Raw genomic sequence first — 264246 nt, 5'->3', positions numbered from 1 at the left:
GGCTGGATCAGCCCTGGCTGCCAAGGAAGCAGCTTGGGTTAAGCTGTTAATCAAACAGTACTTGGTTATTTAATTTGATTGGGCTAACTCTGCCTACCTCTTAGAGGACTTAAGAAAATTCCTAACTTGAGCAAATCCCACCACAATTACAACTCTAGAAGCCGTGGGACCAAGGGCTTTCAAGGTTGTCCCAAAGCTGTCAAACATCTCAAAACCATCTCACATCAGCCACGACATGAGGTGCATTAGGCATTGTAAAGACTCCCAAGGAGAATCCACCCAGAGGGAGGGGAACCAACCAGACCTCGGGAGGCAAAGTCAGAAGACTGGGCTTGAGTAATTTCAAGACTAAGCAATCAAGGAGGTCTGAGAAAGTTGGCAGGGTTTGAGGTGGGTCGTTGCTCTGTGGGTCAGCCAGCTTAGATATACAGCCCATCTCCAGGACATGACGGCAACTTCCTGTCTCTGGGACCTGCTCTTGCGGAGATCCAAAGTGCTCTGTGAGTCTCAGATGATAAGGTTACAGCAACCAGCCTCAGAAAACAGTGTTTGGTCTTTTCTGGGTTGTTGCTTCACTGGGAGCCTGAATATCGCAGAAGACTTTGTATTCTGAAGTAACCCTTAGATGAATGGAAATAATTAGTCCAGAGTATTTGACAGTATCTGCAATTTTTCAGCAGTGCACTATGAGTTTTGATGGAGTGGCACTGCACAAAATTGGACTAATACAGCGGGGGACAAAGTATTTTTGAAAAATTAGGAAAGATGGCCTATTGTTGCATTTGACATTCGGGCAAAAATGCCTAAATTGTCATTGCAGTTCTGGAGGTGAAAAAGAAATCAAAACCCAAGGTGTTTAGCTGCTATGCACTATTTCACCTCTTCCAGATTTCTTTCTCTTTATTAGGAGTATATAAATCAGCAAATTCAATTCCCAGCCTATTTGTGGTGACTTTCAGAACCGTAACATTTATTTCAACTTTGTGATTTTCATGCAGCCTCCCACTATTGCTGTATTTTACAGTTTTGCTTGTGCCACTGGATTCTAATTACTATAAGCTGGTCTCCTATTTGCAAAGCCAAAGACCTTCTCTTTCACCACCTGCTGTGTCTAGACCATTTTGACTTGCTCGCCAGCACTTTAACTTCTGCTTAGGAATCAATAGCATTCAGAGAAACTTGAGGGACACCATGCAGTTTGTCTTACTTTTGGGAGGGGGTTGCATTTTCTTTACTCTGGTTTTCAGCCATAGCAGGGTCCCAGTAGCTGCTGGTGAAGGGAAGTTGGGCAGATCAGTAATAAGAGATGAGCAAAGGCTAGAGGAGGAGGAGAGCTGAAAGAGAGAGAAAAATGCTCGCAGGCTCTGTGGGCTTGGGACATGAGCTATTCCCAGCTGTCAGCACTGGAACACGGCTTTCTGTACCATTTGATGGCCTGACTCCCTCCTCCCCAACCAGACACAGAGGCAGCCTTTCCTATGAATAGCTAGCCTGCTTTCCAGATCCCGTTAGGGTTATTCCTGCCCTGGGCGTGCCTCTTGTCTGCAGGCACATTTCCTAAATTATGCTTCATCCAATACAAATTTAGAAGTCCATGCTGTGGTGCAAAGTCGCTGTGTATAATCCTGTCAGGTGGAAGATGAGATTAGCTGGATCTTGTAAGATCAGGGAGGGAGAGAGCTGTCTCTGAAGGATCCTAAGTACTCAGGAGATGAGGCAATGCCAAGGTACCTGCACACATTGGAAGCATTTGTATGCTCCAAAGCTGGGGTCTCAAGTGACCTACTTAGTAGCATTTATTGTGCAACTTCAGAAGTTCGTGATCCCCAGAGAGGGGTAATTTTTGCTAGCAGTTTCTGCAAGAAGGAAGCTTCAAGATTCTGGTTAATTGGGTAAAAATCTTTGAATAACTTCTGCTTACACGGGATTAAATTAAAACTTCCAAATAAAAAGGCCAGGTTACATTTGAAAAACATTTTCAAGAAATGCAAAAGCTGATGATTGGAGAGGCTTCAGCTGGCCTTCCCCAGCATCCTAAGCTTTTGCCTTTACCACTGACATTGCCTTGGGCACTTGCTCAGGATACTGTTTAAAAGTCAAGCGTCTTGTTCCTGCTGATTGTCAGATTCTCTTATAGTGAATGCACAAAGGTCCAGAAAGCAACAGATCCCATCTTTCATTGACACCAGTCTTCAGATGAGACAAAATGCTTCATGGAGGGATGGTCCAGCGGAGAGCTTGGATACTCAGAGAGGCTCAGCTGAAGGCTATAAACCCCGAAAGGAGCTTAGGATCATATTTATCATCAAGAACTACGTGCACTTGTCAGTCTGGCTTTTTCTCTCCCAGCCTTTATCAGCATACAAGTGGCTTTCAGGCAAAGCTCAGCCTCTTGCACAAAGATAAGCCCTCTGAGTCCCCAAGCCTGGATACATACAAGTTCCCAAGACAACTGCTCCACCAAATAAGGTTTGCAAACTTTGTAGGGCACCAAAGTTAAAATATATATTGCTTTGCCATAAATTATGCATCTTATGCACCACCTAGGGCAGGTTCAAGTTCAGCCATTTGAATACCTGTATGGTACAAAAAAGGCAAGCTCTGAATGCAGCTGGGCTGATTCAGCCTGCCTGAGAGGAGCTGAGCATCCCTCTGTATTCGTAGTCACACCAGTGTATCCACTGAAACAGCCCAAATTCCTTTTCATACTCTTGTCACTCCAGCCCAGCCTTTGCTGTCTCTCTCCTGCCAGGAGCACATGGGAATTCGGAGGATTTGAGGCTTTAGTCCAAGCTATGTTTTCATGCTCCTTTCTTCCTTCCTGTTTACAACATTTTTTTCCACACATGGTATCTGCACAGCCAGGTACTCCTGGGTTCAAGCAAAGAGCAGAAGGGATGGAAAACCACCATGTTTCTCTGCAACAGCTGAAGCATAACAAATAAAAGTTTCTGGGAGTTCAAGCGAGACATTTCCACAGTGCATGTTTGCTAGAGGAAGGGAGGCTCTCTCTCTCTCTCTGTCTCTCCCTCCCTCAAAAAAAAAAAAAAAAAAAAAAGCAAGGAAGGGTACACAGTTGTTGCACCACTTTACGCAGTCTTGGGGCAGACAAACAACCTCATTTCTATTGCTATGATTTTTGCCAAACATTGCTGATGGGAATGAATTCTGTACTGAGACTGCAGGAAGGCAAGGTCCTCGAACAGCTCACGGAAAAGAACATTATATATGTTGAAAAAGCAGGAGGTACCATTCTCTTCCTGCAGGGACTCAACCCCTCTTGGGTCCCAGTCTCTGGAGAAAAGATTCTTTTAACTTGGTCCCCAGCCTCACCTTAGCACTGATACAACATTTTCAACGAGCACATTGTATGCCAGGCCAAGGACTCCTCTCTTTGTCGACCCTGTCTGCCTGTTGGTTTTCCCATTTGGTTTCTCTACTGTCATTTGTCTCCTTGTGCTGCCTTTTGAGCTCTTCCTTTGCTGAAAGCCCATTCCTCTTTTTCTCTCTAAGCAGCAGTTTTCCTTACAGCATTTGTTGTGGCTAATTTGCCTTCATTCATTCCTCCATAATTTCCCTTTCTTTGCAAGGGTTTTAAAGGTCTCTCTTGCTGGACATTTTTGATACTAAGAGCCGCAGTTTTGTAATACCCAGTCTTTCTCTACAGCACGTGGTCCGAGGCCAGGCTTTGTATCTGGCCCTACACCATCTTTGCTGTGCATGTTGGCTGGGAAGGGCAGGTGCCATGGTCTTCAGTGGACAGAGTACACATTCCTCAGGGTGTTTGACCACGGGTGCACACAAGATCCAAAGGGAGCCACGCCAAGATAAATACCCCACCTCAGCCCTCCAGCCAGTATATTGAAGCAATTCCTCATTTTTGGACAGGAGAAGCAGTGGGGCCTCTGCCCTGAAGCATAGCTCCCCAAAGCACAGTCAAGAGCCTTAGCCAAGAATCAGACTTCCTTTGGTACTGGGGCACATTGAATGCTCTTTGCTTAATTGCCTGGGGCAGACACAGGAGTTTGAGACCAATGGAAAAAAAAATGGGGAATCCCATCGCCCAACACGACTTCTCAAGCCTGTCCTTTGATGAAGCTGTGCTTGCTATGACACTAGAGAAGCCAAGGACCTCCCAAGCAACACATCAGGCTTCAGCACACACTTACAGATGATGGTGAGAGTTACCAAGTTGACTGCAGTTACCAAATTGATGGTGAGGGAATCCATGCTTCCTACAGCTTTCTGCCACGTTAGCCGTAGTTGGCCAAGGGGCTGCCAGTGCTGGCTGGCCAGCAAGGGCAGACATTGATCAGCAACCGCTGGCCAGCTGGCCTCTGCAGCCAAGCCCTGTTCTGTTTTTGGTGAGCAAGGATGCTCACTGGGTCTCTCCCCATCAGTTGTTGAGTCTCATGACACCTAAAAGGGGTGGGAAGGGACTGCTGATTTGGGAGAGAGCAATGAGATATGGGATGGGGTGCCCCATGGCAGCAGCCCCTGCACAGCTCCCTATTACATCAACCACTCCACTGGCCCTCGCCCTTGAGCCTTGGCCCTGCAGCCTGATGTGGTGTGGACACATTGCACAACACTCTTGGCCCCTCTCCCCTGTCCTGCCGGGGCTGTCCACTGGCTGGCTGCTAGAAAGCTGAGCTGTTGCAGCAGCCTGCAGATTCCCAATATGGAGAAGATCCTCCATCCACCCATGTCTCCAGCAGGGCACTGAGGAGGTGGCAGGACCAGGAAGGGTCCCTGAGGACCTACTCAAGCCTGCTGGTAGAGTGGCTCTTGAGGGAGCATGGCAGGGGAAGGAGAGCCCCTCTGGAGGGTTGGAGAAGCTCAGCCTCCCTTCAGGCAGCAAACTAGCAGGGCTACGTCCAAGAGGTGCAGAAACCACCATGTCCTGTACCAGGATGTGCTGGGGTAAATACCCTTTGAATGAGGAAGAAAAGCCAAATGAGACATGATGGGCAGAGTGGGGACTAGTTCTACAGCACTCCCCTAGAGACAAGACATGTGCAGCCTCTTCCTCATTCCAGGGAACAAGCTCTTCTCATCCCTCTGCGAAGCAGGAGGGGTGTGGGGAAAGCTGAGAGGAAATCACCAAGATCACTGCACAGGGCCCTAGCACTGGGCTAAATATAGCCACTATCTCAGCTTCCCAAAGATAAGAGCCTGTGTCCACAGTCTGCCACAATGCCCTGCCCAGACTTCTACCTACCTTTGCTTCAGGAGCAAACACCGAGCCACAGTTGTGCAACACCCTGCCTCGCTCACGGCAAACAGGGGCAGAAACGCACCCTGAGCCACCTCGTGTGCGTTCTGTCCCTGGCATTGTGGGCTGGCTGGAGGAGCAGCATCTCCCTTGGCACTCCATGGTGCCGAGCTGCCAGCAACGTGCAGGAGAAACTTGTGGTGGACCAGAGTGACGAGTGTGAGTCAGGTCGGGGCTTCCACCAGTTTTGGGGCTCATCCCATTAAGTCCACCACTTCCACCCAAACCTCTCTGCACCAGTGACGCTGAGGCTGTCAAGGTGCAGTGGCTTTTCCTGGAGAAAGGGAGGCAGCACTGGAGGGGTCCATGGGCCATGACCACCTTATCCCATGTCTGTCTCCTGGGGAAATCGGAACATGGGTCCCTTCATTTCTGCTGTAAGCCCTGTCATTATGTAACACATGCTAAAGTCCCACCATACCCTCAGCACATAAAATATTACTGTAAATCTGCAACACTCCTGCAATGGGTACATCTTTTAGCTCTCTCTCTCCAAATTAATACTACCATTGCTTTTATCAAAAAAGAGTTTGTAAAACAAAAAAGCTTTTTTCCCCCAAAAAAACCCTTTTGCTTTGCAGAGTAATAAGTTTATTAAATGGCAACTTCCAGCAGGAAGTCTCCAGCTTTAACAATAGCTGTCTGTTTCCACAAGTTAATGGAAAACAAATGTTGACACTTCAATCCTGCTTTTCTGTTTTGTAAGGAAGGTGAGAGAGAGCAGCATTGTCTGCATCTGTGCAGTTAAAGGCCACATGTGGCACAAAAATTATCCCCGCTGCTACCATGGAGAGAAAGTAAATGCACCATCCCTGCCTTCCAGCAGGCTTTACAGCCTCTGCTGCTTTCCCATGGAGGTGGCATTTGTCCAGAGCCACTCCCCTGACAGCGAGGCCAGCTCCATGCACACTTTCCAAATTTCTGAGGACGCTGGGCTCTGTCCTGACATGGACTCAGGAGCAGCAAAAATGGGAACTGGAGGCGGGAGGACATTTGGGAATACTCCTTGGCCCAGCTAGACCTACAAAGCAGTGGGGTATATGACAGAGAATCAGCTCACCTTGCAGATGTCTTCAGGATGTTGGAAACACCTTTCCAGCTCTGCACATGTGCTGGACAGGGAGTCTCATGGAGCTGATCTCTTTGCCAGCCAGGCCCTGTTGGTGTTTTTTTCCTCATGGACAGAAGCCCCCTCTACAAAAAAAAGGTGCTTTTTTTCCACTGCACATCGCAAATGTTGTCTGGAAAGCAGTTTTTTACTATCCTCTGGAGATTTCTACCCAGAGCCAGCACCGCCCTGGCGCTGTGGCCCGCAAGATACGAGTGTGAGAGTTGCCCTCCTCCCCACCTGGCCCGGAGCAGCCAAACATCCTGGGCAGCTCAGAGAGCAAGACTGGTGTCCCAAAAAGTCTTTCCTGTCTCAAGAGCACATTCCCATGGGTTTAGCCGCCTACTTGTGGCATCTGGAAAGCCTACTCTGCCCTTCTCAGTTTTGGCCCCTCAATTCAGGAAGGACACTGGAATGTGTCCAGAGAAGGGCAACAAGGCAAGTGATGGGTCTGGGACACGAGTTCTTTGAGGAGTGGCTGAGGGAGCTGGGAGTGTTGAGTCCAGAGAAAAGAAGGCTCAGGGGAGATATTAATCACTGTCTATAAGTGCTTGAAAAGAGTCTCTTCTCCCAGGTAACCAGTGACAGGACAAGAGAACACAGTCTTAAGCTGCAGCAGGAGAGGTTTAGAGTGGACATTAGAAGGAACTTCATCACAGAAAGGGCGGTTAGACATTGGAATGGGCTGCGCAGCAGGAGTTGGTGGAGTCACCCTTAGGTGTTTAAGGAAAGACTGGACTTGGCATTTAGTGCTATGGTTTAGTTGACATTGTGGTGTTCGGTCACAGGTTGGACTCAATGATCTCAAGAGGTCTTTTCCAGCCAAACTGATTCTGTGAGTCTTTACACACAGGGACAGGAGTCGAGAGGTAGTAAGGGACTAGGAGCGGCCGACGCCTGACACGGAGCTTGTCACTTCTACCACAACGAACTTGCTCTGCCGCGGGGGAAGTGGAGGGGCTGCTCAGCGAGTTTCCCCCACACGGGAGCCCCGGCGCTGCTCAGGGAGCTCCCTCGGTGCCCGGCCCTGCCCGGCCCCTCAGGCCCCGTTGGCCGCCGCGGCCCCGCCCACCGCGCGGGCCGCGCCCCCTCTCGTGCCGGGCGCCCGCGATCGGAGCGCTCTGACTGGCTGGCGCCCAGCGGGGCGGGGCCGGGCGCCCTTAAGAGGCCGGCGCGGGCCCCGCGCGGCGTGAGGCGGTGTTGTCGGGTCGGTCCCATGCACTGCACCAGGTACGGGCGCGCCGCCCCCGCCCGCCGCGACCCCCGGCTCCTCCCCTCTGCCTCCCCCGCCTGCCTCCTGCTCGCGTTCGCTGGCTCCTCGGGCGCGCTGGAGCGGTTCTGGCGCTCCCGTCCGCGGCGCTGTTCCTGGGGAAAATCGGGATCCTGCGGCTTGGCTCCTGCAGCCCCCGGCCGAGCCGGGAGCGGTAGATCCTGCGGCTTGGCTCCTGCAGCCCCCGGCCCAGCCGGGAGCGGTAGATCCTGCGGCTTGGCTCCTGCAGCCCCCGGCCCAGCCGGGAGCGGTAGCCCCGGGGCGGCGGGGCTGCCCCTCCGCGGGGTTCTGCTCTGCTGCCTCTCCCGGCTCCGGGCGGCGCGGCTTGGCTCGGGTGGCGGAGGGGGCGGGCTGTAGCGAGTGAACGCCGCCCGGACAGACGCCTGTGGGAAGCGGGCCGTGCCCTGGATCGTGGTGGGAGGAGGAGGGGAGCGGGGTGCGGAGCGCCCGAGCGCTGCTCCAGCCGTGTCGCGGCTGCGAACTTCGGCTCGGCAAGTGCGGCACGGCCAGCCCCGTGCGAGGGGTCACCTGTCCGCAGGTAGCGTGGGAAGCAGAGCGGAGGCAACCGAAAGGGTTCGCCAATGGAGGTGTAAGTAATTCCTTGGCTCTGGTTTAATTCTCCTTCGTAGAATGACAGGAGGGAGGAATGAGTGGCGACAGACATCCTTTTCTGGAGAGAGTAAAGCTACAAGAAGAAGTCCGGAGGCAGAGTCAAGTTTGTTCTTCTTTTGAGGGGTGAGGGAAAGGTATTGGCCCCTGTACCTGCATATGGCTCCCTGCTTTGCACTTTTTGCCTTCTGGAGCTTTATTTCCTGAATGAGCTCTCAAAACTGTATTCATGCTCTCACCTTCAAAGCATCTGAAGTTTAAGACAACCCTCCTCAGTCCCAAAAGGGGAAATCTGTCTCTGGCTGAGAGCTGGGCACCAGCAGACTCTCCAGTGCAGAAAAAGTTGTCTGGGATATCAAATGTACTGGCAGTTCATAAAAGCACAGGGCTCACGTTCATGGTTGGTTATGAAAAGCTCTTGCTATAGTTTTTAGCTTGGGAAAAAAGCTCCAAGTTATGCAGCTGGGCTGGGTATTTAATGCCTCTTCATTCTAAAACTGTGAATTACCAAGGCTTACTATGAAACCTGACTGCTCAGAAGTTACAGGAATTCAGCTGAATAAATTTCCCAGGGAAAAGATGCAATGCAGATGACTGACCCAAGAAAGAGAAGAAGCGTTGGAAACTGCATTAATTTAAAGGAGGAAATGACCTATATAAAGTGTATATGAACAAAATCCTGGCAAAACCAGGTAGAGATGAGCAGAATAGTGTTAGCAGACAGGCGGATCTGAGGTGTCTGTCTTGTGCAGCCTCCCTTGAGCTGAAAGGAGGCACTGCAGAAGGAGTTGGCTGGTGGGTGTGTTGGGATGCAAGCTTTGGCACATAGTAATAATGAATAAACAGGTACCCTTGCTGAGTGGATGCTGTGAAAGCCTGCACAGAGCTGCTGTGTTGGTGTTACAGGGTGGGGAGTTAAAGCACTGAAGTGGAGAGTGTCGCCCTTGCTTTTTCTTGGCACGGGAGCAGCAATCAAGTAGTAGAGCTGGCAGCCACAACTCTGCTGCATCACAAGGCCAGTGGTCACTGCTACTCTTGCTGCCTCATCCCTCTCTGTGTGGTGGGAGTAGCTTTGGAGCCTGGCCTGCAGCCAAGTAGGACTTTTATTAAGGGAATACTCTGTTTAAAGTCAGCTGCAATACAGTTGACTGTAGGGGGATGTGTGTGATAAATCCATCCAACAGTTCATCCAGAGCCAAGCCGAAGAGAGTCTGCCAAAAGCATCCATCTGAACATCAGTGTAAGGGCAGGAGCGATAGGTGCAGTGTTCTGGGAGCTGCCTGGCTGCAGAGGCAACTCCAGGGCTACATCTGGCAAAGTGCCCTACAGTGGATGCATGGAGAGAGAGCAATAAATAGAGCTGCATCCCTGGAGGAATGGGATAGGTGCTAGAGGGGCCCATGGTCTGTGCCTTCTGGCAGAAGGACTTGCTTCCAAAGCCTCAGTGAACCTCAGGTAGGTGAGTTGTGTTTGGCAAAACCCTGTGGCTGTATGGATGTTTTCCAGGGGCTTAGCACAAACCCTGTGGAGGCTTGAGGCGCAGACTCTGTGCTGGAGGTGAAACTGGCTGATGTGCCTTCTGAGCTGACATTTGTTTTCAAGTGGAGTAGAGGGAAGAAAGCTCCAGAGCAGTGTTGGCAAAGCCTGTGCCCTGCTGTTGTGTCAGACTGTTGCTATCTTTACAATACTACTTGGAGGCACTTTAGTTGGAGCAGTTCTGAGGGACAGTGATTAGCAAAGTGTGTAGCCCAACTAAGCGAGTGCTTTTTGCCTGACATCTGGGGTTTTATGAGAGGTGAAGTTGTGTATGGCAGATTGTGACAAACTGAGTTCCTACTCCTAAAAAAGCTTGTGAAGCCCGAGGGAGAATCTCTCCTGGACGGAGGGAAGCACAGCAGGAATGCTGCTTTACGTAGCATTGAAATTTGATAATCTGGGGGTTTTGTGAGCATTGGCAGGACAGAGCCATGGGCTTTGCCTTGGGTTGCAAATACTCTGGAGCCTGCTATTGCTAGCCTAGTAGAACGGTGCCTGCATGTGTGCCTTCAAACGGGGACTCTGTCCCTATAGCAGTCGGAAGAGCTGTTCAAGGGCACAAACAGGCTCTGGTCCTCCCAATTCTGCTGTAGTGTGTTTATCACTGTCTGTAAATCACACCATGCAAGTACCTGCCTTTAATTAAGAAGCAAACTTATTTGGGATGGCTGGGGGGAAGTGATATATCAAGTGTCTGACAAAATTCATATTCAAGTGCTTTTCTGGCATCAACTGATCCTTCTTCTCATCTTCCAGAGTATTAGACTATTTCCCTCACAAGCAAGCGATGGCTGTGGATGTCGCGATGCAGCTGTACCTGTGCTCTTCACCCTTGCGAAGAGAGAAGTGTGCCTGCAAGACTGCTCCAAAGCCAAGCAAGCCGCTGCGGCCCTGCATCCAGCTAAGCAGCAAGACTGCACTGAATGGACCAGAAGAGTCAGCAAACTCCTTCACACACAACAAAGCGAAGAAGAGGGTGTCGTTTGCAGATAGCAGAGGCTTCGCTCTGACAATGGTGAAGGTGTTCTCAGAGTTTGAAGATCCACTAGATATTTCTTTCAACATCACAGAGCTGATAGACAACATCGTGGGTCTGACAACAGTGGAGAAGGACAGCTTTGTCCTGGATTTTGTTCAGCCCTCAGTAGACTACCTGGACTTCAGAAACCGCCTCCAGACAGACTGTGTCTGTCTGGAAAACTGTATGCTAAAGGAGAAATCTATTGTGGGAACAGTGAAGGTGAAGAACCTCGCTTTTGAAAAGACTGTGAAGATCCGGATGACGTTTGACACATGGAAAAGCTTTGTAGATCACCCGTGCCAGTATGTCAAGGATACGTATGGAGGGTCAGATCAGGACACGTTTTCCTTTGACATCAGCCTGCCTGATGGAATTCAGTCACACGAAAGAGTTGAGTTTGCCGTCTCCTTTGAGTGCGTTGGGAAGGTGTACTGGGACAACAACAGGGGCACAAATTACAGGATCATTCGGTCAGAACTGAAGTCTGCCCAGGAAGCTGTCCGTCCCCCACAGGCTCCTGACTTCGGCAGTGCATTTGACCGGTTTGGGAGCCCTCGGTGCTCCTATGGCCTCTTTCCTGAGTGGCCCAGTTATTCAGGCTACGAGAAGCTGGGGCCCTACTATTAACCCAAGGACAAAGGTCAGGCTGACTGTTGCTGGTGTGTCTGCAGGCCTTGGGGCTGGTCTGAACACAGGTGTATGAATTGGTGGAAGAAGTATGGCTCTGTGTAGCTTAGTGTAAGCCTCCCAGCAAAACCAGATGTGCAGTGCTCTGCTGGCAGGGGGCTTATAGTCAGAGAAGCAAATCTGGCTCTGCAGATGATCAGAGGACCAGGGACTGCTCCTGTCTCGTCAGCACTTCTTCTTCCTCTTCAGTAAAGATGCCAGTGTCCAGGGAAACACTACAGTGCTTATATTGCCTGTTCAAGCTGTGTAGTGGTGGCTGCTTGGTATTGCCTGCCTAGTATTAAGAGGCTCTTTCAAAATATGTCCTAGTATTATGCTGTTAGTGGGCCCTGCTACAGCTGCAGGGTTCTCCTTGCAAAGCCAGCCTGTGCCTGTCAGGAAATAGTGTGGTTGGATTGCCGGGGATGGAGTCCTCTCTTTGCACCTATCCTTGTAGTGAGGCCCTTCCTACTGGAGGCAGAAAGCATGTTTTGGAAGTGAAAATGCAATGTGATGACAGGAAGTGTGGCCCTACAGCCGGCCGTATTAGGAGATGTGCCTGTGGAAGAGGATCTGGTATGCTTAGTCACTGGTTGTTGTATCAGATGATCTTGAAAATCTCTCATACCATTGGTGTTACCAAAAATAGAGATTAGCTGTAGCTGTGTGGTGCTTGTAACACAGCTGTGGGTTGACATCCTTGACTGCCTTCTTCAAAACCTTCCTGTTTCTTTAATCACAAGTGATCAATGATGCTTTTTCCCCTTGATGGACATCTGAAGTTGGCTGTGCTGGACCCTGAAAATGCATTTAATCCTCCTGTGGACTGTAAACCAGAGTTTTGTCCAGCTGGGGCTCAGGGTCCTGTGCAGGAGACTCTGTTAAGGTGTCACAGGAGCTAAACACAAACAGACCCCCTGACTGTCTATGCTGTGTCCTGTACAGTAAGGTGACTGTTGTGTACCTACTGTGATGGAAGTGCCTTGACTGAGAAAGGGGTGGTACATGCAATCCCAGCAATGCTTTCGTATGAACAGGCTTTGGAACTGATGTTGCTTTTAAGATCTGAAAATGGTTTGTTACTCTGTGCCACGGACTGCTTGGCAGATAAAGGCATAGCACTGCTTGCACGTGAGGGTGCTGTGGCTGTCCTGGATGAACGTGCTGGGCTTCCCTCGCTGCTGGAGCAGTATCTGCCAGTTTGACCTGCAAATGCCCGGACTTTGCATCTCTGACCATAAAAAGTGGCTCACCCCACCTATGCAAAGAACTAGCCATGAGGAGAGTGAGATGTGGGGTTATCCTGACAGCACCCCTGCATGTGAGACAAATCACAGATGTGAGCCATCCCTGTGATTAAAGAGGTGGCTTGTCTTCTGGCTGTGCACTGAGGCAGTGAGCTTGGCAGTGCCAAACAGCCTCACAGAGCTTCTTGGGTGCTAACCGAGAAGAATAACTTAATCCCTCAGCTCAGAGAGAGAGAGTGTGGAACAGTTTGTAGAAGTCAAGGGAATACTTTTTTTTCTAGTGCATAAGCTTTATATAATTTTGTGTGCCTCTAGTAGCCTGTGGATGTGCTGGAGAGGAGCAACAGGCTAGGCTACTTTGTTAACATAGCTTTTAATTCTGGAGACTACTGTATAAATACTTAGAGGCTGTTTTACTCTAACCTAGAAGGGATACTGGGATCACTGTTGGATATCAAAAAGGACAGGAGCTTGCAGGAAGAATAGCTGGCCTTCAAGAGCTGCTTTTTCAAAATACAGAATCAGTATGTGTCTTTACTGTGCATGATCACTTAGTCGAGGTGGTGGATCTACTTGCTAGCCCAGAACTCATCAGGTTTGGTTCCTCTGTTCAAACAGCTTCCCAAGTCAGCCCTTAGAGCCTGCATCTGGTCTCTGGAAGGGACTGTTGCCTAGCTTGGCTTGGTTTTAAACTTCAGGCAAGTTTGAGTGACACTGATACTTTTTATTTATTTAGTGTGTAGTGTTGATGTTGTAAGACACTGACTGTAGAGAAGTCGTGTTCTCCTGGCACCTTCTTGTGCCTGTGGAGAGCTGTTGGTGAGCCAAAACAAGGCATGTGGGTCTGGGGTGCTGTGGATGGTGGTATCTCCATACAGGCTTGTTTTCAGGCTGTACATTGCGTGTGCTTAGGGAGGACATGGAAGATAAGCTAGAGGAGCAGTGCTGTAAGTAAAAGCTAGGTTGGGAACTGACTATTTGATCAATAGCAGTTTAAAAATGCTACTTGTGGCCTTTCCCCTTTTCCCTTTTTCCATTGCCAATGTGAACATAGAAGTGAGGGGCTTGCTCTCCTTGCTCTATGCCTGGAAGTGCCTTGTAGGATGTTTTGCATGTTTGTTTTTAAAAGATATTTTTGTACACAACATTCAAGTGGAAAACGCACTTTATAATTGCCATGTAATGACTCTTTTAAAAAATATGGCTCTGTTTTTATCTGATTGTTAAAATAAAGGTGGAACAAAATCTTGGCCGTGTATCTTGCTTAAGCACCCATGGGGCTGGGGAGGCGATTTGGACACGGGTCCAGCTTCCTGCAAGAGACCATAGGCAGCGAGGAGCACGCACCCACTCTGAATTCTGCTGCTCGAAACAGGAAAGAGCTGCCTATTCCTGCTGCCTTCCTGCCAACACTAATGCTTCCATTGCCTCTGCAGCCTGGGATGGGAGGAGCCCCGACCCTTTTCTCTGTGCTCCTAGGTTTCCCCACTAATCACTGTGTTCCCGAAGTGCTCTTCGCTCTTCCCCTGCTTGCAGCCTTTTCGGGTTTCTCTGCTTTGGAGTCAGTCTTCGTTCTCCCTCTTCTCCCCTTCCCCCACCCCGGCTGGATCTGGGATCAATGCTTTACTCTCTGTCTGGGTACCGGGGTGTGATGGATGCTGGGAGAGGTGTTGCGGAGGGAGGGGCAGGCTCTTTTCTAATACCAGGATCAAGTGTAAGTTAGACCCTTCCTTACGCCCAAGTATTATCCCCGTTGCCACTACAATACCAAGCGCTAGCCGGAGGCGTGCCCCTTTGCAGAAAGGGAACAGCTGCTGTAAATGCCAGCCAGGGCCAGTTTCGTCATTTCGACCTGACTTTCACCACAAAGATTGAGCCTCGGTGATGCTCTGAAGGTGTTGTAGTTCAAACCATCAACTACCGAGTCGGGTGGGATTTGCTGCCTACAGATAAGGTAAGATGGAAAGCTGTGGGGGAAGGGGAGGAAGATGTGTTTGTCTTGGTGTGTGCTGGTTTGAGCAGACCTCTGGGCAGTGCTTCCCATCTTACTGCAAAGCCTTGCAGGGTGAGCCTGGCCTTGGCTCTGTACAGGGATAAAACCGAGCACCTTCTGATTGTGGCTCCCTCCAAGTCTCCTGCCATCATAAAACAACTTTTTTAACTGCTGTGGTTCTTTTAGTCAAACATACAGCACAGGTTTCTGTTAAAAGGCAATTGGATTTTTTTTCTGGCTACATGAAAAAAAACCACCAAAAAACTTAAAAAGTAGCTGTGCCCCTGCCTCAGGTGGTTGGGGTGGCTTAGCCGGGGCTGTTTTCACATCTGAATGCTGGCCCAAGCTCGTGATTGAGAAAACTGCAGCCAGACACTTCCTTTAACAGCTTTGTGGCTGAAAACCCCATGTGAGGACAGTTTCAGTTTAGGACGTAAGGGAAGTCCAAGCCATCTAGGGCAGCTGAGGAGATGGTGCAACATTAGAAGGGCCAAGAAACTGCGACTTTTCACCTAATGCCCAGGTGTTATATGCTAGATGATATAGATATTGCAATTGCTGCATTCATAAAACCCTTGGTGGCAGATTTGATTGTGTACTTGCTGGTTCATATACAAAGATTTCTTAGAATGCTCATGCCATTGCACCCCCTCCTCCAGCCACTTTTCTCTGAAGTTCCCAAGCCTCTGTATCCTGAGGGATCTCGGTGCCACCTCTGGGTAGAGATAGATAGCTAAGCTGTGGTATCATCGTGATGTTGGATGTGTTCGGAGGTTCGGGTTTCCAAAGTTTGTGTTCCAGAGACAGTTTGATTAAGTATTCCCCTGTTCCTCATTCACCTCCCTTTGGCAGTCTCCCATTAGTGTGGGGATGCTGTCCTCCAGGGGAGCAGCTCTGCTGAACCACTGCGGTCACAGCAGCCTCTAGAGCACACCAGATTGCAGGTCCTGGGTACAGTGACAGAGGCAGGATGTAGGCTCCCCACACCTGCATCCTGGCAGAGTGGGGTCCAAAATGTTGTATGAGCAACCCACGTTCTTGCTTCAGATGTTTGCTGGGGGACCCATGTGGGAGATGCTCTGGGGAGAAGCTGCCCAGAATGAGATCATGTGCAGAGGGACATGTCTCTTCCAAATCATGGGAGTGTAAATGTGTCCAGATAGTACTTTGCTGCTGGACCAAACTTTTCCTTGGTTTTTAAATGTAGCTCTTAGAGGCACTTTCAGTGGAGCGTGGCCTGTGGAAGATGTGTCTGCCTTGCAACGGGAGGGCAGCATAAGAGGGGACAGAACTAGAGTGTGTCATTTCCCAACAGCAGTCAACTGTTGGTCTTCAGTTTCCTTTCCACAAAGCAGCAGCAAATGAGCCTCTCTCAGAGGCTGGGTGTTTGGGGGAAAGTCTCGTGACCATAAAGCAGGGGATGGATGTGACTTACGTTTCAGTATGTCCCATGGAGTTCCCTGTTGCTCTGTAGTCTCTCCCTTGTTCGGGCACTGCCCTTTTCTTCCTTACACACCATGATGCTGTTTCCAGTGTAATCATCTGACTCAAGCATCAGTTTGATTTCACAATGTCTCCCACGAACTTGTGTGTGGTCACAGGGGGCGGAAGGGCATTTGTGTGTAGAGGGAGGAGGCTGTGCTGAGGACACAGCTCTCAGCAGCGCCAAGAGCATCCTGTACCCCTGGGAACTGCACAGAGCTTTGCCAAAAAGCCAGCAGCATGGGGCTAGGTTGTGATGCTTCCAAACTCCCCATGTGTTTCCACAGACTTGGTCCTACTGGTCTGTTCAGCTGGCTCTAAACTATTGCAATAAACCATATTTATGTCCTTGGGATTTTTTTTTTTTTTTTAATTTTATTTTTATGGAACTAAGCTTCTAACCAGCTTCTCTGGCCCAGCAAGGTTCTGCTGCTCTGCAGCCAGAGAAGCTCCCTAGCCTGTCTTTATCCCTCCCCCTTGGAGTGGTACCCTGCCAAACAGTTAGCTGTCTTTAAAGACCAGTTATTGACATTTACACAAGGCTTAAAGAAAGAAAATGGGTGTCTTTGTGGAAAAATAATTGCTGCTGGCCTGTTCCTTTGGCACAGATAAGTCAGACCAGTCACCAATTTAAGTACTTTGGCTCCTGAAATGGGATATGGGCAAGTCCTTCCAGCTGGTGCATTAGTCACAGATCTCCACTCTAGTGCTGCTATGCAGTCTCAGGAAGAAGGAAGGCCCAAACTCCATAACTCAGGAGAAATATGTTTAAAAGGTGTAACAAGAGGATGAAACATGCATAGATACTTTTATAGCTTCCACTGTTTCTGATGTGGGAGTCTAGTTGAGGCCATGGTGATGTCTTCTACCTAATGAACCCTTGACAAGCTCAAGTGGGAGCAGGCCTCTAAGATGTGTGCTCCAACCAAAACCACTCTCACAGCTAACTGCGGTCACTCAAGGCCTCATCCAATGATGGAGATACCACCACATCTCTCTACTCTGTCCCAGGGCTGCACTGCCCTCCTAGGGGAAAAGACATGGTCCTCAGGAATCAAAGGACTCTGCACAATGTTGTAGTCTTGACAAAACACCTGGTTTCTTCCAGCTCCTGGCCAGATTCAGGACATCCGTATGTGGGGGTACAACGTAAGCAGCCACAGGACAAGCGTATTTCAGGGCTGGCAAGTCTAATATGTGTAGTTTGGTGCAAGGGAGCAGCTGCTATATGCATACAGCAAGGTACTTGTCATCCTCCAAGGCCTCCTGCAGTAAAAGGTACAGCCATGTTCCCAATACAGTTGCTGGAAAACCCTGCTGTCGAGAGTCAAAAGCCTAAATAGACCTGTCGGGTTCTCTTTTGCAGGAGTTTAAATTCCCCAGCATTCAGGTGGTTTTAGAGTCTTGGCCCTTTGCAAAGCTCTGTGCTAAACGCAGGAAAAGACCGAGTCTTCAAGGTTACATGCTTCGTGTTTATTGTTTCTTATCTTACAATTTTCTCAGTGTCTAAAAGATGTTTGCTGCGGCTCGGACATCTGGTGACTCCTCCTGTCTCTGGGCTGTCCTTATCTTTTATACTAATTGCTACGTATTCTTTATTTACTATTTCTTACTAATGTCTATCACTGTTACTAAAAAGGTCATCTTTACTCTGACCCAATCCTCACTAACTACTTTGTGCCAACGTCACTGCAGAAATGGAGTGAGGGAACAAGAAGGAAGAAGAAGGAGACAACGCCCCAAATTCTCCATCTTGCCCCATTCACTTCAATGCCAAAAATCCCAAACCCACTGTTTTTTCACCCTGTGATATACTAAACTACTATTTTTCACACTCTTGTGGCCTGTAAACCCTCTTGCAGTGCAAGAAGCCTTTCCCATGGACTGAAATCAAAGCCAGTGTCTCTCTGAGCTCTGGGCTGGGGTCCCAGACCCCCCTGCCCAGGTCCCTGACCCTCCAGGGCAACCAAAGGAATGCTCTGGACTCCAACATCTCCAACATAGACCTACAGCCCACCTTCCAATCTGAGCAAAACAGAGCCCAGTTTCCCTCCCAACACTCAATATTTAGCAATTGGGACCTCATGATCTCCTGCACCTGCTTTCCATTGCTATGGCCCCTGCCAGAACAAATCTGGAGCATTATCAGCAGGAGTGTAATTCCTCGGTGTTCGTGTGGTGACACTCCAGTGCTATGGAGACAGTCACTTTCACAGGAAGAAATAGAAATGCCCTCTCCAGTCCACGGAGGGTTTTACAACCATTCCCCTTGCACATGGCGTTCCCTTGGACACCTGGCAGGTGTTGCTTCTCCTGCATTTCCCTACTTGCTGTGATTCATTGGCGTCTGAGGGGCCATCAGAAATGCAGTGTTCCTTTACCCATGAACTTGGCAGAACATGCCCCTGATGGTTGCAAGCCAGGGTTCAGGGTAGCTATAGGTCATGTGGCACCTTCCACCGCCCATGCAACAGCGCACTTGGTCACTGGGCTAGGAGACATCGGAACAGGTCTCCCTCTTGGGCTGAGGACTGTCACAGTCCAGCTTTATTTTCTCCGAGAAGCTGATCAAGTCACAAAAGGAGGCAAACTAAAACCAAATAAATCTACCAAACCCTCTGCTCCTCCACAGTGGCTTTGGCAGGAGAAGAATTTCACTTCAGAGACCAGAACAATTATCTCTTGAACGCTTTATAGCCATGCAAGCAATCATGGCAGACACACACTAACTTTTAAGTTGACAGTCAACAAGTTCTCCAAGACAACCAATGAATCTACACACAAAGCCTTCAGTGCTTCTAAGTACCCTGCAATAACAGCCCAGTGCTGATAAAGTGAGCCATAAAGCCAGCAGGGATGAACTCCTGGGGGTTAACAGCAGGATGACTGAGCATTTTAGTAATTTTTCCTTTTTTTACAGGACAGTAATGCAGCAGCAAAGCAAGTTACAACAAACACTCAGAAATAATGCCTGGTCTGGTGGACATCCCCCTGTAAATGATCCAGGCTGCAGGCCTCTCCTGGAGTGGAGAATATGGTCTAGCAATGTAGGGCCCGGGACAAGCCCCTCATGCTGGGTTACACAACCTGGCATCAGAAACACTCACTGCTCTTCCCTCTGTGTGCTGGAAGGGCTAAATCTATTGAAGCTGCAGCTGGAGACAGCTTGGGAAAATCCTGCATCATGTTCGAATGTCTGGGATGAAGGAGTGCCAGCATGCTTGCACATCATGCCAAGCTGAGCCAGCAGAGGCTCTCAGGTTTCTTCTGTCTTTATACAATTAAGGTCTTACTCAGCATTAAAGCACTGCTCAGATCCCCAGACTTTGCAGCTGCATGGTTACACTGGAGAAGGTGCAGCTCCTTTGAACGCCTCTGAGCCACCTCTAAGCTTGAGCCATGCTTTTCATGGGGCTGGGAATCGGCTGCAGGTCACTCCTGACCGATCCTCTTGATCTTCTGTGTCTCGGCGGTCCCTTTGCTGAGTGGAGTCATGCTGGCATTCTGGTGCAGCACATGCAGTTATTCATCTCTTCTTGCCATCTGCCAGCTCCCTACAGCAAAGCCCCCCAGTGATGACAAGCATCTTCCCCCATCTCGGTTAGAAAGAGCAAGGGAGAAGGACAATTAACAAATTGAGAGATCTGCCAGAGTCTGGAAAAAGTACCCATCTGGCAGAATCTCGCAGCTCCACCTTCAGGGAATCTGCATTTCTGACACTCAATCTGCCTGCTTGAGGGAATACCCTCCTAAAGCCAGCCACAGGCAGAGAGACTTGTGAGCTGGTTCTGTACAACTCGGTCTAAGTAAGGGTCCTCCCAGCCCTATCTCCAGCCAAACAAAAACAAAGGCTCTTTTCTTCTGAAATATACAGGAGGTCATGAGCTAACCTGCAGCTGTATTTTCAGCTCTGATGTTGCTTTTCAGCTCTGCTGCTTGTGTTTTTGTGTGTTTGTGCTTAGCTGCTTCCTCCTTTCCAAATTCCAGAGGTGGGTTACCTTTTTTCCCTTAACAAAGACTTAACAAAGAAGGAAGAAATTTGGATATGGTATTAGAAGAAAAGATCAGATGCAGTTTATAGCACCTTGCACCAAAGGAGCGCTGAGAACAGCTAGAATCATCAAACTCATCTGAGCTCGAATCAGTAGCCAGATTTTTCCATGGAGCAGGTAACCCAGTAAGAGGAATAGGTGAGCAGTCACCAAGGCAGGTTCCTAGCTGCAGTATAGACCCTAAGAACAGAAAATTTTGAATCCTGGAGACATCTCTGTAACTCAGACTTTCCCACTGATTGGAGAGAATTCTCTGTTTGGTATGGAGCAGCTCTGCAGCCCAGTAGACCAAACTGTAAATAGAGCCCCAGAGAACCAGACCGCTCCAAATTGGTCCAGTTTTTGAACTGTGGGGATGAATCATCCAAATAACTTTCTTCAGGCAGTACAGGGAAGAAATGTCACTAACCATGTGAAAATTGAGACCTTATGCTTCTCAAGGACGTTTTTTGAAAGGAGTTTCCTTGACAAAGCTAGAGTGACTTCAAGGCTGGTTCCCAGGTCAGACCCCAGCAGAGCAGTCCCTCCTCCTGTGGTGCCAGGGACTCTCTCTTTACTCTGGTCATTATTTTCACTGCAGCCAGTATCTATTTTTCTGCACTACCTAGTGAAAGGCTGCAAGTCCTTCAAGGCCCAGACAGAGCTTGTGTGAAAAAAAAAAAAAGGCCAGAAAAAACCAGATGCCTGTGAACTGCCTCTGACATCTCCCATCTGTGCACGAAGGCAACTCCTCCACAGCAGCAGGAGCAGCCTCTCCTTCCCTTGGCAGGTGTTTTCTGGACCAGAGCCATAGGTGCAGGATCTATTATCTATTTTCTGTTCAGCACGCAAAGGAGAGGTGGTTGCCTGGCACAGCATTGTACTTCAACAGGTGGTCTGATAACAGAGGTGCTGGCCTCTGTTCTCTGTGCTTCATTCCCTGAAGAAGGAGGGTGATCATGATTTTTTTCTTTCCATGAGGAAGCTGTTGGATATACCCTGGCACGGAAAGTTGTTTTGTTTTGTTTTGTTTTGTTTTCACTGTGCAATTAGGAATTTGGGATACTTTCACATTCTGAAAGGTGGCATTTTGCCCCGCTTGGGAGGCCTGTCCCTCACCATGCAGCTCTCAGTGTGCCATCAATGCAGCCACATGGGCGTGTGCCAGAGCCTCCCCAGTGCTTTGACCTGGTTACCCCATCATGAACAACCTTGGCTGCAGCACCCACATTTCCAAAGGGCATGCTCCAGTGGCTGGGAATCTGGGAGAAGTCAGTGAGCCCTAATAAGGCAAGGCAGCTAGTTATTACTAAGCTGCTATTTCTGCTGCAAGAAGCCCTGGAGCAGCAAAACCGCTCACTTCATGTATGTTCATTAGCAGCATGGATAAGAGCAGCATTGATTGCAGGCTATAATTAGATCTCTGGGACCTTTTTGGACCGGCTTTCTCTGGCATTGTGCTACTTTGAAAGGACTTCCAGTTTCTTTTCTGAATGGTTGGGATGGCATTTCCCTATTCAGCAGATTTGGGACCGTTTCTGTTTTCTCCATTGTGGCTCACAGAGCTCTCTCAACTTGGTGCCACAAGCCCCACGCTTGTGAATTAGCAAAAGCTCCGTTATTTGACCACTCCTGGTCCCTTGAGTTGTAGAGTTGGCCTGACTGCAGCTCTCTTCCTAAAACTGCATGGCCAACCTGCCAGGCAGCCCTCCCTGCCTCGCTTAGCTTGCCAGGTTGTAGTTTTGTGAGTACCTTCCTCTGGTGATGACTGATTCTCCTTGGAATCACTTTCTTAGCATGTTCTGTGCAGCCAGCCTAGAGCGTTCCCAGAAGAAATGGATGCACTAAGCCAGCACTAAGCACGTACTCGGGGCATGGTGGCCTACCATGGAAATTATTACTCCTCTCTTGGAATGCTGGAAAACAGCCTCAGCATCCACTCTGTGAAAAACAGGGGAGGAAGAGTCAAGGGAAAGATGCATAGCACAAAGGACTGAGTTGAGGTATCAACAGTCCACGTGGCAAACAGGACCCAAGGGTGTCTCTGCTTGTGGTTTCCCCTCCAAATGCTGGTGTGCTGGATACAACCATTAAGCACGGCCCTGCGGTGGGCATCTGTCTTTGACATGTTCACAGGCTGTGTCTGTAGCTTCCCATGCACTGCCCACTCAGCAGCTGGCAGGCAGGGGCAGAGCTGCTGGCAGCCCACCTGGGATCACAAACATGCACGCACCAGATCTCGGCTGACCTGTGTGCTGAAGGAGGGTATCTGGGGAAGGAAGATCGTACCTCTGGTTTTGAACCCAATACATCTGGTCCAGGTAACTCGGTTTGCAAACTGCAGTTGGAGAAGCAAATTAAACTCTGGGTGGATGCCCAGGGAGACAAGAAGCCATGAGCTGCTAACCTTTGGGATAACAAAAGGCACAAAGACGGGTCGTGCCAGCCGGGTGAATGGACACTTGAGACACAGCAGGAGCCAGGAATTGCTGACCTTTTTGATAACAAAGGAGATGAAGAGGGGTGATACCAGTAGAGAGAGGGGGCTAGGTGTGCAGGTAGCTTGTGAGGGTATAAGGTGTGCAGGGGTTCCACTCTTGAGTCCTCTTTGGAGGCACCAGCTCCAGGTGTTTCTGTGTTACTGTGCCATGAGTAAATGGCTTTATGGAGCAAGGCACCTGGGACTCTGCTATGGGAAACCTGGGGTCAAACTGGTAAGGAAATCAGGTCTGACTGTGAGTGAGTGAGGTGTGCAGGGAGTCAAGTGGGGCACCTGTTGGGTCACTGCCATGAAAGGGCTTCAGTCCCAGCAGCCTGGCCTTGGGAGTGACTCTTGAGAGTCTCCTGGAGGGTCAGACTGGGAACTTTCCTTAACACCCAAGGCCAAACCGACTGAGATTAAAGCATATTTTTGAGTGGCACTCTCTTTGAGGACAGAAATTCACTCAGGACAAAATGTTTTGGAGATGAGCCTCTTTAGTCTTCCTGCCTTCTCATTGGAGACTTGTTGACCTCATGTTGCTGTGTGACCTGAACCAGAAATGAGTGCCTGCCCCTTTGCAATACCTTCATGCAGCACAACTCTGACCCACCCAATGTAAGTTAACCGTGCTATTTTCTGCAATGTCAACATGAATTTTATCTATTGTTTATCCTTCAAAGCTATGCAAATAATTTGAAATAAGTTTATCTTTATGCCATAGCCTCCCCTTCCCTTCTCTCTCTATTCCCTGATCTTAAACTGCTGTTCTGCCAGTTTAAAGCTACAGCAGTTCGATGTTAAAGCTCTGCTCTAACAAACGACTTTGTGAAACTATTTGCTTACGTTTTAAATTTGTTCTCTGTGTGAGATCTAAGCCAGATCTGCTGAGGTTAGTGGCTCTCACAGGGGTTTATTGCCTGTTACTCCTCTGAACTCAGGAAGAACCAGTCCAGCAAAGGGAGAAGGTGTTTTATTCTGGTGTTTTTTTAATTACCTATATCAAGCGTTCACGTGCAAACCGTGCGTCTAGCCACAAGGTCAGCATTGGTAGAACATGATTCGGCTCGACCTGAGAAACTTTTTGATAAGCAAGGGGTGAAAAAGAAATTCTAAGCATGAGTTTCGGAGCCCAGCACAGGTTCTGACCCAGCTCATGCTGATTAGCAACCAAAAATGTAACCAGCAGAGACAGAGCCTCTCTCTGCCAAGACAACCATGGGTTTTCAGCAAATCGGTCTGGCAGGAGGAAGGGATGGCCTCAACCATTTTGTTCCAAGGCATTTGAGAAGGCAATGCTTGGTTTGCACTGGAGCCAAAGTCCATTAGTTTAGCAACAAAAAGCCGGCGGGCTTTCTGATGTAACCTGATGCCACTATTTAATGTCTGCTGTGTCAATTATTAACAGAGTTCCACCCAATGCCTTATCACTGGGACACTGGAAGAATTTACTTCCAAGGGCAGGTTCGATATCCCTTGCCCAACAGAAATTTTATAATTCTTGCCAATACCTTAGCCTTACTTACACTTTGAAATTGTCAAGCATGATGTGGCTTACTTCCCTTCCGTGAAGAGTAGAATGAGGGGAAGAAGGTAATTGTTTTGTGTCTGTTGGAAGAAAACAGGCTGGAGGGGAGGCAGAGGGGGCAGATCCACTTTCTGTTGGTGCAGTTTGCACTGAAAATGCACACACCTAAAAAGAAATTGAATGTTTAAAGAACACTCAGGCAAGGACATGTTTACAAGGCAAAGACAAATCCTTTTCTGGCCAGACAGTAACTCGGGTTGCCTGTGCCTTTCCCAGGCCACTCTCTCATACTATGTCCACCTTGTCCTGCTCTCCTGTGGCAGTCTCCCTGATAGAAATCCCCATTTCAAGTCTTCCATTCCACTCACGGGCTCCTCTCCCTGCCTTGGTCTCTCTCTGGAAACCCACTGCTGCTGGAGGAGCACATCATGCCCCTCTCATTTATCTTGGGGCAAGCCATGCCGTAGGTTGCTCCCGAGATGTCCACAGCTAAGTGGTACCCAAACGTCTGGGTGCTCCTGCTGTCATCCAGGCTGAGCTGCAAACCATGCCCTGACGTGAGAAACGTGACAGCCATGCTGCTCAAGGGCCTGGCTTCTCACCCAATAATTGGCTTGAAGAAGGAGGAAAAATAGTTTGCAAGAGTATCGTGGAGAGACATCAGGACGGGGTTATTAATAACAGGCAAGACATGACCTGCAGGCCACATGTCACAGGGCTGCGTGGTGAGGCCATCGTGTGGGATGTGCAACTCAAAGTGCCTTCATGAAGAGGCCACCCTAACCCTCACTCCTGTGCACCTGCACCTGCCCAACCTTTACACTGAATATCCTGCTGCTCTGTGATGCTGTTAGGCTGGCAGCCTGCCTGCCTGACCCCTGTATCTGCTAGCTGTCGGGGAAGTCCCTCTACCCTCAGGGCTGCAGATCCAGGTGCTTTTTCCCCAGAATATACTGCATTGATTTGTGGCACCTCAAGAATTTTCCTTTTCCTGTTTTCTGGCCAGCTTCCTAATTTTTCAAGGCAACTTAGGTTATTTTACACCATGTTCAAAATCCTAGAAAGTTACTTGACGTGAGTGTGCTCGCTCACTTGCCATCAAGATACACCATCTCAAACTCTCCTTCACACCACCCTCACTTTTGCACACAGACCACAGCTTTCTTTCTGTGGGACCTGCTATCTGGCACCTCACATGTCTCTGGTGATGTTATACCATTCCTCACAAATCATTCCCTCTTGGAGTTCAAGTGTCCCCCTTTACTGCCAGCACTATGCCGGCTCCCACATTACAGCAGTGAAAACAGATTTCTTAATTTCACCGTGTTACTAAAAAGTGAAATTATTTCACAGTGTTTGCAAACTACCCTTCTTCCCAGCTTTCCCTCTGATCAGAAAAGGAAGGAAGATGCTACTCTAGTTTCATTTACTTGAAGAAATGTTTGGCATGCAGCTAAAGAGCAGAATATGGCACAGTTAAACAAGAGCAGGGTGTATCTATGGCCAGGCTGCCTACGGGACCAAACAAATCTGCCTTGACAGACAGCCTCTTACTTTCCATGGGGTAGCTCCCAGGCAAGGCCCACCTGCCCATGTGGGAATCGTCTTCCAGGACAGCTTCCAGTACTGGGGACAGCCTCGGGGGTGACTCCATCCACATTTCCAGGCTGCTGAGACAAGGTGCCCTGTACAGGGGCCCAGCTAAACATCTACTCCTTCATGGAGAGGACAGGGAAAGGGACCAGTGATCTGGGAAGGACTGGCAGTCATGCTGAGGGACAGCAAAGAGAGCCTAGGAGAGGCCAGAGAAGGCTGATAAGGAAAGGATCCTCCTTGGTGGCTTTGCTCTCCCCTCACGCCACTTCCCGTAGACAGCTACCAGGACAGCAGTGGTGGGTTGGTGAGAGGGCGTTCTTGTGGCCTGGAGGAGGAAGGAGCGGCCTGGAGAAGGAGCCCCAAGGCCAAGAAGGCAGGTAGAGATGCCCCAGCACCACGGAATGGGAATTGGTGGGAGACTAAGGCTGAAGGAAACGGCAGTGAGAGACCTTTTCTGTTTCCACTGTGTGCCTTCACAAGTCTGAGGAAGGACAGCAGTGTTCCCCAGGCTCACCAAGGCTATCCCACTCCACCACAGGGCTCCACGTTAGAGGAGAGTGAGGAACTAGGGAAAAGTCACTCCTCTCCCCAAGACACAGCAGCAGCCACAGACAAGGATGCCTCAAGGTGAGACAGGCTGCGTATTTCTCACCTAACCAGCAAGCAGCACTGTCCATCAGATTCCCCCAAGGAAAGGAGGAGAAAAATGTGTGTCACACCCTGACCAGAAGCCAGAGCAGCTCTCAGTCACACCAGCTGTCACGGAACTGCAAAGTGACCCTGGGGCTCAGCTGAGCCAAACCCTGTTGCGCCAAAATTACTTTAGTAAAGCATGTGCAACTCTAAGTCAGAAGAGCCACGGGAAACACCAGTGAGAGATGTAAAGTGTCCCCAAAGTTGCTTGTAAGGTGGGTTAAGAAGTGTTTCCTTAGGTGGCCATGAATAGCCATCTAAACACAGGGTAGCAGAATCAGCTGTGGTTTTGCTGAAGCCAGCTTTTGCCTTCTTGGAGGCAAAAATTCTCCCCTTTAACTAATATGAAGCCACTTAGGCCCAGGGTTTTCATGAAGAAAATCTAGGCCAAGGAATGGGTTGGTTAAGAGGAAAAATAAGATATTTAAACAACCAAATATGAAGTGTTTGAAAACTGCATGATGAAACGATCCAACCCAAAGTATCCCCTGAGCCTTGATTCACATTCTCTTTGGCCATCCTGGTTTGGGGTGAGGAAAGAATAAAAACATTGCCATTTTCGTGGCACAGACAAACCCCTCCCTACAAGGGTGTTTGAATTCACCATGAGAGAGGCCTGAAGGCTTGCAGAGAGCAGTGTCTGCCTGTGGCACAGCTATGGCTTTCTTCCCACTGAAACAAACTCAGGCACTCAATTTATGCCTTTCCTTCACTCTTCAGGGAGTTTTTTAACCAAAAAGAAGGATTAGCATGGAAAAAATGTTTCTGTGGGTACTGCACTGGAGTCCACAACTTCCTTGACTCATAGTGTTGGCAGAGCAAACCCCGGACATCAAGGCCTTGGAGTCTTTAAAATCCCATTGGAACTCAGGCCCTGCTGTCTGGAAAGGCTCCCTGCCAGGCTCTGAGCCTGCTGCTTCTTACCCAGGGCAGGGTTATTACTGCCTGTTGGCTCCAAACCTTTTCCCTGGTGAGAGCACTCATCTTTTCCCCAGCTGCTGCAAGTTTCCTTTCCTTTCCTCAGTTAACCCTCACACCAGAGACAGCTGTGGACTCACAGGATAGCTGTCGTCTCCCTCGGTGTGAGCCCCCAAGGGCAATGGGGAGAAGACAGCCCTCCTTCTCACTGCCTCCACCGCACAGGGTAACATGAGCATGTGCCAGTATTCCTCTCTCTGAGATGAAATGGACACAGCCCACTGCAGACACAGAATGCCTGAGCCAGCCATCCCACCGTTCTCCTGCCTCCAGCAGTGTCCGATCAGTGATGGTTAAAGCACTGAAACCACTGTCTTGCATGGAAGTAACTAACACAGATTCACAGGCCTTCACCATGAGAACTGAGCCCAACAAGTCCGGCAGCGATCAGTGCCGACACCCACAGGTGGGAGAAGCCTGGAAAGGTAAGGGAGGTGAGGTTTCCCAAGAGGCAAGGAAGAAATGGAACCTTTCTTCAGTGAGTTTGTGAGGTTGAGATGGCAGCCTGCAAAGACAGGCAAGGACAGGCAGTGCTGGGCCTTGGTGGGGAGGATCTGTTCCGTGACCTTCCCAGGCACAGGGGTGAGGCTGACAGGTCAGTTATTCCCAGGCTCCTCCTTTCTACCTTCTCTAAAGATGGGTGCAGTGTTCCCCTTTTCCAGTCACCTGAGACTTCAGCTGCCTGCCGTGACTTGTGGGGTCAGTGCGGCTCACAGCAGCCTTTGCACAAATGGTTTATTGCAGACACAACGGACAAGAGATAGAGAAGAGGGAAGCCTGGACAACTGCCCAAGACCACTGAGGAGCGGACGGACTGGGAAAGATCAGCCCTACAGAGCTCTAGGGCCCAGCACTGCTTCTCTGGGTTTGCTCTTGCAGCAAGAGATGTGTGACAGTCTCCCAGGCCAACTCACGCTGAAGGACCTGAATGTGACCGCACAGGAATGCTGCGAAGCAAAGGCATCCATAAGACATGAAGCCTATGGTGAACACTTTGGTGATCATCACCACGTTTTAAGCCTGTTGGCAATGTTTTCAGATTTGGCATTGTCCCCGTGAAGTCATCTAATGAGCTTGTGCTGGAGTGAGAATCTCACCATCTTCCATACAGGGAATCAAACCTCGTGACACTCCCTTGCTCCCCTGCCCCTGTGTGTCCAAATCCTTTTTAAAACCAAGATGTTTCGGAGTTCAGACTCCCTTAGTGAAAGCCATATGAACTGTTGCTATCCAAAGCAGTTTGTTTGAATTGTGTACACTGAAAGACTGTAAAACTGGAACCAGAAAGCCAGTCACCTCAGGAATGGTAAAAATGGCTGCAAAACTACTCCCTCTTCATTTCTGTCGCTTTCTCAACTAGTGCCTACCAAAGGAGACAAATGCTTTTAAATTATTAATTCCTCAGGGTTGCTTAGTAGACTAATACCAAGCCAGCTGAAGTCCGACATATTTGCTCTTTTTAAAATATGTTTTTAAATAAGCCCAATACATTTCCTTCAAAAAAGATCTTTGCTGTGCAAAAGAGCAAAAGCCAGCAGTCTGTGTTTAATTGAGTCCCTCTATGTTTGGCTTACGTGCACTTTAGGAGACTGACAGAAGTATGCAAACATGGGAACAGGGCCAGCTTCTGCAAAGTTAATGAGGAAAAAACCCACAGTCACTGCTTCCGCAGAGCACTGCCTCCCATGAGCTGCTACTTACACAACCAACAAATAGAAGAGAAAAGCACGCAGCGAGGTCGCTGGTGCTGATCTCTCCTTCCCTTCTCCCTCCAGCAGCACAGGGACATCGGCCCTGGGTAGCTTTTTAGCCCGTGATGCTGTGAGATGGTTTGTTCAATTCCCCTCTACCTACGTGTAGTCTTCATGTCAGTCAGATCTGCCTTGGTCCAACGTTGCTCCTGCGAAGGTCAGAAGTCTGTGGGAAGGTGAGAACTGCTGCAGTAGGCTGTCAGTCTGCTGTAGCAGAAAATACCTACGAAACTTCTCCTCCAAGCGAAAACCAATGCTGAGCATGCCAGTATTGGGAATTCTCCTCCAGGGATATCACACTCCATGAGACTTGGTGCAGGACCACTGGTGGTGAGAGATTCCCCATTGATCTGGCTCCTGAGAGCAGAAAAGCCAGACTGGAAGTACAGAGATCAAAGATGTTTGTGTTGCTCCAAACACAAACACTTGGCAAATCTGATAGCCCATTACAGCAGTTTTCAGCCCTTTCCCAGGAAGAGGGTGGGGGAGGAAGTCTCAGTGCCAAATCTGAGGTGACATGACCAAGTGCCAGAGCCCCACAGTGACTAGAGGTGAGAACTGGCTATCAGCTCCACAGGCAAGCATAGCAGTGTGGGACACAGCTGGGCTGCTCTGGTCAGGCCCTTGTCCACCACAAGGCACCAGGCTTGCACAGGAGAACCCTGAGAAGGAGTCATTGTGCAGCTGACAGTGTGTCCAAGCTGTAAAACCAACAATTTGCCTCTCTCCACTTCCAGCTCTGAGCTCTTGAGCGAGGAGACCTTTTCCATGTTGCTCTGAGGGTGAGCTAAGGACAGACAACCTTGCAGTCAAACACTTGGCTATGAGCTGACCATGTAAAGCAGAATTCAGTACGAGCACAGCTTGTCAGCAACTGGAAGGACTTCTCGAGCAGAAAAAGGCTCTCAAAAGCGTTCAGAAATGTCCAGATCCCTACAGCCTTGTGTAGCAACACCAAGCAAAGAAATTCCAAAGCGAGGATTTACTACTGGACAAACACAGCCAAGGGACTGGCCCTGGATCTCTTAACAACTCTGAAACTCAAAGCTTCCTTCTCAGATGTTGCTTTCTGTTATGCACAACCCTTAAACAGAGTTTTCAGAAGTACAAGAAGAAACTATTGCAGCTGGCTTTTAAGCAATTGCCCGCCTGGTGAAAATGCCTACAGTGGGATCTGTTTTCTGGAGGTTACTGACTTTAGATATAGCAGTGCTTTTCATCTCCCACTGCTAGTTGTGCTTGCTTCTCTGTGAAAGACTGCCTGAACTTACTTGGCCAACATTTTGCTCCAGTTAGATCTGGAAAAAATGACAGCTGAATAAGCAATGACCTTTCTCAAGGTGAGACCCTCATTGCCCCAGTGCCATTTCCAGTTATGTGACATCTTGAGCAATACAAAATGCATGAATTTATCCTCAGCTGATTCTTATAAAGTAAACAAGCCAGAACATGATGCTGCTGCAAAATTGCTACATCACAGGGGACAGCAAATATCTGAAAACTGAAATAAAATGCAAGGTAAACATGATTTCAATACTTTCTGATATTTTCCTTGCTGGAGACCAAAAGACTTTCTGTATATTTATAAATCAAGAATTCTCTGTTATAGCAGTCCACAGACAAATCAAGAACCTGTGGTATCAAACATTAGCAAGTATAAAAAAGATCCTAGGGCTGGGGAAAAAAAAAAAGCACTAGCACCTTGGAAAAAAATGCTGATTTTTTTTTTTTTTTAGGAATTTCAGGAAAGGCTAAAACTTGAAATTGGCCTGAGCGTTTGGAGTAATGCTTATGGCTACACGCACCTTCCCGCTCTTTCTGGAGAACTGGCTTCTAGCATTTCCATGACTTGGGATCCATTGGTCCTCCTCGCCTCCAAGTCCTTGTTGATTGACCTTGGAAATGTACTTGGAGCCATCTTGGACACCTAAGAAAGGGCCAGATACAGGCACTGAACAGAACTACGAAGTTCTACGCCCTGCCTTGACTCTTTCCTCAGTCCTGCCTCTCTCTGAGCACATTCAGACCCTTCCTGCCTGACAAGACACCTCAGTGTCGAGCTCAGAAGTACATTGAGTAAAAGATGGGAGCAGCATTATTTCCCCACACCCTGCCTCTCCCCGTAGTCGTGGCTCAGAAGAAAGGCATGTCTCTCTACCACACATGCAGCACTTATAACAGAAACCACCCTGTCCAAGGACTCTTCCTGCCTTACCAGTAAGGACTGTGGTTTTCTGCCAGCTTGTATTTTTGGAGGCTGTTTACATATAATGACTGCTCAGATCACTCCAGTTTATTGACATATTTTTTCTGGAGGTCCTCAAACTGGACACTGTTCTTCTGAAACAAAGCTACAAACACCAAGCAGATAGAAACCAACCATCTCTTTTTGCTCCTGTCGAGCAGGTGGGAGCTCACTAGGAGAAATCACCCCTGAGGGCAGACAACATGTAGCCCTAGAACGTCAAGGATATTTTTTGTCCTGTCCAAAAACCAGAGTGAAGCTGGCTAAGCACCACCAGGAATCGTACTCAGAGGTGTGACAAGCTCTGCAGAAAACAGGGCAGCAGGTGGGAGAGAGGGTGTACTTGTGGACACAGAATCCATGGTAACATGGACTGTGGGAAAGGCTTAGTCACTGGCAAATATGCATCTGGGTTTAAGGTTTATGCTACAATTACATTTGCTTACTATTTATTCAGAAATCCTTTTCCATCTTGCGCAATATTGTTTTCTGAGTCCTTTAGCATGCACTGAAGACTCCTTTTTGTATTGAGCCTGCTAGTTTTGGGGTTAAGGTGAACTGGAATGAATCCTATAGTGTTATATACAGAGGGTGTCCTGTAATCAAAAGAAAAAGGCAAAGAGAAAGGAGGTGCCACCTGGAGAAACCTTGAGGTGATTCAGAGTCCAAGTAGGTGCCAGCTAAGATCTCAGGGGACCCTGAGCAAATACCACCACAGTGGCAGGATGGCATTGGGAAGAAAATTGCTGAACTCTAGGAAGGTGTTTCAGACACCTACCTGCAGCCAGCATCCATCCCCCACCTCCAGTCAGCATCCATCCCCCACCTCCAGTCTCCTCTAAAACATCAGCTGCTTTACTAGTTTGGTACTAGCAATGTGGTGAAAGAATTTGTGCCTGATTTGCCAGGTAAAAATGGAACCAGTTTGCAGTGATGCTGTCACACAAGGTCAAAGCCACCTGTGAAATAGTGCAGGCCCCAGGCCAAACATGGAGACAAGTCCATAATAGCATTAGCAGCCAAATTTGGAAAGCCTTTGACTACAGCACTATTATCTAAATTTAGGGTAGCAGGACTGGTTGAATTATTCATTGCAAGCAAACTCTCCGGCAAAGTTTAGCCCTGCTACCTGTTCACAGGTCTGTTTGCAGATGTCTGTTACGCAGAACAGTACGAACTGTTCATGCAAAACACTTTTCAGCCTGGGAGCTGTCTGCCAGTCTGCTACTTCTGTAACTCCCTGCCCCGTGGGTTGTGCCAAGGGTGGTATCCCTGCTCTCTCCAGTACCTGTAAATCCCACCTATGGGCAGAAGAGAAATACAACCCATAGGGAGGAGCAGGATTCTGCCTGTGAAGCACATGGCTAGGTTTCACCACCGTTTTTGCAGATGCTTATGCATATATTTGGTTGTATCCACTTTGCATTCTTTCTTCTTCTCCTCTGTGAGACCATCCTCTTTCTCTGGTGGGGATTTTTTGCCTGTCTGAGGGACCAGACTGATGACAGTGCATAGAGTCCATTGTTAGATGCACTTCTCTTACTGCTGCCCCTCTATTTGCAGCCAGCCCTCTGTTCCTTTCTGCTTCCAACAGTCTGACAGTCACTTCCAATTCTCCTGGCTAAATAATTAAAACAAAGCCCTCCCATGCTTGTGGAAGAGGCTAGTGCTGTGCTACCAGTGTCACATGCACATCCCTTCTAAGGCCTTGCACTACCTTTTCCAGAGGCAGGACTCTGTTACCAGGATCAGTCCCTAGTGCAGAAAAACTGCTTTTTGAGAACAATGATGGATGGAGCTGAAGGAAGCCTGGAAAGACTGGCTGCTCCAAGATTACAGAGGGAAAAATAAATTCCACTAATACTCTTTTTTTTTTTTTCCCTTCAATTTTTTGGGGGCATTCTTTTTGCAGGGGAGGGACAATTCTCTTGGCAATCCCTTCCACCTTTAATCAGCTGTGTCTCAGTGTCTTGCAAGACTGGGTTCACTGCCCAGCGCCCTGGTTTGCTTCACTTGTTTTCACACAGTTGCTCAGAAATTAGCTCTGTCCTGCCCATGCAGGATGTGCCTTTTCAAGTTCCACCAGGAAAGACAATCGTTTCAGTCTTTGTGGTTTGTGCAGACAACCACAGAGGTACTTTGGCAGGCAAAAGTTGCCCTGAGAGGGAGTGACACTTAACCCTGAAAGTACGAAGACCAGGCATCCCAAATGGGATTGAAAAAGAATCTTCAATCTAAGAACCCGAAAAGCTGAAATCTCTTCATCCCAGCTTAGACACTAGCATCAAGCCACTATCAAAAGATAAGCGGCACATTTTCCTCACTTCAGAAAGTGCTTCAGACTCTTCCCAACTTTGAATCAGTTCAAGACTTTCTAAAGGCCAAAGGCTGAGCACCCTGAACTGCAGCTGAGGACTTTGGCAAGTAATTGACTTCCAGATCAGCTCCTCCACCACCCTTGTGCAAAGTGCAAAGTATAGTAGAACACGATCCCAACCTTAGCAATTGAAGAGCAGTTGTCACTATTAATTTTCATTGAAGTGCAGAAACAAAACACCTAAATCTAGATCTAGCTGTCTTCCTCCTGTGCTTTTTGGGAAGGCTAGTGAGTGAGCTGACGAGAGACACATCCCCATTTCCCAAAGCCTTTGATGTCTGGGAGATCATGTCTGGGCCTCGCAATTGCATTCCCTCTCCTGGCTACCTGAAATCCCCGTCTCTCTAGCAAAAGTTCTGTGGAAGCTTGGGTGCTGCACAGCACCAGAAGCACAGTTTCCACCTCACAGCTGAGTCATATAAAGGGGCAGCAAAGCCCAGTGGGACAGTTCATCCTCTGGCAGTACCCGCCTCTTCCTGTTAAGCTGACTGGGCCATGGGATTGCTCCAGGGATGCCATTCCAGTGCCCACACACAGGTATGAGCAGCAGTGCTGCTGGAAATGTCTCAGGCCTCCAGGCTGGCCTCCGGCTGCTGCTTCAGAAGATAGGAGGTCCTGCAGGTCCCACGTGCTTTGTGCAGACAGAGCAGATACCAGAGGGCACCAGACACCTGTGTTTAGGCAGCTAAATCTTTCCCCTAGCAGGCCCTGCAGGTCTAGTTCTTAAAGAGCTTAAGATAGAGGGACTTACGTGTTGTTTGTGCCAAGCTGTTCTTAGATAGGAAGAAATAAAGTGGAATTGGAACAGGACTAGATTGAAAGTTATAACTCTATGGCAAATCCAGCAAGTGACAACAATTTCTAATCAACAGGCATCCTTCTGTCTTCTTGAGAAAACAGCTTTATAGCTGGTCTCCATTTACCATTAAACTCTGCTAAAAATGCATGTTCCATCATACTGCTGTACACTGTATCTGGAAAGACTCACAGACTCCTTGTCCATTTCAAAGCCTGTCATTTTAGGTTGTACCTTTCAGAGTGGATCAACAGAATTTTTTTGTAGTAGGACACTTCAGTCCCCTGCCATCTTTTGAGTTTTCTCCCATGTTGGTAGATTCTGGAAGGATGGCTCCAAGCACAGCCAGATTGCCCACTGTATTGTGTGGGATCTGTACAATCCAATAAGTCATCAGTGCCTTTGCAGCACCTTAAATGGTCCACAGACACGCTGCAAGCTGAGGATTTGTCTGCATATATGCTCCCAAGACCATTTTCATGCTCTCATGAAGCCAAAATAAATCAAACAACATGGATCAGTAGAGGATCCTGGTATAACTATAATCCTAGGATTATCTTGTTCAAGCTCTGTGAATCATTAGGGTATACTCACTGTCTTTTGTCTCTTTATCTCAACAATTAATTGTGCCAATCCCATTTCTTCATTATCCAACCAGCATATTTTTATGCCTTGAGATTTCAGATTTGTCTTGTCAGGGTTTAGGCTGTCCGTTGTTCATCCTGTGTAGGTATTCCTGGAAGTGTTCAAGGCCAGACTGGATGGGTCTTTGAGCACGCTGATCTAGTGGAAAGTGTCCCTGTCCATGGCAGAGGAGCTGAAACTAGATGATCTTTAAGGCCCCTTCCAGACAGTTCCAGGATTCCATGAGCAGTAGGTGTGCTAATTTTGATGACCTGCTACCACATGTGCCATCAGCACCTGCCATTTTCAGGCACCTCTAATTACTTTTTTCTGATGCTTCTAGAATTTTCTTCTCCATTCATGTCAATGTGTCTTCCACTAATCTTTACAACTCCTGGCAGCATAAGAGAGTTGAAGAACAATTGCTGATGTTTTTTGCAGAAGTCACAAACACAGTCCAGAGGGTTTTATGCTGTCAGCTGAAGTGACTGCATGCACTCAGAGCTCTTGGAAGTCTCAGTGCTAGAGCCAGGGCACACTGCAATGCCCCATTGCTCAGGAAGGCATTTGCAGAAGACAACATCCTGCCTGTCCAGAGAGGACATGCAGAGCCAGCTGCTTTGGAGACCAGGAGCTTGTGTGGAATTCCCTCAGGCAAGGGCCTGTCTTCAAGAGCTCAGCCAAAATTACAACAGCAGTGGCACAGCTTCTTCCTCTGGTGGCATCCTACACTAGAATGTTGTCTACTGAAAAGAAACAGTAGAGGGTTTAGGGAAGACAGCAGCTGGGGAGAGAAGGCAGCTGGTTTCCATTTCTAGCACTTTCCTTATTCATTGCATAAACTCGAACAGCAATTTAATTCTATGCCTGGATTTCCTCTTTAGAACAGGGCTAGTAACTTTCCTGTAAGCCACAATCAGTGTCAAAAAGTCACTACACGTGTCCATTTCCTCAAAGCAACCACAGGGCTCAGAGCATGCTTTGGGAGGTTATGTGTCTGACAGAGAGGGGCTGCTTAACTATGGTAAGATGCCATGGTCAGGACCACAGCATAGGGAAGCCGAGGAAGAAAGAGGTAAAACAGAAGGGAAGCTGTATCCCAAACATGCAGAGCACAGCTGGTGCAGGACAGAGTGGAAAGCTTGACTAGAAAAGCAAAAGGGGGACAGAAAGAAGACAGTTGTACTTCAAGGTATGTATGTTATAGATACAACCTGCCAAAAAAACCATAAGCGAACAGAGAAGTGGTTGTCTGCCTGGTTGAATGTTAGCTGGTGTGGGTAGAGGAATGGAGGTCAGCTAGAGGGCATGAAGACAGTTCAGTCCATTTTATGCATGCTCCAAAACTCCAAGATTGGGGGTGGGGGGAGCACTTTAAAGATTACAACTGCATATATGGCTCCAGAGCACAAGGAACTGGCTGAACTGCAGGATGTGCTCAAGGAGATTTTGCACAACTAAAAAAATACTCTGCAGATAGCAGGAGGGACAGATGGAAAGCTCCTCACAGCAATGGCCGTGTGGCTGCAGCCACCAGCTCAGTTTTTAAGATGTGAACACTTTTCGTATCCAGTATGAACATAGTGGGATAAGCTTCCTTTATACCCGGTGGCACACAGCCAAGATCCATGTTCTTCATCTCTTGGACACAAAAACCTGATGATTCCACCTCAGGGTATCTTGCTCGCTGCCACAGCTACCAAGAGAGTTTGTGGCCTCTCGACTCAAAAAAGCAGCTCTACAGTCTTGAGCATGACTATCTTGGTTCAAGACAGAAGTTCCATCCAGTATGACACATCTGCTACAATGTCTATGGAAATGTTTCGCGCACAGACTAACTGAGCCAAGCACAGAGGGGTTCATTCACTCTCTGCCAAACATGTCACTAAACAAAAACTCCTGTGTCTATGTCAGTCAGTAGCCACCAAGGTGGGGCAGGTCTCTTGGCTGAAGAACAGCATGGCAGCATTTCTTTTTTCTGCCTGAAAGGGAGCTAAATCATAGGCTTTTACAATGATTATGCTTTCATAGTGAAAGACCAATGTCTGGGGATCATTCGTTTTGGAAGCCTTGACCCAACACTTGCAGGCACATCACCATCTCCCAAACTGGAGTGGAAGAAAATGTCCTCCTGCTATGTTAAAGTCATATGTAGACCTCTTCATCTTCCCACTCCCTCAAATACAAAATTTTAAAGACTTTTATAAGTTTAAAAATGCTATTTTCCTCTTTCAAGGCCAGCACAAAGTTTTCCATGCTTAAAAACTAATGACAATCTATCAGAAAAATCAAAGGCATTTGAACAGGTTTATTTGCAGAATCTAGAAAAGCGTCACGCTATCTCCTCCACAAGATGCTACGTGGAATCCAATGCAGCTCTAGTGTGGAAACAAATTCCAATCAGGCATCACATATCTAATTTAATTGTCATTTAGTTTCAAAATGACCCTGTCCTTCCCATGACTTTTGATCTCTAATGGTGGCAGCACCTCCAGGGATGTGCATGTGATAGCCTGCGTGAATGAAAGCACCATTAAACCATGAGAATTTGCCACGAGCTGTTTGCTATGGCATGTGAAGGAAGCCAGTAGATCCTCCATTTACTTATACTGTTTTCCCTACTGTTGGTGTCTGCTAAATGGCTGCAGCAGCATTCAGGAGCCCCAACACTGCACTCCACAACACTGCACTCCACTCTGCAGCAGTCGCTGATCTGATAAGGTCTCTGTAAGACCCGTTCATAACAGCGAGGCCAGCAGTGCAGACAGGATTACAGCAGAGAGTACAGCTGCTTCCAGACACGGCTTGTTAGAAAATCAGTACAGGCAGGGTCAGAGAAAGACCATTTCATGCATGCAAAACAAGCAAGAACAGGGAGTGAACCAGCAAATTTCGGGGAAGCCAGCCCCCAAAAACAGCAACTGTGAAGTTTTTGAGAAGGGTCCAAAGAAGAAACATGTTCACATGACTCTGCAGTTTAACAAGGGGAAAACCAAAGCGTCAGCATAGCTGAAGAAAATGGCTCCCAGAGATCTGCAGCACAAGAACAGATAGGCTTTGCAGGCACCATCACAATTCCCCCCGATGCAGGAAGCCTGATTTCTGTTTCAGCTGTCCCCCTCCCAGGCTGCTCAGCTCAAATAAATGCTCCTTATCTTCAGGTCTGCTGAGTTTACTGAAGTCTGCTGAGAGTGGTGTGACCCAGATTGTGCTCAAATACAGCCAAGCTCAGCACAGTAGCAGTCAGTCACGCTCTCTGGACATGGTGCTTGGCATCCCAAAGAGCCTGTTGTCAAAGTTCAGCTGTATCAAACAGCCTGTATGGGAAGGTAATATCTGGCCTAGACTGCCTAGATCAACTAGTAAAATGTCACTTCTCCCTTCTTTTTAGTCCTCTGTCATCTTAGTCCCCATATGAACGAATGGAAATGAATCACAAACATGGGAGTGTTTTCAAGTGAGCAAAGGAGGGCACACCAAGTCTCACAGCTGGCTGCTACACCTGCCTCTAAATTACATATAATGCGCTTTCATGCTGCACAGAGCGTAAGTATTCAACTACTTATCAATTCAAGCTAGGAATTAATATGAAAGAAATTTTACTCAGCATGAGATTCTCTGAGAAGGTGTCTCATTCTTCACAGCCCAGGTCCTGCATGCCACTCCAAACCTGAACACAACCACAATGAAGCAATTCCTGCTTATTGGGACATCTCTGGCTCATAGAGATCCATCTGGCTACATGTGCTCTTTAAAATTTAACACTGCTGAAACAGGGTACATAAACAGGGCACATAAACAAAGAAGGTCAGAATCATCTGCAAGTAATTTACCAATGCAAGACCACTACTACCATTCACTGCAAGCAGCAAAACCTTATAATTAGCACTAATTTAGCCAGGAAAGTAGACAAAACCCCCGCCACAATATATCTGCAAGGAACATCACAAGATTTACAATTAAGATGTACAGTGATGACCACACCAAGGTAAGATCACAGGAGCAGGACGTGGTGTTACCCATGGGCACTTCTGAACTGAGTGACCACAGAGGAGACAGATGCCTGAGCCATAGAATCACATCCCTAATCAGAACACACCTGGAGTCACCTTTGCCATAAAGAGATGTTCAAGGCTCTTGTCATTCAATGGAAAAAGACTTTTTTCCATATGGGGCCACTTTAGTACAAAGCAGTCACAATCCTTTAGTTTAAAGAGCACATCCCTTAAGCTGCTTCAGGTTTTCCTCCCAACTAAGTCCCCCAAATTAAAAAGGGTAAAAGCCAGTCAGCACTGGAGGCTGTGAGTGTGAAAGGACTGAACTAGAAGGAACCCAAGAGAGAAGCAACTGCTCAACTGCCAAAGCCGTGTCAGCAGCCCATACTTGCAGATCAGCACCCCACTTCATGTTGGAGGAAGGTGTAGTAGAACAAAGCGTTAGCCTGCTCCCAAGCACGGCCCTTCAGCTGAGGCCGCAGCTCGGTACGAGGCACAGCAGAAGTGTGCGCTGACCACACCCGGCTACCTCAGCTACCTCCACCTGGGGAGTCCTCCTGGTGAGCTGGCACTGCCACCCCGGGGGGCTGCCAAACACAAAGGCCTTGAAAGGAGGCTGGAATGGTCTTGGTTGCAGCAGAATGATGTTCAATACATTTAAGCCATTTCAAAAGCCTGCAGTCAGTAACTGGGTCTCCTCTATCCTCCACACTAAGACTCCCAATTTCTTTATAAAGGGCCCATCTGTTATTAGAAAGAACATACACAGATCTTACGTGGCAGAAACTTCTCTCCAGAAGAGACAAACTTTCGTTAGTGGAAGAAAAAGGGAAAAGGAGGAATTAAAAAAAGCCATGGGAAGCGTAGGGTGAGAGAAATGAGTGAAAAAACACTGCTTTCTCAAGGTCACCGAAGAGCAGTCAAGGCCTGCAGTGAAATGCTGAGAGCTATCCAAGGGCATGAGAACATAAGGTGAAGTGGGGTTTTTACTTATTTCCACTGCTAACAGCATCCTCCTCATTGTAATGGTAATTTCCAACAAAATATGGAAACAACTACATTGTTAGACCAAATTATTAAATTACCTTATTATCGGACAAGCAGTTTCTGTGGACAGCTGACCTGCTGGCAGTGGCCCCTGTAGCCACACCTCACAAGGAGTTAGTGGGAGGCTATGAACTCATGTACCTCTCTTTCCCATTTGCTCAGGGATTTGCTCACTGAGACAGAGAGGCTATTGCTCTAACCTGTCTGAGTAACCTTTTTTCCTAACATAACCCCAAGATTCCGTCAATCCCTCTCACATTCATATAAATGTGTATTAAGAAATCTGCTTGAAAGCACTTGTGTTGAAATTAGTCTGTAATCCCTTTGTTTAAAGTTGCTACTGTTCCACAAATGCTGTCTGCAGTAATAGTAGAATTGCTCAAGTACAACTCCCAAAATGTGAAATAAAAAGCAACAACAGAACAAAGACTCTAATTTGATCAAGAAGGCAATCAATGTCTCCATGCTTTCATAAAAAAGAGACTGGATTGTTTTTTACATAGTTGTCATTTTTTCCAGCATGGGAAGACTCCTCTAATAAATTAAAATATTCATTACAGCAGGTGCACTCAGCAAGCTTCTTTGGATGAATAAATGAGATCAACCTGAAAAAACACTGACTGAACATGAGCATCACTAGTAAAATCACCAAACCATTTTTTTTTTTCAAGTACCTCCTTCCCCTGTGACATGAAGTATCCAGGGAAATTTATCTCATTACTGAATGTTGTGAGCTAGTCACATGCATGGGATTCCAGCCACCCAGCTATGGCAATGTTGCTGGTCCACTAGAGAAGACAAATCATGAGCTGAGCTGATGCAAAGGACCCTCAAAACTGCTGAAATCATCTCACGCTTCACAGACCAAATTCAGTACCTGACATGTTTAAAAATATGAAATTATTTTAATAAGTTTGCTTACATTTCAAACAAACCAGCAAACATTGTTAAAATTCATTTCATCTCAAAATTACAGAATCAAATATTCTGTGAAAATACAGCTTACAGTTTGACATTAATCCAACAGATAAATTAGTATCTGTAATGATTCTACTGATTTCTGCAGCTCACTAATAAAAAACCACCCAACCTACTTCAGCAGTAAACAGAAAACAATTATTATTTAACCCTTATCTTAAAATATCTTTTTGAAGTCACTTAGCAAAAATAAACAACTCTGTACTTAAAATAAATGATGTTCAATTACAACAGCTCTTATGCAACCTATAGTATAAGCTGTAACAAATAAGTTTCTCATTTGACTGTGAGTCTGGTTCCAGACCTGTAAATAAAGACTAGTGATAAAGTCTCTGGCTGCCACCGTGCCCAGGGGAGATCTGCTGAACTAGACTCAATTTCATCACAGAAACTTGCACAACAGTAACTCAGACACAAAAGAAGTAAATTACCATGGTACTTCAGAAAAAGAGGATATACTGCTACAGTGAATAGCACATAAGAATTTGTACAAAATATGAGCTGATAGATAAATGGTATTTTAGGAGGAAGCAAATCAGAGATTTGTATTTTACCTTGTGAAAATCCATCAAGTATGGCTACAAAATGAGAAACAACTGTTAAATTCAACAAAACACTACACTAGAACAACTATCTGCTCTCAGGGGGCAAAAAACCCAAAAAAACAAAACCAAAAATCATCATTCTGAAGCAGTTAGGACTGTCCAAATCTGTGACTCAAGAAAGAAATCATATGAAGCAACAGAGAACTAAGACTTCTCCCTCCTGCATGAATTTAAAATGGAAGTTTTCACAGTTCCATTGATGTGGTTTAACAGTCAGGAGAGCAAAGCAGGGCTAGGAGGAGTTTGATTAATCAAACAGTCAGTGTTCTTAACAAAGTTTATAAATTGGTGTCTTGTGTCCTAATTAATTGTGTCCTGAATGTAGGTGGCAAAAAAGGAAAATTGTAATACAGGGATAGCATTTTTTTTTTTAATTTAAAACTAAGAGCAACCAAAATACATTATTCCACTTTTCAGAACAAGCCCTTCTAATGCAAAGTTGATCACATTAATGGTGCATTTTTTAACAGCCCATGGAGACAAAGCAAATTAATACTTGGGCCTCCATTGAATATCCTCTTATCTGAGGCCTGGGGAGAAGGCGGAAGTTGCTAGTAATTAGCTGTGGCCTTTAGTAATAAAATTATATTAATCTTCCAATGTTAGATTTTGTAATAAAGGCATAGCTTCATGGAAGATACCAAAAATAGCTGAACACATCTTTAGGCATGAATGAGAAGCTTCCTGTTTTAAGTAATAATCACAGAGCATGAAATTTTGACAACCTGGCATGTTTTGAACTTACTTTTAGTTCACTCATTTTTAAGACCATGGCTGATGGTGTCTAAAACCGATGTTAAATGAAGGGCAGCTATGCAGGAATAGGAGAGGGGATCCTTACAGTGAAAATCTGTAAGAGGGTTCTCTTTTGAAACACAGGTTAGAAAAATACCATTATACTACATTAATGAAATTTTTATTCAACACCCAGCTCTTCCATTTGATGGAGAAGCAGACAACATCCCTTAAAGAACCCCAACCAAAAGAGTACTCCTCTACTGCTTTAGAACTGATGAATGCCCTCCCATTTTTCCTAGACTTTGTAAAAAACAAAAAAATTGGTAGGAACCCTTAGCAGAGTGCCTCATCAGGAAGGGCCAGCCCAACCACTGTTCTTTCAGTTCTTCCAGGAATGGCTTATTTGTGTGCAATGAATAAGCAGATGTTAGATATCACTGAGTACATCACAGTGAACAAATAGTGCCCACAGGCTGGGGTGGAACGGCAGCACACAGGCCCAATCCCTCTTAGCAGGTGTTCAAATTACACCTTCTTAAAAGCTTAACACTTTGTCTGGATTCCAGATATCAACCTCACTGCTAGCAAAGCTGGAAACAACAGAACTCATCTGTACAAGAAGAAATTGCTGTAATAGGCTTCAAAGAACAAACAGCTTCCACGCTCCTCTTTATTTCAACAGAGATGATTAGTTAAGGTGCTTTAGGGTTCTGCAGGGCAGACAGGCTGGCAGAGGTGGCCATTTAACAAGCTCTGGAGTCTTTGGCGGGTATCTGAGGGCGGCTCTCGCGGCAGAACCCTGAACTGCTAGTTTCTGTAGCGGGGCATCTGTGGAGCAGGGGCTCCCTCTAAGGGGACTGAGGAGGAGACTGTCATCAGCTGTCCACCGTGAATTCTCTCATTCACCCGCAGGTCACAGCCATCCTGCAGCATCCTTATAGCTATCCTTGCAATGTTTTTAGAGTCATCAAGTCCACTGTGAGGTCTCCCATCATAATTCATGCCCAGATTTTCAAGCATGATTGTCAGCTTGGTCTGGTTCCGAGGAACCTGATGGAGAAAGTGAGTAACATTCAGGGGTTAGGTTCAGTACCAAGTCTTTTAAATCCAACACAGGGCAGTAGAAATACATGCAGATTTTAAACCTACTTAAGTCACATTTTGCTTTCATGTTGCCTTCTGTCAGATCACTAACCATTAAACTTCAAAGCACCTTGGTGAGACAGACACTCATTTTTACAGAGGAGACATAGTCAACAGGAGTTTGTCTAGACCTGGGATCATGTCAAGGGCCTGTTACCAGCACCAGCTCAAGATACACTTGTGCTGGCAAGGGTGGAAGCCATGGCCTAGATAAGCTTAACCATCTTTTTAAAAAGCAAATTATCGTCCACGCTGGCATTACCGAGGGAATCTGAGTTTGGTTTTCCTTTTAAATTCTAAGTGATTAAAGAAGCACCAGGCTCCTGATTCTCACTGACATCAAGCTCCTGAATGCCTTCAATCGTCACAGGATCTGATCAGCAAATTTTTTGATCGGTATAATTTGCCCAGCCCAAATTAAAGCTCTTCCCATACTAAATGTCAATCTCTCCTTTATCTAGAGGTTACATTTAGTATGAAAAAGCCCTTCAAAATAAGACCATTAGCTAGGCTGAAATCACTTTCAAAAAAAGTATTTTAGTGTAGGCTGATTGGGAATTTGCTAGAATCTCCAATAACTCCAATTTTATGGTAGTCTGACAGAAAGCAGCAATAAGGCCCAGCACTGAAGTCGGTATTTCTTTTCTGTTGACAATTTGATTCGACTGTAGATACATCCTCACCTTTCTCCGTCCCCATTACAATGTCAACAGTGAAGATTATAGGAGGACAGTGGTACAAATTAGTTTTGCAGTGTATTGCATGAAAACAGAAAAAAATAATTGAAAGAATCAAGACAGTCTTTTCAGCTGAACTACTTCAAGATAAACTCTATCTAAGAGGACCGGTATAACAGTTTTAGACAATCCTTTTAAGAAGCACAACCCGACTCTTAAAAACAAGATTAAAATCAAATTGCAGTAGATTATATGATCTTCAATTAGTGACGTGAGATCTGCACATGAAACACATTTGAAAATCAGGTACCAGGCGACTTAAGTACTATAATTTTATACTACACAAGTAGAGATGACAAGCCCAACAGGACATTCTAGACTTTTAAACCAAATTTTCCCATAAGAGAAACAGCAATTTGTACAAACCTTGTAGAAGTTCCCGTATGATTTGCGAATATTGATCCACTTTTTGGCAAAAGAAGGGTATTTGATACGGCTAATACGGCACTGGATGTTCAAAAATTTACTCATATCCCAAGATCTTAGAAAATCAGGAGAGAAAAACATTAGTCACATATAATACTGTGTTCTACATATTGCACAGTTGTAGAACTAAAAGCTGTCTTGTCTCTGGTGATCAGTAGAAGGAAAACAGGAAAAAAGGAAGGAAAAGCTCATTTGCTACAGTCACGGTAAAGAATTTTTTGATATGAATTTGTTAATCATGGGGAAAAAAATAATGACAGGAGCAAGACTTTCACCAGGATGGTTTCAGGTAGGTCTACAATGATTAAGACAAAAAATAGCACACCAACTGCACTACCTACCACATCAACACTGAAAACTGCCAATAAATTAGATGCTTACACAGCCCTTGGGGAAGCAAGTGACACCTTGAATCTTCCTGATTATTTGGGTATGCATTTATTTCTCTACTCCAGGTAGACTATTGAAACTAGACTGCTCCTAGTTTTATGAGAAACCAGATCTCTATGAAAATATGAAGAAATTATAATCCTATTTATTTAGCAGCTTGCCTTCCTGAAGGGAACCACCCCAACAAGTTTGTAAGCTGCAAGCTAAAGTAAAGCTTTTTTACCCCCTTCTCTTCTAGCTGTCTATGCAATCTCACCTATACAAGAGAGATTTCGATGCACCTATTTTCCTTAAGGAATTTCACTGAGGGGATTCCTCTGGAGGGGAATTCCAGAGACATTTAGGCCCAGTAATATAACCAGTCTTGCAACAGCTTTGCTTCAGCATTTTCTTTTTTAAATTCACTGTTGCTTGCAAAGATAGCAGTGTAATTACAGGTCAAAAATTAAAAATTGCAGAGTGTTATTTTCAGGTATTATGTGCTAGATATAAAGGGAGAATGACAGCAACAGCGAAGTACAAAGCCTTCAGCGTCACTCTGTTGCACATAGATCACTAGGAAAGAAAGGGCGCCATCTGATGGATTTAAACTTCATTTCGAATAGTTCAGTTCAGCGTTACCAACGTCACCAAAAGCTCCAATTAAAATGAAAGCATCAAAATGGCACTGTCCTGATCCACCTTTAGCAATGCTCTCACAAATATTAAACATGGTTTTGCAGTTTTAGATTGTGCTGAAGGCTGCATAAGGACATACCCATCGGTCAACATGGAATAGCTGTACTTTGTTCCCAGTTCTCGTTGTCTCATCCACTCTACGACATTCTGCAGAACTTGAGGAAAAATATCAGCTTTATCAACAATGTCCTTAGAGAACAAAACAAAACAAAAATCAACAAAGTAAGAAACATTTTTTTCAGAAAAAAACCCCCCTCACCATTAAGTGTATAAACTATGTTGGCATATGGGCAATTTAAAAATCGGCATCATCAAAATCTTTACAAAATCAGATTACACATTAACAGATGACTGTACAGGTTTTTCTAAACTGAAAAAATAGCACCACAAAAGCACCGCTACAAGAGCCAACCTCCTAATAGCTTCTGTAAAGGTACCAAGGTTAGTCAGCAGTTGAACTTGGATTAAAACCTTTGAGGTTGTTTCCCAGGTTCCTTCTTAAGTCACTTAATCACAAGCCATTGCCATTCTAAGACTGTAAACTCTTCAGATAAAAATCTCAGGAGAGGAACTGATGCAATTCAAAAGGTGCTTTGCCCTACTTTTAAGATTAAATTTCTCCAAACAAATTAAAATGAGAATACTTTTCCCCACAAAATGACCAATGTAGTGAAATCAGATCTGTGTTAAGTGGGAGAGGGAAAAAGCAAGGATTAAGAGAATAGACCTTACAGAAAAATAACCATGAAAGACTGCCATTTAAGGCTACCAGTCTGAAAACATCAACACCACATCCCTTTTTTGTCCTATTTCTTCCTGAAGAAACAAAAGTGCAAATTACCTGCGTTATTCCTGTCAGACTGATGCAGAAGTCTGAAAGCTTGGGATTAATCTCTGGCTTCACATATTGCTGAAAGGTATCCTCCTGTAACAGGAGAATCAATCACTCAGCTGCAGCACACTATGCAGGCCACAAGGCAACTTCTCTGGCTCGCCTGCAGCCCAAAGACAACAGCAGCTACTTGTCCTGCTGCAGGCAAAAAGGAATGTGCACCTCCTGAGCCAGTATGAGCCTCCTGAGTGGCCATCATCAGATTCCTAACGGGACAGACAGCTTTCCAACCAGAACACGGCCTTCCTCTCAGCCAGTAGGCACCAAAGAGTGGGATTTAAGAGGGAAAGAGGACAGAAATAGAGGAAAAATGCAAAAATATTTTTTGCAGAAATGCAAAAAATAGAGGATTTGGGAAGAGAAGAGTGAGAGTACGGAAAAAAGAAGTGAGAGGCACAAGCAAAGCCTTTTGTTTTTCAGATGGTATCTCTAAAGGTTCACCTGCAATTCAAGGAAAGCAACCAGCCTCAGAAGCTTCAGGCAAGTCCTGCACCTCTGGATGCCAGCCAGGCAGAGACAAACAAAATCTCACTCTGGGAAGCTGAGCAATACCAGAGTAAAGACCGAAGGTGAGTTTCATGGAAAAAAGCAAGCCCGAAATCCCTGCTGTTATACAAAACCTTTTGGACAGACAAAATAAACCACTCAAAGATCAATAAAAACAACCGCGGTAATCTGCACAGTCTTTTTTCTGCAGTCATACATGCAGCTGTATTTTATTGCAGCATCACAATGCTTACTGGAAATCCTCTTCCCATTAAGAGTTCTTCATAAATGAACCATTAGTCAGAGGTGTGTGGACATCCTCTGTCTCACTGGGTCACTCAATTTCAGTTAAACAGCACATAGTTTATCCTAAAAGAAAGCTGTACTGGAACAGAGCACTTGAGGCTACCAAACGCCTGCTAAGTATGTTTAAAATCACGTTACACAGCTGTCAGTCTGTTGGGTACAATGTGGAAACAGCTGAGCCTGACAAGAAGTGGAGTTCACTCAACCTTCCTTTCTAGAGCTCTGCATTAGTGTCTTCTAGATTGCTTCACACAGGACCACAGAAATTGATCATTTTTGACTATGATGAATCCCTTGAGCCTAGAAATAGAATTGAGGGCCTTAAAGCAGGGAAAGAAAGGGCAGGTGGGAAGATACATGAACAACTGAGAAACTCGTATCAATAGAGGGAGTCAACATCAGGGAAATTATCTACTTGGATGATCATTTGGAAAATGCTTTCAGAAGAGAAAGGGGTTTTTTGTACCTAAGAGACACAGAGGATAAGCCCTTATGAAAAAAAAAAAAAGCTATTTTTAATGAAAATCAACATCTACTTAAAAACTAATCTAGACTTTCTGGTGCAAACGAGTCACTTCAGAGAACAGCATACCAACACAGCCATTAGATCACTTACTATTTCCAGGGTACGCGTGTTTACCAAGACAACAGGAAATTCAATTATTTCATGGACAAATTCAGGCGGGTTTCCTTCTTCACATGTTGCTTCAAAGTCAACAACACAGATGTAGTCATAGCAGCTGTCTCCACTAATGTGTTCCTTCTGCATCAGCTTCTGTTTCTTGTAATAGTTTTTTAATCTCTTTTTCAGCACGTCTTTCACTCCTCTAAAGAAAAAGGGAAAGCGACAAAGATCGCACTCTTGTTTAATTATTTCCTTGTTGTAAAACCGAAGCTATATTTAACATTTGGAAGTTCAACGCTTGTTAACCTCATTTTGAACACCAGCACTTGTGAAGCCTGAATTCCACTTCATCATAAAGGAGCATTATCCCCATTATCTACACTACATTATATCCCATTTTCTGGGATAATGCAGAGGCTGTGAGACCCCCCAACAGTGCAATAACAGGGACAGGCTGGGAAGCATGGCACAGAGACACTCTGCAGTCACCTCTACTTCAGCAAGACTCCAAATGTATCCAAAACCTTTCCAATGCTCAAGTCTTTGGAGATTACTCCTGGCTCACCTCTGGCCCTGGAAGAAGTACTGCTTCACCTGTATTCCTCCGTGCCCTCTATCTGAAGTGATTCATGCCTGAGGCCTTTCTGCATTAGTAGTATAGATAACGTAGAATCCATCTTAACATCCACATTTTACATCTTTCTCAATTTAAATTTAAAATTGAGCTTGAATAACTCAAGTAAAATAAAGTATTTTGAGATTTCAGTCGTCAAAAAACCTCCTGGTCAAGATCCTGCTTTTCAGGAGCTTTGTGGCTATAAAAAAATTCATATGGCAAGAGATTAAAGTTACTTATTGTGTCCTTTTAATATAAACCTTTTAATATATGAATGCAAATGCCAGAACTGCCATGTACCAAACCAGAGCTGAATAAATGAGGATAATTTACCCTTCCAAGGAAGTTATTTTCAAAGTTATCCATTGCAAATGAAATCACAGAAGCTGTAAGAGATGAGTGTAGCAAGTGATATTATCAGAGAAGCAGCCCACTGATCCACAGAGAAGAACTGAAATCAACTAATAAACAAGCATTTGAGAACATCAGCTGCTTCTGCAGAGGTAACTCTTCCTCACTCTGCTTTATCGATCAAGTTTAAGTCAAGGACCAGTTCATTAAAAGGTGAGACAGTATGGGAGCTGCTGGAGGGGGAAATTACCTCCTTCTTCACCAAACTTATAAAAAGTTGAAAATAGGAAACTATTTGACTATCACAATAACCTCAAAAGAAAGGATGGTGTGTGGTAATCTGCTCAATTCTCTACAATAGAACTGATGCACTATTTTTTTACAGAAAGGATGTATTCTGACTTGGCTTGAATATATTCACAAAAGAAGCCTAGCTTGGGTAAAAGAGAAATTTTAAGCTTTCAGCTGCAATTAAAAAATGCATATAGAAAACTAATAACTTAAGAGAAGGCCACAAACACATCATACACTATTTGAATTCTGCTTTCAATTTTTAAATCAGAGCAACTGCTAAACAGCTATAAAAATCTAATGTGTTTTACCAAAAAACTTCTCAAGTAATGCTATTTTTTTTTTCCTCATGAGGCGCTAAATTAATTTAACCAACCAACTCCCCACCACTACTTCCTCACTCCTGCTGCTTACAGAAACAACACACTTCTATTTTTCTCAACTGACCTTCTTCACAATATCTCAACTTTTCCTGGCCACAGAATTATTAAGAGCCTTGCAGGTCATTTCCATTACAACACGAACTACACTATACTCCCTCGCCTCTGCCTCAGTGAGCACAAATCCAACTTATAATACATTATTTTTTTCACATTTTTCTAGCACTTGTATTCAGAGTAGCAAACTCTCCATCTAAATGTACCTGTCCTCTGCATTGACTAAATCCTGAGCCCCATCACCAGAGTTTGTAGCAAGTATCAGATCTGTACTGACAGAGTCAATAAAAATATAGATGTTCAGAAGCAAGCTGCTATATGATGAAGGTCAGCAGCACTACCTGAGAACCACTGCAATTCTTCTTTCCCCCTTGACCAAAAAGTGATGAGAAGTACCTCAGAGTTATGTATTCTTTCATTTCTTTGGGTTGCCAGTTGAGGCAGAACACGTTAAGCAGTATGCATTAATCCTACAACAAAAGCTGCAACACTATTGCACATAAAACAATCGGTGTCTGGTGTCATGTCTGCTTTTCACTTTGTGCTGATGATTAAAATAATCATCCCTCATGACTCTACTGCTTTCAAGGATAAATTAACATGTTTACAAATAACCTGGTTTCAAGCTTGAACTCTGCGAGTTTACTTCTGAGCTCTTCTCTGGTCATTCTGTTGATATAACCATTGGTTATAGCAATTTCTTTGTAAATCGGATCACTGAAGTCACTTGAGCTGGCAGCTGAGGTTTTGCCATTAGTTTCTTGATCATTGATCCTACAGTGCTGCCTACCCTAGAAGAAAGAGAAACCAGGAAGTCATTTAAAAAGTCAAAACAAGACGTTTGAGCATTTCACAGTTCCTTCTGGCGCAGTAAAGCATCAGTGTTACACTTGTGATCAAACTGAGCGAACTAGCTTATAGACAGGTGACAGAATCAATAATGAAGCCTGCTCTGAAACACCGTTTTCCTAAACAGAAACAAACAGAATAAAGGGACACTAATGCAGTGTCTGGAGCCACGTCCAACAGCAGCTCTTGAGACAAAACTTGAATAGGCATCCTAATCTCAACAGAAAGAGTTCTTTGGTGCAAACGGGCAAAGCCCTCACGAGCAGCGAATTGACCAGAATCCGCACTGACTGGGACACGCGGGCCGCGGCCGCATACGTGCAAGATAAACAAAGCAATAAACCAAGAGGAAAAACTACGGGCACTTGGACTCCCGACCGCTGCTCGCGGCCTTCCTGGGGCGCGCACACGGCGCCGCCTCGGGCGGGCGAACCGCGGGCCGGGCAAGGCAGGGCCGGGCCGGGCCGGGCCGGGAGGGCCGAGGCGGGCGGGCGGGCAGCCGGGCCGCGCTGCGGGAGCGGGAGCGGGGCCGCAGCCTCGGGCCAGCGCCGCCGGCCAGCCCCGCGCACTCACCGGCGGGCAGGCTGCGGGGGCAGCCGCCGCCTCGTCCCGGGCGGCCTGCGGGCGGTTCTCTTTCTGCTCCTCCATGGCGGCGGCGGCGGGAACCGCGGCGGGGACGGCGGCCCGTCGGGGGCGGGAGAGCGCGGAGCCCGCCCTTGGGCGGAGCAGAGGCCCCGCCGCCGCCGCCGCGCTCCCGCGGCTCCGTGAGACCCGAGCGGCTGCGGCTGCCGGCGTTCCCCGCTGGCATCAGACCCTGCGGTGGGCATGTGCCATGCGTGCCCGTCCCGCCAGCCCTCGGCCCTGCCCCTCTGCAGCAGCATCGCCGCCTCCCGCGCTTGCCTCCGCCCTCCTGGGCTTCTGCCCAACAGTCTCCCGGGGTTCCGGGTCACGGCACCTCTCTGGAAGCTCTCTCCGTGTACGGGAAACACTCACTGGGCAGACACCTCATTTATGTCTCCGTCCTCCTTCTCGTGGCACTCCGTCCTCCTCATTTGCGCAAAGACCCCGAAACACGGATCTAGGACACCCGTGGTGTGTTGCGTGCCAGGTCACAGCCACCAGAAGGATGCAGTTGACCAGGTGAGCCCCAGCCCGTTCCTGCCAAGGAATTTGCCGTGCCTGGTGTTCCCCATATCCCTTAATCCACAGTGAACAAGCAAGGCGAGGTGGGTGGCACAAGATGTGTAAAGCTCTCTAGATCTTCCTGGCCAGGAGGTGAAGGGAAAGCAGTGAAGCCTCTCTGTACATCACAGGTCAGTTTATTCTCCACTGGTGCTCCCCCCAGTCCTGGAATGCAGTCCAGTATCCCTCAGGGATGGAGGCTGATGTGTACTGGCGCCGATCTAATGCAACCATGCCAATACCTCCACATCTGCCAGCCACTAAAAAGCCCAGAATCTTCTCTCTGCCCTGTGGTGGCTGGAGCCCCAGCACCCACCTTCAATCGCGCCTCCTGTCTCGCTCTGGCACACCAGCATCTCCTTGCAGATGCTGACATCCCCTCCCCTAGACCTGCTGTGCAACATTTGTCATCTTTGGTGGGTGTGCAACAGAGGTCCATCTCATCTTCTCCACACCGAGTGATGACAGAAATGAGATCACACACAAGTGCTGGGGGCTACACACACATCCTGGGTTTGGTGGGGATTAGCCTTCTTAGAGGCTGCTGCAGTGCTGTGGTTTTTGGATTTAGTATGAGAATATTGTGGATAATACACTGATGATTAAGTTGTTGCTTGCTCTAAGTCAAGGCCTTTCAGTTTCTCATGCTCTGCCAGTGAAAAGGTGCACAACCTGGGAGGAAGCAGAGTCAGGACAGCTGACCTGAACTGGCCATAGGCATATTCCATACCATGGAACATTGTGCCCAATATATAAGTGGAGGGGAGGAGGAAGAGTTGACTGGGAGCTGCTGATGCTCATCCCCCATCACTGGTGGAAGGGTTGGGCATCAGTCTGTGAGTGGTGAGCAATTGTATTGTGCATCACACATCTTTCTTGGGTTTTACTCCTCTCTCTTTCATTGCAATTAGTATCATTATTATATTTACTTTGCTTCCATTATTAAACTGCTTTTAACCCATGGGTTTAAATTTTTTTTTCCCCATTTTTCTTCCCACCAGGAGGTGGTAGTGAGTGAGCAGCTGTGATGATGCTTAGATGCCAGAGGGGGTTAAACTGCAGCAGTGGGGAAGGGATTTGCTCCCATTTTTTAATTCACCCTTCGGGTGCTGCTACAAACACGCCTTTTGGCAAGCAGACGACCACCTGCCTTACTATGCCTCCAAAACCTGCTCTGAACATGAGCAGGGAACCAAGCTCTTCACAAATGCAAACAGCATGGTACTAATTAGAACCACTGAGCTGGCCTCACAAACCCATAAAATAACTTAAATGGTAGTGGGAGAAAAAAAGCTCCTCCCCAGAAATCACCTGCCTTGCTAGAGTGGGCAGTGGTTCACAGATACTAAATAGGGGGATCCATGCTCAGATTCACTCAATGGCAAATTTCTTTGTGACTTTGCTACAGCACAGATCTACAACTAGGTGCAGACCCTTCCAGAGCTAGAGCCCAAGGAGGCACTGCAAGAAGAAAAACAAATCACACAGACAGGACTTTCCTGGAGATTGAGATCACTTTTATTTTCAGTCATTTTGGCAAGGATGTGTGGGCAAGTGTGGGTGTGGTGCATGTATGTCTGGGCATGCATGTGTGTGTGCGTAGAGTCCTGCCCAGTGATGGAGATTATATGAATACCTGCAATTACAGTCCATGAACTGAGCCATGAAGTGTGTGATAAGTGCTACACTGAGGCCCACTTGCTTGCCTCTTCTTGTGCTTACTGCAGTGCAGCATCTCCACATCCTGGCCCTGCTGTTCCAAGGATGCCAGCCCAAGATCCCATCCAAAGGACACGAGAGGAACTGAGCTCCAGGATCTGGCTCTGCAGGAGTGAGCCAGTGGGTTTTCATCTCACTTAGTGAGCTCCTAAATAACATTTGCAGCTCCCTTTGACACAGCCATATCTAATTCCTCACAGTGAGGAGCCTCAATTGCTTTGACAAACTTTAACTGCCTCAGAGGTACAACGGGGAAGAGAATAGGGACCCCACATAAGCTCCAGTGCTACAGCACAGCCAAGCACATCTTGAGCTCCTGGGAAAGCAGCACTCAAATACACTACTGAGTTTTTACAGCCACCAAGAGACAGTGGCATGGGGGATGCTGCAAGGGAGATGACCCTTGCTTTTGCAGCCCCCAGTCTATTCCATCTGATCTGAGAGACCATAAGGCAGGGTAAATCCCAAACTAGGCTCTATTTCAGTTTAACTTTTTAAAGCTGAATCCCCCAAGCTCAGAGCAGAGACAGTGTAGAAAGAACAGCACTGCCATGAAAGGAGACTAGTCAAAGGCATCCTGGCCTTGTGGCAGACTGGAAACAATCTTAATTCTCTGATCTTTTTGCTAATAGCACAGTTAAAACAGAAGTGTCCCATGCCCCAGGACCCTCTGCAGCTGCCAAAAGTGTCCAAGAACTCCTGTAAGCCCTAAAATGACCTAGATGTGCAGCATCACCCTTTGGGCTCACTCTCACTCAGCTCTACATATCTGAATGCTGCTTAGGGACATGCAATTCCTCACATTACACAGACCCAGAAGAAGGCAGAGCTGCTATCCTGGGAGTTTCACTTGGACGGATGCAGGTTTGAGTCCCAGGTTTTGCTTCAGAGCATAACACAAGGTACTCCAGGACATCCTCCAGCTGCTGAAAGTCCTGGAGTGCAAAGCAGCTTGCTAGCTCTGCTTCCAAACCTGTTTGAACCAGTTTCAACAGGAAATCAAAACCTGGTCAAGCAAGGGGTCTGCAAACCAATAAGGAAAACCAGTACAATCGTCTTGAGTGTAGTAGGCATCTAGGAGATTGCCAGGAGATTCTCCTCCTATTCCAAAAGGAGTTGAATTCATTGTCAGCTCCACAGGGAGACAGCTGATGCCCCAGTGTTTTCTGACCTCTTTATAATACATCTTCAGTAAAGGCTGCAGAGTGCTCCGCAGAGGCCTTAGTAATTTCTAACAGTTTCGTAACTCTCGGAGCAGGGACAAGAAGAGGAACACAATACATACTCTGAACTCAGGTATCTGCTGTTAGGGCACTGTATTTAAGCCCTCTTTCCTTGTGGCTTGATTCATGAAAAATGACAGATCCTTCAAAAATACAGGGCCCTCATCCCTGGGGCTCAGGGATATTAGGTGGGGTCTGAGGCAGAAGCTCAGCAAAAGGACACTATGAGAATCCCAGGGTGCATCCTTAAAAGACAGCGACAGCAAAATCAAAAGTACTATGAGCTGCTTGGTTTGGTCCTCCTGCATGGACTGCATGGATCTCCCACCTGGCAACTGCAAAGGGGAGATGTTTCTGAACTGCATAGAAAATTAAATGGCTTTTGCATATTAAAAAAATTCGGATGAAAACACAGTTACAGCAGTTACTAAACAGTGGGTGGATGAGCAATCACTGCTTCGTACTTAACAGACCCAACTAGATGGATCTCCATACTGCCACACTCCTGGCATCACGGCTTCAGTGCACTGCAGCAGCCTGAGTGCCTGCAAAGGCCAGGGAATGCTCCCACGGAGGCGGCACACCCCGGCAGGGGGCTGTGGTCCCAAGGAGCAGGCTGTAAGACGTCTGCTCTGTCCTCTCACTCCTTCAATGCTCACGCATCCCAGACCAGATGGGCACACTGGGAAACAGGCCTCCGGCTAGAAAAGGATTCCAGTTTGTGGTTTCTTTACAATGTGGTTTCCACGCAACTTCACAGCAACAATTCGCTAGTTTCTTCCTATGGAGAACGGAAAGAGAGGTGAGTAGCAGCAAAACAGGAGGAGAAGGCTGCCCAGCATGGGAGGTGACAGTAGGGAATGCTCTGACACAAGTTCTGCCTGTACCAGGCATGTTTTATGGGCAGAAAGACACAGGACAAGGGAGTTTCCTAGCATTATTCCCAAGCATCATTCAAAGATCTCACGTCCCTGTCATCTCCTCCAGCCACCACAGACAATTCCAAGTCTCCAGTTTATCCACAGCAACCCAGAAGCTCAATCAATTAATGATTCTCACTGATGTTCATTTCCAGAGGTAGCAGGTCAACACATGAAATCTGAGCCCAAGCTACCCTCCCAAGCTGGAATGATACCCTGAAGTGACAGGAAGCTGACTGAGCTGCCAGCTTTTATTTGGCAGCTTTTCCCCCTGAAGTAAGGTACATGGCTTGATTTCTTCTACCTGGCCTTGGGATCTCCTGCTAGAGTGGATTCTGCCCTGCTTTCTCAGCGTTAAGTTCTTGCCAATGGGAAGATTTACAGCATTGCACGAGGCTGGCATTTGAAGGATCAGAAACCATGGGAATATCATCTGTGCAACAGCGGCAGGTCCCAGCAGGACACATCACTGTCTTGCAGTGGTTGCAGGCCTGGCCAGCTCCCATCCTGGTGGGCACTGCCTGCTGACTTGTACCAACCATCCCAGGCCAGCCATCACAGCCCAAAGAGCTAAGGGCTGTACATTAAGACAAGTATTTTAAGTCCCTTATCTCTCAGACTTCCCCCAGCATCTGATGAAGGGATCCTGGCTCTGGAAATACCTGCCTCCTACTGATTTACACTAAATAAATATTTGCATGGAGCAGGACTCACACAGCACCGTTACCAGGGCTCAGCTGCAGGGCACAAACTTATAGCAACATATTAGAAGTCCTCAAAGCCACATAGCTGGGGGAGAAACCAGAACTTTGGTGCCAGTGCTCAGCCTGGCCTTTCCCCACATCTGGAGAGGGAAAATGGCTGCTCATGAAGCATGGCTGCCAAGGTCAGTCCAAGGAGATCAGGATCAGTTTGTACCACACACTGCTTCACCAGATCTCTGCACAAAGATGCCCGGGTGGCTTTCCTAGGAGCACGACCAAAATCTAGATTTTTAGTGTTCTAGTAGACATAATGCATGGAAAGCACCACAATTGCAGTAATCCAGACATGGCAGAGCAGCAGCTGTTCAGGGATAATGGTAGCACTAGAGACAAGAAATAGCATGTGCTAGAGGCACACTCACTGCCCTGCTTTTCTCCGTGCGTGATCACAGCACATCCTCACCACTTCATGGCACAACATATGTGAACGTACAGGGCAGGAAACATTTCCCAGCCTGCTTCTCTGCCAGCCTCTGCTCAAGATTGCTTCATGGGACACAGTCAGCTGTTTTGTGGTGGAGCAATTTTAAAGGCTTCACAGTACCAACCCACTCCCCATCAAAGCCTTGGCCAACTGCAACAAAACTCACTTGTCCAGGAACAAATCCAGGGAATCCCGCTACAGCTCATTTCAAGAGACTTTCCTCCAAGCAGGTCTGAATTAAATGGTATACCAAGAACATTTTTACATTCATCATGAGATCCAAATGGATTTTCAACACGCGATCAATGGGTCCACAGAAACCTATTCCCAGTGCTTTCCCTCTGGCCAGCAGCCCTCTGCCATCTGCAGCCATCATTTTCCTTCATGCCTTGTCATCCCCAACCTCCAGATGACTTCATCCACTCCAGCCATGAGGCCCCCACCTGGGAGCTGCCCCTGCCCCACAGCATTTCTTTCAGGGTCCAAAGTCCAAAGTCCCATTGATCCCTGTCAGCATCAACTCCGCAGCTGGAAAGATGGGACCACTGCAGAGCATCAGCTGTGTTCTGCCCGGTGGAAAACCTTTGGCACCAGTACTGACGGTTTATCTGGAAGAGGAAAGGATAAAGAAAAAGTAATATAGCAGGGTTCATAGTGCTTGAGATGAATAACCTAAGACATATGATTTTCTCTAAGCTTCTAAACAGGGAGTGTGACGTAAAGTAAAAGTAACACAGGGTTTTTTGAGAACACCAGTTTCCTGCCAGCAGAGTGACTGTGAAACTGGGACACAGTTAACAGACGTTGTGGAAGGCAGGCTAGAGGACAAGGAGGATAGGAGGCACAGCCTGACAGCACATTACAACAAAAATGGCACCTGCAGATTAGAAACATGCTGTGCCACGTACACACACACAGGAGAACCACATGAACAGGCAGTAGTGACCTGTGGCTCAGTATCAGAGCAGCTTTGTTTTCTGCCCCAGAAAACAACCTCACCTCCACACACAGCTCAACAACCACACATCAGCTGAAGCTATTCTCCACCATGAGTGGTATTTTGGAATGGGAGGGTACTGGACAGAGAGAACAGCAACTAAAGCTCCTGTCAAGACACTGAAGTTAAAGTAACAGGCATTCACATACAGCACAGCAGCAGACACCAGCAAGACACTCAGCTGCTCCTTTAAGCTTCCTATCAAATTCCCTTGTGCCACTCCAATTAGAAAAGACCATGGCTGAATTTCTGTTTTTCCAGAAAACCCATGCATCAAAAAGCCAAGGCATTGGCTGCTTTGGTGAGTCTTGCTCCACATTTTTTTCCCACCACAATACAGCTCCGTTTTCCAAGCACATTCCCACTCTGTGAAGTACATACAGGCTATAGATACACAAGAGGGCAGGGCTCCTGTCCAGGGGGACCTCACCAAGTTGGAGGACTGGACCAACAACAGTGCTGTAAAATTCAACAAGGACAAGTGTATAACTCTGCTCCTACAACAGGAGAACCCCATGCACCACCACAACCTGGAGTCCTGCTGGCTTGGGATATGGTGGAGATAAGCCAGTAATGCATCTTTGGCAATGAAGGCCAACAAAATAAAAATAAAATAAAATAAAAATAAAATTTAAAATAAAATTTAAAATAAAACGTTGAGACTCAGATGGAACAAAAGGAAAGAAGTTCTGTCGCAGAATAAAGTCTGGAGACGTGGTAGCACCTCCATCCTTGTCATGCTAGGATGACACCCTCAGCTATAGAAAGTCCCAAAGAACCTGACCTGCCTGTGAGAGTGGTCCTGCTTGAGAGGGGGGTGTACAGAATCTCCTGGGCTCCTGTCCTATCAAAACCTACTTATGACCGCATTATCTCCTGATCTGTCCTGCCCAATGTGTGCCTTGCATCTGCCACAACACAGCACAGAGAACACCTCAGCCCATTTCCGTGTACTTCTTATCCTCTGAGTGGGCTGTCTATAGGCACAAATAATTAGAGCAGTCCCCAGGTTGTGGGGCTGCTACCTTCCAGAAAGAAGTGCTTAGTGAGGGCATGTTTTACATAAGCTTTCTGGTGTCTACTGACAGGGGAATAGGTCTGCATTCTGGTCTCACTTGGAACAAGGGCTGATCACAGTAGGAGTGGGGGGGTAAACCAAGGCAACATTAACTCGCTCGCTGCCGTTCTTGGGACAGATGATCTCCGTCAGGCCCTCTGGTCTCGGCTGACTCAGCAGTTCTCCTGTGAATAAAGGAAAAAATGAAAACTTTTAAGCATCAGCAAGGCAATTTTTGCTTTTAGCATGCCCTTCCTCTCCCCCATACCAGGTAAGCACGCATGAGTGACGCAGACGAGCACTGCAAGAGGGCTCACTGGTCCTACAACACGAGCAGGTCCCATACCTGTAACCATGGTGAGTGTCCTGAGTACAGCTTGGAGACATGCTGCTCCCCACACACAGAACATCTGCCATCTTTCCATTCTCTGCTCTGAATCCCTGCACACAGCTTCGAGAGCTCCTTAGGGATTCAGAGCATCTAGATCGAAGACCCCCTAATGCCCCTCTCCCCTGGGTGCATTTGCCACAACTGCCATGGGACTGCTGCTGCATCCTGTCAGGATCCTTGGCTATGCTATACTCTGCTGAGCATGCAAATCCCAGCTCCCAGCTGTCAGCTCCTCCATAATGGAGGCAAGACTGGCTCTATATTGAGTCAGTCGCAGTGAGGGGCTCTCACATTGCCTGGTATCCCTCTGTGAAATGAGTTGCGTCAGCTCTGCTGTTCAAGTGCCAAGTTGGCAGCTCCACACTGCTGGCACCCTTGCAGAATGTAGTTCAGGGCAAGACACAGGTCAGCACAGAGAGAGGGGAAAGCCAGTTGCTGAGATGTGCCCAGCCCCGGGGAACGCTTCCCCAACAGCTTGCTCAGAGCGAATCAAATTTCCTCCTGGCTTCATTCCACACATGACTCCTCCCAGCAAGGCAGATCCCCCAGCCATCAATGTGCTATCTCCTCAGTGTAGTCCAGCTACAGCTTAGACAACCAAAAGCACCAGAAACACTCTTGACACCTGTCTGGGAGGTAGGGTCTGCTCTCAAAGGCAATATGGGATGACCAGCAAGGGCTCAATTCTTCTGGGTGCGCTTACGTGGGTGCCAAACAGACCTACCCAAGGAAGAGGCACCAGGTCACAAATGGCCTGATCACTGACTTTCTTTACAGAGGCAGGCCAGCTGTAAGTGGGCTGCAGCCACAGGTCCACACAAAACTCTCTGGACCCATCAATCAAGCAGCCACTGCGAGTGTCCCCACTTCCACTAAAACACGACAGATGGTCCTTGGACTCCTCTATTTTTAAATGCACTTGCAATAAATTCCTCTACTGTTAAAGAACATCAGAAAATGTCTCCTGTCTAGTGGCTATTGCTGGGAACCCAAGGAAAAACAGAAAAGAAATCGCACTTCAAAGTACTGCTCTCAGCCTGTGCAGCAATAGCACATCAGGCAGCCCCATCATGGGGTATGAAGCCCTACAAATGCTGCTTCCCTCTTCTCACACTGCTTCTCTTCTCACTTTCAGGAAACAGCACGTCATTTCACATTGTGAAAACAGAGGGGAGGGCTTGACAAGGAATACACACAGCTCTCCTTGAGAGATGCCCCACTTGTAGGGCCAGCAATTCCAGTTTGCTCCCATGGTCTGCAGTCTGAATTCACATTTGGTTTCAGTGTCTCCCCTCACCTCACACCTACACTCAAACCTGAACTGGCGGAGCAGCTTTTAAGCGAGGAAGATGCATCTTCTAAACCAGAAGAAATGTGATGGCATTTGCAATTCAAAGTTAAGTCTGCAAGGCAGCGTCTTCAATGACATGAGTTGTCATACTTTGAAAGCAGCATTGCACCCCATCAGGCATGTACACCACAGGGCTCCATCTCCCAACAATTCCCTGGTTTCCAACCCCAGACTGACTTCCAAACTGCAGTATTGATAACTATACTGAAAGCACCATCTCTGAAAGATGAGTCACAAAATCAGTGCACCATTATGCACTTTAAAGACAGGGCTAATATCCATTAGATCTTAAATCAGAGGAGTGCAATAAGACTGGTCGGTCTGCTTGAGCCATCATTCCTATTTCCATCTTCCCACTTCAGAAGTACTTAGATGGTGATTGCTCAAGCAGAGGGGATTGTGTAAGGTAAAATAGATGTCTGATTTGTAGGCAAAACCCTTGCCACAGCTCTTCAGTCACCCTCCTTTTTTCATAGCTTTACCTTCCCCTCTAGGCTGTCTCTGGGATAAAGCTCACCTTACCCTGTACCCAGCCCCAGCCGAATCTCTTCCAGCCCCACTCCCAGTTCCTGCTGACATACATACTGCTCCCCAGAAGAAAGACTTTTCTTACAACTTCTCCATAAGACATATCATGCACTAAATGGACAGAAGATCACCTATGCATCCTTACTATTCTTCCCCCTTTCAGCTAAAAGATGTCCTGCTGCTTTACTATACTGTCCTCATCCCCTTCTCATTGCAAACTGGTCATCCTTCCTGCACAAACTCATCGCAATACTAAACTAGGTAAAACCATCTAAATTACACCTCATATCACTACTGAATAAAAGCCAGTGCAAATCCCATTGCAATGTGCAATGTAATGTATGCCACAACAAACTAGCATTGAGACATCCTGCTTGGATACAACTCTCCAGGCTCAGAATCTCTTGGAGATGTCAGAAACCTCCCATTTCTATTCAAAAATTATTCAAACTGAAGGAAACTGGCAATAAAAGTCTTCAGGGCCACAGCAGGGTGGGAAAGAGGAGATCCAATGGTATTGGACTGATTGATATAAAAGGAAAAGCAAAGTGCCTGGCATGGGGAGGCGTTTGATTGCTTTAATTGTTAAGTTTAATTGCAATTTGAATGTAGCACCTTGCGTCTGCAGTACTTGTCCCACCCCAATGTACAGGCTGTATTTTGCACATTCCGTTGTGAGCACGTCACTATTTTACTGGAAACCTCATTTCTGCCTGCAATAGCACATACACAAGCACAAAGCTTATCCTAGTCTCATCTCAATACGGACTTAGTTTAAATGTTAACTTCCAAAAAAGCCAATAAAGTTTTAACCAAAACTGTAACTACTTTGTCTTAAGGCTAAAGACTACGACAGTCACGTGTGTGAAGAACAACTTCATTTTTCAGTAGACAAATCTACATGACTTAAGATTATTCATCTGATTTAAGAGCATGAGCCCTGTTTTTAAAGGCACTTTAATGCTGGGTACTTGATGACCAAGGCCTGATGTTTAGATGCATCTAAATCCCAGATCAGTTGATAGTAGAGAGGCACCTGCCCAGCCTGGTTAAAAGTACCTGCAAATAGAGAGCAAATGCTCGAAAATATGCTCCTTTGCTGCCTCTCATCTGCAATGGCACAAATGGTGCAGAAAAAGTTGTATTTGTCCCATGGCCACCCTCCTGGTGTTCTGGCACAGAAACTGGTCTTCAATTTTCTCCAATCTCTTTACAACTTGGTAAAATGTACTGCACAGCAAGTTAAGGTTGAGACACAAACCAAGACCATGTCATGAAACTCATCAGCCCAGGCAGATGGGCTGAACGAGTCATGCTGCCCACGTAATTTAAAAGAAATGTGCTACACATGGGCAGTCCCAGGGAAAGGCAGGAACAAACCTTCACACTTTTCCAGCACTCTACCAGAAAGGCCTGTTTCCTTTCAGCATTAGCCAGCTCACCTGAAGCAGTTACTTCTATGTCAGCAAGATCTTCTTCACTGCCACTGTTTCATCCCAGAACAGACACAGGCACAGGCTCACTCAAAGCTCATGCCAGTGATCAAACCCATGCATGCTGCAAAGCACACTTCACTGGCCTTTAGAAAATACCCGTGAAATGCCAGATACCCGTGACAAATCAGAGAGCCAGGAGAAAGGCTGACAGCAAGAAAAGCGAGTACTAGTAGGAGTGTTTGGTTACTCCATGCTGGCAGCCAGACAATGCCAGCTGTAAGCCTACTTGGCTGCCTAACAGAGAGGAAGGTTTTGCATGCAGGAAGAAAATACCACCTAGACCACTTGCCTTCATGCAGTTCCCACTGCAGTGGCTGTGCTACACGGCCCAAGGTTTCCCATTCATGTGTCGAGAATCTGCTCCAAGGGCACAGGGATGAAATACTCTACTCCAGCTTGTCATGCCATCTCCTCTCCCTCAGAGCTCCCAGGACAACACATTTGCACAGTATCAGCCGATGATGTTCATCATTTTTATGCTGTCATTCCTGCTGTCAGGATCTGGGCCCCATTGGGACGAACAGCCAGCAGTGGATGAGCAGGACCTAGCCCCAACTCTGTGGTATTGCTTCTCTCTCTTCAGTCTGCCAGGGACCTTGAGAATATATTGCTCATGCTTTACAACAGGGGCATGAGAGCCAAAACCAAGCTGCTCCTACATCTTGCCCTGCTTCAGCACTGACCTGCTTACTCCATCATATATCCTAGAGCTGCTCCAACCAAGGACCCACTAGTTTTTGCAGCCTCAATGCTCATATGTTCTCTTGCCCTAAATCCCTTCTCACTCCTCCTCCTTGCTGAAGGCCTTCCAACACAAACCACTGCAAGTGGGGTTGACTGGAGATAGACTTTACATCTCAGCCTCAACTGCTTCTCTGTCAAGCCTCCTTTGACTAATCTTTGCTTGTGACATCTCTCAGCATAGCACTCAGCAGTCATGCCTTCAGAAGACTAGAGAATAGAACACTTCAACGTTGCCTGCATACCCAAAGCATGTGCCCTAAGTTTGGCTTCCAACAGCAGTTGGAAAACAGGGCACACATGACAGCCCTGGGGTTCAGAACACCCCTTTGTGTTGCATGCAGTCCCACCCCCTTTCATCCATACAACTGTAAAGAAATTGGGGCTGGAGAAGCCACAATTTCTGTGCCCGGCTGTTTGCTGTTTTAAGGTTCAACAGCTGGAGCACTTACACAATTACATGAAAGTTGTCACAGAGGCAGGGTGAGATGAATACTCGTGTGCACAGATTTCCCCTTCTGCTTTAAGTGCAGGAAACGCCCTCACACACTGGGACTTTGCAGTCAGCTCTACAAGAAATCTTTCAGGAGTCTTGGCAGAAGGAAAAGGAAGGAGATGGTGTTTCACAACGAGCCTGCTTCTACTCCACACCACTTAAATCTTCTCTGCCACTGTCTGCTTAGATGAAACTAATTACTTGCGTCATACAAATGTTGCTGTGCATGACACACAAGCTTATTCTCAAGTACTGTGCACAGAAAATACTGCTCTGTACTGGTATGAATTTTTAATATGCTCCTTGCAGCACTGCCTGCATGTCACGCACAAAAATATTCCCCAGAAAGATAGAACACTGCACTTGATTTATTTCTGGAGTCCTGAGTGACCTGATCTACCCAGCCTGCTTGAGGCAGAGGGCTGGATAGATACCTCCAAGTTAGGATTTTATGTTTTTCCTCACTGAAGGTCATTCTCCTGACTACAAATATAGGGGGAAAACAAAACAAAACAAAAAACAAACAAACAACAACAACAAAACAAACAAACCCACTGAAAGCAGAGACATCACAAAAGGGAGCAGAGCAGGGTGAAATGTACATTATAAACCAAAGTTTCATAAGCCTTATGTTGCAGTCCCCAGTCAGAGGAGCTTAGAACTAGCAAACAAAAACAACAGAATTCCAGCCTGTCAAAGAGCCCTGCTGGAAGAGACTACTGTGCAAAAAAGGCAACAGAGAAGAAAAACTCCGTTGGTAAATAATAATCACAACAGCAGGCTGGTGAGGAGAACCACACATCAGGTAGAGCACATGCCCCAGAGCAAATGAACCAGGGATTTGATATAGTTTAAAAATTAAGGGAAGGCATGAAAGCAAAAAGAAAGCTTGCTCTGGAGATGTGGAGTGGGAAATGCAGCCAGTTGCAAGTCAAAGGACTAGCCTACAGAGGTGAGACCCCAAGAGCAGAAGCGGATAGCACAGAGAAAAGGGTGGTGGGAGCAAGGGTCAGAGCTTTCTAAAACATGCAACAGGAACAGATTTCTCTTTTGAAGGGTTCAAGACCAAAAGCATCAACAGCTTCCTTGAGCAGAGAGCAGTCTCCTGTGGCTGCCCAGCTCCAATCTAGAGCATCACAGCTGCTGGAGGGGGAGGCTCAGCCCTGGGGCTACTGGCTGATCCAAGCATTGGACAACTTATCAGCTCCTGCATTCACAGCATTAGCTGTCTCTTGAGTCAGCACCTCCTCTCTAGGCCTTACAGCTCTGACTGTGGACATATATATGGCTCACCTTGCATACTTCCCCCGGATGGCTGTACATAAAATGTTTCGTCAAGGTTCTTAAGTCAGATGAGGTGAAAGAAACAAAACAATCTCTGGAAACAGACAGACCGCAGTGCTTTTCAGCTTGGAGCTGACAGGTCAAGCTTCAGAATCCAGAGCTGCAGCTCTCCAGGCCAGGAATCCCAGGGGAACTGCAGTAGCTGGGCTCTGCTCAGCTCAAGCCTAGGCAGCTTTTCCCCCAGCAGCTGAGATCACCCTGCACTTTAGCTCCTAGCTAAGGAGCTACCAGGCTAATCACTTTGGCAGGAAGCCCAGGGCTGTGCCAAAGGCTAAGGTGCTCTGCAAAGCCTGTCCAGGAGACACAGGCAGACAGACACTGTACCTGGCAATCACTAACACTATTTTCTGCCACGCAGGGAATGGGAGAGTCACACAAACATCAGCTATGGTCTGAAAGGCTTAAGGGGGTTAAATACCTTCCCTCTTCCCCAAGTTGTTATAGGGTCAGCTAGCTCTTCTGCCACAGCAGAAGAGGACATTGACACACCTCAGCATTTGCAAAAGCTCTGGGGAAGCTCTTGGCACTGGATCGAGCACACCTCTGGGCAGAACTTGAGTGGAAAGTGTTCTGGATGTTCAACTCCAGAGCTACAGGGGGTTAATTATTCAAATTCAAAATACCAAATTACACCTCATACACTAGTTTTCCCCTCATGAATTATTGGAGAGCATCCCTTCCAAGTAAAAAAATTGGAAAACTCTATGTTTTTCCAAAACACTAGTTAATTATATTTTTCTCAGGCACACAGAAATTAACTATAGTTACAAATGGAATCCAATTAGAAACAAATAAAAAACCCCTTACAATCCTCAAACCACACAATTTAGTACTTCCCATCTGCAGACTCACAAACACAAATGCCGAGAGCAGTAAATGATCAAAACAGCTCCATCAAAATAACTCCAGGAGCAGTTGTGGAAGTCTGAGCCTTCTGTCTCCTGCTGGCAGTACAAAATAAGCAGTTCTGAGAAATAAATGATGGTTGCCATCTAATCTATTCCTAAGCCAGTGTGGGTGATCGACCATCAATGTGGCTGCACAACGAATGCAATTTCTCTCTCCTTCTTGTGCAGGCCATGAGATACTGAGTGCAGACAGCATGTATGCCAGGTAACAGTGACATCTCGCAGATTGAGAGATTTGAGAGGAAAGAGGGCTGTGACTTTTGACACTACTGCTCTTTCCAAAAAGATGAGGAAAGGGAATGAACAAGATGCCATTTCTCCACTCTGTTCCATCAAACTCAATACATTTCAAATAGTATTTCAGCATGAGTAGCCTCCCTCGTCCAGCTTCACCTCTACCTATTCTGTTGGACACTCCATCTTTCTTCTCCCTGTGCAGTAGGGAAGGTAGGAACAAGCCAGCTCTTCCCATTAATGACCAGAGCAGACAGTGGAGAAAGGATGTGACCAAAGAGAACAAGCAAACAGCACAGCATAAAGCCGTAAAAAAATGAGAGGGGGCACTGGGGAAAAATTGAGGAAATAAAACATCCTTCAAATTGCTGAATATTTTGCTGTCCTTCTAATATCTGAAAAGCTTTTTGAATTGGCAGGCTGCAACACAGCACATTCTGACAACTGCAATACAAGCCATGAAAAATTGATTTGCTTCATTAACATTTTAGGACCTTATTAGCTGGAACGAAATTGACTGTCAAGGCATTTTAAGGGAGAGTCATGGTGTAATGAGCTCAGTGTGAATTATCCTCATCCCAGAATAGAAACAGGCCTGTCACTGAGTAACCAAGCCCAGAATCTACCTTTTGGTTATTTTTAATTCCACCCCTTCAGCCTTATCTGCCATAAGCACTTTTTCAGTATGACAGGGCAAGGCACCAGCTGGAGAGAAAGCTGCAGCCAGCCCCAGCCTGTCTGCTCTCACTCAGTAACAGCGAGGGACAACTGCACACAGAGCATCCACCTGAACACTAGACATCACTGGCTGCAGACAGTCCAGACAGCAACAATTCCCACCAGTCTCAGCCCATCTTTCCAAACAGCAATTTCAAAGCTATTACTCCTCCATCACAAATGAAACGATGACTCTTTTTTTCGTCCAGATGATCAGCACACTGCAGGTCCAACTAAATGGAAAAAAAGCATTTTAAAGGAGTTATCAAAGCCATTACTATGATAAACAGTTAAGTGCAGGGTCACTGAAGTCTGCAGGGAGTACCAGGACTGATCACCATCCTGCTACCTTTGTTCCTCTGTGTTTAGGTCACAACACATTAATAGGTAGCCATGTGAAAAGCCAGCCACCAGAGCAGGCCATACAAGACTCAGCCCCACTGACTTCCAGCCTTATGCAACTGATGAGACAGAGCCAAGACTCCACCTTTAGCCCTTTTGCTAAATTCAGAGGATTAGGCAGTCTGCAAGACATTTTTCCTCACAATAGTCTAACTACTGACATTGCACCCAGAACTGGCTGACTGTTTTCTACCTGCTCCAACACAAAAACTAGAAAGCCTCAATTCAGGTACTACATGGTGCACTTACGGAAAAGCAAAAGGAAGCACCTGATGCAGACTGATGCATCCCAAGAGTTCACAAGCAGACCAGACTATTCAAAGTGTCCTTAAGCATTACTAAAGAGACAAATCCATGAGCTGATGTCATCTGCTGGTGACAGACTAAGGCTGGGAGAGCATTTGGGACAAGTTTTGTCCCCTGTTGGCTTACTCCTTCCTCGCAAGATGTCCACGCATGCCATGGCTGAAGGCAGGATTCTGGCTATGAAGCCCCTCTTCTAAAAGTTGACAGGTATCCAGCTGGGAAGTGAAAAACCTGGAGTTTTCCCTTGTAGTAACCTTTTCTTTTTTTTTTTAAATTTACTTGCCTTTTTCCAGCCAAGAAGAAGGAGAACAAACCAAAACACACCTGCAAGACTTGCATCTATGTGTTCTGCTCAACAGTTTTCTCTGAGATTAAGTAAACTCCTTTCTCCGTTAAAGTAACTTTGACTCCATGAGTTGCTGTTGCCTTAGGGCTATTTGAAGGTTTCAGTGTGTTTTGCAAACTGAACTAGAAGGAGCTGTATTTTCAAACCTGTGGTGGTAAGTATTCTCTCCCACATCACTTAAGGTGAGATGCATGTGCAATATTCCTCTGTAAAGGTATTTTGGTCACCCTAAAACACTCGTTGCTCATCAGGACAACCACAGAGCCCACTTAAACGCAGTAACATTATTTACCCTTCAACATCGACTAGTCTAAGGAGAAAAGCCTGGACAACAAAGGTCCTCCTCATACTCAAATGTTAAATCAAGTGTTTTACTTGGCTATCGAGCCAACTTGAACTGCTCCCTGTTCTAATCTATCAACATGACTTCATACTGAAGTCGCTTTACTGGGGAATTTGGTCTATGCACGTACATCACAAAATTTATTCTAGGCTCATGCTTAATTGGAACAAAATGCCTCCTTGGCATTTTTCCTTCAAGGCTATCTACTTTTCTACATAGTAATAACTAACTCCACAATACATGCTGTCCACAGGTATGGCTTTAGCTGACCAGAAAGCTGCAGGATCAGAGAAGTTTCCTTAATTACAGGGACATCAGATATAACTTCCTTCTTTACACATACTGGTTTCACTGACACTCTAGTTCGTTAATTACATCCTTAGTCAAGTATTTCTCCCTTGTGAAACAGTGTGATGTAGATCTGCATCAAGCTATATGGCTAAAATCAGAGGGAGCAAAGCGCTGAGACGATTGGGCAATTCTCCTCTTGGCCTCACGCATACGGCCACTATAAAAGTGGAACATGGAAGTGCCCAAGCAGCACTCCACAGAGCTCAGAGCCTGAGGCTCCCTATGCCAACAAAGGTGGAAACCTGATTCTTGTTTCAAATCCGCTCTGTTTGTTTGGCTTAAAGTATCTTTGTTATTACCAAAATTGCTGTCTTCAAAGTCTGAGTGACCTGCTGCCTTTCTCCCGATCAATGATAGAAAAAAGCTCCATCTGTCCTTTTACTGTTAACAGCTTTTACTTGCTACCTTTTCCAGAGGGGATGAGAACTAATATTTTAATTTTTCTTTTTGTGTTGATTTGTGATTCCTCAACATTTCCAGTAATTTAACCACTCTTTTCTGAACCCTCTCATTCCTTAATATCCAAACAGATGACAGACAACTAATTGTTGAAAATCAATGCAATAGCTAGCTTTATTACAAATACCATTTTCCCAATGAAAAGTGCTTATTTATGAGCCTAATATTATAGATTGTTTTATTATCTCTGCTGAGACCAATGCTTATTGCTTTTTATTTTACCACTGGAATACCTCCCAGTGAGAAGTCATGCGAATACAGAAGCAATAGCTTTGCTAGTTAACTCCTACAGAGTTCATTGCCTGCTAAACGCCATCTGGTCTGGGTTCTCAGTGCCCAAAAGTCAACTGCAGCACCCATCTTTGCTGTTTAAAAATCGCCTCTATGGTAGTCATGCTTGTTACTGGAACAGGAAGGAGCTCTGGGGCCCAGAAAGAACTCATCAGCCTCCTAGGGAGGCAGCAGGGCTGCCAGGAGAACATTTAACTCCTCCACCATTTCCTCTACTCCCCTGCACCTTTCTCTCATAGGGAATTCTCTATCCTGGTCCTCTATTGGAGCTGTAAACCAGTATTACTTCTAGATTTCCACCACATGGATAACTCTGGGGTACTTACTCACCAGTGTCATTGTAACACAGCCCTGACCCTCCCCCTCCTTCAGATGTTTTATCAACTCACCTGAACTGCAAGCTGGCTCTCCCCTGGATGGGATCTGTCTTGGGGAGAAACCACCTTAAAACTTCCCAGTCATCAGCTTACACTGATCAAAGAGGAGACTCAGGGACATCTTAAGCATACACTGTAGGTATCCCCAAGAGTGAGGACTACTGGGATTGAAAGAAAACAGGAATCAGCAGGATGCTTCCTCTCAAACGCCATTCTGTTCAAACATTCTGAAACACAAAGTGCCAGAGTTCAGGTTCCCAGTCAGGCTTGCTCTGAGGGGAGGTGAAGCAGGTGTAGCAGCTCAAGAGATGCCTACTGCCAGAAAAGTGGGGAAAATGCTGGCATACTGGAGGAGAAGAGGATACACTTCAGAGCTACATGAGAGTTCACATGCTGTTTTAGTCAGTGCACTTTCCACAATACAATGGCAGAGCAACAGCCAAAGAAATAAGGTCAGTCACACACACATTGTACGCCATTACCATTACAAGAGAAGTAAACGCTGCACTTTGTCCAGGACCACAGTTTGTTCTGAGATGCAGGAGGCCCTAGAGCACTAACAGTGTTTTGGACAGAGAGGGTTAAAAGAGGGAATAGAACCCAGACTGGACTAGATCAAGCCTTTCCTTCTCTCCACCACCAGTTGTTTGCACAAACCTACGAGCTGCTTCTATCTGTGCTTGTAAGGATTTTGCACGCTTGGTGCTAGTGGAAACGTGTCCCACCGTTCTGGACTTCACCAGCAACCACCTGGGAACCAGACAGAGGCACCTGTCTCCCTCCCACCTCCCTCAGTCTCCTGCATTTTGTTCTTAAACACTCAAGCCAGGAGAACAGTCCTCCAAGCAAGGCAAAGCTTTATTAAAAATGACTCCTGATTAAAAAGGGGTTTTAAATCCTTTTGTAATGATGACCGGATTATCCGCATCACGCTGCATTACGCAACTGAGAATAAAGCAGCACAGAGCAAGGGGTAAAAGAGCTGTCTCCAACAGAACCATAACTTTGTGGGCAGTTCTCAGTTCCAACGCTCACCTGCAAGATTCAGATGGGATTGGGTGCACCTGGTGCATGCCAGAGAAGCAGAATCATGCACAAAACTTGTATGATGCAGCAGCTGCAGAGCAGAGGCAGTTTTGCGATACAGCTTTCAACCAAAGGTGCTGTTTCAGGGAAATACCGATGCTAAATGTTTCAGGAAGCACAGCTAAGAGTAATAAACTCTGGCCTGAAGCCTGGGCGTGGGACTGCCATAAAACATGACAACTGATGTCGTGATCCCATACCAGCAGTAAGCCAGAGGCTGGTCAAGAACCGCCTTCAAGCTGCCCAACCTCACTACAAGGACCATGCTGCCAGCACCCACCCTGGTGCCTAGGGGCAGGAGCAGCCATGCACTAAGTGAACAGTGCTCAGCTTCCCCTAGCCAAAGACACCTGGCCACACTTGAACAGCAGCCAGCTTTTAATGGGAAGCACATCTGCAAAGTGCTGGGCCAGAAGTCCAAGTAACATATTCAGAGCCAACCTACTGCAATTCCTGAAATGGCCCACTAAGTATCTCCTCATCACACCCTCTTCAGCCCAGTGGTTGGTTAGGGGGGAAGGTTTCTTTATTTTTTTTAACTTTTTTTTTTGCCTTTTTTAAAAATTAAATCCCTGTCTGAATCACTAAACTGAATATAATCTTCCCTGTTCAGCAACATTTCTTAACATTGTGTTAAACTTCACTGTAGGCACTCAAAAATTTGCATGCATGTACATAACATGCTAAACACTTTTGTTAGAGAAGTAAGATGTGATTTATTACAAAGAAGGCTAAAGAACAAGTTAAAACTAACAGGCAGCTTCAAAAGCTTTGTGATAGCTTTCCATTACAAAAGACACAGAGAAAGGTATGGGTTTTTTCCTGATCACAGAGGAAGGTTCCTGAACTTTTCTTTCATCCAAGGAAGTCTTTAGTTTGGCTGAGCCTTTGAGGCACAAACACATTGCTTAGGAAAAGACGCACACAAGACTCACTCTTGATTGTTTATTTCAGCACCTCACCCAAGGAAGGCTCCAAGCTGATCACAGCAGCCACTTGCTGAGCTGAATTATTCGCCTATGCAAGCATCAGTTAAGATCTTGCCAAAACCCAGGAATGATCACCTCAGAGCCTGTAGGGCTCCCTCTGGGCACACACATGCTCCTCTGAGCAACTACAAACTTCTTGCTTACTCAAGCTGCCATGAAAATGTCACCAGTGCTGGATCACAGCACGATCCTTCACATGACAGCATGAGTGAGACTCCCTGCCCAAAACTCCTGACAATACAGGTTCAGGTATGCAGATCTGGCTGGACCTTTTAATAAGGACAAAGCACACTGGAGTTTCACTCCCTACATGGCCCTCTCGCACCGTCATGAACCTGAACAAAAGCACTTGGAGATTACCAAAGTTCCAGAGTGAGACTCACATTGCCTCTGTTTTCACCCATTTCTACACTATTGTCCACTAGAAGCTTAAATGATGATAAAGAAATACTCTCTTGCTCAGCAGATTTCTGGGATATTGAGATAACAAAAAAAGACATCTCTTCCCAACATTCCAGTTGTCTTCCTTCACTCCATCTCAATATAAAAGCAGGTGTGGGATGTTTGGAAACAAGTCAGAAGGCTGTTGAAGCAGAGTGATTAGCTATAATAAAACATAAGCTTGAACCTCCATAGAGAAAGTTTTAACAAAGGAGATGGCTTAAAAAACATCCAAACAACCCCAACAAATAAAAACCCCAAACCAAAATGAGTAACAAAGTTTTAAAGCTTGAATTACATATTCCTGACACCAAGAGCTAAAGGTGCTCATCAGGGCATGATTTCACCAGTGCATTTTCCAGACAGGGATGGCTCAGTCCTGGTCCTAACAGCGTACAGGGAAAGATCCATGTATTAAAGAGACCTGTGAAACCAGAGGCACAACCAGTTCCCATGTAAACTCCCATTGTGTCTTGTGCTTTGTTGCCAGTCAAACATCTTCCCCATGCTGTCCTCCTTGAATTTGGGGGATGAGTGAAGAACAGGTGTGTGTGTGTTAAAATCCATCACCACTGCCACTTACTACATCTACTAGACGTTGAAGAGGTTCAGAGCCATCAAAGCTCTGAGTCCCTGAGACCCTGTACTGAGCAGGCAGGGCTTCAGAGAGTTGAGCAGGTTTGTAAGGGGGCCCCCACACAGCACTGGCACATGCTCAGCATGAGCAGGCTGCCCTCAGAGCCCTGAAGCTGCAGCACGATCGCCTGACTTCACAGAAACAAATTTCTTCTTTCACACTGTAGCCATCACTTAGTGCCCAACCAAAATAGATTTAAGCTGTTTCGTAGTAAAAATAACAGCGACCAAGAAACATTATGTCAGATCACAGGAAGGGGAAGCTCTTTTTTGTTAGATTTTCTAAATTTAGCCACTTTGATATACTGGAGTCATATGGATATGAGAATTTTCCAAATGTAGTGCATGCATCACTGTCTGAAATAAGAGCATGAAAATCTCGGACAAAGAAAGAAGCTGTTCAAAAGGAAGATTTAGAGAAATGCACAGGGAGCTGAAAACTCATCTGATTATGCAACGAGTGTAAGTAGGCCTGGTGCTTGCAGCTGACTCCCTGGTTTGGAAACCTGCCACCAAGCACCCTCTGCTTCAGCACATTCAACCCCAGCATTTCTGCCTAAAAAATTGCGGTGGGTTAACCCTGGCTGGATGCCACATGCCCACCAAAGCCACTCTGTATCACTCCCTTCCTCAATGGGACAGGGGAGAAAAAATATAATGAAAGGCTCATTGAGATAAGAGCAGGGAGAGACCACTCACCAGTTGCTGTCATGGGCAAAATAGACTCAACTTTGGAAAATTACTTTAATTTTTTTACCAATCAAATCAGAGAAGGATAATGAGAAATAAACCCAAATCTTAAAACATCTCTGCCCTACCTAGTCCTTCTTCCTGGGATCAACTTCACTCCTGACTTTTTTCCTCCTAATTTTGTCTACTTCCTCCCTCTCCAGTGGCACAGAGGGTCAGGAATGGGGTCTGCAGTCAATTCATCATGGATTGCCTCTGCTGCTCCTTCTTCCTAAGGGAAGGACTCACGCTTTTCCCCTGCTCCAGTATGGGGCCCCTCCCACAGACCGCAGTTCTTCATGGACTGAGGTCCCCCATGGGGTCATAAGTCCTGCCAGCAAACCTACTCTAGTGTGGGGTCCTCTCTCCATGGGTCTACAGGTCCTGTCTGGAGTCTGCGCCAGCATAGGCTTCTCACAGGATCATAGCCTCCTTCAGGCATCTACCTGCTCCAGCTGCAATGGGTTTTGGTTATTTCCCCTTCTTCTATGTTATCCCAAAGGTACTACCACTATTGCTGATGGGCTTGGCCTTGGCCAGTGGTGAGTCTATCCTGGAGCCATCTGGCATTGGCTCTGTCAGAGAGATGGGAAGCTTCCAGCAGTTTCTCACAGGAGCAAACTCTGTAGGGCACCACTCCTGTTACCAAATCCCTGCCATACAAACCCAATGCAAAAATACAGCCACACACAGCAAGGGCTTAAGAAGCACCATGCAGACCAGGAGAAGAAACACAAAACCCTCCATCTCTTCCCCTCACTGCAATAGCACAGACATATAAAAAGGATAAGTTTGTCCATCTTCCCCTGCCTGGAGTGTCCTGGGAATGTGGAGAGGTCCACCTGCTCATTTCTCTCTGAACACAGCATCCTGGCTTCCTGAAGATCCAGTCCAGATGAGGCTTCCTCAAGAAAGCCAACCCATCCAAAGGACTACCCAGAGAATACTTTGAGCCAGAATTGATTATTCCAGCTCTCACTGCTTGTTCCTAGTTGGGCTGCTCAGCAGTACAGTCATGCAAGACGAAGTGATTCAAGAAGTTCAACAGTGGGACAGAGGCTGGCTGGCTCAAAGCCCACACTAAGGCAGAGGCCAAGCCAGCAGCTGTTCTTTCAACCTACAGCACACTTCAAAAAAACATTTTAGACCCAGAAACAGCTCCCTATCATTAAGTGAGAGTTTGGCACCACAGAGCTGTTGCTCAGTCACACACCAGTTTGTCTGGATTTGCAATTTCTCATGCCCTTTGGCTACTCCCGGGTGCGTCTGCAATTTGCAAGACGCCTTCCATAGAGCAGATATCTCAAAGGTATGCGGAGCAGTCCGGCTGCCACCCTACTGTCACTTCTGCTCCAGCTCCTGTGTGTCCCATCATGACTAAATCCCCCTGCTAAGGAAGGTCATTGCTCCTGTGAGCAACTCACAGCTTCACAGATGAAGAATTACAAAAGTAAGGGGACAACTAAGTTATGTAGCTGTCTCAAGTTCCCCTTTGTCCCATATACACAAGGTCCCAGCTGTTAAGCTCTTTTTTGGGGAAAAAAAAATTCTACATAAACAACTTGAACTATTCCCTATCACACATCACAATAAATACAGCTGCATATTATTATACATTGAGGATGTCATCCTAAAAAGTGCAAAGATCAGCAATTTGAAAAACAATCATGCTATTTTCCCCATAATGTGGTAAAAGAGAACGTGTGTACAGAGTGGTGAGTTAGACATGATATAAATATAGAGAGAGGGTAGAAAGATAAAAATTCAAGCGTCAGGAAGGTCAATATTAGATGACTGCTTATCAGAATGGATCTTTATCACCAGCTATTACCCTATCTTTTGGTACTTCATTCTTTATTGATTTTAATTTATCTGAGCATTTTAATGAGAGATGAAAATGCAACTGCCCAGACATGGGCAACAAGAGTATTTAGAGTACAAGACTGATGTCAGGCAGCCAGCCTCAGGGTCCCTGCCTTTCCATCCTCCACACTGTACAGCCTATGCATTTCAGCTCTGCACATTGCTAAGTTCTTGCTTTCTAACACTACCTGTTCAGAGAAGAACTGTTTGCCACCCATACCTGACTGATGCTTTTAGCAAAGAGGCCACAGGGAGTGGAGAGAGGTACTAAATAGCCAGCAACAGAGTTCCACAACAACAACTAGAGATGCACCAGGGAGCTGCTGCACCATGCAGACTCGTGGTCTGCAGGACAATTTTGCAGTTCTGCTGCGTTCATCATAAACTTTCAGAAACAGCATGACAAAGATGCCTTTTTCTTCTGCTGCAAGAAGCTCACCCTCTGCATGTTGCCCATGTAGCAAGGTGGGGGGTCTTCCTAAATGTGAGAAAACTTGTTTTGGGATAGCTTTGGGACAAATCAGCCCTTCTAGCAGTCCTCTGCTGCCAATCTTGCACTGATACAGAAGAACCAAATGCACTGCACGTCTCTCAAAGTCAAGCAAGGCCAAATCACTGTACACCTTCAATATTTTTCCACTGTGTGGTTTCATGAGGCAGAAACTGCTAGACGCATTGGAAGCAAATTAGGTCAAGCACCTCTGTATCAAGTCAAACACTGCAGATTTTGATGCTGTGGAAACCACAACCAATTAATTTTTCAGGAACTTCATAAACAACCCTACTCTGCTGCATGCTGCATGATTTGTCCCTTATCAGATACCATTGCTCACTGGGTATTGCTGGACAGAAAAACATCTGCTAAAAATGTAAAAAACACGCTCCAAGAGGAATTCAGAACGCAGACTGGAAAGTTACTATGTACAGATCATTCAAGAAACAAGTCTTGAATTAAGTATGTCATAACCTTGTATTTTGTTAGGACAAAAGCCTGCAATATTAATCTTATTACCAGTCATTTGTGGGCATGAGGCACATAAACCCTTGTCCTACCACTGTTGTACCTTTGTTTTGTTCCTAGCACATTGTAACAGGAAGAGACTGAAAACTCTACAGAAAGTGATGGGTACCACGAATGAAGGAGGAAGGAGCTTTCCCAGAACAGTGTAGGTTCCCTCAGAAAACACAAATCAAAATGCTTCTCTAAACTGGACTGTTGGCAAACATCCCCCTAAAACTGTGTAGAAGAGATATCCTGGTACTGCTTTCATGAAGAGTCATGCAGAAATGCACTTAAGACAAGCTTGCAACTTCCACCAATATAAGCCCAGCAGAAGTCTCCCATCATCTTATCGGCACAATTCAGTGTATCCTAGATCAACAACAATACAGCTGCTTCCTGAGCAAATCCAAGTCAGCACTTGGCAATACGAGGCAGGTCTGAACAGGATTTGAGATGGAACTTTATTTTGTGCTGAAGGTTACTTGCCCTCAGAGTTCAGTTTGATCTGATCTTCACAAAGCCATCGGTTTAATGGACTTTTCAACTGAAGCACCTTGCTCATCGCAAAGCTGTTGTTTGGTTCATGCAGAGCTTGCTATGCTCAACTGCCAATTCTAAATTAATGCTACTTTGTAAAGTTCAGAGGTCCTAGGCCATTTTCACACTCATCCCCCAGGAATCCACAGCTAAACCCAGTAAGGAGTACTCAGTACACCTTTGGGTAAAGCTCAGAGCTCTTGAAAATGACCATTGGGAAAACAAAACAAAACAAAAAAATCTGAAATTAAGGTCTTGCTTTAAACCACAACCAACTCCAGCAGGCAAGCACTCCAGCAGTCACAGCTCAGTCTGAGCACAGCCTCCATCCAGTGGCCACAGACAAGTCGCCCCTAACCACAGAACTTGCAGAAGTGTGAAACCACAGTACTACTGACCATGTTGGCAACACAGTCAATGTTACCACCAAGCTTTAGCCAGGAAAATAACACAAGTGCAGTACGTCTTCAGCCTCCAGCAGTCTCCTGAGACAGAACCATAAGCCCTCAAAGGTGGGGATGTTCAGTCCATTCGAACATCCCAAATTAAATTTCTAACAAAGCCAACCTGCCATTTTTTAATTTCCCCCCCCCCCCCCCACAGGTCTTGCATCTCTTCGATCTCAGTTCTTACAACTGGTTCCCCATAAAGGAATTGCTAGAGGACAAAACTCTTCCAGCTGGTCTAGCTGGAACAAAGGCCACATTCACACAGGTGACCTTGCCATCCAAGACTGTAACCTTCAGCCATGCAACAACTTCTAAAAACACCACAGCCTCCTCATCCTCTGTATAAGACAGCTCCTTCATGCTGTGGTCACCAAAATCCCATCAGCTCTCCTGATATAGGCAAGACCACCATATAACAAACCATGGAGGCAGGCTGAGACTCCTGTGACCCAACTGCATTACTTTCTCAGACAGAGATAATTCCTTAGCTAGTCAAAAGCATTGACACATTTTGTTTGCAGCAGAGGAATTTGGAGGTTATAATTCACACGGTACTTTAGGCACTCCCTTCCCACTCCTTGTCCCTACAAGGAGATCCCAGAAACAGGTATCCCACAAGCACCAAAGCACCTGAGAAGAGGTGATCTTATCTGGCCTGCTCACTCTCACAGTTGTCCACATCTGTGTGACAAGCACAGGTACCATAAATAAGGAGAGGGAGATAAAAGGACATAACTGATTATCTTGGACTCAACCCCCAGAACACAATTTTCTTTACATATCTACAGAGGTTCTTCCTCTACCCACAATGAGGGCGGGGGAAGGTAGAAAAACAAAAATTGTATACTGATGACTTCCAAGAATTCAAACCCCACACAGGGCTTTCCACTAAATAATTTTTTCCCCTTCTTCCCTAGTAAATTGCTTTCAAGAGCCAAACATGTAGCATGCACTATTACTAGCAAGTTATTAATTGGGGAGTACGCTAGGCCACCACAGTTGCCTGTTTAATACTGCAAAAGCAATGGACACCACAGCATACAGGAGAATTACCCAGCAGGTGCATTTTGTTTGTAAACTGATAGTGTTTTTTCACATCTCTCTCCCAATGTCAAGTAAAATGTTCACATCCCCAAATGACAACAATGATTCAGCGCTGTTGGTGATTTTCCACCATCCTCTCCTGAGATGCATAAGGAATAGGCCCCTGCAATACACTGCATGTGGATCATTCACATGCTAAATCTCAACTAAACTTACATGGGAAAACTTTTCCCACTTCAGTGTTTGTAGAAGCAGGTATCATATCATCAGATGTGTGAGCACACAAGACAATGCAAAGCATGTTTCCTCACACCTGTGTCCACAGCTTGCTGAAGCAGTGCACAAATCAGTCCTCACTTAATCAACTGACTCCACAGAGGGGAATACCTCCATCAAGAGCTTACCTCACCCTCACAGCCAGCAGCTTTTAAACAGATCTCATGCAATGAAACAAAGAATCATTTGGTACCCAGCGACTCTTTTATAGGTAATTTCCTGCAGAGACAAATTTCAGCAACGGTAACAAAAAGCACAAACCAAAGGCACAAACTCAAAATAAAAAAGTAATGTACTGAAGGCCAAGAACTCTGCTTTGCTTCACTAATCAAACCAAAAAGATCCACTCAACTAAATCTAGCATCTCCTGGTTCAGTGGTGGCAGCTCAAGGTCCAGAGGCTCAATGCCCAGAGATGACTCCCATGGGGAACAGGTCAGGGCAAGACAAGTTGTTAAGGGACAAACCAGGAGAACTTCCCTGTAGCAGAGCTGACGTACCAGGAAAGCTTTCTTTTATTATATATATCTATATGAAATTTTTGTGTAAGGAAGAGGCTTCCTTCAAGCAAGAAAGAGGCTTTCTTCAAGCAGTGTTAAGTGTGCATGTTGCCATTCTAATTTCAAGTAATTTGTGCAAGTTCTGTACTAAGAGCTTTAAAATACAAGCCCCAAACACACACAATACAAAGTAACCAGACACTGCGGGACAGTTTTAAGAAGGCAATTCAAAACCCTCAGCCTTTCTTCTGGCATCCACATTCCCTTCCGTTCCTGCATCCTCCTAAGCCAGACTGTCAGGCACAAGCCCAGGTCTGCACTTCTGTTCTCTCCAAAGACCGATTCCCACATCTATACCGCACCAGGGACAGGCCCATGGCAGCCATCCATGCTGCATACCACACTCTTCCTCTGGCAAATTCTCAGTTTCCTCCAAGACCACAGAAACATTTGTTGTCCCTTTCAACATATTTAAATTAGAGGATTAGAGCCACCAAACAAGAGGACTCCAAATACTGACCTTGCAATACACAGGTTAATATGAAGGAAACAGCTAAAAATCTGTGGTGACATACAGGCTAATTACGGTGTTTCTACACTGTTACCCTACAGCAAGTCAAGGTTGTCACTTCAATAGCACAGAAATCAGCTCTAGTCAGTAAACTGAATTACCCATGCTAAATCCATAGAATGATAGTAGCTATCCCAAGTCCAGCAACCAATCTATGCTCCTCTTCTGAACCACAGGGTCGTTTCAGCTTCATCCTGCCACCCACATCATCCATGTCCAAAGCTCACATGGTGCTGAGGTCTCATCCCACTGTCTCCAATTATTCTGCAGCACTCTGCTGAAGCCACAGCCTGTAGGATAGAGTGACAACAGCCACAAAACAGCCATAGCATCTACTCTGAAAGTCAAGCAAAAAAGACTCCACCTCAAACGGAGAAATAGAAGGCTGCCTAATGTTAGCATCAGGCTCTGTAACAAGCAGGCGTTGCTCTACTGCAATTGTCCATGAAAAGAACCCCAGCTACCTAAAGCATGACTACAAAGTGGAATTAGATACCTGACATGAGCCTTTCACTGAGCAGCAGCTCAGATTTTGAAGAACATCTGAGCCCTTCTGACAAAACCAGTCTCACCTGCTCTCGCCTCACCTCGCGTGGGGTGACTCGACAGCATGACACACTAGACGATCTTCCACCCCTCTGCCTCCTGACTCCATCCCAGCCACCAAGGGAGGTCATGATAGATTTTGACTCCAACGCAGGGCTGGTAAGCATAGTTCTGTTTGCATCACGTGGCTCAGTTAGCCCTGCTCTAGCCGTGACAGAGGGACTCACAGGGAAACTACACTATGATACCTCCATCTGTACCCCTTAAGGTGACTGACAGCATAACCCCTGCTTCTGCTCACCCTCAATGTGGGAGACAGGCAGAGTAGAGCCTTGTGATCTCCTCCCTGCTCTGATACCTCAAGAAGGGGATAGCAAGGTAGGTGGCAGATGTGCACTCTCTCTCCACAGGAGACCTCTTGCTAGTCCTCCAGAACCTTTCAAAGCTCCTCCAAAAGCTCTGGAGCATCTTTTTGGACAGGGGCTGCTAGGCTCACACAGTATCCTTGTCCATGGCTTTCTATTTGTTGTCATGTTTTTACTCTGTGAAAACCCACATCACCTTATCTTACTTGTGACAGCATTTTATTCATCTTCTGCGATGGACACAGACCCTGGCTTTCTTATATCTACATTCATACAGCCCCTTCACAAGGCAGGAATAAAGGAAAGCCACCAGTCAAACATAATCCCTCCCAGCCCAAACACCAGTCACACGGGACATCAGGACACCCTGTACAAAAGACAGTCTGGAAGAGCCCCTGGTGACCCAGACCCAGCCTAGCACAGGACAAGGGGAAACAGCAGCAGGGCAGTTAGCAGGTGCATATGAATGCAGACTTGGAAAATCCAGTCACATTTGTCCCAACAAAGCACACGCGTCTACTATCAGACAGATAGCAAACCACCTCCACCCAACCCCAAGTCACTTAATAGCTTACAGGACAAGAATAAGCTAAAAGCTCTTCAGTCCGGGGGCTAAAAGAGCATCACACACAAATGAGAGCATTTCACAATGCCTGTGATGACCCAACTGAGGTCTTACTGTCTTGGAGAGGTGAACCATTCCTGTTGGTCACTCAAAGAGATATGACTGTCTTAGCCTGGTAGGGACAATTATTTCTATATAGTGCAAATGTAAAGGGAAAAAAAAAAAAAAAAACAAACCAAAACCAATTTAACACACTGAGTTGTTATCAGCCAAGTGGATGACTGCAGCCTCAAAGCACACTGAAATTCCAGCTCAGATGCCAATTCAGTTACTATTTCACCCAGCTACAAAACTGTTTCAAACACAAAAACTTCCTTAAAAGGACCATAACAAGGCATTTTTATATGACTTTCATTCACTGTTTGCAATAAGCCCTCAGCAGAATCTCAATTTTTATTAACCATTTCTACGCACAGTAGCCCTATTCCTAGAGTATTTCTGTGTGTATTACCAGTGGAAGTTATAGTGTACAGGACAGAGAGGAAAGGGAATGAGAGGAAAAGCAAAGATTAATCCTCAGCTCATGAACTTCCTTTTTGAAGAGGATTCTAATAAAAATTTTGGATGACCAAAGAATGCACCATTAGTTTCATGAATGACGACACAGATTGCACAACCACGCAGAGCCAGACTGCACTTCCATTTTTGAGCACAAATTCGGCAGTGTCTACATAGAAATATTTCCCTTATTAAGGTCAACTGGCTGCAAAGCACTTCTTCAGTGCAGTCCTAAAAAGCCCACAGACCTATTTAAATATTAGAAGCATTGTAATTGCCAGGGATTTCCACTAAAAGAGTTTGGAAAGAAACACAGACATCTCCCTCACTACATATTTTTGTAACATTAGACCTCTGTCTTTCCTACACCTTGTCAAAAATGACACCAACCATGAATCACTTGCATGACAGCAAGTTTGGCAGCATGACTTAAACATGCACGCCTCCTGATCAACAAAATCGGGTGGAAAAAAATGTCTCGAGCTTCACAATTGCCATTTAGGGGCTCCTAAACAGTCTTTTATTCATAGAGCAGATACACAGCAAGGAATATTTTAGATTAAACGCAGACATACAGGCCTCACAAGTCAAATCACAGTTCACATTTTTCCTATTGTCCAGCTCAAACCTGGGCTAGATTTAAACATCGTCCATGACAACAAGGAGGTTTCTCAATAAATTAATTCAATCACTCTTCAGCATCTCCACAGATCAGCCTTCCCTGTTAAACGTGTTTGCTATTCTCCCAGCTAAAGTCACACAGTAACCATGTTTAAGAGAGTCATTCCCTGCCCCAAGGCAGGGTCACACCTGTGCCCCGATGGCAAAGCCTGAATTCCCTGCTGGAGCACCTCAAAAGTGCTGCAACCCCCTTTCCACAGGCAGCATCACCCAGGTGCCATTCAGAGACCTGGCACACAAGCCCCAACTCCTCCTGTGCTCAGCACATTGCTTATCTGTGCCTTCCCTTCCCAGCACACCTGGCCTGGCTCCCAGGTGAGAGCAATCCTTTCCCACCTCTAAGGAAACATATGTAGCACAGCCAAGACAAAAGGAAAAGGCCCTTTAATGCCACTCTCATGCTTCTGAACCCGCTCTGATCATCACTGGGTCACAGCAACAACACCAACTGCCTACAGACAGTCTGGCTCCTCTTCAAATTTCCCTTTTAAAGCATCATCTACTCACAGGGAGAAAAGGGACAGCCAAAAAGCACTCACCAGTTAAAAAGAAATACAGATGTGTGACTGGAGACTGGAATTCACAAGCTAAATCTTCAAAAGGTGCCCATCACACCGCACACCCACATGTCTGCTGCCTTAACTAATTTTGGTGAGTTTTTGGGGAGGGTTTGTTGGGGTTTTTTTTCAGGGGTTCTGTGGCAGGTTTGTTTTATTTTAGTTTCCAAGCATTTTTTGGGGGGAAAGCAGATCACATTGCCCCACTGAGACATTAAATTTATGCACCATGTCAGTGACAAGATCTCACTCAGCATGTCTCAGCACGGGTTCACCCCCCCCAGTCCCACGGCTCTTACATAAGTGAGCAGTTACAGAGAGATACAGCTGATGAAGCCAGGACTCTGAGGAGCAAACTGCATCCCCTTATTCTAAACATCCAGAGGGAAAAAAAAACCCAACAAAAACCAAGAAACCAAACCCCAAAACAACCCCAGAAAACCCACACCTTATTAATCACATTGTTGCTAATGAACAAATTCAGCACTACTGCTTGCTTCAAGTCAAATCACGCTACAGTTCCCTGCACAATTTCAGGCTACCTCTTAATAATGTTCCAACACACCTCCAACATGGTTGTTAAAATGCAGATTTCTGAAGCATTGCTCACAGTACAGAGTGTGTTTTGATTTCATGCAGATTTACACATCAAAGCACCTTTCCCATGGCACCCTGCAAGCCGCAGAGCAAACCCAAGCAGAGCAGGGAGGACACTAGTTAGGAGGCAGTACCTGCACACACGAAGTAAAACAGATATTGCTGGGAAACATCACCGATAAAAATCACAGCTTTAGAGGTGACAGATTTAAAAAGCACCATGACCAGTCACGTTCCAGAGGAGAGAGGCTATGCTTTTTTCATTTGAGGAAGGGAGAGGAAGGAAAATAAAATGCTCTTGAGAACAGCTCCACAAGGCACAGTCTGGGAATCACTTCTAGGTGAGACACTTAAACAAAGAAGATGGAGTATTCTCTCTTCAGAGAGGAATGCTTTCCACTAGAGACAGGGCTCAGAGAAAGCTTTTTACACAGGGCTATGGAGACCAACACACCCATTGTCTACCAGGAGGAGCTTTCCTGCGTTCAGAGAGACTTCAACATAGGCCACGTTTGGGGGGGGGAGGGTTGAAGGGGGACACCTGCGATGTTTTATGCATCTCTATGCATGTTTACAAATAGCTCCAAGGAAGTGGGAGCTGCAGGATAAAAGGAATTAGGGGGAAAAATAATCCCCAACACCATGGCCCATTTAAAGGAATCAAAACAAGGAATACAGGTCAGAGATTTTTCAACAAAGGCACTGCCAACAATCAGGGCCAAAACCCAAAAAGATGAGACAAAAGGTGCAGACAAAGGGGGATGTAACACCCCCCTCCTCTCAGAATAGGGTTATTTTAAGCCTGTCTCCTTGGAGCTACCCTAATATTTTCTCTCATGACTCAAACCACCAGGGAAAGGAGTTAGAGCAGAGAAGAAAAAAGGGAAAAAAAAAAAAAAAGAAAAAAGAAAAAAGAAACAGAGCTAGGGCTGACCTCATAAGACACCTTTCTAGAAGGGGCAAAGCTCCAGAAGAGATGAAAGACAAGCTGGGCTGTGCCTTACCTGGAAAAGTGTGTGGGTTGGGTGACCCTCTTTTAAGGCACTTTGAACAGAGGACATGCACAGTGTAGTACAGGCCCGGCCATTCCTGGAGCAGGACATTCAGTTCTTCCACTAAAGGCGTAATAGCTTGCCAAGCTGTCCAGATATTTGGTAGGGACGCATGACTAGCGATAGACAGAGTGTCTGGCTGCAGAGCTCCCCTGGCAGGCCGGTAACGCACCACCACAGGCACCTTTCCCCGGTAGGCATAAATCTGGTATTTGCCATCTGATCGCTGAACCACGTGGCTGTTAATCTGGACACTGTAGCGTGCAAACAAGCCGGGTGGGAAAATGAATGGAAAGCTATATTCAATCTGCAGCTGCTCGACCACAAAGGACTGTCCGCTCAGATTGGTGCCGTTGGTCCACGCCTCGGCATGGGGCACCTCGTTTTTCACATAGCAGGGAAACTTGTACCAAGCGGCCGCCCCATTTAAGGGCTTGCATTTGGGTTTGTTGACACAGTAACAGAGCCCCATCTTCTCCAGCAGCTCCAGAATGAGCTGCAGATCCTCCCGACTCTGGATGTGAGGCTTAAGAAGGAGACGGATAACGTGGGCAGGAAGGAGGCCATGCAGCAAGAAGCCCTCCACGTAATGATGGAGCTGAGTGGTCCTCAGTTCGTCAACCTGGGTGTCACTGAGCAATTTCTGGAGCAGCACGGTGGCGTCCCGCTGGCAAAAGACATTGAGGATGTCTATGAGCCGTGGCAGGTTGTGGAACACATACTCCCGCAAGGTGAGATGCTCCTCAAAGTAGAGCAGCTTTCCACTCTCGTGCAGGTAGGACAGGGCGCTCTGGAGCCGATCCTCCGTCAGGCCTGCCTGCAAGCCCAGCCGGGCAGAGTCCCACCAGCTAAGCCACAACTGCTGAGCTTGAGGCTGGAAGTGCAGCTCCTCCAGCACTTGCCAGGACTTGGGCAACACCCGGTGCAGGTTTGGGAAGATATCCCGGTGCTCAGCCACCGAGAGGAGCTTGTCCCGCAGGCGACGCACCTGGCAACGGTCCTGGCAGCTGAAAGGCAGCACTGGAGAGAGGATCTGCGGGCGGTGGTTGAGAAGATACTGAAACTGGGCTTTCTTTCGCCGCAAGTTCTTGTCTGAGACCCCGTAAAAGGCAGCATGCGGGCTGGAGCAGCGCAGGTCAAAGTCCTGTCCCAGAGCCTCATCCACCTGCTGAACCAAGTTCTGGAGGCCCTCAGCATCTCTCTTCTCCTGCTGAGCGATCTGGTGATGGATATCCAGGCACTTCTCTTCCAACTCCCGCTCTGCACAGAGGTCGGCATGGGTTCCCACCATGCACACTACAGCATGGGGCACCTTGGAACTGAGCCAGTGTAAGAAATAGCCCACAGAGGGGTAGAAGTGCTGAGGAACGTAGGCACTCAAATTCACCACCAGCACGTACAAGGCTCCAGGGGAGAGGAAGAAAGACTGGATCACATCATAGCTCGGGTCCCCTGCCAGCTCATACACAATGAATGTCAGGCCCCTCTCTGCATCGGCTGTCCAGTCCATCACCTCGATGCCCTTACTGCCTCCTGATAGACCTAGTCCCAGTGGTACTCGCGGCGCATTGGGTGGCAGTGACAGTGCGGGGGATGTTGTGTCCCCTTTTGCTCCGTGGGAGGGCACACGAGAAGGGATATCCTGTCGCTCAACAGGGAGACGTTCCACCTGCTGCACGACAGGTACCCGAGTTGAGGAATTGTCTTGAGGTTCCGGAAAGGGGCAACACCCAACTGTCACCCTCCCAATGTCCTGCTGTTGCCCAGGAAACCCTCTGTGCTGGGTGTTCCCTGCTTCCAGGCTTCCCATGTCCTCCCTCTGCTCATTTTCCTCCATGAGGCACCGTCTCAGCAGCGTCTTTCCTGCATCCTTTAGGCCCATGAGGACTAGTTTGAGGCGGGGTTTAAGGGCAGGCTGGGAGTGGGCCAGCTCCTGCTGGTAGGCTGCGATGTAGGGGATGCCTTTCATGCACACCTCATAGGGGGGCTGGATGAGGGGGTTGTCTTTGATTTTCCAGAGGGTGACACGGGAAAGCTGCCCAAAGCCCTCAGGCAGGATGGCGATCTGGTTGCCTTGCAGGACCAGCTCCTCCAGGCTATGGAGGAGCACGATGGAGTCAGGCAGGTAGCGGATGCGGTTGTTGTCCAGCCAGAGAGTTTGGAGCCGGTGGAGCTGACAGAGGTGAGGGGGCAGCACAGTGAGCTGGTTGCGGCTCAGGTAGAGCTCCTCCAGACTGGGCAGCGCCAGGATGGCAGAGGGGAACTCGCCCAGCAGGTTGGATGAGAGGTTCAGCATCTTCAGCCGCTGTAGCCTGCCAAAGCCAGCGGGCAACGCCTGCAGCCGGTTGCCGTCCAGCATGAGGCTCTCGAGGGCAGACAGCTGGCAGATACCCTCGGGCAGGGATGCCAGTCCGGTGCCGCTGAGCCAGAGGATCTTGAGGCGGCGGAGGGCGGCGATGCCTTCGGGCAGGGCCCCGAGGTGGCGGTTGCCGGAACAGTCGAGCTCCTCCAGGGCGGCCAGCTCCAGCAGCGGGGCAGGGAAGGACGGCAGCAGGTTGTGATCGACGTCGAGGGTGCGGAGGTGCCGCAGACGGCCCAGGTCCTCGGGTAGGCAGCGCAGGCGGTTGAAGCTGAGGTCAAGCTCCTCCAGGCAGTCCAGCTCGGAGAGGCGGGGGGGCAGCCCCGGGCCCTCGGCGCCCAGTTCGTTGTGGCTGAGGCTGAGCTTGCGCAGGCCCCGCAGCCCCGTCAGCGCCCCGCCATCCCCCAGGCCCCGCAGCCGGTTGTGGCTGAGGTCGAGCTCGGCCAGGCGGCCCAGGTGGCGCAGGGCGGCGGCGGGCAGGCGGCTCAGCCGGTTGCGCCGCAGGCTGAGCACTCGCAGCCCGCTCAGGGCGGCGCCCACCTCCTCGGGCAGCTCCTCCAGCCCCCTCCCGCTCAGGTTCAGAGCCTCCAGCTCCCCCAGCGCCGCCGCCGCCAGGGACGGGCGGCGAGGAGCGGCGGCACCGGGGGGCGGCGGCGGACCCCCCGGCGGCCCCGCGTCCGGCTCGGGCTCGCCGGGGCCGCCCCGCAGCTTCCGTGCGCGCAGGGCGGCGTCGCGCCACAGCCGCACCGCCTTCGGGGGCTCCGTCTGAGCCATGGCCGGGGGAGCGGGCCCCCGCCCCACCCGACCCTACCTACCTGCCGCCGCTGCTGCTGCTCGCCATGGGCGCGGCCGCGCTGCGCGTCGCCGCCGCCGCGACGGGCTCGGGGCTCCCCGCGGCTCCGCGCCGGCACAGCCGCCGCACCGCCCCACGCACGTACCGCCCCGCCGGGGGCGGGACGCGGTCACGGCCCGGCCCCGGCAGCGCCGCACCGCCCCTGCGCCGTGGAGAACCGGCCCTGCCTCTGGAGGAACACCCCGCCCCTGCCGGTCGGGTACCGGCCCCTTCTCCCCGGGAAGGAAGGGTCCGTGTGCCGGCCTGAGACTCCCGGCCCGCGGCTCCCACGCCCGGCAACGCCCGAGAGAGCGGCCCCTTCGGGTGCCCCGGCGCGGGGAGCCCGCCTGGCCCTGGGGGCGGTGGGGCAGCGGCGGTGGCGGCGCCGGCGCTTCGCCGGGACGCCGGTGTGTGACGGCCGCCGCCCCGGGTCTCGCCCTGCGCCTGGGCTCGCTGAGAGCCTTGCGAGCCGCCCGACTCACCACGGAGTTACGGGAAAAGCTGCTGTGCTGCCCCGTGTCGTTTTTTCTCGAGGCGAGGGCTGATTTTTTTATCCAGCCCTGCAAGAAACCGAGATTAACCTTTCTTCCCATTCAGTAAACGTTCTTCCGTGTTGAGAGTGCGAAAGCCTGCAGCGCCCTGGTTAATCGGAGCAACTCTGCCACCTTCCTGCCGCGCTTTGTTTCCTGTGCTGCATCCTTCTGGCCAGACCCTAAACACTGCCTTCTTCAGGTTCCTCAGTAAAGCTTTGCTCCAGGGGGTCGGAGAAATAGGCGTACCCCTCTGCTACCGAGGGGTAAATAGAGCCCCTTTACACCGGAGCCGCGAATCAGACTGACGGAGGTTGTGGGCCCTCAGCTTTCCCGAGATGTGTGATCTTACCCTTGCAAATATCAGCGATGCACCGTGGCCAAAGGTTCACAGATTTTAAAACATCCTTGTCTTTGTTCACTGGACACTCCAGCATGCCTTGGGGGCTTCCTTTCACCGTGGAAACAATCTTTCACCTTGTTGTAACAGCTACCATTAAAGCGTGCTATAAGCTATTACTTCAGACCCATGAAAAGAAAAAAGAAAGGATTTGAAATTTAAGTAAGGCACAGGGCAACCAGTTTCACAGCCTTTATTGTCTTCCTCATTGTGGAAAGCCCTCACACCTTTCATTTTGGGCGGCCCTGTGCATCTAACTGTGCTTGGGGAGGAGGAGAGAGATGAACCAACTTTGTGTGGAGCCAGTCTCTGCACTAAATTATTAAATTTAAAAATTACTAGAACTACAAGATTGCAAAGGCTCAGATTCACTTTCTGTCATCATTAGTAGACAAGCAGGGATAAAATAATTTTTCAGGCCCTCTGAGGTCTAGCAAACCTTCACCAGGTTTCTGCTAAATACCTGAGAATGACGGCACCCTGTGTAGGGAAAATCTTCCTGCATTGGCTCATAAAGCCAAAGGACACAAAGGACAAGGAGGAAAGTCCATGCTGAGAGAAAGCGTGCCTGTATGAAGTAAAAGTCATCTCTAAGTGAGAATTCAAGAGCTGCTCAAAGCCAGCTGGGCTGGGCTCATGTTTTGGCTCTAGGGCCACTGCTGGACTTCTGCTGGAGAACAGGTATAAGGGATACTCATGATCCACGAGGCTCTGCTGAGAAGGCTTAAACCTGGGGATAAAATTTTTCCAGATCCTGGCTCTGGGAAACAGAAATACCTTATGGCCTCTTGTTAAATTGTGCCCATGTACAACTAGTTTCCAAGCCTGTACTCATTTATTTTCAGAGCATCCCTGCAGTGGGTCAGTACATCTTTTATTTGGGCTAACCCGGTTTTTGTGTCTGCTTTTCTGAAGGTCAGCTGGAAAGTAGCCCTTCTCTGTGCTCCAAAAGGAACACTCTCCTTCCCCATTCCTAAAGTGGCACATTCAATTCCTACTGGGGAAAGAGTAAATCTCTTCTCCCTCCCTCTTGCCCAACAGCTCTTGTTGAAATGAAACGAGGCTGATGGTTTCATTTCCAGCCCTATACATGCAAAACCACCCAACCTGTTGCTATCAAAATCACATTTTTAAATGAAGACAAGTGTTTCTTGAAACAAAAAATCTCTGAATGGAAAACTGACCCTGGCTTCAAATTTGCAGCAAATTTTCTTCTTTCCAATGCCTTGTGCAGGTAAAGACAGCAAAAGCAGCATCATTATTGAGGACCACCCACCCCATGATTCCTGTGGGCACTGCAGATCCTCTCTGAGGCCAGGGCAGCCTTCCACTTGCTATATGACCTGCAGCAAGTGTAACTCAAAAGACTGCCACTGCATAATCCTCTTGTTTTCCGTAGGAAAACTGGAGGAGCTCCTCTACTGGAGATGCTCTGAGCAGCTGCTTGGCTCAGCCAGCTGAAAAACACCAGGGAGAGAAGTGCTCATCTCCATCTGCCTGCTATTAGAGGTCATAGCCTTTATTAAACATATCATTCTGGCAGCATGCAAAGACAGGGTAAGTTTTTTTTTTTCACTAAGCAGGGTAAGTTTTGACTGTCAACCTTCCTATCAAAATATGCAAAGCAGTGGGAGCTGAATGTCTCTCCATCCTCGTGAAAAGAAGGAGAAGTCAAGCAGCACTATTCAAACTTTGATAAGCTCCTGTAGGTGATAAATGAAGCTAAGGCAGAAGAAACATGATGAACAGTATGCTGACACAAATACATCCCCAGTGCTGCTTAAAGGCTGTCCAAAGTGGAAAGCTCTGGTGCTTTCCTATGAATCTTACACTTTATCCCACTATGCCTGCATGAGTGTGCAAATCTGTGATGGTGTCAGCCAGGGATGGTTTCTTGGCCTTTTCAACACATTTACCACAGTTAAAGATGCCAGTATGAGATAGGCTACCACGAGATAGGTAGTTTCTGGGGAAAATGAAGATTTTATTTCTCAGAAAATGTGGCTTTTGGTACAGACCTGGATGATCCCTTCCCATCTTCTTAGGCAGAGGAGACATATTTTTTCAAAACATGACCTCCTCATTTCCTCTCAATTTACTCATCAGCTTACTAGAGATCCATTAAACATGGGCATCAGCATGCTGGATTCTGGTTTTGGAGTAATTTCTTAATTTCTGGAGGTTAAAAATATTAAGAATCCACACCAAACCCCTCTCTTGCTGCTCAGGATCAGCTGGAACTTACAGCCAGGTGGCTGTAAAATTGCCAGGAAAGCTATAAAGCATTTTATTAAAAAATAAAAAATTCCATTTCAGTGGGTTCCATTATATGTCAGAATTGCATTTGCAGTTATTAATTTTAAATAGTAGTCCTGCAAAGTTCTGTTGATGGAATTTAATTATTCAGATGAAATCTGAAGTGCTTCCACTTTACTGAGCCCTGCACCTGCATCATTAATAAGATTTCTATGTAAAGCACCTTCCTGGGTCAGGCAAAAGGCAATGAGTAATCAACAAGTATTTTAGAGCCTGACTCTGACTCTTGCAGGACAAGAGGTACAAATATAACCAGCTGCATGTGACAGGGCATGAACTGAAATCAGCTCAAAAGAAGCACCAAGCTGCTGTGGCACACAAATGCGGGGTGTGCTGTGGGCCAGTGCAAAGCTCACAGGTTCTGGCACCAGTAGCAAACGAGGCCGGCAGAGCCTTGGGAGACTGTGTGCCCTCTGCACCACCAGACACAGACACACAGCCCAGTTGTTAAAAACCCCAGGGTCCTGCTTTGGAACCAATTCAAGAAGTCCTGTTTCCAAGGGCTCAGTGGCTGGCTGGGAAACAAGCAATGGATTGACTGACTGCTTTCAAAGATGCTCTACATGTTTCTCCTCAGCCTTAAGAAGAAATCCCATGAGGATGAAATTTTGCCCAGAACTGCATTCTCCACACTATTTTGCCCACCATTTCTGCAGGAGTGCTACGAATCTACCCCTAGGCTTACCAAGCCATATGCAAATGGTGATAGCAGCACTTGAAGAGAACCTGGACACTCTTTGGCTATGAGAAAGAGAAGGGCTGGGGTGAACAGCACTGCTATTTGCCTCAACCCGCTGTAGGGGAGCAGTGGGGCTGTACATGTGGGGCAGGAAGATTAAGGAGTAATTTGGGAATGCAATAGGATAGGGACCCCTACCCGAATGGGGGAGTCTGAAGAGGAGGTGCATCTCCAGAACCGCTTTTCTTTAGCCCCAGTGTAACCCACGACCAGGCCCCACTTCCCCATAGGTAGGTCTCATACTGTGAATCCTAATTGCTTTGCTTGTTTCTTCCTAGGCACAGGAATTCCTTTCATACAATCACAGGAAGGTTTGTGTTGGAAGGAACCTTTAAAAATTATCAAATCCAATGTCCTTGCTTTGGGCAGGGACATCTTCAACTAGAGGAGGTTGCTCAAAGTCCCATCTCACCTGGCCCTGAACAGTTCTAGAGGTGGGGCATCCATAACTCCTTTGGGCAACCTGTTCCAGTGCCTCACCACCCTCATGGTAAAGAATTCTTACCATCTAAACTAAATCTCTTCTCTTTTAGTTTAAAACTGTTCCTCCTTGTTCTTTCACTAGCTGCTTGTGTAAAAGTCCTTCTCCCCTCTTACTTATAAGCCTGCTTTAAGTACTGGAACAATACAATGAAGCCTCCCTGTAGGCTTCTCATCTTCAGGCTGAACAACCCAGCTCCCTCAGTCTATCTTAATAGGAGAGGTGCTTCAGCCCTCTGATCATCTTTGTAGCTCTTTTCTGGACCTGCTTCAACAGGTCTAGAGGACCCCAGAGCTGGATATAGTACCCTGGGTGGGGTATCACAGGAGAGGGTTAGAGGGGGAGAATCTCCCTTGACCTGCTGGCCATGCTTCATTCTATGCAGCCCAGTACACAACTGGATTTCTAGGCTGTGAGTACACGTTGCCTAGGCTGTGAGGACACGTTCATGTCCAGTTTTTCATCCACCAATACCCCTCTGGCCTTCTTATGGAGGTTGACCCAGAGTATAGCATCCCTTACTCAATCCTACAACAAACTACTAAATTTTAAGGCCACCGTGGATCCCCAAATTTTAAAAAAAATATTACTTGTATTTTTAAAATTCTTTCAGGGAGTAGAACAAGTGTTTGCGTACCAATACATTTCCTAAAAGTGACGCTATCTATAGCCTTGGTTTATGGGAAATACAGAGAGAGCAAAGGAATGTTATTTTTTTGCCACTGATGCCAGAAAAGCAACTGGAGGTTGATATATGAACCCTGGGAAGCCAGTGAACAATGCGTACTGATGCTCTGGCCTCTTAAATATCTTACAAAGCTTAGCTCTGACAAAGGGCGATATTTCAATTAGCTTGCAAAGTCCTTTTGGAATTTAAAATGAAAGGCAGCTGTGAAGCAGCAGCTGTCCAGATTCAGGTGCCAGGGAGGTCTTGCTGAGCTCTCTGAGTGCCTGGCCAAGGCCCATGCCTTCTAAGCCATGGCATGAACAAGAACTGAGCTGATTCAAATAGATCTTCATTTACTTATCCACTAGTCATGGGAGACTGATTTCATTTCTCATCACCAGCAGAAAGGTACTTACTAGCACTAGACCAGATCGTAATTTCTTCTGAATTCCTATTTTCTGTGCTGCCAGCACTGGAGCTGGTCAGTGCTTCTTCAGCACATCACATGGTGCTATGCAAACACTGCCTAAAGCCCTTTTGCTACCAAACAGCTAAGGCAGATGTATTGGCTAGGATAAGGCTGGCTGGCATTAGCCATATTCACTCCTTGTAAAAGGAATTCCTCATCAGTCTCCCTATTCTCTGACCCGTGGCTACTGCCCCACCAGGTGTACTGAGAATTTTCCAGAAATTGTTGCCATTGATATTATTCCTGTCAATGGAATCTCCCTTTTCTTACAGATTAAAGTTAAGTGATCTCTTAGTAACAGCTATTGGAGCTTTCTGACTTAAACCATAATTGGTATTTATATCCCCCCTAGATATCAGAAAGCCAGAATTGTGATCTCAGCTTTCTTCTACCTTCCAAATCCAAACCAAAATCCTTATTTAAATGCTTCTGCTTATGCCCATGTTGTTCAGATCTGTTCATTCTAGAGAGGGCCTTAAGGGCACATTTTGGTCCCTGATATCCCTAGATTTCTCTTTCTTACCTTCTAGCGCTGGCTGCCACCTTCTGCCTGGCTGCCCCTAGCTTCCTGTTCCACCTCTCCACCCTCTGTTGTTTCTGAGCAGATGGAGTGTTCCCGACTTGGCCTCTGCCATTCGCTCCACGTGGCTTTTTAGTGACTGCCTTGCTCTGGCCAATGGGCTCTACGCCAGTGCTGCTTTTCTCCCTGGAATTAGTGAAGAAGTGGCCTTTCAGCATAGCTGAAAACATTTAAAGAACTGCCAGGCTCCATTAGGTTTCTCCATCAGCTTTCTCTCCTGGCCGCACTCCACTATTTCCTGGCTTTAGGAAAGGAGCTGTACCGGAATGAAGCAGTATTCAAAGCCAGGCTGGATAAAGCTTTGGACGCCCTGGTCTAGAAGGAGGTGCTCCCTGCTTATGGCAGGGGATGTCGGGACTAGATGATCTATAAAGTCCATTCCAAGCCCATAACATTCCATGATTCTGTGCTTCTATGAAGCCACGCTGCCGGGTGGATGGCCTACAGAGGAAGGGAGGTGAGCGCTGGCTCCCGATGGGGGCCGAATAACCCACCCACCTCTGTCGTGACCAGTAAAGGAACGTGATTTGTTTGTCACTGATGCTACAAAAGCACTTGGACGGTGAAACATAAAGTGTGGAAAGCGGGCGGTGAGCTGAACGAGTTCATACCGATACCTCTTAAATAGCTCGCAAAGCTTGGATCTGACAATGGGGTGTTGCAATTAGCTTGCAAAGTCCTTCTGGAGTTTTGACACGAACGGCGGCTGTGAAGAAGCAGCTGCCCAGATTCTGGCGTCGAAGCCGGATCGCGCCGTGGCGGCGGAAAAAGCTGCCTCGCCCCTACAGCGGGGCTCCGCAGGGGAACACCGCCCCCCGCCCTCTCTCCGAGATCCCTCCTGAGGAGTTGCCGTCCCGCCCCTCTCCCGGCTCCGGCGGCCGCGGAAGAGAGGCGGTTCCCGGGCGGCGCCGGCCCCACCCGGGCTGGGTCCCGCCCTTGGCTCCGCCCGCCGCGGCCGGCAGGGGGCAGGCGCGCGCCGCCCGGGGCGGTGCCGGTGCCGGTGCGGCCGCGCCCCGCGGGCCCCGCGCGGGCGTCACGTCCGCGCGCGGCGCTCGGGGTTGGCGGGCGGGCGGAAGCGCGGGCGGGGCGGTGCCGTTGCCGCAGTGACGGGGCCGGGAGGGGCGGAGCGGCGCGAAGATGGCGGCGGTGCCGCCGCGTCGCTCCCAGCACCACCATCACCACCACCACCCGCCGCCCGGCCCGGCCTCCCCGCCGCCCGCCGCCGCCTCGCCGCCGCGCAGCCCCAGCCTGGCGCCGGCCGCGCAGCGCCACAGCCTGGCCGGCCCCGAGGGCGAGGCGCCCCCCGACGCGGACCGGCCCCCGGCCGCGGAGTGCGCCGAGGGTTCGGGCGCCGCCGCGCCGGCCCCGCCGCCGGGCTCGGGCAGCAGCTCCGGCGGCTCTTCCTCGTCCTCGTCCTCCTCGTCCGCGTCGTCGTCGGCGGCGTCGAGCCCCGCGGCGGAGAGTCCCGAAGCGGCGGGCCCGGGCGCGGCGAGCGGGGCGTTCCGCGAGCTGCTGGAGGCCTGCAGGAATGGGGACGTGACGCGCGTGAAGCGCCTGGTGGACACGGGCAACGTGAACGCCAAGGACATGGCGGGGCGCAAGTCCACGCCGCTCCACTTCGCCGCCGGTGGGTACCGGGGCCTCCCGGGCCCCCGGCCAGGGTAGTGACAGCGAGCGGGACAAGGAGGGTTCCCCTGGAATAGCTTCGGGCAGGGGGCCTCCAGCGCCTCGGTGATTCGGGAGTGGGCAAGCCTAAGCTGGGAAGAAGAGTGTGAGCACGCTCTCTTCTCCGGCGGCGTTTTGCTGTTGGGAGTATGGCTGTTAAACCCCTTCCTCTGGGTGAGACGAGTGGGAGAGGAGATCCTGGAAGAGTAAAGAGACTGTAAGATCTAAAAGTATGAACAGTGATCTCTGCTTTTGAGATCCGTGGGCTGCTTCAAACTTGTGCAGTGGACTTAGGAAGCAAGAAACTGAAATTCAGGACAGAGTTGAATTAAGGGTTTCACGTGTGTTGTAACAGCTCAGGGACTCCTGTGATGCTCGTGCACTTCCTGGGAATCAGTTTTGATGCTGTACTTTGTCACTTGTTTCATTTTGGCATGGTTGCTGGTTGATCCTGCATCTCTTGTGGTCTGAGTAAGCTGGGGAAATGGGTCAAGTGGAACAGCTGAATTGTAGAAGTTACAGATGTGTCCAGGAAAGAATGCACATCTTTGTGCAGGGCAGACATGTCATTGTGATCAGAAAAGCAATTTAGCAGTAAGGACCAACAATGTAGACTAACTGGAAGTAAATACTACCTTTTGGCAAATAGAGCTGTAGCAGATTACTGCAGTTCATAGAAATAATATTTTTTACAGGGTGTATTCTTTACTGAGGGCACAAGGCACACAAAATTAATGATAAAAGTAAAATGAAGAAGGTCTTCTAAATCATTATTCCTAACTCAGGGCTTGTACAGTTGCTAGGTCTGTGGTCACTCTGAGAGCTCTCTGAGGTGTGCCACAGCGTTACAGAACTGGGCCTTACGTAGTGAAGCACACAGATCTTGTTTGAGCTTTGTGGTACACTGGTACATGTAAATCAAGATAATTAACAAGTCTGTATTGAGTGGTCAGGGTTTAAATGCTGGTGTATGTCTGTAAATCACAGTTGAAATTGGTAGCAAAATGAACATTTTATGGTGCAATGTTGCCTGGCACACTGAATAGTGCTCTGCAATTTACCAGTTAGATAACACGCTCTGAGATTGTATGGGTTTGTTTTCTTTTTCAAAGTACAAGAGGCATTTGACAATTCCCCTAAGGGAACTTTCGGTCCTGAGCTGTTTCCTTTTCTTTCTTCTCTGATCCCTGAGCTCTGCTGCTGAAACGGGACTTAACCCAAGTGGAGTTTAAAACACAGCAAACTTCTGGGGTATGGAGATGGACTTAATTTTGATGAACCCTGGAACATAATGCTGGCACCAACTGCAGGTTTGCTTATGAAGTTCTTAATGTTTTGGAAGGCTTGAGTCTGCTCTACTAGTTTTGGATTCAGACTTGAAGTTAGATCTTGCTGCTTCCCCTAAAACTCCGGGATCTCAGGTTGTAACTTCGGTGCCTGTACAAACTATAGTGCTGAAGCGGGAGTGGATAATGTCTGCACTGATTAAAGAAGAAATGGACAAACTTTACTTGAGGGGGTAAGGTTTTGAAAGTTGATAATGTCTTTAAGATGCTACTGTAATAGAGTGGAAGGTGATTCATTGTAGCATGAGGAAAATAGTAGATGAAGTTGTTGTTTCAATAAATCTAACAAATTCATATATCTATTTTTCTAGATTTAAGGACTTTCCTTAGATACCACACCTATTTTATCTCTAATTGCTGCATGTCTGGTGCCAGTGGATTAAACATGTAAGAGCATTAGGCAGATTTCTTACTACAAAGACCTTAAGATCCTGCATTTTGGAAAGGCTTATAAGCAAGCGTGTTGTTTGAATGCAGCTGATCTTAGGCAGTGTCTGCCTGCCAGTGATGCAGTGTGTTTATTTCATCTCCTTTGAGGGCCAAAGGTAAAATGAAACTTTTTTCCTTATGGACATAGTAGTCTGCTGTTTATAGGAAGCTGTGTTTTGGGTAAGAGCACATGTTTATCAGCGTACCTAGGTGTGAATTGTATGGCCTTCAGCAGGGGAATGGGTGGATAAGAGTGCAGGGTGTTGTGTTTTAAAGTTTTCTTCAAACTTCTTGAAGCTCATAAACTCTTAGATTAATAGAGTTTCACTTCTGATGTTGTGATTGGTGAAATAGGAATTCGTCTAACTTCTTTTTCATTTCCCATTTTTGGGACTGGATTTTAATTATTTTTTTTCCCTTCCTGCTCCCACAGGGTACTTGACTTCTCCCCAGTTCAGTTTGTTTTTTCAGATGTCTATCTTGGCAGCAGTGCCAATACAGTGCCAATTCTTTTACTGTAATAGGGAAGGATAACTTCCCCAGTTACAGTTCCTTGTAAAAAGTTTGGGTTTCCTTAAGTTTTGTAAGGTTTCTAATTTAAAAATCACCCTTACAACCATTCTCGTGGCAGGACTATAAAAAGAGGGACTTCTGAGAGCACTCGGAATCCTTGGCAAGTATTTAAGCTGGAGGTAAGGCAAGAGCTGAAATCTGTTACCAAGGATTTTAAAAGCTGGGGATAGGTCTGAATCTGTTTCTAGAAGTTGGAGTCACCTGTGCATTATTCACTTCCAGGTAAATTGTACGTGGCCACGTCAAATTGGAACATTAGTTTTATCCACATTTTCTCTGTTTGGGATACCTGAACTGCCAGTTGAACTGAATAAAAGGGAATTGGTTCTTCAGCTCTGTGCTGATGTATCAAGTAGTGTGCTGAATAAATCTGACCTGCTTTGGTTAGCTATTAATAAGGGAGAAATTAATACTGAGGTGATACATGGTTATAGAGGCTTCTCTTGCAAGCAGGAAGAGGTTGAGCAAAGCATAATTTTCCTTTCATCCTCCTTGCGTGGAAAGGGGAAAACTCAGTACTGTCTCAACTTCTGTGTGGATTGCAGGATATTTGGGTCTCTGGTATCAGCGCAGGCTTTGTATGTTGTCTGTCAGCACCCAAAAAGCAGGTTCTAAAGAGTTGAAAGTGATTGAGTGACTTTAAAACATGTACAAAAAAGAGAAATTAAGGGGAGGATATTAATGTATTCATAGCTTTTACATTCAGTTTATTTCAATAAAAACTAGCTTGCTAAAAAAGAAATTAAACGACTGTGCTAAGCATGGACAAAGGTATGTTTGGCTTAACATTTTATCCATACTAGCGGCCAAAGCAGATACCTAGGGAAGAGTTACACACTTACCCTCTTCATATGATACTTCTCTGAGTACTCTTCTTGCAGTTTGTAGCTCAGCAATTGTTTGAACAAAACTCAATTTTTAAATGTTATTAGAGGGTCATCTTGTGGTAAGGAGTTCATTAAATAATTGGACTGTTAACTTGTGTTAGAAGTAACTTGTGTTCTCTTGTACTTTGCACCCTCTTCACTGGAATATTCTGTGTTCTGCTTGACGGTTCTCTTCTTCAAACTGGGTTGAATGAGACAAACTGTTTCACTCACTTGTCTCTACTGCATTACTTTGATCTAAAGATGTGTTACCTCTTTTTCTTGAGAAAGATCTTAACTGTCATTGTTTATTTCACCAAAATAAGAACATCTTTACTGACCTATATGCCCCTCAGTAGCTGAAAATATTTGTTATGCCAGTATTTTCTGTTCTTGTAAACTGGCCCGACAATTCTGCGTTTGATGGTGTTATTTTTGCCATCATAACCAAATAATTTAGTTATTCTATGTGTATGTGAGAGGTAGATTTTTTTTCCTGTTGGGAATGTTACTGACTTTTTTGATAGTTGGATGGTTTTAGTCTCTGTGATGTGTCACATTTTAGGTATAACTTGTATGGGATATGGTGGGACTTCACCATCAGCCTAAGATATATTCTGTGCATTGTGTGGTTTGTTAGTTGAAGTGCCTGTACTGGTTCATTGTGTTTGAAGTGATGCATTCATGGTGTGTGTGTCCTCCTCCATGCACAACGCTCGCATACCGAGGTTGATTTTCTGTGACTTTTCTACCATTTCTGTGACTTTTCTAACATTAATACACAAGGATGGGGAGGACTCCGGCGAGCGTTTATCTGAAATCCCAGCTTTTTCCTGAAGCCAGCCTGGTAACATGCTTGCTTTTTCCCTTCTGGAACAAGGTTGAGCCCTGCAAAAGGATATATATGTATTTCCTGCTGACACCTTGGTTCATACGCTTTTAGACCTCATCCTTCCTGGTAAATCATTAATAATAGCACCTCTTTCAAAAGTGACTAGGTGGATGGACCTGGTAGAAATAAGCTGAGTCCTACTCAGTTTCTTAATGTAGCCATAGTCATAAGCTTGTCCAGTTCCACACCCATTTAATGTTAAGTTAAACTTTTTTTTGATCATGAAGTTAGCCCCTCACATTCTTGTGCAACACGTTCTTTTAGCTTTACAGGTGTTCTCTTTCTAGTATTTTACCCAAGGATATAGAGAGTACTAGTATTAATTGCTGAACTGTGTCTTAATGCCTGCTTCCGTACCAAGAAGAGTTAGAAGGTTCCAGGAGTGTCTTCTGGAAGTTAGGGAACTGTGGGATCACAGAGTGGAGTGTTCTTGGTGTCACCAAAGCCCAGGCTTTGAGAAACCTGATTTAAGGTGACTTGTTAAAGCATCAGTGATACAGCTTTTCCTTCTGCTTATGTGTGTAGTAATGGCAAAAAGCTGTTCGGGGAGAGCAGTTTTGTTCTAAGCATGCCTTTGATATCACTAGTATTACTTGTTGGAAGTCTAATCACTTTGTGAAGATCGGCATAAATAGCTGTGCTCTAGAAAATTTCTGTAGTAAACAGCTTTAATCCTGAAGGCAAAGGTATCTCATTGGGGTTGGGAAGCAGTCAGTGGTCAGAGTTTTAGAGAGCTGACCAAGTTGGTTTGTCAGCCAGCAAGTTGTTAATCATAAAAATACAAGCTGCTTTGACATACGTGAGTGAGATGAGCAACTGCAGAGGCAGAGCTGATCTAAGTAGCTACTGAGTGTTCCTTGAGGGAGAGCCAGGAAATGGCAAGAAGTGGTTGGTAACTTATGACACACTTCCACTCTGTGCAGAGATAAGTGAATTGACTGTTCCACCTGTGGTGCAATATAGAGCAAATTAGAGTACAGTGCTGGGGAAGGCTTTGCTTGAGACATCATTCTTAAACTACTCTGGCTAAACTTGTTGCAGGTGTCCTCTATGTCCTTGTCATAGAAGAGATATCTGACCTCACACAGGTGTTTGTAAAGTCAAGTCACTGTTTAATTCTGCCTTGTGCAGCTTAAAATGGGGTTAATAATTTTCGGCTGGATTCATATGAATACAATGAAGATTGCAAATTGTGTAGTCAATTAGGAAACATCCTGGCAGTCTTAGAGCCTCAGAGCCTGAAAAATGCACACTTTTTCATGTAAAAAAAAAGATGAATTGATAAATTACTGGCCTTGACTTTGAAATTTTTTCTTTTATGTTTATGGTAGCATTTGTGGTACAAAAACTCTTAGTATCACAAGTGTATTAGTAGAAAGTTTAAGCTTGTTTTCTTTGTGACTAGTAACTTGTTCTTTTGAATTATCTTCTAATACTTTGTGCAATATGTCTCCTTCCCATTTATATATTTTTTAAGGAATTTACAAGAGAATATGAATGCAAGATCTTAGACCTTCAGTAAGAGCACCTTGTACCTGAGCCAGGTGCACTTTTTCCCAGCTTGAAGGCTTTTCAGTTTACTTAGTTGAATCATTTAGTCTAGTGAAATGGAAGAAGTGCTTGGGAAAGTTTTAGGGGAAAAGTCTGATCCCAGTGCATGCTGTAGTAAAGCAGTGACACACAATGACTTAGCTTGGTCTTCTTTCACCCTTTGCTTATAGCATAAAACCATTCTGAAAAGTTCACGTGTCTAAGAGTGCTTCTCCACCTCAAGAGCTTGTATTCCCATCTAAACTGTGTTTAGTGCTCTGACAAATGGGTTTACATTTAATAAGAGCATCTTTCCAGCTTTGCTTAAGGTCCCAGTGGTACCTACAGGTGTGCTTAACCAGTGTTTATATACTTCTGTAAAATTTAACTTCTTTTGGAGTCTTGTTCTTAAATCAAGAAGGTGAAAGGAGGAGGAAAAACACCTAATGAGAATCATAAGCCTTTCATGTCATAAGTCAAACTGTGCACATAGCAGCTTTGCAGTGGTTGGAATTGGCATTTGGAGGAGTTCTTGCTATGTTGTGATAAAGTGTCATTAATTGGGTGGTGAGTGAAACAGTTCAGCTGATCAAACTGACTACTTGATGTATTGTACTCACCAGGGAAAGCATTCTTCCAGTTCTGCAGGAAAGGAGAAGGCATTGTGTTGCAGATTCTAAAAATTTGCCAAAGAATTATGTGTCTTTTGTGAATATTAGCAATTAGGTTGTCTATAAACTATTACCATGTGAAAGCTTTTGACTGACTGAAGGGAGTTTTAAAGTGGAAACCCTAATGGGCATATGTAACAGAGGGTTCAGCTGATGCTCCTGTTACTTTCCTTGCATCCCTCTCTCATCATTCAGCGTGCTCAGCCTTTGTAGAATGTCTTAATGAGATAGAGTCGCAGCCAGGCAGGCTATGATACAACACAGTTCAGCTCTGTTGTGGCTGTAAGTGAATTGTCTGGCTGTTGTTTGAGCAGGTGAACAGAGTCTGACTTTATGGTGAAATGAACCAAAAAGTAGATGAGGGACTCAAATAATGTACACTGAACTGAGAGTGAACAGTTTTAGGTACTAAATCATGTTGTTTTGCCAGAAAAATGAACAGAAATATGTTTTCTTGCAGGTTTTGGAAGGAAGGATGTTGTAGAGCACTTGCTGCAGACAGGAGCCAATGTTCATGCTCGTGACGACGGAGGACTGATACCCCTGCACAATGCCTGCTCCTTTGGTCATGCAGAAGTGGTCAGTCTGTTGCTGTGTCAGGGGGCAGACCCAAACGCCAGGGACAACTGGAACTACACTCCTTTGCATGAGGCTGCTATCAAGGGGAAAATAGATGTGTGTATTGGTAAGTGTCTGTCACTTGTTAGGTTGCAATTTTACCTGATTATGTTTTGTGAAGCTGTAATTGTTTATGTGCTGAACTTGGGATGAAAGATACTGCTTGTTTTAAAAGTGAACTACTTTTAATCTAGCAGGTAGGTACAGTGATAGTAATTTAACTTTGTATTGTAATTTAACTTTTCTTCTGTAATACAAGGTTTGTGGAACTTATATCAGAAAAACTATCCTGGATAGATTGGATGAAGTCTCCTTGTTTGTTAAATTACACTATTTAAAATCTGAATATGTAGGTTTGTCTTTCTTGGTTGCTGTCAAGAAAACTAGCTTTACTAGATAGAGTCTTTGTTTTTTTGGCTGTTCTATGTGTTGTAGCAGTGGTTAGGAAGATGGTAAACCTTTCATTCCATGCAGGATGGAGAAACAACTCAGTCCTTTGGAGCTTTCCAGTACGATTTACAGGACACCATTGTTCAGTGGTGATCTATCTTCAGTATGTGTTTCATAGCCTGGAGCCAAAGCAATTTCAAATAAAATTGAACACTTCAACTGTTTAAAATTTGATGAGAGCATACAAAGAGCTTTTCACTCAGGATGTCTTTAACTTCTGTGGTTTTTTCTTTCTGTACTTAGTAGTACTTTGTTTCTAAATAGGAGCTTCTTTTTTTTTTTTTTAATACTCGGAGCAGTTTCTTGAACTTACACTCTTCACATCTACTAGCTTGAATACAATTGTCTGCTCAGCATTTCTTTTTAATCAGAAGTGTAAAGGAAAGCCTGACTTTTAGGCACTTGAGTTAAGATTATCAACTGTGTTCTATATGCTATCCAGATGACAAGACTCAATTATCAATTTCAGATACTGTCTTTTTTTGAAAGTTTTATTACATAGAATTCCTTGAGAGAAAGCTACAAAACTTACAGAACAAAATCTTGTATTAGCTTTATTGCAATATTTAAGTCATTACTTAAAAATAAACACTGGAAATTGAGTGAAAGAAAACTGGAAGAAACACCAGAATATAAAATATAATTTTGCAGTCTGTTTCTTCTTTTTGCAAGCAATGTGATGGATCCATTTCATCTCTGTATGCAAGGTAAAACATGGAGAATATTCCACAGAAATTGAATTTAGTTGATTATACAGCAGTATGTGTGAAGAGATCCACTGATTTAGTAGGTTCCAGTAACAGTCTACTATGACAATGTTGAATGGAGGAGTAACTTCAGTTCCAGTCAGTAACTGGAGTCTAGCATGGGACTTAAAGGAAGCAATTGCTTTTGTCTCTTTTGTGATTTTGGGAACTGCTGACTGAAAATCCAGATTAAATGGAAGAAAGTTTGACAGTAAGAGGCTGGACAGAAAACTTATCTTTTGCTTCAGAAAAGATTTTTTTTTCAGTTTTTGAAATCTTGTGTTAGAGCAAGAAAGGGTGCAGCAGCACACTTCTGTGTTTATAAATAAGGTGAAAGATGGTTGTGACAGTGGTTTTAGGATTTGGCAGGGCAAGACAGCATGGGTGGTTTGTCTAAAGACTTTGATACTCTGGAGGAGTTGAGTCAGATGAAGAGGCAGATTATGTGATGCATCCCTTTTGATGTACAACGCTGGTAGTAATTTAAGATTATTTAGATCTAATTTCTATAATCAAAGAACTGATGGTACCTTTAAAGTTCACTCTTAATTCAGCAAGAAGTTGTAGACTTGGTGAAAGGAAGTACAGGATTAAATTTATGGCTAGTATTGCACAGAACTTCATTCTGTATTCTATGCACAGGTTAGATCTGTGACTCTAAATGTTGATGCTAGACTGTAGGGTATGATCCATGCATATGTAAATGTTCAGCATGTAGTACTTACTGATCAAATCCTGAGGCTCTTGTGCTGTCTTGGAGCACTAGTAGGGTTCCTTGGAAGCAGTGAGCAGGCTTGTAGCATTACACACAGTTCTTCTCCAATCTGCATGCAAGTAGTTGTGGACGAATTTTGGGGCATTTTTTTATGATTTATTTTAAATGAGCAAGCCTGATGCTGTTGTGCTTGCTCGGTTTAGTTACAGTTATCCATGTATATTGTACTTCAGTCAGATATTTCATTTGTCAGGGTGAGAGTTCCTACTAAAGACAGTGTCACCAGTCACCAGATTGTTATGTACTGTAGTATGATGCTACTTTGGGATTTACTTGATTCTATAAAACTGATAGGACATGAGTCTAGACGAAGAAGCCTGTTCTTTCATGTTTGCAGTGATTTTTGCAATTTATATCTAGTGGGTAAGCATGTTTTGCTGTCCTGAGCAAAATTCCTGTTTCTTTCTAGCAGTTTTATATAAAACTTGTATTTTAAGATCTTCAGCTTTAATTTCGAAGTCTTTTGAAGGAACATGTTATACACAGGGATAATGCAGCAATGTTTTTAGGGCATGAATTCTGACTAGGAATATTTTAATAGCTTTTTGGAATACATTGTATAGTACTGCTGTTTACACCTGAAGTGTATGCTCTTGCTACTGATATTATAGAAGAAACTGGTCTGTTAAAAAAAATAATTAAAATTCAAAGAACACATCCTTGGAGCATTTCTTTTTAAACAAGCAGGGTGTACTTTCTAAAAAACATTGTTTGACAAACAATAACCTCGAATTTTTTGCTGAATCTGGATATCTGAAAAGTGATAGACTGTGTAGAAATTAGTCATTGAACCTCATTTTTGACTACCTACTCTTGGCATCTTCTTCCAAATGATATAATGAGTGAAAATTTTCCACTTTACCTTCTCTCCTTTTCTTCTTCTGCACCACCCAGCCTGCCTATTTTCTGTATCACATCTAGCATAGAACACTTTTTTTGGTCAATTTACGTGTCAGAAAGGGAAAAAAGTGATAATTGAACAGTGTGGAGATGCAACATATTCATGAATAATGATTTTTCAGAGAAAAATTTGAGACATTGAAGCATGGTAGGAAGGCCAGCAAAAGACAGGTAGTGAGTCCAGCAGTAGAATGCTCTTGTGTCTAGCACAGGTGTTGGAATGGAGTGGCTATATTTGTGCTAAAGGTACTGTGGCTGTTCAGCTTTTGTGCTGAGTTTGGAGTGATAGATACAAACCCTGGCACTGGAGGAAGCTTGTGTAGAAATAAGTATAATACACGAATTGATGAAAACTCACGAGTCTGTGCAGCCAGGAAACTGTAAGACAACAAATAGCTGATGTGAGTTCTTTTTCTTCTGTTTTACTGATTGCATATTGCAGTCATAGGATGGTGTAGGGAGAGGTGCTGAGTTTGGGAGGAGTATTGGCTCTCCTAGGTGGCAGCTGCTTTTGTATTCCAGCTCTGGAAGGGAAGGTCTTGGTAAGCAGTACTCATCTGGTTTGCTGACTGTCTCTTGCAATGGATTCAGTCACTGCAGATCTGTTTGGTTGCCAAGTAATTACACTTGAAAACATTGTTTGCTTTATGTAATCAGTTTTTTGACTAAATTTATTGAAGCATTGGAACCAGTCATTAGGGTCCTCCAGTATTTATCTTCTAGGATTGCTTTATCTGTCAGGAAGATGCATTTTCAGTCTGTGAACTGCTTCTAGAGCTAATGAAAAGTGGTTTTGTTTCTCAGTATTGTATTTTCTCCTGGAATAGTGGATGAGTGGTGAACTCTGCAATGTCCACTTGGAGGAATGCTGTGATACCAGGGTAGTGACTGTTCTGCATGTTGGGCTGTGGAGAAAGAAATACACGTTTCTTCAGTCTGACTGCAGTATGGACTTGCAGATGAAGATTCACATAGGTCATTTTTTTCCAGAAATGACATGTAGCTCCTGATGCTCAGAGACTGTAAAAGCCTTGAATGTGTCCTTCTTTCTCATGGCAATCAGCAGTTTAGGAACTTGATAAAGAGGCTGCACTTGAACTGTGTTGCACAGCAATTTGTGTACAAAAATTCCTGAAAGCTCTAGTTCACTTCTTAAATGCTTTCCTACTTCTGGCTTTGAAGGTGTTCTTTAAAGAGAATTTTACAGTTTAAAAGTCTTGCTGAAAGAAAACAACCCTTCTTTTTTTTGAAAAGCAAATTATTCATGATTTCTTGATAACTTTTATTGCAAGCTGTTCAGGACTTTCATGAGAATTAGTGAGCAGTCATTTCTGTTTGCAGTTTGCATGTCCTTTGCGATTTTATAGATATCTATCATTTTTTCTTCTAACAAATGTCTTTTCTAAGCTGAGAAACATAGTCTTCTGTTAATTCATCCTGTTGAATATTCTGGTATTTCTGCCTCCTGCCTCTTCCTCCATCACCAGCCTTTTTTTTTAAGGGTGAGTGGTTGGTTTGGGGGATATGGACACCAAAAATGGGTGAAGTAGGTATATAGGATAGCCTAATTGTCTTTCTGGTTTGGTTTTCTGGTTGCTGAGCACTGCATGAGAGTAGTTTAAGGTAGTTCCTGTGTGCTAACAGCTCCTTTAAAACTATTTGTGTTGCACAGTTTGTTTTTTTTTGTTTGTTCTTAAAAAAAAAAAACAACTAGGCTAAAAATAATATTACAGAAGCTGTGCTTGTGCAGTTTGTTTGGGTTTGCTTTGCCCTCCAGTGTGTTTGTTTCTGCAGAAGCTGTAGCTGTTCTTGCAGAGATTTTTGTTCTTTTTACATGTGGATCTCCAGTTATGTGTTGCTATCTATAGGACTGCTAGGCAAATATTATCTCAGGCATCGTACACCTGCTTCGTTTTTAAGGGCATCCTTCAAAATATGCAAACACAAGCATCTTATGTGGTGATGACATGATTTATGGATCTGAACATACAGAGTACTGTTGTAATTTAAGGGAAATAAAAAATTTTATCTACTGAAAAGCTCCCTTCATCACTGTACAAAGCTGTAAAAGTTTTTAAAAATCACTTTTAGCCCATGCAGTGCTAAAAGAATCCTTCCAGAATTGTGTAATGTGACTTGAGACTAATGTTTTTATTGGCTTCCTTAGGCTAGTTATAAAATCTACTGCAAAGATCCTGTGGCATGATAAATTTACTGTTCCAGTAATATGAAGTGACCTCTAATGGTACTGTCAAGGTGCATTTGTCCCTTTTTGACCAGAGAACTTCTGTGTAACTTGATTTTTTTTCTTTATCCTTTTTGCACTTGAAAGATAAAAGAAGCAAGCAAGCTCAAACTTTTTGAAGCTAACAGCTTTTCTGATGTATAGGTCGTGCCCTTAATATAGGGATCACAATTATTTAAATGCCTCTTTGTAGGCATGTCAAAACATTCCTCACCCTGCTGTGCTTCCTCACAGCTGAGGAAGGAGAAGAATCATTAGTTATTACCTTCTGCTAGTATGCATGTTTTGACTGAAGGATGTGAAGGGAGTATTATTTGACCTCTTTTTGCAGGACAGATAAACCTTCTCTTAGGATTTAAAAAAAAAAAAAATCTGTGAAAGGTAGTTTATGGGTGGAAGCAGCACACAGTAAACCTTAAAGGAATTGTAGAAATGATAAAATTATTGAACTACTAAAATCTTTGAACTACTTGTTTGTTTGGTCACCTTATAAAAAAGGCATGCACAGCAAATAGTGAAATTATTGCAGTTTATGGTAATTTTGTCCTAAGAGATTTTAGAATGCTCAGAGTGTTTCCAAGCAGAGGAACTGTATTACTGTAAAAGTTAAAGCAGTCTGATTTTACTACCTGAAAAATAGTAATAATAACAAAAAAAAATCATAAGAAGTGCTATCAAGCAGCAAAATTATATAATATCCAGTCCTTTCTGGAGGTGGAGTGACAGGGAGATTTGGTATCTTGACTGAAAAATAATTATACTGACTTAGATTTATCCCCTGGATAGACAGAAGCCTGTAAGAAGACTAGTAGCTTCTTAATAGGAATTAGCAGGGATATTGGTAATTGAAGTTCAGTGGGATCTGGTTATACATGTTGTTTGTGGGAGAGATGTACTGAATTCCTGAAGACTCTCTTGGAGAACTGGTGTTCTAAAAGGAAGCTTAGATTCAAAGAGGCATCCTAGATATCTGATATTCAGAGGCTTGTAAAATCGTTGGAAAATACTCTCAAGTAAGTACTTTCAAATGCTTTGTATAAAATGTTTTAACTGTTGCTGTTTATGTTTATATGAAGATTCTTCATATTGTTGCTCTTCCTGCTTTTGAACTACTGAATTGGAATTCTACTGTTACTATTCACAGTGTGTTGTGGGGAGACAGTGACTTGTATTTGAACTTTTTTAAGTTGCGGAAAAATTTAAAGAGCCTTAGACTGTTCTTGTGTACCAAAATTGTGAGTTTTGCTCCGTTAGGAGGACATGAATTAATCCCTACAGTGTGGAGCTTTCCTATCTGTTAGCTGCAGTTAATATTGATATGACAGGAAAGATACTTTATGATTTGAGAAGCTTAACCACAAGCAGTCCTTGTTAACAGCATCTATCTCTTATATGTCCCAATATGCAAAATAAAAATCCTAGCTATTCTTAATAATATTATTATTCAGATACTGATCAAAGCCAAATCAGTTGTTGTGGAAGCAGGCTCATCAGACTATAAGGGTTAGGAATTATTTTGGTCTGTTTCTGCTCTGTAAGTTACAGCATATGTTTGGAACGCTTTGTCTTTGAGTAGCAAAGCGGTTTTAAATTTGTGCATACCCAGCGACTCAAACACCTAATATGCTTCTTTTCTCATCCTGTTTCTTCATGGGGTCTTTCTCAGATGAACCTTGCATGATAGCAGACACAGGATGGAAATTTCATGTTTTAGCTTGAATGGAAGAATACTTTTGTTGTCTCAATTAAGTACCTCTTCCTGGTTTTAAATAGTGTCATGTCCTCTAACTAAATTGCTTGTTTAAGCTATGTTAGCTTCTAAATGTTAATATTCATCACAGAAATTAAAGCCTCCAGAGCTGAGTGTCACATTTTTTGCATCTAGTGTGTAGTTCAGTGGTCTGTAGTTCGGACTTGCCCTATTGAAAGAGACCTGAGAATAAGGCTGCCTTCTCTATGAGCTGTTGGGGGTGGAGGAACCCAGGACTGAAAGAATACATTGGTAATTGGGAGGCATTATAATACTGTTGTCATAGTAACAATGGACTGGAGTGTGAGACAACAGGGCTTTTGTCAAAAGTGACAACAGAAAATGGTTTGAGGCATTCTGCCATGGCGTGTACAACTGCAGTCCTCCCTGGTGGACTTGGGCAGAAAGACATGAGGGAAATGGATCAATTCCTGTATGAGGATACCTCTTCAGTCTGTGACATCTGTGTGAAGATGGGTCTGTTGTGGATTGTAGTCTCCAGGAGTTATTGTATGCTGGTACCTGTGCATGTGTTGTTGTGATAGACATTTTTGGAAGAAATCTCTCTGAGCAGTGTCAGTCACACGTGTACCCAACAAAGAAAGGTCTTGAAGTGCAAGGAGCCTTAAAATAAGTGGATCTTTGATGCAAGGTGGAAGTGCTGAACCACAATATTTTTTTACGGGGACTGAGCATTGAACTGGATTAATCCTCAGGTTAAATCCTCTTCAGAAGCAAAATCAACAGTAAACTTTATAGCAGAGAGGATGATGCTTTGTACAAATCGGGTGCTGCTTTGCAATGGGATTTAATGCAATGCGTAATTTGAAAGCTGTCTTTCATTCTCTTAGGTTTGAATTGTACTGACAGTTAATATGTTATGACCTATGTAGGTTTTAGACTTTTTTCCCAGTCCTTTCTCTTTTTCAAAATTCAGGTGTCAAGAAAACAACTTTTTTTCCTTTTTTGCTTGCTTAGCACGGGAGGATCTGTGGAGGACAAAGAAAAGAGTAATTTATTTTATGATGCTTCTTTACAAGTGTTCATCAAATCAGAATCTCATTTCTTGCGGTGAAGGAGGTGATACGATAATATGCACACTCTCCTGGAAAATTTGCTGTAGGGTCTTCCTGGGAATTTAAGGTCTTCAGAAGTACTGATGTTAGCTGTTTGCAAATAGAGAAGGAGGGAAAGAAGTTGCATGTCATTCAGAACAGAGTGATGGAAGAGATGGTCCTCTTGTAGACACTGAAGCTGCTTTCAGATGTCCAATATGAGTTTTGAATGGCTTTCTAAATATCTTGCAGAAATAATTAATGTTATGGGACAACACTTCTGATTACTGTAGCAATATCCACTTTCAGCTTCTCAGTGGAACCATGTGGTCCTTAATGCGGGTCATATGTGGTTTAAAACCAATCTGTAGATGTATGTGTAGATGTTAAAGGCATAAGTAAGTGGAGCAAATTCCAGCAGAGGTCTCAGATGTTTTCTTAGACTAATGGAAAACATTGATTAAAGTATTACTACAGGATATAAAGGTCTTGCTTTTAAAAATGTATAGACAAATAAATCTTTGTCATATAGTGAATAAAGGAAAGTATCTCTTTTTAATGATTTGGTTTTTCTGTAAAGCATGTAAAGCAAGTGTGCAAAATAAACTGTGGGTGCTTGAAGCCTACTAAAAATACTGAGCTCTTGCCTCTTTTTCTGGGTGATCTTCACTTCAGCTATTTGTGCAGCTAGGACTCCTGATTGATAGACACAGTCTTCTGTAATTAATTATTTCATCGTGTTTATACAAATGCACCATGAAGCAGCAAGGCTGAGGTGTCTGATGTGAATCCTGCTATTCATGCTGCTGTGTGTAATATTTGGCTTTTGCTGATGTCTTGTCCAAGCAAGAAGTACTGAGCAGTGCCTTGGCTGGGCATGGTACTCTTGACCTAACTGTAATATTAGATACTGAACGTACATGATGTGGGATGCAAGAAGAACAGTTTGTTTTTATATTCTTGTTTGGGGTGATACCAGGGTGTCACAGGACATGGGTGACCCAGGAGAAGAACCCACTCAGACTGATGTAATACGCATCGTTCCCTAGCATGGGACCTATAGCATTGACGATATCTCCCCTGACAGATTGAGATTTTCGCATTGTAGAATATTTGCTTGTCAAGGACCTAATGTTAAATATTCTAAGACTTGCACTGCTCTGTATCAGTACACCGTGGTGGTGAACAGGCTGCAGGAAAAAAAAGTGGATATAGATCTGGGCTTTAAAAATTGACAGCTGTGTTTTACTCAATAATGTGATCTAAGATAGTTGCTGGGGAAAGTTTGCAAGACTGATACATGTCATCAGTTGCTAGGCAGTTGTTAGTAGAGCTCTAGGTCTGCTTGAACTTACTATATTCTTTGTTTCCTCATTTTACTTCATAAACAGAATTTTTGAGACTGCTCAGGTCATCTGACTAACCCATAAGCTTTAACCACATTTTCATGGACTGAACAACTTGTTACTCATAATATTTCATATGTTACTTGTATCTCTTAAACATTTGGTAGCTATGTTGTAGACTCATGATGAGTTTACAAAAATGACATAAGGTTCAAGTTTATGCAAAATACGCAAAAGTTATTTTACATTTTGGGGCTTCTTTAAAGAGTTTTAGGTCTTAATCACATCAAAATGTCACTCTGTGCCGTAGGGTGTGTGGCTAAGACACCATCTGTTTACAGTTGAAAGCTGATAGGCACTGAAATTCACCTCTGGAAAGGGAGGAATGCGCTCGTGGAATGTGACAGTTGTTCTGGGGCTTGTTGGTTGTTTTTTTCCCCATCTTGTGCTCGCCTTACCGAATGGTGGGATGAGAGCTGCTGCTAGGATTTAAATCCTTTCAATTAATGTTTTTTCAGGTGCTTTTCTGTTTTGGAAAATTGGTAGGTCCAGGACAGGTTCTCATAAACTTTTAAGATCTCTTTGTTCGTGTTGGTTCTCAAGTGTTAGATTTTGGTTGACTGGCAAATAGTGCCTTCTGGTAGCCACACAGCTAATTTCACATGCAATCTCTAATTTCCACCAGGACTTTTTTCCTCTCAAACTTCAACAAGAAGAAATGGTTAGCTTACGCAGGAGGTTGGAATTCATCTTTGGTTTCTCTTAACTCTCCTCAATTCCTTTTCCTCTTAGGATATTCTTTGTTGACCTGATTTGCCCCAGTGACTGCTTTTGCTTTTCAAGGACTCTGAAAGCAGGGCTCTTAATCTGTCAAGTGGGATGTCGGGATTAATAGGTGACATTTATTTGAATAAAACTTGAAGTAGAAAGGTGAATTCGTTCAGAGAAAAGTTAAATTGGGACCAAGCAATGAAGACTTGCCCTTAAAGCAACTTTCATCATGGGATATAGGTGAAAACATAAATTGCTCAGACAGTAGGGCAGCAGTTAAGATTTCTAGGTGTTCAGTATGATATATTAAACCTACTGCTTGAAACTTAAGTCATTGCAGAATTGCTGTTTTCAAGGAAAGGGTTTGTGATTTAGTTGTTGCATAGTGAGTCCTCAGTTCATACCATCTACAAATGGATAAATGGTTTTTGTTAGATTTTTTGAAAGGGTCTTCTATTCCATTTTGCACGATTAACAATATACATGTTCCAGATGACTACTCAAACACACTGACGTGATTGATTCTTAGGTCCCTTTGTGAAATGGCCACAAATCAAAATCTGGGAGTTTCGTTCTGAACACCAGGAAACACTTTTTGCCATCAGGACAAGTAATCACTGATTGCCCAGAGAAGTTGTGGAGTCTTATTTCTTGGAGATACTGAAAAGCCATTTGGACAGAGTCCTGGGCAACTTAGTGTAGGTGATTCAGCTGCAGCAGGGAGGATAATCTCCAGAGGTCCCTTTGACCACAACTGTTCCATGATTCACTGTAATTCAGTGTTAAACGAGTGCATGTGTGTGGCTGCAAATAAATGGGGTTAAATAAATGCTTAGTGTACTGTCTTTCATTTCTTGTTAGCTCAATGAAAGGTGGGGGTTTTTTTTGCTATTTTTTTTCCTAACTGAATCTTCTAGACTTCTTGCATTTTGTAGGTTCATTGTGGAACTCCCAAAACTTCCTTTACACTACACAGTTTTTTGTGCAGTGTTCTTTGGGGAAGTGTTTTGGAATGGCAGTCTTGTGCCTTTCACGGTATTAAAAAAAAACAAAACAAACACTAACAAAGGAGCTGTAATTGCACTTAGGTTTTGAGGTGGCTTTCCAGAGAACTGCATTCTGCATGACCTGCATGTACTTTTGTTCTCACTCTTAGCTGGAATGGAAAATTTTAGCTTGAAAACTGTTACATTAAAAAAAAAATGGAACAGGGATATTTACTTCATTAAGTCCAGGCAAGATCAAGGCTTTGAATTGCTGTTCATGTAGGCTGAGCAATCTATTCTGGCTCTTTCTCTGAGGGCAGAAGGATATTACCAGCCTCTGCTGTGCTGTCTGTGGGCTCTGGAGCCTTCTGCATGTTCTTTCTTTCTGTGTGTATTTGGTCGCAGGTAGGCAGAACTGGTGTACCAGGGAGCAATTTTGTAGTGCTTCCTACATTCAGAAAACTACTCATAGTTAAAATCACACAATGAGTAAGGTCGGAAAAGACCATTGGAGACGATCCAGTCCAACTTCCCTACTCAAGCAGGATTCCCTAGAGCGTGTTACTCAGGATTGTGTAACTCAGGATGCCCCTAATTATGGGGCAAGACTTGAAGGCAATCACAGAAGGAGGATGGAGCCTTCAATAAAGTTTCTTCTTCCACTGCTGGAAGGGATCTTATGGCAATGATACTTGTGGTTTTGGTTGGCTGGTTCAGATCCCTTCCCCTTACCTTGCTTTGATTAGATAAATCAGATCTCAGAACATCTAGTGCCAACTTAAGTCTAGGATGCATTGAAGTCTTGCAGTATATTGAGAAGTAAGGTTTATGGTGTATATAGATACAGACTAGAAGTCAGGTTGTCTTGAAAAGAGGTTGAAACTTCATTGAGCAAAGTCTGAAAGTATTTCTGGGGTGAACAATGACTGAGACAGAAGAGTCTTTCTGAAAAATTAGGAGTTAAATTAAGAACCTTTCAAAGTGATGCTTTGTAATTTTTTTTTTGTCTTGATCCTTTTTTCTTTTCAAAACAAAGTAAAAAGTTGGTACTGGGAGACCTTGTTCATGATGCTTCTTTGTTTTCTTACTGCTGCCTTGAAACCTGTTTCTGTGAATTGCTCAAGTAAGCTGAAGGAACCTGATCTTTAAGTGTTGTTTCCACTTAATCTTTTACTGGGTCTCTGCTCAGTTGGGTATTGCATCCTGTTACTGTAGGAATTAGTGCAGCTTCCACAGGGTATGGATCATGAGAACCTGCCTTTCAACTGTCAGATCTGTGTCAATAAAGGGAGATACTTGATATGGCTATCCCCTGAGCCTGATGGACCAAATGGTCATTTTAGCTGTAAAGCAAGAATTGCCTCTGCTAGGAGAGCCATATTCCAAGCTGTCTTTGTGTATTATCTCCTCCCACATACTGATGCCCCCAGCAGTTGCTGCAATTGTTTATCTAATCAGAAGGTAGCAGAAACCTGCAAGCAGGTGCTGTAGTTATCCAGATCGCATCACATTTGGTCAAGGCAGCATTTTTAAACTAGAGGTAGCTTTCTTTTACTTGAAAATTACCATTTAACACCATCTGTCTGTATAAATTTTAAAACTGTGGATACCTAGGATCTGACCTGCAGGATTACAATCATAGAATGGTTTGGTTGCAAGGGACCTTTAAAGATCATATAGTCCACATCCCCTGCCATGGGAAGGGGTAGTGTTCACCAGATCAGATTGCTCAAAGTCCTGGGCAGCTTGACCTGAAACAGTTCCAGTGATGAGTATCCACAACTTCTCTGGATAACCTGTTCCTGCTTTTCAAGAAGTTCAGGTTGATGACATCTGTAGCTTTTCTTCTGTAAACTGATGTAGTCATTTCATTGTGGAAGGCTACCAGATTAGTCAGGCATGATCTGCTCTTTCTGTTTCCAAGCAGCTCCCTGTCTTCCACGTGTTTTGATATGTCTTCCAGGAGAATGTTCCATGATTTTACTGGATGTGGAGTGAGGCTGCCTGGTTGGTAGTTCCCAAGGTCTTCTTTTTTTACCTTTTTTCAAAATGGGTCTGACATTTTCCTTTTTCCAGTCTGGGGATTTGCCTTATTGCTAAGACTTCTTGGATATGATTGCAAATTACTTAGCCATTTTCAACATCAGCCTATTCCTTCAGAATCCTGGGATACATCTCACTGGGTCCTATGGACTGATGTATCAGTCCATATCAGGTATCTCAGGTGGTCTTGAATCTGAGCTTCACTTAGGGTGGAGGGAACTGTAGTCTACAGTCCCAGCCTTGCGGTTCAGGGAACTGAGATATGTGGGGAGATTCATATTGATAGATCTGGTGAAAAACTGTTGAATGTCTCAGCCTTCTCTGTGTCAGTTTTCACTAGTTCTCATGTCTTATTTATCAAGAGCAGGTACGTTTACTTCAATCTTCCTCTTTCTAGCCAGTATTCCTGTAGAACTGTGCATTCTCACGCTTTAGTTTGATCAGGAGTTCCTTAGCTAGTCATGTTTGTCTCCTGCTTCCCTTGCCTGTTTTCTTACACATGGTAATTGAGAGCTCCTGGGTTCTATGAAAAATGTCCTTAAAGGGCTGCCAGTTCTGTGCAGCTCCTTTGTCCCTGAGGGCAGGTCTGGGGTGGGGGGCGGGGGTTGGGTCTCATCCATTAATTTGTTCAGCAACTGAAAGTGTGCTCTTAAAACTTGGGGTCCTTACTCTGTTCTTCACCTGGTCTATATCCATCATGATAGTGAATTCCACCAGGGCATGGCTACTGCAGCTCAGCCTGCCACTAAGCTTGACATACCAAATTAGTTCATCTATGTTGGTAGGCAACAGGTCTAATAATGCTTCCCCTCTAGTTATTCTGTCTTTCACTTGGATTAAGAAATTATTCCCATTGCACTCCTGAACTGCAAGGGCCTTCTGGACAGTTCACTGTCCTGCTTTTCAAGCAGGTGTCAATGTGATTGAAGTCCCCCGGCAGGATCAGAGCCTGCAAACATGACACCTCCTGTAGCTGAAGGAAGAAATCATTATCAACAAGTTTCCCTTGATGAGGTGGACCGTAGTAAACATCAGCCATGAGGTTTCCTTTGCTGGATTAGCCCCTAATTTTTACCCATAAACTCTCAACTTTTTCTTGCTGTTTTTCCAAGGGAGCTCTCTGGAGTCAATGCGTTGTTTTTGTTTTTTTTTTTTTTCGTTGAGGGCAGCCACCTGCCTGCTTTTCCTTCTTCCCTGTGCCTTCTGAAGAGTTTCTAGTTGTCTACTGTAGCATGCCAGTTGTGTGGTCCTCCCCACAAATGTTTCACTGAGTCATTAGATTGTAGCTTTCTAGCTGCCAAGCGGCTTCCAGCTCCTCCTCTTCGCTGCCAATGCTGTGTACTTTGATACAGAGATACTTTCAGCTGTGTCACTGACCTTGTCACCTTAGAGGACCATGCCATAATTCCTTTGAGGCATTTCACAGGTGTTTCCCCTCTTGGTTCCTAATATATCACCAGTCCCTGACTTTTCTCTGTTGCTCAGACCTTTGTCACTTTTTTCTCTGCTACTTGTCTGCTGCACTCTTCTGCTGTCAGAACTCTTGTTTCTGTCTAGGCTATTGGGGAGCACCAACTAATTCCCTTTAATTTTTTTGTTTCAACATAGTGGAGCCTAACATTGCTTTTGTAAGTTCCTGCTTCATATTAAGTCGGTGTATTTGTCTCTTGCTCAGTCTGGCCCCAACAAAGAACAAAACCAACATGCTGGTTCATTGGAAACAAACTCGTGTCTGGGATAATGGGAAACTGGAATGCCCTGAACAAGGGAAGTAGAGGAGACCAAAATGATGGGTAGCGCTAAGCAGCTCACACTGACCCAGCAGGACTTTAGCTGGTAATGTTAGATATACTCTAAACTAGAAACACAAAATGACTCTAAACTAGAAACACAAAATTATTCTTTTCAACTCCTGTCACCGGCACGTGTCCCTGTGCTGTCCTTTGTTGTGCCAACAAGAGCGTGTCTTGTTGCATGAGGATTGGGCATGTGAGTGCTTCTCTAATCTGCCTTGTTGCCTGATCAAATGTTTCCAGCCACAGCCCCCAGGCACCCCTGCTGCAGCAGGGTGGGCAGCGCAGGTCAAGGTATGGCAATTCTGCCAGTGTGGTTTAGGTGAAGCAGGTTCCCAAGAGTGGTTGTGAAGTCTCCTTCTCTAGAGATATTCAGAAGCCTTCTGGACACTCCTGTCCCTGATCTGCCATCAGGTCATCATGTCTTCTTGGCAATAATCTACCTGCAGTGTTCCCAGATATGTCTGGTTATTGCCTGTATCCTGTCTTGGCTCTGAACTACGTGCTCTGGTGTGCTTATCCTTTCTGCTCTATAATCCTCTCTTCATTCAGCTTTGATGGCATTCACTATAGAGGGGCAGTCAGTAGCACAGAACCTGTCTCTTATTTTTTTCCCAACTCCTCTTGACTGAGCTGGCTATGGTGTTTGAGGCCATGGATGCCATCAGGTCCAGTAGTGATACTTAAATCCTTAGAGCTCTGTGCAGCCTCTGTAGAGATAGTGTCTCTCAGGTTTTCTCCTTGCAGTTCCAATGGCTGATGTCTCCATCTTTCTCCATCACACAGACAAGACTGGGTTTGCTCACAGAGGTGGAAGTTAATCAGTGATATAGTGGGTGGTTAATGTTATTAGCCATCTCTTACATATTCAATTTTATAAAGCTAAGAGTAGGGTGCTACAGCTTTTGTTATATATGATCATTTAGTGAAAAGGCTTATTCATCTGATAACTTGCCAGAATGAGATTATTGGCTCTGAATCACAGAAGTATAATATCTAGGCAAGAAACTGGTGTTTGTGTAACATTAGAAAAGGTTCAATACTCTAGTCATTTGATCTACATGTACTGATAGTTAGGGGAGAAGATGCATTTAGCATTGGCTGAGAAAAGTTAATACTTTGGATTCCAGCATGTTGTCTAGATGTTTTCAGAATGTGGAGGTAAATGAGCACATTGTCTTTCTTGTCAGCTTGGAAACGTATTCTACATGAGGCTTAGACTGAGAGGTGTGTGTGTTACTGGGACCTAAAGTTAGTGAGAGACTGACCAGCTCTAGAGGCGTCATTTAGAGAAATGGAAGACAGTGCCTGTGTTATAAAACAAAAAAAAAACCTTTTTCTTGGGCTGTATCCTCTGCACCTTGGTTCTTTGTGAGTAAGTAGATAAAGCTGAAGTAATATAGTTTGAAAAGAACTTTTGGAGATCGTCTCCAGAAGATGAATTTGAATAGGGGGAAGAAAGAATATATACTAAAGGTGGGGTAGCTGTAAGGGACCCCAAGCATAAGGCAGTGGGACACAGTGATGAAAAACTGGAGGGGATGGAGTAGGCAATGGTAGAGCTGTGAGCAACTCTGGAAATATAATTAAAAGCTGTAAGCAGCTTGAAATACAGATACTTTTGGGCGTTGTTCTGTTCTTCCATTTTTCACTCGACAGTCAAAAATTTGGGTGTGCCTTTTTTTTGTATTTGCATGCATCTGATTTGAAACCAGATGTGAACTTTTCCATCAGCATTAGGGATAGTCAGGAAGCTGTGGATTTTGGGTCTAGGGAAGTAATAACTGAACTATTCTGATCTTTGCTAATATGAACAAACAAATGTATTTTTATCCCTATTCTATTTTCGTTGTATTTGTGTCTTTCAATCAAAAGTATTTTCATTTGGTGCACTTTCAACTGTGGCAGTATGAAACAGGAAGTACTAAGTACTTGGGTGATGGTTTCTATGTAAAAAAACTTCCTTCCCCCCACCCCAGTAAAATCACACTTGTTGCTTGTTAATAGCTACCAGGGAAGCTTGTGCCATAACTTGTTGGTGAAAATGTGAAGGCTGAAACTAACAAAAGTAAAAATGTTTATTCTTGACAGTCAAGTGAGGTTGTGTTGGTTATCTTCGCAGTTCAAAACACCTATGCCAGGGCGCTATGGGCCAAGTGCTTCATTTTAGGATTCAGCTGTAGTGAGCTGGCAGTAATCTGAAATGGTTAGTGGTTGTAGTCTATGCTCTGTGCAATACAGTAGCTTTTTAAAAAATGTAAGACTTATGGCCTTTCTTGTCTCTAATACTGATCTGTATATATAGCAGTGTAATTAAATACAGCTTTTCAGATAGTATGTGAAATTCAGAATCTGAAGTATTTTAGCAGTTGCAGTGAGGGTAAAAATATAACTCCAGACCAGTCTATATCTGTACTATAGTTAAGGTTCTAGGGTTTTGTTGTCCATATGCAATATGAAGATTCAGTAAAAAGAAGAGCTTCTTTATACTGTTTGTACAACATGGTCTGTAGAAAAGGCGGGGGTAGCCTGTTAATGGTATTGCTATTAAGGGTATTGCCTCTAATACAGAAAAATAATATACCCCAATGTCCAGAGGAAATAAACCAGCATATCCAAGTGTGCTGATTAACAAAGTTTCAAGAGTTAATTTTTGTGCACAACATCCTTACAATTTCCTCTTAAGCGTACAGAACTGGAGCAGACATTTCTTGATAGAAACTATTTTCCACATTCCCTTTTCAGGCTACTCAGAAACCATCCTCTAAAACCAGTGTGCAGTGTTTTAAATCCAAAATAGCTACAATTAGCTAGAACGGCTATTCTGTTTTTCTTTATAGAGGCAATATTTTTTCCTCACACAAGAGATCTATCTTGAAATTTTTATACATCACTGGAGTATTGAAAAGGAAGTTTGGAGAGACACACTGTGTCTAGATCTCAAATGCCCTGTTGTTAGAAGAGACTTTATCTTGGGCTAAAGTGTTAAAGGTTTTGAACATGCAGGAGAACATTCAATTAGAAGCTACCTGGAGTTTGCCAGGTATTGAAGTACAGCTGTGTTACACTGATAAACTAAACATCAAATGCTCGATTTCTCTTGTTAATTCCTGTTGATGACAACACTACTCACTAGAGTATTTTTTTTTGTGAGATTATGTACTTAAAAAGTATAGAGACATTAGAATCAAATAGTCAATAGTGGAAACAGAGGAATAAGATGACCTTTGTAACCCATTTGCTTCCTTTATTCATATGAATTCTAATGCAGTCTTTATTTATAGAATTGGTTTCTTTTTCCAAGATGCCATTGCCTTCATTTCATGGTATAGATGTTTTTCTAGAGCTGAAGAAGGGCAGTATCTGCAGGACCATACCGCTAGCTGTTGGAGAAGCTGGAAGACGAGTGGGATGAATGATTGCAGAGACAAGAAGGATGAGTCTCTTGGCTACAGCAATTGAATTCTGATAGGTTATTTTTCTGAACCTTGTTTGGCCACTTTAAATGTGTGTTCCACAGGCAGTCACTAATTTCGGGGTTTGCAGACAACCAACTTAAACCTGGTTAGTAATTTTTTAATGTACTTGCTTGCCTAGGTTTTAAAAAGCCTAGAAACTGGATACAAATTTTATGTTGTAAGCCTTGGCCAAATCCTTTATGGTTCATTAGCATGACTGAACAGGTTACATACACTGCATAATCCTTTGTCATTTTACCCTGGAGAGGAGCTGGAAGCAGTACTGTGTGTGTTGTCATCTGTGTATGCCAGCAGAAGTAGCAGGGAAGCACTCTTGATTGGTTTACATAGGGTGGAAGAATCAAGAGACTTGAGAATATGTTTCTCTTTTAACACTGAGCTCAGGCAATTGCAGATGCCTTTGAGAGTTCTACATCTGTTACCTGGAATTTTTTAAAGTCACCTTTCTTGCCCTAACCTGCCTCAACTTGGCATCACATGCTAGGCCAAACCTCCAAATCATTCAGATCCCAATCATTCCTCTCTCTTCTTTCTTCATGGACTTTTTTTTTCTGGGGTATTATCTTCTCCCCTGACACATCATCTTTTTCAGTTTTCTCTTGGTTTTCTTTGTCTGAGGCTTTTTGCCATGTGAATCCTTTGTTGCCTTCTGGTCTGGTCAGTGTCGTGTTTCATCATTTTGTACTGCCTGCTTTCTCTGGAAAGACAGTTAGTTGCTGGTAGTGTCTTTCAGGCTACTGCTCTTGCACTGGTGCCTCTTGGGACAAATGAGTTCCCTCTTCCCAGGTATATAGAGTCACTAACAGGATCCGAGAGAAGAGAAATGGGACATACAGAATCTGTCTCTCCATACTCAGTTCCTATACTACCTATTGTATTTTAAAAAATTTGCCGTAGGTCTTGTTTGCCTGTTCCTACTGGAGTGTGCCTGAGTGGCTTGAGAGGCTGGCTCAGTCTCAAACCTGTCCGTGAGTAAGATCTCTCAGTGGGTGGTAGCACGTATGGCACAGATGGTGTCTTCAGAAATGTAGGTGCTAGATCCTAACAAGATTCAGTGAGCACGTGCTAGCTGGTTTTTTTTCTCTGCCCCCCCATTTTGGTGTTTTTTTCTTGGCACAGGGGAAAAAAACCTACCGCCAAACAAAAAGCTTAGGTTTTTCCTAGGCTTCCTACTTGAATCTTTCAAAAATATCAGGCAATTTCACCTTCTCATCAAGTGCAAAATAAGACCATTTACATCACCAGACTTCTTCAAAAATTCAGCTTGGGGGCAAGCATTGCACCCTGTAAGCTAAAATATATGAAATTTGGCAATGTTTAAAGAATTTGAAGTCAGAAATGTGTAAGAAAAGAGGTTTGAATAAAAACAATACTACCAATTAAATTTTTAGTTTAGGAAAAAATGGTTTTCTGAGAAGTGTTTTGCTGGTTAAGTTTGGTTTTTTTTAATATATATATGTGTGTGTGTGTATATATATGCACACAGTATCAATAAATAATTTTATTCTGAATTGGATTATGTTTTTTCTGGGGAATTCTGTCTGTGAAGTATTTTTATGCCCTTAGTCGCAAAAACTGTTTGCAGGTATTTCTTTGTCTTGACTTCTTCAGTCCAGCTGTATCATGAGCAACCATAAATGTCTGCTGGTTTTTGTTACTAATCTCCTTGACCTTGAGTCTCTGTATATTGTCCTGTTATTCACACTTGTAAAAAGTAAGTGTGTTGCTCTGAATTTGTAATATGTTGTGCTTATTTTGCATGACATTTGGGGCCTCTAATGTTACTGTAGGCTTTGTTTTCCAGTTCTTTGCAAAATGTCTTGATATTGAGAGGTGATGATCTGTATTGCATTATGTTGTTTCTGATCAAAAGGGTTCACAGGAGAAATAGTGGGGCATTTTTAATTAACTTTTCTAGCTGATAGTTTACTGTATCAATGCCTTCCTAGCCTTATGGTCGTACATTGTATTCTAAGTAGTGGAACTTTCATGTGTTTATAGGCTTAGTAGGGAAAAGAAATACCAGTGAGTATAACAGCCTCTGAGCATCCAGGCTGCAGGGTACCAGGTTACAAATCTTACCCTGTTTGTTACGCTTCTTGAAGGTGAGCTGATTTGCAGTGGTTAAGATTTCCTACGCAAGTGATGAGCCACTGAAAGGAGTATGGCTGATTTATAGAGGCGGGCTAACTTGGGATGTTCAGCTGGAAAAGGAGCGGGAGTGATAACAAGCAGCAGTAGTGGTAGTAAAGGCAGGAGCAGGTTCCACAGCAGACTTCCCAGTGTGAGTCAGTGAATGCACAGCATACCAGCTAGCTGTCAGGAGGAGCCCAAACCTGACTATTGCAGGAGAGTCAGGGTTCATGTTTATCATGCAGAGTCATGTGGTCTTACTAGATCATAACTTGCCAACTTAGCCTTAGTCCAGAGAAGATCCTTTGCTGCAGTGCTTAACAAAAAAGGAAAAAAAAAAAAAAAAAAAAGGAGGAAAAAAGAAAAAAGGAGAGAGGGAGAAAAAAACAGAAGGAAAAATAAAGAAAATTGTGCAATGTTTGTTTATGCCTCCATCATGCCGAGGAGACACTTAGCAGTAAATAACCTGTGTATACCTGAGGTGAGAAACTGTTTCTGCTTTCCCTGCACAGTGCTGCTGCAGCACGGAGCTGATCCAAACATTCGGAACACCGATGGGAAATCTGCACTGGATCTGGCAGACCCTTCAGCAAAAGCTGTACTCACAGGTAAGATGCATACATCTCTCAGCAGCGTAACCTGAGTTTATTTTGTGTGTATAAGGTCAGCATCAGAAGAGTCCTCTGTCTTTCCAGATTTTCTGTTGTGTAAGAGCATTTTAAAACTGTCTTTTGCCAGATACCATGTTGTAATTGTTGGTAATCTGCTGTGCTGCTATAGGTTTGCTTATTCTAGTTATGCTAATGCTGTAATTTTCTGTTACAATATAATTAGTTATTTAGTGTATTTTTCTGGGTTTTTTTCTTTCTAATTGATACCCAATAGACAGATTGAATAGCATCCCCTAGACCCTGAAAAAAATAGGAAAAAAATCAGGTCAGTCGTTTTAAGACCTTCGCTGTTAGGCAAGCAAGGACGTTTGTATAACTATAAAAAGTACCTGTGATCTGAAAGACAGCCTGCTACCGATTGCAGAGATCAATACTTACATTAGATTTTGCTGCAGATTCACATGCTGCTCTTTCCTTCCTCTTCCTTGTTAGTCATTTTGAGTTGAACCCTTTCTCATCTGCCAGGTTTTTTTTTCTTTTTTAAGGGCTATTAACTGCAAAACAATGTTTCATGAAAATATCCTACAGATATAGTTCTGTTTTTACAGAGCTTTGATTTTTTAATAAATTAACTGTGTGGTATACCAGTGAACATGAAGAGTATAATATAGTAGCCTGCCAAATTTGTATCAAGAAATACACGGTCTTCTGTGCTGATTTTTACATCTACGAAAAAATGTTTAAAACAAAATAATATTGGATTTTAAAATATATACAGATAGATTTATAGAAAGGGATTCAGCAACTGAGGTTTATTTGAAGGAATAGCTGTTTTTCTTTTGCCTTTATTTCCCCTGTTCTCGCTCTCTTTTTATTGACAGCTTAAATTGCAGGTTATGTGCTATGAAACACCCGTATTCTTTCTTCAGATTATGTTCAGGGCACACCAGCTCCCTTCACTTTGTCAAGAACATTTCCTCATCTTCTTTTTTCAGTGCGCTGAGCACTATACATAATTATCTACAGCGCTGCAGTGATTTGAGAATGCCTTTGGAACAGTGTACTTTAAATACATATGATTTACTTTAATTGCTCTGTGTCAAATTTAAACACGTTCCTACAGTGTTAACACTAATGTTAGCTGTGCTAAGCAGGTTAATCTGACTTTTGGCTGTTAATGGGTACAGTTGTACAGATGCTGAAGATAGAGAGGGCAACAGGGAGTCAATGTACCTCAGAAGTGTTAAAGGATATATGCCATTTACTTGTGGGGAACTTGACATTAACCTACAGTGTGGGGGTTACAAACCCCAAGCTGCTCTTCAGGCTATGCAACTTCAGAGGATACTAGAAGATTAGGAAAGTCTGTGACCTCATGTCTGCTCCACTGTTGTCTCTGGGCACTAGATCACCTTGTGTTTTAGGCAGGGGAGAGAGGGCAATGTGTCATAGCAGACAAATGGTGATGTATTCGGAGCAGCCCTCTTAGGGCACCCTGTGAAGTGCAGCCAGCACCGTCTCAGCTCGCCCCTAATGCCTCGCACACAACATCAGTGACTGAAGCTGTCTGCAGCCAGTGAATGTTGCCAGGTGGTGCATGGAGACACGCATGGTGCTATATACCTGTTTAGTTGTCCATAAAAAGGCATCATTTTGGTATGTGTTTGTTCTTTCCAGGAAGAAAATCAGCTTTTGTTTTATCAGCTTTGTCCTCAAGGTGGCTCTTGGCTACGCAGGGCTCTGTGCTTTGTACCTGAGTTCCAGGCTGTGTGAACAGGGCTGGACTCAGGCTGTAGCTGCCATGTGATGCACTGCAACTGAAAAACCTAACACCGGAGATGTAACTTAAATGGAAGCTAGCTATTAAGAGCTGTATTTTTTTTTGGATGTTGCCCTGTTTTATAGTATATCTGCTCTTTCTCATGCATTTTCCATATGTTGTTACCTTTAGGTCTTGCTTCATCTCTCTGGAAGGAGGCTTAAGGGATTTCTTAGGATCCATCTGACTGGGGATAATCTTTAGCTACAGCAATGCTTTGCAGTTAGGTGCATCAGAACTTAAAGGTATTACCGGATTAAAGATGAGTAGGATATATTAACTTAATTTTCAGTATTTAGTATTGAATTGTCAGATTTTAAAAAGGCTCATATTTAGAGCTTTTGGAAGTGGAGCACAGTCTGTATTTGCATCTTTAAGCAGCATGCGTGTCAAGGCTGCTCTCATTGTTATTTTTGACTCCTTTCTCTATCAGTGTCCATCATGGAATGTTCTGGGTTGGAAGGGACCTTAAAGATCATCTAGTTCCAACCCCGCTGCTGTGGGCAGAAGGCACCTTTCACTAAACAAGGTTGCTCAGAGCGCCATCCAACCCGGCCTTAAACCCTGCCAGGGATGGGGCATCCAGAACTTCTCTGGGCAACTTGTTCCAGTTTCACAGTAAAGAATTTCTTCCTAACATCCAACTTAAACCTAGCCTCTTTCAGTAAAATTCCATTTCCCCTTGTCCTATCCCTACACCCTCTTGTAAGAAATCTCATCATCTTTCTTGTAGGCTCCCTTCAGGTTCTGGAAGTCCACAATTAAGTCACCCCAAAGCCTTCTCTTCTCCAGGCTGAACTGTTCCAGTTCTCTCAGCCTTTCCTCATAGGAATCGTGATAGACCATATGACCACAATAGACTTTTCCACATTGCTACTGTATTGGTTGTTGAAGAACATGGATTCCTCTTAAAACTTTTTTTTGACCAAGTATTTGCATAGGTTCATGCATCTGTGTTAATTGCTTTGTGAATGAAGTGTGATTACAGTGTCCCTTTGACCTCCATCGCAGCAAAAGTAAACAAGTGAACTTGTTGGTAATTGATTAAACCTTTTCAATTTGACAAAGAATACTGTATGTGTTTTAAAAGGTAAATTCCTGCTGCATAAAAGCATTTCTGCTGTTTTGGCAGCAAATGCTGAATCCACAATGACCTGTTCTTTTTTGTCTTCCAGTCTAGAATAATATATACTCTTCTTTATATTCTACTTTTCACCTGGATTGCAGAAAGGATATGTAATGCAGTAGTTTCTGGCATGACTTCCAGCCATTTTCCTGCAACATCCTCTTAAAATATATGTTTTTTAAAGATACATAATGCAGATGAAAGGCTAACATTTTGATGGAAATGGACTTTGAAAATTTCTTTGTAGAATACAGGGAATTTTATAGAAATTAAACATGCAGTACTATCTTTGTTAAAAAAAAAAAAGAAGTTACATAATTGAGGAATCTGCTTTTTGCTATCTAGAAAAAAGCCTATTTTCCTCCTTTTGCAGGATATGCAGCATTTGTGTGAACCAAGCACTTCATGTTTGAGAGGGTGAATATTTTGTTTCTTCTTACTTAGCATCCCACACTGTTCCTGAATCATATTGTCAGGAAATTGTAGTCCTCTTTTTCTCTAGGCTGAAGTGGTACTACAGGCTCCAAAAACATATCACATCTAAGAACATCTGAGAGGTGTTAAACACACCGGATTAACATCCTAGTTTATTTTAGTTTATTTTAATTGTCTTTGGGGTTTGTGGTTTCTGAGATGGGGACTTGTCTTTGTTGCCATACATAGCACTGTGGCACTCCCATCCAGAAGAGGGCCTTTGGGAGCTTTTGCACTGCTAGTCATATTAGTCTTCATTACTGTCTGATTATCGCCTCTTTAAAGATTAACATCCTTTTATATCTTCCTTTTACAGTATATGATAAGCCAACCATATTGTTAATGATTTATGTGAATGATATTTTTATTTTTGGGGGTTTTTTTCCCCTCACAGTGATGCTTTCTTGCCACTTATTCCCCATATTATCTCCTGTTCAGAAATGCTTTCTTTATGTGAATAGTTGTTCTTTGTACTTGAGCAGTTTCCAAAGGAGCTGTTAGCAGGAGCTGAAGGCATTTTTGTTCGATAATATATTTTTGTCTGCTTCATGCCAGTGTTCTGTGCTGTTGGTTTTTGTTGGTTTCAAGGATTACTCCCTTGAAACAGATCAAAATGAAAAAGTCAGAAATCTGTTGCATCTCTAGATTAAAGGAAGATTTCTTAGGTATGAAATAATGTCTTGTTTGTTAATAGAATCAATTTTCAAAGTTAAACAAGACTCTGATCTTCCTGCTAACTATGGAAATAATGTCTTTTACATTAGTAAAAGTGCTTTAGGTCCTATTGAGCATTTCTCACTTGTGTTTTTTGGATGTGAAGGACAGCTTGATGAGTGAAAGTATAGCTGGGCTAAGGTTATTAGAGGTGTTAATGAGAATTCATGTTTTCATCTATTTGTCATGTCAACTTTTTAATTTTAACAGGGCTGTTCGTATATTGAAATATATTTGCACAATTCTTTTTGAAGTGAACTGCCATTTATGCATAATCTGGTATTTCACTACAGTAAGTTTACTGAACTTCAGAGAATGGAAAATGGATTTTAGGTACAACTTACCCGTTTTAAAAACAGTAGTAAGAGAAGAAAATTTAGTTTCTTAATTTTGTTTTTCCTGTGGCACCTTTACAACTTGACTGTGTCAAATACTAAACTATTTCCTTCTGGGTTGGTGTTATTTCCTTCCAGGTACTCTTAGGATATTGAAGGTCTTCCAAATAGAAAATAGCACTTCATTTTGGGAGGTACTAACCTTCTCCCCCTTTCCTTTAATTGATCTAATTCTTACACAGTGTGTGCTAAATCAGATCATTTGGACAAGGTTTAGCTTCTGTCTTTACAAAACAATATGATAAACATCAGTACAAAAGGAAAAGTGATTTCATGGTGAGGAGGCCAGGTGCTACTAGAATGGTTTAGACCACCCACTTGTCTAGGCCATTGGCCTTTTTGACAGTGACACTGGATCTGCTGCCTTAAAGAGAAGGGCAAGAAAGTTGAGGAATATCCTTGACCTGCCGAAAATGTTCACCTTATTTCCTATGAGCTGTTGATACACATTTCGAAGCAAGAGGTCTGAAGAACTCTTTCCAGGACTTGTTTGAGCTTTGAATGTATGGTTTTGTGATTGTTACTTGTTCAGTAAATCAGGTAGATTTACTCTTCCTTTTTACCAAGACCTAAGAGGAGGAAGTAAGCCATATGCTCTAGTTCACTGGTATGAATGCCATGTGATGCTTTCACATTTAGAATCCATGGTGATCTGTTACATTTACTTCCTGGAGCATTATGAGAAATACCAGCTTTTCTTTGGGAATGCTGGGGCCACTGCTCTTCCAGTCTTTGGAAAAATATGGGGAAAAGGTACTTGTGGCACAGACTGGAACATAAAGTCTGCCATTTTGGTGGCCCTCATCTAGAAGCTCTAGTTCTATGGATTTTAAATCTCCTCTTATGTTTTTTAGAGAATATTATAATGATAACATCTTGATGTATTTATAAATGTATAGTTTCTAAAAATCTCATTTAGTGTATGGTCTAGTTCCCACTTTCCTCTTTGAAGAAAGTGCGTAGCAAGCCAGTTGCTTAGCAAGCCAGGAGTTAAATGCCATCTCCTCTCAGTTCTGGCATAGTCACATTTCAGTTCTGTTTCACATTTTCTTTTCTTCTCATTGAGAGGAAAGTAGAAGAAACAGTCCTCTCTTTGTTCTAGATGTTGTGCCATACTTGATGTGCATTTCTATACTTGGTGTGCACGCTATATTTCTTCTTCCAGAAGAGCAGTTCTTGATCTTTAGAATGTTGACATGTGAAGTTTCACCTCAATGGAAAGGAAGTTGCACTTTGGCAGTACTGCTGGAATCACTGACTCTCTTTCTACTTTCCAGCACTGCGTTATTATTTCAAGATAATGTATCTTGATTTGAGTACTGTGCTCTGGTATAGCATCCAATTGGCTTCTGGAGTGATGATTTAATAGCTTTCATGGCATTTTGTTATTCCAGGTTTTATTCAGGCTAAGTTTGTTTTTTATTACCTCTCTGATTGCAGAAAAGCTAAAATGGTTTATGGGAGCCTCTAAAGCAATTCTGAATTCTGAAGTTTGTAGTTTATATTCCAGTATAATTCTAGGTGATTTATATTATGCATGCAGTGTTTATTGCTTTGTCAGTACTCCATTTTGTTGCTCTTTCTCTTGGTTTCTTTTAGGTCCTTCTAGCTTCTGCTGTTTATTCTCTGGTAATTAAATAATTTAAATATTTCCTTCAGTGTGGTGGGTTATTTAACACAAGTGGCAGTGTATTTTATCTTAAAGGAAACAAGTTATTCCAGCTTTTAAGTGTATGAAGTATTTTGATTCTGACTTCATAACTGCATAATTTCTTTAATCTTTTACTGAGGGACTTGTGCAAGGATTTCTTTGGGCTGGTATGTATGTTTTGCTGCCTAAAGTCCATTTCCATGCCTTAGTGTGCTTAGATTTCTTCCTGTTGTAACTTCAGCTCTGGATGCTCCTTTCTTAGGGCTTAATTTTAGGATAATGAGAGCTTCTCTTTTTCTTCCTGCTCCATATTTTACAGTTAAGTGCTATTATCCTTATCTTTTGTTTGAGCTTAGATGTGTATCTTGAAGTAGCTTCTTTGGAATGTGGGTGTCAGCCTAGATCAGGCAAATTTTCATTCTTTTCTGTAACCTCAATTTAGGCAAGGAGTGAAAAGGCTGTAGTCTGTTTTGTAGACAGTCAAGTAAAAAGAGGCACTGTAGGATTTAGGATTGGTGCTTTTATGAAAAGCATGGTTTTGATTTATACCATCCCCTTGGCAAGGATTTTCAGTCTTTTTTTCTTTTTACTGTTATAACAGTTCAGTAGTATTTACTCTTCAAATGGAATCAAACTCTTGAGTAGCCAAAGGAACAAATTATCTTTTCAAAGTTTTCAAATTATCTTTTCAAAGTTTTCACAGAACACCTAAATCAGGTGTTTTGGTTTTCTGTTTCTCAGTTCTGCTGTTATATAGAGTTGTGGATGCTTTGAAAGCTTTCAGAAACCTAATGTACACAAATTTATTTAGCCTATACTTAACACTGAAATTTTACAACGTCGTACTGAAAAAAAGCATTTCTTCCCAGGGTTTGTTGTTATTCATATGGACAGAATAACAAGATCGCCGTAGCTTGTAAGTAAAGAATACAAAATATATTTTTCATGCTGCCCTAGGAAAAATAATTGCAGAAATGTGTAAGAAGGCTTTCTGTTTCCTTAGTGCATCAGAGCACACTCATCTTCTTTTTGTTGCTCTGCCTTGAGCACTGACCTATCCTTATACTTTATTGATTTTTTTTCTCCTCTAAATGTTGATTAGGTAATTTAGTTCATTGTTAAGTTTAGGCTTGGGTTGTTGGGGTTTTTTTTTATTATTCTGTGTTGTACCTTTCTGATTTTCATAGTAATTTCTGCCAGTCTTAAGACCAAATACAATTTTGATCTCTAGTACATTTTTCCATTGTCCATGGAAAACCTTCCTGGATAATAAGCCAGGTGTAGTGGTAAGAAGGGAGTGGATGGAGAGCATTATATCATGTAACTTCTCATTTATTTGATTCTGGTTGTAAGTAGGATAGCCATGCTGCAATTTTAACTATTTTCAGGTAGTTTTTGTGTATGTGTTCTAATATGTAATTTAGTCTGTAAGCAAGCATAGAATTCTTAGGACAGGATTTTTAGCTAGCAGGAAAATTCCTGTATACAAAAGCTCCCATTGCTTTTATATCTTGTACTCTAGCTTCTAGAGCAGTCTTTGATAGCTGTTTTCTTTGTTTAAATATTGAAAGTGATGTGCCAGTCACAGCTGAAATCTGTGGAGTCTGTGAATTCATGGACAAAACATTTAAGATTATGTTTTTCCAGATTTAACAGATGAATCTAAAAGAATGTTAATGTTGCGTAAGGAAAATATACTGACTAGGAAATGGAAGAGGCAGACAATCTCAATTTTGCCTTTTTATGCTTGTGTTAGGATACAGCCTGCTTATGAGCCTGCTTACTGTTCCCCACTGCCTCATTCAACAGGATGGATGACTGTGCTCTGGGGAGGAATCAAGACTGCGCAGTGTGGCTGTGCTGGGCACTCTTTCTGTGCAGAGCTGCTGCAGCAGATTTGTTGTGGTGAGAGTGGGTGTGTTCTTGCCACCTGAGAAGTGCTCCTGCCATGATGAGTAATGGGTGCAGGATGCCATTCAAGTTCCCTGCAGCATAGGACAGCTTGTTGGGTCAGAAACTTTGGTTCCCTTTTAAATTTACTACTTATGTGCTTGATGTAATTTAAGTTCAAGTGTAAGACTTTGCCAAGGAGTTAATATTCTTGAAATTTAAAGGGACTTGAAAATCCTCTCGTAGATCAGACAATTTATGCTTAAGACTGTAACAGTGCTCTGTGGGTTTATTTTGAAGCTCTTTGCAACTTCCACCCCCCAGGTTTTGTATTGCTCTTTTGCTGGGCTTGAAGCACACCATGTGTATTTGTCTTGGATATCTCATTTCACCTTAGGGTGCTCTGTCATAAGCTGATTGGTGATGTGCGCTGGATTCTGCTGCTAAGTTGCTCCTTCCAGCAGTTTCTCTGTGGTTTCCCATTTATAAATAAAGCAGGTGTCTTGCAGATAAGATTTAGTTTGTTGTGCTGTCCTTATTCATGATACTGAATACAGAGAGTCAGTGATCCTGTGAAAGTGGTATGGTCATAGTGGAATGCACATACATGCAGATTGAGTTTAGCATGCATGAAAAGTTAACCAGATATTAGAGGGTGTTTTAATATAAATAGATTCTTGTAGCATCACCTTTTTTTAGACTTTCCCCAGCACTCTCCTTTATTGCTGTCCCTTTTTTTTTGTAGCTTTCTATTCACTTTTCCCTGAACCTGGGTAATCCTAGCTGTAGTCTTAAACAGTTTAGATATATGGACTTGGATTTATCAGGTTGGCCATACTAGGCATTTCTTCTAAGTTTGAAATGTGGTAGAACTCTTGGGTCATCCAAGTCTCTCCAATATCCAGATATTAAAGTTTCTTCTTAAAGAGAGTAGAAGAGTTCTGTATTGTATTCAAATACATAAAACATTATATATGAGCTTGGTGGACAGCAAAAATACCCTTTGTCTTACAGATGTGGTGAATTTATAATTAAAAAGACCCACCTAGATTGAGATAAGCAAGAAGAATTTCAGCCTGAAGGATTCAAACTTGGAAGAATTACTGTTGAGAACTAGTATTTAAATCATAGTTGTTAAGTAACCTTTAGTTTCCTAGCAGCTATCACAAATGCTACCAGCTCTGTCTACAATTGGTTTATTGTAAAGAGTCATTTCTTGAGTGAAGCTTGTTTTGCTTTCTTGTGGTGTTGTGCTTAGACCACCTACCTTGAAGACTTTTAAAATTATTGGCGTAGAGAACTTTTATAATTGTAGAAATATGTAATGGAAGTGGAATTTGCCTGACTTTTTTGATGAGGTGATCTGATTCAGCAGGCTCAGATACAGGTTACATTTCATATGGCCATGGGCTAGATCTTCCTTTGATATACGAAACTTTCCAGAGGCGAAGGAGGTACGAGAAGCTTATACTTAGTGTTTTGTTACTTACACTATCACACAGGCCAAGCACCACAGGTCTGATGTGCATCTTTTGTGCCATGACGCGAGCCCGGTGTCCAAACACTTGAGGCCATCCACTCGACTTGTTCTGTTGAAGGGACAGTACGTGGAGGAGAGAAGGGAAGGGGAGGAGGGTGATCTAAAACACATGGCTGTAACCTCTTCCTTATTGGACAGGTTGCAGAGAATAGTTGGAACCTGTAAGAGACTGTTTTCTTTTTAGAAATATTCCAGATACCCCTCTACTGTTGACTATGACATTATATGGAGTGTTAATGTGGAGTCTTGATACATGTATCTTTACTTGGAGAATGTCCTGCTTACAAGACTGAAATAGAGCTGCATCGCTTCTGTTGTATTTTACATATGGTTTAACTCTGGAGAGAGTTTATGCTCTTTTATACTGGGCTGTAATGTGTGGGAGTGTTGCAGTTTTCATGTGCACACACATATGTGCGTGTGTGTTTATATTATCAACAAAAATGAGGCACTTCTGGGGTTAGATAATGACAGTATTGTTTTTACATAGTTGAAGTCACAATTGTTGTTTTTCATTGGTGCATGAAGAGGCTTCTAGAAATATGCTTCTCTCTGAACGGGTGTTTTAGTTTTACAAGTTTATGAATAAACTAAGAAGTTTCTGTTAAATTAAGGAGCCATTTCACTGACTGATTCCTTCAAGCTATCACAAATAACATAAGTATTTACTACTAAGTTTGAAGTCACAAGGTTTGGAGTCTGGTGAACTTGGTTTGTTTTATCTTTCCCTTTTGCAGGGGTGAAAGAAAAAGCAGTCTTGATGACTGAGTATTTAAAAAAATCATTAAATGGTTTAATTAATTGTTAAAATTATTTAATTGTTAAATAAAAATCATCCCCAGCTTACCTATACTTAGAATAGAATGTAGCTTAAAAATTCTAAAACCTATACAAACCAAACTGTATTTATATCCACCCAGGAGGCTGCAATAAAAAAGGAAAAAAAGCCTACTTCTGTAGTGTTTGTCTAATTTCCTAATTTATCACTGAAAGGCAAACAGATGCTGTGGTGGATAGTGCTGATGCATGAACTTGAACTTTGTGGAACACAATGTATTTTATACTGTATAGGTAGTGCTAGAAAGAAATCTTTAAAAAAATTGTGCAGGTAGCTGGGTGTTTCAGTTTAATTTGTGCAGTGCCAATATGTGGATATCTAGCTGAAGAACATGGAAAATTTAGTTTAAATGAAGAAAATTGGATGGAACTGTTTTTGAAAACTTCGAGTACTTTTGTTTGTTGAAAATGTCAGGCTTAACAGAAGATTTATTAGCTTCATTTCATGCTTTCTAACTATTCGTTGTGATCATTAAATAACAATCAAGGCTCTTTCTGTGTGATGAGAGATCACTTGTTATACTTCAGTTTTTGCTGGGAAGAATAAGTATTAGCATTTAAATGGAAATTGCTGATTTTTTCTTGCATATCCTTAGGTCTCAATCCTGCCAGATGCTGAGCCACTCTAGCTATGGTCCAAGAGAGATCTAGGGTTAAGCTGAGGTTTATTCAGACGCTTAAATGCTACATCTGAAGCAGGGCCACAATTCCCAAAGGAGGATGGAGACCATTCCAGTGAAGGTCTCTGGGTACTGTTCTCCTCTGGGGTAGAATGGGTGGCATGAAGGCATGGCTGTAGTCCACACCTTGTGAGTAGACAAAGCCTTGTTCCAGATTTTATAAAATGCAGCAAGTTACATGTAAAAAGTATTTTTTTTTTCTGTGTGCAATTATTTAGAAGCATGATATGTGGGTACAAAGGAGTAATGCAGGTCAATGCAGTATTTCCCATCAGGGTAATGAGCATGCAGGGCCATTATTTTGCATTTTATATTTTTACTGTCTTCATGAACAAAGAAACATGATGGGTTTTTTTCTTTAAAAATTGAAATTAAATTTCTGAGCCATAGAGAGTGTGGTTGAGATTTTAACTAATTTTGAGCATTATCCATGATGGTTGTTTATGTGAGTGTTGTACTAAGGTATGAAAAGGCAGAACTTGCTCTTCAAACTATATGTGTTAATGTGAGTCAGCTTCTTTTTTGTGTCTGTTCAACATACTTCTTAGCTGCAAGGTGTTTGGCTTGATGCTTGCTGGGGAAATGGGGCCCCACGTGTCAAATCTTGGGATTAACATAGGATCTCTTTCCTCTTTAGCTTTCTCCCCCAGCCTCCTGCAGTCACTGCAGTGCAGTCTTCCACTTCGTGGTGCCATTGGCAGGATCCTCTGATAATTCAAGGGCATACCACAAGCCTTGAAAATCTTCCTATGTTTATTTCTCCTCACTCCAAGCAGCGCACGGAACAATAGCTCTTTTTCTCACCGTTTCTTTGATCTCTTTTTGTAGAAATGAGCATTGTTGCTTCTTCTTTTCAAGGTTCAAGAGTTATTTTTTACTGTTTATTATTTTCTTATCTCATTACTAGAGTTGTTACAGCTAGGTGGCAGATGAGATTTCTTCTCATACTTTCTGTTCATCCTTGGCTACTTGATGAGGCTAATTGCTGCTTTTTGTTTGTTTGTTTGAGTGTTGTTTGTTTTATTCTTTTGTTTGTGTTTTTTGTAGAGATTTGTTTGTTTGATTTTTTTTTGTTCATTTGTTTTTGTTTTTTACTGCTTTTCCAAGGGTAGAGAAGGATTTTACTGGGTAGTGGGGCTATTGTCAATCTCTTGTGGATGTAGGATGAAGATTCTTTCTGAGCTCTAGGAGTTCTCTTTGAAATTAGACTGAATTTGTCATTTGTATGTGGCTGCTTATCAGACTTGCATGAAAATTCAAAGTTCATAATATAGCAAAAATTAACTTACCGTCAAGCTTTATGCTGAACCTCCATGTAATAGTTTTTGAGGTGATTTTTGAAAGCTTGACCTCAACTGGGAAGTAAGAAGTCATTTGTGTCTTTGCAAAATGCAACAGCTGTGGTCTTCCTTTATCTTTATACCTTCCATACATGAAAGACAAACTCTGGCAGAAAAGACTGTTTTTCCTGTTTGTTTCCTGTGTGCTTTATAGACATTTCAAAATTATATTTTTTGTGATTTGTACCCAATTTAGTTGCATTTAATCATATGCTTCGTAACTTCCCCCTGTAGTGCAGTGCAACTGTTCTTATGCTTAAAAGAACTGTGTGATTAAGTGCTTGGTAGCACTGAACAGTTTCTAATTTTAACATAATAGTTAATCTATTGTCAGTCTTGCACAAAGACACAACATTCTGAATTGGTACCACATTATTAATGGAAATCTTTGATGCATCTGGCAAGCTATATTGTAAGTTAAGGAAAACCCTTTTGTTTTGGAAGTGCATTGATAAATCATACTCTGTTATGTTGCGACTCTTACAGAACTAGAATTAGAAAACAGTAGACCATAAAGTATGTGTGCTATGCTATTGATTATCTCTCCTAAATAGTTAGTAGGTATCTGAAACCTTTGTTTTCCACAATGCTTTTTCCTGTCCCACAAAGGCAGTTGTACTTTTATTCTGAGTAGAATAGTAGTTTTCAATGCTGATTTAGAGACAGGGTCCTGAGACTAGTTACAGGTGTTACAGATGTCTTTTACTGGCATAGGAGGCATTTTACTTTTCCTTGCAACAGCTTACAGGCCCAAAACTTGAACAAAAGAGGTTTTATCCTGTGTTGCAATTCTTGTAGTTTAATAATTTCCTTTCTATAACAAAAGTGGGCTGTCTTTGATATTTTATTAGTCTGAAACGTTTTAAGATTAGGCTTCCCTCTTTATGGATAATAAGCTTATTTCTCTGCTGCTTTGTTTCAGACTCCACAGATCCTGCTGCTTTGAGTGATAAGTGTTTCCATAATGTTAAGCACTTATTAGACCATAGGTGGCTCATGTATTTTTCATTGTTGCATGTATTAGTCCTTTAAATGGCTTGGGAAATGAATTTTGGCAACAGAATTTCTGGGATTAGGTCAGCTATGTTTGATCCTTGAGGGCTGATCACAAGAAGCAAGTTGCAGAGTTAGAGCCTAGATCAGAAGTGAGAAACGCAAGCTCCCTCAGTGGACAAGAACTATTTTATAAAATAAAATATAAAATCAGCTCCCTCACCCTTACCCAGTAGATTAAATACTTTCCCCTTGCTCTTTGAGAATAGGGAAGAGAACCTGTGAGTTAAATCTTTCCTCTTCAGATATCCCATGCTTCTCTGTGTGTATAATTGTTGGCTGAAGAGTGCTGTGTCAAAGCAAACTGTTTTTAGCAGCCTCCTTTTAGCACTTCATTGGGAAATTGTTTTCATATCCCCGTGCTTATTCCTTTGGAAATGGCCGTTTATATAGCTATATCTGTAAGAGTTAGGACAACTTGGGTGTTGGGAGGGGTACCCTAGGCAGAACATGGGGCCACGATGCTTGTGTTAAGTCTGGACAAAGTGTTTAGAAGTAGAAATAAAATAGCATTGGTATTTAATTGATCCATAAATATAATGGTCCATCTCTGCAAACCGACTGCATCTTTCCTTACTAAAACCTCAGGTCACTTATCTTTTATAAAATTATTCTAACGACGTTACTATAAAGCTTTCCTTGTCAGTAACTTCCTTGTCAGTTAAAAGTTGCACTCATAGTAATTAAACTTGGAAGCACTGATCATCCTAGCGAAGTCTAGACCTTGGAAGGAAGAAACTGCCAGCAAGGTTCTTATCACTGTGTCTCTCCCTCTGCACCTTCCTTCATTCTCTACAGTATCTTTATGGTTTTCACAGCTTTCACTTGGTTAGAAATTGCAAGAGGTCCCTGAGAGTATTCCCTTCATCCCTTCTTGTTCTCTTCCCTTTTCTGTTTGATACACCATGTTTCTCGAGGATGTTCTCGATGGATTGCAGTGTGGATGGGTATCTGCTCTGTCACTGTGCGGGGAATCTCTTCTCTGGCACCTGCAACACCTCCTCCTCCTTTTTCTCCGACCTGTGTGTCTGTGGAACAGTTTCTTTCACATGTTCTCACTTCCCTTTTACAGCTGCTGTGCAGTGTTCTTTACCCTTTCTTAAGTACATCAGCACAGAGGCACCACCAGTGCCGCTGGTGGGCTCAGCTTTGGGTCTGTCAGAGCCAGCTCTGTTTCCAGCACAGGACAACCCCATATCCTTTCTCAGTGGGGCCACCCCAGCAGCACTTCCTGCTACTCAAACCTGGACGCCTGCAGACAGTGCAGGCTGGAAGCTAGATAGGCAGTCTCCTATTGACCACATTGAGACTCAAGCTTGTTAAAGGCACTGTTAACTTCAGCTCCCCAGATGAGCCTCTGTTGTAATGATTGACATCTGCTGTTTACCATGTATACATTGCTCTCAGGCTAATTTGAAATACAGCCATCTGGAGTTTAAGCTGGTAGTTAATACTGCCCATTCCAGAAAGGCCCTTGGCTCCATGGTGTGAAGCTCCATGGCTTCATTCTCTTCTATCCAGAATGTGATTTTTCTGCAGTTTATTTGTCATTAAAAAAGCCCCAATAGATTTATGTAAAGAAAGGTTCTAATCTCTTCTTTTTCACAGTAAAAAAACCTAAATTTGCAAATGGCTATCTTCATATTAAAAGTTACAAGAACTGGATATAGTGTAAAAAGGGGTAGACCTCCACTGACCCCCAAACTGTGCGATTTACCTTTTCACATTTTACGTGTAGTCTTTTGGTAACATTTTTACAACATGAATTTTGGACTTTCCATTTTACATTCTTAACTGTTCTGGAAAATACTTTGCCTCTGCAGAAGTAAAACATGAAATATTATTTAAATTTCTGTGATTTGAGCTTTCAAAAGAATGAATCCTGAATTCAAGTAATGATACTATTTACTCAAGCTGTATCTCTCCTTGGAAGAAACATATATTACTCTAAAAAAATTAAATAGATCCTTTCTGCAATAATTCATGAGATTTTCTTGAGAGTTTTAGCTTTAATTAAAGGCAGTCTATGTCATTATAAGTAGTGTGATCTTTCAGCTCCTCAAAATGATGTTAATGTAGAATGTAATAGTAATTTGTCAGTGTACATGAAGAGGAGTTATAATTTTACATTTAGCATTCAGCACATACACATTTTGACTACTGTGAATTTTAGTAATTTCTATTGCATTATGCTTTACAGTCTGGTAATAGTTTAAAAAATATATCTAGATTTCATTTGGCATTGCTGCAGTGAGGGTTGTTAGTACTTATGTAAGTAAAAACATCTATAATGTTAAAAGCAGAATTTTATGCTAATTAGGATAACACTTTCTATTCTAAAGAAAGCATTTTTTCCTCCATATAGAGCAAATATAAATAAAGCTGAGGATATTAAGTATTGCATTTAATGGGTAAGGAAAATGCCATGCTGTGTGACTACTTACCAGAAGTTTTATTTCCTGGTATTCATCCTGTCCCAATAAGTCTCTTAACATTTTTCAGAGGCTTCACAGCTACTTCTTCAGCTAATAGTTTTTGGATTTTGGTATTACAGCCAGAATACTCATTTAGAAGTTCACAAATATGCTTCTAAAATGTTCCATACCTCCCTTTCTCCAAGGGCTATCACTAGGAAGTGCATAGTTCCCTCTCTGCTGTGGTGTTTCCACATCCATTCTGTTTTTCAGGGTTAGTATGTGTAGAGCCATTCATAATGGATATATACTGTGATGGAGAAAGCACAGAGGGATCCACCTGTGGCTTTTTCTGGTGCAAGAAGAGTGTAGAGACCAGCATATTGCGGGGAAGGTGGGAACTGTTAAAATATATATACCAGTGTGCCAAAAGAAATCCTGACCTAAGAAGCAAACTGTCGTCTGAATACCTCAGATATCATAAGGAGTGCTGAAAAGTGGAAGTTTTTTTCTGAGGTTCAGCTACCAGGGTTTAATGTGGTGCTGCCACTTGTGTTTTTCCTTTGTGCCAGAGTATCTTGTGTTTCTTTCTACAGTGGCACACTTTACCATGAGGTCACTCCTTTGCCCTGGGTTAATCGTGTTCTATATATCGTGTGTTAGGCCTGGTAAATTTGCTTCAAAGATACTCAGAAGTGTTTAGGAAGATTTGTACAGGGGAGGTTTTTTTGCCTCCCTTTGGTGTAGGTATTTGAGTCTTGCTGCAGGCCATGTGCACAAACCAGTAAATTTAAATATGACTCTTGCCCAGAGTGGTCCTTCTGAGAGCATCATGGGCATGTCAGAGACATGATTTGGCGTGACACTGCTGCATTGTATTCAAGCCAGCATGCTGCATGACCTACAGAGGTACATTTTTGAAAGGCTGCTGAAAAATGTCTTCTCAGTTCGGGCCTTCTTGCTATAATGTTCTTCCTGTTTCTGATTGTTGATCTCATAATTGCTTGTCCTGGTTTCCCATATTTGATAGGAAAAGGAAGGAAGTGTTGTCAGGATGTGCAGGTTAAACTGAAATTTGCCATAGGTCTGTTCAGAAAAGCCAGCATAAATTGAAACACTGATTTAGTTCAACAATTCTGCTTGATCTCATTTCTTCCTTCTTAGTTGTCACTTGCCCTTTGGTTTAACAGAGATATTAAACTTTCTGGGAACCAGAAATACCTGAGATTAATTTATTGCTGTTTCATTTAAGCCTACCTACTATCAAAGTTAGTGGGTTTATGTCCTTTTTGTACTGTATAGTTTGAATATTTGTGATCCAAAATCTGCTCTGGTGTCACAGGATTGCAGAAGCTCTTGGGCTGGAAGGGATCCCTGAAGATGATCTAGTCCAACCCACTTGCTCAAAGGAGGGTTGACTGGAGCAGATTGCTTAGGACCATGTTTGGTCAGGTTGAAAAGCTTCAAGGATGGAGACTGCAAGTTCTGTTGGCAGCCTGATCTAGTGTTTGATCATTCTTGCAGATGAATAAAATAAAAAAGGTTTAGTGACAACAAAATAAGAACAAGTTGTTTTCTCAGTGTCTGAAATAAAATATTTCTGTTGAATTGTTTTAATATATCCATGGTTGGTGCAGAAACTTCAAATTTGGCAGGTGTCGGTGCTGGATTCAGAGATGTGCCTTTAGCTGCCCCAATGAAAGTCCACCTCAGTTTGCGTGACTCTAAGTTTCTGAAAATTTTCATTTGCAAAACCTCCAAAGAACTTATTATCAGGTTATGGTCAAAAGGTGAATACTTTATTGCTGCCGGAAATATTTGTTCCCGTTGACTTCCTGAAGGTACCAGCTATGCTCCAGAATATGGTAGCAAGTATTGAAATGGTGGGAAATGGAGGAAACAATGCAAATACACACCAGCAAACTTGACCATGAGTTGTTAAAGACCTGTTCAAATCATGCAGTCATTCAATGTAAATAGGGTGTATAGAGTTAAGTAGTTTTTAGAGAAATGCTTTGAGCACAGCAGTGTGACAAAGCAGTTAACAAGAATGATTTTTAAAAAATTGCTGTTGTCAGAGGCGTATTCATTTCAAATTAAGGAAGCAATTAACATGAAGCAATTAGTACGCTGTAGTATGTGCTATGTAAACTCAAACTGTGTTTTAGTTGCATTTACTTTACATTTCTTTCCTGATAGCAGGTAGGATCATTTCTCTTGAAAAGAAAAATAAGCTGTGTAAGTAATATTTCTGCGATTTCCTGATTCCTCCACTTACCAAATGAAAACACCAAATGTTGCAAAGGACAGTTGGTCGGTTACAGCCTTTAGTAACACTTCTCCAAGGCTGCTGCTTCTTGTTACACCTCTGCTCTGGAAAACCTGTAATCTGCTGGTGGGAAACTACGTGATTAAAAGTTTGTCTGTAACTTTGTTTTCATTGAACCAAATGCAAACTTAGTGAAGTAGGTATAGGAATGGGGGGAGATAGGAAAATTGAAGAAATATCTTAAGGCTGAGAATCAGACATGAACATACTCAGAAATGTCGGAATTGAAGTTTCACAGGTAACCTGGGTTCAGGTCTTGGTGTTTTTTTCTGCCCTAGCCAGTAATCTGGGTTCCTTACATGCTGGTAGTTCTAGATATTAGTTAAGGTAGAAGGACCTGTGTCTAGAGTATAAATCAATTGGTGAATGGTAAGTTGTAGGATTTTCACTTTAAGACAACTGAAGTAAGAGCTGTGGTGGGAAGCATCACCTCTTTTTTTAAGTAGCCAGGATTTATAAATGTGATATTGACAAAGGCTATTACAATATCAAGGCTCCTGGTTTTGTCCAGGTGTTTTGTTTAAAAATGCTGATTTTGGCATTTGGAAGCATCAGATTCTTCCAAATCCTTGCTCCGGGAGGCTTTATTGAACTGTATTAGGATGGGCAGGGAAAGGCAGCTAAATACTGCCAGACTTCTCACTCTCATCTGCTGAGTGGAGATACACTGTGGGAGAGTGTGGGATAAAGGTTACGTTTCTTAGTACTGGGAGACAACTTTGAAGCAGTCCCTTAGCATACTGTGCTGTTGGCCTTCTTGAGTATGTCAGAAGAGCTGGTCTTAAGCAGACAGTACCATCCCTCTCTATATACTGGTGAAGCTGAGTTCTAGCCTCCTCTCCTAATAAAGTGCTTATTTCTCTATTTCCAGTTTCTATGACAGGGTGAGTTTATATAAAATACTGAAAAGTTCTGTCTTTCATTGCTGCCTTGCATGAAAATTTAAAATGTCAGCTCTGTCATTGTGAAGACATGTTAATTTTTCTCATATTAATATGCCTTGAAACAATTTTCTTTACTTTATCCCTGATTCATGTTCCTTCACCCTTTATCTTCTATTTCTTCCTCTGCTATATTTGCTTTTTTTTTCAGGTTAGGTATTAAAATACTGAAATTGGGTGTTGCTGGGCCTAACAACAGTCAGGTTCAGTTCCCTGCTTTGGAAATACAAAACCTTAGAGGCCTTTGCTATCTCTCCTGTCAACAAGTCATGAAATATAAGTTTTTTTGTGTTTTGTTTGTGTGGTGTGGGGTAACTCTGGTCTGGTTCAGTCCTGTGGACTTGGCACATAGGAGTTACTAAGTAAGGGTCTACAGTGCATTTTTTTGAAAATTTCCTGAAGCATCTGTGTGGTGCCTTCCAGGACTGCAACAGCATGTGCATAAAACTGCAGCAAGTCAGGATTATGTTTACTTTGAAAGCCCCCTCCAGATGTAGAAAAAAGTGCTTTCGTAGATATACCAGAGTTCAGATGTATTGGAGACACCTTTGTCAGCCTGTCTTGTTACTCAGCCCCCTGGTTGTACTCTTCTAGGTCATTGAACTAATCCAGACTTTTACATTAATTGTATGGATTGGCATTGCCTTTGGCAGAAATAAGGGGGGGTGTTTCTATGTGTGGCCAAAGATACTTTCTTCTTAGAGGATTAGTTTTTTTCAGTCACTTTGCTTTTCATTTTTTAATGCAAATGAACTTTAATTCATTTTATGCTGCCATGCTATATTTAATGCTGTTCTTTGTTATTGAAGCAGTCAAAGCTTTTTTAACAAATTGAAGAATGGCATCAGTATGAATTTGCTGGCCTTTGTGTATTGCATAAGCGCAGCTCTACGCTGTAGTTGCAGTGTTGCTATTGCTTTTATTCATTCAGTCTTTGCTAAGCAAATGGAATATGATGTATGATGAATCTTGCTGTTGTTTTGAGGGGTGGAGACTGAGGAATGTCACCAGGTCCTGCATATATTCACCTTACCATCTTGTTTGCATGTATCATAGCTATTGGGTGATTATGTTTTAAAAGCCCTGCTTCTCAGTACAGTCTTGTGAGAGAAAGACTGCCTTGAGCAGGGCCTTACTACTGGTGAAGGTAGTTCTAAGAACTGTATCTGAAACAAGGCAATATGTCAGTGGTCAGTGTTTTATGGCTACATTCCAGGGTGTCTTAAATGTTTGGAATGGATTAGGATGAAAAATCCCTATTTTTAGTATTTAACATTTTTAATTATTTAATATATTTTATATTTATTATTTCTTCTGTTTGTATATATGCTTTTGGTATCCAGTGAGGTGTGCTGTGCACCAAGGAAATATTTATACACCTTAATTCACCTGAAGGATTCTTAATGTCTCTTTTGATATTAGAATAGTTCCTGTCTGTAACTCTTTCTGTTTTCCAGGACCAGATCTGTCTTTTTCCTGTTTGGTTTCTTTTCCCTGACTGTCATAATCTCTAGAACGGCTTCTTTGTATGTTTCTAAGTACCTATCTACTTTGAGAAAGTCATACCTGAAATAAGTCCTTACTTTTTTCCCCTTATTTTCCTCCTCCTCTCGTGGTCTCCAGAGGGTTGAAGTATACTTCCCCCTGCCTGGCAATCAATGAGAGGTTACAGAGGTTTGAAATGAAACTGCCTGAATGAATTGAGTCTGTATCAGGTAGAAGTTGAAGGAAGTGCTTTTCCTAGCTTGTCAGAAGAGAAGGCAGTCTGGTACTTGATGCAAATGCAGAAAGAGTCCAAATTTCCATAATTCAGTGCTCAGCGTTGCTTGTTATTAGGCTATTGAATGCTTTAGATAGACTGATAACTCCACTATTGTTATTGTGCTGCTCCACCACTGTACAATGCATGTGTAAAACATTTGAGGAAGGAAGGCTGTGATAGTGGCACCAGACAGAGCAATTGATGATGTACTTGAGCTGAAGAGTTAGGCACTTCTTTTTTCGTGGTAAAGAAACATGATAGCTCGTCTTTGTAGCTGCAGTTGAGCAAAGTGCATTAGACATGAGAATATCAAGGTCAGTAGGCCTGCTCACATGCATGCCTTAAGTTAAGCATACTTTAGAGTGTTCTAACTATATTATTTTGGAGACCTGGTATAGTCATTTTATCATCTAAGCTTCTCAGTAGTGGAAAAATATAAATAAAATTTGAAATGTTCAGATGGAAAGGTAAAGAGCTGAATGAAGTTTGGAAGACTGAAGGTAAAGGGTAAATGCAGAGTGAATGGATTTTTGATTTGTTTAAAATCATCTTGTTACTACTTTGGTGGACTAAGGGATCGCAAATCTGACCTTGACAATTCTTGTACACTGCCAGAGCGGAGTAAAAATTTCTTTTCCAGAAAGGAAGATGATGATGGCACTTCAGTATAAATATGCAAAAGATGCGAAGTGTAGTAAAGAGCTGTGATGTACAGAAGACTTCCTAGCCACCTGCATATTTGAAGAAAAATAGAATGAATGAGGTAATGTTGTAGCTGTATATTACTGGAGCAGAATTCCTTAACTTTGCCTGGCCTGGTTGAGTTCTTTCTGTAGGCACAGTGTGGTTGTTGATGGCTCAGGATTACCTGTCTCTCCTTTGTCACATCCTAACTTCATGGATTTGATAGTGTTCACAATGATTTTTTTTTTCCACCTTGCTGTTGTAATTCAGTTTAATGGCAGCCTTAATATAGCTGTGACTATTGTAGTGATCAGCCTTGCCAGAGCACTGCATGAACTGGCACTGAATTGAAGTTGTTGGGAGTAAGTAATTCGAACGACAGAGAAATCTGCCCCCTACTTCTGAGCTCAGTGGTTTGCTTTATTTTTTTCAAGGATAACATGATTTGTCTGCCAGGTTCTTTGCTCTTCTTTTACAATACCTGTATTAATCCCCATCTGAACTAGCAATTCCCCAATTATCCTTTGTTTTCCTTTTAACCATTGCATCAAAGATTTTTTGGGGGTAATTTACCTTTCTGATGCCGTCACATACTGCATCTGTCATCTTACATGAGAATTGTTTTTGACCTGTGTACTTGCTCTTGAGGTCAAGCATGAGGATCTGCAGGTGCTTGAATTGCTCTCCCCTCCTTAAAAGGAGGCACTGAACTAGCAATGTCACCTGTCATGGTGAATTTATGGCACTTTCTTGCTATGTCTTCAATAAAAATGATGTACTGGTTTCTTCAGTGTTTTTGGGGGCGCACAGATAGGCAGGTGCATGTTCAACTCTCTTCCACTTTTGTGATGTTGTGCAGTTTCCATTTCTTTATAATGTTATTTTTCTTTCATCTCTGCATTCTGTATTGCCATCCTGATTAAAAACCGAGGTGAAACTGGTGTGAAGAAAGCCAGTGCTGCCAAGCAAAGAAGGAGGATGTTATCTCTTCAGATAGCATTCAAGGCAAGAACGAGTACAACATTAAACCCACGTTATTTCTTTGTGAAGGAGTATGTCTTTCCTATCCCTAAATTGCAGCCGGTTGTCTGCAGTAATGAAATGTCTGTAGAGTTTTATACGTGAAGCATCTATGAAGAGCAAAATGGAGATGGTGAGGTACCAGTCTAGAGTCAGTGAATGAGCCACAGGAAGCTGAAAAACTGACTGGTGATTGATAGCTTCTTTATGGTAGAAGAGTAAAGTGTTGTGTTCCAGAGAGAACATCATAATTTTTCAGGGATTGGGAAAATACCAGCATGGAATTTTATTCTGCAAAGATTACAAGCAGTGATTTGAGGCTTTTCAGAGAATGCAGGGAAGGGGACTGGTTATATAAATGTCTCAGTATATAAGGACTATTTCAAATAATTTACAAACACAAAAAAAGTTCTCCAAGATTTCTCCAGGAGACTGTTATTCGTAGATAATGTCCTTTTTTGTCAAGTATCTATTCTTTGAATAGAAGCTTCATTCTGTGCAGTACTGCAGTGCACACTGCATTGAGATAAGAGGACTGATGCTGTAATGTTTTTAAGCATTTATTTTGAAATGTTGTCATCAGAACATATTTTAAATAGCCGCCTGATTTGTAGGGTACAGACTTTGGAATGGCATGTTTCCCTTCTCCTTAGTCCTGTATTTTCCTTTGGTCACCTAAAAAGTAAGCACTTTGCTCTTTTGAAGGCATTCCCTTGTGTTTTGAAATTAAACCTTATTTTCTGCTGGTTTAATAGCATTTTCAGTTCATGACTTAATTTGATTATTTATTGGCCATAGAGCACCATGGTCCGTATCCTTCTGTGCTCTGCAGATTTGTTTTTGCTTGCCTTTTAGGAATACAATATCATATTTGTCCGATTATGTTTATTTTGTATAATGGCAAGAACATTTTGGCATAAATTCAGAATTCAGTTTGTTCTTTCAATCTGGGCAGGCTCTGTAATATCTGTCCTTACACAAGTAGTAAACTCATGGTAATTTTCATCTGACTGCCACCTTCAACAACGTTACCTCTTGCTGTGCTATGTGTCTGACATGGCCAACCTAGCTGATACAAGAGACTGGACAAGGCTGCCAGCTGTTCTACGGAGTAAACCTAATAAACTTGTTAGAGGAGCTTGTCTCTGTCTAAAAATTAAAACTCCTATAATGCATATCAGTACCTTTGAATACCTCTCAGATCCTCAAATCTTCCACTGTCAAACCTAAATGATAAATGACTGATTTTGTACAGAATCCCTTCATTTTCTGTATGTAGTCTACTTTTACTTTCAGGAAAAGTAACATGGGGGGAATAAGTATCAAAAACCAAACATGTGATGTCAACAAATCCAGGGAAATTGGGCTATTCATTTCTAAAAAGCTTTTGAATTGATTCATGTGGGGAGCTGGACTCAATAAAATATGCACCTTGCCTTTACGAGCTCTGTTCCTACAAGCAATGGAAAAGGAAGGCAGAGCGTTGAGAATCTTCCTTCTGAATAGCTGAGAACTGAGAATCTATTTTCTTGATTAATAAAATCCAGCCTTTACTAATATTTTTATAAGTAATTTTGGATGATCATATCTACTCTTGCTACTTCATTATATTAATGACTCTACTTAAAGGATTAAACACCATGACTTCTGTAGCTTATGTACTCTTTTATAGTCATTGACTTGCCCAATGTTGTAAGGCAGGTTGATGTCTGTTCTGCTCCTGCCTGATCTCCTGCTGTGGGCTTCGCTGGAGTGGTAGGCTCTCAGTACTCTGCGCAGGAGTGAGGCAGAGTGTAGGCTGCATTGGCATCTTGACTTACATCCACAGTTAAACTGGGCAGTCAAGAACTCACTTCAGTGTGTGGTGAGTCAGAATTAACCTTCTTCGGGACAGACTTTTTGCTGTGGCCAGGCCTATTGCAGGAATGAATGCAGGGAGTCTAAATTTCAGCTACCTTTGCCTGCAAGGTAAATCTTGCATATTAAAGGCAATTTTGTGCCGAAATTGAACAGCTAAACTGATGATGACTGCTGCCAGTTTGCAGAATCATCCAAAAACCTGGGTGTCCATTTTGTAAACAAACAGTGTTTTGCAGCTGTAAACAAACTTAGATTTTTGTTTTTGTTAGAATGTGGGCAAGGCAGACCTGTGTGAAGAGGCATTAGTTTCTTGGTAATATGCTGTTTCATATATTTGGCTCTGCTGGTTAGTGTCTTGTCATCTATTGCTCTGAAAGTGAAGGATTGATTCTGTCCGGAAGAACAGAAAAAAACCCCTTTCCTTTGAAAGGAGGTGTGCAGATCCTTTTTATAGCAGTCATGCCTAAAAGTCTTATGTGCAGCCTTTCCAGTAGAGAAAGACAGTTTCTTTTGTATATGTACAAGAAAAAAGAATTGATTATAAAATTAGAGGGATGGAAAGAGCAAAAACCCAAACCAGCATTGTATGTAAGTATAAGATTAAACTTGTCTAAGAATGGAGAGAATTAACATTTCTGTGTTTTCATTGCTGATCTTGCCCACAAATCTAGAAGATAAGTATTTTAAGTGATGCCTTTTCAAATGGTGCATTATCCTCAGGGAGCTAGATGAGAACTCCGATCAGTGTTCTAGAAATTGTTGGTCTAATTACCCAGTAAATCTTCCTTTCATGGGTCTCCCTTCTCTTGAAATCTTGTTGAGCTATGCGGGGAAACCTGTTCCTGCTCACTGGCAGGGCAAATGTAGCTCCATCTCCAGAATCTGCCTACTTTTGTCTGTCTGCACTACTGCTAGATGGTAGGTAAGTGTTTTTCTACTGAACAGCTAGCAGATCAGAAGGAAAATAATTTATGATTTTTGTGCATGGTGGCTTCTTATCATATGTGGCTGTAATTTCTGTGTAGGATATTCTGTCTTTGCAAAGGCTGGAAGCAGCATCTTGGAGAAGGTAAGAAAAAGGGGAAGGAAAAGAGGGATGTGACTGTTGAGATCCTTCTTAGCTGCTGGCCAAGAATCTCTCTTCCCAAAAGCTGAAAGTATCATACTTCCCTGTGTGGTTTGAGTTGCTGAAGGACACCACTGAGGGAATTTTTCTTGTGAAGTGCCATCTGTATGCTCAGGAATTATGTGGGCTTCCATATTGAAGCATAACCTTCTATTTGGACCAAAATGGTAACTATAAAAATGTTCTGACAAAAACCAGAGGCAGACTGACGTTTTACACTGTTGGACTCCTAGAGAGCCCGCTGCCAAGGGTCAGGGCTGCTGATGTGACTGTTGAACAGAGAAAGGGAATCCAGAAAGTTTTTGTACTCTCTCTCTCTTTATATATCTCCTTGCCTGTTCCTTTCCTTGAGTCCTTTATCTAAATCCAAAACCATTTTGATTGCAGTAAAGGATGTTATGGCTAGAACTGTTTTAATGTCACAGTGTGATCCAGCAGGAGCTGTCCTTTCTCTGGGTGTTTGTTCTTCCTCCCTGCAGTTTTCGTTGTCCTGCTCTCTGAAGACAGACCCAGTTCTCTTATAACCTGTCTTTGCTCTCCTAAGGGATGCTCAGAGGATGGCAAAAAGGAGAGTCAGCATCAGGAGGCAAGTTCTCTCAGTAATAATCTCACCATTTCCTGCATCAGTAACTAGGCTTTTATAGAAAGGGATAAGCAGGAATCCTAAACTGGTGTTGGGGAAGCTACAGTATGATTTCTCCTTGATGGCATGTACTCTCTGGGAGGAGTGGTAATACTGAGTTAGCTCGTGCTGAACTAACACACCTAGGGCACAGTAGAGAGGACTTGTGTTAACTCTTGCATAGTCTTTGCTTTTAGGTTAAATGGAGATTTAAAATACTATTTTTTTTTTTTGAAAGATAACAATAAACTGTATCTTAGAATAACTTCGAAATAAAGCTGTTGGAAAAATAGATTGGTTTAGGAACTGCTGGTAATCACATTACCTAATAAGAGGATCATTTAAACATATTTTCTTTAGTGTTTTTAAGATCATTAGTGGCTGTGATGAATGAGGAATGTAGGAATACTTTCTGGCCAATTATCTTTTGAAGTATTTGAGGTAAGCAGAGTCTTTAAATCTAGTGAGATTTCTGAAAGTGAGTGAGAAAGCAGTATTTGTTTCCTACTTAATGCAGAACACAATAAAACTATCTTTTACTGCAGGTTTATACAGAAACCTGCAGACTTGTCATGCTGAGGATACATGCAGTTTATGTATTTCCTTTCTGTCCAGCAACAGAAGGAGCACCTCTTTTGGAAGATGCTTCATTTATGGATATACCTGTGACAGTAGAGTTTGTGTACTTAGTTTTCCAGTAGCAGTAAAGTGTGCATGGTGTATCAACAGTGTCCACTTGGGCAGGACTGATGACTGGTGTCCACAGTCACCTTGTACAGGGCATGTCTTGAACAGGCAGCCCTGTACTGCATCTCATGAAACTTGCTGGGCATGAATAAAAGCTGAAGAAGGACTGCCCTCCTTATAATGACAGCAGTCTGGTAAACTAAAGCTCTTTAATTAATGAGTTAGCATCTCTTTCCTTCTCTCAGACTTCTTTTTTCCAGTGGTGCTGTTTTGTTTCTAGTCTTTATAATGAACTATATTGTCATTTAGGGCAATGAATTATTCTTTTGAAGAAATAATATGTGTAATCCTGTTACCTCTGAGGAGCAGCCAAAGAATTTGGGTTTTTATAGTTTGAAGAAAAGGGGGGCTGAGGGATGCCCTCACTGCTCTCTAAAGTTTCCTGAGGAGGGGAGGTGCCCAGGGAGGACCTGAGCTCTTCTCCCTGGAATCCAATGACAGGAAACATATTAATATGATTCAGAGGTGTCCTAGGGGAGGTGTTCAGACTACATGTTAGCATTTCTTCACTGAGAGGGTGATCATACACCCAGGCTTCTACAAGATGTCGTCAATGCCCCAAGCCTATCACTGCATAGGAGGCATTTGGTCAGCCCTGAAATAGTCAGATAGTTGAACTACAAGATCACTGTAGGTCCCTTCAAACTGAAATAGTTTGTTCTATTATGCATTTAACCAGTAAAGCATTTAACAAAATGAGATCCATGTAAGGGACTGAAACTGTTTACAGAACTTGAGTTGTGTGTAGTATTTAATTATTCTTTCATTGCTGGTAAATAACACAACCCTTCTCAGACCTCCAGGACATTGGCAGTAGATACTGTTATTGCTGTTATTTCCATCCTATGGTATGTTATTCCAACAGGAATAGTAGTAAGTGCCTGAGTGAAGAAGAAAATTCATTTTTTCCTCAGCTAGTGTTTTAATAGTTACTTTTTAGAGAGGATAACAGTTTGCAGATTTAGATTTCAGCAATTTTCTGTAAATTGCAGTTTTCTTTCATCTTAGAATATACTGTTAGTCACATTAGGGCACCGAGCTGCTCTTTATCTGAGTGAATATGCAGAGACCCTGCCAGGGCTCAGGTCAGGAGAAGCTTGAGTTGAGTTACTGTGACTGAGCACTGCTATTGCAAATGTCCTCAGAAAAGGTGTTAAAAGATAACTTTTAAAAATGAGGCAAAACAAATGGAACCATTGTATTTAAGTAAATAATATCTATGTAATAAAATCTCTTGGGGACAATAAGGGAGGGGAAGAATGTTCTAAGTTAAGCAGCTGGTCTTTACTCTGGGTTACCAGCGCTAGTCTTTCATATCAGTCCGCATATCCTCTTCCCAGCCAGTCTCCTGTCTTCCCCTCATTTGTACCAAACTTTCCCTTATTTTCCAACTGTCTTTTGACTCTTAGCTAGCAAAAGAAAATCCATGAGGAGGGAAAGTCTGCCCACAGCAGGAAGGCAAATGGGTTACTTTTGGGGAGTTATTCCCTTACCGTCTTCTTGTTGTGCAGAAATGCATGTTTTTCAAAATGTTTAAACTGAACTGTTGACAGATCAGTTTTGTGTTTGGCGTGACAAAATGGTTCATTATAACAAAATCTATTAGCTCTGTTTTGTTATTCTTTTATTAAGGACTTACTTGCTGTACTTTGCTTAAGTGTTGTATAAATATATGTTGGCTCTTTCATTGCTGTGTGTTTGACAGGTTTGCCCCATTTCCTCCAGATATAAAGGAGTTCCTCCCTTCTGCTCACTACTCTGGGGCCCAGCAGGCAAAGGAAATGTTTTGTATTTTTGTCTAGGAGCTGGAGGAGTGATTTAACTGGATTTGAGTTCCTTCCAGGATGTGTGCTGCAGGGCAGGCATGGCAACTCACGTGCATTTTTTATGAGGTGGCAGCCTGTGTTTTCTCAAGCTTGTAGGGTAAGTTTAGATACACAGGGCAGCTTCAGACGTACAGAGGAGGGATTGTACTGCTCAGTAAAAAAAATACTTTGGCACATATGTACATTTATGTCTCCTATTCATTTTCTAGCAAACATTAAAAACCCCCACTTCTTTAAATCTGTACAATTTGTTAGTACAAAATCTGTCAGCTTGCTGTAGCTAAGAAAATATAGGTTTTTTGGTTAAAATAAATGCTTCAGTTTTAACTCCAGCTCTGTGTTTTCAGACACACTGTCCCCAGCTTGCTAGCATGTTTTATCTACAATGGGAGAATTGGAGAGACTGCAAAATTTAGTTTGCCTGTATTTACTCTGGAGCTCTTTTCAGAGAAAGATGAGATGATGAAGCATAATTTTGGAGCTTGCCTTTATATGACTTTCCTGAGGGTTACATTTTATATTTTTCTTGCTAGTTTTATTCCATGCATTATGCCAGTTTTAACAGGTATTTCTATGGTTTCTCTTTAGAGAATATTCTGGGGAATTGAGTGATTTACTTGTTTGTAGATATTGTTTGGAAAGAGAGGGTAGGGATCTGTATTTTGAAAAAGATGCAGTAATATGAGAGCAGCTTGGCTATCTATCCACCTCTTCTGTACTCAGGTCTTTAACAAAGAGAGTTTCTTAGCCCTTTGTCTTCCTCTAGAAAGTTCTCCTAGAAATCCTGGAGAGAAAATGCAAATGCAGGCATGTTACAGAAATGAGAAAGTAATTGTGGCTGAAAAATGGAACAGTTTATTAGTTATTAATATTGTGCATGGCCAAAGTAGTGGGTATTACACTGGATGATTGTTTTTGCTGATAGCGGGAATTAATATAAGAAATGAAGGGGAGAGCCATGGGAATGTTGCTTTTGCTGTAGGCATGAAAGGGTGGGTAATGGGAAAGGCTCTGGAAAAAAACCTGTCAGTTCCTTTTCCGTATGTAATTTCACAGAAGATGTCATGAGTATTGAACTTTGGTGAAAAGACGAGCCTCAGCCCCTTCAATTTTTCCATTACACCAGTGTGTTTTGAATTGCTGAAGGTTTGGGTTTTCTTCCCAGTAACTTGACGTGATATTCTGCAGTCTTTTTAACTTTTTCAGTCTTAGTCGGAAAGGATGGCAGATGAGAGTGGTGGTGTCTTGCAGATATGTAAATATCTGAAATATGAAAATACTATTTTTTTCACACTAAGAATAAAAAAATGGATGTGTGTGTGGTGTTTGTATGAGTAACATGCACTGAAGCTACTTGTACAGGTCCACTAAAGAGAACAGATTCTAGAATGTTTGTCAGATTTCAGTTTTAGAAGAAACTATTGTAGCGTGTGGTAGCATTGTTGAGAGTAAAATGATTTATATGGATTACCACATAATGGGTGGTTATAGAGTTCTTTTGGGTTTGGCTTCATCTTTGTATCTAATGATTTAAGAGTTAAGACACTTGAAATCCTCTAACAAAGGGACTTTTTTTTCATTGTTCTGCTACTGTATAGGAAATCTGGTAGCATTGTTTTAACAAATAGATCAGCACCACTGAAAAAAGGCGTTCTGAGGAGCAGAATTGTTATGTGTCAAATGTGGACTTAGTGCTGCTATAACTGCACATGCACTGAAGACCCATTTTGCTACACCGCCTAATCCTTCTTAGTGATCAGACCCCTAAATGTGCAATGTGTGTAATTTATGCCTCGATATGAAGACAGCATTTGTTGGCTGCCAGTATCTTGTATATGCTTATGTCTATATGTGCTTTGAACTGATGGTTTAATAGACAAGAATATCAGTTAAGACCCAGCAGAGGTTTTGCCAATCTGCACCATATAAAACTGCAGATTTTTTGATGTAGTGCTTTCTGCCAGGCCTTAGAAGAGGCTTTTTTCTCTAGAGCGATAAATCAGGAATGCTCTGCATTTGAGCTCTGTCTACTTAACTGAAAGATGTTCAGGTAGAATGCTTCTAATTCAGTGGTTTGGTAGAGTTGTGGACAAAACCAAATGATGCTTGCTTATTTCTTTAACTTCCACACCCCCTCTTAAAACATATCCCTGAAAGACTTCACTATTAGCTGAGTAATTTTCAAATTTTAAATTTCAGTTACAAATGTCTAATTTGAGTCCACATGCCCAATGCCTGACTCATCTCATAGAAGAGGCAGAGTTAAGGTGCCAAACCTTTCCTCCATGGTAACGTTGCTCCTTGCTGGAACTTGTTCTTGAAGGCATTATCTTCTGAGTTGCTTTTCTGTCACTTGCACATGCTAGTGTTGCTTGATATTTTTCATCTGTGACAAGAGCTTAAAATTAGGATCTTGCTGTGTTCCTGGTTGAACCTATTATACAGCTTATAAAATCAGCCCACTTACATGTGAGAGACTGCTGAGTGGAGAAGTGCAAGAGGCATAAAGAAATTAACCCTAAACAAGTGGGAAGTAAATATAATATAATTGTTAATAAAACCTGAAATTATTATTCTTTGCTCCTCTTTATTCTCATGTGTTTCTCAGAGTACTTAGTTATAAATGCCTGTTCCCAAGCAATATTACATATCTTTGGATTTTTGTTGACTTTTTTTTTGGGCAGTTATTCCCACAGACTTGTGCTCTTTGGATGGTTAAAAACCTTTGTGTTCAGATTTAACTCCATATTATAGTTTCACCTGCTGGTTTACATATAATAATAGTTAAGTTGGGAAGAAGGAATTGATGAATGTTTTAATGGTATGATTGGACCCTTCCAAAAGCAGCCATGTTGAAAATAAAATTTGAGTTTGCTAAAAAAATTTTAAAATTTAAAAAACCCCCAAACCCAAAAAACTCATCCCTCCCAATAACCCTAGTAGTCTGTAAGAAGCACAAAAAGCCTTCTGCTCTGATTATAATTAGATTATTTGTTTAAATACATAATTATTACTCCAAAGCCTCAGAGGATTAAAAGGATGGTGTATGTGGATGTGTATCACTGGTCACTCATAGGTCTGTGCAGTCCTGGAGTGTCAGGGAAAAGCTGTATTTTAATTTACTTATGTGGAGTTTATTTCTTTCTAAACTCTGAATTGCTTTCTTTGTAGCAATGGCAGTCCAAATGTAGAGTTTTCATTCCCCTCCCTCTTGTCAGAGCACCATCCTTGTTCAAGGTCTTCATTCTCAGGGAACTGTTTGGGTCCCTGACCATGGACTGAGCTGGATGAAGTAACAAATCGGATGGAAAAACAAGTTCTCAACCCTCCCAAATGCATCAGGACTCTGTTGTTTTCCCAACAGCCCCATGCATTCCTGTGCTATCAGAGTATATGGTTGGAAAGGGACCAGAAACACTTCTAAATGGGGAACAATGGGAGACTTTGAAAATTGCTGTCTCTTCTACTCTGGTGGGGAGCCCATGTCCTCTGTGTTCCTGGGTAATTGTGAATATTGTTTGGGGGAAAAAAAAATCTGCTGGTCTGTTCGCAAAGATCTTGTCAATCTTCTCGTGGGATGTATATTTTGAAGAATGGAAGTGCAGGTTTTCAGAGCAGGCAACCAGTAACAAATGTTAGGTCTGCACATGGTCAAAAGTCAAATGTAGAGCTGACATGTTTTCTAACAGAGCAGGATTTCACTCCTGACTTCCAGACTTCCAGTGCTGCTAGACCTGAGCTGCCAAGAGAGAACAGGAGGTCCTGAGGAGATTACCTGAGATTACTGCAAAACTTAAGGTGTTGGGCTCAGTAGGACCAAACACTGGCACAGGTTGCCCAGAGAACTGGTGGAGTCTCCATCCTTGGAGAGATGTAAAAGCCACCTGGACACATTCCTGAGTAGGGTGCTCTAGGTGACCGTGCTTGAGTAGAAGGGTTTGATGAGAGACCTCTAGAGGTCCCTTCAATCTTAAACATTCTGTCATTCTGTGATACTCATGAATTTTCCCTCCCCAGCCTGTGGCCGTGGTTGCACATTCATCAGGCTCACGTTCTTTTGTCACATGTCAGAAGCAGGGTACCACTGGCTAGTGTAAAATTTTTCAGTGTTTTAAAGTATTCTGGGGCTTTAAATTTATGATTGTGATTCCATATGATGTACAACTTCATATGGAAAAAACTCATTAGTTTTTCAGTTTGAGAATATGTTAATCCATTTTGTTCTCATTATATATTGCCATTGGATAATAATGGCTTGGTTTAATTTGTGCAGTGTTATTTTTTAGGGAATTGTCTTTGTTCTGGAAAGCAGATGTGATGTTATGGTAAAGCAAAACTTGCTTTGTGCAACTTGACATTTTAGGTCTGGCTGGTTTCAGTATTAGCAGATGTGTATGGAAGGATAGGAAAGGAACTCACCTTGGTTTTGAGGGTAGATGCAGATTGTGTGTTGAAAAAGCACTGTTGATTTATGCTATGCATTCAGATAGGTTTTTCAGCTTTCAGTATTCAGTTGAAATTTCAAGACTTTTATGAGATAGTAATAGGGTTATTTGTCTATAAAGATAGATTTGTTATGTTATTTTTTTCCCAGCTTCCAGCTACTGATCTGCTCAACCTCCAGGTGCAGGCAACCGCTGATGTCTGATAGTTAGTAAGCATTTGCTGCTAATCAGCACTGCAGAGTGCAGAGCCTGACACAGCCGTGACAGTGTAGCAGCAGCTGATCAGAAGTCTTGGAGGTAACTGGTTTTCTCCTGGGAGGGGAACAGAAGTAGAGCTAGTTAGTTGCCTGATGGTAGCTGTGAACTGAGGCATTGATTACCTGTGGTTAACAGTGGTGACTTTCTAGTTCGAGCATAAATGGAGCAGCAGAGGTGTGATCTGGAGCTGAGATCAAGTAGAGAACTTCATTTAAAGAATGCTGAGCAAGCTGTAGACAATGAACTTGATCAGACGTAGTGAATACCACTGAGTGGTTTCTGCTTACCTACCCGTTTTTGCCTGATGAGATAGGAACAGAGGCACTGCTTAGCTATGGTGTTCTCTGCACCCCATTTCACACCTTGTCTTTGCCTTAAGAAATTCCCAGGCCAGCTGTCTCTGGTCAGCCTGGCATGCAGATGCTCTTTTGCAAAACTATGAATTCTAATCCGCCCGAAGGAGCTCTTTAAGAGATGTTATTAGCTAGCTTAAAGTCAGTTTGACATTCTTTGAACAGAAGTATTATGTGAGGTTGATGGCCTGTATTCCTGTACTTCTGCTTAGAACCTGAAATGCATCTCTGCCGATGCCGGCACGGTTTGTTTTCGGATGCTTGGCCATGAATATTCTGTTAGGTGGCTGTGGCCAATTGCTGCGGGATGGCCTTTGATAAGCCGCGCAGCCAAGCGGCGTTAGCTGTGTTGGCAGAGCCCTCTGGTGGGAGCCCAGCCTGTGCCAGCAGCAGTCGGTTCTGCGGCCAGTGCCCCCCGCTTCTCCCAAATGCCATCGGCCAGACCTCTCTCGGCTCTGTGGTATCCCACCAGCTGGCTACTCGAGTGGCCAAGGCGTTTCTCTTCATCCTGCAGAGCCTGTGGAGCTCACTTGACCTTTATTTTTTTAGCAAACCTGGTGGTGTGCCGTGAGTGCTTACACGATTTTAGGTTTTGATTTGCAAAATACAGTGGCTTTTTGAGAGTAATAAAGTTAGCCAGTTACAAGATAATATTTTCCTAATCCTAATCAGTGTGGGAGAACCATGATGAATTTCAAGAATTGCATGTATGAATTCCAACCCTGTCTGTAAATACCTTTTTTTGAAAAGTACTTCTTAGTAAAACTAACTGATCTAATTAGGCATACAGGGTGGACATTTCTAAATCAAGAGCCACAGCTTTCCTTTTTCGTCGGACAGTAATGCTTCTGCTAATCAAAGTATTAGAGGGAACAGCTTTTGTGTGATAAAATACCAACTTACTGAGCACAAAGGAAAAATGTTATTACACTTCTCTAACCTAGTATGTTCAAAAGCCTGGTTAGGACTGCTAGATGCATTGCCAAACCAGAATGTGCGAAGAGGTATTTTAATCTGGTTAGGTCTCAAAAGTGTTGATACAATACAAGCCAACAACTCTACTGCAGGAAATCCAGCTGTTTGAAATTGTTGCACAAACAATGCAATAGTAATAAAGAGTCTTTTTTCTTCCTCTCATGCTGCCCAGAGCTTTTCGCTTACCATTAATTTGAAACACTCACAGCTGTGCCCAGTATTTTATCTTCATTAAAATAAAAAAACAGGAACATGTACCATGGCTTAGAAAAGGCTGTTGCCTGTTGGTGGACAGGCCCCCCCTTCTGATAAAGCTGGAGAGTGGTAGCAAGTCAAAGGCAGTCGTATTTCTGTGCCATTTGATTGGTCTCATGTTGAAGCTTTCCTTAACATAGACATAAATTCTTTCAAAATCTAGATTAACCTTCCTGGCCTATATTTGAAATAACCAGCTTCACCTTCGCTTTGAACTTATCTGCTCCATTGCTGGGGTTTAGCAACACAGAACAGCTCTGTTAGGAGACTCATCATGTGAGTGGCGTGATGGAGATCCTTGCTGCAGGTTGTTGTGAATTCCCAAAGCTGAATATCATTCAGAAAGCAATTAAATGCACTGGAGAAAAATCACCAGTATGGTGAGATGTAGATACTGCTTTTGAAAATTCCCTGTCTACATCCAAGGGAATGGGCAGGAAATGCATGGCTGTGTGTACTCACCCTTCTCCTCCTTACCCTTGTCTGAAGGCAGGATGCTGAAATAAAGGGGTCTCCTTAAGGAGAGGGCTGGTTTTGTTGTGGTTCCTGTCACCCTCTGCTGTTAGCTGGAGGAGCCGTGGTGGGGGGAGGACCAAGCTCTTTGTGATGGATGGGGACTCCAACCCTCCTCCTGCACTTTACATCTGTTAAGGGATGTTTTTAGATGAACCTTCTGTCTTACCTGCCGTCCAATCTGGAATTTTCCATGGCCCAGTGTCTTTCCTCACCTGTAATCTGTTTCACTGGAGGTTTATTACAATTACACATAGGAGGCAGCACGAAGGGGTTTTTTTTTCTTCTTTCATGACAGCTTCTTCCTATTTTTCTTAGAGCATTGTAGTTAGAGGCATTAATTCTCTAGCAGATGGTATACAGTATGTTTTTCAAACCCTCTACCTTTTGGGTCTAGGACATGCTCTGTTCTGTGACCACATAAAGCTGCTAAAAAGCTATTTTTCTAATTTCTGAATTGAAATTCCATTCCGTTTGTATTGCACAATGTCACCATGATTCAGCTTTGTAGAATACTGTCTTATTTCCATAAGTTATCTTGTTCCAAGCTCTTTTTAAAATACTAATGTGCAGTTTTAATCCTGTGCTGCAGCAACCTTCATGAGTTGTCTATTTTAACTTGGGACTTCAGATGTAAATGTTGCTTTAACATTACTCGTGGTTATCTCTAATCTCAGAGTCTCGTAGCAAAATCTGTTGCAGAGTTCAACCTCTTTTGTCTGTGTTTTTTATTTCAAACGTGTATTTCGTTGGAAAGTGGCTGATGATATAATACCTGGATTTTTTTTTTTTAATAATCCCTGCTCTTCTAAAAAACTTAGTGAAGTGTAATATTACCATTCAAATAGGCAGGTGAGAGCCTTGGAGACTGGTAATTTGTACCTTTTCAAAAGCCGCACTGCCTTGCTTTGTCTTGGAATTTATTATGCTTCCCAAGTATAATGTGACATACTGAATAGGGCAGGGGGTGGGGACATTGTCTTCAGCTGACACGCTGTTATCAGCGGGACTGTGTTTCTGGACACAAGATTTCGCAGTCATTGGTTGTCCGAAGAAAGCCTTTCCATCTGAGGATTGGACAAGAAGATGCGTCAATTTGCTGCCCGTCTCCAAGGTACTGGTGATGCTGCCTCCACAAGCTGGCTAACGTCACAGCTCCATCACCCAGCGGGGTGTGGGCTTTTTTCTCCTCTTCTCTGTTTTAATTCTGTATTTGCTTCCTACTGCATTTCTTAATCTGTCTTCTGCCAAATGCTAACAGCATGATATTTTGCAATCATTTAGGTGAATACAAGAAGGACGAACTCCTGGAAGCTGCTAGGTGAGTGCTGCTTAGAATATAAAACATATTTTGGGGGTGGAAGCAGGCGAGGAAAAGGGGTTTTTAAAATAGTACTGTTTTGTCATTGCCTTTCCATGAAATGCTGCAAGCAAACCACTTAATTAGCATAAATCTCTTCAGACTTTAGTCTGGTACAAATGTAAAAGCCTGTTTATGTAATTGAAATCCCCCACTATGGTGGTTATAAGGTTAATATTGAGTTTTTGCTTTAAGCTCCTTAAATCCTCTTTATTGTTTTGTGACTGTTCTTTTTAGGGGCAATTTAAATATTGAAATCTTTCTTTTCTTTGGGTTTTTACTGCTACCGTAGGATGTATTTTGAAAATAGGTTTTATCAGAGCAGAGCATAAGGAAGCCTATACAAAAGGTGTAAAGTTCAATTGTATATTGCAAAGGTGCTTTTCATTCCTTCTGACTGCGCAAGACCGTTTTATATAGACTGTTAACCCTTCTAAAAAAATTTTGGGGTATTGGTATATGTTTTGTCAAATGTTATGGGCCATATGCGATGAAAATATGCTAAATTCAGTACATTTATTTTGAAAAATGGCTCTCAGATGTGTAAAATTAGAAGAAGGAAATATGAGGTTAAGGAGAGAAATTGAGGTGTTTTTGTATGATCTTTTGCAATACATTTAACTGCAAATTCTTTTCTGTATTTACTCTTGATTTCAAAATGTTCGGAAGGTTCTTTAGCCATCCAACATTCTCCCTGCACAGTACAAATTTCAATATGTGATACTTTGCAAAAGACTTGCTAAGGAGATGGATGTCAAGGAGCTCTGTCCTTTTTTCCCCCCTTTCCATAATCATCTTCTCCTTTACAGGAGTGGTAATGAAGAAAAGCTGATGGCTTTGTTGACTCCTTTAAATGTGAACTGCCATGCAAGTGATGGGCGTAAGGTAATACCTGCTTTTTATTTCAATTGCTTAAGAAAGGCCAGTTTAAGCATACTGGTAAACACAGATGTATAAACCAAGAGAATATATGTTGTGGGGGGAACCTGTGATGCCTTTTCACCGTAAAATTAAATGCTCTTATACTTGACACTGACAGTTGCGACAGATTAAGTTGGCAGATGTGGGTTTTGTATGTGTCTTTTAAATGTCAAACCCTGGTCTTACATGTAAAAGAAACTTTTAAGACCTTTTGTAAGAAAAACAAAATGTTCCATTGCAGATGGACAAAATAGCTAAGGGAAGAAAGTTAATTATATTTGAGCATTTTCTGGGTGAGGTGCTTGGTATTCAGCTTAGCTCCTAATACACTGCCACGTAGACTGGCACTGTATTGCTATGTTTAACACCTTCTGCATTTTCTTAAATTTGACATTATTGTTTTGACTTTCTCTGGCAGAGATGTTTGAATGAGTTAAATTAGGAATTAGCTGAAACTGGAGGAGGGAAGAACATACGGAGTGAGAAGCAGATCCTATGATTTTTGATGTTTTAGACTTTGAGATGATAGTCTGTCTAGACTGTTGATTTACAAATGTTGTGGGTTTTGTTTTTTTGTGGTTTTCTTTGTGGGTTTTTTTTTGTTTGTTTGGTTGGTTGGTTGGTATTTTTTAACTCTGTACCAGAATGTTTTTAATATGCAACTGCTAAAGTCTTTCACCTGTAACAGTACATCTCATTTTTGGAGAGAAAAGCACGGGAGTGTTTTCTTTTACAGTTTTGGTTGGTTGGTTGGGGTTTTTTTGTTTTTGTTTTGTTTTGTTTTTTTGATGGAATGTGTTGGAGCATAGTATAAACTGCTGGCCACCCTGGACCTGTTGTGGAACAGCCCAGTTCCACTGAAATCAGTAAAGATAGGGCAGTTTACACTTACTTTTGATTAAAAGGTACGTTGTCACTGAATATAAAAAATACAGCTCTCCACAAAAATTCCTGGGTTTTATACACATTTTAAAATGTTTCTCAATTGTGATGTCTACCATACATACTGTGTGACAGAAAACCCAGCCGGTTTTGTGCTCATTTACATTTATCACTGATTGAAAGTTGATGCATCTTCCAGGTTTTGAAAGCAATTGATTTTATGAGCTGAGGAAAGGCCATTGAACAAGGGCTTTATTTAATTTAGCAGTGTTGGAACTGATGAAACTCTCCCAACATTTTAAGATTAAATATATTGTCCTTATTTCTTGAATTTTCTTTTCTTTTTTTAAGACTTTGCTGTTCAAGTAAAAGTCTATGTAGGTATCAATAGTGCCCTGTGTTATAATTAAATGAGGTGGTGAACAACAGTGCATCACTGAGGAATTGAGCCCCCATCACTGTTGATCTAAGGCCAAATGCAGAGTTGGGTTTTCTGTCAGCAGGGCAAGGAATAATTCCTTGCAGATGTTTTCTTGAACGTTTATCACATCAAAGTAAAAAAAAAATAAAATTACAAAGCTTTTAAAATTCATATTGAGATAGCAGAAAGTATTTATGTATTATTGCAGCCTCTGAATTGGTTAGAAAATTTATGCCCAAGGCTTTGAAAGCACATTGCAGTTAAAGCTCCTGTGTGTGGACCCTTCGAAAATATGGTTGGTTGGTTGGTTGTTGGTAAGTGCGCTGATTTTGAAACTCCTTTTAGGATTCCTTGCCGTTGATATTAATTACCTTTTTTGAAATGATATATATTTTTTCTACCACCATATATGTACAGTCTGTGGAAGGTTTATTAATGCTTTGTAGTAAGCATGCTATATAACTGTTAAGCATTTAATTTGTAAAGCAAAACTTTCAGGTCCTGTATTAATGCAAGATCACTTGGGGTTTGATCATTTTAAGTAAGGCAAATTAAGTAACCTTGTAAATGGACGTCTCCACTGGTGTAGCTGCTTCTAGTTCATCTGTGGTGATTTACACCAGCTGAGAATTTGTCCATTTTGGAAGTTGCTTCTTGCATTCCTCGATGCTTTTATTTTTTGCAGATCTTCTGAGCATTCCAGCCTCAAACTTAGAGCAGTGTAAGGCCACAGTTATAATGCAACTCTCAGGGCCAGGAATGCAGACTCTGCGGATTGGCCTGAGATTCTCAGCATCACACTTACCCTGCAGTACAGCTGTACCCACAAACTCTTTCTTCAGTCTGTGCATTCCTTGATCTTCCGAGATGTCCAGCTCTAGTCTAGTGATAAGGGAGCACTTAGCTGTGGGTGTGAAGAAATTGAGTTCCAGTACTGAATGGGTAATTAGTTTTTCTGTATTCGTGTATAGTGGTATTTTTTTCCCCATACTTTGGGGTGCAAGTGTATGCAGTTTACTTTTTCCCTCCTGGGGATTTTTCTGTATCCCATGCATACTAATATGTGGGGTTCTGGATTCCTCAAACACACGTGCTGTGAAGTTGTGCTTTATAGAATGGGTGAAAGGGGTGGAAAACACTGACAGTATCTTGCTGGTTTGAAACCAGCTAAGTTTGGAAATAAAAAAGATTTATTGCATTCTGGGTGCTGCTTGTAGCCTTTTTGAAAAGTATTGACAGCCAGAGTCTGATTCCTACTGGACAGGATTCCATGATTCTAGAGCGGTTATATCTGGTGCTGATAACCATTGCTCTATCTATTTATTTAGGATAGAGGTCAAGACAAATAGGAATGGAAACTGAACTTCATTCTTCCCCTCCAAAGTCACAATTTAGGTAGATTATGGTCATTGTAGAAATGTTCACATTACTGAAGCTTTTGAGCTGTTTTCTGAAGAGGGAATATATTCTGTGTGGCTACTCTTGCCATTATTTTCTGGATGGAAAAATGGAGTGTGCAAAACAAAGGGCAATTTTATATATCAGCTAAAGCATTCCTGCATACCAAGGATCATGGTAGTTTTTTGGGGGTTTGATGAGCAAAGAAAATCAGCAATAATATCTCAGAAACTATGATTTCATTGAGCTAGGTAGCGATTGATTTTTGTGCAAGTACTGGCTTATGTGCCTATTGAGTGTATATGAGGGCACAAATAATGAGCTGTATAGTGCAGAGCTATATATGGTACTGTGTAAGGGTAAATTTCACAAAACCTGTTTTTTAAAAACTGTCTTATTTGTTTACTTTTTAAAAAGCAGTGCTTGAGCTGAAATATAATAGTGATTTTTCACAGCAATTAGTCTTGCTTTGACTTTTTTTTTTTTAACAGGAGACTGAAAATTTGCACAATTGTTAGGATGTGCTGTTGTGTGTAAGGCAGCCTTTACATATTACATCACTTTTGTTCACATTGCTTCACAAAGTATTTGCTGTGTCGGGACAGAACTTAGACACAGCACCTGCATATTGCTGTGGGTCCGAAATCCCCCTGCATCCTGACTGTGAGTTCTGCTGGTGTCCTTAGTCTTTACATTATCTATAGAGGTAATGACTTCTAGAAGACAAGCCTATGGTGTTGGTGTTACATGGTACTGAATTTCACACTGTTAACAAGCCAAGGCATCTATTTATGTGTCTATGTATGTAAAGGTAGGTAGGCTTTAGAGCCCCTGTTATTTTTCCTCAAATATTTTCCTCTGGGGTTGTCTTTTTCAAGACATAGTTATGAGAAATTCTCAAAAAATGTTTTTTGACTATTTTAAATCACGAGGTTCCTCTCTGCTGCTGGAAATTAAAGCTCTATTACTTTGTCATGGGCTGGATTTTGGGCTTGTTACAACAGTCACTGCTTACCCAAATCAGTGGCGAGAGACAGATTTAAAATCGTACATATAATGGTTGCAGGTTGAGTAGACGCTCTTAGTCCACTCATTTCCTTCAGAAAGCTGTTGTGAACACTTGAAAGCTGTTTAAGGAAGAAATTGATGCCTCCATTTGAAAAATGCAAAAGTATCTGAACTGATAAGAAAGCATTGGTTTCAGCAATTCAGCTAAGAACTCTACAAGATACTTTCTACATGACTAATCATAGCTTTCCAAAGTGATCTGCATCCAGCTGACATGGTAGCTATTAGCAGTAGGAGGTTGGATTTTTGTTTGGAAGTTGGATTTTTGGTTGTACATAATTTCCTGCTCCTGTACTGCATTATACTTGCTCAGATCATGCTGGCTCTAAAATACTCAGGTGTTGGTTGAATAAAACCTTTTCTTACGCAAGGGAATCCAATTCCTCTGGTTAGGAGTCACCAAAAAAACAGTTTGTTTGGTAGTCTTCTCAAGGGGCATCTCTTGAAGTAGAGCAAATATCTAATATCTTGAACTCTTATGAGCATAGAAAAGTGATTAATTGAAAAATAAAATGCTTGCTTTGTACTTTGAAGTAAAGTTTCTGTTGCAGCTGCCTTTTGTATTTACACTTTATATCAACCATATGAAAAACAGAGAAAAAGGTGGCATTACCTGTGACAGCGTGCTCTGAGGTATTAGTTCAACTTGAGGCAGGAATTGGTACCAGAAGGCAACGCAGAATGCAATTCCTCTACAGCTACGTTGTTTCCTGTCCTGCACCTTCCCTTCCTGCTTCCTTCCTTGGAAACTAGAAATGTTATTTCTGCAACAGGTGAATCTGGGAAACTGCAAACAACACACCTCAGATTTCCTTGCACGGGACCATCCAGTGCTGTGGTTAATGTAGTGATCCCATGGGAAAAATAATAGTCAATTAATTAAAACACCATTTATATCATGCATGTGGTCCTGCCGCACTTATTTGCACTATTGTCTTCTGACTTGTCATGTCCCTTTCTTTGTTTATTCCCAGTTTTCAGTCCTTAAAAGCTCCCAGTACCAGTCTTTGGTGTTTTGCTTCTGCAGTGCCTTTGTTGTTGCACCTTTCCAAGACAGCTGTAGACAACCCTGAATCCAAAATGCTGTTAACAGGCCTTATTAAACTTTGTGCGTCATAGGCTCTTGGGTTTGACTGAGGCTGTTGCTTCAGCCTATTCTTTCCTGCCGTAGGGATGTTGGATTTTCTCATTCGTGGCATCATTCTGGTTCATTGGCAGAGGGTTCAGATGTAAGAAATCCAAGTCTGAGAAGGTCTGCAATGCAGTGCTGAGTAGCAGCATCCTTGGCCTGAAGTAACCACTGCAAAAAATCTTGGGAACAAAGTGCCCCACAGCTTTTGCTCTGGGATATCCCTGATACCAGGTAATATTCCACTGGATGAAATTGCTGATTCTTTCTCTTATTCCTCTGCTTCTTTCTCTCTATTGAGAGATCAGCCTGTAAACAAAAGGCTGGTAAAGAGAAATTAAATTCTAACAAGATCAGGTGAGTTATGTCTTCTCTTATCAGGGAGTCTCCAATTTGCTGCTGGTAAGTGAATTTGCCAACCTCTGTTCCAGAACTCTGGTTGTTTGCAGCCATTTTCAAGAAAAATCTCGTAACTGGAAAGAAAATTGGTATCCCTTCCAATTTCTGAGGCTGTATGGAACAATCAATCCACATGTTCACAATCTATCCCTTTTCAGTTACTCAGCCTGCAGACTTGGGTAGAGGTTTAAATTCCCTTGTAATATTCTTGGCTCTAGGAGCTGGGGATTGAAATAAAAATGCCACATACTGCAAGATGTGAACACATTGTGTGCTAGCGAAACCTTCACAACTGTGTGCCTTTTTCTTGTGCCATGGAATAAAAATCAAAACAAATACTACAAAAATCCATAGGTCTGTTTGTTCTGTAAATCTGTGCCATCGAGTTTATATTCAGATGGGTATGGAATATGTTTCGGGAGAAACTATTCCACATACAATAAAAAAAATTGTTTGAGTATTGGGAAAATCTACTTTTCTACAGACAAAAGCTGTTTATTTGGGCAAAAGACTTGTGAACAGACAGCCAGTATAAGGCCTTGTCATACTCAAGGGTGTAGCTGAACGTCAGTGTGGACTTTACATGTTTGGAGCTTTTTGTCACATGTAATATCTCACCTAGTTTCACAATTTGCATTTCATCTTTCTCAGAGTTCTAGGAACTCTTCTGCTGGTATACGTTGTTTCTTTGTATGACTTGTATTTACAGTCTCTACTCTTAAGGCTTATCTACAACAACAAAGAAAAACTAGTGCAAAGGAGAGGAGCAATGGAATCATACAGAATAACAGTTAACTGTATATTATTCTTGGTTCAGAATGAGTGCCTTCTCCTTCATTATTCTAATAAAATGAAAAGATTAAAAATTGTTTAATGAAATGTCATTTCGTTTCAGAAAAAAGACACTTCCACAAATCCAAAATACTTATTTCAGAATAACTGGATAGACAGGTCCTTGCTAAATTTGCTCACTTGCTGCTTACTGGCATAAATGTCATTCAGGTTTTGGTGAAGTGCTGTTGACTCAGTTTTGTGGGTGGGGAACGTACAGATTTTGGGTTCTATATTATTGGTCCTGCAAAGGTTTGCCATAAGTTTCCTGATGTGTGGTTACAGCACTGTGGAACTGCAGTTATCAAAACAAGCAATAACCATGCAGGCTGTTAGCTGCTGTTGGCTAGTGTAAAGCTGGCTCTGGCTGATGGCTTCTAGACACTGCAGTTTTTGTTGGCACTGATCTTGTATCTGTTTCATGAAACACATGTGTATCAAGGTTATATCCACAGGTATGAGCTAGTAGATTGGTAAATAGAAACACAGAAGGTCCTGGCTTGGATGGAACCTTAAAGATCATTTAGTTCCAGCCTCCCTGCCATGGGCAGGGACACCTTTCACTAGACCAGGTCACGTGTTTGAGTCAAATATTTTAAATCAAATCCTGCACGCAAAATTGAAGGTCTTTTCTGGATTTAGTTAATGGTGTACTGCAAGAAAGAGGTGACATTTCCAACATTACAAGAAGATTACAAAGCAAGTGTCATAAGGTTTATGTTGTGCCTTGTGCAGAAGTGCCCAATGCCATATATGTACAAAAAGTATTCAGAAATGGTCACAACTGTGTTTTGCCTTTAAAACACCATTTTATTTGTTATAAAAAGATAGCTCCCAGGCTTCATGCATGTTAGAAAAAGTGACAAGTTATACACTTTCTTATGCTGTGATCCTATCTTACTTCATCTGCCAAGCGTGGTCCAAGTGGGTAACACAAGAATCCCTCTGCAGACTTTGTATGGTATAGATGACTTGGCTTAATTTCTATCCCTGGTGTCACTTAAAACCTTTTATATCCAAAGATGATATCTTTTGAATAAAATGTAAAACTGATCTACTTGCCTTTAAGTTTGTTACGACATCTTAAATATTTTTTCTAAAACATTTCAGTGAGTATTTCACATATTATTTGAAGTGTACTCGGTCATGTCCACAAATAGAAATTGTGCACCAAAGGACTAGAAAGAATTTGTTTTCTCTGTCATCATTCTCTTTTGTATTGTTCTCTAAAATTCAGAAAATCTCATTTGTTAGATCTTAATTAATGTGCTCTTCAGGAAGCCTCAAATGTGTTGAAGGCATGGGGTGTTTTTATACCTGAACTGTTTTCCCCTTGATGATTAGCTTCACACAGGAGATGACTTCCCACATTAGGCTATTACCCATCTCTTGTCAAGAGAAAACAAGTCAAACTGGCAGATTTGGGCAGAGCTGCCATGTAATATTTTATGCACATTAACTAAAAGCTGCATTCTGGATTTGGCTCTAACGGAGCATCCAGAAGCCAAGTACTGATAATATTTCTTCTACTGTGATCTCAAGAGTGGAGCCCTTTCCTTCACAGAGATTGTTGAGATTTATGTTTTGAATTGAAATGGAGCAACTCAAGCCAGGGACTGAATGCATTTGACTTTTGTATATGGTTAACTGTAGTGAATACTGTAGGTGATATTTCCATGCTTGGTGTCACTTTCCTCTAAAAATCCCTGCATGTGAGCATAAGAAGTGATGGGAAATAAACTGATCTGCTTCCTTTTTGCTTTTGAGTGTGGTATTAATGTCCTTTGTGGCCTCTCTCTGTTGTGACGTCTACCATTTAGTTCTACACTGTTTCCCATCTTTGCATGCTGTTGTGCAACCGCCTGAGGACCTAGCATCATCTTCCTAATGAGCCATTGGTGAGGATTTAGTTAAGAAACCCATTGATTACCCCCACTGTAACCTGTATCAGTGGGCTTACCCTTATGCATGTTATTGTTTACTGCTTCAGAAAACTCAAGTTTTAAATGTGGAACTGCTTTTGACAGTATTTAACTCTTCCCAAACAGATTGTTTATGCAGCTGCTATTATATTGTATTTTTGCTTGTACAGACATCAAGATTACAGGCCTTGTAGTTCCCCAAAATATGTATTAACGATTGGTTTGTAACTTCCATGTCTTCACATACTGGAATAATCTTAATTGAAGGTCGTGTACAACTAGTAATTCACCTGTTTCATTCTCCTGTGCTCTCTAGAGTGGATCCAGTTTGGTCTTGGCAATTCATTTTGCTTATGTGGATGACTACCTCTTCTATGCTTAATTTATTTTCAGACAGATCCTTTGCCAAGCTTCTCCATGCTCCCAAATACGCACATGCTCACTCACCAAGATCCTGGAATGAGACTGACTGTTTCTTCTAAGATGTATACCATACAAAAAGTTCCTTTAGTTCTTCACAGTGCCTTCTTGCCTGTAATACCTCCATTTCTTGCCCTAGTATGACCTTGCCTCACTGAACTAGCTGGTGCATTTTGTTCTCCAAGTGGGTTGCAAGAAGTCTGGTTTGAATTCATTTCACCAGTTACTACTTAAACTGCTTTTGCCTGCCTACTTGTATTTTTACCTCTAAACTACTGGAGTTTGTGGTCCTTGTGTTTTTCTCCAGCTTGTAAATTCAGCTTTTTTAATGTCCTCTTAATTCTAGTAAACTTTTTCAGCTTGCTGTTGGTCATACTGTCTTCTTTCACTCTATCAAGCCCTCCCCTACAGAAGGTATACATTAGCAAAGCGTCTCCCATATTATCTTTGTTAGTAGTTTTTATGCTTACCTACTAATTCTAGCTTATTTTTAAAAACATGCTATTTTTTTAATAGCTTCACTTTATGACAATTGGTGCCTCATGTTGGATTATTTTAGCAAGCATTTCTCCTGTACGTAAGTTGAATCTGAGACTGTTATAGCTGCTATTAAAGACAACTTCTACTGAAAGGTTTTGTTCCAGGTGTCACTTGGTACCATCCCAGTAGTTGCATTTACCCTTGTGGCCTTCCTAGCCACTTTCTCTGTAGAGGAGTCACTGATAGCATCCAAACATTTCACCTCGTAAGTCACCCAAAGCCCTTGTGTTTTCTGCCCTTGCTGTCTGTCTTTCTCCCAGCACATCAGTTGTCACTTACTCGTACAACCCCATCATTGACTTCAGAGGTTGTATGGATAATTTAGCGTGATCAATTTAGTTCTAAATGAAAAGAACGGCAAATACTTATGTGCGAGGAGAGATGTATTTACACAATCATTTCTAAAAGTATTGTTTAAGTTGACTGAGCAGGCAGCAGATTAAGGCTAAAAGGGGAGGAAAATGCCAAAATAAGGCATTGTAGTTGATGATGGATGTATCATTGATGAACAAGAAAATTGACGTGATTTGATTAGTCTTTTCCAAGTAATATTATATGAGACTACTTATAAAAGAAGCTTATTTCTTATGGATGGAATTCTTTAGAATATTCATTTTCTAATAACCATTGCTTTTCAGTTGGAATGAGAAGATAAATTCTCTTGTAATTTTCCCTGGATTTTACAAGGCTGCTTTGCAAAGGAATTGTGCAGGCTATTTGATTGGATTATAAAGTAATTTAATTCTAAAATTTGCAAGTTATCACTGTAATGCAAAAAGAGCATTTTGTGTATTTAATTTTATTAGTTAATTAATATTTCATGTTTTAGTTAAATTCCAAAATATAAGGTATAAATATTGATTTTATACTCAGCACTGGAGCAGCTGAAATGCAGTCAATATGCAAGTGTTGCTCACAGCAGTTTATTCTGACCTGTTTCAATAAAATGAATGAAATACTAATTTGAAGCCATATTAACAGAGAGAATGGTCAAATTAATTTATTCCTTCTTAATAATGTGAAAATATTATGAACTGAAGCCTGGAAAGATTCTAGTTGAAGGGGAAGGTGGAGAAGCAAAGTGAATACATAGAGATGAATAGGAGAAGTAGTAAAATAATAAGGTAGATAAAAAGAAAAGGAAAATAAAAGATTGTTAGTTGAGTGTCATAGTAAAGACATTGATATACATACAGACTGGGGAGCGAGAGGCTGGAGAGCACTGCTATGGAAAGGGACCTGGGGGTGCTGGTCCATGGCAAGCTGAATGTGAGTCACTGAGCCCTGGCAGCCAGGAGGGCCAACCCTGTCCTGGGGGCATCTGGCACAGCCAGGGAAGGGACGGGATTGTCCTGCTCTGCTCTGCACTGGGGTGGCCTCACCTCAACTGCTGGGGGCAGTTCTGGATGCCAGAACATAAAAAACACTCCCAGGCACCTGGTGTGACTCTTGGGGTGTCCTGTGCAGGGCCAGGAGTTGGACTCAGTGATCCTGATGGGTCCCTTGCAACTCAGTATATTCTGTGACTCTATGAAGAATTTGATAGCAAGTGCTAAAAGATGAGAATGTAAGCAAAAAAACCCAGCAGTTTTGGTTCTTGGTGATTCAGTGTGCATCTTCAGATTGCCAAAAATGGCTGTGCTGGACACAATGATACTTTTAAGTAGTTTCTGTGTAGTGTTCTGCCATATCATTCAAGCCAGTATAGATCTCCATTCAGTGTTAAACAACATCAGCCTCATTCCCTTAGGAGGAGAGAGTGGATCTTTACTCTGATATTTTCTTTATGTAGCTCAGCAAGCCACTGTTCCCTCAGCTGTCAGCATCTATCACCAAAGTAACAGCGTATACTCCTCTGTTTCTCTGGTAATCCATCTCAAAGTTCCTCTCCCTGTGTCATTGAGTGCTGCCAGAGATGTATTCTGTGCTTCTGAATCTAGGAAAACTACAAATGCTACTTCATAATGAAAGCCCCAGAATTTCATTTTCATACTGCAGTTCCATCTCCAGCTGCACCTTCATCATATGCATGTAGAAATGGAAGAGATTCTTGTAAAGATCAGTTTTATGAAAACACTGTGGTTTTGTGAGGAGTGTTACTCAGTTTTTCTGACACATCCTCTGTGGAACTGTTTTGCCAAATGGTGTTTGAGATACATGCATATACAGAAGAGTTTTGGGGAAGGGAGGAGGTGTTGCATTTTAATTCTTGTTTAGGAAGAGGTTAAAGATTACTAGTGTCCCATTTATGGGATCTTCTGTTTGTGAAGTCCTTCAGAGATCAATTGTGTTCCTATTTAAAGATTTAAGTGTCTCTCCCAGCCCTTTACCTTTTTCCCTTTAGTCTACGTTTCTGGGTTTGTCTCTGAAAGTAATGACAACTGCAGCGCTTCAAGTTGGGGACAGAGTGGCTGGACAGTGCCCAGGCAGAAAGGGCCCTGGGGGTGCTGGTGCCAGCAGCTGAACGTGAGCCAGCAGTGTGCCCAGGTGGCCAAGAGGGCCAATGGCATCCTGGCCTGTGTCAGGAATGGTGTGGCCAGCAGGAGCAGGGAGGTCATTCTTCCCCTGTACTCAGTGCTGGTCAGGCCACACCTTGAGTGCTGTGTCCAGTTCTGGGCCCCTCAGTTTAGGAAGGACGTTGAGATGCTGGAGCATTTCCAGAGTAGGGCAACAAGGCTGGTGAAGGGTGTGGAGCACAAGTCCTGTGTGGAGCAGCTGAGGGAGCCGGGGTTGTTTAGCCTGGAAAAAGAAGGCTCAGAAGAGACCATATCACTGTACAACTGCCTGAAAGGAGGGTGTAGCCAGGTGAGGGTTGGCAACCAGCAACAGGACAAGAGAACAAAGTGTTAAGCTGCACCAGGGGAGGTTTAGATTGGACATTATGAAGAATTTCTTCACAGAAAGAGTGGTTGGTCATTGGAATGGGCTGCCGGGGAGCTGGTGGAGTCACCATCCCTGCAGGTGTTGAAGAAGAAACTGGATGTGGCCCTCAGTGGCGTGGTCTAGTTGACAAAGTGGTGTTTGGTCACAGGTTGGACTCAATCTCAAAAGTCTTTTCCAACCTAGTTGGTTCTGTGGTTTCCTGTTTTACCTTCTTTTCTCCTTGAAATGGAGACACTCCAGTTATTTCTTTGTCTACCCCTGTGCACGATCACACTTGTAATCCTATCAGTCCTTCCCTACACTAGGCACGTAGGTGATTGTAAAAGCTTTTCTCTCATGAATCTCTTGTCCCCTAATTTGTCAACACCTAGCCCAAAGTTATTGTACAACAGGGTCACTACGTTAATACGTGGAACTGATGCCAACCCTTGTCATGCGGTCGTAGAGGTTCAGACATACAGTCAGAAAATTGTGTTGTCTCTCGAAGGTCAGATCTACTAGAGAAGCATTTAGTAGTCAATAGTTTGGACAGTACAGCCCCCTAAAAAGGAATAGATTTGAATACTCACTGAATATGAGGAGCTGGTCTGTCAAACTAAACCTCTTCCAAATGAGACCTTGCTCTCTCAGTGTATTTGCAGTATTTTTAGTCTTTCCGGGTTTTTTAACTGTTTTCCTCAAGTTTATGAATATTTTTGCCCATTGATGCTCTGCCCTAGCACTGCTGTGTCTGTGAAATCAAGCTGGTTTTGTCTTTGCTGGTTTACAGCTCAAAACAATTGGTTCCTCACCACCACCACCCCCACCAGACAAGAGACCATCTGATATACTAGATCTCTAAATTAAGATGCTATGTGACTTGCAGATTCTGAATTGGTGAGCTGTTCAGTTCATTTCCCCTGTCATTAGCTGTTAGAAGGCAATACGTGAAATCTGTGACATTATGTTTTTCGGAATTTTACTATGCTAAGCCTGCCCAGTTCAGTAGTCTAATTAATTACTACTGGCTGTGTTCTGAAGATGAAGCAGTTAAATTACCACTGGAAACAGCGGAGTGAGAAATGTCTTCCTTAATAATTTGTAATTCTTGTATTTTGTTTGTTTGCAGGGGTGTTTGTTTGTTTCTTGCTTATTATGTTTTACATAAGAAAAGTAGTTTAGGCTCTTCATCCCTTTGCTTATCTCCAGAGTTGCAGCTAGCTCATCTACAGTCAGCAGTCTGACATTACTTGTTTTCCTGAAGCAGCATCTGTAAGATTGTCCCTAAAGCATAATTGTCAACCATGAATTTAAATAACTCAGTACTGCTATAAAATGACCAAGGGAGCTGCATGATTAGGATGACAAGTCATGTGGCTAGTGAACAGAAGCACAGCCCTTTTCCTGCTCCTTAAGAGCATAATTCTTCAGTCAGGGTAAGGGAACTTTATTTCTGTAATATCAAATGTGTGAGAGCATTATAGCATGAATATAAAATAATTATTTTGAGTTATTTGAAATATGTATTTATAGAAGGAAATATTTTGTATAGAAGTCCAGTCTTGGCACAATACAAACAAATGCTGATGAGCTATTTCCCAAGAAAGCTTCCAAATTAATTTAAAATGAAGGTGTAAGATGGATGCACTGTTTAAAATTAGAATGCAAGTTGGTATCTGAGCAGCAAAGGAAAAGCCTGATTGTTTCCACAGTGGAAAAGTTTAGGAATGTGTTTGCCAGATTGTGGTGTTGTTGCAGCTTGTTTCCTTACCCCATTAATCAGAATGATAAAGTGGTGACAGGAGGTACTCCACTTGCATCCGGAATGTCTTCCTGATGTACCCTCATGATTGATGTGGTTCATTTTAGAGATGTCTGCAAGAGAGCAGCATCAAGCAGAGACTACTGTGATTGGAAAGAAGGATTCTGTCATAAATTCTAACACAGTAAAGAGAAAGTTGTTTGCTTTGCCAGGATTTAGGACATCTTTCAAAACAGTTTTAAGCAAAGCTATGTAACAAAGGTCCCTTCTGTCATTAGAAACCCATATACTCTTCCCTTAATTCAAAGGAGGTGAAACACTTCTCTGAAGGGATTTTTAAGATATTTTTATTGCTGTTTTCTAAGGGCGGTATGATATGAATAGAATAAAGGGGGTTTTTTGAACTACATTTGTTAAATGTGAGTTTGCTGCATACCTGCAATTTCCAAATCTACTAGACCTGAAGATAATTACAGACATGATATAAAAAGTCACAAATATTAAAGTCTGCATGAAGCATTTTAAAATCCCTCCTCCTCCCTCCTTTTTTTTTTTTGTGTCCTCTGTCAGCAGGATGTTGTAGAAGAGTTATCAATAAGTGTACGACTATCTTTGGGTATTTTTTGCCAAGCTTTACTTGTTTCCCCATCTGTGTAAGAGCCAGCCTTATTGGTGCCTGTTGAGACCTGAGCATGAGTAGCCACATGTCAAGGCCAGTGATGCCTCTTTATTATGAGAGTGCTCTTCTTGTAAACAATTAAATGAATTTGTGATAATACTAAATCACTGTACAGTGATGTAAATAAGATGTATGATGAGATGTTATTTATGAAGTAAGATTGTTGATTTTAATGGCCTTCAGGATGGAAAGCTGAGAATGAGAGAAATGCATAGATTAAGATTTTTATCAGATAGCATTATATAAAGATTTCAGCAGTAGGAAACAAGAACAGGCAATATTCGTTTTTAAAACAGTTCCTGCAGCTGTTATTAATCATGCAGATAATGCATAATATAAGATGGTTACATAAGATCTCTTGGTTTAAAGTCATCCTTAAAATGTGTAATTTGAATCTGAAATGAAACTTTCTTCTGAGGCAGTGGCAGCATTACTGTCTGAGAGCTGCTGAAGACTCTTTAGCGAGGTAGGAAGGGAAACGGATGGTGCTTGGAGCTAGCACTCCCACATTGCCTGTGGACAGTTTGTTGAAAACAAATTTTCAGATTTTAGCAGAAGCTGCTCGGAGCCTGCAGCACTGGAGATCCCCCAAGGACCCCTTTTGTTTGATGCAGGTGAATTGGGGATGGCAAGTCTGAGGCAGCTGACCTTGAACAGGGGTCACCAAATCAGCTGTTGGTAATGAAGCTGTGCAAAAATACCTGCGGCTCACTGAGAACAGTATCAAACATAAAAAATGCATTTCTTGTATTCTCAGGCAACATATTATCAAAAAGACTGCAGGCAAAAAACACCTACCTTACTATAAATAGTAGGTATATAGGTTGACAGCGATTGCCATCTTGTGTACAGTGATGTTCCTTAAAGTGCTCAGTACCTACTTTGGCTCAGTTACAGCGGCCATAAAACTTTAAAATAAGATGAGCATCTTGCATGATGGTCTACTTTACTTAATAAAAATGGAGTTATACTCTTTAATTACACTAGCTAGTAAGACAGTGTGATTGGCCTGGTAACTGTGAATGTGAGTCTTGTAAGGTAAGTGCCCTCCAAGGATTTTTGTTAGGAAGTCTTGCCAATTTTGCAAGATACGGGAGGAGAGGTTAATTGGTAGCTTTATTAAATCTGTTTTCTTAATATTAATTAATTTGATATACCCTTCAGGTGCAGTAGGCATTGCTGTCAATGGTATTTAGTTTTTACTTCCCTGATGCTGCATAAATAAACATGTTAATTTTAAGAATAACTCTCTGCTGCCATCGTTCACTTTTTTGATGGTTTTTAGGGTTTTTTTTGAGGATCATAATGTCATCTAATGAGTAGTTCATGTAGCACAATATTATCTTTTAGGTACCTAGATTCTTTAGTTAGCATACAAAATTGTGACTCCGGATTAGTATTTTTACCTCTTAAATCTCTAGTAATGAATGCTCTTTCTCATGAGAAAGGAAGTTTTTAAAAATCATGGAGACAGGATCTTCCTGCTTTCTCCTTCCTGAAGCATATGTAAGCACAGTGTTTATAAGAGCTATTTAGCTTAACTAGCGAGCAGCTGGGAATGCTGGCTTGTGGATACGGGGGAGCAGTGCTCCAGGTTGTCTGCTCCTGCTCCTGCACATGTGTGTTCACTTGTCCTTGCCCATCAGTTAAGTGGTCTCTCTGTCCCTCTAACTCCCTGCCTCTCCAGCACTGGGTGTTTGCAGTTGCAGAGTTGAAGCCTGCTGCCTGGTGGAGATCTCAGCCCCATCTCCAGGGATGGGTGCAGGGAGCATCACTTGATCCCCCTTGGAGAGGTGACCGCAGCACAGCACACTCAGCTTCGCTGAGGCTGCTGCGGACCACAAGGCAAGCACACCAAATGTCAGGTGTCTGGCTGCAGATAAATAATTCCTGGTGTGCTGGGCAAGACAAGATACTCTGTATTTCAGTCATGGGTGTCTGCATGCCCTTGCTCGAGTGGAGAAGGAAGTATCTCACCTTTCTGAAAGACAGGGATATAAGTTGTCTGAAGATTTGGGTGAACACTGGTTTGCTTCATTTATGCCATTTGTTATGAAGCTGTAAACTTCAGAAGTTTTTGGCTTCTTCTCTAATGAAGTTATTTGGCAAATGCAGGTCTATTAACCCTAGAAATACAAAGTGCACAGTCCCAGCCTGAGTCATAATAGTTTTTCTTTTAACTTTAAGGAATGAGCAAGACTCTGGGGTTATATGTCTTTATTGAGAACATCTCTATTAATAACATTTCCTGTGAGTAAAGCATCATTTTGGAAGTCTGCGATCACTGTTTCAGAAGTGGTGCGCAGACAAGAATGGATGTGGTTTAATTGTAGTGAGGTTAAAGGATCCTGCAATGTTCTAGACATTTAATGCTTGGCTCCAAGTTTCTCTGGAGTCCAGACCTTTGTTTAGACAGACTTTTCTGTAGTCCATTTCAAATTAATTTTAGGTTTTCTGAGTTACTAATCCGATTGATAAAACTGGATTTAGTAACCGAACCAAGGCAACTGTCAGAATAAACAGTACTGAAGTATTCTGCTAATGTCAATAGCAGCGTCATCCTTACCCACATTTTCATTAATGTTTATGATATGCAGAATACAGTTATTTTATAAGAGGGGCAGATATAAAAGGAATATATTGCCTTCTAGATCAGTCTAAATTAATTCAATAGTAGAAGCCTTGAACAGAGTAGTAGATCCTAATAATTTGCATGATCAAACAACTAAAAAGTTGGACATGTTTGTTGTTACTGGTATTCTGTAGCTTGGAAACACTTCCGGGATCTTCATGTTAGGAATGTTAGAGGTCCTTATCTTGAGTATAGATAATTGTGAGAACAGGTCTTATGGAAACTTGCATAACAGCTTCTCTAAATTTACTGAGTTTCCCAGGTGTTTTTCTACCCTGTGCTATCATTTCTGATGGTACAACCTGTGTCCTCAGTATGATACACAGGACACTTGGTAGTTGTCAAAGTGGTTACTCTTTCTGAAGCAAAGTGTTGAGACTTTAGTAAAATATAATAAAAACTGCTCCCAAATTATGGACATATAAAATCTGTGTTCCTGGAGATCCATACTATTTATGGATATATAGTACTTGCTGCAGTTTATCGCAGATGAGACCATTTGTCTTGATTTTTTTGTTTTTAACCTCTTGGTAATAGCGAAATGTGACATCTTTCCTTGTAACACTGTATAACGATGTTTTAATGCTGACAGTAAATCTATACTTGACATAATACAGTGAGATATGTAAGTTTTTCCATGTTTCAAGCTGCTTTATGTGTGGGGTTTTACTGTAAGTAAATGGTATGATTTGGCTGCATGCCACAAAATAAATTGCAACAAAGATCCCTTTAAAATCCTCTGCTTCTCAGCCCTGGGAAGGAAAAAACAGCATCATCCATTTCTGTAAGAAAGCAGTCCCCCAGGCTGAGAGAGCACACAAAATTTGTTTCATAATAAAAAGCTTTTAAAAATAAGCTTCAAGGGGAATTACTGTTGTCAACTCAAAAGCTTTCAGTTAAAATTCATATGAGTTAACCATGGGGAAAGGTGTTACTACTCTGTTAGTATGCAGCAAGGTGCATTACTGCTGAAGACCCGTATTCTGCAGGAAACTGCAATCTGCATACGTTTGCTCTTTGTCTTACCACAGCACGGTACAGAAGATGTATGGATACTTCTTTGGTGCAGAGATGATGATGATAATGATTTTTAAAATTAGCTTTAAATTAAGAGGCTGTTATTGCCTTAGGGGTGCCTGTATTCTTACCCACCTTAAGGCATATTTTTTTGTTTTGACAACAGGAGGGGCCTGCCTGTGCTGTGTATTTGTTAATTCAGCTAATCACAGAAGGGTACTTCAACTTACCTTGGCACAATGTATAAGAGGAACTAAGAGTATTTCAATGGAAGGAAGCACAGGACTTCATATTGATGTGGCTCCCATTCTTCATCTTCTTTTGTTTTGCAGTCCACTCCTTTACACCTAGCAGCTGGCTACAACAGAGTCCGGATAGTCCAACTTCTGCTTCAGCATGGTGCAGATGTACACGCAAAGGACAAAGGGTATGCAAAATTAATTGGTTTATTGCCTGTTTGCAGCAGTGGTTTTGTATTAGTCAAGATAAAGAATTATTTATTTGGTTCATGTTGCAGCATAATCTCAAATAGTTGTCTAAGAACACGATATTTGCTTCCAGAATCTGAGTGCACTTCAGATTAGTTGTGATTGCACTTGTTTTAAGGCTTCTTTTACACCCTTAAGTTTTTTTCAAAAACATTGATCTTTACTTCTATTCACAGACTACCCTTTGCAATTACAGACTAACAGCATTATTTTTGGAAAGGCATTGGGGAGAAAATACAAGGGCTTAGTGAAAGATGTGCATTGAAAATCTTATCTATGGTCTCATGATCCTGTTTTGTATATATGGATGTAATTCCAAGTAACATCAATAATGCTTATATGCTCACAACTAGTGGTCCTCATAGATCTATCTTCTTTGAAGCTGACAGCAAAAATCACGATACAGTAGAGGCTAAACCTATACCATTTTTGTATTAAGGGTGGTAGTTATGTAAGATATCAGCAAGGTGCACAGCAGTTAGAAATCGGAAATGATAACGTGCTGTGTGTTGTTCTCATCCATACATTTCTGATCTACAAGGTGATGATTCTCATGATGGTTGGATTGGAAGGCTTAGTCCTAACATTGTAGAAATTTGGCCCTTAATTAAAAACGCACGTTTTGTATTCAGAATCCATAGAAGTAAGATATGTGTGTGTGCTGTCTCCACCAGCAAACTTGAGGCGCTTCCTGTATTTTAATTTTCTGCTGAATCCAGCCTAGTGTTAGAAGAGATTTTAAATGTTCTTAGCTTCTTCCTTTTTTTTCCTTTTTCTCCAAAACTCTCCTAAGTGTACTTAAACTCTTAAAGTTTGACTAATTATAGCTCTTTCATCTGTCCATTTACCCCAGTGGCTTTTTTTAACAGTATGGTTGTTAAATGCATAATGACATATTATGCAAGCCAAAAAAAAAAAAAAAATACACCCCAACCCCCCCCCCCCACAAAAACCAAAACCACACCACAACCCCCCACACCAACACAGAAAACACAACAAAACACATTCCCTCCTTACTCCGCAAAACACCCCCACAAAAAATAAACCACAAAAGTCCTACAGTAAAGCTCCATATAATACCTATGTAGGTAGAGCCAGCCTTATTTAAACAAGTTGAAGGTACTTTGCATCTTTCCAAGAATTTTGGCATCAGCTGGTAGAAAATTCCAGTATAGATGCTGTAATGAGTTTCGAACAGTTTGCTTGGAATGAGTGAAAAGTAGTTAAGTTGAACTTGAACCTGGGACTGGAGCAGGAGGGGGAGGAAAGCAAACAGAAAGGAAAACCTTTCAGTACTTACTCTGTACTGAACTTTAAAAATAACCCAAACATATTTAGAAACATCTAACATCCTAGTAAGCTCCCACTTTTTTTAGTGCCATCACACATTTAGAATCAGTGTGGTGGTTTTTTTTACCTTGTTGTTTCTTATTTATACATAATTTATAAGTAAATAGGCTATAAATAACTTTCACTTTTTGTTTAAGGAGCTAAATTAGGCTACATTGATTCTATAGACCTGTTAGGTTCTCTTCAGTGGAGTCAATTCAGAGAAAGTGCTTAGGAATTGTTCTACATTTTCAAAATGGCCACCACTTCTAGTTACTCCCGAAGAGAAGCCCATCCAGGGAAGCAGCTCTTTCTCCATTCGTCTTTCCTTTCCCTTACGGCTGTTGTGCTGGAAGGAGGAAGGGGAGGCGATGCTGCAGAAGTGGCCAGGTGCGTTGCTGCAGCGATTGTCTTTGCTGCCAGGCCTTGAAGGCCTCACTCCTGAGATGACCATCATTTTGGAAGGGGACGGGGTTTTTGCGTGCTCTGCGGAGTGGAACAGTCTCTCCCTATCTCACACGTGCACCCACAAGTTTTAGTTAAGAAAAGTAACGATGGAAAGAAGAGTCTGGAAAATTTCCACCAAACATATTTTCCTCTCCTGTGACAAATGCATTGCTGCTTCTGAGAGCATCCACCTTAAAATTAAGTTTATTTAATTGTTGTCTACTACTTCCTGTCCTAATCCTTTCTAAGTCAGTTTTGCAGTCCTGGGAATTACACCCTGTATTTTTCATCGGTATTATGAGGTTAACTATGGTTTTCATGTGTTATGTGTACTGATCTGTTGAGCCATAACTAGCCTGTCATGCTTGGCTTGAATTAAACTCATTTTGTCCTCTGCAGTAATTGCCCATCTTGCATCTCCTTTTCAATGCATGACTTTTATTAGGTCTTGTGCTTGTAACTAAATCCCTGTTATTTATTTTGCTAGTGTCATTTTTAAGTATGGCCTGCAGTAATACAGCTCTACAAAAATTACAGGGACTCTCTTAGAAGTATCTGGAACAGTTAAATAGGTTGTACTGTAAAAAATGAAGGAAAATCAGGTCATTCCACAGTCTAGAGCAGCAATTTGAGTCTCCTTTCCATGGATATTTGTACATCTTCATAAAATACCCAGGAGTTACGTTAGTGTTATCTGGGGAGTTTTGCCTTTCACATAGCATTTTAGACATGAGTTCCTATTTAGGCAGAAGCAGAACACTGTTGAGGAAATTGAATGTGGAATGGGACTCTTCCCCCTCCTTAATAGCTTCAAGAAAGATTACGTCAAAGCCAGTTAATGCTAGTCTTAATGGTAGATTAAACATCTGTGGCCTGTTAAGGCAAAAAAAAACTCACAACAAAAAACCTCTCCAAATTCAAGCAACAAAACCCCAAGTGTTAATGCCACTCTTAAGTGATGTGTGGTTTGGGGAAGTCAGATTTCCCCATTAGTTTGTAAATCCTAATTTTTAAGTACTTAATTGCTTAAATATTTTAACTTTGATTTGTTCTCTTCATCTCAGTAGGGAGAAAATTGTTCCTCCTGTAAAAATGTCGCTTTAAAAAAATTTGTCATTTGCCTTCTTCTTCCATGCAGTGGTCTTGTGCCTCTTCATAATGCATGTTCTTATGGACACTATGAGGTTACAGAGCTGCTGCTAAAGGTAAGTGGAAGGATGGAAAGTAATTACTGTTGATTTAGATGTGTTAGATAAGATATGAACTGTTTATATCAGAGTTGAAAAATAAGATTTTTTTTTTTTTTTCCCTACTGGTAACAGGTTTCAAACATCATATTGTCATTTCAGAAGCCTGCAACTTTAGGTCTTTGTTGGAACAGTATATGTGGCGTTTTCTTTATCTAATTTCTTTGGACTGATAGTAGAGTTGAATCTTTCTGTTCAAAAATTAGCTCACACACACAACCCAAATTTTTTGCAGATTCAACAGTATTTTTGTGTATGCTGGTATTTTTAATTAAATTTTTTAGGTGTGTGTGTGCTCATACATGAGTAATTTGAACCAATTTTTATAATAAAACGAAAATTTGTAAGCTTTTTGGTTGTTGAAGGTGATTTCTTAGTAATCCAAGGCTTTATTTGCTGTGCCAGCATGGTGCCTGTGTGAATGCTATGGACCTGTGGCAATTCACCCCGTTGCATGAAGCTGCTTCCAAGAACCGTGTGGAGGTCTGCTCCCTCCTGCTGAGCCACGGCGCCGATCCCACCTTGGTCAACTGCCACGGCAAGAGTGCGGTTGACATGGCTCCAACGCCTGAGCTCCGGGAGAGACTGACCTGTAAGTGTTCCCAGACTGAAAGCACTTGTTGGTGGGTGGAAAGGGGTGCTTTCCTTCCAGGCCACCTTCCTCGAGCTTCAGAAGTGGATGCAAAGCAGCAGAGTAGCTGCAGCTGTGTCGAGCGCTTTGAAATGCACAGGTACCTCTGATACATCGTTTGTCATATTGCCTGGTTTTCTGAAGTTTAGCATTATTAGGGCACTGCTGAATCAGTGACTTTGGGGTTTTTAATGTTTAAAGTCCAGTTGAGTCACGCAGGAGCCTCTATACTGAGGCTCTGTATTTAATTTAGAAACTTACAGAAAGTAGGTACCTTCGGTGTGCAACCTTGGAGATGGAAATTCCATCACCTCCTTTTGTAGTCTTTGCAATCCTTATGCTGTTTACAAACCAGTATTTCAACTCTAATTTTAATTTGTATGCCTTTGCTTTCCCTCTTTGGGGGGATTTGTTTCCTCACTCATAAAATGTAAAAGATAATTAAATGAGACATGTATGGAAACAGAGCATTATGAAGTTACAGAAGACTTTTTGAGAATTAGATTATCAATTATAGATAAGCTTTTGGTTTTGTCTCTCACCTTCCCAGTATAGCAGAAGCCCCCAGACACTTAATAATGTGATCCTGCACTACTCACAATCACAGCTAGTCAGGTTTTGGTCTAGTCACCGTTCTTTGCAGAGGAAGGTGGTGAGATCATATGCAGCAGAAAACTTTGGTCTAGAGGAAAAGGGGAGGGCATTACTGTCTTTTAGGTACTTCTCTACTCTGGGCTAAAGCTTCTGGCTCTGAGGAAGGTTAATTTCGCATTTATTTAAATTAACAAGCAAACAAAAATCAATTTAAACTTCGGTTTATTTCTGTGTTTAGAGTTCCTCTAGAGCAGTGAAGGAAGATTCATGTCTATTAATGTCCACTGAAATTTGTTACCACATGTAAGCATTATGTCAAATTTGGCAGTATCTTGATGGGATAGCTTGTATTTGCATCCCAAAATATCATGGTTTTTATGTTCCTGAGCTGTTTGGTCTTACATTTTGGGAATACAGTTACATTATGCTTGTTATTTCAAGATTTTTTTGCACTTGTGCTTTGAGTAATGCTTTGCATACAAAGAAGTTTAAACCAGACATTAAGACAAAGGTGGGAGAAGAAAGCCCCTCATTAACAAACTTAGGATTTCAAGCTTGCTTAGGAAACAAAAATATTTCTATTTTTACTGAAATTGAGAGTTTGTTTTCTAGTTTCCACGGTCAGATTTAATTTTTGCTAACCTGCCTTTTCTCTATACATTTTAAGACAAACACTTCTTTTCAAATTGAAAGTTACTTAAAACTAAAATGAACTAGTTGCTGAGCTAAAAAAGATCTGCAAATAGCAAATTTAGCTATCTGTACTTGCAAAGATATACCTGCTATCAAAACTCATTTCATCTTTGGAGCAAACCGGCTTCAAATGCTTAGCTAGTTAGCTTTAAGACCAATGTTTTAGTATTTTTTATTTAAATTTTATGTATGTATTATTGTTGGTTTTGTTGAGATTGTTGTTATTTATAATTTTATAGAAATCATATATATATACTTCGGCTTTACAGTGAATTATTTGTCATGCAAATACAATAAGGTTTTTGACAAGAAGTTTTAATGCTTTATTTTCTTAATATCTCATAGTATTGTGCTCATCTGAACGCAGACATGGCTAATGTAGGGGTCAGATATGCATTTAATGTCAAGTGGGTAGAGGATAAAAGGGAGAAAACCTATAAGGATTTAACTAAAGGAGTAACTTCCCCTCTCCTTTAGCATGTCCCTTTGGTTTCAGCAAAGCTGCTTTCGTGTTCTGTGTCCCAGGTCAGCTGCAGAAGCAGAAGACATGCAGAGGCACTCCTCTTTCCTCTTATTTGAGTATAGCTATCTTTCTGCAATAACATTTATAAATGTGACATCTTGCTGAATATTAAATGTGTCTTCTTCCTCTAACAGATGAATTCAAAGGACACTCTCTACTGCAAGCAGCCAGAGAGGCAGACCTAGCCAAAGTGAAAAAGACGCTTGCTTTGGAGATCATTAATTTTAAGCAGCCACAGTCGCATGAGACTGCACTGGTGAGATTATACAGTCAATCCATTTGTTTTATGATGAATGTGCTGGTAGCCTGGAGTCAAGGAGTTTTATTTCTACACTATGAAAATACATTCATCATCTGAGGTTGAGAATTTGCAATTGAACACTTTCTATGCTAAAATAAAATCACCATTATAGAAAAAAAATAGTATAATTTATTTTATCACTTTTTTTCCTTCTTTCTGGTAGATTACAGAAGCTCTCCAGCCACGCTTCACCTTTTTATTTTTCACTTCTCTTGCATTTTTTCCTATAAACCTCTTTTTTTGTTGGTTTGTTGCTGTGTTTTTTTATGGAGTTAAATTTTATTTCTATAGCCCAGTTTCCTTCATGTTTTATGTGAGCAAACTTGGATTACAAATGTTCTTCTTAGGATACGTAAAATTGTGGTGAAAGTAGGTGTATATCACAGGGTCTCGCAGGTTTGGAATAGAACTGACGATACCACATTAGCTGTACAAACAGGGTTCTTTTGAGTCTTTCCTGCTCTTACTTAATTGTTTAAAGAAGCAGTGGAAGCGAAGAACACAGCCAGTATCCCAGATGTAGTGAAGACTTTGAAGCTGAGACTGATGGTATTATTAAAACCCCTATAGTTGTGATACTTTATTCCAATGGAGCATTTTCTTTCCTGTGGCAGGTCTCAGCTGCAGGCATGCAACTGCCTATTTAGTGTTGGAAACGTTGTGATTGTGATCAGAACGTTGTGTGTTGGGTACCAAGCATCCATATGCTCTCTTTTCTCCGTGGAGGACTCAGCATCCTTGCCTGAAGTTAGAAGCAAGACAGGAAAGAGAGGTTTATAGGCTGACTGTGAAGACACTATGAAATTTGGGATGATGTTACCCTTTTTTTTCTGAGTGTGTCAGCTGCTGCTTTGCGGCATCTCTTTAGCTATGTAATGATCACTTCACAGTCCTATGATGTTCTTTGCTCTTTTCCCCCTGCTGATTCTGCAGAGGCAGCTGGACCAAATGGTATATTTTAGCTCTGTTGATGTATTTGGTTCATTGTTCACTAAGTGCTTGACTGTGATTTTTTCAGTTTTTGGCTGCAATACATGAGATTTCCAAATCCTCTCCAGTCCAAATGAAAGGGCTTCGCTTCCAGGATCAGATGAGGTTACATATAATCTAACTGAGCTATTCCTGCCCTAAGCATGATAATATTTTCCATGGGCCACTAAGGTCTCTGCTGTATTAGCCAAAAGGCCACAGCAAGCACCTGACATAGGTTTTAGAGTTGCTTTGTGGTTTGGCAGTACTTCAGCATTTGTGTGTGTTTAGGGGTTGTTTAGCATATCAGCAGGAAATAGAGATAGGATGTTACCTGCAAAGCCTTGAAAATGCTGCCGCTCTTCAGAGCAAAAGTTGATCTTAATGTTTATTTACAAAGCTTGCCTTTGCAAAATTTGGGTGTGTCCTGCTGATTAACAGCGGTGTGGAAGCCTGAGTGAAAGTTACTTCATAATGAAGGCTAAAACTGGACAAAACATGGTTATTGGTACTAGTGCTACCTATTAGCATCGGGTTTGGGGTCCCATGGTAAAGGCTATTTTGCTATTGAAAAGTTAGAGAACTCTTCCAGGAGACTTTCTACATTTTACGGGTTACTGGTTTAAAATGTGGGTAAAGACATAAACAGAAAAATCCAAAAGTTTCTCCTATTTCTTACCGTCTGCTATCTTGAGATGTCCAAACTTGAAATAAGCATTTCTGGACTTGATTTTAAAGCTGGGTATTCAACCTTACCTGGAGCCATGCTGGTAATTCCCGGCTTCAGGAATGCATTGATAGGATCACTGTTGAGAAACCAACAGATGCCAGCCACATTTAGGAGAATAGTTACACCTAGCAAAGGGCTTTGTGGTCCCACAAGGGCACGCATGAGCATTGAGAAGCCCTTTGTTGAAGGGTGTATCTTTCTCATAGTATGGGAAAAAAGATTCCCTAAGAGAAACGTATTGCTTGATTGCTTATTGCATAATCTGTAGTTGGGTGCGTGACACAAATGGCCATTAACAAGGTCACTACACATTGGAACAGAAGATGAAACGAAGCGACGTTCAAGTCCTGTCAATTTGACAACTGCAGTAGAATCCTTACAGAACATTTAGGAGACACTCTGTAAAAAAGTTAGGCTATTTCAAACTCTGTCTTTTCCCACCTTTGTTCACTATGTGTCAGCTTTGTCCTGATAGCTGGTGAAGGTAGTTGGGATCATACTGTTTTTTTCCTAAGTGACAAAAAACCTTTAAAATTAAAATTGTTTTTCTGGGTAGAATAATTTAGCATTGATCACTAACCTGTATTTTGTTCAGTATGGTGAATTATGTTTGTAAATTTTGTAGTGATTTTAGCAGAATAATTAAAGGATGAAGTAATGTGTCTTTAAAGTTCTTTATCATCTGTGTAGTTGAAATATGCTTTATATTTACTTTTTTTTTGCAGCACTGTGCTGTGGCTGCTGTGCATCCGAAGAGGAAACAAGTTACAGAACTATTGCTCAGGAAAGGAGCTAATGTAAACGAGAAAAACAAAGAGTAGGTTTCTGAAATGTTTGAGTTTTCCAAAGGCATCTGTCATACTAGGAATGTAAAACTAATACATCACTTTTTTCTCCCCCCTCTAGTTTCATGACACCTTTACATGTTGCAGCTGAAAAAGCTCATAATGATGTCATGGAAGTTCTGCATAAACATGGAGCAAAGGTAAATATACTTGCATGTACTTTATTTAAGACAAAGGGCAAGAAGAAGGGTTATGTTGATTATATATCAATTAAGTTTTCATGATAGTTATATAATACCATATGATAGATAAGATACTATGTGTGCCTTGTGCTTCTTGTGTCAACCTTGAAGTGCGTTTTATCTGAAATAAGTACAGGATCCTCAGGAATCCCATTTGAAAATTACTTCTCTCCAAGTAACTGAATACAGGCTTTAGGAGTCGACCTTACTCATTTTTAATGAACCTTGATATAATTTCTAATAAATGTGGTTATATAGATGCCTCACATACTTTATTTTGTTGGCTTGAAAATAACCAATGGCTGAGGATACTGACACTGAGTTTAGTATTCTAGTGCTGAGTATTCTTGCTTGTCCTTGCTTGCTTCCTATTCTCGTGGTCAGATTGTTTTGCTGCGCCCTTTAGCTGTTGATAGGTGCCGACGTAAGTAATTTGTGAGCTTGCGGTGATGAACATGTTGTTTATCAAGTTATTAAAGGCAGAGGAAGGTATAACTAACTTTACTTAGAATGTGGTTTAACCATCTTTCAGAAGTGTTTCAGAGTGATCTTTCCACAAGTTTTAACAGCAAACTTAATATTCATGATAATGATACATCTTGCTACTGAATTTTCTCAGAATCTCTTCTTGATGGATACTTTCTTTGCATTTGCTAGAATATAAAAATCTTCGTTTTGCTTTGAATGGGGCTCAGATTACTCTTTTTAAGTCTTCCTCTGCATTCAGGGAGCTAGAAATGAGGAATTCATTGTTACGAATTATTACCTGTTGTATTCTGTTATTGCCTGTAGTAACGATCAAGTGTCACTCTTTCTGTGATAAGAGGTATGAGCAATGTAGTTGTATGCACAGTTAAATGTTTTTGTTTTGAAACAATAAACTTTAATTTATAAGCCTGTATGAGAGCTCACTGCCAGATTTCTGATTCACTTCTGTAGTACTTTAATGGCATCATAAAATATCTTAACAACAATACCACAGCAGATTTGATTGTATTTGAGAGTCCTAATGCTCTGGTGACTACTAAGTTTTGCCTAAGGGTCACAGTTCTTGATTATAGTCATTAAAACTATTGGTTATTATTTTCCCAAATTCACTCTTAGTTGCATACCTATGCACTGAAAGTAAAAAAAAATCCATTTTGCCATAGGAATAGACCAGTTTTACGGATCTGCTTTTGCACTAATGATGCAAATTCAGTACTAATGGTATTTGGGTAAGCACTGAACTGGATGTGCTGGAGTTTCAGATGTACTGATACCAAAGTACTACCTGCTTTGAATTACAAGGAGCTTCTGTGTGCTGCTACTGCACTCTTGTTACTTAAATTAGTGCTCCCTTGAAAATCTATCTCAGCTGTAGTCAGGTTAGGGGTAAGCTCAAAGATGGCATCCTTACTAGAATGGACCCATTTTGTTTTGTCGGTAGCACATTCTGATGATAGCTTGTAATTCTTTTATTTCCTCGAGCAGGGGTTCCTAAATTGTGACCCACGAGTCACTTATGGACTGACTAATGGTGCTGAGTGGTGCACAGTTATCTACAGAATGATGCTGAGTAGTGTGTTCTGTGGTTTATTCCATCAACAGTATACATAGTTATCATTAAACCTCGTTCTTAATTCATATCTCATATCCTATGTTATTCTGAGGATAGGCCATTCACATTTATGATCTAGAAAAGCACTTAAGTGCATGACAGGAGACTAATCAAAGTTAATATTAAGTGCATATTTCCATACTGCAGTGGGTCAGTGTCCGAAGTTTCTTAGCTGTAAAACAGTAAATAATTCACTCATCATTTTTAATGAGAGGTAGATCATTAAGGCTTTATGAGACACTTTGAGGTTCTCAGATGGGATATGCTCAAGAGTATTAGTTAGTTAACTAGGCATATTTAATCACTCTAAAATGTTTGTCTTCCTTGTATATTATCATTTGACCTCTTGCTCATGCTTTGACTGTAGGCATTTGGTTCATCAGATACTCTTCATGTTGGTATTTCTTTGTTTCTGACTGTTGTGACATGGCAACTTTCATTCCTGAAACATGATACAAGTTTTGATGTTTTTCTCTTGTTGTGTTTGGAAGATTTTCCTTCATGTTTTCTCTTTTTGTCTCTTGAATTTTACTTACTTCATAAGATGTAATCAGATATATTAAGGTCTTTGATCATGTCTGGTTGTATTTTTTAAAAGAAAGGTTCTCATGAGATGGTGAATCTAGTCTCCTTGCAATAGCAGTCTCCCAGTGAAGATCCATTTGTTCTTTGAACTGCATCCTCCTGCTTTTTAAATATCTCTCTTCGTACTTGATGCCTCTTTCTCTGAGGTATTTGCAGTGAACAAACTGATTCTTCTTAGCTTTTGTTTTGGTAGGTAGGCTAAAAGCCTCAAACACTTAATTTTCCCTTGTAAGGGAATATTGTATTTTCCTGTTCATCCTTATAAACCCTTCTCTTTACTAGCACCAGAGGAAATCTTGGAGTGCAGGTAACAAGAATAGAATTCATTCCCCTGCTACCATCCATGATGGCACTTCCATACCTCTATTTTAAGTGCCTGACTGATGCATATTTAATAGACCTATTTAATTAATAGATCTATTTAATAGACATGGGACAGTAGTACTCAGATCCTTCCTGTAATCTTGCAGTACACAGAGAATCTTGATTTTGCTAATATTTTGTGTTTGTGCCCTTCAGCACAATTCTCCTGTGCCAGGATCATTAATGCAAATAGTAAAACAAAATTACCCCACAACCAGCCACCGAGCAACCTTCCCCATTTCAAGATGTTCAGTTCTTCCATCACTCTCTTTTTTCAATATAATATAAAATAAAAATTTCCACTGTGATCTCACATAAAAATGCTTACTGAAGTGTGTACGGATGATACCTACCATACAGGGTTTTTTAACTTTGGAGCTATTTCTTCTGTCAAAGGAGAGGTACTGTTAAAGTCAGCTTTAATCTCCCTTCTGGAAAGCACTGTTGATTGCTGAGAAAGTAACAATTTGGAAAAGATGTGTAATTAGGGCTTCAAAGAAAGTAGAACTTTCTTCTGAAATTCCATTACAAAAGGCAGACAATTGATCCACAAAATAACCAGCAGTAATAGCTTTAGGTGACAAAGTCATATAAAATTCTGTAGATAGAAAATAATTTGTGATTGTTTTAGCATTTTATAGGAAATTCTTCTGTTTTCATGCGGAGCAGCTGTGTCAGACAGCAAAAGTGAGTTCACATACAGTGAAGTATGCATGTCTAGCTTTTTCTTGTTCTATGGAAGGGGCTAAAGCATGATAAAGACTGCTTTTGGAAATTTGGGATGAACAAGGGATGATCTGTCATCTTGGAGCTGATTTAATTATCCATAATATTATCACTGTGTATATTTGCAGTTAGAAGATAGTAAGCAGTGAAGGACTGCTTCAATACTTGTGTTTGATCGAGACCTATCTTACAGGAAGAACATTGATCTCTTCACTCTGGTGACAAATGACAGGACCTGAGGGAACAGCATGAGGTTGTGTCGGGGAGGTTTTGGTTTGATATCAGGAAAAGGTTCTTCACCCAGAGGGTCGTTGGGCTCTGGAACAGGCTCTCCAGGGAAGTGGTCACAGCACCACACCTGACAGAGTTCAATAAATGTTTGGACAATGCTCTCAGGCACCTGGTGTGATTCTTGGGGTGTCCTGTGCAAACAGGACCCATCGATGGTCCTGATGGGTACCGTCCAACTCAGGATATTCTGTGATTTGTATTGGCAAGAATTAACCTACTGGCAAGCAATTAACCATAAATTGCTTATTTTGGTGTGTCTTGCTGGCCCTTACTGACAGCACAGACTAGATTTCCTAATTTGAACTGTGAAGAAGTCTTTGTGCACATTAGTTGTACATCGGTGTGCTGTGTCTAAGCAACACTCATTCCATGGAAGATGTTTTCATTAGCTTGGTGCTTGAGTTTGCAGAAGCTGACTGTCAATTTAAAGAACAGGTGAGAAGCCTTGGGATTTCTTAGAATTTTCTTCAAGAATGTTGATCATAAATATTTGTGGTTTTTCCATTTGTGGAAATGCCAGTTTCTCCTTGTTTGCCTCCCCTGTTTGTGTGAGACAGCATTTCACACACTGCTTATTTGATGTTGAATATTCTCAAAGTACCATATGAAAAATAAAAGCAGAGCTTCTTCAAAGAATCCTCAAATATAAAGAATTTTATTATACCTGTGATCAGATCTTCAAATGCCATTATTTTATTTTTGAAGATGATCAAAATCTTTAAAAAATAATTCGGAAGCAGTGAGCTAGTGAAAAAGCGAGTTTCATCCTGTTTTGTTGTGTTTCTAGATAGTTGAATAATTCGTATGACTTAAGTTCTTGTCCAGATTTATATAGATGTGGGAAATTAATGTGTTCAGAAAGACAGCTTTCCAGCAGTGCAGAAGTAAAGGATTAGAGTATTTTCTGAACTGGAAGGACTGTTGGAAAGTAAGACCTTCAAGCATGCAAGTTCACTGGTATCTTGGACAAGTGCAGAGATGTCATGAATGCTCTTTAATTATGATATGCCTCTAAAGGATACTGTTGAAGCTATTCTGCAAGAGAAAATGAGCCTTTATAAGGTCATGACAGAGGGATAGTGTCCCTATTTGTGATGGTAGCAGAAATGAATTCATTCTGCTCTGCTGGGAGGATCTTGCTTTATGCACCTTTGCATAATGCAGTTATTTGTATTGGAGTAACATGTTTCCAGCCTTTTGTGATCCTGGATTTGCAAATGTTCACCATCTAGACCCGCACAACAAACTGAAATGCTTTTGAATAACCTTGTTGTGTAACACATTCACTTCCAACATTTCAAGGAGAGTTACGATTTTCTCAGGGGAGAGCAAGAATTGAAATTCAGGAATATAGGAGATTCTAGACTATGATGGTTAACAACATAAAGAGCTGTATGGTCTTTTGTGATTGACTGGTTCAACTTTTCTCACTGCTTAGACATCCAAACATCCTGACCTTAGTCTTAAGCTTTTATGCAGAAGAGGTAATTGTGGAACTGGATCCTATAGGAGCTTTCAGAGTGAAACAGACCCCTTTTTTTCCTGCCTTTTTCTGCTGACCGAACTTGAAATTGTCACCAGTGCTTCTTCACTGCTATGTTTATTGTTAGACAACAAGACACAAGACAATACTGCAAACTTGTCTTCAGAATTAATGCAGGAGGAGAGCAGTTAGAACACTGGCATTGCAGGGAAGGATACTGTGATATGGAACTGCTGCAGAGCACAAGTTTCACGTATGATTTTTAGAATGTACATCTTTTAGAAAGATTTCACAGACAAAATTGCAGTGCTTGGAAGCTGTTGCTTTTTGTGCTGCTGTTTGTAGTGTCAAGGAGCAGGAGGGATATTTAGGGCATTTGATTTTGATAGAAAGCTGATAGGATTGTGAAGTCTTGCAAAAAATGTTTTCTGAACAGATCCGAGCTGTTGAGCTGCCACAAGTGTCTCGCAGCCAAGGGAATAGTGCTGTAACTGTGTCCATTGCTCCAAGAGAGCAGCAGTGAGGGAAGGGGAAATCTCAGTGTTGTCTGATGATATGTGACCATTTCCATTTCTCTACTGGGTCTGTTCAGAATGGAGGAAAGGAAATTATGGGAGACAGGGGAAAGAACAGAAGGAATTCTGCATTAGGAAATACTGAATAGGACTGTATATTTCTCTGAAAATCCTTATTTAAAAACTCTTCAGTTGATAACTGTATTCTGCTTTTACATTGCATTTTGAGGTGTGGAGTGACTGCTTTCATGCTAAAAGGTGAAGAAATTGGATCCAGAGCCAGTGCGCTGTGGAATAAAAGCTGTCAAAGCTGTCATTTTTAACTCCTTGCAGAAAACTTGTCTGTAAGATAATTCAGAGCTACAGCCTTCCAACTTCAGACTGCTTACAAAGGGAACCAAATTGATATTTATCTTTTTTTAATAAGTGCAGCTGAAACAATCTGTCTACTCAAGGCACAGTTAAAGCAGTACACCTTGCATATTTCACATTTTGTCAAACACAGTTTAGACTTTAGCTTTATATTTGAAAAGGCACATGGTTTTGGACCTGGTATTGAACATTGTTTATCACAGGCATATGTCTTACCACATATGATTTTTTTTAAGACTTTCTTAAACTTAAATCTCAGTTTTCTATTTCAGTTTGTGGTGCTTAAGTTGATTTTCATTTGGAAGTAAGTCCTCTTGCTTTAAGCCTTATTGGAGTATATGCTTTGGTTGGTTTTAGAGAAGTGATGCATTATTGGTGAGAGAAGATTTGCTCCAAAGTGAACATATTCCCACTGAAATTGTCCTGCAAAGCTTAACTCTGCTACTGAGATAAAGAGCTGCATCTAGTGCATGCATCCCTCTCAGCTGCAGCCCTTTTTGTCTCAGAAGCAAGCTGGTATTTCTTCAAATGGCTGATGTTCTTCTGCCAGAAAATTGATTGTTGGGAAAGATAATGGTTTAGAGGTGAAAGGAGACCTGGATAAGACATATGAGATGATGGCTCTGATGACTCTGACAGTGTTCTTTTCAAATGAATATTAACATTTTCCAAGGACGTAGTCAGTATCGAATTGTGCACAGTGAATGCCTTGCTGCTATTATTTCTACAGTTTGTTCAGTACAGGCCTGTTTAACATAGGAATTCAGTATTAAAGAATACATTACTTATGATTTTTGTTTTTTGGATGAATGGAGTGTTTTCAGCTACTTTGAGGAGCCACAAATTTCATTTCATTCTGCCTTTACCATCACTAAACATGTGTAGCCCCAGAGTTCTGCTTACCTCTGTGCCCTTATCAGTGGTGAAAAGTATCCAATGTCCTGAAACACATGAGGATCATCATCTGAACAAAGTGATGGATTTGGGACATTCAGCATCTAGTTAATATTTATGATAGCAGTAAGTTTTTTATTTGAAACAAAGCTTTTAGGGCAATGCCATTAGCATGGCATGGGCTGAGTGCGGTTAGAAGAAAGCAGACCTATTCTCCTGTCCATCTTGCTGCAAGAGAGGTTTGTGATCTGGGAAGTTCCTGCTCTATCAGTCTGTAAAACAATTTCAGACAATATCGAATCACACTCCTCTTTATTTTTTTGGTTGTTCTTTGTTCTTTTTTGTGACTTGATATTGCACTATTGCAGGTATTTTAATTAATTTTTTACTCTATCTGGTAGTTGATCTTAGCATAGTTAATTTCATTTAGTTTTAGTTAAATTTCATTTAGTTATAGAATATGTGTCTTAACCAAAATGCTTTTCACTGTTTTCATGGATGGGTAGTAGAGTTTGCATGCTACATTTTAGGTGAGAAATGACAAGCAAAACCTTTGTTTGCTGTCACCATAAAGATTTTTGAGAAGGTAAAAAAGGTGGGGTTTATACAGTAACAAAGTTTATTATGCATGCAGTTCACAGCCTGCAGTCTGTAGGCCTGGAAGCAGATAACAGGTTCTGAGTTGCTTGCAGAGAATATAGAGTAGTTCTGTATTTCATAAAGTGGTAGAAAAGCTGTTGGGCATTTGCATTTAAATTTGTCATGAATCGCTACTAGGTACAGAGTATCTTCTTGAAAGGTTATTTTCATGGGGATGTTTTTCGGCTTTTTAAAGCTCTCTATTATTCTCTTCCCTTTTTTGATAGCGCACTGGGAGAGATGCTTCTAGTTATTTAGCTGCTCTGTTAGATCTTAACAGATGGATGTGTTTCCATTATATCATACTCTTTGAAAATGATACTCCATTTTGCCTGTTTATACAGCCTTGTATTGTAAGAAGAATTATATCCAGTTATACTTAACATTCATGTAAAGGCACAAAAAGTGGGGAGGAAATGTTTCTATCCATCTTTTTCTCCCCTCCCCACTCCTTCATAGAATTCTTAATTTGGCATCTTTGTTTTGCATTAATTCTTGGTAGTGGGTAATGTCGAGTTATTCTTCTTCTGACAATAACAAATGGTAATTTCCTTAAAGCTGTAAGATCTTTGAATTGTTTGGTAACAATTTATATCAAGTTACCTCTTTCTTCTCCTGTGGTAGTTTTTCTTTTCTTGCACTAGGTTGGTCTTCACCAAATTTGTCAGAAGCTTGATCACTATTTAAAGTACGGTTTTGGGGATCCTATGTTGTCTGCTAGCCATGCAAACAAAAAAACCTGTGTTATTAAAAGGCAGAAGAACATCTGTGGTAAATTAGTTTTCCTTTGGAGTGTTTGCCTCTTTTGTCATTTGGTTTTGTTTAATTGCAGTGCAGAAGAATTGATAGATAAATTTGTATGCCAGAAAATTCTTCTTATTAAGGACAGGGACAGGTGCAGCCTTTTAATTACAACAGTGTTTAATTTTATATTGCTGCTGCTTTTTCAGATGAATGCACTGGACACACTTGGTCAAACAGCGTTGCACAGGGCTGCGTTAGCGGGGCACTTGCAAACCTGCCGGCTTTTGCTGAGTTACGGCTCTGATCCCTCCATCATCTCTTTGCAAGGCTTCACAGCAGCACAGATGGGAAATGAAGCAGTGCAACAGATCTTAAGTGGTGGGTAAAAGTAAAGGCTTGTGTACTTGAACTTCAGCTCCTCCTTTTACAGTTTTGAATCTTGTTTCTTTCTCAGTGCAAGAGACTTGCAGTAGTTTTCTCATCTCTCCTTTCTGCCATCAAGTGCACACAACTACAGTATACATTATGTGATACTTGTCAGAAAATAAACAAGTCTGCTCAGTTCAGTGATTTTGTGCAAGTTGAGAAGGAAATAACCATCTTGTAGATCTAGAACATGCTGCTGTACAAGGAGATTGTAGGAAAGCATGCGTAGGGACTTTTGGGATTCCTTTGGTGGCAAGTTCCAAGGCAACTGGAATATTGCTGAGCACCTAAAAAACCTTTTTCCCTGGATCATCCAACCTGTTACGTACTCCGTACTTCAGCAGAAACTGGCAGAAAAACACTGGTAATTGCTAACCTGAACTTTTACTTCAAATCTCTTGCTTGTCCAGCAGAGAAAGATTTTATTGTGAAAGTGCTCTAGATAGTGCTTAGATATTATTTGTTTATATCTTGCATTATAAAGATGAATACATGTTTGAAGAGGGTGCCATTGTTTTTGGTATAAATGTTTAAGGATTTGCATCCTCTTACCCACGTTACATTTGAATTTTTGGAAGTACGGCAAAGAATAATTGCATCAATAGCTACTACAGAGCAAGTAACTCACTTTACAGTGAGATGTGCAGGTGGTCAAACAAAGGCAGATATCCAGAGAGATGAGAAGACCCATGGTAGCTAGAAACTCCATTTCCTCTAGTGTTTTCAACAGTATTGCCTTAAAACAGGACATATTAAGGAAAAAGCATTTTACAGCAGTGCAAGGAAGGATTGTTTTGAAGTGTACCCACTCCTGAGATGTAGCTGGTTACATGGGTAGCATTACCTGTTAAAATGTGCACATGAATGTATTTATGTAGATTGAGAGAGAACAATGTTGGCAGAACAATGTCAGCTTTAGAGTCAAAATCTGACTGATTTGCTCTGAAACTAAAACTCCTTATTCAGACATTTTGGCAGTATGAACTTGAACATCACAACCCAGCTGCATTTTCAGAAGTGACAACAGACCAACTTCACCCCCCAACTCTGGAAAATACATTGAACACAAGTTAATACAACTTAAGTATCCTGAGTAATCCTAAACCATCTTTTTCCCCTATGTAGAAAGTACACCCGTGCGCACGTCCGATGTGGATTATCGGTTGTTAGAAGCGTCCAAAGCTGGAGACTTGGAAACTGTGAAGGTAGATTTTAACAGTTCATGTGAATTTTCTACTTTGCATTGCTATGCAAGGCTTGTGGAAGCCTCTGCTACATGGGTTGTGGAAGCAGTGCCCAGTGGATGGTAAATCATAAAAAATAGGAAGTGATGGATCTTTCCTTTTTTTCCTTCTAGAAAATAGTACATTAAGATGTTCTGAGGTGTGTTTCTCTTGAGTTTTTGCTTGTTTATTCTGCCAGTCTTTCACACAGTCATGTCTTCAGTGGACTCAGATATAGCCATAATCCTTCGATGTAGACCCTGTGATTCCCAGAATCACGGTTTAGTAGAAACAAGCCCTCAGGTGCAGGATTCAATCAGATGGCAAACAAATACTGTTAATAGGTAGCAGACTTCATATTTTAAACCATCCTTATTCTGAAAGTGAAGGGTCGGGCCATGGAATCCCTCCATCACAAAAAGGTTTGGTCTTGTTTTCGATGCTTGGTCTGTGGACAAAACAGCCTGGAGATGGACTGTTGTGCATACTTTCCCACCTTGAGCTTCAACATGATACACATTAATATTCAAACAGCAGCAGTTTTGTGCACCAGCAGCTCCTTTGACTGCTAAGCTAAATATTTCTGGTTTTCTGAGAGCAGTATAGGCCAGAAATGGTAATATATCTGGAGAGAGTTACATGGCCTTGAACCTGGTACTTGATGATGTAGAGTTTCACCCTTTCTTACACATTTGGAACATCTTCACGCTGCTTCCATCATTTAAGTCTTGCTGGTTATAGAAGTACTTTCAGCTGTAAATTTAGAGCTGCCTTTTTTTTTTTTTTTTTTTTAACTTTACATGAGAGGAAAGAAATTTCCTGATACTTCAAAAAATCTGTATAATATAAGTGGATCAGATTTTGTGTTGGGGTCTTTGAAGGTGGTAGTTTAGTTATTTTCTTTCGGATTTGTTTGTTGCATGTTTTGTGTTTGCTGTTCGGTTTTGGGGAGTTCCTTATTTGTTAGTTTCATTTCTGTACTAGATTTTGTGCTCTTTTGTCTTCACAGCAACTTTGCAGCCCTCAGAATGTGAATTGCAGAGACCTGGAAGGCCGTCATTCAACACCACTGCACTTTGCTGCAGGATATAACCGTGTCTCAGTGGTGGAGTATCTCTTGCACCATGGAGCAGATGTGCATGCCAAAGATAAAGGGTACATTTCATTTCATGACATGTTCTGCTGTTCTCTATTAGTGTGAGACTTACATCCCACCTATTCATTTTGCTGCAGACTTCAGTGACCATTGTGTTTTTCTCTTGAAATTTTTTCTATTTCCTTCTTGTTCTGCATTGTTCCTGTGCTTTAGGGAGATTTATAGACCATTACAGCATAATTTGCTTTCTGGAAAAGCCATTATCAAGTGCATACCTGGCACTGTAATACATGATGCTTCTTTTCCCCTTTTTGCCCATTTTGGATACTTTGTTATGCTTAAAAGCAGCCTTTAACTTGTTTCAAGTGATCTAAAATTAATTTTGAATAAAGTGGGGTAAAATACCAGGGTTATCTCTGATTATTTTTCTAAATCTGTTAGCCTTTATTATTAAGTTAGTTATTATTACTAACTATAATTTACAGTTAATATTCAGTTAAGTTATATGAACCAGTTACAGGTTTTTGCATTAGTTGTGAAGCAGCATGGTTACGTTCACTCTTTTACTCCATATATTAGTTCAGAGTGGGGGATGATAAATTTCCAATACTGGATTTTCCAGCTTACCCTGGAAGAAGTGTTTGGGTATCTTTCTGTATCTATAAGATGTACTACACTTCAAACACATTATATAGTGTTATGTCTTTCTTGAAATTTACACAAATATCCAAACTCAGAACAGCAGTGAGTCTTGCAATCTAGTTTTTATCTGTTATTAACAGTATTGAAGTTGTGGAAGCTGTAACATTGGGGCTTGCTAAGTATTTAAAAGTCCTGTGGATGGGACCTGAAGGAGGATAATTAAGTTTTCATTGATTTTTTTAAAATAGAGAAATAAAACCAAGAAAACTGGAAAGACTGAAAGATAACAATAATGTCTGGTGAAAGTGGGAGTTTTATCTACTGATTGCATATAGGATTTTATTCTCTAGTTATTAATGCTTTCTCTTTTTAGTGGTTTAGTACCTCTGCACAATGCCTGTTCTTACGGACACTACGAAGTGGCTGAACTCTTAGTGAGGCACGGTGCTTCTGTCAACGTGGCAGACCTGTGGAAATTCACTCCTCTACATGAAGCAGCAGCAAAAGGAAAATATGAAATCTGCAAACTGCTTTTAAAAGTAGGTGCTGGAGATCTCAGATGTGTCTTAAAATGCATATATATTTATTTTTTCTGAAGATTAATTAATGCAAAGCTAGTTGCATTTAGTGAATTCTTTGCTGTATCTTTGAATCAATTTTCATCTTGCTTCATGGTTTCTTGTGTAGTATCATTGGCTTTAAAAGAATCATCAGTACGAGTGCTGTTTCCAGCACATGTATTAATACTGTTAGCCAAATAGGACAAGACTCTGACACTAGAAAAACCAGCTGAATTTGTGTAAAGATGAGAACTTCCTACCTTGTCCTATCCGTCCCCTTCTGAAACAGTTACTGCATTTAAGTAAATTTTGTTAATACTTATGCAAGCGTGTGTTACAGAGCAATAGCGGAAGGTGGGTCCTAAATGCAGTTTGGTTTGAGAGAATTTTAAAGCTGTTATATTAATGTATAATTTATCAAGCTCCTGGAGGAAATGCATGTTAATATACTGTAGCATAAATATTCATTTTACTTAGAGGAAGAACCTGTAAAAAGCATGAGGTAACGCGAAGAAGTTTCCAGTGAGAAACATGAGTTTGAGAAACTTCTTAAGATAGGGTCAGATACTGCCCTGGGAGGGTGAAAGGGGGTGCTAGAGTAGAATTTCTTGCCAATCCTATTTCCTCTTTCAGCCTTGCCTACTTAAGCACAATATTTAAAATAGGAGAAAGTCAGAATATGGATAGTCTTAAAATAATGAGGATCTTGCCCAGCCACTTTTCATTTGCTGCTACAAAACCCCACTGTTTCCCTCCTACATCATTAATTATTTCACTTGATTACCAAAAAAGCAGTCAGAGAGAGAAGAATGATAGTTTGAAGCACATCTACAGCAGAAACCCAGAGATATTAAGAGATGTCTGTGGAGTATGCATGGTGGTGGCCTGAAAGTAACACCCTAATAGAGATGTTAGCTCAAGCTATAGGAACACTTGTAATCTCTCAAGCACAGTGTTGCATTGTAGACACTGGAGTTCTCTGGCCTTTTCTAATTTCCTCAGGGAATTTACCCATATTTTGTCTTCAGTAGACCCTGAATGGATGTACAACAGGAAGTAGAAAAGTGCTGAAATTTCTTTTTTTCAAAATCATTCTTTCACATGATAGGAGCTAAATATGCCCTTAAGATGACACAGATGTAAAGTCTCTGGGTGTCTGTGGATATGTGCTCACACTGCAGTTTACTCAGGGTTTCTCCTGCTGTGTCTCCTATGCCAGCTGGCAGAATTGTGAGTTCTGCTGTGTTGTAGATGTTGAGCTTGACTCCTCCCGACTTGTGCTCCTTCTCTCCTGGTCTGCTTGAAGAAGGAAACAAAAATAAACAGGCATTTTGGAGATAGTGTCTTTTTAAATCACCTTTCTTTGAAATTACTGCCTTTATTTGTTTCTGTGCCTTGGAAGGGGTCTCAGGAGACACTGCCTCTTCATTCAGATATTTATTTTGGGGCATATTTGAATAGTTCCAATTTTGATGAGTTTTAAATTAAGGGATTTCAGGTCATATCTTAGAGAAGTCATTGCAGTCTAAAAAGCTTTGCATGAAGAGTACTCTCTTCCCAAAAGAACCACATATGTAGAAACTGGTTTTGTGTAATCAATACTCTGTCCCTTCCTGTCCCTTGCTCTTTATCCTTTACACCATGAGCACAGTTGTACTGCTTCCAGATACAAAGCAGTTAATTCCCTCTGTTCTCCCATTTCTGTTCTCCCATTCCCAGTCCAGTGGGAAATGGCAGGGTAGACTTGCTGGCAGCGATTGGACCGCTGTGTTTGACTATTCTGAAGAGGTCAGCCAGAGAACTATAGCTCCACCAGCTGCCTCTGCTTTATCTATCTTTGTTTTTTCCCACTGCTGCTGAGAGTTAATAGGGAAGGAGCTGTCCTCCCACAAAACTGGATGTGGATGTGACTCACACCATATGCTCTATGTAGCTGTATGTTCCCCTTCTCATCCCCCTGTGCTCCAGTACTGTGTTCTTATCACTGCCTGATCTACATGTTTTACCAGCACAGATGCACTCCAGCAGTCTTCCAACTCTCCTTGTCCAGCAAAATTTTTTTCACTTCTAAAGACCTGTAAACTGCTTGAGATGGTGCTTTTATCTATTGGAAAGTTTAGAGAAGAGTATTTTGCTAGTTTCCTTCTGAAACAAGTGTCTTTGAGTATCAGGGTGACATTTAGTAAAACTCAGAGCCTGGCTTTGCTAGCTCAGGAAGTTGTGCTCAGGAAATACCTCTGCCAGCCATTTGTTTCCTGCCAGTTTTCAGGAAAAGGGGAGGACTGGCAGCAAGACAATTACAGTTGGCTTTCCTTCCACGCTGCTGTGACAGTAAGAAAGAGCTACATGCAGGAAATGCTCCTGAACGTTCTTCAGTTGCACATAGAGCAGGGACAGCTCTTGCAGAGGGCTGCCTGTTGAATTGAATTTCACACAGCTGTGTTTCAGATTAGTGCTTTTAGGCCTCAGCCTTCTGAATTTATTTGCATGTGCCTGCTAATCTATACAATTATTACTTCATTATGGTAGGTCTGCAAAATCCCATCTTGTTTCGCAGAACAGTGACACTTACGTGCACTGCTCTGCACATGACTGTGACACTAGCATTCCATTTGCTCTTTGCAGCATGGAGCTGATCCAACGAAAAAGAATCGAGATGGGAACACTCCTCTAGATTTGGTGAAAGAAGGAGACACAGATATCCAGGACTTACTGCGAGGAGATGCTGCCTTGCTAGATGCTGCCAAGAAGGGGTGCTTGGCACGAGTGCAGAAGCTGTGTACGCAAGAAAATATCAATTGCAGAGACACCCAGGGAAGAAATTCAACACCACTGCATCTTGCAGGTGGGTAATGTGCCAGGTTTTCAAGGCTTGTATATTTATGGTAGGTCTACGAATGTAATTTGCCAAAATGGGATTGGTATAGGAAGGGTTTCACAGAGAATTGTCCTGTACAAAGAGTTAACTATAGACCCTGTATTTCAAGAGGTAATACAATTCTAGGGAAGAGGAACTTCTGCAGTTGAAAAATTGCCTTAGCTTTTCTGTCTAATATTTTTCTTTAGTTTAGCTCTCCTAATACCTAATTTCTTTTCCTTTACTTTTTCTACAGCTGGCTACAACAATTTGGAAGTAGCTGAATACCTTCTTGAGCATGGTGCTGATGTTAATGCCCAGGACAAAGGAGGATTAATTCCCCTACACAATGCAGCATCCTATGGGGTAGGTGCAGGCCGTCTTGCCATGAGTAGAACAGCATGGGACTCCTTGAAGTCACAGCCAAAGCCAGTTATTTTGCAGCTGTTTTGCTGTGAACACAGTTCAGATACTTCAGATGTAGTATTTGTTGGGCTAAATTGCTGTTGTGAGTCCTGCTTGCAGTCCTACACATTAAATAGGACACAGATTCAGGTGTGCTGTAGCAGTTAAATACTGCAATTTGGAAAGATCACTGCAATATAGCTTTTATGCAGGCAAGCAGATACACAGGTTTGAACAGCTTGCAGTGATATTTGAAACAGAAAAGACTTCAAGTTGTCTCTGAAAGACTTGGAAGGAAGAGAAAAATACCAGAGAATCATGTACAGATGATAACGGGGAAGTGGAGGTGTGTTACAGCCAGTGTTTGGTGCGAATCTATTGCTAGAGTTGAAGGACTACTGCTTTTGCAATGTGCTTGTCCTCCAGGGCAAGCCATCTGCTGCAGGGGGGTTGCAGTGACAGATTCAAACCATTTTGAATGAGGCAGGCCCTCTTTCCTCCATATAGGAGTAAGCATCATCTGTGTCGCAGTTGCACAGATGCCTAATAGATTGCTTATAAGCAGTTATTGGTTGTGGATTGGGTGAGAAAGAAGTCTCTTGTAAATAATTGTATAGAAACGCTGCTTGAGAGGATCCTAGCACTGTGTTACAGTCAGAGAGAGGATCTGAAGCTCGGGAAGTAATGGGTTTGATGGTCTCACAATATGCTTTGTCTGTCACTTACCTGGCCCTGGCACATGTACAGCAAAATCTGGGAGAGGTGACCACAACAGAACCATCATTGCTTTTGTTTGAGAGCAAATGAAATAAAAAGTGCAGAGTTCACCTTGTTTTTAAAAAGAGCCTCACGAGCCTGATAGAACTCAATCTACACCATTTGTATTGGTTCTTTATGTCACTCTGGGATCCCAGTGTCTCAGAGAGCAAAAAGCCCCAAATCCTGATGAAAGATTAGAAATGCAGCACAGAATTCTTTTATGTTACAAGTAATACTGTTTATCAGCATTTGCCATAAGCATTAATTCCCGGTATGTTGCTAAGATCTAGAGATAAATTCTGTTGGAAATACTGTGTTCTTTTCCTTGGCGTGAGAAAACAAAACACACATTTTACACAAACACGAAACATTTCTTATTGGCATAGAGAAACGTCAGACATTGGTTTTACCCAATTACAATTTCTAAAAATCATATTGCCAATGTAACCTGGTTGCCTTGCTTTCACTAGGAAGCATTAAAAAGGCAGTGTTCAGTGCTTTTCTATCAGCTTATTTAGTTAAGAGTTATGGCATACCTTTCCTGGCATCCCACACTTTTCTCTGAGCTGTCATCAGCCTGTTCAGATCTCTGTGATGTGAGGTAGAGAGGAGATGAGTACTGGTTTCACAGGTTCATAGCTGGCAAGTTTCACAGGCTCTGTCTTTTCCTCACCAAGTTTCTTCAGTTCTCCCACCCAGCACATCATGGTGTGTGTCCCTCAATAGGAGTTTCTGTGGCAGAAAAATCACAGGAACAGCAATTACTTTAAAAGTTTGGCAGAGAGGAAAAATAAAGTTGGCAGTATTTTCAAACCACACTTGTTCAGAGACCAAGCTGTTTTATGAAAGCTGCAAAGAGTCATTTAACTGCCATTGAGGGGAAAAAGGAAATCCATTGGCAATTCTTTGTGCGTCTGCTTACAATTTCAGTGTTTCATACTCCTACCCACTCATTTTGACTACCTGCTTCTTTTTTCTTTGCGGTCTTACACAAGAAAGATCTACTGGTTAGAGGCAGGCAAAAATTCATTTGTCAGTTTTGTCTTATTTTTACTTGTGAAACTGCAGTGGCAGTATATTGGTGGGAGCATGGGGTTATAAGTTCATTGCTTTTATAACCCGTGTAAAACAGCTGTTCCATGTGACACTCATAATACATTTTATCAATTACAGCTCTCATAAAATATGATTGAAGATAGAACAGATCTGTGCTACCACAGATGAGTTCAAAGTCTTGCAAGAAAGTAGAACAAAGATTTCTGTGTACACACAGGAGTGGCTCAGTAGCACAACACACTGATCTTCAGAGCTTCTAGTGTTGTCACAAAAGTTGCAGCCCAGTAAATTTACCAGTTCAAGTTTGTCCACAGATAATTTTTTTATGCAAGGTTAAATATTGTCTCTGCTCCTGCAGCTGGCACAAACTCCATGCTGTGTACTTGGGGTGACTGGACAGCAGTCTGCTTCTGTGCCTGATCCCAATTCTTCATGTGCTGGTGAATGATCTGTGCACAGACAAAGATGACTGTGGAACTGCAGTATAAATTGGTATCTGGAGAAGTGTGCTGCTCCAGTGACACAGGAGGCAGAATGAGTTACAGGGGAAGAGAAACCACGAGAGTCTCTAGGCACCATTACCTCCAGCATGAAAAAGGAATGTATGTTTTACCAATGTCATGTTGATTAAGATGTTCTTGTGTTTTCCAGCATGTGGATATAGCAGCACTGTTGATCAAATATAATACATGTGTAAATGCAACAGACAAATGGGCGTTCACACCTTTGCATGAAGCTGCACAAAAAGGAAGGACACAGCTCTGTGCTCTGCTGTTAGCTCATGGGGCAGATCCAACCATGAAGAACCAAGAGGGTCAGACACCACTAGACCTGGCAACAGTAAGTGCATGTTAGCCAGCCACAGGATGCTCTGGAGGACATACTCTGCATATTAGATTCCTTTCTGTGGCTCCATGGCATCAGCAGTCCTCAGCTTCCATTGTGCTGAGGTGCAGAGATAAGGGCATCTTCTGAGTCTCTGTCTTCGTGGCTTTTTATCCATGGGACAAGGCGTTTTCCTTTGGCTGAAATCTTAGCATGGCTTATGATTTAAGGTTTGCTTCTTCACTCCTGGGATCAATCTCCTCATTCCCAGAAAGTCCCATCAGTCTCTGATGATGGTCAGTCAGTGTACTGCTGGTGATTATTTCTTTGAACCTAGGAGGGACACCAGAGGGGCCTTTAGAGGGATGGGAACATTTAGTGGATTATTATGCTCAGTGCCTCCATATTACCTCAGTTCCTTTTTTTTTGTTTTTTCTAATTAACTGCAAAACAACATTCCAAGGAATTCATTCTACTTCCAAAATTTGTAGGTGGCTATCAAACTTTTTCTAAAACTGTCATCTGTAAACTTTCTAGTAAATGGTTTAAAAGCCTAATAAGGTTATATGAACATGTATGCCCCAGCTTAAAATCTTGATGGAATTGATAATGCAACCAAATTGGATGCTGTGTCTGATCTCAGTGCAAGTGTCTTTTAGGGTTATTGATTTATTTATGGAGAGTTCAAGAAATATCCTCCAAGGTAATCTGAGCTCTAGAAAACTTGCTTTGTGATGAAGGTATGAAAATTATTTGGTTTCTCTGGTGGAAAATAAGGATGTCTTAATCATGTTCTACAAGAACTTCTAAGGAAGAAAGTCCTGAAGATGAGGGTGTTGCTTAATTTAGTCAATAAAGGCTGAATCCAATTGTTAGTTAAGATCATACTTCTCCTGAGCCCCTGGGTTTTTTTTTTTCTGTTCTAACCCAACAGATGTGATTATAGCAAAGGCAGTGGTAGTCTTTCCACTGGAACCTTATTCCAGTGCACCTGAAGTTGAGCCTGACAGAGAAATTCAGTGGCATTTCCTGTCCTAGGTCCTGAAGGATTTCAGATAAAGTTGCTGCATTGTTCACCCTGGCTTTAGCACCTGTAAAGACATTGTGCCAGAAAAAAATTAGGTGTAGCTTCTTACATACCTTTAGAAATGAGGAGAACCTGATTCACCTTTGTCTTCAGTAGTGAATCAAAATGTTCTCGCAACCATGAATTCCCCTGTAACAGAAGCTGGCCGTTTTCTTTCTAATGGGGAAGAGAACAATCAAATAAAACAATTAAAAATTATTTCCAGAGATCAGTGACTTGTGATAGTAGGACCTCATGCTGGGTGTTTCCTGTTTTTCAGGCTGATGATATCCGAGCTTTGCTGATAGATGCGATGCCTCCTGAAGCTTTGCCTACGTGCTTCAAGCCTCAAGCTACTGTTGTTAGTGCCTCTGTGATCTCGCCAGCATCTACACCGTCCTGCCTCTCTGCTGCCAGCAGCATAGATAACCTCACGGGGCCACTGGCAGAACTGGCTGTAGGAGGGGCATCAAATGCTGGGGATGGAGCAGCAGGAACTGACAGGAAGGAAGGAGAAGGTGCATTTGCTGCTGGACAAGTTTACATTGCCAGAAGTACAGTAGTTTAGTGTCAAAATAGGCCTTGGTTTATCTGAAAAGCGCTTCTGACTAGCCGGAACATACTGTGCAGTTTGAGTTGTTATCTGTGTTTTAAAGTGTCTGATGCTTGCTAACTGTTCACTGTTAACTGTTCATCTGTGTTTGCTATCAGTCATTAGGTGTGACTACGAATGCAGATCTGATTAGGTGCCCAGATGTTCATTGACTTTGTAAGGAAAATCCAGTGAGAATTATTTTGATGAAGGAGTTACGACTGTGATGGCTGGGGGATTTTGCCAAGGGTTTTTAGATCCTTTGGTTAGTCTCTGGAGTCCATGCTTTAGGTCAGAATCTAAGGGAGTCACATAGCAAAAATATCTCTACCCTTCTTTTCCTTCTCTTTGCAGTATGAGCCTGTATTTGTCACAGATGGTTTGTGCTTTTAATAGCTGATTCTGAAGAGGGAACGGTGATGAGCTTTGCACAGAGCTTTGACACAACGGAAGTAGATTGTTTATTACAGACATAGACAAATTGATTGTAAAAAGAATCAGAGTTTAAAATTTTGAGAGAATCTGTGGTATTGCTTAATTTTTTTAAGGTGGTTGGTTTGGTTTTTGTTAATTCAGATGTATAGCATATAAAGACTTGTTTCTTCTCTTACAGTTTCTGGTCTTGACATGAACATTACCCAGTTCTTAAAAAGCCTGGGTCTTGAACACCTTCGGGACATCTTTGAGACAGAACAGGTAAGTGGCAAGCCTCATCTCTATTTATATGTTTAGAAGATAAACTAATGTAATAAATTTAAGTGACATTTTCATTATCTAATTGAAAAAGGAAAGGAAAAAACCCAGACTTCACATCTACAGAAAAACAAGTGTGTTCAAGTTTTCTTTCAGTTTTCTGCAAATGAATTGCCAGATAAAATATGGTGAAGTTGCAAAACCCATGAAAATATCTTTTCTTGTTGGATTCAGGTGTCAAGTAGCTTTCACTTACACGTACACTGTGACTGCCAGTTTGGCTTGTATTCTGAGAGTTACTTTGGACCTTTTGAACTTTGAGCATGATGACTATAATGAAGTTAGGTTCAAATGTCACCTGCATTTGTCCTTCAGCAGTCTTGACAGCCAAACAAGCCTTTCACCACCTGTAGTGCTACATCTGATACTTTGGTTAGATCTAGGAAACCCTCCAGTTTGACTATATGCTAAAATAAAAATCTAGCATGGAAGGAGTCACACTAGAGAACACAGAAGCTACATTTCCTATTAGGTTAGGACCATATCATTAACTGGGTTTTGCTGGGCTAACTTTCAAATGTCATTGAGAATAGGGGAATAAAACATGCAGACTTATCAATAATACACAATATATGAAAAGAGTACAACTAATGTAAGTTTCTCAAGTTTACATTACATATTACAGAAGTACCTGTAATGTATCTATAGATTCCTTTTATGTACCGTTTCTTAAATTTAACATGTTGCAGTTAAATAGATCTGTTTACATGACTGAGATGGATGTACATGTGGAAGGGAAAGGTTTACAACTGCAAGAGACTGGATTTGATGATTATTTTTTCCTCTGGCCTCTGCTGCTAATCTTTTATTGAGGAATCAGGAAACAAAGGTTTGAAATGTAATGTGTTGTTTGTAATTCCAGCTTTTTCTATAAAATGTTCTAGGAGGTGCCTCTTCAAAGATAATATACCGTAGAATTTTTTCCCTTCTGCTATATGAGGCATAAGCTCTTCTCTTTAATTTGGGACTGCTCCTATTCAGAAGGAAACCAACCTCAAACCAGCCTATATGCTTCTCAGGTTTTCTTATTATTTTTCACACCTTCCTGTTGCCTAGCTGGTCTTATTCTGCTTTTGCTTCCTTAAGTCCTAACCTGTTAAGATCTTCCCCTGCTAATAAGATTTAACAACGCAAATCAGATTCAACATATTCATCTTTTTGAAATCATCAAACTCTTTCTGTAAGTTTGTTTGTAGGAAAAACAAGCTCTTCTTTAAGCTTATTCTTTTAAGCTGTTTTTTTCCAAGCACTACCTTCACATGCACTTCTTCACCTTGACTCATTATTAGTAAGCTTGTAGAATATTAATTTCTGCTTATGTAGTGAAAATAACGAATTGTACAATGCTGTGAAATGTTGAATGCTTCAAAAGCACTTCTGTATTTGTGCCAGCTTTTCAATGCATCCCCCTTCTACCTAAGTAAAAATGTTCCTGAGAACCAGCTCTTGTTAATTGATGTGAGAGAAGTGAAAGTTTTGCACAACTTCATGCTGTTGCAGCTGGTATGGTCCTGTGACAGGGAGAGGTTTGCCAGAAGGTGGCAGCAAGTAGAAGTGAAGCAAGACATTATCTACCTTTATGCTCTTGGTTGCACTGCGAATACTTTCAATTTTCTGAACTGATAGGTCTCCAGCCTTGAAAGTCAGGCTAGGTTTGGCAAGTGAATTTTTATGATCTTTCACCTTTCCAGATAACCCTGGATGTGTTGGCTGACATGGGGCATGAGGAGCTTAAAGAAATTGGGATCAATGCATATGGACACCGCCACAAATTAATAAAGGGTGTGGAGAGACTTCTAGGAGGTCAGCAAGGTAAATACGACACTTCTACTGGCTAGTCCTAAGTGTAGCACACAACAGGCTCCCATTAGTCACTTTCTCTAGATGTAGGCATTGTTACCAGGACTTGAAAGAATCTGAACGTGAGGAAAGTGTACTTGCTGCAGACATGGTGGCTGAGTGGGTTGTGGTAGCTAAAGAATATATTAAGGAGATACCAGACCAAGCGATCACTTGCTTTTTCAGAGAATGGATACCCCAGAGACAGCTTTGGAAGCTGTGCCCATTTCTCAGGACCATGTTTCACCCAGAGAGAAGCTTTTGGATTGATTTGCCCTACATGCCTACCCACAGGCCAGTTAAAAGCTGAAGGATAGGCCTGATAGGGTTTTAGCTAGCCCACGCTTCTGAGATGTTTCTATGGAAAGAGGAAGCAATAAAGGGCAATTATGTCCCACATGCATTTTTCTTCTCTCTTTTAAAGCCTCTGCTGCTAACGAAAGCACTTTTATCCTTTTGAGGTTGTGCTTATGCCTTGTGTTTATTTGGCATTTCCTGCTGTACTGGGGTTGTTTAAGAAGAACAGCGATGGTGATGGATACAAATAGAGCTGCTATTGGTTTTTCCTGTTGATTTTTGCTCCTTTTCATTTCTTCTCTTTGCAGGTACCAATCCTTATTTGACTTTCCACTGTGTGAGTCAGGGGACCATTCTCCTTGACCTTGCTCCTGACGATAAGGAGTATCAGTCCGTAGAAGAGGAGGTAATCCAAGTCCCTTTCTTCATGCTTCAGGGACCATATATTTTTCTTTCCACTGATAACCTGTCAGAGCCAAAGTGTGCAATACGTGTTGAAAGTGCTAAAATAGGCTTTGCTGTATGAATTGCATAGATCTGACATGAAGTTTAGGGTTCTTCCTTTGTCTTTTCATATAGAACAATGATAGAAATTATTTTGCTAGGTTCTACCAATTCTTTTCATAAGTGGTCTCTGCTCACCTAGTGTTATCCCAGTTTTATTTTGTTGTGTTTTGGATCTTGTATTGATACTGTCTTGATATTATTTTGGATCTTGTCTTGATATTGTCTTGAAAATTAAAAGCTGTGAAACCAAGGCATCAAGGCCTTGCAATTCTCTAGGCATTTTCTGTGAACCAGCTTTTCTCTTGTCTCAGTGGCTTAGTTAATCTGTAACCCAGATAAACAGCTCTTGGATAATTGAGAATTGACTGTAATTTTGCCTCCCACACACACATGCTCTTTTATTTAAATAAACTACAGGCACATACCATTTTGAAAGCAAAAATCATAACAGAAAAGAGACTTCCTGAAGAGTCGTGTTTGGTAGAACCTCCATTTTATGGTGCATTTGCTATTTGTGTCATGTTCCTACAATATTGCAGAGAAGTGTTTGGAGTCTTTTAAAAAGTCTAGATAATCAGGATTGCTGCCAGCTTAGATGGGCCTATTTTTTATTAGCAGCTTCATAAACTGGAGTTTGTGCAGATCTTTTTTTATAAACTTTTCTGAAATAAAGAGAAATTAGGGTATATCTCAATTTAAATTGAGAGATTTGGGGGGTTTTTTTTACACCTTTTAATTCATTTTCCATCAAGATTGTCTGTTGCTGCCAGTGATACACTGAGACATTGTGTGGATACTTTGCCTTGCTAGGAAGGGTTATGTGCTAAACATTGAGTTTTGGTTTTTTATGTAGATGCAAAGTACAATCCGGGAGCATCGGGACGGTGGAAATGCTGGTGGGATCTTCAACAGATACAATGTCATCAGGGTAAGTTTCAAAACCTCTCAGTTTTATGTGGTAAAGTATGTTAGTATTTACACCAACAGGCAGAATCAGTTTAATGGTTTGCCCTTTTAGGTTTAAAGTTCTTTGTTGAAATGATACTCAGGTGCAGAGTTAACTCAAGTGCTGAAATGAATGTGTCCTCTGCACAGGGAATGAGGGAGAAGTGTCCACTTGGGCTCCTAAAGGAGTCTGAAGGACTGGTGTTGAAGACAGAGGTGGTGAAGAACCTGATTGAATTTCAGAGGCCTATAACTTCTGTGTTTGACCCTTGCAACACAGATTTTTTTTCTTTCTCAGTGTAGTCTTTTCTTGCCATTTTAAAGGATATTTAGGGGGTGTGAGTAAAAGGATGATCATGACCTCTGAAAAGAAATTTGTCTCCCTATGCAAGCTTCCAGCTTGACACCACGTCCTTTGCCCTTGCCAACTAAAAAATGCATTTCCCCAACCATGGTGTTCCAGAAAATAGTGTTGTCTTTCTGAGGGAAAGTATTCTTCCTGCTTTCTTTTTCTGGGGAGAAGAAAATAGAGGGAATCAGAACGGAACTTGGTTTCTGAGCTCCAGCAAACCTATGCTGCTTATCTCTTTGAGAAGTAAGCCTGTGCAGAGTCTTTGCAACTTGATCCAATAGATCATGGATCCTGAAGTAAACTCTGCTTCCATTCTACTTCCAACCAATGGTGAAGTCCTTTACAGAAACCACAGTGGTATTAGAGCATGTGACTGATGTTATGTAGATAGATTAAACAGCATACCTTGTTATTTTATAGGAAAAGAAACAAAAGCTGGTTCTTTTCATGAAAGATAAACCTAAACTAGACTGCAAGTTTCAAAGAGCTAGACGAGATCAGTCAAGAGAGCTCAAAGCAGAGAGGGAGTGCGTTTCAGATAGTTTATAGTTCTTTGTGGCATTGCAGGCTCCATAAGAAGAAGCCTGAAAGCTGTCCTTAAACCTGAGAGCATAGGCTGCCATTTCACAGTAGTTTTAACCATTTGTAGGTGTGTGCTGCAGAGTTGTTTGAGAGACTTCAGCCTTGCGTGCAGAACAGCCATGGAGTTTCTTCAGAGTGTTCATGTGCCTTGCTGTCAGTTTCCCTGTCAAATTAACTTCATGAAACTATATTTCATTTCAATTGCAATTCAAGTACGTGTGAAAGATTGAAATGTTTTGGTTACAACATGGTTGGATCTCTTGTTCTACTGCAGATTCAAAAGGTAGTGAACAAGAAGTTGCGGGAGAGATTCTGTCACAGACAGAAGGAGGTCTCAGAGGAGAATCATAACCATCACAATGAGCGCATGTTGTTTCACGGTAAGGAAGTAGTGTCTCTTTGTATGTATTGGTATTTAACAAAAAATCCCCAAACCTCACAAGGACCCACAGGCAATGTTATTGTTGCTGCGTCACCATCCTATGCAAGTCGTTTCTGCACTAGAAATACAGGGGCTGCACTGGGGGTGTGGGCGTGGTGGAGTTACTCTGTGTGGTTACTGCAATCCAAAAATCTGCACTAGATAAGAAACACTTTTCGTATGTTTCGGTTTTTTAAGAAAGAGGAAGGTTTTTTGCTAAGCCGTATCTTAGTCATTTCCAGTAAAGCTGCTGGGGTGATGTTACATTGCTGTGAGAAAGACGTGGTGTCTTCTAAATGAGGGGAGCAGCACACAATAAAAGCGCTTTACCCTGGTGCTTCAGGCAAGCATCAGGGAAAGGAATCAAAACTAACCATGAGTTTCAGCAAGATTTCTCTAGAAATGCCTGCAAATGACAATTGCCTGAAGATCCTTCTGCCCTAGATTCTTCTGTGATTCTGTATAGGAAATTTGTTTTGGGTATGATTGTCCTGACACCTTGCCCCACCTTAACCAGTGCTGACTCCTGGAGAGGGTGTGCATTGACAAGATAAACTGCACTGAAATGTGAGTGGGGGGAAAGCCATTTAATGAGATCTGTGAAATGAGTAAGAAGTGAGTCACACGTGGGATTTTGGTATATAATGATAAATCCCACACATCACTGCATCCTGCTGGGTATCGCCCCCTTCCAGCTGACTGAGCACACTTTCTGGGATTTAATGGTCTATTTGAGGCAGATAAACTCCTCTTAACATTGACTCTTGTATTACTATACAACTTAACAAATATGTATCTTTTTGTGTCACTGTTCTAGGGTCTCCTTTTATTAATGCTATCATTCACAAAGGATTTGACGAAAGGCATGCATACATTGGAGGAATGTTTGGAGCTGGAATTTACTTCGCTGAGAACTCCTCAAAAAGCAACCAATATGTGTACGGAATAGGGGGAGGAACTGGCTGTCCCACACACAAAGACAGGTCCTGTTACATCTGCCACAGGTAGGAGTCCAGCAGAGTTCCCCATGCATATTTCTGGCTGTCCTGGTTTTTATGATCCTGGCATAGGGTGACCTGCAGGCAAAGAATGGCCACTTGAGCTTGGTCATGGCAGGAAAAATGCAGTTTTCCATTTGTCAAGGCTGAACAAAAACGAATATAAATGCAGCAAGTCCCACAGGAAGGTCAGAAATTACATCTAAGCATGCAGTGAGTATAAATCAAAGTGAGCCGTGGCTCAGGAAAGAGACTTGAAACAGCAAGTTTGAAAATGAAGAGTCAGGGGAAAATAGCAATTAAACTCCAGGCACTCTCAGGACAAACTGCAGTGCAAAGTGGTGGTCAGCAGTACAGTGTTGTACTGTGGATTAGATCATTTTGGAGGTAGATAATTTTGGAACAGACTTAATCACAGCTTTGTTTTGTCCTGGAGTAGATCAGTGTGTTTCTCACACTTTGACACCTGTCCATTCCCTGCTGGTAGGAACACAGAGAGTTTCATCTTCTTTCAACAGCTTTATATAAAACGAAGTAGAACAGACTTCCATGTGAGGGCTAAACAAACAGTGTGTTTTCCCTTCTGTGTGTCATGGAAGATTTTTTGTGACAGGTTTTATACGGTCTTAGAACTGGTTTCTAGAAGTGTTTCTCTAAAAGGCCTTGAGAAAATAATTGTAATGAAATTAACTCAAAAGACTGAAGTCATTCTGGAAGCATACAACTCCTAGTAAGATGTTTGAAAATGATAATCTCTTTTTTCATTTTAGACAAATGCTCTTCTGTAGAGTGACCCTTGGAAAATCTTTTCTTCAGTTCAGCACAATGAAAATGGCTCATGCCCCTCCCGGGCACCATTCTGTTATCGGCAGGCCAAGCGTGAACGGACTTGCTTACGCTGAGTATGTTATCTACAGAGGAGAACAGGTAGGTGGGTTAGAGGGACTGGCTTTAGAGAATAACAGAGCTGCGAGCTGGAGATGAGGTGTGGCTGGTTTCCAGGACAAGCGTGCTGTGATAACGCTGCTGATTAGGTTGTTGGGGTTTTTTTTCATTTAAATAGGGAAATAAACATTGAATTGCATCTAGACAGCAAATGCTACTCCTATCCACTGATCTGTTTTGATTTATACCATACATAATTGCCTAATTTCACCTGTGTGCAGCACTGATGGAGTCTATTAAGAGTTGTAGCTTCTCTCAGTAAGCTGTCTTTCTCCCATTGTGTTTTATTGGCATTACTGCAGTATCAAGGTCATATGCATTTCTGGGGCTCTAGTACATCTTGAGGATTCTGGGCTTTTTACCTGTAGATTCACAGCAGTGACAGAGACTACTCTTAAATGGCAGCTGGAATAGCACAGGAGTCTTCAAAACTTGATGTATAATCTGAATAACTCAGCTAGACCTTGACTTTTGAAAAGTGTTTTGCTTATTAACATGGGTGGCTCCCAGATCACCTGGTGAAACTGAATAACCACAAATCTGTGGAGCCTGATGACAAACATTGCAGGTCCTGAGGGAGCTGGCTGATGGTGTTGCCAAGCCACTCTCCGTCGTACCCTGAGATTATCTCGGTTGGAGCATGCTGCTAATAATACCAAGATCATGGATTTGATCCTTCTATGGGCTGTTTCACTTAAGAGTTGGACTTGATGATATCCTTGCAGGTCCCTTCCAGCTCAGACTATTCTGTGGTTCTGTGATATTTGAAAAGTCATGGCAGTCAGGCAAGGACCCAAGTAAATGGAAAAAGAGAGACAAAAAAAAGTAGACGCAAGGGAACCACAGATAGGTGAGCCTCACCTCTGTGCCTGGGAAGATCATGGAACAGATCCTCATGGAAGGCACATGCAAGACCAGGAGGTGATTCAAGACAGCCAGCACAGCTTCAGTAAGCACAGAGTGTGCCTGACCAGTTAGGTGACTTTCTATGATAGAGTGACAGTGATGGTTCCACAAGGCCGCCTCTTTTCTGCACCAAACAAGCCCATCTCTCAGCATCTTCTTTACCCTGTGCTCTCTCCCCCTGACTGTCTATTGGTCCTTTGCTGAACTTGGCTCCAGCTTGTTGACATCTTTCTTGTATTGGAGAACCTAAAAGCTGTGTCAAGTGAGTACTGAATAAACAGCAGTCACAAAAGCAGTGCTACACCTGGTGATTTACCACAGGATGCTTGTAGCCTTTATTGCTGCCAGGATGCACTGTTGATTCTGCTTTAGGTTGCTGTCACCCAAGGACCCCATCACCTTTTCAGCTGAGTGGCTTCTCATCTTGCAGTGTGACAAGGAATTCATCTCAGGTGCCTTTGCTGGATTACATGAGGCTTCTGTAGACACAGTCTCCCCTCATGTGTCGAGGTTCCCTCTGAATGGGGCCCTGCCCTCTCCCAACTTTAGCTTTGTGCTGGGAGTGAACTGGCTACCAGCTGTCTCCAGGAAACATTGGACAGGTGACTGACTGAGTCATGTGCTTTGGGTGGGCCAAGTATTTTACTGCCAGTAAAGGCATCTTCAGGTTGCATTGCAAGTTATTGATCCTTTTGAGGTCAGACTTTATCAGTCATCTGAGATTTTTGAGTAACTTAACAGGCACTGAGTGATTTGTAGGATTAGCTAATGGGGAGAGTAACTCTGAATTCCTGTTGCACACAATTTCTGGTAGTGACTGTGGGGAAGAAACATCTTTCTTTCTGTTTGTGTATTAACCAAGGTGTTAAGTACATCCAGCAGATCCACATAGTGCTGGCTAGGTTTGAAATCCACTTTTTATTGCTTGCTGTGAACATAGAGCTGATTCTTGTGCTGTTCTTCCCGGTCACTGTTTAGTGAAATGCAAAAACTGGAACTTGCTGAGTTACCCTTGCATAAACAGGGTTTTTTTTTCCTATTTTACTTTCAGGCATACCCAGAATATCTCATTACATACCAGATTGTGAAACCAGAAGCTCCCTCACAGACAGCAACAGCAGCAGAACAAAAGACCTAGTAGCTTCAGAGCAGTGGAGAAGGATGTGACTTCAATCCTGGACTGGATGGATACATGTTTCAAAAAATCAGTATCACATAAAATTCTTAACAACCTGGAAATAAGCTGTATGTCTTTTATAAAGTATTGCTGTCTTGATGAATATGATATGAGTAACTCTTGCATACTCAACTGCTACTGTTCCTCTTGGGGAAAGTTTACAAGGGACTGCCTTTTAATAACATATCTCAGGCTCCTGGTCTCTGCAGTTACCATTGTAAAATAATGTTGTTTTGATCTAGACCTTGGGAACATTATTGTGCAAATGGAAATCTTTATTGGTGCCATCTCACATGTTAAAATTTCAGACACTACTTTTCTAGTTATTTCATTTGCAGATAAATTGCATTAAGCCCATCATTTTCTTTACAGCATACACCATTCATTTCCTGTTTTCAAGAGATCCTATTTATTCTCCTTTTGTATTCTGAAGTTGAGCCGGAACCTTCTTAAACATATTTTGCACAAAGTCAAGTCGACTGAAATTGTTAACAATGCAATATAAATTTCATCTGAGGAGGGGCTAGGTCAAGTTCTTCAATACAGGGGGTTTTTTGCACACCTCTGAGCAAACAGTAACATGAGTGAGTGTAACTTTAGAGTGGAAACAAGTGATGTCAGTTTGCTGCCGTGTCTGTGTGAGTTTTCTGGGGAAAGCCCTGGGAAGTATTTGCAAGGATAAAACCAGCTCTTGTGCTTAAAAGAATTTCATGAAACAGATCCATGCCCTCTGCTGGCATGTCTAAAAGAGCATTTTATAAGGCTCCTGTTAAGTACATGCAGCTTGTGAAATGTTCTCTGGTTGCAGCAGTGTATGGTTTTGCTGGGAGAAGCAGGTGAAAAGTCATAAGCTTTTGTCCAGGAGGGTGTATCTGGTTCATGTCCCTCTGTAAGATGAGACCCACTAAATGGGTTTCAGGCTGGTAAGGGAGAGTGTATTACAGCAGTTCCTGCCACATGTTTGTGTGTGACATCACAGTTGAAGAGCTTAAGGGTTTACAAAAGTAATAATTTTTTAAAATATCGATTTTACATTTTGATGAGAAAATAATTTTAAAGTATCAGTTGGCAAGTGGATTTGTTTGCAGGTGTACCAGAGAACAAAGTTAGGATTTATTCACTTAATACCCTTCTCCCCAAATTCCCAGGTTTATTTTGCTGGGTAGGAGAAAGTTATTTTTAAGCATTGCATAGCACAGCATCAAACAGTTTCAAAAGTCCCCCTCATGGTGGATATGGATTTAACGAAAGTAGAAACTGTTTCTTTTTAGGAGTGTTTTACAGTTTCAGAGAAGGTTGAAAATCATGACCTGTTAATTTTTTTCCTAACAACCAATACCAGGAGATGTGCTTCAGTGTTGACCATGTAACAACTGGAGGAAAAAATGTTCCTTTGCACACAACATGTTGTACATTACCTTATCGACCAGCACTGCTTAGTATCTGATGATCCAGTTCATGCATTCAGGTTTTATCCCCCTTAAAGCAGGAAAGCAACAGAATAGTGTGCTCTTAGTTCATAAAAATATACGTGCTCCCCACAAGTGGGATTGTGCTAACATGTTTGTATAAAACAGATTTAATCCTGAAGAGCGTTTCACTTTCAGCATTAAGACACAACATTTTTATTTTTAACGTTAAGGCATTACTGTTAAAGCAAGTCATTCTCATAAGAAATATCACCCACTGTAAAATCAGTCATTTGATGCAATATGGCTGAAAATCATCTGTTTGTAATATCGCTAAAGAAAACCTTAAAAATAGCAATACTCCAACAGAACTTGAACTCTGAGTTTTACTTTTCTTGAGCTGACAGTGGATATACGGTTCTCGCTTCATTTTGTGACCTGATTAAATATGTAGCTTTGAAGTCCCAGCCAGGCTCTAGCCTAGTTGTCCTTTTAAACAAGTTTCATTGATAAAATTGGGTGCTTGTATTTTGGCTACTTGTTTCATAGTGTTAGGATTACAAAGATCACCACTAGGCTTTGAAGCTTTGTATTCACCATTTAAGTTTGGGGTTTGTTTTTCATTTAGTTAATAATGGAGTGAGGGGATGTGCCTATCTCCGCTAGGGTTTCAGATAGTGACCAGAGCGAGTGCTGCTCTCCATCCCCAGTTAGACATAGTTTTAAATGGTGAAACAGCTGTGCTGCTTAGGTGAACAAAATGGTTAATGTGGGTGTGAAAGTTAAAAGCTTTACATCTTTCAAAAACAAGAACAAATAGAAAAGCCCCACCGAGCCCACACCGGATGCTGTTCTTGCTTGTTGTTTCCTATGCGCTGGTTGAACTAAGGGCTAGTCTGGATTCCTTTTGCAGCCTGAAACTTCTAGAGGCTAAAAATAGCCTGGAGGAGACTGAGACCTCATTGGGGTCTTCAACATCCTCACAAGAGGAAGTGGAGAGGCAAGTACCAGTATCTTCACTCCTGTGACCAGTAACAAGACTGGAGGAAACAGCATGAAGCTGAGTCAGGGGAGGTTTAGACTGGATATTAGGAGAAAGGATTTTCACCCAGAGGGTGGCTGGGCACTGGAACAGGCTCCCCAGGGAAGTGGTCACAGCAGCGAGCCTGACAGAGTTCAAGAAGCATTTGGACAACACTCTCAGGCACATGGTGTGACTCTTGGGGCTTTCCTTGTCCTTTGCAGAGCCAGGAAGTGGACTCAGAGATCCTGACAGGTCCCTTCCAACTCAGCATATTCTGTGATTCTGCTTTCCAGTATCTTTGAACTGCCAATGTTAATGTTTCTGATGTTGTGTGCAGAGTAAAGGTGCTGTGTGAGGAAATCATTTTGCAGTGGTTTTTGTCTTGTAATGACGTGATCTCATATCCGTTTGTGGCCAGACACAGAGGAATACCCAGGCCTGATGATGCATCTATGTGTTGTAGACACCTGTACAGGAGTAGCGTATGTTGTTATAGCTCCTCTTACAGTTCAAAACAAAGTGAGCATCTGCCCATCAGTATCAAAGTTACCTCTGAAAAACCCGGTTGTGGTGGTGGTGGTGGTGGTGGTGGTAGAGCTGCATTTGGCAGGCTGTTAACGGTACAGACGCTGCTGCTTTAGCTGGGGGAGTTAACTACAATGGAACCTTAAAAATGCCATGACCCCATAACCAGGCAGTTGCTGCCTCCTGAGAAAGGAAGTTTTTAACCTCCTGAGAAGAGCAGTCCCCTGCATATTGGGGTTCTCATTTGCAGCATTGGATCACCGTGGAGGCGCAGTAGAAGCTGAGGATGTGAAAACACTGGGCTAGGTCCTCACAGGCTTGGGAAACCAGGGACAGAACTTGGTGTCTGCTGGCACAAGGGACAGTGTGTCTCTCAGGCCTGTTGATTTTTGTCAGTGTCCTTTGAAACTTCTTTGTAGGTTTGCGACAGGACCTTAATAAGCAAAACAGAAAGAAAAGTCACCATCTAACAAAGGAGGGAGGGTTCTGCTCCCCATTGCTGAAACTGTTTCCATGAGACTGATGACTTAGATACCTGGTGCAGAGTGACACTGCAGTCTGATTGCTGTCAACAAAATTTTTGTTAGGATTAAAAGCAGACAGTACAGTACCTTAATAAGGTATATTTTATTTTCTCATTCTTATTTTTATCTACCAATTGTGTTTGATCCCAGCTCCACAGAGACTGTTACAAACCTCTTATACTAGTTCTACCATGTTGCAGTCACTATTGGTTTCTAATCTCTGTTTCGAGGGTTTGCATGTAATGCAATTGAATCCCACTGCATTATGTAGCAGGAATTTATTTTGCCTGTAAACTTAAACTTTGCTTATTTGTTATGGGAATACCCCATAAGAAAATTCTGTGCTGAAGCAGAGAAAACCCTGCAAAATGTTCTACACTGTTGGCTTTGGTAGGCAGCGGACAAAGAAAAGACGTGGTATATGGGAGGGAGTTGCTCCTGGAGAAAGGCACTTTCTTGGCTCTGGAAACCAGCTGCTCCTGTTTGTTGCAGGTTAGAAGAGGTGTCTGCTCCCTGTGAATGTGTGGGGTGCTGAGGGATGCAAACATGTTATGCCATTGCCTGTGAGAGCTACTTAAGACAGTGGCAAATTTCAAAAAAACCTCCTGCATCCCTGCAATGATGTCAGAGTTTCTGCACAGTTCATGCACTGCCTGCAATTTCCATATGGGACTGTTAACAGAAGTTGCCCTGAACAGGATTTTTCAACATGGGTAAAAAGGTCCAGCCACACAACAGCTTGGTTTGAACATTGCTAATCATTGTTAAGTTGAATGTCAGGAAATAAGTGAATTTATGTTTAGTGGGATTTCTCTATTTCCACGCTTTGGATTTCCATGCTTTCCATGTCTTTGCCACAGAAGGTCTAGCTCAGAAATCTAAAAGGACGTAGATCTAATGCATGCTTCAGTTACGTTAAGCTGAGTCTTTGTGCAGCATTGTAAGCTGTGCTGCAGCCTGCATAGGGAAGACCTGGGAAAGCACATACTCGGTTCTTGCCTCACGTAGCGAGTGGCCTGTGAACCTCCACAGCTTGAATCCATTGGTGATCAGAGGTGGTGGCTTGGCCCAGTCCAGAGCGTGTGCTCCTGGTCTTTCCGAGAGGGGCAGGACAGATGTGCAGAGAGGGACTGGCAGTGTTCCCACCTCTCTGAACACAGAGTAGATGTGAACCCCGGGGGACTGGGGAACACTCTGTGTGTGTTAAAATCTCTGAAGCAAGGTGAGTGAGTTGGGAATCTGCAAGGGACATGGGAAGCAGGTGCATTTCCATTACACTGACACATACGCCTGTCAAGTCACATTACCTGACTGGTTTTGATGTATCGGTCCTGCTGAACCTGTTGCTGGCAAGTTTTAGTGCCGGTCCCATTAATTACTAATGTAGATTATTAGCATCTGTGCTATTACAAGATGATTTTGACACTTTCTTAACATCTGCAGAACTTGTTTCAGCATTGGAAATTGAAACGGGGGTTTTCTGTACTGCAGTCCCATGAGCTTGTGCTTTGTCATTCCTAATTGCTTTCTCTGGCAACCCAGATGGCAATGTAGCTGGGGGTTGAAGTTCTAGACCTTTTTTTGTGTAACTTGTTTTCATAACTAGCCCTGTATGTGTCCTCTCTTGGTTGCCAATTACCTGGAGCTGGGGTATCATTTATTTATTTCTTCTTTTACCTTCTCTCTCAAAGTTGAAGACGATGGGCAGTTTCTCAGCCTACCTACATGGTGGACTTTAGTAACATCTCTGTAACAACTGAGTTTGATCTATAAATGTGCTTGGCTAAATGTCTGATCTGCAATACCTGTAATAGTTTAAAAGTCAATAAATACATTTTTAACAGTTGCTCTGTCAAAGTGGAGTGTGTGTACAACCTGCTCTTCTCTCTTGGTCTTAGGAAAAATTTGATCCAGACAAACTGTTGAAAACAGTTTATTTTTATTTTCTCCAAACAATGTTTTCTCCCTCCCTCAGGCAATAAATAAAAAGTTAATTTCTAGAAAAACAAAACAAACAAACAAACAAAAAAACCCAAACAAGAACAAACCCATACATATATACATCAGCCACACAGGCATCTTGTGTGTTGGACTGGACTGGAGGGAAGGACAGAGGTAGGGTGGGAAATAAGGCTCCAGGTGGGTTGAAGATGAGGCATTTTCAAGGCTTGGACCAAAAGCTGCAGAAATGTTGCACAGGTGAACAAGACTGAGCACAGGAAAACAGCTGGTCGTGAGGTGGGAGAAGCTTGAAAATGCTGGATGAATGACACCTCTGGGCCAGCCTGTCCTCCATCTCACAGTTTCTCTCTTCCCTTATAGCCCACCCAAGTCCCATCCTGCTTCTTTTGGAAGAAGAGCAGCAGTGGGACCCGTGAAGAGGAAATGGAACAGAGTAATCAAAAGCAGCCCAGACTGCAGCCCTACCCCTTCTTTCCCATCTTAAAGCCACAGGAGATTGGACCTAAGTTTTGTAGAAACCAGTAATCCACAGAGGCAAGAAAAGAGGCATTTCAGACTACATCTCTCCCTCCAAACCACTTCCTAACCACAGATTTCTCTCCCCTACTGGAATAGGCTCAGCTACTGACTTGGCAGGTGCCTGCCAGCTCCTGCCTCATCTCCCCAGCCACTGGCAGGGCTGAGGTTGAGTGCAGGCAGCCCTGTGCCATCACTCCTGCCTGCCCCAAGGCCCTGCCTGCAGCTCTGCTTGTCAGCAGCGTACCTGGCTCAGGTAAGCAGCATCCAGCACACACACACACAGGTCTCTCTGCAAGGGGGAAGGCTGCTGCACAATAAAACCAGGATATGCTCCCTTGTCAGCCTAGATGAGCTGGGGGCAGAAACAGGGAGAAGGGGAGGTGTAAAAAAACAAGACAGTAAACTAGGGATGGAAACACATGAAGACCAGGCACTTGAGGAAACCCAGTATACTATTTTTTTCCTCCCCCAAAGAGCCTGGACAGTGTCGAGGTTTGTGGCTTTTACAACTTCGTGCTCTCAAAACATAACAATAAAAAGCAAACAAACCAAGATGAGGTAAGAAATTTCTCTACGAAAAAGATGTCGAGTCCAGGGTGAATGGCAGTGTCCGGCACTATTGCTTAACATCGCAGGGCTCCGTGCCCCCTGCACGCCCGGCACTACCTGCCCGGCTGGCCTCGGCCCTGAGCTAACAGCTGGGCGACGTGGTGATGGGGCTGTGCAGGTAGGGGAGGCTGCTGGGGGTGGCATGGACACCGACAGACACTGGGAAGCTGAAGACAAACTGCGAGGTGGGGGTGGAGGCGGCCTTGCCCCGCTCCCGCAGCGTCCCCGAGGGGCTGACGGCCTCCACGGCGTACGAAGTGGCCAACACCTGTGACTCGAACTGCAGCAGCTGCCCCATGAAGCTGAAGTTGGGGGAGATGATGCTCCGGCGCTGCTTGACAAACTCGAAGGCCTCCTCTAGCTTGACGCGCTTCTTCATCATCAGGTACGCCAAGCAGATGGTGGCCGAGCGGGAGATGCCAGCCTGGCAGTGCACCAGGACCCGGCCACAGCACTCCTTCACTGAGTCTGGAGGGCAACGGGCGAGACGTGAGACCCACGCCCTGCCACCGCGGCCCAACCCCCGCAGGTGGTGGCCGACCTCCCTCCCACCAGGGCCACCAATGGACACAACACCTCTGCACAGGCACTCACCAATGTACTCAATTGCCTCCATGAACCAGGAGCTGATGTCAGCTTTGTGGTTGTCCTCCACAGGGATACACTTGTACTGGTAGTGCCCCTCGAAATGGTTGGGGCAGTCTGAGGAGACGTTCAGCAGGGCTGTGATGCCCAGTGCATCGAGCATGTCCCGCCGGGCTGCGTGGTAGGCGCTGCCAAGGTAGAGGAAGGGAAGGATTTCCACGGGCCCACCCTGTTACAGAGAAAAACAACGGATACGGGGTTGACCAGGGGACAGTGGCAGGCAGGACACACACCCAGATGGCCTGAAAACATCGAGCTGTGCAGCAACCTGGCACCTGATCCAGGGCCCTCAGGGAAGGGAGCAGAGGCTGCCTTCCCGAGGTGCTAAACCTATTCCAGCCCTTCCTCTCCCTCTCTTTGTCCTGTTCAGAAACAGGCAGGTATGGGGTAACAAGGATTTGGGCTTGTCCATTCTTTGAGGCACACAAATACCCTAGGATTAGGATGGACCTAATGCTTTACTAGGACAGGGAAGGAAACAGGGCTCTGGCTCTGCAAGACCCAGCTGAGGGAGAGCAGAAGGACTCCCGTTGGAGCAGGTTGCAATGCTGAAAGGGCAGTCAAAATAGCTAAGCACTGGTCTTTTAGACATACCTGGTCATGAAAGGGAGTCCCACAGGAACTGCAGCCCAAATCCAGGGGCTCAGCACTGGTGGGGGGTGACACATTGCTCAGGGACTTGGTTTTTGCACAGAATTCAGGGTACTCCGAAGAGAAGCGCTCATAGCCCCCTGCAAGAAGAGAGGCACAAAGTGTTATCCCACACTGTGTTCACAGGACTGCAGAACGGCACAGCTGGAGATGCCCTTGGCCACTAGATGATGCTACAGCGATGGAGAGTGGCCTCCTGCCCCAGGAGGAGCAGTCAGGCTCTCGGCAGCAAGGGGGGAATCCCTGAGGCCCCACCATCCCCTTGGGGCAAGAGAACCAAGAGCAATGATCTTGGCCACCCGCAGTCTCTGATCCAGGGTTCAGTCCCCTGCATACTATTGGCCAAAACCCCACACTGAGGCCAAGGTTGCTCTCTGAGACAATGAAGAGAGGATTTATTTCCAGCATACTCAGACTTAAATGGGAAAAGCTGCTCCAAAGCCAAAGGCTGTTCAGTTCTTATCTTCCCTTGATACATCATATTGTCACAAAAGACAGGCAGGTCTCCCATTCCCTGCTTGACCCTCCAGCTCAGAGCTCCCAAAACAACAGACCAAGAAAGCCCTGGCTCTGAGCAGGTATAGCCACGCGGACCCCACTGCCAAGCTGCCCTCAGAGAGAGGTGTCTGCTGCCTCCCATGGACACAGGTGCAAGCTGACATGCAAGGACACATGGAGCAGCTCGTTCCTCTGACCTGCTGCCAGATGGACAAGCACAGGGGATATCAGGGCTTCATCATGGCAGGTGAAACAAGAGCAAACCCCACTGAGTCCCCTGTACAGGGAAACGGCAGTGTTGATTTGCCAATAAACACTTCTGGTGAGATTTCCTTCTCTCCTTGAATCAAATCAACAACCCTGACATCCTTGTAGGATCTGGCTTTGACCCTCAAAATTAAGTATTTTACTATCACCAGAGGACTCCAGCTAGATCAAGCCCTGACTCCCAGGATGGTTCTTGAAGACTCAAACCAACTCCAGGACCTATGCCTGCAGATTTCGGCTTAGCAGAACATACAGCAGGACACATCTTTCTTATCCAGCCTTAGCTCTGAGACTGCCCTGAAGAAGGCTGGATATTCAAAACAATGGATGCTAGCATCTCGAGCAGCCCAGGAATCCCGAGGCAGCTAGAGCCCGATACTGCCAGCATCCCAGTGTCTTTTGTGGTTTCATCCCCCTAAAAAAGGAAGAGCTCTAGTACCTTAAAGCAGAACCATGCAGATGCATCACTGCATTTGCATTGTCCCTCCCACGCAGCCAGGACAGCTTGCAGAGGCTTCATTTCCCCGGCCTGACATCCCTTTACAGTCCAGCTGCTTCAATTTGAAAGAACATCCAAAACCAAGAGCCCTTGTTAAACAACTTCCAGGGATCCTAAAATCCCTGGATCTACTACATCGCACTCCACTGGTCATAGCACGGTGAGAGGCAAAGGCTGCCCAGGGTGATGGGCAGAAACATCTTGGAAAGAATGGTTCTTGGAAAGAAAAAGAGACCTTTTCAAATGTTTCCCCTCAATGAATCTCATCAGATTCAGCAGCTCCTGGCTGTGCAAGCCAGCCCTTGCCCGGTGCAGGAGCCAGGCAGAGCAGGTGCCCATGGCCAAGCAACACAGCCAGGCCATTTCACAGGGAACCTGGCAGCAGCCTGACCTGCACAAAACACAACTGGATCTTCATTAGATGTGCACCTGGGCATGCACAGCTCTGAGTTAGTGTAGCTCTCATGGAATCAGAGCAGGATCATTTTAGTAGCTCTGTGGCACACAAGAAGAAGACTGTAGCGCTGAGACTGAGTCTCTCGGAGCCCATTCCATAAAAGGGCTCCCATTCCAACCAACCTCCCACGAGAACCACAGAGGCACCAAAAGCTCTCAGCTGACAAAGGCCACCCTTGAAGCAGAGCAGCGTTTCCTGCCACATGCGTGGCTCCAGCACCACGCTGGCTCATGGTGAAGGAGCCTGCTCCTGAGCGAGTCCTTGCTGTGCAGGCACTCCCGCAGCAGCACATCGTATGGCATCCTTGGAACAGCTCCTGCTGCTTTTACTGTATCTAGTACAACTGAAGTGCTAGTTCCTCCATCTATCAAGCCTCTTAATGGATTTGCTACTCTGCATACGCATCCTCACCCCTGCTGTAAGTAAGCCAAGGAATAAATTGACTCTCAGGCTGTAAACAAAAAGCCCCACAGAGCTCATCCAGGAACGCCGGCTGAGCATCCCCCGCCCGTAAATCATCTCACGGCAATTCTCAGGACCAGCAGCTCCAAATGTGCACAGCTTCTCATTTAATACACGGCAGAGGGGGAGGGAAGCCCCGACCCCCGCTGTAGTCGCAGAAGGAGCGCAGAGGTACCCCCCGCGTTTTCTGCCCGCTGCAAGGAGACTTGGCCGTGACAGCGGGTATTTGACCCCGCACAAATACCTTCTCGGCACCGTGGGGCCGGGGATGCGCTCGAACAAAGCGCGGGGGGATTTCCCCCCACGCACTCGCTTCCCTCAGGTCCCAGGCAGGGCCACGGGGGCCCGCTCGACGCCCCTGAGCCGGCCCAGACCGCCCGGGCTCCCACGCGGGGGGCAATGGCCGCGTCCCGGGACCCCGGTGCGCGCGGGCCCCCGGCCCTCCCCTCCGCCGGCTCCCGACTTCTGGCAGGACCGCGGGAGAAGGCGGCGCCGCGCCCGGGGCGCGGCGAGGCCGGACCCCTCGTTCCCGGGCCGGTTCCCCGCCCGCCGTTCCCGGTGTCCCCGCCGCCCGCTCCCCCCGCGCCCGGCGGTACCTGCCAGGAGGCGGATGTCGGCGCGCGCCGTGTCGCGACGGAGCGCGCGCACCACGAGCGCCACGGTGCTGTCCTCGCGCAGGGCCTCCGCGCGCGGGCTGCGCTCGTCGTACACCACGACGGCGGCGTAGAGCCCGGCCCGCAGGCGCGCCCGCACCTCGCCCTCGGCCGGCAGGATCTGCTCCAGGCTCACGGCGCCCTTGGCCCGCCGCCTCACGATCGTGTTGCAGCGCACGTTGAGCGCCCCGCGGATGTGCCCGGCGCTGTGCGCCAGGAAGGGGCGGCAGTCCAGCACCAGGCACCGCGCGGCGCCGCCGGCCCCGGCCTCGTCGCGGCCCACGAGCCGCCGCAGCGCGCTGCCCTCCATCTCGCGCAGCCCCTCGGTGGCCACCATGGCGGGGGGGGGGAGCGCCCGCCGGGCCCCGCGCCCGCCGCCCGCGCCGCTCGCGCACCCCCGCGCGCGCCGCGCGCAGCCTTTACTACCCGGCGGCGGCCGGCGCGCGCCCCCGCCCCGCCCAGCCCCGCCCATTCACGGCGCGCGGGGGCCGCATGAATGGAGGGGAGGTGGCGCGCGGGAGCGGCGACGTCACAGCCTCCATTCACAAAAAAAAAGAAGGAAGAGAATCCGGCCGCGCCGCCCGCCGGCCGCGCGTGGTGAATGGGCGAGAGCGGCGGGCGCGCCGCGCCATTGTCACCGCGGGGCAGCGCCGGGTCACCCCCGCCGGGACCCCGCCGGGTCGCACACGCTGCGGGACACGCGCCCGTCTGCGCACACACACACGCACACACACAGACACAGACACACACGACACTCGGGCACAGAGACACACACAGAGTCGGGCACACGCTGCGCACATTCCTCTTCCTTTGTCCCCTTGCTACTGTTTTGTTTGGACTGCTTGCCGCGGCGGGGGCTTGGGGGTGCACTAAGCAGCTCCCTCTGGGTCCTTCTGACTGCGTATCTTTCAAGGCCACGCTTCCCCTGTCAGAAAATGGCATCTCATTAGCTGCAGAGCCCTAAAATCACGCCAGCGCCCTGCCTGTAGTGCGACTCCGTGGACTGGGGCTCTTCGATTTAAATCCTCGCATAGAGGAATTCTGTTTTCAGCTAAAAGCCTAAGGAATAAATGCGCAGCCCTGAAGTGTCCCAGGAGGGTCTCCCCATAACCACCACCCGAACAGCGGGCAATCATTTCACCCCAAAGTCCCCTTTTGGACTGCTTTCAAACAGAAGCAGCATCGCAAACGACAGTGCCAGCGACCGTACCCAGTGCATTTCCTGCAAACGCATGCCAGCCAGTCCCAGGTGAGTCTGCTTCAGAGACCTGAGGGCCTTCAGCTATCCCCACGTGGACCCGAATGTGGTGCCAGTAAGGTTAGGGGCCCAATGGCTGTACAAGCCCATCTGCCCTGTCAGTGCTTTTCACAGAGGGCAGCACTTGGAGAGGCAGCTTCTCTTCCCCTCCCCTGCCTGCCTGGCCGCTGTTTACCCGGGCAAGGCAGGGTAACACCTTGCTGTGTGCGCCTACCTGGGAGGAATCCAGCCTACCACGCACGTTCAGGACCTACAGCTGGGACACTCCTGCACCCCGCTGCTGCCTCTCCTTTACACTCTGCTCTCTGACCTCTCTTGGAGTCTCCCCTCGGCCTGAGTCAGCCTGATCTTTGCACCTGTGGCTTTTATGTGCAGTGCCAACCCTTGGCCAGCCAAGTCAAATCAGATGAGCTGTGGGGGAAACACAGCTGCCATTTGTGTAATGCACCCCACTCCAGGAATGCATTAGAGCCTGTTGCCTGATACAACAGGGGTGGAAGGCCAATCGTTTCCCATTCCAACCTGCATCAAACACCAGAATAGCAAAACTCTGTTTCTGCTGAAGTAAAGCAGACTCTGGGTGGCCAGTGACATACTGGAGACATTCTTTCTTCATTTAGAGAAAGCTGTCAGGGACAAAAAACTCAAACTGAGAATTTGATTGCAAACTAATCAAAAATTACACACTCATACCAACAATACCTGAACTCAAGCTGGATCATCAGAATGTCTTTAAAAGTTTTGCACGAGGCCTGGTGCCAAAATATATCATTTTCTTTGTTCCTCTTGGGCAGATGTTGGCCACCACCACAGCATGAGCTAGCCTGGTGTCTCCAATGCCTTCTGCACTGTTCAATACAGCTTTTACACTAAAATTCGATAACCAAGGGCACAAAGTTTACGTCTTTGGAGGCAGGCCTATCATCCTAATTTTTCCCTCTCTCGTCCAGCACGTGGAGGGGACAAAATGATCTGAGGTGGGAGAGGGCACAGGAAGGAGCATTTGGGCTGATGTCCCTGGATGTTTGCAAGAGGACTGATGGAGGACATTTCACGGTGGAGTGTGGAAGAACGTGTGTACATGTGCATCTGATGGAGATTTTCAAGTATTTCCATGTGCCTGAACCCTTTCGCCACTCTCCATCCCTTCCTGCTGCCTATAGAGATGTGGCAGGTTCTTGGCTCTTTCTTCCTGGAAAATAAACTGCACCCAGCCGGGCTGCTGGGAATCCCACTGTGCACCCACAGCAGGCATTGTCACAGCTGTGCTCCTGGCTGGTCACGTCTGGAGCTGGTGCTGTGCTGGGGATGGTGGTTCACAGACATGTGGAGAAATTGAACCCAAAGGCGAGAGTGCCCGAAATGGACTAAGGGTACACCACTGGAGGAGAAGAGGGATCTCCCTCACTGCAGCTAGCTCAAGAGATCTAATTAACTATATTTATAGAGGTATTAAGATGGGAGTCACCAAAAATGCTTGCAAGGCAGAAGCCACAAGTCAAAATAAGCAGCACAGTTACGTAGGCTGGAGGCACAGGGCGTATGGAAAGGACTTGGGAAAGGGAGTGTGTATTGGAGAAGACTACATGGCTCCGTGTCCTGACTTTGTAAACCCAGAGTAGTGTGAAAGCTAATATTCCTGTCACACAGAAATCTGTATGGTGCGAACTGAAATATATCCTGCTGGAAAACAAGCAACCAAAAGCAAAGAGAGAGGGAGAGCAAGAGACATTCATTTCCTTTACAGCAGAGTCAAGGAATCATCTTTTATAGGGCCCCAGCTAGAAAAGGCAATTGTTGAAAGAAGCTGAAGGGAAATGAATTGTCAAAGGAGGCACATATTTGGATGATTAAATGTCAATATGTACCTTGAATTAAGAAAAAGGTATTTACACCTCATCTCACCGTGGCAGTGAAAACCAAATTAGAGTCAGACTGTAAATCTGCCAGCCAAAAGATGCCAGTTTTTCTGGCTACCTAAAGGCTTTTTCTGCCCAGAGAAATGCTGAAGCCTAAGTTCCCCTGGGTGGGCAGTAGCTGCTGTGGGCAGCTCTGAGTTGCTGAGCTCTGCAGGCCCTCTGGGCTCCTCCAGGCTTTCCTGGCTCCTGGCCCCAGTGCGCACTTGTGGAGTCCTGGTGTGCTGTGTCATGCTGCAGGTCTCAGCTACCTGACAGATGTGCCTGCCTCTGTGCCGCTGGGCAGGTACACTGGGCAGGATTGTGTTATGCTGGAGTTTTCCCAAGAGCTTTCCCGTCCTCCCGGCCAGCCAGTGCAGCTGTGGATGGACAAAGCACAGAGGTACATCCTCGACACTCTTAGCACGTGATGGAAGTTTCAGCGTAAAGATGCTGCCACCTTTCCCTGGCTGCTCCCAGCGGTTGGCCAAAGGGTTGGGTGGTTTTCCCTGGCATGTGCAGGAAACCTTTGGCGGAAATGAAAGGCAGAATCAAGGTCTCAGCAACCTGCAAGTCTGCACTTACCGACAAAACCCATCCCTCCTGAAGTGCCACAGGGCCATCGTCCCATTCTGTCTTGCAGCACCTTATGGTTCTCCTTTCATGCAATCTCCCTTCCTCACAGCTTTCCAGGCTGGGGAATGCACCCTCCTGTCCACACAGGGAAGGGCAGCAGTGAAAGAGTTAAAAGATTCATGTTAATAAATCCAGGCTGCCTTTTCCTCTAGGGCATATTTACATATTAATGGAGGGAATTGTAATGAACCTGTCTAGAGAGGCTAAAGGGGAAATTATGCAAGGTTGGCTGAGAAAGTGGAGGAGGGGAAAATGCTCATTTCCAGTGCTTTCCAACCCCTCAGCTGCAAAAGCATGTGACCAGCCTAGGCTCCAGGGCAGCGCCTTGCCTAGCATGGGACACCCCAGGTGTGAAGGCAAAACCAGAAGGCAGGCAGCTGTCCCGACCCACCCGCATCCCTCCTGCGCTGGCTTCTCACAGCTAAGCTCCACAGTGTTCCAGATGTTATTTTAAGCCCAGGGTCACAACAGCGTATTTCAGCAAGCATGTTCCAAATCATCACCGCATCCTCCAAGGCATCCAGAGAAAATGCAGCTCTTGGTGGGCAGTCGCAAGAGCAGCTCATCCACAGCTAGTTTTCAGCAGTCTCTCAGGGCTTTTCTACAACACCGTGTGTGCTTGGAGCAAGAGGCAAGGGAGCCAAGGAAGGGGATTTGTCCCAGGCTGGGCTGAAGTGCTTCTCTATCCCATCCCTGCTCCTTCACACCAGGCTGCTTGAACCCTGGCACAATCTCTGTTGCCTCAAGACCCAAAGCTGTTTGCATGCCAGCCCAAAAGCCTTTGGCAGCACATGAAAAATGCCAGGAGCTTTTCCAGGTCTGCTTTCTCTGCTCACTGCTGAGGTCTCAGTGTGTAATCTCCACTCCAGCGAACTGCCCTACAGATTTTATCTCAAGAACAACAAATAATCTGTTGCTTTTGCTCTGCAATATCAGATAGAGCTATAAATCACTAGATAGGAGACTAATTACTGGGCCTCTGATCTGATTTAGATTGGAAGATGGAAAAAGCATCCTTTATTCCTGAAAGCAAAGGAGCACTTCTTCAGAACAGCAGTGGGTGCTCCATGTACCTCAATAGCTACAAATGGTTTATGCCCCATGCAAATGGGATCAGGGCAGGACCCACTCAAATTAGCAGGATACAAAGTGGCCTGCAGATTTTCTGCTGCAGATTTGGTTTCCTCTCTCTCTCTCTCTCTCAGCTCCCTGCTTTTTGCCACTGCTTCATCTCTGCTTGTAAAAGTCAGTGCAGCTCCAGTTACTCTGGGTGAGAAATGTGAGGTCTGATCCAGCATGATCAGTGAATGGGAGCATGATTTTAAGAAGAACAATGGCTTCTGCTAGGGGAGTTTTTTTTGGCAACAGGCCTAAATGCTGCCTGCAGAAACAGGGAGCCTTCCAAAATCCCGTGCTGCTTCCTTTAGACCTGCCTGGTTTTGGCGGGCACTGTGAGGGGACGCCAGCTGCAGGGTTTGGAGGTTCGCTGCTGCTGGGACTCCTGAGGGCTGGATGGTAGGTGAGGGCAAGCAGGACTGATGCATCCATCACTCCTGCTCTGAAGGACTTAGGAGCTCAATGTTCCCACAGGTGTGGCAGACTTGCCCCTCAATATCACCCCTGGGTATCACCAGGACCCGAACACCAGTCCTGACTCGGGTCCCGGCAGGTGCAGAGCCAGCCTGACTGTCCCCTGGGCACAGCATCTTCCAGCACGTGCTTAGACTGGCTGGTGCTTGGTCAGATGCAAGGGGATTGCCGGATATTTGTGCAGCCTTGGTGCACCAGGGTAGCCCACACTGGGATGCTTTTTCCTGACATAAGAATCTGCTTGTGCTATGCTTAACATTTTTAGCATTTCTTAATACAAATGTGGCGCTGTGCCTGTTGTCAGACCCCATCAGCATCCTCTGCCCATCCCTCTCCATCATCCATCATTTTGTGCCTTGCACAAAATCCCTGAAGCTTTCCCCATTCCAGGTGTCAGGACACACGTGGTCTGTGGTCATGTTATTACAACCAAGGATTATAAAGCAGATGTATGTGAAGTGGATAAAAAAGGCACATGGGTCCCTTAATCCCAGAATTTTAAGTGCCACGGGGATTAGCCTTATATCTTTGGCTGCAGGATTTGGGGATGCAGCAGAGGCAGAGAAGTGAATATGTGAAAGCAAGTTGATCCCCTCCTCTCACTTTGCTGTAAGACAAATGCAGGGTAAAGGATCTGCTTTGAGAACTAGATTGAAGCCAGTAAGGGATGTGGCATTTTAACCTTTAACATTTTGCCTCTAACACACATTATATCCCCCAAGGCTGTAAAGCCAGGGATCACTCCTGGAAACTCTCCAGCCCTGGTGCAGTATTTAATCACGGGCACAGAGATCCTAGCAGCTGCCTTCTTTGGGGACATCGCTGTTTGCAAGTTGAAAGAGAAATGCCTCGCTTGAATTTCCCAGTGTTTGGTTAAGCATCCGGCCTCGGTGATAGGATTGAAGCTGAGCTTTGAATGACGTTTTTTTGCCAGGAAGAAAGGGCCGGGGAAGAGACATTTCTCCCTTGGGCTTAAGATCATAAATAAGGCAGTGTTATGTAAGTGTGACTATAACCTATTTATACATAGTGTCAGACTCATACACTCAGGCTATGAATGACAAATCTCCCACTAATTTTTATGAATGTAGCAGTGGTACCTGTGTGAGTTTTGAAACAGCAGTGGAAATGCAGGTTGTTCTGTACCAGCGGTAACTGGGGCACCCCTCCAAGTTACACTGAGGGAGGGATGACTGGTGTCTGGCACTTCTTTTACAGACACAGGGGGTGCAGTTGGCTTTAGCAGCTCCCTTGTACCCATTCCTGATCCCAGTGCTCAAGTGGCAGGCACCAGGGGAATGGAAACCTGCCGCTTTTCCTGAGACAAACCCGGTCTCTTGTCCCTCAAGCAGTAGGTTGGATGGGAGCTGAGCTTCTCAGAAGCTCTTTCAACGGGACTGTAACCTGTTGTGAGGTGTGGAGATGCTGAGGGCTCACCCAGGTGGCAGGACATGGGAACCAAAAGTGTCGCCTGGAAAGGTCAAATCCATGAAAGGAGCACCAGCTCGCACGAGGCGTTAACCAGGGAAGCAGCTTGCTGCAGGGCCTGTGCATGCTCTGAGTCTACAGAGCATCAAAAGTAAAAGGATAAATTCCTGGAGGTAAGGCACATGGGTGGTTACTAAACACAGGGAGATTGCTAAGCTGGAACTGTTCAGAGTCCAGAAGTGTAGCTGAACTCCTTCTGGCACACACCTGAGCTATTTCTGTGTGTCTGTCCCTCATACTGGTGTTGCTCAGTGTACAGTTGCTGAGCAGAGGGGTTAGAGCCAAAGTGGCCTCACGTAGGCCAGTGCAGCCTTTGTGTGTCCAACTTGGCATGGCCTGATGTCTGCCTGGGACCAAGACAATGGCAACTGTATATAAAAAAATCAAAGTAAGATTTATACCCAGAAATTACTCCTGAGGCACAGAGAGTCAGTCATCATAATTGTGACAAGATCAACTCAAAAGTCAGCTTCAAGTTTTTTCCTTCTCCATTGCCTCCCAGTCTGGGCTCTGCCTTGAGCGCTGCCTCAGCACAGCAAACCATCAGACATCCCTCATGGGCCCTGTGCCAGCAGCCGTGGGCCCCAGAGACCTGAGCATCACTCCCATCCACAGGAGGTTGGGGCAAGAGGAGAAAGTCTGAGATCCCTGCGGGGCTTCTTTGCGCCTCCGGTTAATCTGCCTTCTCTGCTCCGCAGATGATCTCAGCTCCTGCTGCGACCTGATCACACAAATCTTGCAGGGACACGTGGCCCTGGCTTGTCACGTCCTGCTGTCCCCTGCCGGAGATGAGGCAGCCATAGGGTCAAGTGTGGATGGCCCAGGGGATCAGAAGTGACCACAGCCGCTGTGATTTTTTCCTAGACACCCCCAGCAGAGCCCTGTGACTGATTCACCTCGTGTCTTGGTGCATCAGGCATTGACTCACACCCAAAAATACGTCAGATCAGTGTGTCCGTGAAGGTCTTCGTGGACTTTGCCCCAGGCGTCCCCACTGAACTTTAAAGCTGGGCCTTCTTTGAGTGGTGGAACAGATGGGAGACCTTTACTGGCGATGCTGTGCCTCCAGAGGAACGTGGAATGAGGCTGGACAGCTGTCCCAGCCTCCTTCAATTCACTTCTCAGTGGTTTCCTGTGCCAACGTGAAGTCTCTCTTGTTAAAAAACAAAACAAAACAAAAAAAAGATCTTATCTGGGAGAAGTCTGATCCTGCTGCCTTTGCCTTGGTAGTTCCGTCAGGGACAAAGGGAAGCAGCAGAGACCTCGAGCTCTCGGGCTGCTGCCAAACACATGCTCTCAGGGCTGAAATCAACTTCTGCAGCAGCTGGCATGCAGACAGATAGGCACATGCCACAGCCTTGCTGGCAAGAGTTTACGCCCTTGAAAATCTCTCCCAGAAGCTCACTTTTTCTGCACTCGGTTTTGCCCAATGTGTTCAATAAAGGGAAAAGAAAACCCCAGCAGAACAGGAAATGCTCTGACAGACTGCTTGCCAGTCAGATCCCATCCCTGACCTGGTGACTCTCTGAGCAGCCCTTTCAAAGGGCTTAAGCCACTCCAGGAGCGTTGTCAAGCACCGGCAGCAGAAATATAGAAAAACCCCAATAAAGACAGTAAGTAGTACAACAGCAGGAACAGCCAAACCAGTAAAACCACGTGCTCAGTAGTAGATGTCCCATCCAGTCCAACAACATGGGGAGCACTCGAAGGATGTTCATACTCCAGCCGTAATAAAGAGACGTAAAAAGTCCAGCTGGATCAATGACCTGGCTGCAAGGGCAGCTAGCCTGCTTCAGGCAACTTGGAAACAGCATGAACCTGGGCAAGCCAGCCAGTGCTTCCCAGGCGACTCTTCCCATCCTGTGCAATGTGCCTGGGGGACTTCCTGAGCCAGCGCTGGGATCTGTGCCCCTAATAACCCCTAATAGGTATTTCCTCCATGAATAGGCCTGGGCGCTTTTTGAACTCATGCAAATGTTCAGCATCCACAGCATCCTGCAGCGAGGAGTTCCACTGCTTCATTATGCCAGAGCTATTTCCTTGGGCTTGCTTTGAACCTGACACCCCCTTGTTTCACTGCTCCTCTCCATTTTTGTCCTGGAAGAAATGGTCATCTCAAACCCATCTCCTCTCAGCTATGGGAGCAGGAGAAATGGCATCTTGCTGCCGTATTTGGGGACATTACGGTACTGCAGTGAATTACCTAATAAAACCAAAGCCTAATTCTGCCCAACAGCTTGAGAAATATTGCTCCTTTTGCAGGACAACTCGCTTTGTCACACAAAGGGTGTATTGACCTGTTTCAGCTCAGCATTTGTAGACTGCTCCTCTCCATCAAATCTTGCTGTATAATTGTGTCAGGAGACCATCTTTGAGGCACTTTGACAGTGTAGAGCACCACGCTCCTCTCAGGGGATGGAAACGATTTATGGCAGCGAGGGCTCCCCAGGTTGCTGGTTATTCAATCTCTGTCATTCTGGGCTCTGAGCTCCAGCTCAGTGAGCTCGTGGGGTGTAACATGATTAGCCGAGAGGAAGCTGTGTTTTTGTAGCGTGGCATGACATGGGAGCCCATGCGCACTTGTGCTGGTCTGTGCTGCCAGCACACCTCACCGGTGGCTGACGATAAAGGGACATGTGGTCAAACAAGCCGCTCTGAAGGCAAAGATGAATGAAAAGATAGGCTCTAGCAAGCTTTGCATAGGGGCAAAATATGAGGGTGTGACAAGTCATGAACATACACAAATGGGTATGTCAGGTCTGGGGGGTGTTCTCGCCTGTTTTCAGCATCACTGCTGAGAGCCTTCAATACACAGCTCCAGAGACAGGGCCATCTGTTTTGCCATGACAGCTGGCAGCTAGCAGAGGCCACTATGAATAATCTGCCTCCTCTGGAGTCAAACTTGCTAAGAAAAACAACTTCAGCCATGTCAGATGAAAGCCACCTGCTGCCCCCGCCAAAGGCATGGCACGGGTGGGCACCATGGCACCAGGTTCTCCCAGCTTCCTACCACATGTCTCTTGTGCTGCAAGGCAGCAGGATTCTGGAACAGAGGATGTTCCCAGCAACATCTCTTTTCAGCATTGCATTTTATCAGGGAGAAACCAGAGCTGTTTGCCCTGGGTGAACTTTCCCTATTTCTTTGGGTTTTTAAATGTCTTCTTTTGAAAAATTGAGGGTTTTCCTCTCTCTCTCTCTCTTCCAGGGTCCCTGGTGTGAGCATTGCTCAGTGGCTGAGAGGGTGTGGTGACTAATGGTACTGGGATGAGGAAAGACTGACGTGGGAAGTGAAGTGTGGAGAAGGAAGGGGCGCAGACAGTGTGGCCAAAAGGCAGAGCAATGGTGACAAAGTGCACGAAAGAGGAAGTAAAAGAATAAATGGGGAACTGCCAGCCCCCCACTGGGCATCCTCTGGGGAAGATATGCAAGACAAAGTCCCCAAAGTGAGTTATGCAGCAATGTGTGGCCAGCTGGTGGCTATGGGTGTCACAGCTGCCTGCTCCAGTACTGTGCCACCTCTGGAAGACTTCTCTGGAGACAGTGACCTTGCAATACCACAAACCCGAAACCCCCTTTGGCTGCTGTTGATCCCACATGCCTTGCTGCAAGGGGAGAGGGGTGGTCTGTAATCACAGGGACCCCTGGGGATGGCCCCCTCCTTCCCAGTATTTGTTAGTCTTCCTCATGAAGAGAAAGGACCTGGCACCCCTTCTGGGAGACGCAGCTCCAGCTGCTGCCCTCGCAGCATCCTACGGTCTTCTAAGCATCCTTGGGGCTCTCCTGAATAGAGGAACACGCAGCTGGTGGGCCCGGCCCAGGTCTGAACACACTACCTGGAGAAGTTAATCTGAATTATAATTTCAAATATTGTCATAAAAAGATGGCCAGACACTTTTTAAGAGAAGTAGCCTTGAGACTATCCGAATGGAAATAGGAATTTTTGTGAGGGAGGGATGGGCCCTTCTGTCAGCACCAGTGATGATGCCACTAGGAAGCTTTGAAGATGGGAAACAGAGACAATTTTCCCAGAAGCAAGGATCTCAACAAGGTTACCACCACATTAAGGGAACCTCATTAATGAGGACTAGTGCCTGGGGTCTGCTGCTGAGGTAAACCCAGAGCTGCAATTGCAACCCATGGCTGTCCATGCAGCCCCCTTGCACCATGTCTTGGTTTCAGTTCCACCCAAACTCCTTCTGTGTCATGTAAGCCAGAAGAGGAAAGGAGAATTTCCAGCATGAGGCTTTTTCAGAGCTGTCCCTTGTGTTTTTTTGGCTTTGTAAGAACTCACTTTTATCTGCAAGGAGAATTTCTGTAAACGTGGTCACAGAAGTACCTTGCAGAAAGGCTTTGAGGGCCACAATGGCATCTCTCCTGCAGACCTCCTGGGCCAGGGGAAAACCTGCCTGGCTTCCCTTCCCTGTATTTGGAGAGCAAATGAGCAGGGATATGGTTTTACATTCTTACATGAGGGCTGTCCTCCCTCTTTCTGTGTGCTTGGAAAAATCAGCAAAGGTCTCAGGACAAAGCTGAGCTTCCTAATTCTCATCAAATCTGCTGTGATAATTTTCACCTTTTCCTCCCTGAGTTACACGTCCCTATCAGCTTTGCTGCCCTGTGCTGTCAGTCAGGACATTTCTTATACCGCTCATTCTTTTTTGCTGAACTTCCTTGATTGAGCATGTAGGAAGAACAACATCTGTGCCAAAGCATTATGGACTGTAAAGAGCTTGGAAACACCAAAACCATGAGAGCAGAACATCCTTCTCCCCAGCAAAGTGCAACCAGGGCTATGCAAGCAAGCACTGACATGCACGTGCCCATCGTGTCGGGGCCTCATGGGGAAAGGGACTGGGATGAATGAGTAGTTTTAATTGCACACACATCTTTTTGCCCCAGACTTACCAACTTAGTGCTGGTTTGGGTCACACACGTGCTTGAGCATCACCGGCGCCTGTTGCATGGGGAGCAAAGGCGCACTTAGCCAGCATGGATTGGTTCTGCATTAGTCCATTTCCTTTTCCTTGACACAGGAGAAATTTGTCTTGCATTAGTGTTGTTTCCTACCCATTTGGAAAGGAAGAAGTGGGTGGTGGCCACATCCCCTTCCCTGAAGACTGTTCCTGGTGCAGGGGGCCCAGGCCAGAGGGGAGGGAGCAGAGGGGGCCCAATTCCTCATGGCATCCACTGAAAGCATCTCAGACTCAGCTTTTAACCAGCCATCACACAGCCAAGGGTCAACTCTGCCTGCCACATACCCTCTTCATCCTCATCTGACCGTCACGGCAGCACAGATTGCTCCTCACTGCCCAGCAATGCTGGCTGCAGACCTGCCCCTCCCTCCCTGCCCCCCAGCATCTCTTCCTCAGTATGAAATCCCTGGCAGGGAAAATGTCCTCTTTGTCCCTTTCTCCCCCAGAAGCTGTGCCATCCTGCATTGTTCATTGCTCAGTGGGAAGTTTTCTGGCGTGACTGCAGGCACCAGCAGGGAGGTTGTGTAGCTGCTGTGGCCGCTGGCCATGAGACACAAAGCCCCAGCAGGGAAGGCTGGCCAGGCTCATGAATGACCGCTGCTTGCTCGATGTAATGAGCAAATATTGTTAACGAGCAGCTGTAATCTCCCGGCTTTGTGTGCACTCCCCCCTGCTCCACACACAGAGGTGATGTCAGGGCGTCAGGGAAGACATGTCCCTCCTAGACACCCTGTGTGCTTCCTCCCCGGCATCAGCAGAGATGTTCTCCGGAACTGCACCTGCCAGTAGTCACTTTCCACCTTCCCCTGGCCCTGCAGCCTCTGGGCCAGCATGTGATGGTGTGGGGATGCATCTATTTGTGCCCAGATGCCCACCCACCCAGGCCAATTGAGTTCCCCTCTCGCTCAAGGGTGGGGTAGGGGTGAAGGGGGCAAACCCTTCAACTCAAACAGATATTCAGCCTTGCTGGCATATTTAGGCCATAGATGCTCTCTCTGAGGGACTGTGCTCCTTGGCATTAAGGGCTGACTCCAGCGTTATCATTTCATTGACGGAAGAGATGTTAGGATTGGGGGCAGAGGAAAGAAAGGGATGGAAACGTGCTCCATTTCCTAGAGACGGCTGCTTTTTTTTTCTCCTCCCAAATTGCCCAGCCAACCACAAGATGAGTCACTGGTCTCCCGCATTTCCACCTGACCCACTTTTGGCTTGTCAGGGCTGACTGCAGAGCTTTTGTTTCTGGGATGTGCATATGCACAGCCGTGGAACTGTGGTGCTTTGGGCTTCTCCTGTGTGAAATAACCTGGAAGCAGGGAAGGTTTTCAGCCCCGGGCTTCCCTTGAAGGCACAAAATCATGTCCATCCCAAGCCGCCATCATCCAGGCTGGCTAGGAAGCTCCTGGAGGCCTTGCCTGAGCTCTGCAGGGAGCTTTGATCCTGGCAGCTCCAAGCTGAGCCTGGGAGTCGGGCACTCTGAAGCCGTTATCCCATAGTTAGGTTTTCCCCTGGGAAAAGCCGAAAGGAAAAAACAGCAGATGGGACAGCTTGTTCTGCTTGCCTGCTAATGGGTTTCAGTAGGCTGTTCCCGATTTTCGTGCTCCTGTCTGTGAAAAGGTACTATGATGAGTCAGGACACTCACAAAGCCCGAAATCAAAGCACCTCAGAGGTGCTCAGGTAACTGTGCTCACCAGGTCGATGTTTGCCTCCTCAGTGCTATGCCTGGCATGGATCTCTCCTTTTCCAAAACCAGGAGCAGCACTGTGTCAAACCACAGTTGAATTGGAGAGATGAGAAACACAGATAAGCGGCAGAAAGCAGAAATGGCATTCCAGGCACAGGAATAGCCCTGGGCAGCAGTATAAATAGTCAGATGTTTGCTCCATTTTGTGCATGGTGGTGTCATTTTTTTCCACCACCCAAGGGAAATTTCCAGGGGTGAAATGTCCATCCCATCTTTCCATGTCCAACTCGTACTTCCTCAGCCTTCACATCTTGAAGCATGTTGCAGGGAACTTGCCTTGCAACCAGATCGTGTCTCGCTTTGCTGGCCAATAGGATGACTTGTTCCTCTCTCCTGAACTGTATCTGTGCACCTGTCTCTCTCTGGCTCCTGGTGCAGAGCCTGTGTGGCTGCTGGAAAGGGCCCCTGCCCAGCCTCTGGTACCTGCAGCCAGTCCCTGGCCTACTTGCCTCTCACCATGCTTTGTTGAAGTGTTTTAGGATCCCAGATTCAGCTAAGTGTTTCGACATCTCTAGCCAATGGCTATGGCCCTCACGGCTCAGGTGCAGGGCAGCAAAAAAGTCCAAGCCTACCCACAGGGCATGGTGGGATCTCAGGAAAAATCCGCTGAGAGAGGCAGTGGAAGGGAAGGTTGTGCTTGTTTGGCTGCTAAAGGAACAAGGAAAAGTCCTTCTACCTTAGGGCTGCAAAAGCTCCATTTGACTCGGTACCTATCCTGCACATGGCAACATCCAGGTTATCCCAGACTCAATTCTAGCTCCACTTGCTCTGAATGGAGGATATTTAATGTTAGACTGAAAAACCTTCCTTAGCTAGCTGCCGACAACTGAGGGAGGTCCATGTGCATGCACTGTCTGTTGTGTACCCCAAAGATGTTCACAGCCCCCATAAAGCAGGGCAGCCATAAAGTGGCACCTTCTTTTGGCTGTCCTCCACCCTTGGCAAACCCTGAGAGCAATGGAGTCAGCAAAAAGATAATGCTGTTCCTGCCCACAGGCTGTAAAACGTGGGAGAAGGAGCCCACACACCTCAGCGAGCGGCTTCCCAGGCACCTGACCACAGCGAGGGCTGGGGGCCTGGCGCTGATGAAATGGCCTGTTTATGTTTTCAGTGCACATGGCACTAATTGCTGGTGTCTGTGCTCTAATCCATGCTCTGCGGGCAAGCCAGGAGGTGAGGCTGGGCACACCTGCCCGGTGTGTGGGACCCAGCCCTGGCAGGGTCCAGCAGGGCGGTGAGGTGCCCGTGCTCTACGTGTGCGAGGCACCCAACCTCTGCCTGGGCCCTGGTCATGTCCACCATCCCATGCAACAAAGCCATGCTGCCCAGCAGGAAACCACCCAGAGCCACCCTGAAAGCCTTGCCGGGCCCTGTCTCCCAGATTCTGGAAGGATTTGGAGTGCCAGGGTTTCCAGCCTCTGCTGGAAACGTGCTGATGGAGGCAGGACTGTGGCCAAACCCGTGCCGGAGTTGGCTGCACCCTGGCTCCCGTCTGAAGAGGTGGCTCCCTTGGCCAAGGTACACTCCTCCACAAATGCTTACAATATTTGGCACTGGCTAAGTCCCCGACTCTCTGTGCCAAGATTTTGGGTGGTGTGACAGCTATTCGTTACACCCTGGAAAAGTGGGAGACTGCATTTGTTTGGAAATCAGGGGTTGTTTATTCAACTCTTCTCGTGATCATCTCTGACAAATGAGGAGCTGTTTCATGAGGCTTTTTCTCCTTTTTTTTAAATGGGAGCTGCAACTTCTAATGTGACATTTCTCAAATGTCAGATTTCTCAGCCTAGTACCTATGATAAACTGCAGCTACTTGCAGCCTCATAAAACAAAAAGAACCAGGTCCTTTTCATGGCCTTCCCTCTGCCCCGAAGATCAGCTTGTGGTGGAGTCCTATCACATCCATTCCATTAAGTTTCTTTTCACCTCAGAGCCAGGCATACAGACTGCTGACCATGTTTCCTTCCCAGCCACAGCCTAACACTATGTCCCATTGCTGATGTCCACATCTTGGGAACTCCTTCCCAGGTGACTTGCAAAGATAAAACCCACTCCTTTTTTCAGTATCTGAAATGCAAAAACACTGCAAAGTGTTTGCAGGAGGTGCAGGCGTACCTAGGGTCACTGACATACAAGCCACTGCACTCAGCCAAGTCTGAGACCATTAATGAAGCTGGCCTGGATTTACACTGGCACAGCAGAGCAAAATTTAGGCTTTGAGAAAGAAAGAAAGAAAGAAAGAAAGAAAGAAAGAAAGAAAGAAAGAAAGAAAGAAAGAAAGAAAGAAAGAAAGAAAGAAAGAAAGAAAGAAAGAAAGAAAGAAAGAAAGAAAGAAAGAAAGAAAGAAAGAAAGAAAGAAAGAAAGAAAGAAAGAAAGAAAGAAAGAAAGAAAGAAAGAAAGAAAGAAAGAAAAGAGAGAAAGAGAGGAAATCCCACATAAATATTATAGGTTTCAAAGGAAGATGATGATTTTTCAGTGGTGAGAAATATAAAATTGTACTGAAAAGTCAATTAAGTGAGCAACTCATATGCTTTTCTCCAGGCTTCAATTTGGGAATCACATCAATTCGCTAAATTTCCCTTTGAAAATGACTTCTAGCTCCACTGTTAAATAACATTACTGGGACTGCAAGGAGAAGAAATCAGAGGCATTCACTGATATATGGACCTGACAGAAGAGAATGGGGTTCATCTGAAAAAGTGGTCATAATTCTTCTCTTTGCATTATTTCCCTGCCTCCTGCACTTTCCTGCTTCTCCCTTTGTACATTAGTAGTCCAGGCTGAAGCCCTCAGCTCAGCTCCACTCCCTCGACCACAGCAGGAGTGGGGTGTCTCCACAGAGACAAGCCAAAGGGACACCCACGAGGGGGACTGAGCAGAATTTGGGCTGAAGTCAACTCCTGGGGCTCTCCTCAGTCCATAGGGCATAGCTGTTAAATGCCCAGCACTTCCTTGGCACAGCCCCCAGACCCTGGAGTGTACCCTGCCTGCCAGTGTCTCAGCTCACTCCACTCACCCCATCCTTGGGATGATGCCTGCAACACCCAGCTATTACTCATTTTTGGCAAGTAATTTAGCAGCCCCTGGTTGCTCGTAGTGCAGCGAACATCCTGTGAGTGCCAGAGGCGAGGGGGAGACCACAGGATGTGAAGAGCAGAGCTTATCAGAAATGCCCCCACAGGAAACGCAGTGATGAATATAGAAACCTGATCAAACCGCAGCCGGAAATGGGCTGCTGAAGGCTCAGGGAGATGGGGAGCTCTCCTGTGACCTGCCAAATCGCTGCCTGCTTCCTTCCAACAAAATTAGAGGAGGGGAAACGCTATCTGAGGAGACAAGTTGAGCGCACATGGGAAGAAGGTGTGTACCTGCTTTTGCAGGAGCCTGCTGAATTTTAACCTTCCCTCACACACAAGCCAGCTGTGCTTCTTCACTAGCTGCTGGGTCAGCCAAAATGGGAGGCTATGAGTACACCTCCAGGGCTGGCCCCAGCCCCAAGGTGCTGCACCCCACTCCCACCCATCTGCCACAGCCCATGCAGCTGCCTGGGCTCCCCCACGTGCCTAGGGCAGGGGTGTTTGGAGCCAGTTCTGCCCCACAGTGGGTGTCCTTCCAAGGCCAGTGCCTTGACAGATTCCAACAGGTGCATTGCTTATGGCTGAAAGGTGAAGAGTGGGACTGCCTGCAGAAATAACAGCCTCATCTGGCAGGCTGGAGGGCTCTGCTACCATGCCCCTTCTCACTGAGTCTCTGCCTGGCTCCACAAGTGGGATCTCCATCACAGCACCCTCAGTCCCAGGGGTTGCTACTGAGCCAACCTATCTCATTCGCCCTGAGAGCCCTGGACTAGAAAGCAAAGAGGAAAGAGACATCTTGGTAGTCTGGGCTCACATGAGTCCATAATATATTGCTTAAAATGTCCCCCCTCCACGGGGATAGTCTGTTGGTGTTGAAATTCATTTGTGTTAACTATTTTAAGTGCTGGCCTCTTTCTCCAAAAAAAGCCCTGGAGCTGGAAAATTTCTTGAGTTACCTCATGCACTGCTCCCCTCTGGCTCATGCCAGTTCCTAGTACTTTCTGCCTCTCCAGTAAAACAAACAGGATCTTGCCTGCAGATGCCAACTTATCCATTGCATGCCACACAAACAGGTTGGCATTCATCTTGCTCGCAGCGTTGTCTCTGCTTCTGCCATGGAGAGCCATGTAGTGAGCCCCCACGCTTATTCACCTGCGCCTAGTAATGAATCAGCTCGTAAGGGCAATGGTTAAACGGCGCTCAGTACCATACACAGGCACATAATGGCACAATTAAATCTCCTGAATTGATGTCAAATGACTTCCTTAAGCTAGCTGCTAAGCTCAGGCAGTTCAGAGAGTGTTTAATACCAGATGCTAATGGGCTATGCTCAAATATAAGTCTGGGTTAATTAAATCGTGCCGTATCAATCAAGAACGAACGCAGCCTAGTTGGCATTTCCAGTTTATTGTTAATATGTGACCCCCAATAGGCCCAGAATAAATCAGTGCAACCACTTATTCTGCCTCAGCCAGTGACACCAGTGCTCAGCAGGTCCCCTCATGTCAGGCACAGACCAAACACAGGCTGTCCGGTCAGCAGGGGCTGCCTCTCTGCCCGAGAAAATCAGAGTAAGACCTTGCAGGGCTCACCCTCATTTCAGCCACCGACAGGTGGAGAGCACCTAGAGCATGCTTTGGAGACAGGAATTCTGCAGTGGGGAGGGGCTGGAGGGAGCAGGGCGACCCAGGGAATGCAGCAGACATGGGCGAAGTCTGTGTTCTGCCAGAGGATTTGAAGCCACGTGTCAGCAGGTCTTTCTACACGTTTGTTTCCCCATCTGTAATAAAATAAGTAAAATAGCACTTAGTTGCCTCATAGGGTGTGTGAGCTGTACTTAATTGATATGTGCAACCGATTTAAAGGTTCTGGGAACAGGGGAGCATTGAGAGGAACTAAATGGTGCTCCTGCTCCTGCTGTGTCCTTGTGTACTGCACCCTTCAAAGGGTGAAGTGTCCCATGTACCACTTCCCTTTAGCAGTAACCCTCACTTTGAAGCCAGGCAGAGACAACCTGCCCTGTCTTGTCTTGAAACACGAGATCTCTTTGTAACCTTGATGCATTGATCATCAACATGCAAGGGTCTGTCTTAACCCAGGGAGACAGGTGAGCTTTTCGAATGCAGAAAACCACTGCAAGCTAAGTTGTATTTCAAAACAAAGCACCTCAAGGCACCAGAGCAGTGGGCTGGAGATGAACCAAGATAAACTTGGAGGGAACCTGGGCTTACAGAGTGCTGCTCCTCTCTGCTCTGCACTGGTGTCATGAGACAGTACAAATACACCATCATTTCTGGGATGTGGCTTTTAGTTGTCTTTTCACTGATGCATTGGCAACGTTGTTCAAGAGTTGCTTAAAATACAAAATAAGCACTCTTTTCCAGGTGTCATGGTATTCAGCCTGTTTGTTATCACAGTCTCTGCTGCACTCCGAAGCGTGTTAGGACACCCTCTTTTTCCATGTGCTCCATCTCCCTGCCTCTCTGGATGATATCAAAATTTAATTTTCCTTTGATTTTGGCCTCCAGCAGCACAAAGACCTCCCAGCATATGTTGTCTAAGCCACCAGAGTTGCTGGCTGCAGGCCTACCTTCACAAAGCATACCTTCACAAGGCATTCCTTGTCTACCTGCAGCAGACCAGGCTCTGATGTGGGTTGGTAAGATGTGCACAGAAATGTGTGCACAGGACAAAACAGAGCTTTCAGGGGCCCTTGCTGCCACGGCTGTTCCTGCCCAAAGGAAGATACTCGTAGTGATAGACACCACTGCCGTGACAGTAACTGGAATAGTCTCATTGGGATGATGGGAGAGCTGCTCTGTGGGCTGGATGAAGTAATGACTGCAGAAGAATCCTGTAACAAGATAATGGGCCAAATGGAACAGGATTGCACCTGCCAGCTCCTTATGCAGCGTGGAGCCACACAGCGACATGCGGTTCGTCACAGAGCAGCTGTGAAACTGAGAAGAAAGAGAGGAAGAGGAAAGAGAGAGAAGGTGATGAAGAAAAATAAAATCTACTGATTCAGCTTGGGCCATCCACAGACAGAGCCAGTCACTGCCACAGCACTGACTCAAAGATGAACAAGTGAAGGGATGGGGCTCAACGCTCTCCTGCGTCCAGCCAGTCACCAAGCTCAGGCAGGATACTCTTTTTATACATATGCAGGTAATTAATTCAGACCTCTGAAAAAAGTCACTGGAGAATTACTGCTCACTTAATTAAAATAAAATGCTTAGCTATGTCTAGAGATGTGCAAGCACTGGTAAAGGCCCTGCAAGATAGAGAGCCCTCTCAGTCCTGTGAACTGTTGGTATACGTGTCAATTCATCTCCAATTTTATGCTTCACTCCCTTCAAACCTAAGTGGTATGCTATCCCTCTGTACCCTAGGATGGAAAACACAGCATGGGAAGAGATGTCAAGGCAGTAACCAGAAATTAGTGATGGCTGGTACCTCTAAGCCACTGTTGTCTTCCAAGGCAGCAAAGCACAGGTAGTTCAGCCTGTGTCTCAGGAGAGCAGCAAAGCTCCATCAGTGGACATGGGGGACACTAAAGGCCACCTCACATGCCATCTCACAGGCAAAAGAAAGAGACCAGCCACTGCCTGCCAGTGACTCATCCTCCTAGGACTGTTCAGATGAATCATCTGATGCGGATATCTGCTCCTCTGCATCAACCACAATAGGACTTCAGCTGTCCTGCTTTGAGACATCGGCTCCTTGGTATTACCCATTTTATGTGGGACCTTTAGCAAGATCAAGTCTAGATTTACTAAGCGTCTGAGGAGCTACTGAAACCTGATCTTCCCCACAGACCTTCACACCAGTTTAAGGGTGTTGAACCCTGGGCTGGGACAGAGGGTTTGTGATGTTTAAACAGCTCAGCTGAAGGTTTGCCTTTAGCATATCCCAGTTAAGCACCACCACTCTTCAGTGAAGGAGGGCTGCATAGTGGGTGAGACCTAGGCTGGAGGTGTTATTCAAGTTACAGGGCACATTGACCTGCCAGGAAAGATAGACCAGGAGGAAGCGGTTAATGTAGCATCCTTCAGACCAGAAGAAAATTTATTCACTTAACCAGCACTTTGTTTTCCATGCAAGCCTTCTTTGAAAGTTTATTATTAATGCAATTAAGCTGGCTCCTCTGGCTACAGCTTCTCTCCCACTGGTCTGTGTCACTTTGGGTTAGATAACAACAGAAATAGCCAGTGTTGGCTGGAATTAGAAGTCTTGGCTTGTTTTAGGGCAGCAGTATGACTTGCTGGATGTTTTCAGGTAAGTCATAAGCTGGCTCTTTACCAGACTTTCCCCATCTGTCCAGTAAAGGTTCCTGCTCCAACTTCAGAATTGCACAGAGGCTGAGGGTTGTTCTCACATGAGGATTGTCTTTTGACCGGCCCTTAGTAAGAAAAATTTTCCAAACACTGGTTTTAAACTACAGTGGGAGATAGGCAGGAGCTCAGGGGGGCAGGATTCTCCTTGGGGTGCAAGCTGGGCACATCAGCCTGGACAGGGTACAAGAATAGAAAATCCCCAAACTGAACATTCCTTGTTCTCCCTGCTATAGCTCATCCCAACTGTGACACAGCTTAGTCAGCACAGCACTCACAAACCTATTGGAAAAACAACTGAGTCATAAAAAAGAGAACCTAAAATCCCTAATACTCAAACCCACAAAACACAGTTGTCCTTGCACAGCTCTCTCATGCTCTGGTAAAGGGCCCATCAGATTTAACAGGCAGCTAAGATCAGCCATGCCTGTGGAGAAAAGAAATGATCAGTTTAGGAATTTAAAATATTTAAAAAAACCTCAACACCCCACCACTGCCACTGTTCCCACAGCTAATGCCACTGTTATATAAAAAAAAAAAGTGTTTTTTTAATAGTTACTGTGCAGGTGACCATGCAATGGAACAAGTTGTTCAGAGAGGCTGTGGAGTCTCCCTCACTTGAATTCAAGAACTGTCTGGACACAATCCTGTACCATGTGCTCTGGGATGGCCCTGCTGGAGCAGGGAGGCTGGACCAGATGACCCATTGTGGTCTGTTCCAATCTGACCCTTTTCTGTGGTTCTGTGAAAATGCAGAGTAGCTGATACACACATAATGTAACCAGTTAGAAAACCTCACCGAAAATTCTTGCCATTTCAGGACATTAATCATGGGTGATACTACAGACACATTCAGAAGTATGGACACACTCTTTCCTCTGCAACTAAGAGAAATAAAAAAATGCAGGTAAACAGGGCCTGATCCTTGAAAGTGTCCCCACAAAGCCCCCAAAAGCCCATATGGTTGATGAATCATTTTCAGTGACATGGCAAATGCTTCTGAATTGTGCAAATGGATTAGGATTTACAGCAAATTTTCTGTAAAACCCTGCATCAGTTTATAAGATAATGAAAGGGCAGAGGAACTGTGTGGAGAGGAAGCAAAAGACATGGAGGACATCAATGTATTTAATAAAGGCTACATATGAATGCCAGGCTGACCCTTTTAACTACATTAAAAAAAACCTACCTTTTCCAAAGAGAATGGATATTTAGGCTTTTTGAGAAACCTCTTCTTAGGCAGGTCTTTCCCTTTGCCTGACCTTACTCCTGATGAGAACAGGACAGGGTATTTCAGCAGCTCAGCTGTGCAATTGGCACACAGTGCATTGCAGGTAGTGTCCAGAGGTTGCTTGTAGCTGATGGCACCAATAACGTGTGAGGTTTAGCCTGCAAAAAAAGGATTAAGCCATAATCATAATCATTATCCTTATCAATGATTTCAAATCACCTACCTTTTCAATCTGCCATCAGCAAGCCATGGATGTGACAGTTCTGACTGATGCTATAGCTACGGTTATGGAGTCTGTAAGTGCAGCGACCTACGAGGAGTCTCTGTATGGTCGCAGACACATGGCCCAGGAGCAGGGCTTCCTGCAGGAGGGACTGTTCTCAATAAAATGTTCCATCACAATTCAATTTCCTTCATGGCTCAAAGATTGCCTCTTCTAGTACCTATAAATATTCTGGTGATCCTGTCCTTGACAAGCTCATTCCGCGAACTGATTGCTGTTGCAAAAGCTGACTTAGGCAGTAAGACCACAAAAGGAAAAAATTTAGACTCAGAGCTATGCACAATCTTAGCACTTGACTGAATCACAACCACAGCGATGTCCAGCTCCAAAGACGGCAAAACCGATCGATTGTCTTAAATTGACTTTCCCTGCCATATAAAATTTATCTTGGATGCAGCAGAGTTTCTTGTGTGTCTGCATGTGGCTGATCTCTTGAGGGAGAGCAGGCAGGAGTGCCGAGGGAGGAGCAGGCCGGGGCCTGTGCTCCTTGGCTCGCACGTTGATGAGCCGGATGGTGCAGGGGTCGGGAGGAGCAAAGGGCACCGGCTGAGAGCTCCAAAGAAGGGGCACCTTTGGCAGGGCATAGTTAGAGCATGGACACACCGAACCACAGGATGTTGTGCATGCTAAAAGCTCACACAAGTTCAAAGAGCAATTAGACAAATTCACGGCAGAAAAATCCGTCAAGGGCTATTAATTGCAAAGACGGAGGCTCTGCTTCAGGACGGAGGCTTCTTCCCTCAGTTGCACACACCTGGAGGCCAGGACAGTACCCTGGGATAGTACAAAAACATGCTAGTCCCATGCTTTTACTTCTTGCTAGGCATTTGCTTTCCAGCCCTTAGTAGAGAGGGGATGGACGGGCTGAGAAGTGCTGCTCTCATACCAACATGTGGCCATGAGTTATTGGCCTGGGAATACCACACACCTACACAGGACTTCCCACCTGTAAAGAGAAAAGGTAGCAATATCATAAGACTACAAACAAAACTGCACAGAAAAAAAAATCTTGTTTTCTTGGAGTGGGTCTGTGAGCTCTATGGAAGTTCCCAGGTGCAAGATCTATTGCTAATGGGAGGAGGCAGAAAGCTATGCCGTTTTGGCTGAACTGCCCCTCTGACTTGAAGGTACCACCCCTACCTCTGTTGATTTTTTCTTCCCGGAGGCTAAAACGCACATGAATCATTAACAAGCTTGCAGAGTCCATGCGTGCTATCATGGCTTGCGTAATTAATTCTGAGCCAATGTGATTCAGTGAATTAATAAAGCTGCTGTTGCTGGGGTGGAAATTCCTGTTACCTGCAGGAGGGCTGGATTTGCTCTTCATCTGCACATTTGCAGACGCCTGTGATCACAACAGCAGGAGCTGTATACAGGGTATATTGACGGGGGAAGTACGCATGGAGCAGAAGAGAATGAGAAGAAATGCACCATGAGCCATGGTTTTAGTGGCTCTTCTTTCCAAGAAAGAGGGTTCACCATCACTCCTGCGCAGGAGATCAGATTTATCATGAGGAGCTTGGGTGTCCATGCACCACTTCTAGAGCCTTGGAAGAAATCTCCAACACTTTGGTCTTTTGCTCTTTCTAGTTATTCCAGCAGGTTTTTTTACTTAGCATCTTGTCTTAATCACCTTTATCTGAGAGATCCTTCTTGAGAGGGGCAGAGAAAACTAGCCTGGATAAAAGGGAGTAACTCTGTAATCCTAGGCAGAATAAAAGTCCATGTCCTCCCTTCTCCCTCCATTGTCCAACCAGCAAGTAGATGAGATGCTCAGGTTTTATCTGAGTTCGTGAATTTGGTTTGATTTCAGAATATTCAGCTGTAGAAGCAAGTTGCACATGCTCCAGACACTAAGTTTTTTGCAAACCCCTCTTTAACACTTGGCCTGTGATTCCTCCAATGCCATTGTGCAGGTGGGCTGTCTGCATTTGGCCTGAATTTAAGTCGCTTCTGTTGCTGAATCCAAAAATCTGTCCACATCTGAGGACATCAAGACCCTGTTGATCATCTCCTCCTGGAGAGTAATTTTGTTAATTCCTGCTTGGTAGCTGCTAAGGTGCAACTCCTGGTCCTGCCAGTGATCTAGCCAGATATGAAAGGTCTCGGTAAAATGCTGGAAATGTTGGATTTGGTGATACCCCTCTCTCCCTATGCATCTAGGGCACTAGGCTAGATGGCTGTAGCTTTTACTGATCTTTTGTTTGCTTTTTTTTTGTGAGTCAGCAGGCAATTGTGCATGCAGCCAGGAAGCGTGTCTGGGACAGGCCGAGCTGCTGTCCCCCCTCCCTGAGCGCAGAGCCCACCTGTACAACACGAGCCATCCTTGCTTTTCACACCAAGGCAGCTCTTCTGTGTCAAGAAGATGTTGTGTTTCCAGTGAGTGAGCAAGAAAGGAGTCATATAAATACAGTCACACAGCTTCCTTTCCCAACACAGGTTTCTCAGACTCCTCGGTCACTATTTGCCAGATATAGTCTGTTCAGTCAAGCAGGAAGGTCTGAGTGTACACAACTTTACGCTGTCTGTTCAGTCAAGCAGGAAGGTCTGAGTGTACACAACTTTACGCTGTTCTGCTGTTCGAAGTGCTCTTTTTTTTTTTTTCTTTTTCTTTTTTTTAAATACATATTGGTGTTTTTTTACAGTCAAATATGAAACCTGGGCTTGAAGTATTGAAAAAACAGCACAGAAATGGAAATCTTACAAAAAAACTAGAGAAGTGAATTTTTTATCAGTGCTAAATAGAACCGGTATCTGGTAAGTGACAGAAAAACTCCTCAAAATGTCCTGAGCAACCTTTTGCTCACCATCAAAGGAAGGAAAAATGCTATTTGTCCTAAACAGAGATGTGTTAAAAATAGAAATCGAATCCTAGGCCGTATTTAGCATTTCAATTAAATGACCTCATTTTTAACAAGCGTACCTAGATGATTCACATTTTAGAAAAATCAGGCTATATGCGGAGCTGTCCAAATGGGAAAATTTAGCTTGCCCAGATAGAATTGGAAGATTAAATGTGTCTTGGGTTCAGCTCTTCACACCACTGACCATATTTCAGTGGTGGTCTTTCTGCCATCCCTTGCTTCTTCTTTTCCCCATGGATGTCGACTACAATCTACCTTGGGCTACAACAGCTTCATAGCACCTCTCCCCACAGTTAAGAGAAAGGAGGTGGAAGGCAGCCCAGCCAGAGTTGTTAGATCGAGAAGAAAAGGGAGCAGCACATGCTTGAGAGGCCAGCTGAGATCAGGGCAAAAACATGAAGTAAGGCAAACACTGACAAGGTAGGAGGAAATAAATCTGCTGCAGGAGAGCAGGACAGCCCTGGATTGGACCTGGAGGCACGGTGGCATCTCCATCCTTGGGGACCATCAGACCTGCCCTGGCTGTGGGGGTGTGAGGGAGAGAAAGGTCAGAGAGACCCCCAGACCTCCCTTCCCACCTAAACCCTCTGTAATTTTACAAACATGTGAACATCTACCCCAAGGACCGGGGTGGAATGCACCAGAAAATGAAACCTAGGAAGCAAAAGTTGACCCTAAAATTATCACAGAAGTGAGCTGTGGGAACAAAATGATTGTTTTAGCAGACTGGCTTGAGCATTAGTATAAGCCTACCATTCTGTCAGAATGGACAAATATTTCCTGCCGAGTTAATAGAGCTCTACTGGGTTGCTCTTAATAATTGTTTATTTTATTTTTCACTGTTCATAATAAACCTCTGTGCATCTGAAAATAGCTCTCTCTAATTACTGTGTGAGTACCTGTGCATTATCAGTGTGCATGGGTGTGTTTGTGTGTGCTGATGACACCTCAGGTATATGCAGAGAGCTACTCAGCTTCATTGAAAAATGGGAATTCACCAAGAAATCTGAAATGTTCCTGGTCCACAAGAGTTTCACTAAATCCAAAATTGGGTTAGCACATGATTGAAAACCTTGGCAGTCACTGCCAGATCTCTGTCTTTGGGGCACATGTACAAAAGTAATCTTGCAAGGAGGGCCTGGGACAGTTGAATAGAAAAATCAAAAATTTAGGGGAGAAAAAATAATAGGCTTGCTGTGATTCATACCAAAACCAACTGTCAGAAAAATGGTGTTTCCCCTGAACATGAAGTCTTGCTGTTCTTTTACAGAAAGACTCCAAGCATATGCTCTGCTGCCTCTCGTGATATTTTTGTCACAAATTGCCCTCCTGATAAGATTCAAGATCCTGACATGTAAAATGAGACAAAGAAGATGGAAATGGTGGGCTGGTGATTTCCAGCAGTAAATCCTGGTGCTACATGAAAGTGTTAAGTAAAATATGGCATGTCTTCTTAACGAGCAAGTTGTTTTTCATTTTGGTTGAGACATTTCTGTTCATCAAGCACCTGGACAACAGCTGGTTTGACTTAGAAGTAACGTGCTCCAAACCAGGATTCAACTCAAAAGCAGTCAGGGATGACCTGAGTAACAACAGACAAATTTGACACAGAGCTTTGCACAGAGTTTGGTCTATGCAGAGAAAATCAGTGCTGGGGAAGGAAGACGGGTGAACGCTTGTCAGTAGGCAACAAACAGAGAGCATGGGTGTTTAGCTGAAGGGGGACATATATTTTTAAAGGGAGTCTGGCTGAACCCCTCACCTTCATTTTTGCCTGGTTGAGTACAGCTGAAAAAGTAGTCATGGACAGATTTGCACCTCATGAATCCCTAGGAGACTACACCAGTGACTGCCCCCATTCTGGGTAAAAGCAAATTAAAAGAAGTCAGGGCCAATTTACTTGAAGATCTTTTCCAAGTCCAGCACTGTCTTTGGATTTTTATCTCTAAGCCCACCTTAAAGCTAGACTACCCCCTTAAAGCTAGACTATCCATTGCATAGCATTAGATGTACTTCTTTCTTTCCACTGTCTTTTTACAGGGCACTTACCTCTGGAGTGACCATCTATACTGGGGTGTACTGCCACCTCTTTATTTTATCTAGGGGTTTCAGTTGCAGCATGTTTTCACCTTCCTGAGCTTTTCAAAATGAAGTCCAAGACTGGAAATTGTGATGCCTGCTGAAAAATGTGGGACCAGCTAGCTACATTGCCCAATGTGGCCTTCAGCGTCTTTTTTTTTCTCAGAATTAGGAATGTAAGGGTAATGTCAAAATGAATGACTTTTTTTTTTTTTTTTTTAATGGGATAATTCTATCCAGCTCTGAAACAACTTTATTTCTATCCAAAATATCTCTGGCCTTTGAGATGTAGCATCATTTCCTCCCTGCTGAAAATATTCAGGATTTTTTTTGGAATTGCATGCATGGGTTTGAGCGTGTGGGTCATTGTGCTGTCATCTGATGATGAGACAAGTCTGACAATGCCAGGACACCGTTTCCTGTTTTAACAAATTTCTGTGTGTGCACTAGTGTACCTGTGAAAGAAAAGACAGAAACGTGATCCTAACTGTGGTGGGCTGGACACCTTCCATCCCTGTAGCAGGCTGCAATGTGGGTCACAGGCTGCCTTGCAAAAACTGTCTCTTGTTCTGTCTTTTCTCTGGCTGATGTGCTTTAAGCACCACCGCTGCCAGAGCGTGTTCTCTAGAGGAAGCAGAGAAATACCAGGTCTGTGCAGCCAGTTCAGCATTCAGCATAGGTAACAGTATCCTTGTTCTGATTAGACTCACACAACTGAAACCCAGAAAAATAACAAATAAAATAAGTGCCATCCAAGTGCCTGTGATTTGCAGGCGAACGCTGTTCAGTGCCACTGTGCTGCTGGCAGGGCAGCACAGAACCCATAGTTTAGCCCCAAAATGTCTGGTAAATCAGCAAGAGTGCAGAATGCCCAGTTAACGGCTCTACAAGGACTGGATACCTGAAAAGAAAGGACCTTTCAAAACAAAACCAGGAGTATTTGCCTAATGTGGACTAACAGGAAGGTTTCTAAGTTTTGAAGAGCGCAAAAGGACAGAAAGAAAATCACTCCTTCACCTGCAGGAGTGGTTCTTCTGTGCTCAGCAAGAAGGCTAAACCCCTGCCTGGTGTGATGGTTCTCTTCTTTCTCACCCAACAGAAGAGGTTGAGCTGGTGTCAGTCTGCACTGTGTGCATGTCTTGGGTCTCCTGCATAGCCTGGAAGGGGCTGGCCGAGGAAACCCAGGGTCAGTTTCTCTCTCTCTCTCTCTCTCTCCCCTATCCCAGTGCTGGGAAACCTGTCATCTTTGCAGGGAAGCCACAGAATGGAGATGAGGTGTTTGAAAGAAGGCTTGGTGTTTTGGCAGCACCAAAGCCACTGACATACAGAAGCTGGCTTGTTTGTCATGTAGACAAACAACCACACGGGAGCTGACTGATGAGTATGTAGGCATCTTGGAAACCCTCTTAGAACGTGCCTACCAGTCTGGTGTCCTGAAATCCACCTGGCTGGAAGCACCCCCAAGCACTGCTCCACTTCCCAAGGTGAATTGCTGCCACTGCCAGACCCCAGCTGAGAGCAGCAGCCATGCCCCAGCCCCAGGAATAAAGTGTTGGGGAGACAAAGTAGAGATGAAATTTCCTCTGACCCATTAACGTTCACTGTGAATGAGGGGAGGGCCCAGCCCTTTGCAAGCAGCTCCTCAACAATCCCAGCTTCACAGATTTCATCCCTTGGAATGGACCACTGGCTGGTCCAAGCTCTGCATCCTCTGCCACACAAAGGTACATAAATCAGGAAAACAAGTGACGGGATCCAGCTCACATCTGGTACAGCACCTTGTTCTGTCCTGCACCTCATTGCAGAATGGTGTCGGGTCAGTTCAGCACCATTTCCCCTTTTAAATCTGTGCTGATTTCTCCTGACCCCCTTCTTGTCCTTTATGAGCCTGGAAATTAGTTGAGGTGAGGCTGTCTGGCCTGTAGTTTGCCATATCTTCCTGAGCACAGGAGTGGCACTTGCTTTCTTCCTGTCTTGAGGAAATGCTCCCAGTTGCCGTGATAGCTGACACACTGAAGGTGGGGGAAGGAGTGGACAGGTCCTGGATGTCGTGCTCAGCAGTTCCTCACCTCTTCACTGATATTTCCTCAGCCAAATTACACTAGTAAACCTGGGCTGCTGACATCTTACACAGTTTCTACCTCTGATGCTGAGGATTTTCTTGTCCTGTGTGCTGCTTTCTCTGGAAAGCAGAGAGTGATGTGACTTGCCACTCCAAGCTCTGCTGTGACACAGGGTTTGCAGCTAATTAGAGCAAGGGTTTGTCTTAAATTGACCCAGAGGCCTAAGTTTAAACCCATTGTTAATGACATTACTGGATCTGGATCTAAGGGAGTAAGCGACATTGCTGCTGTTAATGATCCCACTGCTTCTCCTGGCCACTTCTGTGGTTTCTGTCCTGACCCGCACTCCTGACTGCCCCTGTGTCCCCCTCTGCAGAAATAAGAGCAGCTCTTTAAACCTTTAAGGTAATTATTGGTTTAGCTTCAAAGCACATACACCCTGCCTAAAAGAAGAGTTTTGATCTCACACCCAAAGCAAGAAAAGCCATGGGGATCTCCGGAAGAACTGAAGGAAAATCTCTTTAAAAGCCTTGGGTTCTGAGAGGATGAATAAACATAGAAAGTCAGCTGTTTGGCATTCACCCTGGGCTCACTCTTTGTTTTCTAAGTGCCTACCAGCCCCTGAGGATGGAGCAAAGGCTGACACATCTGGAGGGGTTGCTGAAATGACGAAGCTTTTACTTCTGCAGAGATTTACAAAGCTATGGCCATGAGGAAAACAAACATGAGAAGTCTAAAGAACAGAAAAAAACCCTCACAAAATTTGACAAGAAAGCCCCCTTCTATTTTGTATGTTCCATGAGCCACGATCCTACATATTACTGTTTTTATATTATACTGTCTCGATCCCATTTTTGGCATTTGTTTAGACTTTACAATCCTCACTCCTCCCATCAAACCAAATCAAAGACAAAACCCCAGTCCTATCCCCCAGCATTCCTGGACTGGACAGATATTTTGGATCTGAAAGCAGATCCAAGGATCACAGCGCTTGGCAGGCATTGGTGGGTCTCCTCCGCACGCAGAACAACACGTGAGAACAACAGAGCCCTGCCAGGGAAGGCATGTGGCAGAAAGACAGTCTCCGTGACCCATGTGGGTGGATTTGGCTCCTTTCTTTGGAAATGCTATTGACAGAGGCAGACACTCCCTCTGGATGCTCCGAGCCAGGCTACCAAACCACCCTCACATGTGCAACGTGGCTCTCTCTGCTTCTGCCAGCCAGAGGCTCCCATGGGCAATTCGCCAAGTATGGAAAGGACAGGAAGCAAAGGTGGCATTAGGGTCTTCAGTATTGGCTCTAGTCTATGGGGCAGCAACTTCAAAAAACACGGAAAAAGAAAGATTTGGAGCTACTTTTTGCTCCATTCCCCACGGTGGATGATTTTTAAGGGATTTTGTACCCTCCTGCTGAAGAACTGGGAAGTCTTTGGGAAATATCCTTGCACTACAGAGCAGTGTCCAGATGCACAATGTTCAGAGCAGCATCTGCCAGGATGAAGGTCCCTCCCGCCCCTCTGATCCCCCAGCTAGGATGTGACCTCACCTTGACAATACAGCCAGCAACACCTGTGTTGAAAAGCCCCAGCAATTTCACCCGTGGGAGACAGCAGCGATCACAGGTGAGCGTATCCTTGTGTATTTGCTTTCTTTCTGAAACTAGTCATTAGAGAGGGTGTCACTTGCTTTCAGCTGACAGCAGCCAAGGCGTTGTTACAGGAGTCTTCATTGCATGTCAGAACTTTCTCACGGTCAGAAGCGCTCCTGGGCATGGGAAGGGTAGAGGAGGGCGTGGTGTTGCCCTCTGAATATATGTCTCATGCATTGAGGAAACACTCACACAAGCCAGGAGGAACAGGAACTCTGCTAAGGTGATTGCATCAGGCCTTTTACATCAGGATCTCACCAAAGCAGCCATTTCTGTCTTCCTCTATCTTGACTTTCTTGTCTTACAATGAGGCAGGTTTTCCTGCAGATTTTTCAAGCTCTGCTCCCTGCTTAGAGGGCACCTTTTGTTTTAACTTGAACAAGTCTGCTGGGCCCCATGGTACCATGGGAGCTGGCCTGCTTCTAGGTATTTCTGACATTTCAGAGCAGTAGGAGCACTTTACAGCTGTTCTGGAGAGGGAAATTCCAAGGGACAATTTACTGTACTTGCCTCCACAACATGTAGCTTCCCCACTTAGGGGTACCACAGGCTTAGTCCTCCTCCAATGGCTCTTCTTGTTGCTCTGCTGTGAATCCTGACAAGCTGTCCCTCTGTGGGGCCAACTCTTCTTTCCAAATTCTGCTGCATTGCTCCCAGGCTCTCCTCCCACCTTCCTTCAGCACATCACATCTTTCTGGCCAGAATCCACCCAGTATCATCATTAGAATGTTTGTTGATCCCTAGAATAACAGCTGCACGTTCTTTAGCAAGCACTGAATTTAGTTCATGGCTGTTTTGTCCTACGTGTATTTTCACTGAGTCACACACTGCTTGCTGACTCACAGAAAGCATTGAGGTGGAAAGCGGCAAGAATGGTAGGATGCAGGCTGGATAGATTCCCAGTGGGAGGTGGATGAGGCTCATCTGTTTAGCTTAGAAAGAGACCACACACCTCTACATGCATCCAAATTGAAGGCAGGTTTCTGACATTTGAGATTTATAATTTTATAGGAAAACACAAAACAGAATCCGGAGACACAGACAATGGACAAATGCATGCTGAAAGACGGGAGAAAGATACACAGTGTATGAAATCTCAGAAGCTGCCCTGCCATGAAATTCTAATTAAATCTTCTTCCTTCCTTGCGCTGTGGTGGAACACTGCTGTTTTACCAGAGGCACGGTTCCCGTGCTCTAAATCACTCCCAGAAGGGATGAGGCACTTGCGGGACTCACACCAACCCTACAGCTCTCCATCCACACAGGCATCACAGCTCTACCAGGACTGAAGAACAAAAACACCTCTGTCCATTCACACGTACAGAATGGACTGGCAGACGTCTTGTGGGGTATGTCTGTGGCATTCCAACAGGGACAGGCCAGTTTGGTGCTGCCACCATTCCCACAGTGCTCAGTCTGGGAGTTCAGCACTGTAGCATCCCTTGCAAGGTCCTTTCTGTCAGGGTTTTGACAAGACAGAACAGCCTCCATCAGAACGGAGCCTGGAACCATATAAAGCAGGTGGAGGGATTTATCAAGCTGGAATAGCTATTTCGTAGTACCTAGCTCAGTCTTTTTGCATGGCATGCAGATATTCACCATGGGTGTGTGTTCCAAAACCCCCTGTGCCTGCAGAATATCCATGCAGCTTTAAGAAGGTCCCTAAGCAGATATAACTTCCCTGGCTAACAGTGTTGGACCCTGAGGCCTCTGAAAACTGCAGTGAAGTCCGTACAGCTTTTGGGATGAGTGAGGACCATGGCACTGAAGGGGTGACAGCGAGCTGTGAGGTTTGCTGGCTGCACGTGTGTTTACCTCATTCATTCACATCTCACATGTAGGGAGCTGTGGATTCAATTAGAAAATAATACCCATTTGCAGTTGATTGCCTGAGACATCAGCTTTAATAGCAGCTGGAGAGAGTTAGACGCCTGAATTGGTTCTGAGCTGCACTTCCTAGTTATTATGCTTCTAATTATGGCAAACCTGCTATTTGTCAACAATGTTTTATCAAAGGTGGGGAGACATGACACTCATCTTTTGGGAGGAGGCTCAGACTTTCTATTAGGTGTTACGCAAGATGGATTCTGCCATGTACCTGTTTGCCTTTCAAAGAAGCATCTGAACCCTATTTTTGTGGCAGTGTGGAACTGCAGGGGGCCCGCGAGCTGCCAGCCTGGAAACTTTGTGGCATATGTGTTTCTCTTCTGATATACAGGGGCTTACACGTGTTCCGAGGTATTTGTCCCTCCATCTGGACCAAATCTGTGAGAAGTTCTGTTCTAGAAGCCATTAACATTTTCATTCCAGTCAGGTCAGCAGACAGCTGTGAAATGGTCTAGAGCCCAGGACAGGACTCTGCTAATGGGTTTTATGCACATAATGAGAGAGCAAACAGTACTTTTTGTTCCTGCTGCAGCAACTCAGCAAGGATTGGTCAGTGGATCTTGGTAGCTTGGTCTTGGGGATGCCCCAAGACAGAACTTTTTCTGATGGAACTTGATTCAGAAGAGCTGCACTTGTCCATTATATGAGAGTCTGATAGACACTGCTTGGTTTGATGTAGAATGTACAGCAGGTGGATACAGAGCTATTCCAATGCTCTTAAGCAAGCTTAAGATTGTCCACCAAATGGACCAACCCCAAAAGCAACAAAAATCCCTATTCCAGGGAAGACAGCAAGATGAAGGTTTTTGCCAATGTCCTCAGTGCCTCCAAGGGAGAGAAATTTGCTATGTGGAATTCCCATGGGTGCCTAGTAAGCAGACCACATCACTGTAAAAGAAAGCAAAACAACAGCTAACCCAATCCTGCTTTTTCTATCCAGTTTTGCTTCAAATTTCTTCCTGATTCCACACTTGATTGTTTGTTTAACTCTAGTCAAGACACACATGGGAAACTTGCTAGCAACCATAGATGATGCATCGTCATCCTCCATAGTTAGCTGTGGTCAACCTGCAATGTTCAAGCAATGTGTGCTTCACTCTTTCTTTCCAGCATTAGCTCTGCTGGCCTTTTCCTGTGGCAGTCCTAGTCATGGCCTGTGCCTCAGACACTGACAAAGCGTATCTCAGGACATGCAAACACAATTCCTTTTGGAGTGTCCTTGGTAGTGTATCCCTCATTAATTTAATGATGAACAACCATCTCACATTTGCAGAGGGATATGAACAAGTCCATTGGTGATACTAAACTCTTTCAGAACAAAACAGACCAAAGACCCCCAGGATCTGGAGCTTCAAAACTGACACTCCCCAGAAAGCTCTTCCATGGAGAAAAAAATGCCCTTCCTGTGAAAATCACAGGAACCAGTTCTGGTCAGGGCAGAGGCACAGTAAACAGCTTTCACCTTCCTGTGACCCTACTGCACATCACTGTAGCCCATGTGCTATATATTTGGGATATATAGTAATCCCACAAAGAGCAGATGACTATAAAACCAGAAAATAGCAAAAGGCATGTAGTTAAACTATAAGCTTAATTGTTAACATGTAGTGAGGTCTCACAGTATTTCCTACAACATCTGAAACCCTGAGGCTTCAGGATCCTGTGGCTCTAAAAAAACCTCAGTTCTTTACTTAAAATATGTCCAGAAGATAGATATTTCTTCCCACTTCATGAAAAAACTCTTGAGTTTGTTCTGAAGGGAATTGTTACCTCTTTTCGATCTGAATTTTTAGGGATAGTAATACATAAGCCATCTTGCTCACCAGCTG

The 264246-nt window shown here is 43.7% G+C and overlaps 5 protein-coding genes across 11 annotated transcripts; 2 read left to right on the top strand and 3 right to left on the bottom strand.

The window, feature by feature from the left end:
• Positions 1–7578: 7578 nt before the first annotated feature.
• PPP1R3B (protein phosphatase 1 regulatory subunit 3B) lies at positions 7579–13969 on the top strand. 4 transcript variants are annotated; one of them, XM_040065665.2, is made up of 3 exons: positions 7581–7613; positions 8283–8388; positions 10555–13969. In XM_040065665.2, exons 2-3 carry the CDS (start codon positions 8300–8302, stop codon positions 11444–11446), a joined length of 981 nt encoding a protein of 326 aa, XP_039921599.1. In that variant the 5' UTR covers positions 7581–7613; positions 8283–8299; the 3' UTR covers positions 11447–13969. The 4 variants fall into 4 exon arrangements, with proteins under 4 accessions (XP_039921600.1, XP_039921599.1, XP_039921601.1 ...); XM_040065666.2 differs by lacking the exon at positions 8283–8388 and having other exon boundaries at positions 7579–7613; XM_040065667.2 differs by lacking the exons at positions 7581–7613; positions 8283–8388 and adding an exon at positions 8116–8242.
• Positions 13970–43293: 29324 nt separating this feature from the next.
• ERI1 (exoribonuclease 1) lies at positions 43294–51576 on the bottom strand. Of its 2 annotated transcripts, none has more exons than XM_040063761.1 (7): positions 51469–51576; positions 50662–50837; positions 48343–48553; positions 46884–46967; positions 46122–46231; positions 44915–45029; positions 43294–43718 (listed from the first exon to the last, which is right to left on the bottom strand). In XM_040063761.1, the coding sequence occupies exons 1-7, from the start codon at positions 51541–51543 to the stop codon at positions 43476–43478; spliced, it is 1014 nt and encodes a 337-aa protein (XP_039919695.1). In that variant the 5' UTR covers positions 51544–51576; the 3' UTR covers positions 43294–43475. The 2 variants fall into 2 exon arrangements, with proteins under 2 accessions (XP_039919695.1, XP_039919696.1); XM_040063762.2 differs by having other exon boundaries at positions 50662–50832; positions 51469–51550.
• A 1996-nt stretch (positions 51577–53572) lies between these two features.
• On the bottom strand, positions 53573–88439 carry MFHAS1 (multifunctional ROCO family signaling regulator 1). 2 transcript variants are annotated; one of them, XM_058420518.1, is made up of 4 exons: positions 85259–88439; positions 59211–59366; positions 57294–57735; positions 53573–55800 (listed from the first exon to the last, which is right to left on the bottom strand). In XM_058420518.1, the coding sequence occupies exons 1-2, from the start codon at positions 88437–88439 to the stop codon at positions 59236–59238; spliced, it is 3312 nt and encodes a 1103-aa protein (XP_058276501.1). In that variant the 3' UTR covers positions 53573–55800; positions 57294–57735; positions 59211–59235. The 2 variants fall into 2 exon arrangements, with proteins under 2 accessions (XP_058276501.1, XP_039921319.1); XM_040065385.1 differs by having other exon boundaries at positions 59240–59366.
• A 7377-nt stretch (positions 88440–95816) lies between these two features.
• Positions 95817–223992, top strand: TNKS (tankyrase). Its single transcript, XM_040063587.1, has 27 exons — positions 95817–96306; positions 103112–103336; positions 124254–124349; positions 161286–161322; positions 162171–162246; positions 180577–180671; positions 183647–183713; positions 184161–184347; positions 186331–186452; positions 188922–189013; positions 189103–189181; positions 197642–197813; positions 198987–199066; positions 200094–200239; positions 201196–201361; positions 204008–204227; positions 204496–204605; positions 207111–207299; positions 208631–208868; positions 209556–209638; positions 211387–211507; positions 212140–212237; positions 213192–213266; positions 214492–214597; positions 215456–215642; positions 216407–216563; positions 218539–223992. Exons 1-27 carry the CDS (start codon positions 95817–95819, stop codon positions 218623–218625), a joined length of 3801 nt encoding a protein of 1266 aa, XP_039919521.1. The 3' UTR covers positions 218626–223992.
• A 74-nt stretch (positions 223993–224066) lies between these two features.
• On the bottom strand, positions 224067–229751 carry DUSP4 (dual specificity phosphatase 4). 2 transcript variants are annotated; one of them, XM_040063588.1, is made up of 5 exons: positions 229284–229705; positions 229080–229177; positions 226476–226612; positions 225831–226050; positions 224067–225704 (listed from the first exon to the last, which is right to left on the bottom strand). In XM_040063588.1, exons 1-5 carry the CDS (start codon positions 229703–229705, stop codon positions 225319–225321), a joined length of 1263 nt encoding a protein of 420 aa, XP_039919522.1. In that variant the 3' UTR covers positions 224067–225318. The 2 variants fall into 2 exon arrangements, with proteins under 2 accessions (XP_039919522.1, XP_039919523.1); XM_040063589.2 differs by lacking the exon at positions 229080–229177 and having other exon boundaries at positions 229312–229751.
• Between the last annotated feature and the right edge of the window lie 34495 nt (positions 229752–264246).

This window comes from Hirundo rustica, chromosome 5, assembly GCF_015227805.2.
Source record: "Hirundo rustica isolate bHirRus1 chromosome 5, bHirRus1.pri.v3, whole genome shotgun sequence".
Classification (NCBI taxonomy): Eukaryota; Metazoa; Chordata; class Aves; order Passeriformes; family Hirundinidae; genus Hirundo; species Hirundo rustica.
This window is presented reverse-complemented; position numbering and strand designations above follow the sequence as displayed.

Excerpts from the sequence above, each read along its gene's own strand:
- PPP1R3B (XM_040065665.2), top strand. The coding sequence starts at position 8,300 with ATGAGTGGCGACAGACATCCTTTTCTGGAGAGAGTAAAGCTACAAGAA. Across the intron at positions 8,389-10,554 it reads GTTTGTTCTTCTTTTGAGGG|AGTATTAGACTATTTCCCTC; the intron begins GTGAGGGAAAGG and ends CTCATCTTCCAG.
- DUSP4 (XM_040063588.1), bottom strand. The coding sequence starts at position 229,705 with ATGGTGGCCACCGAGGGGCTGCGCGAGATGGAGGGCAGCGCGCTGCGG. Across the intron at positions 229,178-229,283 it reads GGGCGCGGGGGGAGCGGGCG|TCGGGAGCCGGCGGAGGGGA; the intron begins GCGGGGACACCG and ends TCCTGCCAGAAG. Across the intron at positions 226,051-226,475 it reads GGACTCCCTTTCATGACCAG|GGTGGGCCCGTGGAAATCCT; the intron begins GTATGTCTAAAA and ends TCTCTGTAACAG.
- TNKS (XM_040063587.1), top strand. The coding sequence starts at position 95,817 with ATGGCGGCGGTGCCGCCGCGTCGCTCCCAGCACCACCATCACCACCAC. Across the intron at positions 189,182-197,641 it reads TGCATAAACATGGAGCAAAG|ATGAATGCACTGGACACACT; the intron begins GTAAATATACTT and ends CTGCTTTTTCAG. Across the intron at positions 201,362-204,007 it reads TCTGCAAACTGCTTTTAAAA|CATGGAGCTGATCCAACGAA; the intron begins GTAGGTGCTGGA and ends TGCTCTTTGCAG.
- MFHAS1 (XM_058420518.1), bottom strand. The coding sequence starts at position 88,439 with ATGGCTCAGACGGAGCCCCCGAAGGCGGTGCGGCTGTGGCGCGACGCC. Across the intron at positions 59,367-85,258 it reads CAACCCACACACTTTTCCAG|GAGAACTGCTGAGTCAGCCG; the intron begins GTAAGGCACAGC and ends CTTTATTCACAG.
- ERI1 (XM_040063761.1), bottom strand. The coding sequence starts at position 51,543 with ATGGAGGAGCAGAAAGAGAACCGCCCGCAGGCCGCCCGGGACGAGGCG. Across the intron at positions 48,554-50,661 it reads GAGTTCAAGCTTGAAACCAG|AGGAGTGAAAGACGTGCTGA; the intron begins GTTATTTGTAAA and ends CTTTTTCTTTAG. Across the intron at positions 46,232-46,883 it reads GTCTGACAGGAATAACGCAG|GACATTGTTGATAAAGCTGA; the intron begins GTAATTTGCACT and ends TTGTTCTCTAAG.